This window comes from Macaca thibetana, chromosome 18, assembly GCF_024542745.1.
Source record: "Macaca thibetana thibetana isolate TM-01 chromosome 18, ASM2454274v1, whole genome shotgun sequence".
Lineage (NCBI taxonomy): Eukaryota > Metazoa > Chordata > Mammalia > Primates > Cercopithecidae > Macaca > Macaca thibetana.
The window spans coordinates 41,811,563-42,099,920 of record NC_065595.1 but is presented as its reverse complement, the minus strand read 5'-3'; the positions used below and the strand labels follow the sequence as shown (position 1 = coordinate 42,099,920).

The window sequence follows — 288,358 nt, the reverse complement described above, 5'->3', positions numbered from 1 at the left end:
TTTGGAAAATAATCAATAGCAAATAAAATATCACGGTTTTTTTCTGTCCCCATGACAGATAAGATACTCTGAACAACTACCCCACCTAAAACAACTAGAATTTCAGAATACAATACACCCATAGATATTTTAAACATCATTTTCAAATGCATTACTTAGCTGGTGGGAAATTAAGATAAGTTCAGAGGCCAAAATTCAAATGAAACCTGGACTCCAGTGACGTAAGTTTGCTCACAAATGCCAAGGTCTGACCAAAGTCAAGCTTGGTAACCTCAGTTTCCATTTTGACCTTGTGAAGAAAGGAGTAAAGAGGAGACATTACCTAGAACCTATGGATCAAAGGTGGCCTAAAAGGAGTCTTCTGTATAAAACTAGAACCCCAAAGGATTATAAATAGAACCAGCCTACAGAAAAGTATAGCAAAAATACTCTCCCAGTTTCATTTGGATGCTAGATTGAAGATGGGTAAAAATCTCTCCCAAGGATTTGTAATATCAAGTTCACCCTTATGTGAGTTTGTCAATTGTGGTCCAAATTTTGTGTGCCTGGGTTATTTAAAACACTTCAAGTTAGACTTTATGTTAAAGTGGTACAAACTTGGTCTTGGTCAACTAGGAAAAGCAAAAGTGAATAGTCTGTGAGGCCATGCCAGTTTAGCCAAACTCAGACTCCTACAGGTAAATATTCAGTGGATATGAGTTCCCAGGCAAAAATTAAAATAAATGGTAGCTATTGTCATTATTATGAGAGTGAAAAATATCTGACCAGATTTAGCTACCAATTTCCAACCCATATACAGAACTGCTCTCTTGATCCCACCTTTAGATATTTCTCTAGTAGCGCAACATAAATGATTAAAGCATTGACCCATGAGCATGATGAAAATTGACCCATGAGTCTTCTAACTTTGTCCACTTGCTCTGCCTCTCAGTGAGTCCTGCCTGCAACCATTATGTTATGCCACTCAGAATGCTCAGTCTGAGTTGATGCAGCACTTCTGCCTTACTTTTTTGCAACAGACATTATCGAATTCTTTCTAAAATGCATTCTTTTCAGACCTATTTTAGTTTCCATTGTACACTAGTCATGTGGTTTTTGGTCCATAAGTAATTTTAAAGAAATATTTGCCAAGGAAATGTAAGAAATTCCTCAGGTTTGCATGGTGAAAAACTAAGCAATCCAAAACATGAAGTAAGAATCTGCTAGTAACTATCCAGTGGCTATACCAGGTTGAATTGACGGCATAAACTGAAGTTGCTTTATAGAACTGTGTTAGCTCTAGAGTTCAGAGGAGCTTCATATTTTTTTGTCTGTAAATATTCATAAAACCCACGTCAATTACTGAATTAATCCTTTAGTTAGACTCTAGAGAATCACATTTCAATTCTATCTCTTGCTGAGAATTTGCCATTGATACTGTCTTAGTTTGGAAGTAGCAATTCTGCCAGCTACAGCTTGAGTTATAAACTTTTACTGACTCATTTATAGAAGGAAAGCACCTTGGGGCAAGAACTTTGTTGTTATTCAGCACTGTTCAAGCTAAACCATTCGTGTTGGGTATACTGGTGGCACCTTACAGAGAACAAAAAATGTAAATAAGTATAAGGTCACCTTAGCTAATTCATCTAATTGTTTCCATAAATAATTAATTTTAATTTTGTTTAATTAAAGTTATAAAGTGGGCTGAGCTGAAGACACAGTGTGATTGGTTTAAATCAAAGAAGCTTCGAGCACCACAGATACCAGAGGTGTGCTCAGTTATGTCCTTACAACTGGGGTCCCCAAATGAGCTCTTTTTGTATGAATTTCTTTGGCAATGGTGTTAAGCCATGCTTCATTTTATGACTAAATCATAAAATTTCAAGAATTTATGGACTTCAGGAAGTTCAAAAATAAAATATTGATTTGACTGAGAGATGAAAAGACTTCTACTCACACACAGATTTGGACCTTTATCAGTATTTTCTAATGTCTGCCTCTAATTAGAAAGAGGGTCACTCCAAAGCCAAATTGGGCAGGGTGAGAGCCAGGGCTTGAATAGATGCCCAACCATTACTAACAGTTCACGTTTTTAATGAGATATGTATGTTCTTAAGTATTCCTTTTTTCTCATTACACGGTTTTCTGTGTGGTCTATTTTTGGACCAATCTATACCAGTTATTGCTAGATCTATACATGGAGAAACACTTTTACATTATGAAGATGTTATCCTTGAAGTCAAAATAGCTGATACCTTCTATTTAACTATCCCTTTATGTTTTCCACAGAATTTTTCTTATATGACCAATTGTTTTAAGAGCATCTTAATGTTACTGGTTCGAGTTAGCGTACATTTTTGGACAAAGAATCACAGACAAGATAAGTGGAACCCAAGCAGGCAGTTGCATTAGTAATTTGACTGATGTGCTGGCTCTGTGAATCCAGCCTTAGCTGCAGCATTACTTCTTGCTCTTCTCCAGGAGTGTCAGTCTAGGGATATCACTTTCCAAGAATGCTTCTGTGGTCCCTTCCTTAGTTCCAGTGTTCGAGGTTGCCTTTCTCTTCTGCAAGTTGTCTTAAATCACTAGATACTGGGTTGCCTTCTTAGTTAAATATCAAGTCCACTTCTCTTCCTCACCAATACATTACCTTTTACCTCACCAATCCCACAAGATAACCATTTGTGGGTATAACACACACACACACACACACAGGCTTGGATGCACAAACATGGAATTTTAAGTATAGGCTTCAACTTTGTCATCCTCTATATATGCAAATGGAATAAAGAAATTCAGGAGCTTCTGTTTACACAACACGTTTTTTTCTTTTAAAAAGTAGCTTAGACACAATATTATATAGCATTTTGCCTTAATAGCACTGTCTGAGTGGATGTTGGTTTGCAATTTTATAGAAATATGAGTAGAGGCTCTGAGGTGTGGCAGAAATGAACTTAACTTGATATCTTAGTCTTCCGTCTGTAATATGGGGTTGTGTTTTGTTTTGTTCTTTCTTTCTTTCTCTGGTTTTCTTTTGGAAAAAAAAAGAAGGAAAAGAAAAAGAAAAAGGACAAAAAGAAAAGACATTTAAACCAGATTACCTCTAAGGTCTTTTCCAGCCCTAATATTCTTTGATCCAAAGAGGAAACACTTTTGGTTCTCCAGGGAATGGGAGACATATTCTTTGAGATGCTCTAAATGGGTCTGAAAGCAGTCTTCTCTAAAATAGTGTCAGTATATTTGAAGTCCTGCCCGAGGGCAGAATAGGTCTTTTATGTCTGGAAAAGGTGATTTTGGTCTAAGCAGTTCCCGAGGCTGGTGCAGCCACCTTATGGAACATTCTGTGCAGCTGGAAACTCACTTTGTTTCAAGAGAGAATGATTCCTGAAGTGTTCTCTTTATACTGAAATTCTTTTTATAAATTCCCTGATTTTTCCAACCTTGCCCTTTAAAGGAAGCAAAAATAAAACAATAGAACCATAACAGCTGTTTGCCAGAGTTGCACACTTTGGACAGCAAGGCCCTTTTCAAATGCTCTCCATCTCTCTGCTGATTTCCCGGTAGACTTGATCTTAATCACAAGCCTGATTTGGCACAGTAGGTCCTGGAAAAAGAGCAAATCTAATGCAATGTATGAAAAGAAGAAGCACCCTGTACGTCTGAGCCACTCCAACTTCTTCACCCCTGGACCCATTTCAACACATTTAATCCTTTTCTTTCATAGTTCTGCACTTTTAATTAAGTTGAATTTAAAAGGTTGAAGGAGCAACTTATTAATTATTAGGTAACAAGGCCCTGGGGATACAAGATGAGTGAGTGAGGCCCCTGCCTTCAAGAAGTGCGTATTCTATTTGGAGAAAATAGCTTTATTACAATAACTAGATTGTAGAATTCTATCTGTAGTGGTAGATATACAACACACAACACTACGGGGATCACAAGAGAAGTATTCAAATCATGGAAGGCTGCAGAATAGAAACAATATTTAATTTCAAGCCATTGATTTGGATTTGATGAATAAATCAATTAGGTAAAAGGTATTGAATAACTGTTGCACACTCAGCCTAGTTTCTGAAATAGAGCTTAACACATGTCCTCAACTTATACATCATAGAGACAATTCACAATTAAAGAATAGTGAAATACTAAGCAGCATGACAACAATTATGGCAGTGATTTAAGCAGAGAGTATTCCAGGCTGAGGAAGTTACAGAAGACTTACCTATAGAGCTGAAGAGAGGAAGAGGCAAGAACAGATATTTACTATCTGTTACCATTCTCTCTACGACCTCACATTTGTGCATGTGTGGGTATGTGTGTATGTGTACGTACACATACAGTGGGAAAGCCTAAAGAATAGATGTTAGGGTGACTATGTTCAGAATACGGTGATAAGATTTATATATCTGAGACAGAGGAATACACTGGGGGAGGTAAAGTACAGAAGTTTGGATAGGGCAAGGTAAAATACAGAAGTTTGAAATTGGATCTCTTTGACAGAAGGTGTGCATTTAAGGTTCTTGACTAGGCGTGGTGGCTCATGACTGTCATACCAGCACTTCAGGATGCTGAGGCAGGAGGAATGCTTGAGACCAAAATTCAAGACCAGCTTGGGAAACAGGGCGATATCTCATCTCTACCAAAAAAAAAAAAAAATGAAAACATTACCTGGGCATGGTGGCATGTACCTCTGGTACCAGATACTCAGGAGGCTGAGGCAGGAGGATTGCTTCAGCCCAGGAAATTGGGGTTGCTATGAGCTGTGTTCACTTGAGCTTAGGCAACAGAATAAGACCCTGTCTCTAAAAAGAAAAAAAAAATAGAAGAAGAAAAGAAAAAATGATTTTTCAACTAACAGTGGTAATGTCTTATACAAAGGCTCTTCTGGCTGGTAGCAGTGTATAGGAAGGACTTAAGGTAACAGACTCCGTGGGTGTGTAGGATATGTGGCAATAATTCAGAAATGGAGGATCAGGATCTGACTAGGCTGTTGGGCATAAATGAGGCAGGAATAGAAGGGAGGTATTTTTGCTTGTTTCCTATTTGCCTCAAATGAAATGTAGGTGACTTTTGGCTAGAAATGTGAATACTAAAATATTTTTATCCTCACCACCTGCTTCGCTTTGCGAGTTTATAGCAATGAAAGATGGCATACAAAAGACAACTCTGAAAGAGATGAACAGCTCAATTTTTACCAAGGTCTTTTCTTAGGCTTTAACATGGTGAAAGAGAGAGTTGTAAAAGTTGAAGTTATCACAGAGAAAAAAGAGCAGTAACTTAAAACAATATGCTTAAAATTAACAATGTAAGTTAAAATGTTGACCTTCAAGAACAAATTGCTACATACACCCCAAACCTGAATGTATCCTTCAGTGAAAGCATGCCTGTCCCAGTCACTTGCAGAGGGACCTTCTGACAAGCTAAGTGACCTTCAGCAAGCTCTTCTGTTAATACAGGAAGGTAATACTGGTACCTAGTTTGTAGAATTATTGCAAGGGTTAATATACGAATAGAGCTGGGGAACAGTGTCAGGCATATGTAGGTCTATTAAATGATAGCTGCTGTAATGTTTTTATTTACTGGAGGTATTATCAAATATTGTCCTAATTCACCGTAAGCCTTTTCCTGCCTACATATGCTTCCCAATCCTCTACTCTTTGTAGGATCACATATTGTTAAAAATCAAGTAATATTATTGAGCCTTTAGTATGTGCCAGGAAATTCTGTATGTCATTTGCTTTGCTTAATTACAATAGTTGAAGTTTCTTTGCCACCATAAGTGAACCAGGTCTTCGGGATTTTAAATAACTTTCTCAGTCACACCACTATTAAGAGTTGGAGTGTGGATTTAAGCCACTTCACTCCAAAACATCCCATCCCACTACTTTCTTAGAAGGAAATCTGCTCTAAGAGAAGGCAAACGGCAGCTCACTTCATTGTTGTTAGACGAGTGGGAAGACTGTACCAACCTCTGCTAGAGTAATCTGTTTAATTTTTATGGGAAGGACTGAAGGGTAAGAGCTATTAAGAGACAGTGTGCATATGTTCCTTAGAAGTTACATAACTGGAAGTACAATATATTCAAGTCATTGGACATGGAACTAAATGCACAAATGTACTTCCAGGCAAACCAAACCTGGAACATCAAATTCTAATATCACTCATTTCTTTCATTTATAGAAAGTATATCTCTTTCCTGAGAGAGGTGATGAAATCAGCTTCTAATGCCATTGTAAATCCTGTGATTAAGTGAAAACCTCGGTATTTTCAAGAGGAGAAAAATTATGTGATTTTTGCTATTAATAATATATATCCATTAACTGATAAGTGGATAAATAAAATGTGGCATATCCATACAATAAAATGTTATCTGGCCAGAAAAAGGAAGGACATACTGTTTCATGCTATAACACAGATGAACTTTGAAAACATTATGCTAATTTAAAGCAGCCAGTTACAAAAGACCACATGTTACATGATTCCACATTTATGAAATGGACAGAATAGGCAACTCTACAGAGACAGAAAATAGATTACTGTTTGTGATGGTTAATACTGAGTGTCAACTTGATTGGATTGAAGGATACGAAGTATTGATCCTGGGTGTGTCTGTGAGGGTGTTGCCAAAAAGATATTAAATTTGAGTCAGTGGGCTGGGAAAGGCAGATCCACCCTTAATCTCATGGACACAATCTAATCAGCCGCCAGTGGATATAAAGCAGTCAGAAAAACATGGAAAGGAGAGACTAGCCTAGCCTCCCAGCGTACATCATTCTCCCTTGCTGGATACTTCCTGCCTTCGAACATCGGACCCCAAGTTCTTCAGTTTTGAGACTCGAACTGGCTCTCCTTGCTCCTCAGTTTGCAGACAGCGTATTGTGAGAACTTGTGATCATGTGAGTTAATACTTAACAAACTACATATATGTATATCCTATTAGTTCTGTCCCTCTAGAGAACCTAATACACCATTTTTCTATGGCTGAAGAATGAAAGGATTGAGATTGTTAATTCGCTGTGCAACGGAAGCTGTGAAGCCTTCAAATATGGAGAAAAAGCAATTCACCCATATTTATAAGCTACCTCCTGAATCCTTATCAAATTATTAATTGCATGTTTATCATTTTTGTGTAATCTTTTTCATTTTTAAATGGACTTTGGCAAGGTCTATGTTTTATACTTAGACTTACTTTTTTGTGAGGATTGAGGGATGATGGCTAATTGGTATGAGATTTCTCTTTAAAGTTAGAATATTATAAAATTAATAATGGCAATGAATGCACAATGCTAGGAGATACTAAAAGTTGTGGATTTGTACAGTTTAAATGAGTGAATTGTGTGATACATTATATGTAAATTATGTTTTAACAAAGTTGTTAACAAATTTATAGTTTACTGCATATTGAGCACTCACGATATATCAATCACCTCACTGTGGAAAGGAGTCAGGGATGATGAAGTCCTGGAAGGAGAAGACACAAGGAAAGGGTTGATCTTTGGTCCAATAGTCCTTATGATACGGCTGGAGAATGCCAGATAGTTGGAAGTGGGTAGCAGGCATTTTCTTAGTAATCATGACCCCACAGGGGAAGAAAGGGGGAAGACATACTTTGTTTTTTATGCTTCATGTCCCAGGCCCACCTGGCTTGCTTTCATGTTCTTTTCGTCTCCTTTTTAACTATGAGTATTCTACATGTGATGCTGTAAAATGCTCGCATTTTAAATCAGCATGCTCATAAAACATTTTTATGACAACTGGAGTCTGGCTTTTGTGCTTATTTCCTGCTCCTCTTTTTCCCAAGCCTCAGTATTTCCTCTGGCTCCCATGCCACTGATTCCTCGTATGGACTTGTCGACACTTCAAATTATCTCCAGTTCCACCGCCTCCCATATATTGCTTAGCCAATGTATACACACTTAGTTCTCTTAATCTCCCTCATAAGTAAATTCCTCAGCCCCTTAATCACCCCCGCCACTTTTCTCTGAATCCTTTCCAATGTGTTGACATCTTTCTGGCTCAATGGTGCCCACAGCCATATGCCTTTGGCACTTGTTCCCCTTGGCCTTCCACCAGAAATGGAACTTGGCCGACGTCAGAACAGAGAGTAAGACATATTTATTTGATTTAGCTTCTGATTATGTTCGCGTCTTGGGATGATGGTTGATTACTAGTGATGGGGTTGGCCAAGCATTGGGATTCAGGGCACACTGGTTGTGGAGATGGTTCATGTGAGAAGAGCAATACCATGTAACTTGTGTTTCTCCCAGGAGTGGTCTCTTTCTAAAATAGATGAAATCGGGAATTTTGGAAAATGCTTATACCTTAGTTTAGCTTCCCAAAGATTGTTTGCTTTTATTTCTATAGCCTGAATTTAAAGTTACAGTACAACTTTTCATAGTCTAGAATTTTGGGGTTAGACAACCTTAAGATTTCAATAGGCAGGGGAAGTCTGTCACTGCAGAATCATCTGGGATATCAGCTTTGAATGTTACCCATCATTCCTAGGTTACGGATGCTTTATTTCATTTAATAGAAACTGTGAGAAATTAAAAGCTGGAAAAAATCAATTTATTGTATTTAAAAACCATCTTCTGGGTCCCCACCTCAATACTGATTGTATGAACTTTAACTTTAGGAGAATCTTTCTATTTTTTAGATGTTGATGCCTAATAGTTTGTGGAGTCAGACTTACATTTCAGAATCTAGAAATATGATTTCTCTAATAATCAAGTAATACTCTAAAATTCTTCGAGAAAGAAAAAAATTTTGTAAATAAGATTTGTGGTAGAGTAACTGTAGCTTGTTTAATATATAAGAAGTCTCTTATAAGGTTAATTTATGCATTCAACCAATACCCCTTGAGGGCCTATAGTTTCCCTTGCACTGTGTTAGACACTGGGACCATGATATCTGTGAGATACATTGAGTATGAAATCACATATTATAAAAATATCCACAGATAACTACAAGAGAAATAAGGATGGAAAATTTTTCTTTGTCTTACAAAGACAATTATGCATATATTTTTCTTACATGCAGGATAAAGACACCCACTGTCACTCCCAGTGTGTCATTGACAGTGGTCAGTGGCATGAGCTTTGATATGAAGGTTTGCATGATATCTAGATCAGTATGGAATGTATGTCTTCTTGGTATAATATTACACGATTATCACCACTGGCAAGTTAAATCCTATCTCTAAAAGTGACACCAAGAGAGCATATTGCATTTGCTCAAGTGGGATATATTAATCTTGCCAGTGAATAAGGCAGATGTTCAGTCTAGGGTTGGGGAAAGTAAGGAAAAAGAACTTGTTATTAGTGACAAACTTGTGTCAAATCTTGCTAGAAATGATGGAATGTAGGCAGATGGGCATTTCCATGAGTAGGAGATATGGAAAGATCTTTCAGCAGTCATCATAAAAACTGAAGTTGTGCATTAAAGCTATGGAAGGAAATCAATAAAGTAGTCAGCTACAGGGGATGCTACTGTCCCTTTCTCCTTTAAGAACAGATAATAGATGCTCAGAAGTCAGCAGCATGCCAACAGCAAACTGTGATCAGAGAGTAACTTCTTGAGCTGTTTGAATATAACTTCAGTATTCTGAGCTCTATCAAAAGGAACCCTTAATTAACCTGGAAATTGAGTTTCATTTCCTCTTCCTATGAGCCATCTCCTGTACTCATAAGTGTTGGATTTTTCTGTGGATGTGGAAGACCTCCTGGAGTCCTCTTGAGCTCTCAGCACCACTTTCTTTCCTGGAAATGTAGCTAGGCTTGCTCAGTACCCCTTTGCCTGTGTTTTCTCCTTGGCTTCCATCTGTCCTGCCTGTCAGACATCAAGGCACATCTTTACTGAAGATTCAGAGTGCTCTCAGAAGAGAATTACAGCATGGGAAGGACAAAGGTGCAAACAAAGGTAGTTAACTTGATCTTTTTCTTAGTCCTCCTCAGAGAAGTTACTTCAAAGTTTACTCTTGGAAAGTAGGTGAGTGCTGTGTGTCCTCTTCACTCTTGATCTGGTTTCCTTCCTCTAATTTATAGACCAGCTCATATGAAGAACCCAACCAGCTGGTCCCTCCACCAGAAGAAACTCGCCTCCCACTTTCCACCATCAGAAAAACTACACACACTTGGTAAAAGCACACAGTCACCAAGTTTCCTCTGTAAATCCCAGAACAAAACAGTAGAATGTGATGCTGTAAAGCAGGGCTTGTAATAAAACTGTGTTCAAGTCCCACTCTGCCACTTACTATCTGGAATCCTCGATTTTTCTCATCAATAAAATGGAAATTATACTACTTACTGCATATCGTTTAACTGAAACTTAAATAAGCTCATAAATGGAAAACAGTTAGCACAGAGCCTGGCACACAATTAGCCTTCAATAAAGCATAGTTATTCTATTATTCCAAACAGTGCTCTGACATTCATTTCTGTCTAACAAGATTCTAGGAGAAAAAGGATGCTGAAAATAAAAATGGCTCCTCAGATTTTAGTTCATAAACAGATATATGGACCCAATGTTTTTCTTATGTGATATTCGGTTAAGCAATTATGCCATCAAAACATTACTTTTGCTCTTAGTTATACTCTCCTTGCAGTGTTGTGCTAGAGAAATGAGTTTCCCCATTAGCAGCTCCTGGTCTAGGTCTACAGGAGCAATGAATAGGGTGACTTTGTGTTCTTTTGCTCTATCTGGGGCCTGAATCATTAGCACCAACAAACAAAATATTCCAGCATACTATCAGAATACCACTTCAGCATTTACTGGTTTTTCTCATTTTTCAAGGAATGGCTCTGATTCTCACTATTTTTATTCAGAATCTCTTCATGATGAAAGGAAATGTAAGGAGGTGACATTCGCCATGTGACTGGTTTGCATTTCTTCCTCTACCAGTTCTTGGCTACTGACTCTTTATCCCAACCCCTACTCTTGGAGTCTTCATGGCTTCTACCTCCTATATCACTCATGGATGATTCTGCCAAACTGATACCTGGGTTTAACTTTCAGATTATGGCTCTATAACCTCCCACACTAGCCAAATTTTTTAGAGGAGCCATTAGGCTTCTGGATTCCTCCTCAAAAGGATGTTTAGGTTTGGGGCATTGGGTTAGCCTTGCCCAATTTCTGGCAAAGAAAATAGTTCTAAGCTCCTGTTAGACCTCAAGAGAGAACCCCAGAGGTTTTCCTCAACCACGGGGCCAACACAGATTTCTTAAATCTGCACAAGATATGGCTCCAGTCTCATCCTAGACTGGCTCTTCAGCTGAGCCTCTTTCCACCCTTAGAGTGATCCACTGTAGGGGTTGATAAAACAGAACTGAATAGGGAGCATAAGGGTGGCTGATTTGGCAGATGGGGCACAGGATAACCCTAATGAATTTTAAGAACTTGTTTGTTACTATGTCTACCAGCCAAGATTCTCCTTATTTAAGAACCTAACAAACACACATACTGACAAGAATTGGTAAAATATTCTGGGATACTATAATTTATTACAAAGGCCATCACTCTGAGGTGTGAAATTTATGTACGCCTGTATTTTTCAGGGTCAGGTCTGAGTCACTGGATGGATACAGTCACCTTAGAATTCCACTGTTCTTTCATCCCTAATATCATCAGAAGACTCCCAGTAATATTAATTGGAAGTGACGAATATGTATAAATTTATAAATTCTTCATATGTACAGAGTATTTTACAGTTTACAAATTGCTTCTATGCACAATACCTTATTTGAGCCACACATAGAAAATCCCTGTGTGGGGGTGTTAATGTCCCCATTTTTCAGGCGAAGACAGTTTTAAATTGATTTTTGTGATTTACCCAAGATCATTCAGAAATGGAAAATTCACCCCTTGTCTCTGATTACGTATCTGCTGCTTACAGTAGGCTTTTAGCTAGGCATATTAAAAATAGTTTTTTAATTAAGAAGTGGAATCAATTAAAAGAATATCAATTAGTGAGATCAGTTTTTACATTCTTACATGTCAGTACCACAGTTTTTGGGTTTATTACTTGATTTCTTCATTATTTCATACCTATGAGGCTGTTCAGTACTCTCATTAGTATCTTATCCAAGTCCAATGATTTGTGAATATTGAAGTTAAAAGAAATATCCCCTTACCTGACTTTAAATCAATAGCAGCGCTGTCTCACTTTTCTTATTATTTCCCAAGTGTCCATATTCTATCTCTTTATTTTTCTAGTTAAAAACCAATTTAGAAAGCATTCAGTAACTCTGCTGTTATAGAACTCTTGTTGTAATAAAATTAATAATTTAAATTTGTTGGCATCTAATGCTGGAAGTCCTCAGGGCACCTTAATGAAAATAGAAAATGATACCAATGCTGCATCATGCCCTGATGACTACCCCAGAGCGAGATTGGGCAAATGATTGCAAAAAGCATAATTCCAAATTAAAATTAAAAACAACAAGCACATAAGAAAGGCATTAGCTTTACTCTGAAGAGTAATGGATTTCAGGTCTCTAGCTACAGATGACGGATGTAAGGGAAGGGAAAATATCATCTGGTACTCTAAGGCTATATGCTGTTAAAATGTTAAGCCTTTACTGGGCCTTAGAAAATATCTAGTTTGGCCTCTTCAAATTTATCACCAAGAAACTGAGACACTTTTAGGTGAAATATTATTAAAGTTCCACAGCTAATTAGAGAAGACTTGACTGGTACCCAAGCCACCTTACATCAAGCCAGGCAGTTTCCCACTATTCTGTGCTACTCCTAGTCTGCTTCCAGCATACTGTTGATCTACTAATTTCAGAAAGCTAGAAATAACTGTCCTGAGCAACCAATATATAAAGTAGAAAGAGAGCGGGGTGTGACTAGGGTGATACAAACAAAGGAAGTGAGACACTCGTCTCAAGTGCAACCTGTAAAGGGTGGGGGGGTGGGTAAAAAGCTCAGTAATGAGGACAAATAATATTCTAATGCAACATTTTTTAAATCAGGCAAAATTAATGCAAAACAACCATTTTGCATTTTTTACCCCCTTAACTTGCATCCAAGGCAAGTGCCTCTTTACATTTCCAGTTTCACTTGCTTCATTCCATCATCAGTTTTGGAAATGATTTTCCTTTTTTTATGCCCCCCACATGCTAATGCCTTGTTGTTGAAACCAGTGCTTTATTACTGAAACTCTACAGAGTAAACTGCCCCTCCTTTTTTTTTTTTAAACAGGGGCCAGAAATTTACTGAGGTTTGAAGGCACTCATTGTGTGCTGATATTAAAATATGTCCACGCATTCTTCTCTTCAAAAAGTGCAACCTAATGTCTCTCTCCTATAGTGTAGGCTGTACTTACTGACTACCTTCTAGTTAATAGAATGTGGCAGAAGTAACAATGCATGATTTTTGGGACAAAGCCATAAAAGGCATTGAGGCTTCTTCCTCGCTCTCTCTTAGATCACTTGCTCAGGAGAAAGCCAACTGCCTTGTCATGAAGACACCCAAGGAGCACCATGGAGAAGTTCACATGGTGAGAAACTGAGGCCTCCCAACAACAGCCACGTGAATGAGCCATTATAGAAGAAAATTCTTTAGCCCCAGTCAAGTTTTCAGTTTATGGCAATGCTTGCAAACACCTTGGCTGCAGCATCATGAGAGACCTGAGTCAGTCCATCCAACTGGAACGTTTCTGAATTATTCATCCACAGAATCTGCAAGAGAATAAATGTTTGTTGCTTTATGTAACAGAACTTGGGGGTAATTTCTTATGGTACAATAGATAACTAATACAGTGTGTTCCACATTATGATCATGACTTTCATCTGGGGAAAATGTAGACCAGTAAGATACTGAAATTGAAGTGCCTGAGCAATACTTGGCATAATCTTGTCTGGTGATTCCCAAACACTGTACTAAAATTATGATTTTGAAATAGACGTAAATTTTATTACAATCCTAGTTTAATCCAGGAAGTAAACACCATCATTGAGCAATAGTTAATCCAACTTTTCACTTAAAACTCATTGGCTGTATGCTACTACCAATAGGAGCTTGTGGTCCACAACAACTCACAAATGGTGCTGTTATGAGTTGACAAAACTTTATTCCAAAACTAGGAGACATGCATAAAATTGGAAAGAAACCACTCCAACAACTCAAACTTCAAACAGTAATTGCACACGTTGAACTTACCTTAAATACCTCTATCAGTATATATCTGAGTCCATAGTCATACACTTCTTTAAATCTACCTAAAGAGAATGATTTCATTCAGTGAGTCTTTGTTTCAAGTAGAACAGTGTTATGTTGCTTCGTTTAATTTTATCTTCCTAAATTATTTTAATTCCAAAGTACCATTTACCCTACAGGATGATTAAGGAAACTTCGTAAGTACTGATCTGAAGCTTGGAAAATTGATGTCTATCTAAGTCACTAACAAGTACAAACATCTTGTTATACGTTATCTGTGATCTCTCCTCTCTTCCCATGACCCATGAGACTACGTACTGAAATCTAACCACATACTAAGTTATTAGAATCTATTAACATTTTAGGTCAAATTAACTCATCATGAAAACAGTTAACAAACATCGGACTAACTCTTGACAAAGAGGGAAAAGAGGCAAAAAACTGACCCTCCTACTGTCACTGGGGAATGCAGCCTGAGGAGTGACTTCTGATGCATGCATGCAGGCAGGGCTGAAGCAGTCTTGGATGAAAGGAAAGTGCTTAGTTTGGGAGGTCGGGTGAGAACCGCTTCATTTTCTTTCTAATAAAGAGGATACCTAAAGAAAACATTCTAAAGTACTTAAATCCAACTGTATTTAGTTCTGTATGTAATTCTGTATCTTTCTATCTGAACAACTTTCCTCTTAATATTCTTATTCACCTAAAACCTATGTTACAGTATTATCTTTGATTATTCTAAAAGATAATTGATATACCTGGCTTTTATTCCTATTATTTGGTTTTAGCTTACTTAAATTATTTTAGATTTTGGTTTTAATTTTATTAAACAATATTAAATCACCCTGATGACTTTTTTCTTTCCTTTTCAGAGTTTTTTCCTAAAGATCCCATAATATTTTATATGATGAGTAAGTCACTTTTTCAAAAAACTTGGGTGTAGTTTATATACAGTGAAAACCAGGGATTTTCGGTGTAGATAGAGTTAGATGAAATTTGACAGATCTCATAGGTTAAATAAGCTGCTATGACCAATACCCTTGATATGGTTTGGCTCTATGTCACCACCCAAATCTCATCTTGAATTGTAATCTCCATGTGTTGGAGGAGGGGCCTGGTGGGAGGTGATTGGATCCTGGGGGAAGATTTTCCCTTGCTGTTCTCATGATAGTGAGTGAATTCTCATGAGATCTGATGGTTAAAAAGTATAGCACTTGGCCTTGTGTTCTCTTTCCCTTTTTCCTGCTGCCATGTAATACAAGTCTTGCTTCCTCTTCCTCCTCTTCCATGATTGTAAGTTTCCTGAGGCCTCCCCAGTCGCAGTGGAACTGTGAATCAATTAAACCTTTTCTCTTTATAAATTACCCAGTCTCAGGTAGTTCTTATAAAAGTATGAAAATGGACCAATACAAACCTTATGAAGATAGAAAACATTTTCATTACCCTAGAATATTTGCTACTGCTTCCTTCTCAGTCAGTTCTTACGTCACAACCCCATACTGAGACAACTCTTATTCTGGTTTCTAACAACATCAATTAGCTGCACCTATTCTATAACTTCATATAAAGCAAACGTATAGTATGTCATTATTTGTGTCTTATTTTCTTCCTCATGCTTTTGAGATTCACCTATGTAATTGTAACAGTAGTTCAGTCTTTGTATAGCCAGGTTAACGTTCCATTGAATGAATATACCACCCTTTATATATACACTCTGTTGCTATTCTGAATAAAGCTGCTATGAATATTTTGACACAATTTTTTGCATGGACACATATTTTTACTTACCTTTTATAATTATAACATAACTAGAAGTAGTATTGATAGTTCATGGAATAGATAGAAATTTACCTTTATAAGAAACTGTCAAACACACTATTCCTAACTAGTTGTGTTGTTTTCCACTCTCACTACCAACATGTAAGTGTTATAGTTGCTTTGCAAAACAGAAAGCTGTTATTTTTTAAATGTTTAAATTACTATTTTAAAAAGTGTCATAGCAGTTTGGGAAAACTCATAGAAAGAGAAAATACTGTTACAGCTTTTAATAGCCTAGTCACTTTATTAGGAAAATCATTATTTTGTAATTTGAAACAACTGGAGAGGGGAAATACTACAGGATAGAATAATTGGCAAATTGTGTCCTGTAAAGAAGATTAGAGAGAAAACATTTGACCTAAGTGGTTGAAAATCTCTAAGTCAATGCATCTTATTTTCTCTTGAAAAATTATGGAGAATGGCCGGCCATAAGTACAATTTGCTATTGACTCAATTAGTCACATAGTTTTAGATATATTTCAGTTATGAAAAATGTGAAAAGTTAAAGAAAAAGATGGTAAGGATTTGAAGAAAATAGTACTGTAACCCTTAATACTCACTCTGCAAATATGCAGAAAGTCAATTAATCATTCAGATACTCTAGCTATTTGTAGTGTGTATTCTATTTATATATTCAGGAAATTAAGTAAAATATGTTTATTGTTTCCCTACTCTGTACTTTATGAAATATGCAAGGTTTTCACAAGACAAGGAGATACCCTGGCTTTTGTTTCCATTGAGTCAACAGACATTTGATTACCTGTTACCACTTCTGGGTTTTGAGTTACAAAAGTCTTGCCTACTTTCTTGTTCAGATAATTGTGATGATGTGATTTTAAACAATGTGATGCTTGGAAAATGCTTCATTATTGAAGAAAGATCACATCCTTAAAAATGGGAGTCGTTGCAGTTCTTATTAAGAGAATACTCCAAGAGTACTTAGCTGCCCTCTAGCTAAGAAAATGCAAGTTTCTGTATATAGCTTTCTCTTTTTTTAATAATAATAAAACATAGAATTGAAAAGAAAAAGGGTTTATAGGGAAACAGCCTTATATGAACACTTTAATTATTGAACATTGAAAGGTAAAGGTTAAAGTATTACATCTATTTTTCATTTGCCCTTGCAATATTAGACACTGACTAATGTGTTAAAACAGGACAAAAGGAAAACTAAAGATAAATATAGAAAGTGACAGAGGCTTTGCAGCTGCAGGAGTCTGCAAGATATGGGCATTCATGAGCTGTGTTGATCAAGTAGAAGAAATGAGTAAAACCAGGAAGAAATGAGAATGATGGATATTAAAGAAGATTAAACTAATTGGGCCACTCATTGGGTTTAGCGAAAAGTGTCAAGAAAAAGGACTGAAGAGCAATTATATTCATCCCGTAAGTAGGTAAATCAGAAATGTGTGGGATTAAGGTGGCCTGCTAATAAAGTGGGGGCAAGCATCAGGCAGACCTGGGAAGACACCATTCAGTCACTGTGCTCCTTCAACACTAATTTCTAGAAGCCATGGGAGCACACAAAAGGCAGGCATATCACAGCTCCCAAAGTAGTGGTTGCCTGAAACTGGAAAACTAAAACTAAATGGATGGTAAGGAGGGGAGAATGCAAGACTGATTACTAGTACATAAGCATTTTATCATAGGCACAAGGGAAGACAGACCAGATAGACCTTTGCAGTGACAGAGATAAAGAGGCGGAAGTTTGAAACATAGAAGTTTAACCACTGAGCTTATTTATGGCCTTGTACGTTCAAAGACACCACAATTTTGAGAAAGCAGCATTATATTTTATGGGTGTCATTTCTGAAGTGTCTATACACGGTGAAAGCAAAATAAACTGAAGTGAATATTGAGAGGAAAAAATTTAAATAGTAATAGCATGGGGTAGAGTTAATTTCAAGTGTGTATTTCCTCAAAGGAAAGTTCATGGCCTGGTATCAGAAAAACAAGTAAAAGTTGTGGTGTGAGTGAGCCTATACAGAAGCATGTGTTATCCTTGGACTTTTCTCCATCCCACATCAAGAAAGTCTCCATTCTACATCAAGAAAGTCTCCATTCTATGAAGCTAAATATTACTATATCTAATCAATAAAATTAGTCTGACCCCTACTGAGATAAAAATATGTATTTATAGCATGGATTCTCTGAGTGTGCAATGAGGATTGATTAGGACACTGAGGAATCATGACATTTTCAAGTCCAGAACTCACTGGGAGAGCTCAAGACTTACCATGAGCAGTCAATATTGGGACTGGTAGGCTTTCTGCTTTGGACCATGCCCCTGGTCTTGCTCATAGGTAAAATTATACTGGGCAAAGTTCTCCATTAATCTACATTCAGAACACGATCTACAGAATTGTTTATATTGGAGAAAAAACAGTTAAATATTTGTCAGTGTAGAGAACACCCAGAAACTCAAAATCCAAATCTTTTAAATTCTTCTTTGCGCATGGTTAGATGAGGAAGAGAAAGAAATTTTCGGTGGAAACAAATCTAGCTAGGTAGCTGAGTCAGGCTGTGTCGTGTGTGTGCTAGATAGGGAGAGGATGAGTCAAAGGCCATGTGTGACTTGTGAGGGCAGCTGGAAATGTCACTAAGTCACAGGGAGCTCTGTCTGAGCCCCCAGCTGAGAATCAGAACCTTTCATCTGCAGGTTGTTTGGCCCATTTAGACTTCTATTTGCACGGCAGTTACACATAATGAATTTTTCTTGTTGACTGACTGAGGGGAATGAAGTGCAATTGAGAGCATGGGATAATATTTTGCCATTGCCCAGCCTCTGGGCTTGGAGACAGTGACCTGATATGGAGAGATACGATGGTAGATGGTTCTGAAACTCTTCGAGAGTTTCTCAGCTTTGAGATACACTCAGAGAGTTCACAGCTGGGAGCAGAAGGTGTAACATGCCAGCACAATATCTATTAACCAGGACTAACCTTGGGAACCTCCACCCTAGAGACAGACGGCCAATTTAGGGGCATACTTACAGTTCCCTTGAGTTCTTGAGAAATATTTGGGAAGAGGAAAAGAAAGACATATTTGTTTCTATAGTTATGAAGATTGGGGTATACCAGAGCAGAAACATTTGTCAATTAATGGCAAATTATTTCCAGCAATGAGCCATAGCTACCTACGGTAATGGCCTATTTCCAAAATAAATTGTTGATGGTTTTGGTGTGGTTTGTAATATCCATAGAATGGATGTGAGAGTCAGTGGTCTGGGTTTTAGACTAAGTCTTGGTGCAACTCTGAGCAAGGCATTTCAGTTCTCTGGACACCATGTTTCTTGTCTACCTCTCATCCAGTTAGAACAGAGAAACTCTAAAGTCCACTTCATTTTTACATTCATTCAGCTTTCAATGTCTCCAGATTTAGCATATACTGTATATGGAAGCCAACTCAGCTAATGGGATATTTTCCTAGAGAATGGTCCCTTCTATAAATAACTCTTTACTCATGTCATATGTCACACTGACCCACGTTCAGCCACACACGTATCTTTAAAAATAGGTTGAAGTAAGCTACATACTGCAGGCCACATTTGCTTTAAGGTCTCAGGCTACAGAATCACTTTAGATCCCATTTGACACTGTTGCTAAGAGAAGAGACAGCAGGCATTACACTCCCATGCCTCCCCTACCACTTCGTTTTTTAAATTTTTATTATGTTACTATTTTTATGTATTTCATAAAGAAAATATATACTCTATAATACAATATATTTATATTATAAAATAATATAAAAATATTATGATTCATTTTTATTTTATTATTTGGAGACTAGGCAGGGTTCTCCTTCTCCTTGCTCGTACTCTAGTGTCACCTAGACCCGTGGAAAATCCCACACCAACTGATAATCGCTTCCAAAATTTCAAAACGTTGACTGAATTATCATGGACGAGATATCCACACAATACAAAGTAAGATTTCATTTGACATAGATATTTACATTAAATATATTCAGAATAATTGTTTTCACTGGAGCATTGATAGATCAGCCAAAGGCAATTTAATGAGAATATTGTCTGTCCTTGTAAGGGATATTCTCTCTCGGGAGCAAAGGTGGGACTGGAGCACACTGTATCACTCAGTCTTGTCAGAGGAGATGTTCTGTCACTGATTAAAGAGCTGCATGTCCTCTTTAGTCACAAAAACATTTTATGGTGAAACCTTGTTTCTGTCTTAATGGATTCAGGCAGTGTAATGAGAGCTACCAAAGTGGACATGAAGAAACCCTTGGAGAGACAGAACATGTCACTTCTCACTTACTCACTAATGGCAGTCCCTCCCTGGCTGAGCAAGCCCTTCTGGGCAGAGCGGAAGAGTCATTTAAAATGCACCCGTGTTTCTTCCTTCCTTCAAATACAGCAAAAGGTGCCCCCCAAAAGACATTTTTCCTTTGTTAGAAACACTAAATATGGCATATGTATCTTAGTTTCATCAGCTGTATCTGATGATGTAAGACAAGACAGAAAAATACTCCCTTAAATGTGCAGTGTATACTCTACCTTTTCAAAGCCTATTTCTAGTTCTGAGTTGCTCAAGCCTCACAACACACGTGGAAGTTGATTGGCCAAAAATAAGTCTCTTGTTTGTTTGTGTTACAGATTAGGTCTCCAAGGCTTAAGGGACTTACTTGACATCTCTAAGACACATGATGAAAGAATTAATGAAGTAGAGTCAGAGCTGGAGATTCTCCAAAACTTCATTTACTTCTCTCTCTCTCTCTCTCTCTGTGTATGTGTGTGTGTGTGTGTGTGTGTGTATACACACAGATATACACACATATACATATATGCCAGCGACAAGTTCGTACCTGCCATGACCAAGCTGCGATGCGTGCAGGCAAAATAATTGTACTGTTCATGGAGAGTCAGGAAAAGGAGGACTGAGTTACTGAGAGTGCAGTCTTATTCTATGTCTTTTGCCAATTTGAAGAAGCAACTAATTCATAAACTATATGGTAAGCACATTTAACTGTTCTAGGATTTTTCTCATGCTTCATGAAAACAGATCATAACTGGGAAACCAACTGTAAAATTAAAAGAACTAGATGTTGCCAATAAAGACCATCATTTCAGGAAAATAAATTTGTTTCTTGGAAGCTGTTCTTGAATGTGTGCTTGAGGTGCCCACAAGAAAACTAATTCAACCGAGAAACAAATTGATCTTGCTTCACTGGTTTATATGAACAGAGTAAAATACACACCAACAGGTTATATCACTTAATAACTCCTTGTTCCCTATAATGAATCAATGACAAGATCACCTTGAATTATTATATTTTGAAATCATATGTACAAAGTCGCCTAGGACCACAGTTCATGCACCAAATTATGAGTTTCATTGAGGACGTCTTCAGAGCTAGCAGAATCAAAGTGATCAATGTTTATGTAGTACTTGATCCATTATATTTGGGAATTTTGTTTCTTGAAGGTTTTTAGTTAAGATATTTGTAACCATGTGGAGATGGAATAAAATTGTACAATTCTATATTGCAGTTGGTGTCTGGAAATGTGTCATTTTACTCAGTGAAGGCATTTTATTTGATCTTACAGTGGAAAAGGGACATGCATATGCAAAATCAATTCTCTTAAGCTTTGCATATTTTCTGATGTGCTTTCAAAAGTTACATGCAACTTTTGTAATTAAATAACAGGAGTAGAAATTTGCAGGTTATATTTTCCATTCTTCTAACTTGTAAAAGCTACCATTTAGTGCAGTTTCATTATGTAATTTGGGGCCATGATAGGAGGCAGTGGCATAAAGCCTGAAAATCTTCCTGCCAATGGTTTCTCTAAAGTTCTTCCCCTTTTATGCTCCAGGGTCTGTAACAGATGTCCTTTGACCGTGCCAAGTGGTCAAACAGATCCCTATCCAGAAAAGAGAATGATCTTTCAATTCTGAGTGCAGTGGAGGGAGGGTCACAGATTATCCCTATGCATTTTTAAAGCAAAAAGTTTAATGAGTACACTAACTAGAAAAATTCAGTCCAAGAGTGATGTTTAAATATTGGGGGGGTGACAATTCATAAGCTCTTTAAAGCAACCATTTTATAATGCAAAAAAGCTGAAAACAAAAAACAACAAAAATAAAAAATAATTTAAAAAGCCCTTAAACACTATGATGGTTAATACTGAGTGTCAACTTGATTGCATTGAAAGATGCAAAGGGAGCCGGGTGCGGTGGCTCACTCCTGTAATTCCAGCACTTTGGGAGGCCAAGGCGGGCAGATCAAAAAGTCAGGAGATCAAGACCATCCTGGCTAACAAAGTGAAACCCCGTCTCTACTAAAAATACAAAAATTAGCCAAGTGCAGTGGTGGGCGCCTGTAGTCCCAGCTACTTGGGAGGCTGAGGCAGGGAATGGCATGAACCCAGGAGGTGGAGCTTGCAGTGAGCCAAGATTGCTTCACTGCACTCCAGCCTGGGCAACAGAAGGAGACTCCTTCTAACCAAGAAAAGAAAAGAAAAAAGAAAAGAAAAGAAAAGAAAGAAATGCAAAGTATTGATTCTGGGTATATCAGTGAGGGTGTTGCCAAAGGAAATTAATATATGAGTCAGTGGGCTGGGAAAGGCAGACCTACCTTTTATCTGAGTAGGCACCACATAATCAGCTGCCAGTGAGTCTAGAATATAAAGCAGGCAGAAAAATGTGAAAAGAATAGACTGGCCTAGCCTCCCAGCCTACATCTTTCTCCTGTGCTGGATACTTCCTGCCCTGGAACATCAGGCTCTAAGTTCTTCACTTTTGGTACTCATGCGGGCTTTCCTTGTTCCTCAACTTGCAGATGACCTATTGTGGGACCTTGTGACTGTGTGAGTTAATACTTAGTAAACTTCTCTTTATATATATATATATTACTTCTGTCCCTCTAGAGAACACTGACTAACATGAATACTCATTAAAATAAATCTCTGAATGAAAGTTGGCCAAAAAATTTTATGTATTTATATACCCAGTAATGGGATTCTTGGTTCAAATGGTATTTCTGGTTCTAGATCCTTGAGGAATCACCATACTGTCTTCCCCAATGGTTGAACTAATTTATATTCTCACCAAGAGTGCAGAAGCATTCGATTTCTCCACATCCTCCCCAGCATGGACACAGAGAGGGGAACAACACACACCAAGTCCTGTTGTGGGGTTGGGGGTGAGGGGAGGGAACTTAGAGGATGGGTCAATAGGTGCAGGAAACCACCATGGCACATGTATACCTATGTAACAAACATGCCTGTTCTGCACATGTATCCTGTTTCGTTTTTTAGAAGAAATAAAGAAAAAATATATATCATGTTATTTTATAAAAAACATTTTATAATTTATTTTATTATAATATTTAATAATTTATTTTATACTACTGTCTTTTCCTTTGAAAAATATATTTTTAATTCATATTTATTAGAAATTCAATTTTACAAATTCAAATTGAAATGTATATATTTGGTTTGACAATATTTCTTTGGTTATAACTGGTATTTTCTAGTTACATTAAACAAATTCCACTAAAAATGATTCTCTTTATGTCATTTTTTGAAAACAAAATTTTAACCACAAGTCTGCAAAAGCATAAAATCATAGAATCAGAAGGGACCCAAAAATTCATTTGTCAAGTGGTTTTTCACTATTTTACTATAAAATAATGAGTATATTCTTTAACCCCTGGAAACCGATTACTTTGAAACAGTTTGCACGTTCCACATGTATTAATGAAGAATTATATTTTTAACTAATATTCAAAGACTCATATCATAATGTACAGTTAATATTACATTAAGAAAATTATGGTATGTAATATTTTTGTTAACCTGTGTAGTCTTATTGCAGTATTTTTGTCCATTAAGCCACATCGAATACTGAAAATAATGAGTTTCCAACAATTTTTTATAGAGTACGAATGTAAGATGATTGATCGTTTCCAAATTTACTCATGAATTCCACAATGCTGGATTAAAATATTTGGGAAAGTTCCTAATTTAGGTAATATGTAACTGAATTTGTGAAGGACATCTCTAACACAGCATTGTCATTAATGTGGGTTGAAGATCCTTATACTTCTCTAGCGCTTCCTGAGACTTTTCCCTAAACACCAAGCCCTAAGCAAAGAGACAGGGGATGATTGTGGATGACTCCAGCTCAAGTTTAATTTTGAAATATGTTTTAGTTGAATGAGACTTTAGTTACATAAAAGGGGTGAGTACAAGTTATTGATTCTATGGTAGTTAGTCTTCTTTTGAGATGTATTTCCTTCTTTTATTGCTTTCTCACATGAGGTCAGTGCAGCAATGTATATCTGGGGCTGTGTCTTGGTTTGGAGGTGATTTTGAATAGATAAGCTCTAGACTACTGAGGCCCTACTCTCTTTGCCACTGAAAGACTGAATATACAAAGAGACGATCACCAGATCATACAATAAAAAGAGATCTCAGACCCACAACCTGCAGCAGTTGACATAGGAAACCAACCCAGGAAGCCAACAATTAACTCTATAACAATTGGTCCAACGTGACCAGGACTTGATTAATAACTGACAACTTCCATAATTTGTGTCCCTACTTCCAATTTAGAAAAAGCAAAGGAAAATCAAATATGCACCCTTAACCAGTCACATAGGATGTCTTGCTGCTGGTTTGCTTGCCAACAGCTTTCTCCATGCAAACAGCTTTCAGTCCGAGCATGTCTGAACCCTTCCCGTTGTCCACTAGAAGGCTTTCTCATTTTTCTGCCTACCCTTATGTTTCTGTCAAAATGCTAGTGATGTGGTGGGGTGGAAGATTCCTTTGCTATCGCAAACTCTGAATAATAGCCTTTTCTTGTTCTCATATGGTTGTTCATTTACCTCCACAACTTTGACTTAAAATGCAGTAGTTTGATTCCAATTAGGATTAGGTTTTGAATCTGTTTTTATTTAGTTCCTTGAATTAGAGACAAAAGAAATGTTCCCAGGATTGAAAATGGTTCAGTTAAGTTCACCAGAATTATAACAATCTGTATTTTACACACACACACACACACACACACACACACACACACACACACACATATGCGCACACACACATTCTAAGAGGGTGGGAAATAAATCCAACTAAATAAATGGGAAATAAATCCAACTAAAATTCAGGAAACTTCTACCTCAGTAAAATTTCTAGGGGTCCAGTGGTGTGGGGCCTGTTGAGATATTCCTCCTAAGTGAAGGATAAGTTGCTGCATTTGACCCCTCTTACAACAAGAAAGAGGCACGATGCCAAGTAGGACTATTTGGATTTTGGAGGTAACACATTCCTTATTTGGGTGTGTTACCTGACCTATTTATTGAGTGACCTGAAAGGCTTCCAGTTTTGAGTGGGTTCCATAACAGGAGAAGGCTCTGCAACAGATCCAGGCTGCTATGCAAGTTGCCCTGCCACTTGGGCCACATGATCCCACAGATCCAATGGTGCTTGAGGCTTCAGTGGCAGATAGGATTGCTGTTTGGAGCCTTTGGCAGGCCCGCATAGGTGAATCAAAGCAGAGGACTCTAGGATTTTGAAGCAAAGCCCTGCCATCTTCTGAAGATAACTACTCTCCTTTTGAGAGACATTTCTTGGCCTGCTACTGGGTTTTGGTGGAAACTGAATGTTTGACTATAGGTCATCATGTCACCATGCAACCTGAACTGCCTATCATGAACTGGGTGCTTTTGGACCCATCTAGTCATAAAGCGGGTTGTACACAGCAGCATTCCATCATCAAATGGAAGTGGTATATATGTGATTGGGCTCGAGCAGTTCTTGAAGGCAAAAGTAAGTTACATAAGGAAGTGGCTCAAATGCCGATGGTCTCCACTCCTGCCACCCTGCCTTCTCTCCTCCAGCCTGCACCAATGGCCTCATGGGGAGTTCCCTATGTTCAATTGACAGAAGAAGACAAGACTAGGGCCTGGTTCACAGATGGTTCTGCACGATATGCAGGCACCACCGAAAGTGAACAGCTGCAGCACTACAGCCCCTTTCCAGGACATCCCTGAAGGACAGCAGTGAAGGGAAATCTTCCCAGTGGGCAGCACTTTAAGCAGTGCACCTGGTTTTGCACTTTCCATGGAAGGAGAAATGGCTAGATGTGCATTTATATATTAATTCATGGGCTGTAGTCAATGGTTTGGTTGGATGGTCAAGGACTTGGAACAAGCATGCTTGGATAATTGGTGACAAAGAAATCTGGGGAAGAGGTATGTGGATAGACCTCTCTGAGTGGTCAAAAACTGTGAGTATATTTGTATCCCACATGAGTGCTCACCAACAGGTGACCTCAGCAGAGAAGGATTCTAATAATCAAGTGGATAGGATGACCCGTTCTGTGGACACCACTCAACCTCTTTCCCCAGCCACTTCTGTCATTGCCCAAAGGGCCCATGAACAAAGTGGCCATGGTGGCAGAGATGGTGGTTCAGTGACATGGACTTACACTCACCCAGGCTGACCTGGCTATGGCCACTGCTGAGTGCCCAGTTTGCCAGCAGCAGAGACCAACACTGAGCCCCTTTGTATGGCACCATTCCTCGGGGTGATCAGCCAGTTACCTGGTGGCAAGTTGATTATATTGGACTTCTTCCATCATGGAAAAGGCAGAGGTTTGTCTGCACTGGAAAAGACGTTTACTCTGGATATGGGTTTTCCTATCCTGCACGCAATGCTTCTGCCAAGACTACCACCCATGGACTCGTGGAATGCCTTGTCCACTGTCATAGTATTCCAGGCAGCATTGCTTCTGACCAAGGCACTCACTTATGGCTAAAGAAGTACGGCAGTGGGTTCACGTTCATGAAATTCACTGGTCTTACCATGTTCCCCATCATCCTAAAGCAGCTGGATTGACAGAATTTTCAAATGACGTTTTGAATTCACAATTACGCCAACTAGGTGACAATAGTTTGCAGGGTTGGGGCAAAGTTCTCCAGAAGGTGGTGTATGCTCTGCATCAGGGTCCTGACCCAGAATCTTCAGGAATGAAGATTTGTCATGAATATTTCCTCCTTATTCTGTTAAAAACATGATTGTGCATATATATACTTGTACTAAGAAATATCTTCATTTTATTTCCTTTCTCCTTTATGATGTGACGTAAGATTTATTAACTTAACATGAACATTTAGGTATTGCTAACTTTATGTAACAGTATTTGGGTTGGGGATTGGTGCGTTTCCGGTTGTATGAAGGATAGTTGTATTATGTTAGGCATAATTATGACCTTATTACTGTCTTTATTTGAAGATTATGTATGATTTCAGGAGATGTATATGGGTTCAAGTGAGACTTGTGATGGGTAGTTGCCAAAGGAGATTAACATTTGAGTCAGTGGGTTGGGAAAGGCAGACCCACCCTTAATCTGGGTGGGCACCATCGAATCAGCTGCCAGCATAACTAGAATATAAGCAGGAAGAAAAATGTGAAAAGAAAGACTGGCCTAGCCTCCCAGACTACATCTATCTCCCATGCTGGATGCTTCCTGCCCTTGAACATCAGACTCCACGTTCTTCAGTTTTGGAACTTGGACTGGCTCTCCTTGCTCCTCAGCCTGATATATATATATACACACACACACACACACATACACACACACACATAGATATATATAGATATATAGATATATATGGTATATTGGTTATACGGTATATTGGGGGTGTGTGTGTGTATATATATATATATGGTATATGGGTATATATATATGTGCTTTCCCTCTAGATAACCCTTCCTAATACACTTTGTATGATCTACTTTGAGGTGGTTCTATGTTGAATTATTATTTTTAGGAAGGGTCTCGGGTGATGAATATCCCTATTGAAACTAGTTTTTCAATTGCCCGTGGGTTTTGTTAAAATGAAGACTATTTTAAGCTTTTATTTTCTTTGTCCCACTGCATTGTCCATCTGTCAAAGTTTATCAAAGCCAAGAACTCATACTGCTGCAATGAATTTGGAAAGGCAAGTCCAAGAAAAATAATCTGGAGAGAATGATAAAACATTCAAAACTGTCATTTTAAAAGTTAATATTCAGCATACAGTCATAGATACACATAAACCTTTAAGTGACTTTTTTTTGGTGGTGAACAGCAGGAATTTTCAATTAGTTAAAGTAAAAGCACAATCTTGGGAACTTGGGTTCATCTCACGGACATAAAAAGCTGTGAAATAGCACCATTCTCACCTTTGTAACAAGAACAAAGCTGGACAAACAGTACATTAATGACTTTTATTAGGATCATTAGTGAACTGAGGTTACAGGGTAAATAGCAAACATGACAGAGAGAGATAGGCCCCTGAGAGGAGGATGAAAATCTGGGCATTTTTTTTTTTTACTTGGGTCAGATTCCACCTAACAACATACAAGCTTGTAACTGAATTTAAGTAGACATTTGGAAAGGATTGCTAAAAGTAAACCTTGGCCCACTGTGGGAGTGTGGAACCTCTCATAGATATATGGGAGTTCACACACTGCAGAGTTGTACTCCAGAAACACCATCAAGTACCAATGGAAAAGATTTGAGAGAATTCTGAGAAAACCCTCTCACTGCCAAAGCCCACCACCTACATCTTTAAAGAATAAAAGCATTGGCCGGGCGCGGTGGCTCAAGCCTGTAATCCCAGCACTTTGGGAGGCCGAGGCGGGTGGATCACGAGGTCAGGAGATCGAGACCATCCTGGCTAACATGATGAAACCCCGTCTCTACTAAAAATACAAAAAAATTAGCCGGGCGTGGTGGCGGGCGCCTGTAGTCCCAGCTACTCGGAGGCTGAGGCGGGAGAATGGCGTGAACCTGGGAGGTGGAGCTTGCAGTGAGCCGATATCGCGCCACTGCACTCCAGCCTGGGCGACAGAGCAAGACTCCGTCTCAAAAAAAAAAAAAAAAAAAAAAAAAAAAAGAATAAAAGCATTAATCTGGACAGAAAACGGCATCAACACTTGTAGCCTAATGGCACTGGTGGAACTCCACAGTAGATACAATTGAGCTGAGGAATGGAGCCAACCAATGAAAATTCCCAGACCTATCTCCTCTATTGTCATGAAGGAAAAATTGCCTAATCCTTCTGGGGGATGGGAAATGCAGCACAATTGTAGTCTGGGGGTACTGTAGGTAATACACTGCAGCTGGGGCAAGGATATGGGGAAACAGAGGAATAAAAAAAATCTTTTTCCTTGTAAGTGGAGCAGAACAAATGTTACATTCAACATTACATGTGGAAGAGAGGCAGCAATTTTTTGAAGACCACACCCCCAAGAGCAAGTTCACAGTGCCTGCCTAAGATGAAGGTTCAAACAGAGTATCAGATAACATGCTCACTCCTGTACTCCCACTATCATGCTAATAAGTATAAAGTAAAAATCACAGTGTAGTACACCTGGGAGAAATGGAAGAAACACACTTCCTTTGAAGAGCAGTAAAAAGGGAAGATTCCAAACCTGGTGGTCAAAAAAAGAAAAAAAAGGAAAGAAAGAAAGAAAAGAAAAGTATCAGTACAGAAATTTGAAGACTCTGGTATTCCGAATGTATCCAGGGCAACAATAAATGTCAAATAAAGCCCAACCCCTAACTATATTATCAAAAACACCCACACTAAAGATCTAACAGAAGGAAAAATATGCTGAATTCCAAGCATTATGAGATATACAAAAAGGCAAGAAAAACACACATTCTAAAGAGATAAACATTAGAACAAGACTCAGATATGGCAAGATATTGGAACTATCAAGCAGGGCATTTAAAGTAACTAAGATTAATAAGAGAATAATAAGTTGTAAAAGAAAAGGCATCAACATGCAAAATCAGATAAACAGTCTCAGCAGAGAGATAGAACCTATAAGAAAACATCAAATATAAATGTTTGAATTCAAAATTTACAGTAAGTGAAAAAATTTCTTCAATGTTATGAGTACATTTGACACATCCAAGAAAAGGATGTGAGACCACAAAGATAGGTCAAAAGATATTGCTAATTCAAACAGAAAGCTATACAAAAGAAGAATGAAAAAAGAACAGGACCTCTAAAAAGTGTGGGATAAGGGGTGGAGTTCTTGATTTGAGTCTCAGCTTGGTCGCTGTTGGTGTATAGCACAGCTGCTGATTTGTGTACATTAATTTTGTATCTTGATGTTTGCTGGATTCATTTATCAGTTCTAGAAGCTTTTTGGATGAGTCTTTAGGGTTTTCTAGGTATATGATCATATCATCAGCAAATAGTGACAGTTTTACTTCCTCTTTATGGATTTTGATGCCCTTTATTTCTTTCTCTTGTCTGATTGCTCTGGCTAGGATTCCAGTACTATGTTGAATAGAAGTGGTGAAAGTGGGCATCCTTGCTCCAGTTCTTAGAGGGAATGCTTTCAAGTTTTCCTCATTTAGTATAATATTGGCTGTGGGTTTATTGCAGATGGCTTTTATTAACTTATGTCTCTTCTTTGTTGATTTTGCTGAAGGTTTGAATCATAAAGTGATGCTGGAGTCTGTCAAATGAATTTTCTGCATCTATTGAGATGATCGTGTGATTTTTATTTTTAATTCTGTTTATGTGGTGTATCCCATTTATTGACTTACATATGTTAAACCCATCCTGCATCCCTAGTATGAAGCCCACTTGATCATAGTGGATTATCTTTTTGCTATGCTGTTGAATTCGGTTCACTAGTATTTTGTTGATGATTTTTGCATCTGTGTTTATCAGGGATATTGGTCTGTCGTGTTTTTTTATTTATTTATTTTTGTTGTTGTTGTGTCCTTTCCTGGTTTTGGTATCAGAATGATACTGGCTTCACAGAATGTTATAGGGAGAATTCTTTCTTTCCCTATTTTTTGGAATAGTGTCAATAGAGTTTGTACCAATTCTTTGAATGTCTGATAGAATTCCTGGACTTTTCTTTGGTAATTTTTTTTATTAGCATTTCATTCTCACTGCTTGCTATTGGTCTGTTCGGAGATTCTATATCTTCCTGGTTTAATCTAGGAGAGTTGTATATGTCCAGGAATTTATTCATCTCCTCTAGGCTTTCTAGTTTATGCCTGTAGAGGTGTTCATAGTAGCCTTGAATAATCTTTTGTATTTCTGTGGTATCAATTGTAAAATCTCCTGTTTCATTTCTAATTGAGCTTATTTGGATCTTCTCTCTTCTTTCCTTGGTTAATCTCACTAATGGTCTATCAATTTTATTTATCTTTTCAAATAATGAGCTTTTTATTTCATTTATCTTTTGTATTGTTTTCTTTGTTTCAATTTCATTAATTCTGCCCTGACCTTTGTTATTTCTTTTTTTTCTGCTGGGTTTGGGTTTAAATTGTTTTTCTTTCTCCAGTTCTCTGAGAAGTGACCTTAGATTGTCTGTTTGTACTCTTTCAGACTTTTTTATGTAGGCATTTAATGCTATAAACTTTCCTCTTAACACCACTTTTGCTGTATTCCAGAGGTTTTGATAGGTTGTGTCATTACAATAACTCAGTTCAAATAATTTTTAAATTTCCATCTTGATTTTTATTGTTGAACCAACAATCATTCAGAAGCAGATTATTTAATTTTCATTTATTTGCATGGTTTTGAGTTTTCCTTTCAGAGTTGATTTCCAATTTTATTCCACTGTGATCAGAGAGAGTACTTCACATAATTTCAATTTTTTAAAATTTTGCTGAGACTTGTTTTGTGGCCCATGATACGATCTATCTTGGATAATGTTCCATGTGCTGATGAATAGAATATATGGTCTGCAATTGTTGGACATAATGTTCTGTAAATATCTGTTAAGTCTATTTGTTGTAGGGTATAGTTTAAGTCCATTGTTTCTTTGTTTGCTTCCTGTCTTAATGACCTTAGTACTGTCAGTAGAGTATTAAAGTCCCCCACTATTATTTTCTTGACATCTATCTCATTTCTTAGGTCTGGTACTAATTTGTGAGCTCCAGTTGTAAGTGCATATATATTTAGAATTGTGATATTTTCCTTTTGGACTAGTCCTTTTATCAATATATAATGTCCTTCTTTGTCTATTTTAACTGTTGTTGCTTTAAAGTTTGTCTGATATAAGAATAACTACTTTGGCTCACTTTTGGTGTCCATTTGCATAAAATATCTTTTCTACCCCTTTACCTTAAGTTTATGTGAGACCTTATGTATTAGGCGAGTCTCCTGAAGACAGCAGAAAACTTGGTTGGTAAATTCTTATCCATTCTGCTATTCTGTATCCTTAAGTGGAGCATTTAGGCCATTTACATTCAATGTTAGTATTGAGATGTGAGGTACTATTCTATTCATTATGCAATTCATTGCCAGAATACCTTGGGGTTTTTTTTTTTTCTTTTTTTTTTTCGTTGTATTTTTGCTGTATAGGTCGTATGAGATTTATGCTTTAAGGAGATTCTATTTTGGTGTATTTTGAAGATTTGTTTAAACATTTAGAGCTTCTTTTACCAGTTCTCGTAGTGCTGGCTTGGTGGTTAATTCTCTCAGCATTTGTTTATTTGGAAAAGATTGTATCTTCCTTCATTTATGAAGCTTAATTTCACTGGATACAAAATTCTTGACTGATAATTGTTTTCTTTAAAGAGGCTGATAATAGGGCCCCAATCCCTTCTAGCTTGTAGAGTTTCTGCCGAGAAATCTGCTGTTAATCTGATAGATTTTCCTTTGTAGCTTACCAGATGATTTTACCTCAAGCTCTTAAGATTCTTTTCTTCATCTTGACTTTAGACAATCTGGTGACTACGTGCCTAGGTGATGATTTTATGTAATGATTTTCCCAGGTGCTCTTTGAGCTTTTTGCATATGGATGACTAGATCTCTAGCAAGGCCAGGTAAGTTTTCCGTGATTATTTCCTCAAATATGTTTTCCATACTTTTAGCTTTCTCTTCTTTCTTTGGAACACCAGTTATTCTTAGGTTGGAATGTTTAACATAGTCCCAAACTTCTTGGGGGCTTTGTTCATTTTTTAAAAATTCTTTTCTCTGTCTTTGATGAATTGTGTTAATTTGAAAGCCTTGTCTTTGAGCTCTGAGGTTCTTTCATATGCTTCTTCAATTCTATTGCTGAGACTTTCCAGTGCACTTTGCATTTCTCTAAGTGTGTCCTTGATTTCCAGAAGTTGTAATTATTTTTTGATTTCTGCTATCTATTTCATTGAATAATTTTCCTTTCATATTCTGTATCATGTTTTTGATTTCTATAAGTTGACTTTACCTTTCTCTGGTGCCTCTTTGATTAGCTTTATGATCGACCTTCTGAATTCTTGTTCTGGCAATTCATAGATTTCGTCTTGGTTTGGATTCATTGCTGGTGAACTGGTATGATCTTGTAGGGGTGTTAAAGAACATTGTTTTATCATTTTACCAGAATTGTTTTTCTGGTTCTTTCGTATTTGGGTAGACATTGTCAGAGGGAAGATCTGAGATTCAAGGGCTGCTGTTCGGATTATTTTGTCTGACAAGGTCCTCCCTTGTTGTGGTGTTCTCACCCTTCCCCTAGGAATGGGGCTTCCTGAGAGCTGAACTGTAGCGATTGTTTTTACTCTTCTGGGTCTAGCCAAACAGCAGAGCTACTGGGCTCTGGGCTGGCACTGGGGAGCATCTGCAAAGAGTCCTGTAATGTGAGCCATCTTCAGGTCTTGCAGCTTAGGTATAAGCATTTGCTCTGGTGAGGTAGCAGGGGAGTGAAGAGGACTCCGTGAGGGTCCTTGGTTGTGTTTTTGTTTAGTGCAGTGGGTTTTTGTTGGCTGACCTGCAGCCAGAAGGTGGCGCTTTCAAAAGTGCGTCAGCTATGGTCCTATAGGGAGGATGAAAACTTGCCCTAGGGACACCTGGTTAAGTGTTCATGTGGTGGGAAGGGCCATAGAGCTTGAAAGAGATTATGACATTTGTCTTTGGCTATCAGGGCAGGTAGAGAAAGACCACAGGTAGGGGTAGATATACACATGTCTGAGTTCAGCCTCTCCTTGGGCAGGGCTTGCTGTGGCTTTCGTGGGGGATGGGGTGTGGCTCCCAGTCCAATGAAGTTATATTTCCAGGAGTATTATGGATACCTCTGCTAAGTCATAAAGGTCACCAAGCAAGTGAAGGAAAGCTAGCAGTTGCACACCTCACCTTGCTCCCATGAAGACATCAGTCCCATGCAGCCCTCAGTCTTCGAGCCAATCCTACTCCCACTCTGGCCCTGCAACAGCACCGAGGCTATTTCCAGGCAGTCGGTGACCAGGGCTGAGAACTTGCCCCGACCATTGACCCTCCCCATTGAGAAAACAAGCAGATTCATAGGTTTTCGACATCTCAAGGAGCTTAGTGGTGATCCAGTTCCTTCAAAGGGTCTATGGATTATCTTGGCTTCCCTGGTATGTTCCTACAGTAGTTCTTGGAACAAAAGTTCACGGTATGAGCTTCCACATGCTTCTCTGTCCATCCAAGTGGCAGTTGCAAGCTAGTCCTGCCTCCTGTCCACCATCTTAATCATTAACCCCTGCATTGAACTTGAGCCTAGACATCCAGACATCTCCTTACATCCCCTGAAATCTAGGTGGAGAATCCCAAACCTCAGTTCTTGACTGCTGTGTACCCACAGTCTCAACACCACATGAAGCCACCAAGGCTTGGGGATTGCACCCTCTGAAGCAATCGTCCAGCAGTACCATGGTCCCTTTTAGCAATGGCTGGAGCTGAAGCAGCTGGGACACAGGGTGCCATGTCCTGAGGCTGCATAGAGCAGGGGGATCCTGGGCCAGGCACAGGAAGCCATTTTCCCTTGTAGGTATCTGGGCCTGAGATGGGAGGACTGCTACGAAGGTCTCTGACATGCCCTGGAGACATTTTCCCCATTGTCTTGGGAATTAACATTTGGCTCTTCGCTATTTATGCAAATCCCTTCAGCTGGCCTCAGAAAATGGGTTTTTATTTTCTACTTCATCATCTGGCTGCAAATTTTCCAAACTTTTATGCTCTTCTTCCTCTTGAATGCTTTGGTACTTAGAGATTTCTTCTGCCAGATACCTTAAATCATCTCTCTCAAGTTCAAAGTTCCACAGATCTCTAGGGCAGGGGGTGCAAAATGCTGCCAGTCTCTTTGCTAAAACACAGCAAGAGAGACCTTTACTCCAGTTTCCAAAAAGTTCCTTATCTCCATATGAGACCACCTCAGCCTGGACTTTATTGTCCACATCACTATCAGCATTTTGGTCACAGCCATTCAACAAGTCTCTAGGAAGTTCCAAACTTTCCCACTTCTTCCTGTCTTCTGAGTCCCCCTAACTGTTCCAATCTCTGCCTATTACCCAGTTCCAAAGTTGCTTCCACATACTCGGGTATCTTATAGCAATACCCCATAACCTCAGTACCAATTTACAATTTACTTTATTGGTCTGTTTTCACCTTGCTATAAGGAAATGCCCAAGACTGGAATATTTACAAAGGAAAGAGGTTTAATTGAATCACAGTTAAGCATGGCTGGGGAGGCCTCAGGAAACTCAGAATCATGGTGGAAGGTGAAGGGGAAGCAAGGCACCTTCTTCTCAATGTGGCAGGAAGGAGAAGTACAAACAGGGGAAATGTCAGACACTTATGAAACCTTCAGATTGGCCGGGTGCAGAGGCTCACATCTGTAATCCCAGCACTTTGGGAGGCCGAGGCAGGTGGATCATCTGAGGTTGGGAGTTCGAGACTAGCCTGACCAACAGGGAAAAACCCCGTCTTTACTAAAGATACAAAATTAGCTGGGTGTGGTGGTGCATGCTGTAATCTCAGCTACTCGGGAGGCTGAGGCAGGAGGATTGCTCGAACCTGGAAGGCAGAGGTTGAGATGGCACCATTGCATTCCAGCCTGGGTAACAAGAGCAAAACTCCATCAAAAAAAACAAAACAAAACAGAACCCTTTAGATCTTGGGAGAACTCACTCACTATCATGAAAGCAACATGGGGGAAACTGTCCCCATTAGCCAGTCACTTCCTACTGGGTCCCACCCACAACACATGGGGTTATGGGAACTCTAATTCAAGATGAGATTTGGATGGGGACACAGCCAAACCATATCAAACTCCAATATCATTTACATAAAAACTATAGAAAGAGAAGTATTTAGATATAAATTTAACAGAATACTTGCAGCATCTTTGTACTAAAATCTATACATACTAATGAAAGATATACTGTGTTCATAGATTTGAAAATTCAATATTAAGATGTTCCCAGTTCGATCTATAGATTCACCACTACTGTGATCAAAAATCCCAAAAAGCTTTTATATAGATATTGACAAGCTGATTCTAAAATTTGTATGGAATGCCAAAGTCAGTAAAGTAGCCAAAACTATTGTAAAAAAGAAGAACAAAATTTGGAGAATTCATACTACATTATTTTAGTTCTTACTGTAAAGTTGCAAAAATCAATAGTGTAGAAAGGATAGCTATAGATTAATGGAACAGGATAGAAAACCCAGCAATAGATTTACACAGGGAGAGTAAACTGATTTTTGACAAAGATTCAAAAGAAATTCAGTGGAGACAGAATAGTCTTTACAAGAAATGGTGTTAGAGAAATAAGACCTTCATATGTAAAATAATGAACCTTGATATTTACCTCAGACCTTACCCAAAAATTATCTCAAAATGCAACTACTGACCAAAATATTAAATCAAAACTATGAAAATAGATGAAACATAGGTAAAATATGTTTCATCTTGAGTTTGGCAATGAGTTTTTAGACATGTCACCAAAAATGCTGTTTATAAATTAAAAAAAAAATAAAAAGCACACAATGGATACCCTGGAATTTATCTAAATTTCTGAATAATAATTCAAGAAAAGCACTATAACAGAATAAAATCACAAGCTAGAGTCTTGTAAGAATATTTATATATTGCATATTGAATAAAGAACTTGTATCCAAAATATAGAAAGGAGTTCTAAAACTTGTCAATAAGAAAACAATCTAATAAAAAATGGAAAACTATCTGAATAGACACTTCACTGAAGCAGAAATATGGATGGCCAATAAGCATGTATAACATTGTAGAGTATCATCTGTCATTAGAGAAATCCAAATTAAAAGTAGAATAATATACAATTTCCTAAAATTTTTAAAAATGGTCATACCAGCTGTTAAGGCTAACAGTTTATCTCCCAAGTACTGAGAACTGTCCTTTGTCAATGATGAGAAGAAGAAATGTTATAATCACTTTGGAAGAGAGTTTAGAATGATTTTTTTAAAAAGTTCACCATACACTTACCATAAGATTCAGCAATCTCACCCCTTAGGCATTTACCTAAATGAAACAAAAACATGTTCATACAAAAACTTATACGCAAATATTAAGAGTAATTTTATTAATAATTACCAAAAACCTGAAACAACCAAGATTTTCTTTAAGAGCTGAATAGATAATAAACTGTGATATATACATAAGTGGAAATAATACTCAGCAATAAAAAGGAATGAACTATTGATTTATGCAACAACATGGATGAAACTTAAATGGATTTTGCAAAGTGAAAAAAGCTTACATATCATACATATTACATAATTAATTAAATTTATGTGACATTATGAAAAGAACATAGTTGTAGGTTTAGAAAATAGATATGTATTTGTGAGGAGTTTTGAAACTTGAAAGTGATTAAATACAAAGGGGCTATAAAGGTGAGCTCTTAGTGTAGTATAACCATTATCTTTAGTCCTAGATTGGTAGATACATAGCTCTATGCGTTTATCAAAGCCCATAAAAATGTAAATCTGAAGAAAAAGAAACTTTATCATATACCAAACTTTACCATAAAAATAAGTCAACCAGAATCTTGGAGGAATCCCAAGATAGATCTAACTATATAACAAATGTGTGCCTTAATGTCACAAAAGGTGGTATAGAATAACAGAGCTGACCTAAATAACGTGAGAAACATTCTTTTTGATGTAAGGCTTAGGTCAAAGAAACTGTGGATAAACACCATACTCTAGTATCTAATTTATTTCTTATGGGGGTAAAATTAGCAGTCCTGAGACTCCATTACATACATATATATACACACACACACACACACACACACGTAATGAGTCTATAATATATATGGTTGTGTATATATGTATATATGTGTACATATATGGTTACATGTTTTATATATATATATATATATATATATGGTTGAATAATGAAGTAAATAAATTGTAGATAATAGGATCCAGCTTTCTTTGTGACAGGGAAAGAAGTAACAAATAAGAGAGCGGGAAGGCTAGAATGAATTTTGTGATGCTGAACTACAGATGTCAGTATGAACTAGTTTCTATTTTAAGAGATATACAGATATATTCAACAAATATTGATATGTGTATGTAATGAATACATACACATACACATTACACGTACATGTATACATGCATGTAAATACAAATGTGTATATATTTATAGGCATATATATGAACATACATACATATATGAGCATATATAAACACATTTATCTGCAGACATACAAATACATAAACAGAGTTAAATTATGATAAATTTTATATAATTTATTGATATGTGGGGTAATTTATATATGTAATTTATAAATTTATAATTTTGTGTATCTTATTTTTATAATTTATAAATATGTGTGAATGATATATTTCTATAGTTATTATATATAGTATATATGTAAACTGTACTATGTCTCTTAAATGAGTGAGTCTGAAAAAACTGAAACCCAAATAGTCTTGATTTCAAAATACCAGTCTCCAGTAAAAAGAACATCAGGGCTCCTTGGAGAAATGTCTTATCTTAGAGTGTGCTGATGTGCAGAGAAAATGCAGGATGAGTCCAAAGTATCTTATGGTATTTGAAAGCAAGGAACTACTAAAAAAAATAAATTAGAGAATGGATATTGTCAAAAGGGCACATGAGCCAACAATGGCCAAAGTTGGAATGATTTGAGCAACAAAATGTGTATAACAGCAACAAAATGCTGTTAAGTTATAACCCAAAGTATGAAATAAATATTCTGGAGTTCAAATTCAAATTTGCAAATGATATCATAAAACAGGAAATGAGGAAGAAGGGACAAAACATCCTTATGGAATAATTGCAAATAATATATGTAGCTATTCTCCCCTGGGGTGGGGAGATGATTTAATTCCCCTCTTCTGAAATGTGGACTTCACTTAGAGACTTGTCACAATGAATAGGTGTGAAAAGGGAAAAGCAATCACTTCATGGGGAAGAAACCCGGCAGATACTACTTTAAACTGGTATTTCTGTTGTATTTCAAAAAAAACTGTTATCTTAGCCTAATCATAAGAAAGCATCAAACTCAAATTGAAAGGTCATTTGCAAAATACTTGGCCAATATTAAAACTGTCAAAGTGATAAAAATAAGAAAAGGTTGAGAAAATATCAGATAGGTGAAGACTAAGGAAACTAGACTACTAAATGAAATTTGGGACCCTGGAGCAGAAAATAGACATGATTGAAAAAAGTGAATTCCAAATAAAGTCTTTAGTTAATGCATTGCAGCAAGGTTAATTACGTAGTTTGACAATTTTGCTATGGTTATGTAAGATGGTAACATTAGCTGAAAATGAAGGCAGAGTATACAGAAACTCTATTATGTTTGTAACTTTACAGCTAATTTAAAAGTATTTCAAAAACGTTTTTCAAAATCCATAATCATGTACTACTTTAAAAAGATCTGTAAATACTATTTTAGTATGAGAATATCTATAAATGGCATCCAGCTATTAGATTTTCAAAAGTTTTACATGAAATCTGAAAAGAAAACTAGAGACATTTGCATTAACTTAAACCAAATAAAGAAATTTTAAGAGCAATCAAAGAATAAATGAAAGGAAACAGAGATACTATGATACCATTCACAATAGCAAAAACAAGAAAAAAGAAGTCCTGAAATAAAAATTTAGCAAGAATAATTTGTAATCTACACATTAAAAGCTATAAAATCCCTGGAAAAGGAAAAGAGAGAGAAGAGAAAAACTGAGAGGCATTTTTTTTTCTTTTCTTTTTTTTTGAGATGGAGTCTCACTCCGTTGCCCAGGCTGGAGTGCAGTGGCGTGATCTTGGCTCACTGCAGCCTCCACCTCCTGGGTTCAAGCAATTCTCCTGCCTCAGCCTCCCGAGTAGCTGGGACTACAGGTGCTCACCACCATGCCCAGCTAATTTTTTGTACTTTTAATATAGATGGGGTTTTACCGTGTTGCCCAGGCTGGTCACTAACTCCTGAGCTCAGGCAATCCGACCACCTTGGCCTCCCAAAGTGCTGGGATTATAGGGGTGAGCCACCGTGCATGGCCAACATATTTTTTATATGGAAACGTTTAATAGTATAATCATGCTAATTCACCAAAAACCAATTTATAAATTTATTAAAAACAAACTAAAAACCCTATTTTAAGTGTTAAAGCTTGGAAAATCAACTTTAAAATTTATAATAATAAAGAAACAATTGAAAATATTTAGGTATATTTAGGAAAAAAGAGGATATGACTGGTGAATGGAACCACTGAATATCAAAACATAAAGGTTCCATACTTAAAGAGTATATTTGTCAGAAAGAGACAATAAGGAAAAAGAATGGACAAAGATTTGAGTTCAGAAATAGTCAATAATATGATATATGATAATCATTTTGAAGAAAGATGAAATGCAGCAATGGTGCAAGGACAATGACATCCCTGTTAGTATATACAGTTCTATGTGCATTAATTTTTTTATGTTTCTATGGATATACTTCAATAAGACCAATTTTTAAGACCAATTTTCACTTAAAAAATGTCAAATTTTAAAAACTTGATTTTATCTGATACTTATAAAATAGTGCAGTGGGAATTATAATGTAATACTGCAAATTGACAGCATTTTTAGAGCATATTTGCAATATTCATTTAAGAAAGATCCTGATAGAAGTCACACCCAAATAATGTTTGGAGGGATAATAGATTTAAATTTTTAAATGTAGATAAAATTAAATGTTACATATACACATTTATTATTTACAGATACAAATTTTAATGTTAAATATGTATATACACATATTATATACAAACTTTTCTCACATACGTGCAAGTGAACTAAAATGAAAAATCAATATACCAAAAAAATGTTTGTGATATTGAGATAACAAACCCACTGCACATTATATTTACATGCCTCCATTAACTTAAACCATGCTTGCAGTTTGGTTGGTTATTTTTTGTAAATATATGCAGTAAAATATCAAAATATTAATAAAATAATGCACAAAAAACATGAAGTGTAATTGCTAATATGTAACAGAGGTTTAATGTCTTAAAAACAGTTTTTTATTAATAAAATCTCTGAAAATGGAGAAAAGTATGCATTAATCATTCATAAAACAATTGTAACCAAAAAGAAAAAATGCATATAACACACTAGTAACTAAAATGCATATTAAATTAGCAGTTAGTACTAAAGCTAAGCGTATTTCACCCTGACATATGTAACATAGAATATACACGTTTTAGCTAAAAGACATGTTAGAATATTCATAATATCACTATTGTAGCCAAAAATTGTAATCAACACAAATGTCAATCAACAGGAAAATAGATTAACACACGAGGTATATTCATTTAATAAAATGAGAAGAAAGTACATATTGTTATATGCAACAACATAGGTGAGATCACAAACATCATTTTGAGCATAAGAAGCTACATTCTAAAGAGTACATATTGTATCATTCACTTTTTATAAATCTCAGAAACAGAAATCAAGGTAATTACCCTGATAAGATACTGACTGAAAGGTACAAAAGAAAGACTTACAGGGTACTGGTGGTATTCTGTTTATTTTTTGTAGCAGATGACTACATGAGTCTATTCACTTGGTTAAAACTAATCAACCAGGACACTCATGAATACCTCATTTAAAACCAATTACGGAAAAAAATAGCATAGATGTTCTATCTTTATGGAGAGAAAATTTGTCAGTACTATGAGTAAAGCCCCATAAAGACTAAGCTCTAAACTAAGGCCCATGAAAGATATTCTTAAAGATGATGGCGAGATTTAGTGGGAAACAAAAGTGTTTGTGGGACAAGAAGAAATTGGAAGACCAAGTTTGTAATGGGTGGAGTGAGGAGAAGCTGAGTACTCACCTAGGAGGGCAATTCCCTACATCTACATTCAGTTTTTAGCTACACAGGACTTCCTCGTCTCAGGTGATTTTCCCACTGCTTCATAATAAGCTTAAGGCTATGGTTCTCAATTTTTCAGTGTGCATAAGTACCATCTTGGACTCTTGTTACTAATGCAGATTACTTGGCCTCATACAGGGTGCATCCAGGCATCTCCAGTGGTTAGGGGCTGTGAATCTCCATTTATAACAAAATCCCTAAGCCATTCTGATGCTCACAGTCCACTAACAGCACTTTGAGAAACACTGGCTGAGGTTGGGGTACATCTATAGCCACGAGCATGGGTATTACAATCAAGTTGGCACCAAAAGTGTGAAGTTAGAAAAGACAACCACATAATTTATTGAAGCACTTTGCAACATATCTGTAATTCAATAAATAGTAACATCTGTTATTAACAGCCATAATTTAATTTTAAAGTTGTACAGTTATCTAAATTGAAACTTTAACTTGATCAAAAAAATATAATGTTGGGGTTGGAAATAGCTGTTCTTTTGAGAGAAAAAAAGTACCTGCGGATAGTGGTTACACGTGTTCAAAGCTAGATTATGTCATGGGCTCAAGGAAATGAAGAGAGTTCTTCTAAGTACCCAACTGAAGAACATTGCACAAGAACCATGAGTAACAACATTGCACTCTACTTTTTAGCACACCGTGTTGGACTTTGCTTTGTGGTCTGATTATACTTTTGATTGCCCCAGGGCTAAGTATTTCTCAAGTGCTAAGTATAGGGACATTTGGATCTCAAACCTATCCTCTGTAATAGCATTTCTCAGGAATCCTCTAAAGAGAAAGTGACATTGCCAGGATAATTTTGAAGAACATTTTATTTAGCTACAATTCTGCTGTCATTTTCTATATGTTTGGTATTTCTCTCCCCTTTTGATTAATAGAGACATTCTCATAAATAAAAGATCTCGGTCTCTTCAAATTATCTGTCTTGCTCTCTTATTTCCCCTGTGAAGTCATAATCCCCCATTTGTGACATCACAGTCTTTCCACTGCAATCAACAGTGATGTTTCAAGCTGGGGATTAAATGCTTCAGAAGAGGAAGACTTTACAAGAGCAGAGGGACTCTCAAGGAATAAAGATCCAATTAGCATGTAAATGCCTGTTTTAATTAAAAAAAGAAGAAGAAAAGCAAGGAATGAGTAGACAGTCCCACTGATTGGAGTAGTTTTCTTTGAAATAATGAATCTGGTTTTCCTTTTCACTCCCCTCTTCTACTCTTAGTTCCCTGCCTCCACCCTCACCCCCTTTCAGTGAATGAATATTTAAATGTTAAAACACACACACACACACACCCCACTAAAGGTAAAGAAATGTTGTAAACTATAAATGAGTGTTGTATCTGTATGCATAGTTTCTAGGTCTAGGAACTTAACCAAGATTGAGACAAAATTGCTGATACAAGGAAGAGTGATCTCACATCTACATAATTTGGTCTTGTCCTCCCTCTCCCAATAATACCTTGCATCAACCTCCATCTCTATCACTAACTTTGACTAGGTTTGGCTAGCCAACCTTCAGATTTAAGAAATCTCAGTGCTCTTTTCGAGTTCAGAAATTCACTACATGCTTTTCCTACAACCAGGAACACTGTTCCTCCACACTCTGCAAACCTTGCCCTACTCATCATTCAAGTTGAAGCATCAATGCTACTTTCCCTGAGAGGCCTTAATTGACCCTTTGCCACTCTCATTTATGTTAGACCTTGGTATTTGATTTTATGGCACCTTGACACTTTTCCATTAAGTATTACAATTCCATCAGATGTTTATGTAAAGGTAAACTGAGGCTGGAGCCAAACCGGGAACGAAGACACAAGGCAAATGGCAGTGAGAATAGCCTTTAGTAGGACTCGTGGGCAAGGTTCCTTGGTCCAAAGCTGCGGGCCGAGGAAGTTGCGCTGAGGGAGGAGGGTAGGGGCTTTTTATAGCCCGAGAGGTAGGGAAGCTGGTTGTGCAAACAGGGCCTTTGAAACAGGGAGGTCTTGAAACTACTAGGGCAGGAGTTGAGTAAGGGTCATGAGGAAGGGGTCTTTGGAAACTCTTAACTGAAACTGCTGTTTACGAACTTGTGGAATGCAGGTGAGCTGCAGGTCATGGGGGAGTGTGGTTGCCCAGCTGGAACCTCTGTTGTATGTAAGTCTGCGGGTGTGTACAAGGGTGAAGGGAGTCTTTAACAAAAGGCCTGCTACGCCAGGTAACGCTGCCATATTGGGTCTAGATTCCTGCCTAACAGTTTATGTGTTTGATTTTTCTGGGAAACGTTTGCCTCCTCCACTAAGTTATACACTGTATACATTCAAGCAACACAACTGCTCTAGTCACTGTCATGCACGTCCATGTGAAGAGATCACCAAACAAGCTTTGTGTGACCAATAAAGCTTTTTAATCACCTGGGTGCAGGTGGGCTGACTCTGAAAAGAGAAGTCAGTGAAGGGAGATAAGGGTGGGGCCGTTTTATAGGATTTGGGTAGGTAAAGGAAAATTACAGTCAAAGGGGGGTTGTTCTCTGGCGAGCAGAAGTGGGGGTTACAAGGTGCTCAGTGGGGGAGCTTTTTGAGCCAGGATGAGCCAGGAAAAGGAATTTCACAAGATGTCATCACTTAAGGCAAGGACCGGCCATTTTCACTTCTTTTGTGGTGGAATGTCATCAGTTAAGGCGGGGCAGGGCCTTTTTCACTTCTTTTGTGATTCTTCAGTTACTTCAGGCCATCTGGGCATATATGTGCAAATCACAGGGGATGCGGTGGCTTGACTTGGGCTCAGAGGCCTGACAATCACCACTGCATTTCAGCACTTAGGACAATGCCTGCCAGGCACATGTAATTGTATTAAATTCATAAACAAGGTATTTATATATATATATAGAGAGAGAGAGTGTGTGTGTGAGAGCCATCTTTGTGGGATTATGTAGCAGAATCCCTGCTTTGAATTTTTAAAAAATGGCTTCCAAATTCACATCAAACTTGAAATTTGTATAATTCCTAAAGTAATTCCTGACTACTCTCATCAGATACTACTGCTCTCTGGAGCTGTATGATTACCTTATAAAGTAGAAGATGAGTATTGACACATAATTCAGTCAAGAGAGGGGTTATTACACTGGGGACTCATCATTTACAACTATTTATTAGGAATATATATGTATAAGCAGGTTGAACAAATAATTTATCATCCAATGGGGGCTCTTTTATGCATGAAAGGTTTTGCTATTTATAATCATGCTAGGACCATAGGCATAAATCAGAACCATCTTAGGCAAATCAAGACATAAGGTCATCTTTTGTGTCAGATCCTATGGTAGATATTAGAGAATATACAGATAAAATAATAAACATTACATATCCTAAAAGTTCATATAGTATAGTATGTTGGGGAGGTAGTATACAGAAACCCATAACTATAAAGTACTAAAATTTTTTCTTAAGAGAGTTATAGATTAAGTGTTCCTGGTTGTAGGAAAAGCATTTAGTGAATTTCTGAACTCGAAAAGAGCACTGAGATTTTTAAAATCTGAAGGTTGGCTAGCCGAACCTAGTCAAAGTTAGTGATAGAGATGGAAGTTGATGCAAAGTAATATTGGCTATAGATGTTCAGAGTAAGTATCTACAGAGATCAATGATTATTTGCAAGGAATGCAAAAATGTTAACTATGTACTAATATACCAGTTCTTCAAATGACCTCACTATAACATGATACGAAAACGTCACACTATTTTATGCCAATGCCCTAACTTGACATAACTTATGGTTGTAAGATCTATTTACAATGTGAAGAAAGAGAAGGGAGATAGGTACTATCTATATTTTCCCATATGTGAATTCTTTCCTGTCCAATGAAATACACTCTGAGGAAGCCTGTGTCCTTCTTTCCCTGTTGCTCTTATGCACAATCAATAATTTGTAGGCTTCCTGTATGTTGTCAGCTACATTGTGTTGAACGAATTGTCTAACTGGGGCTAGGCACACGAGATTGCTTAGTCATGCTCTATAGATATAGAGTGGGGCCACTAAGATTCTATATATTTTCTCCTTATTTTTTGTAAAATTTTATATTGTGGAATTTTAATTGTGAGCCTGGGGTTAATGCTACAGAAATACTGGTCCATTAATAGAAACACTTGTGGGATTAAGCAATGTAAAGTTGGCCCAAATTCGGTGGGAAATTTATATGCTAACCTTTATCCAAAAACCATTGTTTTGTTAGAATTTTAAACTTAAATTCTTAAGTCAAGTTGGACTTAGGAATATTGAAGATGAAAAAATTGCAACTCAGAATAAATGATTTGTCTGCCACACACTCAGAAGCAAAGTTATAAAAATATGTTGATACCCTGAATTTCAGTTGAGAAAGCTTTTTATGCCATCTTTCATTGGTGGGGATCCCCAATAATGACAAGGTACATGATTTATGGCTGCCAATTTAGTGTTTAAAGTTTAGAGAAATTCTAGGGACAGGAAAGATATCTCTGGTACCAATGTCTTCTCAGATGGAAAAAGAAGCCTATATACCCACTCTATCATTAAAAGTTTTAAAAAGATCCAGAAATGTCATCGATCATCAACTCTTATTATCTATGAACCAATGTTATAAGAAATCAGAACCATAAGGTGAGGCAATTAAGGCTTAGTTGTTCTAGAAATTTACCTTATATTGTATTTTTAGTTTGGTGCCAAGAAACTCAGGCAATCTTAAGCATTCATGGAACTAAGGAACATAATTTTCTTTAAACAAGGATGAAGGAGCCCTTACCTTAATTAGTGGTTTACTTTCTGGTAAGTCCCATCAGGTATAGTGTTTGGGGATTGGTCAGCACTCATCTAGAAGACAAATTTTCATCACCCTGAGATATTATCACCATCATCATTATAATCATCATCAACAATCACAAATAATATAGTTATCAAGGTAATATAGAAGGTACCATGGGTCAAGCGCTGCTGTATGTTGAAATAGATTACATAAAATGTAATCTCTACAAAAGTCCTACGAAATAAGCACTATTATTTTTCCACTTTCACATATAAGGAAATTGTGACTTAAGACACAATTTCAGTTGCTGAGGACATAAATCAGCATCAGTCCGGTTCCTCTCATGACTAAGGTATATGTATTATTCATTGGATGTGTAGATTGATGACTTAAGCATCAGTAAATTATGGATCTATTAGGTGCTATGAGGTTCAGGGGGAGAAGCACCTGTGTTTGCCACTGTGGTCAAGGAAGGCTGCGGTGATGAGGATATCCTTCCTGTGCTCATGAAGCACAGTAGATATTATTGAACATGTGAGGGCATTCCAAGATGGTGGCCATTTTTGGGAACATAGAAGGGCTAGGGTATCAGTGGTTGAGGTAGGGATGAGTGGACTAGATTTATAGAAATGGAAGATTTATGTGAAGCAAAAATGAAAATAATAGTGGGTACAGCACACCTTAGTAATTAGGACAGCTGGATGATCATTATGAACACGCTGCCAACCATGTGTGAATTGGTAACTTTCTGATCTGTAAAATAATAACTACATGAACTCTAAGATTCTTTAAGTTTTAACTAATTATTTGACTTTATGTTACAAGAAAAACAGATATTTTAGTCCTCACTTTGTGTATCAAGAAATTGAAGTCCTGGAGAAAGTGAATGACTTGCCAGCATAACACAAGCAGTAAACAGCAGAACTAGGTCTAGTATTCAGGTCTTCCGACATTTAGCTTTCCAAGAGAGAATAGAGAAGAAGGGATAATATGGGGACATTTTTTATCACTGCACTATTCTAAAGGTAATATGGCTAAACATTAAAAGAATTCTAATAAAAAGTTTTAATTATGTTTAATAAATAATTTTTTATAAAAGCATTCATTTAAAAGTTTTTTTTTAGTAAGTGTATTATATCAACAACTATTTATAGAATGTTTCTCTGCCCCGTCCTCAGTGTTTTGTTTTGTTTTTTTTTCTCTCTCTCTCAGACAGAATTTGGGACTGGCTAGACCACTGGGATAACCCAGGCTCAGAATTTGTTATTATTTATCTTAAATGGTATCTCTCTTTCCTGCTATTTCTTCCATACTATGTGAAAAAAAATCATATTTCTCAAAGATGATGTGGCATGGTCTGTGTTTGAAAAAAAAAAAAAGAAAATGAAAGAAAGGGAAAAAACAGCACTGATCCTGCAGTTGTTCACAGTGAGGTCCACCTATCAGAGCTGAAAATAACCTATATTTTATTTCCCTTATTTTCAGAAAACTGCCCTGGACACGGGGGTGGCCGAGTGGCCAGCTGTGCCCTGAAATGCCTGAAGCCATTGCAATCAGTGCTCCACTGTCTGAGGCTCCCAAAATGAAACACTTTGAACACTCATTCAAAGGTGTGAAAGCATGAAATTGGCACAATGGCCAGCCACTGCAGCACTTCCCATTTTTTTGCATTGCCTTCTGCTTCCCTTGTCTGCCCTTTCTGCTCTTTGTCCCTTGATTCTGACAGTTCTTCAAATGTCTGCTTAAAGAGCTGTGGCAGCCTGGGAGAGAGAACTGGAATGTGTTCTGAGGGAAGTCTCTATCTTGAAGTAAAGAAAGCTGAGGAAAAACAACTGCATTCAAAAAACCCTGAAAAAGCTGACTTAGATATGGGCCATGATACAAGAGATGGTATTTCTCAGGTATGGACCCTGAGGAGGAGGGTGCATACATTTAGATATGTTAGTGGTCTGGTCAGTTGTTGATTAAAATCTAAAAACTTCAGTCTTAAAATAAAACTGCCTTTTTAGAGAACAACTATGTCCTTCTGATCTTACCTTTCATCTCTGTCTTCTCAACTGGATTCAATTAGAGCATTCTGCTTAGGACTTTGGGATGGTCTCACATGACCCTTGCTTATGTACTAGAATCTATCACAGTTTCTGCCAAGTTGACTTCCCAGTATTTTTATCTGATGTATTGTTGAATGAAACGAAGGCACAGCAAGTTCATATTTCACTCAGCAACTGTTATGGAGAAAGTTGCCTAAAATGAGCCTGTATATTACTGACACATCCCAGATTGTCACAGAAAATTCACTCCTCCCCTTCTGTGACTTTACTCATTTTTCTTTAGAATTCCTTCTGTCTCTAGTTTTTTTTTTTTTTTTCATTTGTAGAGAGATGGTATTTGTATCAACCTATGTGTTTTTGTTATTCCATGAAATTTCTTTTATGTTCGTAATCCTTACCCAGCCCTCTTCCATTTCTTGTAGTAGCCAGGGCAGTCTAGATTTTCTGCCTCAGGGATGGGAGGTCACAGCGGAGTCATAAATAACAACAAAAAAGTCAAAGTCAATTCTCAATTTTTTTAGTTTTAAAATAGATTTTTAAAAATCAAAGTAGAAAGAGAAGGCTTTTGAATCTCAAAACTCAGTCTATGCCAAAAACAATAGATGTAAGAAGAATGTCTGGTGGTGAAAGCTGGTATTTCTATTCTGGAATTGGTAAATATTAAATGGACTTCAAGAAAAATGAGCATCAGAGAGGAAACAAGAAATAGATGTTGGTGACCATCCTAAGAGGGGGCAACATTTTTATTAGACTAGAGGTACTAATTATAATGCCAAGTAAATGGAACATAAATGGATATTGTTTGTGATACAAATGGTGCCTTCTTGGTCAGAGATCATAAGCCACCCCTTGCAATGTTCCCTTTCTCAATCTTATACCTCTCCTAAGGTACAGACTACACACAGTCTTGCATGACAGTTGTGTATACACTTATGCTCTTTGCTTGATTATAAGTCATTTGAGAGAAAAGACTGCCTTTTTCATCTTCGTACAACCCACGATTAATTACCGTATAAGACTCTTAGCCAATCCCAGACAAATAAAATAAAACAGATTTTTCTTAGTAGACTTACCATTTAGTAGGGCCAGATATTAAGCTGGCATGCTGTTCTGTATGTCACCCTTTTTCCTTTGCATGTGTGCATTTATACACACGTCTACAGATGTCTGTTTGTATGATAAAAGGGTTGGGGCCTGGAGAAAACTATAATATTTATTTAATAATGAATCATTTAGGATGCTTTAAGATTCAGAATGCTGAAAAAATGCCTTAAATTAGCTTACCCAATAAAGAAAATGAAGTATCTCAATAATAGTTATGCACTGAGGTCCATTGCTAGGCTAATTCAGTGGCTTCATGATGACATTTGAATCTGGGTTGCTTCTGTCTTTTTTTTGAGATGGAGTCTCGCTCTGTCACCCGGACTGGAGTGGCTTCTGTCTTTTAGTATCTTTCTCTACATGTTGTCTTTGCCTTTGCCTAATGTCCTTCCTTGTTACCCATGGCAATATCAGTTTAGGTGCCCTATACATTAACACAACATCCAAAAGAGCAAGTATTTCTTCCTCGTGTTCTTTTGCGGAGTGAGGGAACCTTTCAAAGAAGCTCCCAGGAGACTAGCCCTCACTTCTTCATTGGTCAGAGACAGTCCATTGGCAAACTCTAAATTAGTCTCTGGCAAAAACACTGGGACTCCAAGCTGCTTATATTATAGAGAATTATCTAAGTCACATTGGAGAGGATTGGGCACTTCAGAGAAATATAGTTTTGCCTGCAAGGAAGAAAGAAGCAATGGTAATAATGTCTGATAAAATAATAATAATAATAATGGTAACCAACATTTGTCGAGAGGTTACCCTATTTGAGGCACTGTGCTAAATAGGTAAGTATAAAACTGCACTTGATAAACATGGCAGCCCTGCAACAGATACGCATTCTGAAACTAACACAATTGAATAGACATGTCCAAGGTTACATAGATAATAAATGACAAAGAGGAGAGTAGAGATTTAAAGTGATGACTGTCTGTCTTCAGAGTCATTACTGGTTCTGGTGTTCCACAGTGGAGTCTATGAATGAGCATATGCTTTTGAAGCCTGTGAGTTTGGATAGAGATGTGTTTTGTTAGTTCAGTGAACCCTTTGCTGGAACCACCATGGCCACTTCCCTTAACATGTAATAGGGTTATTTAAACATAGTACTTGCTGACTGTAAACTTTCTTGTAATAGAAATATAAAAGCTGCTTTCAAATCTCTCTCTCTCAGCCTTCCCATTAATGATCTGTTTTAGACTCACTCAAAATCTGAATTTCTTTTCAATTAAACTGACTTAGAGGAGGCTAGAAGCTGGGCATAGTGGATGATTCAATCAGTCTAAGGCATGGACTTGTGAAATTTGACCATGACTCATTTCTTCTCCTTAAAGACAAATATTATTAAGAAATAGCAAAGCTGTATCCTCAGACAGTTCTTTGCAAGTTGCCAAAGGCAGCTTCCACTGAATTACCCATCACTGGAGCTTCAAACTAGCACTCAGATCTCATTTTAAGAGGAGACAATCATTATATGTGAACGTTATTTTTGTAATCACCAAACTCATATGGCTTCATAAAGCATTTGGGAGAGTTTCAAGCTGAACTTCCCTCTACATTCCTCCCTTCAAATCCAAATGCAAAGGTTACTCCACTGTTACTGCCCAGCCACAGCCTCTCCAGTCACTTAGCAGTTGAGAACAAACTTTCCCTAAATGTTAACCTCATTGCTTCTATGTTTAAGTCTTCTGGCAATTCAAGGTTTTATGTAAAGATTCAAAGCAGTTCTTGACTCCACACTGACACATTGTTGTACAGGTGTTTAATGTGTGGGGTGGTGGGAGGTAGAATTAGTGATTATCTAAACACCAACAGCACTGAGGGGAGAAACCAGGATTCCTGCTGAGGATGAGGATTCTCTTCCAGTTATTGTCAACTACAGCGTCCGGCAAATGGCCGGCCCGTAATAGGTGTTCTGAATAAATCTTTTCTAATTTGTCTTAATTTACGTTTTACTTAGTTTAGCTGTCTCCACCTCAGTCTAAGAATATATTCTGAGGTAGAAACATACAGCAGTATGAACAGGGAGGGTGTCATGAGTAGATTAGATACATTCAACCCTACTAGAGAAGAAATGGCCTGGAAATGTTTATTTACCAGTCATCTTCTATGTGACAAAATTTTACTCATTATTTTTACTTGCCTAATTATTTTCTCCTTTATTTGTTGTTCATATCTAATTTATGTTTGGCCCAGTGACAGACATTGCCCCCTATTCAGAAGGGGAACTACTAAATATTCTTAAAATGCAAGCATCCCTGCTAAATATCTACTCTGCTTTACTCAACTGAAATGCTGAAAGACACAAGACTACATCCATCAGCTTCTTAGATGTACTGACAAGATAAAAAATTCAACGTATTCACCTGCCTCCATCTACTCTTTTTTGTGATTCTGTGGCCTCAAGCTGCTTACTGCAAATTAGATTTTGCCTTAATATGCTAACGTTGAATAAGGGAATTGGGCTCTAAATAATTAAGTTGTGAGAACTAAAAAACTAAAGCAATCTATTAATACGATATGAACATCCCTTGATTATATTTGCAGAGTGAATTTACCTGATTTAAATGGTGAATTAAAAGTGAAAAGTGAATTGAAATTTGGAAGAAAATGTGATAATAAACCACCACCATTCTTTTTTATTTTTATTATTTTTCCATTTTGCTTTTTCAGATATTAGACCTCCACTTGGTCATACTACTCAGATAAAGGCACATCTTGATCATAAGGCCACAAGAGACATCTCTTCATTGATAGACTGGCTTTTACAACAATTACCCATACTCAGTCTTCTTCGTTAATTCCATTGCATTTCATCATAGGTATTACTTTGTAATTGTTCTTGTAAATTTGAGGACTGGTGTTTTATTGCATGACATTTGAAATCATGTAAAAGGTATTTTGGCTTGCTTTCTTCACTTGCTGATCTTCTTGGTAAAACCAGGGGTCTCAGGGTCAATATCTCTTCTCTTTGCAGCTCTTTAATGAAAATTTTCATGTGTGTGCAGTGTCTTGTTCATTGTGCCAGTAAGGAGTTTTATGAGACATTTTCCAGTCCCCAAGAAAACAGTTTGGAAAAAAAAACAAAGAACCAAATCCTTTCCTCACATAATAGACATGGACTAAAGCAAAAGGTCAGTCTATGAATGAAGACCATAAAGAGCATCAGGCCTTGGTGGTTAAGGTCAGGAGCTCCATTCCTAGATCCAGGATGTTGTAAGGTAAGGTTTAGCTGGGACTTGAGGAATCCTGTGAAAATAAAGAGGTTAGATTTTTGTTCACTAGGTTGACCTTGCTGTAATGATGATATTATCTTGAAGACCACCATCAGGGGAGGGGGAGGTCCTGAGGCTCATGTCTCCTGCCCTGGGTGTGGCTGAAACTGCAGCCGAGAGACTAATAAGCTTAGATTTGAGGTGGGGAGTGGAACTGAGGAAATCAGGGGCCTGAAACAAAGAGAACTAAGGACAGACAGGGAAGCACCCAGTACAGGGGACATCAAAGACCTGCTAGAACAAAGGCCTGCCCTTGGGAGGGCAAGTCAGGCCTCCTTTGGTGAGCATATGAATATACATACACTGAAAATCCCTGACTGTGAGAAGGTTAAGGGAGGAGACAGCAAAGTGAAAAACAACCAAATAAATAAAAGACAACCAAATAAAGAGTCATAAATATTTTCTGAATTTCTCATAAAGTCCATGCTATCTATTCTGTTTCCTTGAAAAATTGAATTATGATTCTTGAAAATCACAGCCTTATTGTATTTTTCCACGGTCTCGCCTTAATAGATGATGAATCGTTAAGTAGCACCTGCCACAGACAAGAACCTTTTGCAGTCACAGTGCATTTTCACCCTGTGAACTGCAATTAAGCCCATATTTTTGCTTCCCAATCTATCTCATTAGCACAGATTTGAAAAATAACTAACTACAAAAGTTTCACATTTGCATGTAGAGACTTAATAAATTTCCCTTTCCTGACTTGTAGCCTGGAAATTGTGAGTGGAAAAAATAAAATATATGGAGTCAGAAGGCCTGGGTTTGAGTACTTTTTCTGTCACTTTGTTTTGTTTCATTTATTTGGCCTGAACAAATGGATCCCAGTATCCCAATTTATAAAATGAGGTTAATATTAACCACTTGACAGAGTTGGAAGGATAAAATAAAATACATGAAAGTTACAGTGTCAGATTTACAAACACACACACACATATACACACACTCAATGCTTACATATACCATTCATTCACCACGTGAACTTTAATGTTCTGGAAAGTTTTCTAATGATGGACACTCAGAATGCTTCCTGCATCTCCTTGAAGTGCTTGCCCTTAGATCTCAATATATATTAATTTCATTATTCCAGACTTAACTATTCCCATGATCCAAGGGACACCATATAGCCCTACACTAATAAGATGGAAACCGTTCATAGCAGGTAATCTACCAGCGGGCTCCCTTTATTTCCTGTGTTTCCTCTCCTACTCAAACAATGACTCCACATTAATTTCACTAAATCACTACTTCTCACATAGTAAGACTACTTAAAAACTTACATGAGTTCCTCATTTTCTACAAAATAAGGTCCAAATGAAGATCTCACTTCTTCCAGGAATCCATCTTCAAATATCCTATGTGCATGATATTTTATTCTTCTCTGAATTCACATTTGTTTAACTTCTATGATCCTATCATATTTTCTTTTCTAGCTACTAGTTGCTGTGTGTTTTTCTTGGGGGACTGGGATAAAAGAAATTGTATCCTTTTCTTGTGCATCTCTCACAGTATCTGCTCCATTACCCTGCAAATAAGTCTCTCTTTCATTTTTGTTGATATAAATACTAATGATAATTCCATGCAACATCAAAACCACACATAGTTTGGTGCACCTATCTCAAAGGCAAATTACCCATAGAGTAAATATAGATTATTTTATCACATTCCCACACATAGGTACATAAGTTGTTTACATTTATTATAGAATGAGAGACAGAGAGACAGGGACAGACAGACACACACACATGAGAGAAAGAGAGAGAGAGAAGAGGAGAGGAGAGGAGAGGAGAGGAAAGGAGAGAAGAGAGAAGAGAGCAATTGCACTTTAACAAAGGTTCCTGCTATGTTGGCCTTATCTGTGAGATGAAGGCATGCCATTTTCTCTAATAAAGGTTTCTCTTTTCTAATGTAATGTCATCATTACCAGCTTAGATTCTTTAAGACTTTCTTATTCACAGGGAAATGAAGGAAACAGGTATCCAATGATTTCAAACCCACATACATTGATGCCTAAAATCTTCAAACCCCCAAATAAGTGAAATGGTCTGAATATGCAACCTGAAAAGGTCAAATTGGCCAAGAATATAATTGGACCCAACATCACATTATAATTAAAGCTACAGAAGGTTCGAACATGCCACCTTTCTGTCTCTCAAATACAGAGGGAAACATGGGTTTCACAGACCACAGGAAAATGCACTGATTAATTACACGGTGATGTGATATTATTCCTGCCAGGATAGTCCCTCTGAAATGTCAGAAGGATTAGAAGTGCCACATCTTCCTCCCAGACTCTAATCTTAAAGGGCCCTAGGATGAAAACACAGCAATTACTTTCATAGACTGTGTCAATTTTACAATAGAAAAAAGAGCGTTCCCCACAGCAAATAATTATAGCACTGCTTAATGATTGATTTAACATAGAAAACCCATCTAATTCCTTTTGTCATTACAATCTACTGTACTAACAATCTAACAATGCAGCCTTCGTGGATAGACATTACATTAGCATTAAGAATAATGCTAATAAAACATGCTGTTTAACTTGTTATATTTTGAGTTGGCAATGCTCCCCCATACACAGTTATTAGTGAAGCACACCTTCTGAGTGAGACCGACCAGCTGAGAATTTGCTTTTCAGCATCTGTGCAAATGCAAAAGAGCATTGTAACCCAAAGTAGTCTCCTGCATATTTCATACAGCAGGAGAGAATGTGTTTTCTGTTTTCCGAGGATATAATTCCAAAGACTGAAAAAACATAAGCTCTAGCAAATCTATTCATGATGATTCTAAATGGATCCCTATGTGGATGACATGCTAATACAAGTCTTGCAAAAGATTACCTATGGAAATCCAGCTAGTCTACAAGTCAATAAGCTTACTACATTCTAAAGAAAAACAAAACAAAACAAAACAATCGTGAAGTCTGTGTGGCTTTCTTGGGCTAAGTGATACGGTGACAATAAGATCATTGCAAAACACTTAGGATGAAATTAGGAAAAGTGAAAGGAAAAAAAAAATGTGGAAAGTTGTCTTCCTCTACAATATTCCACAGAAAATTATATGAGTGATTAAGGAGTTGCCAGACCCTGGTCCTGTGAGCACCTCAGAGATTAGCTTTAGGCCAAGTCCAGCTGCCTAAATATCTGATCCAATCAGTGGTTTGACTGATTTATCCATTTAATAAACTAAAAATATTAACTGCAGGCATATCCATGCTAGATGATGCGTGAAGACAAACATAAGAACAACACTTCCTGTTCTATGGTATAGCTATGGTGGATGGGTCCAGGTTCAGTGGACATTAATACCCATATCATTGTGTTGGCTCTGCTAGAACCAGCTGGAGAATTTGTCAAGATGTGGAGTTCCAGATCTCATCTTTCTCGGATGCCTCACTGGAAGCTCTGGGTCTCAATTAGCAGAAAGATCATTGTGCATCTAGGATGCTTAGGTTGCCAGAGGATCTACAGTAAATGTAGCATCACCCACTTACTACCTATATCACATTTGTCAAGTGGACTAATCTCTCCACACCTCATTTACTCATGTGTAAAATGGAAGTAACAACTGAGCCCCCCACCTCCACCCCACTTAAGTGAATAAATTCGTGGAATGATCTTAGACCAGTACCTAGCACACACAGTATTTGTTAGCTATGATTCCTATCCTCTTTGGAGGATCTAATTGTGCAGTGCTTCAGTGTATATACTGACTCTCTTTAGTAAGAATCTTCTGATGTTCAGTGGATAAATTATATATATTTTCACTGAGAATAAAATGAATAAATGTATCATTCTATGCATTAATTCCATCAGACTCATCATTTATTGAAATTATATGATTCAGAATTCTGTTTTTCATTTTGGTCTCCAGTGAAAATAGTTGGCAATAGTCTATTCCTGATAGTCTGCTATTTGTTGGATGTATCAAAATTTTAAATCTATTGAATATGAAACACAAATATGATCCTACAATATAATTACCGACAAACCATGACTCAGTTTGCAACTAGATCTCTCATTGCTGCTCACAGATTACAACTTCATATTTAATGTTGTTAATAAAAGTAGTATACAGTATCTTTGGATGTGTGACTAGAAGTAGAAAGGTACTCCTCTTTTCTAGGAAACTCTTTAGCAGCTTGGGGCAGGACTGATGGTGGACTCAGAGAATCAAGTCTTTCTCAGGCTTCCTACTGATGAGTTTTCTTTTCTCTCTCTCCCTCTTCCCTTTCCACTTTTCATCCTTCCCTCTTTCCTTTTCTCTCCCTCCCTTTTTCTTTTGCACACAGGCCTTTCTTTCAAGTCCACACCCTCTCCCCCAGAGAAAATTCTACTTCTTCCCATAAAAGAGGAAAACTTTTCTGGGATTTTATAAACTTGGGATTTTATTGTTGGACAAACTTCATAAAATTGTCTCAAACAATAATGGAGAGATTTGCAAGGTGGTGAAATTAGGTTCTACAGCCTTGAGATTTCTACTCATAAAAGTAGGGGAGGTGTTATAACTTAAAATCAGTTTCTATATTAGAAAAATCAATGGTTGATTTTCATTTACTCAAGATATAAACACTGGGTTTTCTCAGAATACATAATATTTGATTAAAATATATTCCCCTATTAGCATGATTTTGATATTGACCCTCCCAATAAAGCAAGAAAAGAAAGATTAAAAAAAAACCTTCATCGTATAGAGAATTTGGCTCTTAGCATCTTTAACCAGCTTTCTTTTCCCTCTAGGAGTAGTGATGCCACTTTTGATTATATTATTTGGAAATCAGAATCCTCCCATTTCCTTGGAGAGGGCTAGGAGTATGGATTTCCAGTTCATCCTATCATTCTTTCTTCATTGAAAATTATTTATAATTTCACATACATATTTCAATAAATCCCTACTTCAATCCAGTAGCAGAGTTGAGACAGGGCTAGTTATTTGTCATTAAATGGACTCTTCCTCCAATCCCCATCTCTCACTATATTAGTTGGATTGTTTTAAAAAGTGATCGATTAGGTTCTAGGCCATATCGAACTCGGATAATGATCAAGGGATTTTTCTAGTTGGTAACCTTCTCTCCCAGTACTCACACATATTGTGTCAACCCACGGAGACAGGCTAACCAAGTAATGAAGGGAGATTATGGGATTCAAGTATAGGTTTTCAGAATAAACAGTGCACTATGCCTGCTTCTGGGGTAAAATAAGGCTGCTGCTTGGATAGACTCTGACTTTCCAGAGTACAGCAGTTACTTATACAGTAGAGATGATTAAAAATATATAAAATGAAGACTTTTAGTTTAAACTTTGAAATTTGTTTTTTTTTTAATCATTGATACTTACAATATATGTGTTTTTAACACACTTACAATTTTTGTTTTTTGCTCCAAGAGTCTTAGGCTAGGAGTCTGGCTATCTGTGCACGGCCCCATGTCTAAGTCACCAAAGGTGAACTTCTTTTTGTTTTCTGTTTGTCTTTTCCCCCCTAATTCAAAGAAAGTAATAACAGTGCTATCCATTTTCCCCAGGCTTATTTAGATGACAAGATGAGATAAAGAAATGAAAAAGGTACTATATGTATCGATATCAATAGTCATTATCAACAGTATCACCATTATTTTGCCTTAGATTACTGAGGTAAAGGCAAAGGAGTAAGACATAGACTTCAAACAAGTTCTGATAAAGTAAACAGTGGCTTTCAATGGGAAAAATATCAAATTTAAGGAGATCTTCTGTAATATGGCTGTGACTGTCGATAAACATATCTCTTACCCATCTTAATAATAAATTCTTCAGCCAGGCTCTTCTCCAAGTCCAACTCATTCATTCCCACATGTGTGACCTGCTTCCATAATTCTGGAGTGTACTCCCCATCCCCTTTCCACTTAACCACGTGATACCCATATTTCAAGATGAGTATATAACTTCCTTTATTCCTAAAGACGGAAACTGTCGGTTTTTTTGTACTGTCACCACAAAGCAAAAAACCCACTGCCTGGAGCATGGGAATTCAACATATGCTTCTTAAATAAATGATGAAATACCTAGTGTACAACAAGACTAAGTATTTCTTCCATGGGACAATCTTATCCCCCTCCAGGGGACAATATTGGAACAATAGCACTTATTTTTTATACTATTAACTCAACAATTAAACTCATAAATTTAGTAATTTTATTATGTTCAAGTCTTCTTTCCCTAACTAATTTATGAACATTTTGAAGATAAAACAGAGAACCATTTCTCCCATGTTCATAGCAGGCAGTATGTGCACTCTCTTCTGGGTATTCAAATTTATTGTAAATATCATGTTACTCAACACATACTTTGTATGCATGGAAATATGAAAATGCAGATGTTGATATGAGACATCCAAAGCATTTGCACTGAAAAACTGCCTAAAAGTATTCAAGGATGGAATTTTATACATTATTAGATCTTCATTCCCTGCCTAAATTTTCAGTTGGCATAAATTAAGGATTAAATATTTCCAGAGTTATTGAGGAATAGTTCTGTGTGTGTATTTATGTGTATGACTTAAAGACAAGTCCCTTAGACATAATCTATAAACTTCAACTGCTCATTTATTCAATTTATTTTTGTGACAGTCAATGTCTATGGAATATTTGATTCTCTCCATGTTACAGTGGATCATTCTATTAGACATAGAAAATGGCTACAACTTTCAAGAGAGGTAAGGCTGTAGTTATAGCTATTTACAGATTTTATTATCTCAATAACTTCTAATTATAACATATTTTAGCCATATTTCTCAAATATAAAACTCTAGCACAGACAGGCTCAGTGGAGAAATATGAAATCATGCGGAATCATTTCTCAGCATGGTTACAAGGTTTGGCTTTGTTTTCTTCCAGAAGTTGCTACTCCTTCCTGTGGAACACATAGAACAAGCATGTCCAACCCATGGTCCGTGGGTTGCATGTGGCTTAGAATGACTTTGAATGTGGCCCAATACAAATTTATAAACTTTCTTAAAAACATTATGAGACCTTTTTGCAATTTTTTGCTTTAGCTCATCAGCTATCATTAGTGTATTTTATGTGTGGCCTAAGATAATTCTTCTTCTTCCAATGTATCCTGGGGAAGCGAAAACATTGGACACCTCTGACATAGACCTGAATATTTGGCACTTGACAGCACTATGGGATGTTTAATATATTTTTTGCTTCAGGAAGTACAGAAAGTAATAAGTTTTCTCCTGGGCTCTACTCTTATGGGTATTTCAATTTATTGTAAATATCAGAAACACTTTGGAATCCCATGTAAATACTTAAAATCAATCCTACCTTTCTCTTTCTGTCAGTGTGTGGGCAGCCATTTTGAAAATGACTTATGCTTAAAAGTTGCTAATATCAACAAAGGATTTTAGTGGTGAGAAACATGAAGTCATTTAAACAAGAAATAAAATACTGTAGGAAGGGAAGTAGAGAAAGGTTTCAGTTAGGATTACGCACAATTGTGGAGAAAGAATTATTTTCTAAGAAGCCTAATTTTCAAGGTGGACCTCCTGGCAGGTCTCAGGCTGAATCCAGCCCACAGATATGCTTCAGCGACAATGTGCTTTTTGTTTTATTTTTTAAATTGGATATACATACTTTAATGAGAAGCTTATCCTCTTCAGTTTATCACAAGCCACACCATTTTTGCCGTTTATTTTTTGAGAGACACATTTATATCACCTAGCTGACCCCTGTGGGGCAATGTCTCTTGCCCACTAATCTATTCAGGAACGGAAGTGTACTGTGAAATCTGAAGGGAGTTCAGGGCAATGCAAAAAATCCAAGTCTAGGACAAAGATTCTCCAAGTTCCTCTCCCCGGTTGTCACTAATAGAGCCAATTAGGGTTAAAATCCTTGAGCTCTAGTTTCTTCTCCTGATACACAGTACATACTTGATACAGATTTAGGATTGGGTTACTTTTTCATCTGGCAAAATGAAGGTCTGGGGCCTGCCTGGGTTATATGACTCACTCTTCATTTGCGAAAACACATGTGCTTCCTAAGTAGGTCCAGTGATATTACCACTTAGATGACAAGAATTTTTCATAAATCAGTAGGACAAACTATTAAGAGTTCTGCTTGAGGTCACTGCTATAGGGCTAAATTAAACTGTACCTGTATACTTCAATTAGAGACAGTCATTTAATTTGGGGTAACCAAGTTTCTTTTTAAATTGAATTGCTCTAACTAGGGGAAATAGATTAAATGTACCCATTACTTTAATCGAAGTCCAGGTAAGAGGAATTTTTTTCTTAGTTTGAATATCTCAGTGCATTTTAAATAAAGGAAATGTTGCATTAGTTAACATGAAAGTTGCAACTGGAAAAGGTGCTATGAAGCCATCCAGTATATTCATCTTCACAGCGATCTATTTCAAAAGTGCTTATCTCTGCTGCTATTATTACGAACATGACAGCACACTGCAGATCAGAGATAAAATCCAAGGCTTCAGAGGCAGCTGGAAATAACACAGCTTATAGTGTCGTGGTCTCTATCCACCTTCCCCTCACCTCAGACAGCCAGCTCTAGAAACCATTGTGAGCGGAGAAAATGATGTGTGCTTTGGGTTTCTGTTACTACTCTTTCTGTACTTCCTCTCAGTGTTCCCTTTCAGCCTTGGTTCCCTTCTTCCCAGTGATCCAAGACACACATATATCCTCTTCATCAGAATCTGTATACCTCCAGTTCCTTAATATCAGCATTATAAGTATCAAATGTTTTGTATTGAATGCTACAGGCTTTAGTCATTGTTCATGCTGGATATTTTCCATTTGGCTTTCTTACCTACACTCTAACTTTCACCTTTGCTCTGTGTCCAGGGCTTCTCTGCCTACTGGTTTCCATTTGGCTTTGACCTATGGGAGGCACCAGCATAAGATCAGAGGATAGGAGAAAGGCGAGGTTGAGGTTTTACTACCACTATTTTCCTGCAAGGCTACCACTTGGCAGTAGTTATGGCTATGGTCTGAATGTTCTCCCAAATTCAGGTATTGAAACTTAATCCCCATTGTGGCGGTATAAGAGGTGGGCTTTGGGGAAGTGATTAGGTCATGAGAAATCTGCTATTATGAATGGAAGAATGCCTTACGAAAGGGATGGAGGAAATTAGGCCCTTTTTTTGCTCTTGTACCTTCTGCTATGTAGGGATACCATATTTGCCCCTTCTGCCACGTGAGGACACCTAGACAGCATCATCTATGAGGAACAGAAACCAGAAACCAAATGCTGATGCCTTAACCTTGGACTCCCCGTCATCCAGAACTGTGACAAATACATTTCTTTTATTTATTAATTGCCCAGTCTGTGGCATTTTGTTATAGCACAGACTAGGACAGTTACATTCTTGTTCTGAAGGCCACAACTTCTATTCTGCTGTCTATCTGTCTCTCGCTCTCTTTCTCTATCCATTTCTAATTCTCTCTCTTGATCAGACTGATAACTGCTCTCCCTACCCAGATCTCCAGGTCTAAGGGTGATGTGGCTTCCCCTGTTGTTAGTCCTGTGATGGTCAACACTTTGCTGGTTATCTTAACCCATTACACCTTTGCTAATTATCTCTTCATTAAACCACTTCGACTTTGACTACCCTTTAAAGGGTGGCATATCCTTCTTGCTCGAATGCTGACTGGTACATTTCCCATCTCTTAATTTCCATTTCTTAATTCATATCTCTGAACTTGAATCTGAAGAAGAGTCTTGCTTGCAGGACTCATTTAATACCACAAGTTTTTGTCCCTATTTTATTCAGATCTCTGCTCCAATGTCACCCAACTGGAAGAGGCTTCCCTGACTACCGTATATATAGTAACATCCCTCATCAATACTTGTCTGCCCACCCTGCAGCGATTTCTTTATAGCACTTACCACCAAAGTTCAGCAACCATTTTTCCCAATAGAATCTATGCCATATGAAGGTAAGTTTCCTGTCTGCTGAGTGTTCATGGTAGTTCATCCTTAATGTCTAGGACTGTATCCAGAATATAGTAGATTTAATTAAGAAATTTTGTGTTTTCTCTTTACCAAAATATTTATCCCTTTGTAAATTGAACTTTTGAAGAACAGCTCCACTTGGGCAATGCTTGCTCTGAGAATCATAAACCAGCCAAGCCTGCACTGTGCTCAGAGCTCCTGGCTATGCTGGGTAAAGGCCAGGGTTCCAAAACCCTGAGCTCCATGACTTTCACATGCATAAGACAAGACCTGGTGCTGCCATTTCTTATAAACGTTAAAACTTTAGACTCCACAGTCCTGTACCAAATTTGGGTTTTCTATTATTTTACTTTAAAATTGATTTTCTTCAAGATGAAAATGAGTGTAAAGTAGGAAAGAAAAAAAAATGTACTTCAAATATACTTTAGAGCATAGAGTGGGAAGTGGAGGTGTTTCATACATTTCACATTTACTATGATTGACTTACTCTCCTCCTCTCCCCAGATGCACTTACATTTTCTTTGATTGTATGGCCAGAGCTACCCATGGCTTCATACTCTCCTCCACTGAACCTGACTGCTCTCCGACCTCGTCCCCCCTGGCCCCATCTCTCATCCCCTGGTCTTCTATTCTTCCTGTGCCCGTCATGAACTACTAATGGTTGCTCTCTTTTCATTTCCTTCTGCCTTTTTCTTTTATTTTCTACACGGTCAGAGAAAGGACAGTAAAGTCTGTAATCTGAGAACAACATCCTCAAGGTAAGGCAGGGATGCGTCTGGATAATAGCCCTGTGAGTGACCAGAGGCAGTGTCTGTGTATTTATAAGAGCCCCGTGTATTTTTAACCAGCAGGCATCAAGGTCTATAACCACATTTTTCTAGGGGCTGTACTCAGCCCCGTGCTGGCCACACTAAAAAGCTCGTAAATAACTTGGATCACAGGAAATTGGAAAATGATGACTACACAAATACAAGGAGAATTTTTATGTTTTCCAAACATCCGACAGCATTGACAGTTAGTTTCTCCTTGGCCATAAGTCACCATTCCTCAGACAGCTATTAGAACTTGGTAATGGGGTAAGAGAAGTCAGATTTGGGGAAGGGCAAGACTCATAGTCTGGGCCAAAGTTGTGCAATTTCCTTTTGCCTCTCCTATACCTCATTTCTAATATTTCTTATAGGCCAGTAGTGTACTAATTTTCTCCTTGTATTTGTTTAGCTGGTGATCAGGTGAATTCACAGCATGATGTACCTGACTAATGCACTGAGTAAGCACACAAAGGATTCGTACTCCAAACCTCACCATCACACAATATACTCACGTAACAAACCTGCACACATTTCCCCTGGATCTTAAATATAACTTGAAATTATAAAAAATAAATAAAAGTGAGCTTAGTAAAACAGACACATCTCTAATTCATATTTAGGGCAAGTAGAAGAAGCACAGTATATACTTTTATGAAAAGGGAAGTTCTCTTGTGAGAGAGAGCGTTTGACAACATGAAGGGAGGTACCTATTTTCTTTCATATGAAACTTGATTTGTGCTGCTGGGTGAAACAATACTCTGATGATTGTGAAAGAAATCATGAATGGTCCTAACAGATGAAAGTTTTGATTGGTGATTAATGAAAGGAGCAATGTTTTTATTTTAAAAAAATCAGTCATTTTGAAAACAGATCAATAGCTACATGCTCTTGAGCATCTGAACTGGACCATGATTTCTTCTCCCTACCTCATGTTCCATCTCCCGTGCTTATTCTGTCATTACAGAGTACAGGGTGCAAACACTTTGAACCACGGCTAGAAATAACAAAACAATGTTATCACCTTGGTACAAATGTTTTAAACATAACATTAAGGTAGATCTTTTTCTTATAGGTTTTCTTATAGGTTTATAGGAATTGTATGTGTGTTAAAAACATTAAACTGTTTCTCATCTGTATCTTTCCTAATCTGTTGTTTGAGTTTTGCTGTCATATATGGTATATTTGCATACAAAAAATACTTAGTTTTTTTATACTCTATTATGTTTTTCTTCCTCCTTGTAGTTCCAAGGATCCCTTTCTACATCAACAATGGCTTTAATCAATCTCGATATTACTTTTATACTGATTCTTTTTCATTAATATTTTCGATTATTCCCAGTTTTAAGTATCTCTATGAGGCTTTTCTTTGCTGTTTTGTAGTGTTTACCTCTTTTGGTAGCCCTTACCATACCAAATGTGTGCTGAGAATGAATGAATTTATAAACAAATTAATGTATAAACAAATGACACCATGGTAGACATCAATATAGATGTTTGATGTGTAAACTAAAAATAGGACACTGGAATTTATTTATGACCATTTTAAAGATACTTAGTTCAAAGATTGATAGTTGCCTTTATTAAGAACACTATACTTTCTTTGTTTCAAAAGAAAATCTAAAAGCAAGGATTAACCTCAGTCAAAATGATTTTTTTTTTTTAATTTTTAAACAAAATGGGTTCAGTGATGTGTGACTAAGTCTGAGTGATATTTTCAGGATTAAAAATATTCATTAATAATGGGAAATGGACTTTCTTGCATAAAAATGAATTAATGCCCCTTCCTGAGATGCAGAGCCTGCCTTCGTAACATGCCTCAGTGCATTCATTTATAGGCCAATGCTGCTCAAAGCTATGCCTTCCAAGTCCCCACGTTCTCAAATCATGTTGAAAACTGGAAACTCTTTAGTTTAGAGATGAAATTAAAAAAAATAAATTAACCTCAGACATGGATCCATCAGTAAACTTAAACATGGACAGACAGATTATAATTTGATGATCACACACACACACACACACAAAGCCCTGATTTTGTAGCCTCATAGGCTTTTAAAGGTGTTTGGAATTCCATCACTGAAACCCAATACTTTGGGTTCAAGAATTGAAATCCTTTAAAATTCCCTTGGGAAGTGTTACATATTAAACCATAATCGTTTAATAAAAATAATGATGGCAGCTAACATTTATTGAGGGCTTAAGATGTGTGAGAAACTCTTCTAAGCATTCATATTATCTCCTTTAATCCTTACAATAACCCAATGAGGTAGGTATTACTATCATCCTATTTCACAGATAAGGTAATAGGGATTTCATCCTTGCTGCTAAGTGACTTCCCAATGTCACAGATGGTGTGGGATGGAGAGAGAACTCCACCCTGACATTTTACTTACTTAAATATCTATGTTGGTATAACCAATAGGTCACAGAAAATATAGTAGGCAAATATAGTGGCACTTTTACTCTGTTCTTGCCAATTAATATGGGTCAACTGTAGATGCGAGGGCTGAAGAGAGGGCATGCCAGTAGAGCCTGGCTAAAAGACTCTGGGCATTTCCAGGGCCAGAAACGGGACAAGGAGGGTGGGGGAGGATCCCAAACATTTTACAGTCTGCACAATTTTATTTCCACACAGCTTTACTGGTTCCATCAGAATTTTTGGATTGTGCAACTTATCTCCAGCAGTCTCCTGCACACATTATTCCGCCACTCCTTAAACACAGGATTTCTTCTGGAGCACTCTGCACTTTCCTTCCCTCTGTGTTTCCTCTGTTATTTGGGTTGTGCAGCCCCACATCAGATTCTTTATTGCCTAGAGAGTGGGTTAGGGCTACTCTGCGGGCAACTCACAGCACAGTCAAAGAGATGGCATTTATTGTCTATTAAAATATAAGCAATATTAGACCTCAGTATCCACTATAAGGCTGGAATGCAGCTAAGTGAATATAGCTCTTTCGGCCTCAGAAGATACAGAAAAATAGCTTAAAAAGACATCTGGAGGCTAAAAAAATGATGAAGGTAATTTTCATAGCATTTTCTCCTTGTGTCTCTCTTCCTTGTCCTCTTTATGGATAAAGGGGATCATGAGGTTTCTTTTCATCTATATTGTCATGTTGGAAGGATGGAGGATACGAATCTACCAGGCTGAGGCTGACTTCTCTTCCCCATCTCTGTTGGACCTGTGCTGATATGCAAGACCCACAGATTTGTCCCAGATCCCAGCTGGTATTCTTTAACAGTATACAGTTCATGGTCAGGCAAGCCAGGACTTGACACCAAGATTCACATTTTAAATGTCATTTTTTTTTTCATATGTATGTGGTGGGGGCTGGTGTGGGGCAGAAATGCTTAGATTTTCCATGGGCTTGACCAGTTGATAGTAGGAGATGTGCACAGGACTATGTGGACATCCCAAGAAACTTCCTGAAGGAGCAAAAGGAATAGTTCATAACAGATTGCCAGAGGGAGAGACAAAGGAGGAGGTGGTACTGCATCAGAGGAAGTCAGTGACCTCAGTGGAGTATAGAAGCTGAGTATGAGGGACCATTGGGTATTCAAACTCTCTCATCAAGGGACCAATCCAACACAGAAATATGACTGAGACTGGGTCATGTAACCAAGGCGCCTGTCTCACTCTCTATTACTTAGTAGAGTTTATGGAAGAGGTGCCCCAATTTTTTTTCCAGGTATGGAGTAATTTAGAAAGATGAGTCAAAGAGTAGGCTCATGACCCAACCTGTGTGGTCTCTGAAACTAAAACACAACCACATTAGCTGGCAGTTAAGAAAGTAGCCTATAGGCAATTGCATTCTATTATTTTCACAAAGAAACAGAAGCCTGAGATGGCTCATTAAAATAGCTCAGAGCTTTAGGGGCCCTAAACACATCCCATAAAAGGACAATTGGATGGTTTAAGGGTAAATGAATCTGCAATATATAAATGATATCACCCTTAATGAAGATGTGAGTTTACAGAAGTTCACTGGGCAGTGATGTTTTGGGTCCTCTCCAAAGCTTGGACACTGAAAGATTAATCACAATATTTAGAAATAAAAACCTATCTGGGTGTCTGTGTCAGCCATGCAAAGTACTTCTTTTGTTTAGTAGGTTTTGGATGGGAAGTCTAGAGTCTATTTATTATATTTTGCTATTTGTCACATCTATCCAACGACCCAAATGCTCCATTTCATGCAGTTTAATCTCGGACCAAATGCAGTTAACTATCTGAGAATGACTTCTTCTGATTTTTCCACAGTTTCCAATTGAAGCTGTAATAGCTCCTTATTCCAACTCCCTGAGCAGGTACTGTGAGAAATCACCGTGCTTCACTGTGGGAGAGGCAACCGAGGGACGGGCCGAAGCAGTGATTTTGGAAGCTTCTATCAGTGAAAAGAGATGATAAAAATAAGCAGTTATGGGAAGCAGCATAAAGTGCATTTAAAAGAAACAGTGGTCATTGCAATTCAATAGCCAAACCTACAGAAAAAAAGGAGAATAACAAAAAGCTTATCCTCGGTGTTCAGAGAGTTTGTTTATGGGTTTATGGTTTTGTAGATGGCAGCTCCCTTAGAGCACTCCAATTCATAGCAAAGCCAGAATTCAGGAATATGTGTGTGCTGGGGGTTACAGTAAAGGGACTGGCTTTCATTTTAGGAAAATGAAATTACCTGTCCTAATATAAAGGAAGGTTTTTATGATTCCTATTTTGAGTGGCTCTAATACCACATCAGGACATACATGAAATGCAACTAACTAAATACATAAAAACAGAGGGTCAGCAGATTTTTTTTTAGAGGACTTTATGGTCTTAAAAGCAATTGCAAGACCACAGGACTCAAGAAATATAAACTTAGGACTAAGTTGCAGTATGAGCAAAGTAATAGATCATACCAACAGTTTGAGATGGTTCCCTATAGAAAATTCAAGATAGGTGTAACTGTTGGTTACTGCCTCTCCCACGAGGGATTATTCATTATTAGTGTCCACCCACAGAGGGATAGACAGGATGGGGTGGGGAACTGGACCTCCTAGCATAATACTTGATCTAAGCAATTACCTGATACCCAGCGTCAGCCGTGGAAGCTATTTTTCCCAAGCCTTCCAAAACTCCCCTTTTTTTCCATTTGTGTCACAAAGGCAGTGAGGTCCTACATTAAAATATCTATTTGCCTCTCCTCTTGTTTCCTCTCATGTGTCAGCCATGTGGCCCTCAGTGGTCAGCTTGAACTCTTACAGATTAGGATTTCACCCCCAGGAGGACTCTATTGTTCATTTACAGATGCGAGTGTCTTCCCACTCCGACTCTTGGTGACTTTAGAATGCAGAGACAGCTTCAAGGATTCTTTCTCTTGTGCATACTGGCAGGGCTGTGTATGGTTATTGCAGGAGTAGACGAGCCCTGATTTCAGCTGTATACAGAGTTTATTTTTCTTTTTACCTCAAACTATTTGATTACCATGGACCCTCGCAGTAGTTCTGAAGCTCCTAAAATGTTTGTGGAGAGAAAAAGGTGTTTGTGGATACATTTCAAAAATAATAGGTCTCTTTGGTAATTCTATGCATTTTGGCTCAGGTGCTTTAAAGCATTATTTGGAGAAAAGGTCACGGACTGCCAGAGAAGTGGACATTCAGATTCCAGCGAGGCCTTCCTGGTCTGGGACCTCCTGTCCAAGGTCTTCCGTGGAAGCTGCTGTGTGACGTCATGCATTCAGGTGGAGGGGACCCTTGTTTTGAACCCCAGTGAAGTTGGTGAATTATTTTTAGCCTCAGTGCAGGAAGTACTACAGTGGGGCTGTGGGCCTTGTTCTTCAGAACATCCAGGAATCAGCTGTAATTCTGTTAAGCAGCAACTTAACAGAATTAACCCCCATTTACTAGAGGTAAAAGGGGGTTTGTCATTGTTTCATATCTCTGACTGCAGGAGACGAGGCTCTCTAATGCCTTCCGGTGGTAGATCCTTCAATGATTGTGGGCCCTGGTCTCCCTGTGGAACTAACTGCATTTGTGGAGAGAAGCTGGATGTGTGTCAAGCTCATCCGTTTTACAGGAGTGAGAAGAGCAGATCCAAGTTAGGAGTAAAGGTTTTCAAATAAGCATCAAAAACTCTGCCAAGGCTTTGCCAACTGTCCCTCAGCCTACATTGTTCATTACGCCACATGAAGTATGACTGCTGCCTATCCAAGTCCCCACAAACTGGGCGACAGAGACAAAGGCCTCGGGAAACTTAGATCTGGGATGTATCCAAATCCCTTTCTACTCTCTCTGGACACCAGGGCTCAGATATTCTCTATCACCTCCTCAGGCCATTTTCTTTTCCAGTGCTTTGGCTGTCTGAGTTGTTGTGAGGTCTGTACAGCTCAACTGTGTTATGGCCCCTAGGCCTCTCTGTATTGCTGTGCTTTCCCCTCAGCCCCAAGCCATACATTGGAACCCAACAAGCGGGTAACAACCAGAGAGGAAAAGTTCTACTTGGTGGTTCTTACTGTGATACGAACTCCCAAATGCAAACCTCTGAGATGCAGGAGCTCCCTCTAACCTTTAATTGGGTTGAGGGTTGTTCAAAATCCCTCATATAATTTCCTGTTTACAAATATTTTTACAAATCTCAGAGGCACTAGAAATATGTGTTAGATTTTTAGTTGATCCTCAAGTCTGTTTTTACTTGTATTATTACATAACCCAAAGGTGTTTGGAAAGGCTAGGTCGCTTAATAGGAATGGTCCCTGCAGTGATGACATTCCATAATACTGCATTTCTGAATCCAGGTAAGTGGAGGTGGATGAGTTATCTGGTTCATACTTAGAGCTTATTCGAACTGTACTTGTTGCCCTGATTCTGTCATTTTCTGATGTTTGTGGTAGATTTGTGAGACATTGAGAAGGTCAGGTGACAAGCTGAAAGTAGGGAAAAGAGAGAGATGAGGATGACACTCAGGTATCTGACTGGGGAGCTGTATGGAAGACAACATCACTAATTAAAATGTAGAAAATTGGTGGAGAAGCCAGCTCCAAGGTATGCTCATAAAGGATTTGGCTTGTCCATCTAAAGAATGTCCAGGTATATCTGCCTGCTGGGCAGTCTGTTTACTTCTTCGTGTTTGAGCTGATATACTTTGTGGGAACAAGTTTCCAGTCAATTGGAAACCACTGAAATGTTCATGTCCAGATTCAGTATGTGCACTTCTGGTTGCATTTCTGCACCTAACTGCTACTATTCAACTCCAAGCAATACCGGCTCTCCGGGACAATGACATTTCTGAAACACATTTCAAATGATGATTCAATCTGCAAATGATAAAGTGATGAAAATGATGAACAGGTCAAGGCCATGGGCAGAGCTTAGTGTCAGGCCACAGCAGACCTCTCTTCAGGTTAATGCTGGTGTGTTGATCTCATCCTTCAGCCAGCGACAAGCTAGTACATATGTATACAAAATAATCTAAGAAGTGTGGCCAAATGCTGAGTTGAAATATAGGCACTGTGTGTTTAAGGCATCCACCTTTAGACAAGCACATCAAGTATCTGTATAAGCAGCCCTATCATAGTACAATATTGGGAGCTGGAAGAGGAATCTCACGGTGAGGGCAATGAAGAGGTGTGGATGGGTCTGATGCTGAAATTGAGTGTGATGTTCATTTACCTGCTGCATTGAAAGCAGGAGAAGCAAGGAGTTCCACGAAATGCCCTTGGAGAAGCCAAACACAAGTATGTTGGGACAGTGAACTGACTGGTAGGGAACAGGGAAGTTCATGCCGAGTGCACCAGAAGGTCATGGGAAAGTGGAAGTCTGAGCTCCCCATACTCCTAATCAGTGTCAGTCAAACCATGCTGGGATTGAACTTCACTACATGACAAACACCGTGTGTACTGCTGTAGGGAGAAGCTTGTTTTCAGTGCAGACTCAGCCCAGAGGAGGAGAGGGTGGGGCAGTTTTAACTAACTCATGTGCGAGTGTCCAGTAAAGTATTATCACAGCCTCTCTAGCAGGGAAGGAGTTAACAGAAAGATCCCCCAAAGGAGGAGACACTTTCAACAAGAGAGTGGTGCTCAGTTAAGATTCACTTAAGAGGGGGTATCTGGTCTGGAGAAATAGCAGAGGAAACATTGTGTTTTCTTAAGCTTATTAACTAATTAAATCCTAATAAACTTCTAAGTTCTTTCCCCACTGACAAATATTTCAAAGATGATTACAGAAGTAGAGTTTACACAAAGTAAATGAATGGCAGCCAGAGCCCCATGGTTCTGATCTCACATCTCCTGGATGGGACCTTGAGTAAGTTACCAAACTTCTTTGTATTCTGGCTTTCTGAGTTGCCAATAGATACATTCGATCCCAGTATGCCTATGTAAAAGGGATGTTAGCAGGATCCAGGAGACCATTTCATTGGCAGTGTCACACAAAGTGGAAAGTACATATGGTTACAAAGTACTAGATCAGACCTCTTAGCTGCCTGGAATTTCCGAATTACCAATGAATGTACAGCCCAGTTTTAGATTCATAGGCACTGAATGTGACTCTTTTCTCACCAATTATCCAGCAAAAAATTCTGTCTCCCAATGGACCTCTAAAAGCATTTTAGTAAGTCCCCTCTTGAGGTTGCTTACTGTCTGCACAAGGCCGTCCATGTAGTAGATATTCATAAAACATTCACTGATGTTACCATAGCCTTGTGGTATCCTGAACTGATAGAAATCCCTGGATTCTGTGGCAATTTTAAACTACTCTGCCACTCATCAGAGAATTGGAGAGTAGTACGTTTGTGTATGTGTGTGTATGCAAGCATGCGTGCATGTGTGTATGTGTGTGTGTGAGAGAGAGATTAATCATTCAGTATAGTAGCAGACCCTTTGTTCTCTGCTTTTCTTCTAATTCTGTGTCTGCCATTGTTGGAAATCCTTTGTCAAAAATGGGATGATAAAGATTGTAAAAGGGACAGCTACAGAATTATATGCACTAAGGAAAAAATAACCAAAACTTATATTATACTGACAAAATCTCAGAATTGGCCTAATATGTAAAACAAATAGGTCAAATAAAACAAATTTTAAAAAACAGCAAATAAACGAACAAATCAGACTCTAGCATTTCTCGCATTAGAAGCTGTTATTTGAAGCAACACTGGGCTTTATGAGACTCCATGAGGCTGCTAAGGACATAGAGTGAGGTAGGTCTGAACGGAAATGTACTGTGCAATGTGAAAAGCACACTGTATTTTGAAGACTTCAAGTGGAAAACATAATGTCATATATTTTATTGATATTTTTATATAAATTACATGTTGGAATTAAAATAGTATATATAGAGAGAGAGTTAAGTAATTTTACCAGTTTATTTTTACTTTTAAAATGTGGTGTCTTGAAAATTTTAAATTATATGTGTCTCACATCATAGTTTCATTGAACGGAGCTGGTCTGAAATATCCCAAATGTGACCTTCAATGCTTCAATAGTACAAATGCACTTAATAACCAAGTCTTCTTAAGAGTAAGGTACAGAATTCAGGGATGTTACACCAAATCACCAGCTGCTTTAAAACCCATGTAAGCCGCGTGCGGTGACTCACGCCTGTAATCCCAGCACTTTGGGAGGCCGGGGGGTGGGGGGGTGGGTCACGAGGTCAAGAGATTGAAACCATCCTGGCCAACATGGTGAAACCCAGTCTCTACTAAAAATACAAAATTAGCCAGGCGTGCTGGCGTGGGCCTGTAGTCCCAGCTACTTGGGAGGCTGAGACAGCAGAATCCCTTGAAACCTGGGAGGTGGAGGTTGCAGTGAGCCAAGATTGCACCACTGCACTCCGGCCTAGTGACAGACTGAGACTCCATCTCCAAACAAAACAAAACATTGTAGATGGTTTTGGGGATTCGTAAATAAGGGTAGTTTAGCAGTAAACAAAAACTCTGTGTAAAAACTAAAGTAGAGGGTCCTCTTGAAAGACTTGCCTCCCTGTCTAATTAGGAATAAATAGTAACTTAGAACCAAAATTTACTCAAAGACCTGTGCTAACATTCTTAAATATCTGCTGGCCATAATAATGAAATCAACGTACTTTATGTTCTTAGCCCCCACAATTTAGCCTAAATATTTGCCCTGTTATGCTTATACTAGTCCAAGCAAGCAGTAACTCATAGCCTGTTCGTCTTCCTTATTTGAAAGTGTTTTTACTTTTCTCAGCATTCCACAAGTTACTTCCTCCTTCGTTTGTTCTCCTCTGCCTTTGCCTCTTTTAAAAAGTTCTAAGTTGCTAGCCCATCAAGACAAATACAGAATGTGAAGTCCCGTTCCAGCCAACAGAAACCGGACACAGCAGTAGAAACTAAATTTATGTTCAAGTGCTATTTCTTTACAACACCAAAGAACAAGCATTTCTATCATCTATAAAACCATCAAAAAGGTTATTTGTTTTTTAAAAAACCTACTTTGTTATGAGACACGTTATGATGTAGAACATTTTTATATATTGAGCAAAATTTTAAATTTTATAAAAATTAGTGTGCCTGCCTTGTAGAATTGAACCACATTTTTAAACTAAAACTTAAAATTACATTCTAAATTGCATCATCTTTTTTTTTTTTTTTTTTTTTTTTTTGAGACGGAGTCTCGCTCTGTCACCCAGGCTAGAGTGCATTGGCCAGATCTCAGCTCACTGCAAGCTCCGCCTCCCGGATTTACGCCATTCTCCTGCCTCAGCCTCCTGAGTAGCTGGGACTACAGGCACCTGCCACCTTGCCTGGCTAGTTTTTTTTTTTTTTTGTATTTTTTAGTAGAGACGGGGTTTCACCGTGTTAGCCAGGATGGTCTCGATCTCCTGACCTCGTGATACGCCCGTCTTGGCCTTCCAGTCATTTTTTTTTAAATAAAATAGAACTGGTAAGATGAACAGCTATTTTAATTACATTCTTCTCCAGTGAAATCCAGGACTTTGTATATATATATTTTAGTTATCTTACTGCAAAAGTGGGTATTATATGAAAAATATTACCTACTTCATGGAATTATTGTGAACAATAAATGAATAAATACAAATGAAACCCTCAGCATAGAGACTGGGACTTACATTGTCTTCAATATATGGTAATTGTCATTATCGTCTTTTTTTTTTTTTTTTTTTTTTTTTGCCTAAGATATTCAAGGTAATCATAAAACTGAAGAGTCGTTCTTTTAATAACTAAAGAGCTTCTCAAGCAAGAGCTATCTCAGGTTTCACATTTTCACACTAGCTATGCATATATATATAGTTACAGCTCTAGCATTTTTATTGGTCTGACTTGTGAAAAATAATGTTTTTGCCTTTTGCAGTAATATCTTTACCCAAACAATAATGATCAATCCCTGATGAAATAACAATGGTTCCAGGCCATCACTAGGGAACGGCAAGAATCTCATTTTTATCATTATGTTTAAGCACAATATAAGATATTGTGTTTGTTTGTTGGCTTTTCATAAAAATAACTCTAGTAAGTCCAGTGAAAAATTGAGGCAGATTTATCAAATGTGTATTTCAGACTGAAGGTCGGGTCCTATGGCTCCTGTTTTCCGTGCAGCCGTAAGCAAACTTTCCTGTCTCCTAATTCAACAAATATTTATTACACACCTCTCTGCCTGCCTTGTACTAGACAGGAAAGATACCAAAAAGGATACAAAATGAACTTTAATTTTCAGTAACAATGAAATTCCTTTTCTAGACAACTTTGAGAAACAATAAAGAACACATTTAATTTTACTGCTTTACTTTACATGTGAAAGAACAGAGACCCACAGTGTAAAATGACTTGTTCAGAGTCACTGAAGTTGATGTGAGAAAACCACTAGAAACTGGGTGATTTGATTCCCAGTCTAACTTATTTCTATTACAACATATCACTTTATTTTAGGCAACCACTTCTAGAAAGACCAGATTCCCTTTTCATATTCCTTCCTTTTCTGAGGCATATCACTTACTTTTTTTCCAAGAAATGTCTCTTCGTAGTGAAGTCAATAATTGTATTTGGAGGACTTCTCTAAACAGAACAAACTCAAGCAGAGAGCAGCCCTGGGCCCTCTCCATAGATCACAGCTTATGGCAGCTTCCCTGGGGAGCACAGAAGCGCTTGGACCAGCTTTAAGTTTAAGTGCATGTCACCATGATATACGGTGTCTTTGGTGTCCGTATATCATGAAGTGGAAGGGGTGTCGCCCATGGATGGAGAGCATCCATTCTTCCCTCCTGACACTGTGCTTTTTCCCCAAACAAGACGTATCTGTGCGATTACAATCTTATCCAGGCTGGCTGACTCCCTCCAGAGCTCATTTGCAGAGAGGGGCAAAATCATTCAGCATTTTGTGAAGTTTTGGGGGAGCATGCTTTGTGAAACAATGAAAAAGAAGTAGAAGTGAGAATATATAAGGTCCTCCTATAGGTATTGTTTTCAGCCTCTTGTTAGCATCATGAAGAGCCTAATTCCTCCGCAATTAAGAGCAAGTTCTCAAAGGTCATCGTTTTCTGGGTTCAAAACTCTGATCAAATGCTTCCTAGCTACATGACTTAGGCACCTGACTGAACATTTTTTTTTTTTTTTTTAGTTTTCTTACTGAAAAAGTAGGTATTACATGAAAAATATGACCTACTTCATGGAATTATTGTGAACAATAAATGAATAAATACAAATGAAACCATCAGCATAGAGCCTGGGACTTACATTGTCTTCAATAAATGGTAATTGTCATTATCGTCTGTTTTTTTTTTTTTTTTTGCCTAAGATATTCAAGGTAGTCATAAAATTGAAGAGTCGTTCTTTTAATAACTAAAGAGCTTCTCAAGCAAGAGAAATCTCAGGTTTCACATTTTCACAGTAGCTAGAGAAGAGAAAGCAAAGCTCAGGAAAAGACAATCCAGGAAGACATTAATCCATTTGTCCTATTTCTCCATCCATCCATTCATCTGCCCATGTATCCATCAGTCTATCCATGTATCCATTCATCCATCCATCTATCCACTGTCTTAGTGCCTTGGAGTTTGGTGGTTTAATTAAATGTGCTTGAGGACTTCCTGTTCCCTTAACCTAATGATACATCTACTTTTTCCTGATAGTCAAAGCTTGAGGGAAAATGTGGGTCTAGATAATCTACAGAGGCAGAGTTTGTTGATGGGTAGCCTGGGTGGACATTTGGCTGACCTAAATTTGTGTTTCATCTGACTGATATTAGTTACACATGCACACACACACACATATATAAAACTATGTAATATATATATTACATGTAATATATAAAGAAATATATTCATATACTATTATATCCTAGAGCATGTATGGGCCTTGATTTCAGCCTGGAAGGACATAGCCATGAATGAGGTTACCAATTGGATGAGAGTTGGTAGTTAAGGCAATAGGACATCTCTCCTCCAGCCCTGCCATAGTTCAGAAAGAGGACCTTGAGCACTACCCTAAGTTCAGGTTGCTGCACAGATCCCAAGGAGTTTGACCCTGTCTCCTCTTTACTATTTCCTTCCCGTATAAAGCCTTTGAGAGTATGGTTGTTGCCTAGAAACAACCATGGAAGACTACTTAGAGAAGGGGAGTGTTTCCAAACTGAGCAAAGCCCTTGAGCCCCTGCTCTGGTTAAACACAATGAGGGACTTCTAAAAAAAATGAGCTATCCTCCTGTCTCAGCAGTGGAACAGATGCCTCTTAGCTGAGGCTCATTCTCCCTTCCTTACATGGCGTTCTTAACCACCTTATTTAGGATTTTTGTATCATGTGGAGTTGAGCAATACTTTTCATATATGTTGATCTTTTCTGCCGAGCAAGACTTAAATTCCAAATTTGGAATACCATTATTGCCAACTCTATTTAATCCAGTGACTAGCACAGGCTGAGCATACAATAGAGAATCTCAATAGTAGGTGAACAGCTTGTCATAATTAGAAGTTCTGGGCTGGGAACGGTGGCTCACACCTGTAATCCCAGCACTTTGGGAGGCCAAGGTGGGCAGATTACGAGGTCAGGAGTTCAAGACCATCCTGGCCAACATGGTGAAAACCCGTCTCTACTAAAAATACAAAAATTAGCTGGCCATGGTGGTGGTCACCTGTAAGCCCAGCTACTTGGGAGGCTGAGGCAGGAGAATCGCTTGAACCTTTAAGGCAGAGGTTGCGATGAGCAGAGATCGTGCCATTGCACTCCAGTCTAGGCAACAAAAGAAAAACTCCATTCCCCCCACCCCCCAAAAGCTAAGTTCTGAAAAATAGATTTATTTTAGGTTCAATTTATATAGTTTAGTTATCATCCCGATTACTACAATAATCACCAGAATGGCCACTGCTCCTACCAGGCGGAAATGGTATTTCCTGGGCTAATCTGGCATCTTTCTTTGCTATATTACTTCCTGGTGAATTCACCCACCTGTAAATAATATGAATAACAAACACAGCACATAAACCTAAGCTGCCACATATAGTAAAACATCAACTGTTTCCCTGAGATAGACTCAATGGAGTAAACCAACAATTACTGATGCTGTAAAGTCACCCAAACAATCCTTCAACTACTTTGTTTCTTTTGTAAAGGGGAGAATAAAAAAGATGGCTCTTCTCAACATGCTGATGCTGAAAAGAGCACTGACGTTTGTTTCCGAATGATGTTTGACTGTGAGTGCTCAATAATTAGAAATATTTAATGCAGACAAACATCAGCAAGTTAAAATTGTTTTCTGTTTGAATCTTGTCATTTTCCAGAAAGGAAATGATATGTTAGACATGTTGCACTCTTTCTCAGTATGATAGCAACTAAAGTGGCTTAAAATTGGATTCATTTATAAAGCTGGACACTATTAATATCATTCCCTGCATGATGGTAATTCATTTTACTCTGCTTTGTCTCAGAAGCAGTAGGGGCTCCATTCCTTATATTCAGTTTGCAGTCCTAATTAAGTATTCATTATAGAATACATATTTTTTCATTTAAGACTGGATTTCAAATATTTATGTGCTGTATTACACTTGTTTACTATTAGGTCAATGTAGTGAGGTACTCACAACTAGTAGTTATAAGTCTTCAATCTATAAAATTAAGGATCTGAAGGAACTCAGCTACTGCAAAGACCAGTTTGCCTCAGGGTTCTTAGCTCACTAGCATAGCGTGGAATAAGCTGAAAACTAAATGTGACTACACTGGTTCCCCACCATTGTGAATAAAAGAAAGATGCTCCATGGATTCCGTGTAACGTTGACATGACACATGTATAAGCTTCACATAAGGTTCTATAGGACCATGATCCTGAAAACTTTTACTATTGGCAGATAAAGGACTGGACACCAAAGAAGAAAAAGAAGACAGAAAGGTTTAATTGAATAAAATCAAATGAAACAAAAACAAAAAGGATCTAGAACATCTGGAGAAACTGTCAGATGATTAAATCTGTTAAATTGTGGATGTGTCTTATGAGAAAACTATTCTAGTAAGAATCATGTTTGCAACTCTAATAGGTGAATCATTTGGATTTTACTTGATAAGCAATGGAATACGTATATAAGAGTACAAATTTTGCATTACATTATGCTTTTTACTTGGGAGCTCAAAGGACCCTAGAGAATGTGCTTTATTCAAAATTACATTGTGATCAACACTAGGCAGGAAATGACCACTTTCAAAAGTTGGATTTAAAAGGAAGGATAACATAAACAAAAAACACAACAGCCAAAAAATGATGAAATTGGAATCACTCAAAGGCTCTGTCATTCTCCTAAATATTCACATGTAAATGATCAAAATGAAGACCAGAGTGGGAACTGGAGTTCATAAGACTTCTTAATTAATAGATATTTTTTGAGTATTGATTATGTACAAAGTCCTTTGTAGTTGTAAATGAACAAAGAGGAAAGAGAGGTGGGAAAAAAAGAAGCTATTCTTAATTGTGAGTTACTCACCAGCATTTTGGAGTAACGAACTATGAACGTAAACTTAATAAATTGTTAACAATAGAAGATATCTGTACATGATGTCACAAGGCAAGCTATGTTCTATTGTAAAAACAATGGCTCATATCGTTTCACAGGACCAAGAGTTTGTGGTTACATCACAGTAAACTGAGAGTACTGCTTAGAGAAAGGAACTCTTCATCTGGGCCTTGAAGGATTGTTTAAAATGGGAACGAATATGTACAGGCAGGTGAAGTAGGTACGAAGCAAGGAAGGGAAGTCAGGTAACGCAGGGCTTGTTGGAGCACCAAATCCAGATTTATGTAGCAATTGCAAAGGGAGTAAAAGGGAAGATGGATTTGTTTGATTGTAGAAAGTGTTAATAGCATGCTAAGAATTTATGCATAAGAGTTTATTCTCTAGGAAATAAAAAGAAACTGAGAGCTTTGCAACTAGAATTGAAGTGTTGTATTTAAAAGAATTTGCCTGCTGCAGAATTAATTAATTAATACAGAGACTGGAGGAGTTTTGGTAGGTTAAGCCACCAAAAGTTCCAAATTAGTGCTCAAAGGAAAAGAATGAGGCAATGTTTATTTATTTACTTCTTCATTAATTACTGATAGGTTGACATAATATTTCCTATTAAAATATGTCCTAGTGCCAATAAACGATGCCAAAATATGGATATTTCCATTGAATCTCATACTTTTCCTATTTATAAACTACTAAGCTTACTGATTGAAAAAAAATCTGTATATATATATATGTATTTCACAGTATAAAAAGTTTCCCTATTTGCCCATTGTCTAATATTTAGAAGACATCTACGCCAAAAGAAAAACAATAACATCAGAGATAGGTTTAGATAGAATTTTCTTTTTCTAATTTTACAAAATAATTTATGTAACAGAGCAAGGTTTCTAGGGCTGAAGTAGTTTTCTATAGATGGGACATCTTGTTGTAAGACTGTGAGTAATCCTTTTCTCCCTTTCGAATTGAGGATTAATATCTTCAAAGGTTTGCAATCTCTTGCTTTGGGTCTTTTAATTATTTTTGTTTGTTAAGTTTCAAGGTTTTATATCTCCTTCTTGCTTTAAAACATTTTAAAATTTGAAATGAGTAGATATGGGCCTTTATAAAGGTATCTCATCTAAACAACTGCTTCTTGATCTTCACGTATGATGTCTGGTAATTCTTTCAGAAAACAGCCCTCTCTCTCGGTCATATGAGAACTGCTGCTGTTTAATTCATGGACGATTCCCCAACGCTGCCAAGAAAGTCCCTCTGGCATTATCCTGCCCCATTTTTCACCTTCAGAGGTCTTTACACACATCAGCTAAATTCATTCTCTAGGGCCTCTGTGAAGATGGTGACTTTACAAATTCCTCCGTTGACAAATTCCTACCTGGGGAAACATTATGGATGTTGATGGGAAAAATGCATCTTGCCAAGATTATAGCCCACTCTGAATGTGAAGCCTAAGAGTTTGGAAACTGAGCAGTGCCTTTTAGGGCTAGAGATTGACTTAAGATTCAACTGCAAGTTGGTAGCTAATGTTTGCAGAAGGGATGCACAATTAATAAATGGAAAAATTGTGCTTCACTTTTATTTCCAAAGTGAATAGGATGTTTGTCAAAGCAAGAAACTTTGCTTTGATTATAAGCTACAGATAATGAAAATGTGTTTATGTTTCATGAATACATTTGATTCTAGTGGATTGTATTTCCCACCAGGGAACCAGGTTCAGCAAATATTTTCACAGGCTAACTCCTCAAATCAGGCAGAAGGTTTTCATTGACTAGAAATACAATAAACTTGGAGAATAGAGGGTTGACTAGAAACTGATAGACTTTATAATTGTTCTTCTCTAGAATTTATAATGACCAGCACTGGTTTGCTGTCAAGTATACATATCACCTACTTTTAGGTATTAGAACTCACAAATATAGTATCTGCTTTCTTAAACCTCATTGACAAATCATAGACAATTCCCTAAACTCATCTCTTTAGGTTGAAAATGAGGGGCCCATATTAAAACGGGTTAGATAAAAAAGTAATTTCAAATAAGAAATACAAATCTAGAATAAGGAGAGTTTAGAAATAGAAGACTGCATAGACATGGTTTACAGATCAGAGGTACTAAACTGGGATTCTGGTTAGGAATCTCGGCCCACAGAAGTTAAAGTCTTGTTACTCAGCTCCTTAAAGCATATCTTTCTACAGAGTCAAGAAGAAATTGCCTACCAGGATGAGTAAGATGTATGTTGATCAAGGGATTGAGATGAATTTTCCAGAGTTAGATTCCAGAATGAGCTAAAATATCCTACTCATACAAACTAAAGAGAGAGAAGGTCTGCCTGGAACAAAACTGAATAAAAAAGAGGGTTGTCTCTTCCAGCCATGGCAAGATGTGTTGCAGACAAATTTGAGCACAATGGTCACCATCTCACTATACAACCTGATAGTGAATATTTTCCACATTGTGAGCCCTATAATTAAAACAAAGAGAACAGAAGTATTTTTTTTTTCAGATATTTCAATTGCTGAATATTTCCTTAAAGCCTTCCTGAAAATGATTCATTACATAGGAAGCTAAAATCTAGAGATCAAAACTCCAACTAGTACTCAATCTCAACCAAGAAAGAGTGGAAGGGATGATAATGAATAGTAAACAGTATGATCATTATGCATTGAGCTTGGCTTTGAGGAATCTTCCTCTTCTGGTGCCATCGCTGTTGCTTATTTTTCCTCTTGGGTCTGTTAAACAGAAGTGCTGCAGATTGCACCCCTTCTTCTGACACATCAGTTCACCTTTGCACTTTGATCAGGGAGACTTATCTGGTACTTGATTTAAGCATGCTGAAAAAAAAATGGCTTAACTGAAGAGACACAAAGTAACAAGCTGTCCATTTGTTTCTCAGCAACAATGCTTAGTCAGGGCCTGGAAATCAGACCTCATAACAAACACATACACACCTCATTTCCTTCACGATTGCAGTCAGTGATTTTGAGTGAGTGGTGTCTCTAGTGATGTGTTGGAGCAAGAAGGAACAATCTCTGCTAATCCATGATTCTCCCTTGGCACTTCATGGGTTCCAAGGCTGTTTGCTTACAAGCCCTCAGTATTATTATGCAGTATTCTCATAAACTATGGCACGGAAGATTGAAAAACTGGGTTTTCAATCATGTTTACTTCTTACTTCAAGGATATTTCTTCCTAAATCTTTGCGTCTTTCACTTTTTACATTTTTCTCCCAACATTGATTTCCTTTCCATTTCTCCATATTTTGTTGACTCTTCTCTTTTCTAGATTCCCATATTTTATGGTTGAATGCAATCAAGCCTTGGATTTCAATCCTAAGACTGTTTTAAGATCCTTTTCACATTCCCTAAGAGTATTATGACTTTGATCCAGAAGGAAATGTAGGGCATGGTTCATGGCAGGTACCCAATGAATACTTATTGCCAAAGTTAATCATCCTAGAGCTCATCTTGGCTCTAAAGAAGGAGACAACGATATCTTTCAGGGGACTACTGAGAGCATTAGTCTAGAGGCTTCTCCAAAATTTGCCGTTGATGATCTAATTCCTGCTCCATTCTTCAGGTCAGGAAGGGGGTCCAAAATATTTGTCAAAAAAAAATGTAAAAGGACAATTTAGTAGGATCTGAGTATATCTGTTGTCTATTCTTGCTAGGCATAGGCACATACCACACCCTCACAATCTGTGGTTATTGTTGCTTTGATATGCTTGCTTGGAATCTGCCTCTGTCTTTACATCCTCTGTTGCTCATCCTTTATTCCACTCTCGTATCATCTTTTACCATACTGTTCCCTCACCGCAGTCACAGCCATGCTTCCATGTTCCTGCTCATATATTTCTCTGAATTGTTTATTCAGATTTTTTGATGAATGGACTCTTACCTTCATTACAGCATATTCTCTCTATGCACCACTAGAATGTAAACTTCTTCTGGAAAGTTAATCCTCCCTGCTGTATCTTTAGAATCTCCCATAGGGCGAAACAGACTGTAGAATCCAGTATAAGGTGTGGATAATGTTATTGATGTCAGGTGGAGGAGTAATGAATTTCATTCTGTTGCAGGGACTGACTGGATACTCGGCAATCCTTTTCCTTCTTCCTGGAAAAAATACAAAATTCTATTTCATGGTATCACATGTATTTACTTTAGCACCTTGTGACTAGTTCTAGCAAATGGCAGAAGGAATAGACATCATTTCCCATTGTCTTAAAACATGCTGCTTGATCTTCCCATTCTATCTGGTTTCTCTTTCCTCCATCAGTACTACTGGAAGCATGGGTCTTTGAGATGGTAGAACCTCATGCTGGTTCTCTGAGTCAGTATCTGGGCGTAGTGGGACCACTCAGCAAGGCCCGCCAAATTGCATCTACCTGTGAAGCAAATGAGAAGTGAGCTTTTAGTGTGTTAAGTTTGAGTTGGTTTGTTATTGTCCTAAAGCCTAGCCCAGCCACACTAATACAGATCTTAAACTGTATAATTAATTGAGAAAAATCCCTAAACAAGAGACATGTCTACGTACACCTCAACAGATAGGTGTATGGCTGTGTGTATGTGTGTGTCCATTTGTGTAAGTATGTGTGTTGTACACCATTGACCAACTCTCTGTCTCCTTCCTACAGCCTTAGTACCTTCATTTTAAGAAAATGGTGTATATTAGAAGTTCCATTCGCCTGAAATTATCCACAACAGTCTTGCATTTCTTCAGGTCTCAACATTTCTGAAGTCTTTTAAACCCAAGAACAAAGCTCGGGGCTTGGGTAGACTCTGATTTTAAGTTCATCCAAACCATCTCTTTGTTGCCTTTGCCTCCGTTAAGAAAATTCCAGATGAAAGCATAAATCTGACACATGAAGTGATTTGCTGCACAGCAAGATAATTCTTTTAAGTAGTTTCTATTATAGGAAAATTAATTTCAAGGCACTTCATACAGTTCTAGTAAAATCCTTCCGCTCCACGGGGGTCCATGAGCAACATTAACTGTGCAGCATTTGCTGGGTATGCCTCGTTATGACTTGGTGCAGTGAAGGATGTTTTTAAATTTTTTTTTAAGTTGGGCATTTTGAAAATGCATTATTTTTTTTTCTTATCTCTGCATGAATATTTAAAGAAAACTGGAATTTGAGATATTTTTATAATGAACAAAATAGTTTTCTCCTGCCTCCTATAAGGGGACAGAACTTGTTTCTCCTGGTAAAACTTTGTAGTTTATTTATTTTTATTTAGATATTTGTGTGTATGTGTGTGTGGCCCACTATTGATTCATTTGAAGACTTTATTGAAAACAAATATAAAATACCCTCTGCCAGTAAGTATAGTTTAACATTTGAATGATTAACAACAAATGAGAGGTCGGGCATGCGGCTCATGCCTGTAATCCTAGCACTTTGGGAGGCCGAGGTAGGTGGACCACCTAAGGTCAGGAGTTCAAGACCAGCCTGACCAACATGGTAAAACCCTGTCTCTACTAAAATTACAAAAATATTAGCCAGGTGTGATGGCAGGCGCCTGTATTCCCAGCTACTTATGGGGCTGAGGCAAAAGAGTCGCTTGAACCAGGTAGGCGGAGGTTACAGTGAGCCAAGATGGCGCCACTTCACTCCAGTCTGGGCAACGGAGTGAGACTCTGTCAAAAAAAAAAAAAAGGAAAAAAAAAAAGAGAATAAAAATAATAATTAAAAAAACACACACACACACAAAGGAGAGACCATCAACCAGCTTTCACTTATTCAGCTTCCTTCATACTGTCACAGGTATTCTCAAGAGAACTACCTAAATTGTACACGAGTTTTCATCTCAGAGCCTGTTTCCTGGAGAACCGAACTTAAGACCTGTGGTAGGCAAAAACTCTTTATGGACTGTCTCCATTTTATCTACACTCTGCTCCAGCGAAGTTCTTAACTCACTCTCCTCCAGTATCATTAGCTCCTCCTCCTCCTCTCTTTCTTGCTCTACTCAAAATATTCCCTCTGCTAAAACACTTTTCTCTGACTCTTCCTGTAGCTCACAGAAACTCTATATCCAGATTTCAAGAATTAATTTATACTCCATATTTTATGTCTCCTCTCCAGATTAACTTCTTATTATCTCAACTTTCTTTTCTCTGATTCATGGTAGAACTGGTATTGGCATTATTTTATTTTATTTTAATCTGCTTTGTAGTATAGACTGGGGGCAGAGATCATGATTTTTTTCTTATGCTTCTCCTCCACGACAAATTTTATAGTGCCAAGAACATAGTGATCTTTCAGGTGGTTTTATTGTTCTGTTTTCATAGAGCGTATTTCATAATGCTCACTATCACTTGTGAGTGTTGTGTTGTGTTCTCATGTGATCAGAGTCAGATGTAGTTTTCAGAGAGAAGTAATTATAAAGGGTATATGTGAACTAAAGATATGCTTCCATATTGTGCATTATTATTATTATTATTATTATTGTTATTATTCTGTGGCGGAGTCTTACTCTGTTGCCCAGGCTGGAGCGCAGTGACATGATCTTGTCTCACTACAACCTCTGCCTCCCAGGTTCAAGTGATTCTCCTGCCTCAGCCTCCTGAGTAGGTGGGATTATAGGCATCCACCACTATGCCCAGCTAATCTTTGTATGTTTTTTAGTAGAGACAGGATTTTACCATGTTGGCCAGGCTGGTTTCGAACTCCTGACCTCAAGTGATCCACCTGCATTGGAGACTCCCAAAGTGCTGGGATTATAGGTGTGAGTCACCGCACCTGGTCGTATTGTGCATTATTTATATTAACAAGCTATGCATTCATGTTCTACAAACAATTAACATACAATACTGCAGTAATTTGTACACAATTGATAGTGTTAGACACTCTGGCAGTCCTCATTTTTAATTAATCTCCTGGTGGAGTGATGTAATTACAGGTTGTCCTCTGAAGGCCATGGTGGCTAGCAGTTGTGAGATACTGCACCTCCAGATTTCCTTAATGTTAAATCCAGGCCTCTAATGGGTACATTGATTTCACTTCCTTTTAAAACCTGAAATAATTAATATTTGATCAAAAATTTAGCATTTAAAAAGTATGTTCACGACCTTCTTTTTATTTGATTTAGTTTGGCAGAAACCATGAAAGATGTAATATCTTATGTGTCATTGTACACCAGTCAATGGCAGACCAAAGTAAAGAAAGGGAGCGCCATTGCTATTGGAAGAACTCCTAATGCTTCAAATATACCCCATTTACCATTCCATTTGGAACCTAGAAAGCATTGAATAGTTTGAGCCAATGGCTGCTCTTTTCTCTATGGCCAAGGATGGCCAAGTTTTGTCACCTAACCCAGAATTTTTTTACTTCCAAAATCTCTCTCCCTTTGTCCAGTGGCAAAGAAGATACTTAGAATCCTTGTTAGATATAGTGAGTAATTGTTCCCTCTGAAATAAATATCTCTAACTCTTAGGTTCTTCTGAGCTGGGAAACATTTTAAATATAGCATTGGTTACTGCAGGATCATGATAATCTTTACAAAAGCAACCAATATGTTAATAGATTTGTTTGATTAATATAAGAAGTTGAGAATTTAGCTTTTACCAACCTTCAACGTAGCTGGAGACATTTATAAACAGATTTTGTTTCTGCTCGAAGTGGAACTAGTAATAATAACATGGAGATAAAACTTTATTTGCTCTATAGCAGATCCAGAGCAGCCTCAGGTTGTCTCTTTTAAAGGGCTTGAGTCCAGATCAGTTCACTGAGGCAAACACTATTTCTATGCATCAACTGATTGTGTGCTGTTTATTTAATTGGTAGTTCACTTGACTGGGTTTCTGATTTTTCTGTTAATGAAAGATCTTCGTTTAGACTGCTTCTAAAAATCTTCTTGATTCAAAGTTTCATTTTTCTACATTTGAGAGCTCAAAGAGAAAAATCATGTGACCCATTGTGGGTATTAATGTCTTAATCTCTACTGATATATTATCCCCAGCCCATTCCCACACTTTGTCTCTTCCTTCCCACATAATTGAGTCAGACAAAAAGAAACATCTCCTCCTGTTTGTAGAATTGATTTCTGATTAGGTTTTTCCGTTGGTTCTACCACCTGCAAATGTAGGTCTCCCAGGCCTGTATTATGTGTTCAGTGAAGATAATCTGATATTCTTTGCAGATCTTCAAGGAATAAGTCATGCTTTTAAGACCCTTCTTCCTGCGTCTACCTATCCATACTTCCTAGGAAAAAGAAAATAAAGCGTTTAAAGGCTTAACTTACATAAACAGCAGGCATGCTAGGAAAGCAGGGAGACTTCCAAATCATGCAACTTGACCCAGAAATAACAGAACACTGAAAAGACAAATGGAAGCTTTTTCAATTCCAGTTGATTATTGTGTCCATTTTTCCCTTGCATTTTCTCCGTTGCTGTAGGCTACAGATTAAAAGTCAATTGTACATTTTTTAAAAATTGCAATTTATTATCTGTATCTCATATAACCTCATGGGATATATTTTTGTTTTGCATTGTTTTTTCTTAAGTTTTAAATGATGAAAACTATAATAAAATTTAGAACCTTCCTAATTTGTATTTTTATCACCCAAGGTTCAATTTCAGATTATGGATACTACTATGGAAGAAATCATGATTAAATCAAAGGGCAATGGACTAGGAGTCAAAAGATAAATATCTAGCCCTAGGGGTCATTAACCAAGTATGGTTAGAGCAAAGAATCCCATGTTCCTATTTAACCTTAGTTTCCTTAACTGTACAAAGAATTTTAGACCCAGAGATCATTCCAGCTTCTATGCCACAATTATCATCACACCCCAACCCTGCACAGACACAGTGAATGACCAGCAGCGTTGCTGAGTTAGTCGTACTTGACTTTGATGCTCTCAGCCTCTGGATTCTAGTTGCTCTCCTTCCTCAGTCATGTACCATTTCCTGCACCTGGAGCACAGTGCTTTGAACCAACTTCTGGATCTGGAAAAGTATGTGACCGACATTCAGTCTTTCACACATGAGTGTGAATCTTGGGCACCATGCTTTTTTCCCTCTAGTTGTTAGCGTTTTTACTCTCTCAGTGTTATAAGAAAGAAACAGGTACATTTCTCACAGCAGTTTTAGGTATAAGGAGGCTGGTAGGGTTACTTGTATGAGGGTGTTTTAATGTGATTTGGTGTGGGTCCTTCTCTCTGGGCCTTTGACAAAACTCCATCCTTCATGCCTGCAACGTTTTCCTCTGATATGAGTTTACTTACACTAACAGCCCTGACGTTACACTTAAATATTGTTCTTAAAATTCTTCAGGTTAGCACTTGTGTGTATCAAAACAACAGGGGAGGCTCTCCAGAAGCGACATTTGGACTGGCTCCTGGAATAGCAGGATTTTGCCAGGTAAACAGGTTGGGAAAAAGTCTTCACCAATTATAGACATCTCTCTCCTCTGTCCTATTCTCCATGCTTCCACTGACATTAGATGACTTTTATCCCACGTTAAATTAGATGTAGGATTTGAGGGAGCCGAGGTGATATGAGGCTATGATGCCGCATTCTCTACAACATGGGGTGGCCCTGAACAGCACTGTGCAGGAAGAGTCGTCCTTTCCACTCCATCCTTGCTTTCCAATGTTCCACTCTCATTTTTGACATTTATAAACCTGTCACACCCCCACTCTCAATCAGGTTGTTCCTAGTCACTCAGGATCCTTCTCTCTGACAATGCTTCATATTCTGGACTTCTGTCTTCATTTCCTGAACATCTGAAATAGCTCCACAACTCTCTGACATATGTAGAAATATTTATTTGCATGACTTACTTACACCATAATGACAGCAGCTAAATGGATTCGTCTGTGAAAAATTTCCTTTCTCTTTCTCTCTTCATTTTTCTGCTTTCATATTTTTAATTTTTTTCCTTTCCTTGGTTCCTCTTTTCTGTGAACATATATTGGCCATCTACTTTGAGTAAGGTGATATATGGGACTAGTCACTATGGCAGCAAAATGAGAGGATCTTGAGCTTCACCCTTGAGAAATTGGCAATCTCATGAAGAGGGAGAGGTAGCATATGGCATTTGACTGCGTGATGGTCCGTGGGATGAATGCTGCAGTGGAAGCTGGAAAGGGCAGATCTAAAGCTACATGGGAAGTCAGGGGAGGCTCTGCAGAAGTGACATTAGGACTGGCTTCTGGAATAGCAGGATTTTGCTAGGTAAATAGGTTGGGAAAAGAATCCCCAAAAGAGGAAATTTCATATCCAAAGGCAGAGAAGCAAGAGGGAAAATGCTATGATCTAGGAGAAGAGAAAATTCAGAATTGCTGGAATAGAACAATAAAAGGTATGAATAAAGAAACTAGAACTGGAGAAGTATACTTGAAACAAATATTTGTCTTTCAGTGGGAACTTCCATGAGTCTCACAAAGAGATAAGTAGAAAATGCTTGTAGCAGAATATTCATGTCATTACCCCCAGTGTTCTTGTTTTCACCCTGTACCAATTACTGCCCATGATATCCAAACAAAATGCCAAGTTTGATGCATGAAAGTTCTTGCTCATTATCTTTGAGATAAAGCATTCTAGTCTCCACTTAATACAAACTGGACCTAGGCTGACCACTATATGCCAATTCATTTCTTTCAGAAGTACAGAATGTCAATGTGTATGTGTGTGTGTATGAGATATGTCATTCTCACAAAAGAGTTTACATAATGATATGCGTGTTTCAAAAAATAATATAATAGATATCCATGTGACTAGTACTGCTGTGCTTTACCGCAATATTATTAGTGTTTATAGAAGGTTATTTTTGAAACCAGTCTTTCTGAAAGAGGTCATCACTGGGAACAGAGATCTAGATGAGAAAACAGTCATTTTGCTGACCCTCTGTGCATCCACAGAGTATCCCATCAGGACCCACAATCAGAGACTCAGCAGCATCATTTATGCATTCAGCCAACATGCATTCATTAAACAGGTGTTAAATGCATGGTAGCACGTCCAGTGTTGGACTCTCCAGGGTGGCTAGGACATTTAGAAGCTGAAACTGGTGGCATTCATGTGTAGAATTGCTGTAGCAATGTGCTCTAGCAGAAACCATTCAAGTATTTTGTTTTCTCCAAGATTTTTTTATTATCTCCATCAAATAATATTCTTTTAGGGTTGAGCCTACACAAGGAATATAAACATACCTCTTGAAAATAATAAAATTTCACCTTACTTTTCTACTTACCAAAATGCCTGACCAAGTTTAAAAAAAATTGTTTTATAGTGTGAATTTGGTCAAGGGGTGAAATCATTGGGTGCATAGAATAGTTCTGCTATGAAAAAATTTAACCTCCTTTGACCTCAATAACAAAATTGAAGCTACAAGCAGAGATCCTACAAAATTGACTTTGCTTTAGTAGCAACTAGAATATATTCATCACATTATTAAACATTCTCTTCATAAGAACATAGTACTACAGAAACACTAGGGGAAAAAAGTTGAAACAGTATTTAGTAGTGGGATCATTTCATTAGGAGAAAATGTAAATGAAGCTGAAGTTTTAAGACAGATAAGCTTAAGGCTGCCCCATTTGAAGTGGAAAGATGAATTGGGAACTTCAATAGGTCATCCAACATTCCGACCTCCAGTAACCAAGGCAGTATCTCAGAGAAACTTCTATATCTCTACTGATTCTGTGATAAAAGGACTGTCTTAGACCACTCACCATCCAGTGTTCAGCTGAAACTGTAGACAGATCTTGAATCTATTTAACCAAAATTAGCCTCTCTAACTTATTGTTTTTCTTAAAACCAGAACTATATTTGGTATGTGATATCTTCTTTCGGGGTTCATTCAACCCTCTTAATGACTTTCTAATGAGAGAAACAGATTTAGGGACTGGACACCAGTTTTTAAGACATGGTATTTGGAAGAGGTGTTGTCTAGTACCATAAAATTAGAGCATATGGGCAACTACCTCTTCTGCCTTCATATAACACTAACTGGAGAGCAGAAAACAAGAAAACAAAATGAGAAACAAAAGAGGATTTACAGATAAAGAAAGTTAAGTGCGAGTGGTTTGTGGATAAAAGGAAAATAAAATTGAAGTTTAAGATTGGCAGTCCCATCCTTCAGTTTTTCTCTACCACCTGGACACAGAGAAGGTTTCCTCATTATTTTGTTTCCAGTCTGGTTGCTGACCCCAAGGGGGTTGGAGTAAAGCAGCTTCTGATGAGATGGAGGTGAGAGACTCTTTCCCAAATCCAACTCACTGAGACATGAACGAGACATTCAGTTCCCCAGCCACCAGCTTCTGAATCCAATAGCACACGGTGCCTAAAGAAGACAGAACCTTTCCCTTAATTACTCCTTATCCAACTGCAGCCTGGTTTATTGGCATGTCTATCAGGGGTGATTTGGTAACCTGTCTTCCCTCCCAGACCTGTGAGTTGACATCAGACCTCACAGTGTGCCTTACAGAAGCCAGATGTGGCAGCAACTATATTAATGAAAAAAGTTCAAGTATGACTTCAAGACAGGCTTGCAGTTAACAGAATGGGAGAATATGCAATATTCTTCCCCAATTGGAGGAGGTGACACTTAGATAACACTGTGTAAAGGGTGTCGTTCACATCTCATTTTAAAATTACCTCATAAAGTCAAAGGAGCACAAGAATGTGGGTAGATAGGTACAGAACCTTCATAACCACATGAAAGAAATATTTTAAGAGTTTATCTTCTGGCTAAATGGTTTCCTCATTTTTAGATATGAAAAGCATGGTATAATGAGTCTTTCTGTGAACAGGTATGTGTGGAAATCTTGAAATGGTATCCATGCCTCACATTTCTTTGCAGACATCCACTGTGCTTCTCATGTTAGCGTGTTATAACAGAATTTGCAATGCTAGGGACAGTGATGTAAATAGGGCAAGGCTCAGCATATAACTGTCAATCCTGGGAGAGCCAACAGTATGGAACTCAATGTAAGAACAGAGGTCTGTAACCTGTACAGTCAACTTGTACATGAAATGTTAACCAGTCCTCAGAGTAGGCTGACCACAGAACAGAATTTTGCTAGTATGGTCCTTTTACAATGGCACATATGATGTTTTAGTTCATTTTGTGATGTTACAACAGAATACAACAGATTGGATAAATTATAATAAAAAATGTATTTGGCTTACAGTTCTGAAAGCTGGGAAGTCCAAGGTAAGGGCCTTCCTGGTGTGTCAATCCATGGTTGAAGGTAGAAAGACAAAAGAAGGTAAGAGGAAGAGGGCAAGAAGGGACCAAACTCACACTTTTATAAAGAACCCACTCCCACAATAAAAATGGCATTGTCTATCTATTTAAGGCAGTGTCCCCATGACCCAAGCATCTCCCTTTAGGCTACACCACCCAACACTGCTGCATTGAGAATCAAGTTCCCAGCACAGAACTTCAGAAGACACATTGAAACCTTAGCAAAAGCTTAACACAGATACAGTCATAGAACAATTTGCTTCAGTATCCAGAAACAACAATAAAAAAAGTCTATAAGCCAAAGAAATTTTCCCATAAGAGAATAGCTTGCATAGATTTTTCTAACCCTAAATGCCTAAATCCTCATGACAATGACTGAGGAAGAGGTAATGTTAGCTACAAACTTCTTTGTCTTCAATGATCAGCTTCCTTAGAACTAGATTGCTGTTATTAATGACAATAATTTTCATTTACAGCACAATGTTGGACTATAATTATTTCCTGATATGTATTGCTTACTCACTTCTTCTCCCCAATTAGTGGACCTGTTGTCTTCTACATTTGTTATTATTGTTGTTGCTTCAATATTCTGGACAAATATCTTGCTTATGAATAGAACTCTCCAGCAGTTCTGATAGACTTTTTTTCTTTCTCTTATATATTGCTCAATAAAATTTGAGAACATTAAAAGGGCATCAGAGGTCATTAAGTGTAATATTTTCTCAAAATACAGTCGATTGCCTCATGGGTGACATTAAGATAAAAGCTCTTGTACGAGTTTAACAAACAGCAAACTTGATGGCTTGCTGTTTTGAAAGACTGACTGACTGTATGCTCGGGGGCTCAGTATGTCACACATGGAATCAGTTGGTGGGAAGAGAGTGAGGGTACACACTCCATAGTCTTCCTAAGACATTATTGACCCATTCCTCAAAGTTAGAAAAAATATGTTTTCATAGTGCTCTTCACTAGTTTCTGTACGCATGCCCCTGGAGAACATGGGTATAGGAAGAAATGCTAAAAAAAATAAGCTCACAAATGCCCATGTCTAATCAACCAAGCTATAAAGCAGTAATTAACAAGTCTTCACCAACACACTTCCTGTATGCTTCATTTTTTGCCAGTCACTGTGGAAACTTTTGAAGAAAAACACAAGATTCTGTCCCAAGAAGAGCCAGCACAGTATATGACAGGATGCTATACAATGATGTAAGATTTGCAAGTTAGCACAAGACTAAGTGTTTCAGAATGAAAATGCTAAGCTAATTTGGAAGAAAACAGGGAACAACAAGGAAGGCTTCCTGGAAGACAGGGCCCATGAGGGATGAGTGGAACTTATTTACACAATAAGGAAAGAAAGGGCACCTCAGTCTGATTGGAAAGCGTGAGTGAACCGGTACTACCAACATCTGACTGATGGCATTGCCATAGTTAAATCATATCTCCATTATTTTTTCCTTGTTCTTACTTTGAGTCTTCCTTGTGCTGGGTGAGTGAATAGGTTTCTATTTGATGAATTCATTCTGTATAATAATAAAATAATCTTGATTCTTAATGTGAATTTTTAAAAAAGAAATTGATTTTTAGCTTCAGAAATCTCGATTAATTGAGACCACTTACAACCGCCTGGCAGGCTGAGATTTAAAAAACGCTTAGGCAAAAATGTGCAGGAGCATTGGAAGGTGATGTTGCCTCATTCCTTCATCTCAGGGCATAATCTTTCTCCTTGACGTACCCACTCAGTTTTACCACTTGTCAAAATCAATTAATGCTTCCTTGAATTCTGTACTAACACAGAAGGAGAAAATTAAAACTCAAAGGGCAGGACATGATTCAGGGTACCATTGAAACTCTGAGTCCAAGATCAAATCAACATATTATAAAAACAAACAAATAATAAATAAATAAAGAGAAACCATGGAAGAGTCTCTAAAGTTAGGATCCTCCCCCCTATTGTTGCCTGGGTGTTTGGTCATAGTTTCAGGCGGAAATGGAACCCATGTCAGAAAGAGGATGGAGCATGGCTTTGGGTCTCACAGAATATAGTGCATACAAACCCTCACACACTTGGTACTATTAATTTGTGCGTATGTGCTGCCATTCATTTAAGAAAGTGTGGTTGAATATTTATGCATCAGATAATGTGCTACACATATGTGGATTATAATAATAAATCTGACAGAGTTGCTGTGTAGTAAGGAGGATAAAAAAGCAATGCATTGTTTGAGTTTCATGGAAGTAGTAGGTGTAGGACACAGAGATCGTGAAAGAAGAAGTGATGCATTCTGCTATGGCTTACAGGGAGTAAGTAAGTCACAGTATAAGTCATAAAAACTTATACTGTGGGAGTAAGTAAGTCACAGTGGGAGTAAGTAAGTCACAGTATAAGTCACAAAAACTTCAGGGTGGTCCAATGAGTAGTATCTCATTAGAAAAGGAAGCAAGTAGGAGTAAAATCCTACAGAATACGTCTAACATAAAGATGTATTATAAGTAGACACAAAGAAGCCTGAAACAGACAAATATATTGGAAAAAATGCAAGTGCTTAGGATGAGTGAACTCTGTGATCAGCTCAAATGTGCAAAATCAAGTAGAGGTAGTTTATTAAAGGCAGCTAATATTATACTAAGAAAGTCAATTCTTTTCAAAGCATTTCATATAGTGGATTTTTTTTGGTCAAGGACAATTATTTGATGAGTTCTACTGAATAAAAAAGATAATAACAAACATAATGAGACTTAGGATGGAGGAAAATTTAAAACAGAAAACCTGGCTGGGCGCGGTGGCTCACGCCTTTAATTCCAGCACTTTGGGAGGCCAAGACGGGTGGATTATGAGGTCAGGAGATCAAGACCATCCTGGTTAACACAGTGAAACCCGGTCTCTACTAAAAATACAAAAAATTTAGCCAGGTGTGGTGGCGGGCGCCTGTAGTCCCAGCTACTCGGGAGGCTGAGGCAGGAGAATGGCGTGAACCCGGGAGGTGGAGCTTGCAGTGAGCCGAGATAGTGCCTCTGTACTCCAGCCTGGGTGACAGAGCGAGACTCCGTCTCAAAAAACAAAAAACAAAAACAAAAACAAAAAACAGAAAACCCTTCTTTACTCATCTCCATTTTTCTTGCCCCGCTGGTTGCTTTAGATGCATTAGCATATTTTGAAAATAATAAATTTATATCTACTTATGTGTCTATTTTTATGTCTATTCATCTCATTTGTTACTATCATGTTCTTTAAAAATTCTTTACATTTTTAAGTCGTAATAATTTTCTAAATAATAATACTTTACCTCAGGGACATCTGCTTCTGTGCAGATGGAGTAACAGGGGCTGGACTTAACCTAATACATGAAATAACCAAACAAATGTAAAAAATGGACTAGGTATGTGCAAAAATTTGTTTTCAAGTCACTGGACGTAAGGCAATGAAATATAATGATCCCTGAGTGATTGAAAATAAAGGAGGTACGACTATACTTATCCAAATTTACTGCCTAGAGAGTGTTTTTAGAGGATGACATCAGGGAGAGGGAAATGAAGCAGAAAGCAGATAAATTCCTGAGTTGTACACACAGAGCTGAGAATCTTGAGAGGCCGAGGGAGCTAGAGCTCATTAGACAGAACGCTGAAAAAGGACAGAGGTATGCAGACAGAGAACCCCGATTATCTGCAAATAATCACTCTCAAGTACTCAGCATAATATTGATCAGCAAATAAATGGAAAGACAAGGGAAATAACTATCCAAAAAATTAACACAGGCTGGCACTCACCTAGGACAAGGAATAATCTGTTTTCTCCAGCTCTACTGGAAAAACTCATAATCCATAAGACATTGGGAATAATACTAAGGAAAGATTTGCCTCAGTAATAAGAATAATTAGCTCTATATGAAGCACTACTCTATACCCACCTAAGAAAAACAGAAGCAAGACCTAAAAGGATGAGTCAGTTTTTCAAGTAACATAACAACATCAAAAAACAAAGTTCTAATATATTTATAGAAATGCAAAAGTGTCCAGTACTTAACAAGGTAAAATTCACAATATCTGCTAGCCAATAAAAAAATTGCTAAGCATTCAAAGGGATGTGCAAATAGGATACATTATGAGAACAATCAATAACCAAAATCAACTCGGGACTAATGCAGATGTAAAAAAACCATTGGAAAAGGGCAATAAGATAATTATCTTCAAAAACTGATGAAAGACACGGAACATATTACAAAATGGTTCAAATCAAATTTCTAGAGATGAAAACTTAGATATCTGAGATGAAAAGTTTATTGGATGGATCTTATGACATCTTATAAAATATAAAGGAAACAGTGAACTGGAAGACACAGTAATGGGAAATGTCTGAAATTAATCATAAAGAGATTAAACATGCAGAAATTCTATTACAGATATAATTGGCATCCTCAAAGGAGAGGAGAGAGAGAGAGAAGGGACACAAAAAAATGGATAAAAATTGTCCAGATCTGATAAAAGTTATTAATACAGAAATCTCCAGCAAAAGAAACACGAAGATGTAGATCAGAGAATACCAAGTAGCAGATAATGTAGGAAGAAGTCTAGAGATCTATCATATGAAGACCATAGGTAATCAAATTATCCTATATGTGGGAGTCATGATAAATGAATAGATTTTAGCTGCTCTTGATACAAAAATGGGTAACTATGTGAGGGATGATGGATATGCTAATGCACTTCATTATAGTTGTTTTTTACTATTTGCATATAGAATCATGTTGTATACCTTAAATATACATATTAACATTTACTTTGTAAAAAGGTACATGAATAAAAAAATAACAAAGCACATCATAATCAAATTGTTGAAAATCAGAAATGAAGATAAATCCTTTAGCCAAAGAAGACATGTAGAGCAACGAAGATAAGGATGATAACAAATAGCAAATATCTCATCTAAAAATAATGCAAAGGAACAGACAGTGGAGTAAAGTTATTAAATAATCAAAACAGGAAACAAACAAAAACACTGCCTAGAATTCTATACCATGTGAAAAATGTCTTTTAAAAATTAAAAGTGAAATAAAGACTTTTTTCAGATATATAAATGTTTAAACAATTCATCATCAGAAGATTCACACTACAAGACATTTTAAAGATAGTGATTTAAGCAGATAGAAAATACTACATGAAAATATAAATCTATACAAAAAAACGAGCACCCAAAATAATACCTGTATTGATAAACATGCAATTTTTTCTATTATTTAAATGTCTTTAAAAACAATTTACTGCTTAAATAAAAAAATTGTAGTTTGGGGCTTATAATATATATAAAAACAAAATGTTTGATAACAATAGCACAAAGGCCAAGAAAAGAGAAATGGAAGTCTAATGCTTAAGATTATTTTACTATCCCTGAAGTGGTATATTATCACTTGAAGTTAGTCTATAATAAGCTGAAGGTACATATTGTAAACTCTTAAGCAACAACTAAGGCAACAATATTGAAAGTTACTAGTAATAAGCCTACAAAGGAGGGAAAATGAAATAAGAAAAAAATCTCAATTAAGCCAAAAGAAGCCAGGGAAAAAGCAAAAGGAGTATCAAAAAAAAACTGAAACAAACAAAAAAAGAACAAATAACAAGATGACAGATTTAAAATAACCATACCAATGGTCACATTAAGTGTAAATAATCTAAATTCACCAATTCAAAAGCATAGATTGTTAAACAGGTTAAAAGGCAAATCTCAATGAATGCTGCCTACAAAAATAATAATGTAAATATCATGATGAGAATAATATAAACATAATATAAATATAATGACAGAACATGTATAGAAAAAGAAATTCCATGCTAATATCAATTAAAAGAAAGCTGGAAAGGATACATTAACATAGGACAAAATAGATATCAAGGCCGAAGTGTAATATCAGAGAAAATGAAAGTCATCTCCGATACAGGGTTCAATGTATCAGGAGGATATAACAATACTAAATGTGCCCTTCAGAACAGTGTGTCAAAACATACAAAGCAAAAGCAGATTTAAAAAATAAGAAATTGATAAGTCCACAATTACAGAATATGATGTTAATGTCCCTCTTTTAATGATGATAGAACTAGTAGGCAGAAAATTAATAAAATACAGATAATTTGAACAGAAATGAATCACCTCAGTATAACTGATATTGATAGAACACATCTCTTGCCACTGGGAGAATATGTATTCTTCTAAATTACTTATAGAACATCTGCTGATGTAGACTATATTCTGGACTATAAAATACATCTTGATATATTTTAAAATATCTATATTCTGGGCTATAAAATACACCTTGATATATTTTAAAATATCTAATGTATTTTCCGTCAATGGAATTAAATTTGAAATCAGTAACAGGGCTTTGAAAAATCCCAAAATATTTGAAAACTAAATAACACAATTCTAAAGAATCCATGAGGCAAAATAAAATCTAAATTGAATTATGACAATATTTGAGGTTGAATAAAAACAGAAGAGAATGAATTAAAACATTAGTAGGATATCATTAAATACATGCAGGATCAGAATTTACAGCACTAAACATCTTTTCAGAAAAGATAAAAGTTCTCAAATATATGAGCACAGCTTCTACCATAAGAAGCTAGATAATAAAGAACAAATGAAACCCAAAATAAAAACAAGAGTGTAAACAATAAAGTGTAAGGTGCAAATCAGTGAAATATTTTTTAAATGTAACCAAAAGAAAATAAATAATACCAGGAGCTGGGTCTTTGAAAACACCAACTAAGTTGGTAAAACTCTAGCCAGATTGATCAGGAAAAAAAGAGAAAAGGTACAATTTACCAATAACAGAAATGAGACATGTGGCATCACTACAGATTCTATAGATATTAAGAAGTGTTGATAAAATATTAACAACAACATTTTGCCTAATAATTCAACAACTTAGATGTATTGGACAAACATTTAAGTGTGACATAATATCAACTCCACTCACACTCTTTCAGTAGATATTAATTTCAATATTACCTTGATATAAAAAATATATAAAGGCTTATTAATAAAAAAACTACAAACCAATATTCTTCATGTGACTAGATGCAAAAAATTTAAACAAAATATTGACATTTTGAATTCAGCAATACACACATAGGATAGTATATAATGATTAAGAGACATTTATCCCAGGAATGTGGGATTTATTTACCAATGAAAAAGCAATTAATGCTACTAATTATATTGACAAATTGAAAAAAAATCACATGCTCTGCTAAACAGAATCAAAGGGAAAAAGTATTTGACCAAATCTATTACCTAATTTTGACAAAAATTATTTCAATGTAAGGATAGAAGGGAAAGAAAGATGTTTAACTGATCATTTATGTAGAAAATCTGATGAGATCTACCAAAATGCTACTGGTAGTAATAAGTTAAGTTAGAGAGAATGCAGGATGCAGGATTATAATACAGAGATATATTATATTTATATGTACTAGCCATAAACAATAAGAACTTTAAAAAAAGTCACAAGAATTCAAAACTGTAAAATCTTCCGAGATTCATTGGGCAAACAATATGAAAGACATATATCCTTAAAACTAAAAGAAAATGTTGAGATAAAGAATTAGTTAAATAAAGAAATATATCTTTTTCATAGGCCAGAATATTCACTATTATTAAGATGTTAGTTACTGCTAAATGAAAAGCGAATTCTAAAATTCATACAGAAATGTAACACAATAGTTAAAACACCTCTGAAGAAGGGAAACAGGTCAATGAACTGACATCATAGGATTTTCAGAATTATTGCAAAACTATAATAATCAAAACAGCATGTGTAGTATTAGCATAAAATAGATAAATAAGTTAATGGAAGAGAATAGAGTTCACAAACAGACTTGTCTATATATGCATAGAATAATTTTTTGACAAAGGTGCAAAGGCATTCCTATGGAAAAAGTATTTTCAACAAGTGTTTTTAGAAAAACTGAATATGCACATACAAAATGAACTTTAATCTACACTTTACATTGTATGGAAAAATCAACTCAAAATAGATCATACAATTAAATAATCAAACAATTAAATATAAAATCTATAGCTATTAGACTTCTAGTGAAAAAATATAGAAACATTTTTTGTGACTAAGGATAGGCAAAAATTTATTAAATAGGACACCAAAGCACGATTTACTAAAAAGAAAAAAAAAACTGGCAAATTTGACTTTATCAAAATTAGAACCTACTCTTCAAAAGACACTGTTAAGAAAAAAAAAGGCTATAGAAAAGCAGAAAATATTTACAAATCCTATTTCTGAAAAATCACTTATATCCAGAATTCCAGAATTCAATAATAAGAAAAAAGGCAACTCAGTATAAATGGGCAAAATATTTAAACAGATACTTCACTAAAAAAATGAATGACAAATGAGCACACGAGATGCAGAACATTGTTAGTTCTTAGAGTAGTGCGAATTAAAACTCCAGTGAGGTAACCCCACCACACATCTACACGATGACTAGAATTTAAAAGGCTAATCACGTTTTGTTTCGGCAAGGATTTGAAGGAAGCTGGTGGTAAGGATGTAAAATGGTGCAATCTTTTCAGCAAACAGTTTGGCAGGTTTTTTAAAAAGCTAAACATAATCTGTTATGTGATCCAGCCATTTTACTTCTAGATATTTACCAAAGAGAAAAGAAATCTTATTCAATTAGTTGTACATAACTATTTGTACATAAGTGTTCATAACCATTTTATTATAATAGCTAAAAACTGCAGACAACCCAAACTTCTTCAATGGTGAATGGATAAACAATTTGTGGAGTATGTAAAATACTACTCAGCAATGAAAATGAATAAAGTAAAAATGAGTAACCCACAACATGGGAAAATCTCAAAATAATTATGCTGAGTAGAAGAAGCCAAACAAAAAAAGAGAACATGTTACATGATTCCATTTATATAAAACTCTGGAAAATGCTAACTAATCTACAGTGACATGAGGAAGGTTAGTGGTTGCCTGGGGAGGTGCATGGAGGGAAAGACAGGGAAGAGGTGTTACAAAGGAGCATAACTTTGGACATGATGAATGTGTTCACTACCTTGATTAGAATGATGGTTTCAGGGGCAAATATGTCAAAAATTACGAAATTATACCTTTTAAAAATTTACAGTTTATTTTGTCAGTTGTACATCAAGAAAGCTGTTAAAAATTGTGCATTGTAATTAAGTATCCAAAAGTGCTTTGATATATGCTGTCTCATCTAATCACTTCATGACACTGATAGCATTTAGAATAGTTACTATTATTCTGTCTTTTTTTTTTTTTTTTTTTTTCTTTTATTGAGATGAAGTCTTGCTGTGTCTCCCAGGCAGGCTGGGATGAAGTGGCACAATCTTGGCTCATTGCAACCTCTGCCTCCCACGTTCAAGTGATTCTCCTGCCAGCCTACTAAGTAACTGGGATTACAGGTGCACACCACCATGCTTGGCTATTTTTGTGTTTTCTCTTGTGTGTGTGTGTTTTTGTTTTTGTTTTTTTTTTTTGAGTAGAGACAGGGTTTCACCATGTTGGCCAGGCTGGTCTTGAACTCATGACCTCAGCTGATCCACCTGTCTCAGCCTCCCAAAGTGCTGGGATTACAGGTGTGAGCCACCACGCCCAGCTTATTCTGTCCTTACAGAAGGGAAAATAAGATCAGAATGATATTATTTGACCAAGGCCACATAGTCCGCAAGTGACAGACAAAGGAAAATGCTCACATCTTCACTTTCTTTGTGTCTTCATAAGTTCCCAGTCTGATTTGAGGTTCAAGGGCATTCAGAAAAACTTGTCCAGTGAGCTGATGTTACTGGTCATCTCTCCCATCCACTCTCCTGTTCATTTAGGGGAGACTGACTACCTACATGGAGTCAACTCTGAGTAGCTTATGCTATTTAACTTTCACAGAACTTGTTTTATTGTGGGGGCATATTTTTTATGCATTTGTGTGAAACCAGGCATTTAGAATTTGTAAACAGAGATAGCATCTGGTTTGAGTTTCTTCAGACTTTCTTAGGCCTTTAAACTAAAATACTTTCTCACTACTACTCCTTTCACAATTAATTGTCTATTTTCCCCAACATCTCCCATATTGTCATGTGTATGATTATGTAACTACTTTTGTTAATTTCTTAATGCCCTGCATATCAAGTCAGTTTTTATTCCTTGGGCATAGAAAAAGTGAATATGCTGCTATGCTGTCCAGTAACATGTATTAGTGGACCTCAGTGTAGTGTTTTATTTTTAATATACAGACAGATCATTGTTGTTGATGTGGACCCTTATTTTTCCAGTTTCTGCCCAGGTATTTCATGAACACTTTCTCTCATCCTATGCTTTCTTTTACTTCATTCTCTTCTCATGAATTCTCAAGCTACCACTTACTCTTCACACAGAAATAATTAATATTTTCAGCTGTAGGTTTAATTCCTATCTCACACCCTATTTAGAATTTACAAATGTAAAGAACGTCACAAAAACAAGAGAGAGAAAAATAATTTTCTGGAACAAGACGAAACTGATATCTATTAGAAAGAGAGATATAAGGGGAGTCAATTTATTCACCAGTTCTTTGAACTAGGCCAAGTATAATAGAAATAGAGTTTCTACAAGTTAACATAAGAACAAAACCCTGAAAATTTGGGGCCACGCAGTTTTGGTGCTTAGTTCATCCTTGCTGCTATTACAAACTACTTGAGACAGGGTAATAAATAAACAATAGAAATTTGTCTCAAAGTTCCAGCGACCGAAAAATCAAGATTAAGGTACCAACAGACTTGGTGTCTGTCGAGGGCTGCTCTGTTTCCTTGCTGTATCCTCACACGGTGGAAGGGGTGAACAGTTGTCTCCACCTCTTTTATAAGTGTGCTAAAAGCCCCACCTCTTAATACTATCACTTTGGTGATTCAGTTTTAACACGTGAATTTTAGGAGGACACAGTCACACCATAGCAGTCTTCTTACTAATGAACTTTTATTATTATTAGAGATTGGAGAATCTTTAATATTTACTGTGGGGGAATGGAAGCTCTTATTTAGGTTAGATTTTCAAAAGGGGTAGTTGGTAACATAAACAATAGCATATACAAGACAGAAATGATTGGGTTTACTAATCAAGGTGGTAGCCTGAGGGTCAGGGGCAGGAGAGAAAAGCAAAGCCCCTTCCTTTGGCAGTAAATCCTGGGCCAGTCAAGAAAGAACTCTTGTTAGTCTTACTCTATTTCTTCCTTAACCCTTGCACACTTAGAAAGGGCTTCGCTGCTCAAGTCTCTCAGCCCAAGTCCTTTAGAGAAATCTCTACGTAGGAAACACCACAGATTGATCATTTATGAATTATTCATTATTATCATTATTAGCTGTCATAATTCCAGCCATGCTGCTCATGGGGCTCTGTCTTTTTGCTTAAGTCATATAAAACTCAGCTGACAAAACATTAGCAGGCATTCTATGGGGAATTCTTGGGGCCTGGTTTGGCTGATTACAGCCACCTTCTACATCCAGCAACAGTGATGTTGTGTACACATGACTGCTCATACTTTCCAAACACAAAGTTTCCAAAAAAGTAAAGTGTATCAAAGCTATAGTTTGAAGTCAACGAATATTCCCACTCAAAGAACTTGATATCTGAGCAAAGCCAGCTCCATGAGTAAAACTGAAACCCACTGTTCATCGATAGCCCATGTGTAGTGGGCACAGTGTTGGGCGGTGAAGGGTACAACAGTACGGAAGACCATTCCTTAGGACCTCTCAAGCAGTCAGAGATTTATTTTCCACTGATATCTTAAATGTCACTAATACTGACCCATTCTTTACATGTAGGTGTACACTCATAAAATGCAAATATTCAAGTAAAGGGTTTCATCTCCAGCTCCCTATCTTTTATTATAAATCTGTTCATCAAATTATTCTGTCCGAGGCAATTGGAAAAGGAATGGATTGAAAGCACAGCCTCTCTGCTTGCGGGGAGAGTGGGATTTGCAACCAAGGGATCCAGAAGGCCTGGCAGCAAGTCTTAACATTGGCTGCCCACTGAGCTGTATGCCTGCTTCCTAGATTCCTACTGGGATTCTTATAGATTTTGGAACTTATCTGTCAGGCTACAGGGAGAAACAAGTTTCTACATAATAGTGTGAGCTTCCCCTTATGGTTATTTCTTTCTCCACATGATGCCAAACATGTCCATGGCAAAACTCCAGGCATGTCATAGAGTGAATCATATTCAGGGTGCCAACCATTAATTGGGGGAAAAATGTTCCTTAAGCTGTTTGTTTGTGAAGATAGGGAAATAGGTAGTGCCTATTTATAGAGTCCCATGACTGTTTTATTCCATTCAACTACACTATAACCTTGGAAAGTAAATGTTATTGAACTTTTTTTAACACGTGAAAAAAAAGAAACTCAGAAAGCTGAATTGTCTTAATGCATTCGTTTATTAATTCTTTCATTCATTCGACAAATATTTATTGTGTCCTTACTGTATGCCAAACACTGTTACATGTGCTGGTGATACGGAGATGGAGAATAAAAGACCAAACCTTCTACTTTAAGATGTTGCAGTTTCGTGGGGAAAGCACCAATATAGTCACTAGCAGCCATATGCTTTGAAACCAGTTCTGTCACTCAATTTTCCCTCATCATACATGGTTATCAGTCAGCAAGAGGTAAAGAATCGTCCAAGGTTCATAACTGTAGTGAGGCAAGATAAAGAATAACTGCATCCCTCCTCTTTCTCTGACTCCATGGGACTGCCCTCTCAATCTGGGTTTCCCCTGGAAAGTGGACCTAGATATTCAAGCTAATTTGCAACACCTTTAAATGAATGAGGCTGCAAGATCCAAGAGCACATGTTGAGATGTTCTGGGTCCTACAGCTTCTCAGGATGAAGCAGGGACTCTACTTCGGGAAGATTTGGTTTTCTCACCTTTAGGAATGCCGGGCTTTGGACTTCTTTATGGCCAATTTGTTGCAGGGAGTAGATTTTGCTCTATTTCTGAGCAGCAGCACTGAATGCCAGGGAAAGAGAAGGCTGCCTCCTGCCACGTTGTAAGGCCATCTTGAGGGCCTTCCAAAGCCCATATTTCCTCTGAATTAAGACAAAGCAGTGCTGGGATTGCCAGTAAATAAGAGAGGGGCTGGAGTCTTGGAGTTAAATATCGGTGAGCTGCTGGTGGGACTTACAGACGCCAGCGTGTTCACACACACCCACGCCTACACAAACACTCACACACACAACCCCAGGTGGAGTGGGGAATTAGTCAGCAGAGGCCTGACAAAGTGCTTCCTACACATGCTGTTCTGTCAGGCGGCACAGCTTCTCAGGCTTCAGAGGTAATTACATGGATTTTCTGTCTTGTACTTGCAAAAACACAGCCCAGCACCACGCTGCCGCTGCTGGCTTGTCGCTGACAACGCCTTTGGCTCTGGCAGGCAGCAGGCTGCAGGAGAATGTTTACATGCTCTCTTTTAAGAATTCAAACCCCAAGAAGGCACAGGAGGTACCAGGGGAAGAAAGATAGGTGAGAGTTTACATGAGGGGAAGAAAGTATAGGGAAGATATCCTTGGATAACCACACAAGACATTCCAGGGGATTTGGGGATACACAAGATACACAAAAATGGGGAAACTGCTGTGGAGAAGGCTACAATGATACGTGCATTAATGAATTTTGTTTCCTTTCTCTTCGTCCATCAACATAATTACTTGGCCAGTAATACTCATTCTGCTTTCAACCAATCCACCCATCAATCAACAGTTGTTAGATGCTAGATGCCCAAATTTTAGGCTGGGCAATTTGTGTTTTTGTGGATTGGAGGACAAAGCAGAAAGCACAGTTCCTGCACACAGGAGCTTATAAGGAAGGTGAGAAGACAGTGACTCATTTCAGGAAAACAAAAAGAAGGTGGATGATGACTTATGCCCTGTTGGGTATAGTTCAGAGAAGTAAAGTGACTTGTTCAAGGTCACACAGCCAGTTATAGCCAAGTCATGACTTGTGCCCAATTGAGTATAGAGTGCCAATCCTGATGTCAAGACTCTGCCCATTATTTGGGGGATATTCTCCTTTCTAGTCTTTATTTTAATGGAGATTAGAACTAAGAAGTAGAATACAGAAACAGGAATAAGTAGGAGACAAAAATGTGCTGGGGTGCTTTACCTTATTATGAGCAAAAGGGAACAGGACATGGACCAGTGCAAGGAGAAAACAATTCACGAGGTATACTGTGGGCCTAAGTGATGCCCAGTTTAATGCCATGGGAAGCACGGCCTGAGCGAGAAGTCATGTAACCAGTGTGCAATTATCCATATGCACCTCATGTGCATATCGTACAGGGTGTCTGTTAGATGGGGGCTATATTCGCTGTGTGAATGGAAAACTCCAGACTAAAGCAGGCTCATTTTCAGGCTGCATTTTCAGACCTGGGTTTTACATCAGGTCCAGGTGACAGTTACTAGCATTGACTATGTGTGGGTTTCCGAATTTACGATCTTATAAAAATTGATCAAATGTGTGTGCCTCTATGTATTTGCCCTAATACCCAGAATGCTGACTCAAACTCTGTGGGAGCCTTAGCACACAGAATCAAAAAGAGGCCTGGACTAAAGGCTGCATTAATGACTTGGCTACTAATTGTCTCTGTGACCTTGAATAAGTCACTTCACTTCTATGAACTTTTATTTTATGATCAAATGTTTTGGATGTTTTGGGGCCAACTCCAGTTGTCCAACTTTGGCTGTGGTTTTCTCTGATACCACAAGTCTCCTATATGTCTCTCCACATGCCCCTGTCTGGGTCTTCAATTAAACTATTCTCCTTCTTTAAAGTGTCCCACTCTCCTCAAACCATCAAACCTTGGACATGCTTCCAGTCTTTACTCAAGGCCTCCTCCCATCTGCAGCCTCATATCTTCTAGTCTGCATTTCCCTCGCTTCTCTGAATTCCCAGAGCAATGCATACTTCCAAGTGGTCAAGACCTAGAGATCACAGGATGTGAATCCTTAATAGCTGTATTTGTGATTGTCCCTGTGTTTCTGAGGGGAACATGGCTTGTTAAGGGCACTGGGTAGAGATTGACAAAATTGTTGATACTTTTTATTATATCACTCAGGGTGCCAGATATAATCAGGAAACATAACTAAATTCATATTATAAGATGTTTAGCCTGAACTAGGGAAAAAACAACAACAACAACAGACTTTATGGTCAGAAGGTATCCTAGTTAAACGACTCTTCCTGACCAATCCTGACAAATTCAGATTTCCTTTTCATTCTGGTTTTCTTCTGATTATCTTGTACTTATTTTTAGAGATTTTTCAGTCAGCTCAGTTACTTACTCAAATTTGAAATATTTGAATATAGTATTTACACAGGCTCATCAAAATATAGATACCTTTTCTAACTTTTGATGGTTTATCTATTTATCACTTGCAAATTAATATGTATAAAAAAAGCTGTAGCTGTACCCTTTCAGTTTATCAAATGTGTTATGCTTCGTGACTGCCTAATGAAGTATGTACTACATTATTCCCATTTTAAGGATTACAGAACTGCAGCTTAGAGACATTAGATAACTGGTTTCAGGTCATGTGGCTAGCAGGGAAGGCCAAATTCAAGTTCAAATCTAGGTCTGTCTGATTTTAAGTCACTTTCCATCACTCAACCTTCATAAATAAATCTAATATATGTGACAAGCAGAGTTAAATAATTCCTAAAGTGCACAAAAATGTGAGTAGAAAAACTGTGAGTAGGAAATGTGAGATTGGAAAGTGAATTGGAGTAGAGAGAATGACGAGTTATTTGGGAAGACTTCTGCCGTTCAATTTAGCCACCTATGCTACCTAAAACAATTCTATCAGTGGCACATATGTGTAATATAATTATATTTTTACTATATTTAAGGTATATGAGAGAGTCTCCCAGGTTAAAACAAGAAAAGAAGTACCAGAAAGTTTCAGCTGGACACAGAACATGCAAAGGGTTACAAAGAGAAAACAATTCTTTTTGGGTATTGTGATCACTCTTTTAACACACCAAAGTTGCAGTAGTAGTACTGAAAAAGAAACTTGAAATATACCTACAATATTAATGACTCTGCTACAAAAAATAATTTACAGGTATGCTTGCTGTTTACAAAAGAACTGTTCTAAGAAATTGTGGTATTTCCAGTTTTCTTTCTCTGTATCTCTCCTTCTGTTCATAATAATTTAATTGTATGTTTTGGAACAAAAGCATATACATTTATAGCTCTTCTTTCTTGAAACTCCATTACAATGGCAACTTGGCAAAAAAAAATAAGCCAACAAAAACAAAGAAAATTTAACAGGAGGAAACATCAAACTAAAACGACAAGTAAAACTTTTGAATAAACAGTTATACGAGTAATAACTGATTTAGCAGACTGGAGAGTTAGAGAAGATAATTACTTTTATGGTATAAAACACAGAAATATGATCCACTCTGGAAAAAAAAAAAGTCAGAAATTGAAGTACCAGATACTGTCAAGTTTGGGAGTTTCAGATTGGGTTTGAAAATAGAGTGGACTTTTTTTGGCATTTATCAAATGAACAGTTTGAGACAAAGTTTCCAACTCAAAGTCCATGCTGTCAAGAGACTCCTCTTCCACTCAGAAGAATAACGAAACCTTGCCCTTGAGAGAGGATGCACAGCAATGTACTTGCCTGAGAGACGGGCAAAGGTGAGGGATGGAGATGCCTTGATAAAAATGAAAGATTTGAAAAAACAAACAAAATAAACCACATATGTATTCCCCACTTCTGTAGCTATTTTCCCTTAACAAACTCCCGGAATTCTAAAAGTGAGGACTATTGGCCCTAGGCAGAAGACTGGAAGTATTATTCTACAAGGAAATTCCTCAGCCCTAGAGAAAAGATGTGCAGATATTGGAAAAGACAAAGAGAATGAGATAGCCAAGTCCCCATCATATAATATTGTGGTAGAGTCTGCCACTCTAGCCCTGCCCATGACATGCATAGTTTCTCATCAACATATTTGGATCTCACTCTTAAGTATGAATAATATCTAAGGTTCACCATTGATTTGTTTTATTTTGTCTTTAAGTAAAGTATTTTAGATGAAAGACAACAAAGAAAATCACACAAGGTAACAAACCAAAAGAAATAGAGACAAAACAGGAATCCGAAGAAATCTTCAATGAAACTATAATTGAATGATTCAGCGAGCATCATTTATTCATTCATTCAACAAATATTCATTAAGCAAGAGCATAAAGCATCTATGACAGCTACTGTTCCAAGCACTCAGGATATGTTGATGAATAGACTTTGCCTTGGGAAGTTATATTTGGCGGATGAGAGACAATATCTCATTTATGAAAATAGAATAGAATGGTATAAACAGGATAACTTAGAATTTTTAAAAATGCAGAAGTTATTATACAATAAAAATGGATAGAGTTAGAACTGAAATTAAGGAAATCTCTTAGAAACTAGAACAAAATTATTGAGACGTAGAAAATAGAAAGGCAAAGGTAAGATCATCAAAGGGTCAAATCAGAAATTCCTATATTTAATGGAAGACACAGAAAGAGAGAAAATAGAAAATGAGGAATGGTGGAGAGGGGAGTTATCAAGGTAATAATGAAATGAAATGTCCCAGAACTGAGGGACATAGATTTCCAGATGGAAAAGACACATTAAATTCAAGTCAAGACTCATCTTAATGAATTTTCTGAATAATAGAGATGCGGGGGAGAAGGGATGGAAGGGAGATCCCACAGGAGGAAAGGATTTGTCTCATTCAAAGAATTGCAGAGCAGAAGGCATGAAATTTCAGATCGATAACACCAGAATCTGGAAGGCAAGCAGATATACTTCCAAAATCTAAGAGAAAACTATTTCCAACTGGAATTTACTTCTGGGCAAGTAGTCAATAAATCTGAAGGTTGAATGAAGATTTAGATGCGAAGAGTCTCAAGTATCCTTCATATACACACTTTCCTAAGGGGCAACTGGAGCATATGCCTGTTCAAAGTGAAGAAGTAAAAACAAATGGAGGGATATATGATAACTATTAAAAATAGAGATTATTGGTTTCAAGAACAATTTAAAAATATAAACAAAGGAAGTGTATTTATCCTACAATACATTCTTTGGGTCTGAACATAGTTTTAATACTGTAAATACTTTACGGTGTCATCAAACTGATCTTTCAAAGAAAATCCTGTACTCAAAATATTTTACTGGTAATGCTTGTTTTGGAATAAAATCCAAACACATCAAAATAAATTTTTTAAAGTTTATAATTATAAGAGTTTATGATTCATCTCAATATTCTCATTTCTCTATCCAGAGACTATATATGGGATCATTTGCAGTTCCTGAAAATTATTATGGTTTATCTGCCTCTTTCTTTTGCACTTGCGGATCCCTCTTCCTGGAATGTCTGCTTGCCTTCCTGAATGGCATCTGTGTATCTGTTCAAAATCAAAGCAAGCACCATCTTCTCAGGAAGCTTTTTCTCATCCTCAGCCCCACCTGGCCTGACGTGGGCAGGTGCTCTTCCAGGTGCTCCTTTAACACCTGTGTTGATCTTTATTCATGGATCAAAACTCTCACTGAATGTTAGTTTACTTTTCTTTCCCTTCCAAAAGAATGTGCTCTTCTGGAAAGTGGGCATTATGTTTTATTCATTGATATATCCTCAGTTTTTAGCATACTATTTAAGCTCCTAAAAATTTCTTATTTAATCTTGAAAACAGCCTAAAGATTTGAAGATTCATTCAGACATGAAGGAAGAGAATAAGTGACATGCATAAGGTCAAACCTTTTGTAAGTGGTAGGGCCAGATTTAAACTCAGGCCTTTGGTATACTATAGTTTTTCCTATATTGTGCTAGAACGTACTGGATGCTTGTTTGAGTAACAGGCATTTTCCAAGGCAATCTGGGTTTGGTATACCTCAGACCTAGTTCTGATGTGGTAATGATTAGCTATATGGTCTTCAGCAAATCACTTTGTTTCCTTTTTGTAAGTCTCTTCCCTGAGTCAAAGAGGTGTGTTTCTCAGAAAAAGCACATGTTTCTCAACAGTAGCATGCTTCTTAAGGTCATGGGTATGGAAGCTCTGTGAAATATCCAAAGCTGTGTCACCCAAGCTGGAGTGTAGGGGAGTGATTAGAGCTCACTGTAGCCTCAAACTCCTGAGCTCAAGTAATCCTCCCCCCTCAGCCACTCTAATAGCTAGGACTAGTCATGCTCTACCACATCTTGCTAATTAAATTTTTTTTTTTTTTTTTTTTTTTTTTTTTTTTGTGGAGACAGAGTCTCACTATGCTGCCCACGCTGGTCTTGAATTCCTAGCTTCAAGCAATCATCCTGACTCAACCTCTCAAAATGCTGGGATTACAGGTGTAAGACACCATGCCCAGCCCAAAGCTTGTAGTTGTGAAGTGGTGAGTTCAAATTGCAACTTACTGTATGTTTGGATGTTTGATCATTAGTTTTCTTAAATATGGGCCTTCATGTTTACATTCTCTCAAGTAACTCATGCTTTACTTCTCTTTATATCTGCCTTGAGACTGCCACACACTAAAATTGCACGATGATAACATTATGTTTGTGCATTGCTTTTTGCCAGTTTTGATGAAAGTAAAGGTCAATATTAATACTTTTAAAGCTATTTAAATTGCAGCTTCATCGTAAATATTGCACAGAATAAGTAGAGACAATCAGTACTGGAAAATGACTAGAAACAAAATTACTCAACCAAGTGTTATGTTTAAAAACTTTTAGCAAAGAATCTTTAATAGGTGGGAATTTAAAAAAATAAATCTTTTTTGACAGTATTTAATAGGGAGAAATATGTTGGAGTATACAGAAAATTTATTTTTAAGACAATTTGACACAATATGGTTAAAAAAGATTTATTTTGTTGAAAAATAGAAATCTCTCTCTATTATAGCTCTACATCCTATTACTCCCATTTGATACTGAAAAATGGAAAAAGATAACTCGTATCTAAAGAAACATTGATTCCAATGCATTTTTGATTCAAATAAACAGTCTACTCAACAATGAAATTTATATAAAAAAGAAGTATTTTTTCTTTTTCCTCCTTTTATTTATACATCCTCAATCAGACAAGCCATAACACTGTCTAAACATCTGTATGCATTAACAAACAAACATAGATCAATAGCTATAATCTGACACACATGCACTGTTCTCTATGAAAACATCAATAGTCTAAAAGCTGAGTGGGCATAGCTGGAAAAATATGCTTTACAGACACAATGTTGGCAGAAGATTAAATAACCAGATGTCAGGGAGAAGAAAAAATTCCATGAAACTGAGTGCATATTGGAAATGTACAGGTATTCTGTAGAGCTAAACTGTTCAGGATTAATAATAAGAAAATTATCTTCTACCTGCAGTCATTCAATTACTGTGTTGCAAATATTTTGAATTGGATGTTTTCTATTCAAATATATTATTATCTACATAAGAAGTCCTTTTGGGAATCAAGGCAGAACTAGGATATGAGTTGCACAATGTGGTCCAATCTGAAAACAATATCTTAAGTTGCTATAGAACCTTTCACAAGCGCAATCACAGATGACTTGTGTCATTCAAATCTATAGCACTGTGATGGAGCAATGAAAAAGGAATATATAACTTAGTAATGGGCTCAGGCAGCTGAGAGAAGCCAAGTTTATGTAGAGCATTTGATTAAAATAGATGAAATTCAAGAGTATGTCAACTCAGCCCATACCTACCCAAACCAAAAAGCAAACAAGCCATTTGCCATTTTATTATAAGGCAATATGGATGTGGATAGGGCAGTACACAAGGGACAGGGGCCATACAACATTTTTTATCATTTTCCAATATTATTATATGAAATAATTCATTGTAATTACATACAATAGAAGACACTATGTCTCCTATGAGTAGTATTTTTAAAGGGATGACTCTTGGCTTTCTAGCATGAGCAAATTGTCAGGAATGTCTATAGCAGGAGAAACCGACAATTTATCTTAGACAACTTTTAATTCACTTCTGAAAAAAATTGCTGTATTGTAAGTTTACAAGCATTGTCTCACATACATCCATAGTTTTATAATTCCTGAAATTGCTTGGCGTGCAGTCTCATTGTTTTTGTAATATTCATACATAGAGGAAGGGCACAAAATACATTAAAACTGTTCACTTGCTTATGTAAATGTTACATGTCAGATTCTGTCTAGAAAATAAGAGAATAAAGAGAGGAAATGGGCTGTGGGATGGGGTTTAATATTGGATAAAAGTACCAAACTGGAAGAGGAGATAGAATAGAGAGGTTATCTTCCCAGAGGTTATCAACCCAGAGAAAAACAAAACCCATCATTTACAACAGAGATATTAAGACAAATACAAAGACTTCTGAGCAGAGAATGGAAATTGGGGTGGATGTCCAGGATTGCATCAGGCAAAGGGCAAAGCAAGGTTTCAAAGTGACAAGTCACAGGTTTAAGAGCGGAGATTGAGACAAAATGCAAAACATAATAATATCAAAAAATGATGACAGAGGCCATAGGGATAAGAATGATGTAAAGGTGACCTATAAAGATGAGTTCACATAGGCTGGGTGCGGGGGCTCATGCCTGTAATCCCAGTACTTTGGGAGGCCAAGGCGGGTGGATCACCTGAGATTAAGAGTTCGAGACAAGCCTGGGCAACATGGTGAAATCCCATCTCTACTAAAAATATAAAAATTAGCTGGGCATGGTGGTGGATGCCTCTAGTCCCAGCTACTCAGGAAGCTGAGGCAGGAGAATTGCTTGAACCTGGGAGGTGGCGGTTGCAGTGAGCCGAGATCATGCCACTGCACTCCTGCCTGGGCAGCAGAGCAAGACGCCGTCTCAAAAAAAAAAAAAAATTAGTCTGCATAAAATAACTTACCCAAATATGCATGCTCACTTTTCCTAATGAATACTATGACCAAAACATAAAGATAGATTGATAGATAGAAATACTTATACATAAATAAATAAGAAAAAAAGTGCACCAACAAAATAAATTGATAAAGGACAGGGTCAGATATACAACTCTCCAATAAGCATATGTAATAATACCCAATCTTACTAGTAAGCAAAGAAATATTAAATCAACTATGCTTATTTTTAATTCATTAAATTGGCTAACATTAAAACAATAAAAAAGACACCACAGAAAGACTGTGATGATACAGGCACTTTTTCTGTCAGTATGATGCTTTAGGATTTCTTAGGAGAAAAAGTCTAAACATTTGGCATTCCTATTAATGATTTCAAGAAATTCATTATACACAAATAAATATATGGACTTACACAAAGACTTAGCCACATGTATTGATTTTAACACATACAAACATACGCTAACATATAAATTATTTTCACAGAGTTATCATAACATTATTAAACTGAGATGTAGGTTTCTTTCCAAGGAATTGGTGCACTGACATCTGATCCCTGTCCTCTTCATTCTCCATCAGGCTTATAATGACATTGAATGATAGAGAGTTGGAGAATATGGCTGTTCCCCTAATCCAGCCACATGGATCAGGTCTGAGTTTAAGGAGAAAGCAGGCTGCAAAGAAAGCTCAAGACATTGATTTGAAGAAGGATTTCAAGGCCGGGCGCGGTGGCTCAAGCCTGTAATCCCAGCACTTTGGGAGGCCGAGGCGGGTGGATCACGAGGTCAGGAGATCGAGATCATCCTGGCTAACACGGTGAAACCCCGTCTCTACTAAAAATACAAAAAACTAGCCGGGCGTGGTGGCGGGCGCCTGTGGTCCCAGCTACTCGGAGGCTGAGCCAGGAGAATGGCGTAAACCCGGGAGGCGGAGCTTGCAGTGAGCCGAGATCATGCCACTGCACTCCAGCCTGGGCGACAGAGCGAGACTCCGTCTCAAAAAAAAAAAAAAAAAAGAAGGAGGATTTCATGAGATCCTGACTGTAGGCAGGACAACTTTAGTTCTCCAGAGACAAAGTTCAGTAAGTATACAGAGGGGCTGTGAGCACTAGGTATAACCTAATAGTACTTTTGGATGCTTGGGGCTTTAGCAATGTTGAGGAATCTAGGAGAAAGGCAGCCTCCAGGAAAAGGAAGTCCTGTTGGCAGGGGAGGGCTAGTATCAGGGGCAGTGAAAAAATACTGCTCCCATGGGTCCTGCAAGAAACGTGCATCACTGGAGGCTGACACGAAAGCATGAAGAACTTTCGAGTTGGATATGCAGGGCAAACTTGGAGATTCAGAGACAACAGGGGAGACTCCTGAAGGTGATGTTAAAAAAATGACCCAAAATATAGGCAAAATCACCAAAGAAATTCTCTCACAGCTACCCCAGAATAAGGGACACAGTCAAATGCCATACAGTTCCTGAGTTGAGCTCAAAAGAAAGAAACATAAGATTCTGGAATAGAATAGGAGTAACAATATTGAGAATTCTCATGATTATTCTCAAATATACAAAAACCTGACTACATGCTAACATATTCCTTCTTTTGACTGACATGTTTTAGACACAACTACTGGGCAAAATGGGGGCATGAATGAAAGAAAGAGCCATGTCTCTGGTGGATATGAATGATCTGGCTCCACACATCTGGTGGAACAAATAGCCCATAGAGTCTACAGAAATGGTGAGCACCCAACAACCTGGTAAAAAGAATCTGCCGCTAGGACAAGGAAAGTCAGTCAGACATGATAACATCTAAAGGGCAGATGAGGAGTTGAATAGAGCCATGGTGCTAGAATTACAGGATCCAGCTGCCTGAAGTGGGGCCAGAGTCAAAATAAAACTCTCTAAAGATTTTGGCTAGCTCACTCCTCCTAGCTTAGAGGGGAAAGCATCCAGGTCTCAAATATTATGGGAAGGAATAAAGTAGTCCACATAAATACAACACACACATATTATAGTAATATTATATGACTGTATAATACTATCATAGTACATGCCAAGATCTACTCAAGGAGGACAACAACAGGCAGTTTTCAAATATGAAGACACTCAGAAAGTTTAATACTCATAAGCCTTTCTTGAAAACAACAACAAGAAAATATCCCAAATATAAATTCCAGCAAATTAAAGAATGAATCAAATACAACTCTCCTAGCTTAAATCAAGAAAAATTAGATACAGTGAATGGACCAATAACAAGCAGTGAGATAGAAATGCTACTTTAAAAATTACTAACAAAAAAAAGTCCAGGGCCAGACGGACTAACAGCAGAATTCTATCAGACATTCAAAGAAGAATTGGTACCAATCTGTTTGACACTATTCCACAAGATAGAAAAAGAGGGACGCACCCAATTCATTCTATGAAGCCCACATCACTCCAATACCAAAACCAGGAAATGACATAACCAAAAAAGAAAACTACAGACAGTTATCCCTGATGAACATTGACATCTAAATTCTTAACAAAATAATAGCTAACTGAATCCAACAACATATCAGAAAGGCAATCCACCATGATCCAGTGACTTTCATACCAGGGATGCAGGGTGGGTTTAACATACACAAGTCAATAAATGTGATACGCCACGTAAACAGAATTAAAAACAAAAATTACACGATCATCTCAATAGGTGCAGAAAAAGCATTCGATAAAATCCAGCATCCCTTTATGACTAAAACGCCCAGCAAAATCAGCATACAAGGGACATACCTCAATGTAATAAAACCCATCTATGACAAACCCACAGCCAACATAATACTGAGTGGGGAAAAGTTGAAAGCATTCCCTCTGAGAACCTCAACAAGACAAGGATGACCGCTCTCACCACTCGTCTTCAACATAGTACTGAAAGTCCTAGCCAGAGCAATCAGACAAGAGAAAGAAATAAAGGGCATTCAAATCTGTAAAGAGGAAGTCAAACGGTCGCTGTTTGTTGACGGTATGATCGTTTACCTCCAAAACCCTAAAGACTCCTCCAGAAAGCTCTTAGAACTGATAAAAGAATTTAGCAAAGTTTCTGCATATAAGATTAATGTACACAAATCAGCAGCTCTTCTATACACCAACAGCGGCCAAGCAGAGAATCAAATCAAGAATTCAATTGTTTTTACAATAGCTGCAAACAAAATTAAATACTTAGGAATATACCTAACTAAGAACATGAAAGAACTCTACAAGGAAAACTTCAAAACACTGCTGAAAGGAATCATAGATGACACAAACAAGTGGAAATATATCCCATGCTCCTGGATGGATAGAATCAAAGTCGTGAAAATGACCATACTGCCAAAGGCAATCCACAAATTCAACATAATCACCATCAAAATACCACCATCATCCTTCACAAAATTAGTAAAAACAATTCCATAATTCTTGTGGAATCAAAAAAGAGCTGGCATAGCCAAAGCAAGATTAAGCAAAAAGAACAAATCTGGAGGTATCACATTACCTGACTTCAAACTATACTATTAGGCTATAGTACCCAAGACAGTGTGGTACTTGTATAAAAATGGGCATGTAGACCGATGGAGCAGAATAGAGAACCCAGAAATAAACCCAAGTACTTACAGCTAACTGATCTATGACAAAGCAAACAAAAATGTAAAGTGGGGAAATGTCACCCTTTTCAACAAATGGTGCTGGGATAATTGGCTAGCCACATACAGGGTAATGAAACTGGATCCTCATCTCTCACCTTATACAAAAATCAACTCAAGTTGGATTAAGAACTTAAATCAAAGACAAGAAACTATAAAAATTCTAGAAGATAACATTGGAAAAACCCTTCTAGACATTGGCTTAGGCAAAGATTTTGTGACCAAGAACCCAAAAGCAAATGCGATAAAAACAAAGATAAATAGTTGGGACTTAATTAAACTAAAGAGCTCTTGCACGGTAAAAGGAACAGTCAGCAGAGTAAACAGACAACCCACAGAGTAGGAGAAGATCTTCACAATCTATACATCTGACAAAGGACTAATATCCAGAATCTACAGTGAACTCAAACAAATTAGAAAAAAAAAAAATCCCATAAAAAATGGGTTAAAGACATGAATAGACAATTCTCGAAAGAAGAAATACAAATAACTGACAAACATATGAAAAATGCTCAACACCACTAGTGGCCAGGGAAATGCAAATCAAAACCACAATGTGATACCACCTCACTCCTGCAAGAATGACCATAATCAAAGAATCAAAAAACAGTAGATGTTGGCATGGATGCAGTGATCAGGAAACACTTCCTCACTGCTGGTGGGAATGTAAACTAGTACAGCCACTATGGAAAACAGTGTGGACGTTGCTTAAAGAGCTAAAAGTAGAAGTACCATTTGATCCAGCAGTCCCACTACTTGGTTTCTATCCAGAAGGAAAGAAGTCATTACATGAAAAAGATACTTGCCCACTAATGTTTATAGCAGCACAATTCACAATTGCAAAATCACAGAACCAACCCAAATCCCTATCAACCAACTAGTGGATAAAGAAACTGTTGCATATATATGTATGATGGAATACTACTTGTCCATATAAAGGAATGAATTAATGTCATTTGCAGTGACCTGGATGAGACTGGAGATTATTATTCTAAGTGAAGTAACTCAGGAATGGAAAACCAAACATCATCTGTTCTTACGGATATGTGGGAGCTAAGCTATGAGGAAACAAATGCGTAAGAATGATACAATGGACTTTGGGGAATTGGGGTGAAGGATGGGAAGGGAGCAAGGGATAAAACACAAATAGGGTGCAGCATATACTGCTAGGGTGATGGGTGCACCAAAATCTTACAAATCACCACTAAAGAACATACTCATGTAACCAAATACCACCTGTACCCCAATAACCTGTGGAAAAATTAAAAAGTTTAAAAAAGTGATTACTCTAAATCTCAATGCATTTGAAATAATCAGAATAAAAATATCACCTTCATATGTAAAAGTGGGAGAGGGGAGGTATAATGACAAGTGAGAATGTTAGTGCCCTTTCCTTTCCAGATGTAGAGTAAATTGATGCTGCCATAAATTGAAACACAGAATTAAAAAAATCTGTTTTTCTTAATTGTCACAGAATCTGTTGGAAAAATTATATGTTTTTAAGTTTTTTAACAAATTCAGTTATTCTTGCAATTTTAGTCATACTTGTTTTCATTGGTTATATTCATGTAAACAGAGATTGAATACTTTCCATTTAAAACATTGCATCCATATAAAAGAACCCCAGATTAATAAAACCAGCATTATATCTCATCCATTCTCCCTCACCTTCTTCTTTCTCCTTCCTTTCATGCATTTCTCCCTCCATACCTTCATATGTAACACAAAATGTCTGCCTAATATTGGGTGATTATTTTTGAGGAATTTGCTGTTTTTTAAACCTTTATTTTTTTATTATGTGAATTTTATAATATATATGTGTGTGCATTTGCATATTTGATACATGCAGATATATGCGTGTGTGTGTGTATTGTCCGTCAGTCTTACCTAAATCATATGAAGAAGGGTGACTCTTTGCAGGGGGCTATTTTCTGGAAGACAAAAGGGTGGTGTTATTTCTTAACCTTTCCTATTTTCCAGGATCTATCACAGGACTCAGGAGAAATACAACATTGTCAGTACATATGTATAATATATATACACGTGTGTATATGAACATGTATGTATATATACACATGTGTATATGAACGTGTGTACATATATACACATATATAATATTTTATATGAGTAAAAACTGCACAATAAGAGCTATTTTAAAATAGTCAATATGAGGATAAATCAAGTAGAAATAATCACAAAGTTAAGAATATCAAAGCAGACCTCTGTTTCTGGGCATATTTTGAGCATTGCAATACCCAATCAGTAAGCTCAGAGGTAGGATTAATTAGGCATTAATATGGATACTGTTTAGCTACTTGAAGCTTCTTTATGGAAGGTGTAACTAAAAGCACTATGATGTGAAGTGCTGCTTCAAGGTCCAGAAACACAGGCTGTAACCAGGGCTGAGGGGTATAGCCACCCTCACTCTTTTCATGTAGTCCCTCACAGAAGTTGGGGACACACAGCAGTTGACCACACTGCTACATGATGAAGAATAAGTTATTTATTCCTTCTCTCAACCTTTGAAGAAATATTTAAGAAATGTTCCTTTCCCTTGTGTCCAGTAGACTATAAAAGTGAATATGATATATCCTGTTTCCTCTGGGGAGTCTTTCACCTCCTCTATGATTTTACGCTTCTGGTGTATTAGTGATTTAAGTAACAATACAAGAAAACAACATAAATATGTCACATGATAATACACTACAAGTTAAGTGTACAGAAAATATGTGTGATTAGGTTGAAGCAATAAAGAGAACAGTGAACATGAGATAAGCTGTCACGGGTTCTACATAGTTGATCTCAATGCATGGCCAGATTCACTTGAGAGAGCTGCACGGGTAACTTCAGAATGGTGGGAGGCAGATTAAAAGTGCTAAGAGAGGAGCAGCAAACGTAATAGGTGAGGGATCAGGCTGCCTCCTCAATGAGAAGGGATCTCAGATGATGGCCCACTTTGGTTCACACCTTTTCTGACTTACTGTGGCATTTCCTATTAGTGACTCATACGTGCATCCATGGTAATCCATGGCTAGAGACAACTGAATTTCCCATTAATCCCAGCTAGCACTTTCCTTTCCCCTATGTCAAAGAGCCCAGAATGGACTCACTATTAGGTGAGATCCATAGATATTTTACCACAATGTGGCCCTGCTCCCTCCATTCTTCCTGACTCCAGAATGAAAGAGCCATCACATTCATTGTGTAACTCTCGATATTTCAAGGAAGGTTGAACTTGTTATTCTTTACATTGTCATTTGGCTGAGCCTTGACACATTTTACCTTGGCTTTCCAGCTAATCCATTCTTCATCTTCCTGGTGAGATCTCTTTATTTTATTTACAGTTACAACAATGTGTAGGTTTACAAAGCAAATTGGAGTCAAGTGTAAATAGAGACACAATTTCTATAAAGCAATTTCAAATATGACTCTATAACTTAATCAATATCTAGTTAAACATGCTTTCTAATAATTATTACTCATGTATATGGAATTTTATTAAATCAACTAAACTCTTTATAATCATGTTTTTTCCTTCTTTCTAGCACTATCTCATGGGTAATTAACCCAAAGCACAGAAAGGTTAGGTTATTAGGCTTATGTCACACAGCAAGAAAATCAGGTATGTTACCCATCCCTGCAGCAAATCTCCTTTTACATGTTTACATTTTTGTTACTCCCATTTTTGCTCCACAATGTCCCTGCCATGCCACCCTATGAACACATGAGATTTCCTCAATTATAAAATACAATTTTTGTGTAAATGATTAATCAACTTAAGTGTAGCTTTTTGAGGTTGACAGGAGATAGAAATACATTTACTGATTTAAATGTATACTTTCATAATTCATGTACCTGTGGATTTGGGTAATACTAAATGCCAACAACCTAAGTTGTATGTTTAATGTAAAAATATCGTGTATCCTTATTCCCATAACTAGCAATTTTTCAAGGCCAAGTTCAAAGGTCAATATATCCAGGAATCGTTTCCTATTTGCCTCATCTGGAATTGGCTATTTTCTCCCTAAAACTCCAGTCATGCATGTTAATTTATTTCTCACATGCCCTTTATTTTCCCTGCTTATTTAAACAGGTTATGTTCTTTTTGCAGAAATTTTAGCATAAAAGATATTAGAGTAACTCACATTCCCAAGCAATGTTATGTGAGTACAATAGGTGCTCAATAAATATTCCTTGCCTGACTGCATAGAACCAAAACTGCAGATAAATTTCTGTCAGTTCAGTGAAAAACAAATATTTTTTCTATTCAATGCCATGGGTCTTTCTACTGATTTGACTCTCTTGATGCTGTAAAGATTTGCTCATTTGTTTGCCTTTTTAAAAGTTGGTTAATGTTTGTTATCTTCTCATAATATATGTGGGTTCTCACAAGTAGGCAGAAATTAATTGTGTAGAGTCAGCTGTCGTAAAATGTCTCTGCACGGGACAGTAAGGCATATCTTCCTTTCAGATGGCTTCACTCTACTCCAATCCCAAGGGCGTAGTAGGTAGAGGGAAAGCTTTAGAACCTCCACAGCAGCCTCAGAGGGCAAGGAAAATGGAGAAGGAAGCGCAGTGCAAAGTAACCTTGAAAAAGAGTTCCTAACATTTATTCACAGCAGAATATCTTAAACAACAACAAAAAAGACACCTGGCCCATTATTAATGTGGCTCATCTCCCTTTAGCCCCACAAGTGGTCCAGACCACCTGACTTTCCAAGATTTCATGTCTGGTTGTCACAAATTTGCCTTCTTTTTTTCAATAACTATACTAAGGGCCACTTCTTACAGTTACTATTGTATCTTTTACTAGTATCATCCTTTCATTTCGATCTCCTTGGTGGAAATAAGATAATCAAACTATTTTAATGAGCAAAATATGAGTAAATGAGGACTCTAAGAACTCAAGGGGGCCGAGTGTGGTGGCTCACGCCTGTAATCCCAGCACTTTGGGAGGCTGAGATGGGCACATCACGAGGTTAAGAGATCGAGACCATCCTGGCCAACATGGTGAAACCCCATCTCTACTAAAAATACAAAAATTAGCTGAGCATGATGGTTCACACCTGTTGTCCCAGCTCCTCAGGAGGCTGAGGCAGGAGAATCACTTGAACTGGGGAGGCGGAGGTTGTGGTGAGCTGTTAGATGAGATCGTGCCACCGCACTCCACCCTGGGTAACAGAGCAAGACTCTGTCTCAAAAAAAAAAAAAAAAAAAAAAAAAAAAAGAATTCAAGGTAAGATATATGGACATTTCCCCTAAGGGAAGTGGGTGCATTCAATTCATGAAGTTTGCATCATACAGCATTTGCCTTGCCTTTTTTTCTTTCCAATACCCTCTGTCCCACATCAGACCAATCCCTTGTGTTGTCAATGCTCCTGCTATGCCTGATATTCTTAACACCACTGCTGAGTTTTTCACTTGGTCTTTTAAATGGGCATTCTCAGAAGTAGAAACTTTTTAAATTCCTTTCTCGCTTGTCACTATGCCCCTATCTTATATCTCAGCCCTTCAGTATCCTTGGCCAACCTGATGTGATAATCACATTCCTGTAAATGAGGCTGATATGTTATTGCAATGACAGATGAAATGCATTGTGAAAGTCTTCAATGCATTCACATATGTAAGAATTCAGAGAGAATCGTTTTGGGTAAGGAGTAAATTATTTTTGTCCCTTAGATCCTACCTCATCCACCAGTCCATGAATCTGTCCTGCATAGATAGAATGAAAGAACTACAGCTCAGGCATAATCTAGGTGAGCCAGCAGATAAACTATATTCTCACACAATGGCATGCACATCTTTGTATGTACAGACAAAATAAACTTGTTTGCTTATTATTTTTCCGAACGCCAGAAAGGAGTTATTTATAAAGTTATGAATTTGTTTTGCCCTGTGAATTAGTTATTGTCCTTCCCCTCTTTAGGTAGCACAGGTACCCACCCTGCATTTCTTAGCACAAACTGCTATACATGTATTCCTCAATGACACTTTTAAAAGGAATTATGCGTTCTAAATTTTGCCTGTTTAGTGTTTCAGGTGTCTTAGTCCATTTGCATTCATTGAATCATGGAATTTTAAAGCTGAAAGGAACCTATTTGGTCATTTAGGTCAACTTTCTGAATTTATAAATTGGGAGAGGAGACACAATAAATTGTTTTTTCCAAAGTCATCTACTAATCAAATAAAGAAATCAGGTTGAAAATTAGTGGATACCTTGCTGGGTCCAATATAATTACTTGATGTCATTATCTTTTGAAGTATGTCTACCCTAAGAAGTTGTCTTTACTGATTCCATATATAACATTACCTCAAATATTTAAATAACTTTCTGCATCTCATCCTTGTAAAATTTACAAGTTATTGCAAATATTAATGGAAAAGAATTCCAAACTTGGATATCAACTTGTTCAAAGGCAGAATGATCTACATATTTATGTTGGCTGGCTTCTATAGCCTGGCATGTCTCCAGTACACAGTAAACAGACAGATAGAGAAGACCTTTATTCCAGAAGCTGCATTTTGCAGGATGGCATCTAATACATTAGAGATGTTTTTCCAAGTTTTGCCCTGATATTCATAACAATATCAAGGTCAGTGCAAGCTAAGGCTATTTGTTCTGAAGATACCAGACATGCAAGGTAAACCTCCTAGGAGACTATTACAAGCTATCAACAGAACAGCCGCTAAGAATGTAAATTTTTATTCTTTCTGTAAATCTTCCTCTTATATCTCTCATGGCAACTTCTGCCATTTATACCCAACACTTCCTGACTGAGTCCTTGTACACACTTCAGCAAAGAGCATTTACTACAAAATTTACAGAGCTATTTAGGCTTTAGATCTACCAGGAGTTTCTACAAAGGTAGAAACTAATTAATGTTTCTTCCATCAAACTACTATGAGATGTTTGTTTGACTCAAGAGTTTTCTTTCTTATTTCTCCTTCCTTCTCTCCTTCCTTCTCTCTTCCCTTCCTTCCTTCCTTCCTTCCTTCCTTCCTTCCTTCCTTCCTTTCTTTCTTTCTTTCTTTCTTTCTTTCTTTCTTTCTTTCTTTCTTTCTTTCTTTCTTTCTTTCTTTCTTTCTTTTTCTTTCTTTTTCTTTCTTTCTTTCTTTCTTTCTTTCTTTCTTTCTTTCTTTCTTTCTTTCTTTCTTTCTTTCTTTTCTTTCTTTCTCTTTTCTTTCTTTCTTTCTTTCTTTCTTTCTTTCTTTCTTTCTTTCTTTCTTTCTTTCTTTCTTTTTTTTTTCTTTCTTTTCTTTCTCTCCCTTGCAAAAACCACAATTACTAACTTTTAATGGCAAAATCTGTAATTGCTTTTGCTCCAACCTAATTCTTCCTTTCTTCTTCAATTGTTGATTAACATTAAAAAATGTGTAATTTGTTATGTAAAATGTGATGTTTTAAAACAGAAACCCATTGTAGAGTGGCTAAATCAAGATAACTAACATATGTATTACCTCATAGACTTATTTATTTGAAATGAGAACACTTAAAATATACTTGAGAATTGCAGCATTATTGGCTTTAGGCACTGTATTAGTCCATTCTCACACTGCTATAAGGACATACCTGAGACCGGGTGATTTATAAAGGAAAAAGGTTTAATTGACTCACAGTTATGCAAGGCTGGGGATGCCTCAGGAAACTTACAATCATGGGATAAGGGGAAGCAAACACATCCTTATTCACAAGGTGGTAGAAGAGAGAATGATAAATGAGTGAAGGGGGAGGCCGCTTATAAAACCATCAGATCTCATGAGAACTTACTCACTATCACAAGAATAGCATGGCAGTAATCACCCCCATGATTCAATTACCTCCCCCCATCCCTCCCATGACACAAAGGGATGATGGGAACTATAATTCAAAATGAGATTTAGATGGGGAGACAGCCAAGCAATATCATTCCTTCCCTGGCCTCTCCCAAATGTCCTCACATTTCAAAACACAATTATATCCTTCCACCAGTCCCCAAAAGTCTCAACTCATTCCAGCATTCACCCAAAAATCCAAGTCCAAGGTCTCATCTGAGACAAAGCAAGTCCCTTTGCCTATGATCCTGCAAATCAAAAGCAAGTGAGTCACTTCCTAGATAAAATGTGGGTATAGGCATTGGGCAAATACACCCACTCCAAATGGGAGAAATTGGCCAAAGCAAAGGGGCCACCGGCCCCATATAAGTCCAAAACCCAACAGGGCAGTAATTAAACCTTAAAGTTCCAAAATGATCTCTTTTGACTCCATGTCTCATAACCAGGTCACACTGATACAAGAGGTGGGCTTCCATGGCCTTGAGCAGCTCTGCCCTTGTGATTTTGTGGGCTACAGCCCCACTCCCAGCTGCTTTTCACGGGTTGGTGTTGAGTGCTTGCAGCTTTTTCAGGTGCACAGTGCAAGCAGAACGGTGGATCTACCATTCTGTGTGGGGGCTCCAACCCCAAATTTCCCTTTCACACTGCCCTAGCAGTTCTCCATGAGGGCTCCACCATTGCAGCAAACTTCTGTCTGGACATCCAGGTGTTTCCATGCATCCTCTGAAATGTAGGTGGAGGTTCCCAAACCTCAATTCTTGTCTTCTGTGCACCCACAAGACCAACACCACATGGAAGCTGCCAAGGCTTAGGGCTTTCACCCTCTGAAGCAATGGCCTGAGCTGTACCTTGGCCCCTTTTAGCCATGGCTGGAGCTAAAGCAACTGAGCTGCAGGGCACCATGTCCCAGAGCTGCACAGAGCAAGGGGGCCCTGGGGGCAGTTCATGAAAGCATTTTTCCCTCCAGGCCTGTGATGAGAAGGGCTGCTGTGAAGTTCTCTGACATGCCCTGGAGGCATTTTTCCTATTATCTTGGTGACTATTATTTATCTATGCAAATTTCTGCAGCTGGCTTGAATTTCTCCCTAGAAAATGGGTTTTTCTTTTCTATGGTGTTGTCAGGCTACACATTTTTAAAACTTTTATGCTCTGCTTGCAGGGTCAGGATCATCAATATCACTGTCTTCCACCTCTACATCTTTTTCCACTGAAAGGTCTTCAGGGGCAATAACATACATGGAGCTGTCATCTCCTATGACAATAATGCCTTCCTCTTAAGGCCTTCTGAAGGACATAGCTGAGGCTGTTTTAGAGTTAGCTTTCAAAAAATAAACAGGAGTACACTCTAAAATAATGATAAAAATTATAGTATAGTAACTCTATAAACTAGCAGCATAGTAATTTATTATCATTATCAAGTATTATGTGCTGTACATAATCATATGTGCTAGACTTTTATATGACTGGCAGTGCAGTAGGTTTGTTTACACTTATGCATAAGAAGTGACTACTGTGATGTTTTCCATAATAGCTGTACTAATTTATATTCCCACCATGAGTCTTCAAGCCTTTGCAATACATGGTATTGGGAAAACATGATATCCACATGCAGAAGAATGAAATTACACCCTTATCTCACACCATATAAAAAAAAACTCATGATAGATTAAAGACTTGAATATAAGACCTGAAAACTGTAAAAGTACTAAAGGAAAATTTAGGGGGGAGCTTTTGGGTATGAACCCCAAAGTACAGGCAACAAAAGCAAAAATAGACAAAGGATTATAGCAAACTAAAAAGCTGCTGCATAGGAAAGGGAATAATCACCAGAGTGAAGAGACAACCCACAGATTGGGAGAACATATTTGCAAACCATGCATCTGAAAATCCCTAATCATCAGGGAAATGCAAATTAAAACTACAATGAAATATTTCCTCACACCTGTTAGAATGGCTATTATCAAAAAGACAAAATATAACAAGTGTTTGTGAAACTGTGGGAAACTATATAAGTATGTTTTGCATATATGGTGAACTGGTCTATCCAGTTATATTTTTGCATGAAACCATATTCATGGTAGTAATTTATATGTGGGCTTCTGAAAAGATGGTCAGGAAAGAGTGAACAGTGATGAGAACAGCCTGGTATTTATTCCATGACCAGCCTTATGCAGAGAACAGACCAGCTGTAATTGACAGTACAGAGGTGGTTAACAAATTGTTTTCATGATAGGGCTTGTGAAATCTGAGAAACTCCAGGTGACAAAGTGTAGCACAGAGCTGGAGTTCTAGAAGGCCATTCTTTGCTGTGACACTTGCAGGATGAGCAATGAGTGAATTGCAGAGGTGTTCGCTTAGCTTAAACATCTTGCAGTGTTGTGGGTGGAGATGCACCCCAGGCAGGAGCAAGATGGACAGAAAAAGCACTGCCCAGGCTCTGCCCCAACTGTGGGGCAGAACACATCCCTAAAGGGCAAGGGCAGAGATTTCAGAAGGATGCTAGTGAGTATATTTGAGTCACCTTTGTGGACTACCCAAAATGACAGGACTTTTTGAATACTGTGGTCCCTGTGTGCATGACCTCATTCATAATCTACAAGCAGTGCAAGAGACCTGGATAAATCACCCTTAATTATTTCCAGTCTTCATTCTTCTTCCTTCCCTTTTCTAGGGCCTAGAATCTATGTCACACTAAACAACATCTGGCACACACTCTGAAGTTGCATTTTAGTTGTTTCCTACCGATAAATGTTTACCTTCAAATCAACTTTTAAGTTGTCATTTTATATTTTATTTTTAAATAGGTAAATGAAGCAAATTGTATAAACTCATATGGTATTAAAGGTTAAATAGTGAAAAGGAGTCTTTCCCTTCCTCCCCTTTATCTCATCAGAGGCATCCAATATTACCAGTCTCTTATATACCCTTCTAGGAAATTCTATGAATATCATAGGCTTTACTTCCTCTTCTGAGAGCACTGATCATGTGCCATGTTTCTTAGAAAGGGCCTGAGAACATATATGGTGCTCAACAACAGTACTGATTAATTGAAAAGACAAATTGTTCTGCTGCTTGTCATAGTCTCTGAATCCCAAGTGTGGGTAAAACTGCAGAGGTAACTCTACGTATCCCTAGACTGAAGTCATGTGTATCTACATATAACTCTGTTGCTACAGAGCTTAAAGAGTTAACACTGCTGGGAAATTTAAGATAAATGATGCTATGGAGAGTATCAGACACTAAAAAAGGAAGCTGAGCTTTGGCATTTTACACCTTGCAAAGACAAATGCTTTGCAATGTGTATTAAAAGCACTCTTTGCGATCAAAAGATTTGGCAAGTCACCCAGAATTCTTAACTTTCCCACAACGGCAGAAATCTCATTATGTATAACCTTTTAAATGGGACCAGAGAAACATTTTCAACTTGATTTTCATTGAGCACAACCTCTACCTGGAAGTGCAGTCCAAATGGAGACAAAATGTGTATTATTTTTGCATTAGACATGTATTGCCAAGTGCACTGTTTCACTGTTCCTTTTTATTTAAGAGCCAAGTCTCTCCTTTCTCTTCCTTTCTCTCTCTCTCTCTCTCTCTCGCTCTCTCTCGCTCTCTCTCCACACACACACACACACTCTTGCACACACACATATCCTAGAGGCTCTTTATACACTAGTGGGGCAATCATTCTTACAAGTATAGCCCCAGGATGGGGTCTGCCTGCATTACTTGTTGTAAATTTCAACTTTTGTCTCCTGGGGACCCTATGTATAAATTATATATGGCCAATCTCTAGATATTTGGGGGCAGTGGTTTTTGGGGTGGCCTGTGAATTTATCTTGTGTACTCCCTTAGGTGATTTCTTATGCTCATTATAATACTTATGCTTGTTAGGACTTCTGTCTTAGAGTTGAAACTGGCCTCCCTGACATTGCATTCACTGTAACAGTTTTGAACACTAGTTCCAGATAAATAATCTTCTAAGAGCTCTGTCAAACACATCACTCCTTGTGCAAAATTCTGCAGTCATTTTCCTTCACAATTGGACTCAAACTTGCCTCTGCAGCTTTATTTTCCACCCTTCATGTGACTTCAATTCTGTTCAAATGGAATGTCTTTTCTTCTCACACACTCTTTTACCAACGTAGGCCTTCTTCGTACCTTTTCTGACCTTGTTCATTCCATATGGAAATCTCACATCACCTTCTCTCTCTACCTATTTTTACTCTGTCCATTAAAAAAAATCTAAATTATGTTCCATCACTACTATGACCACTTCAGCCAAAGGTAGCTTATGTCTAAATCGTTTTTTCCCAGAATAATTATTTTACAGACCAGCAGAATGTTAAGAGAAGAAGGCAAGCAAAGAAGAGAGGATATGTGCTCACAGAGTCTTGACCACTTTTTATTTTGCCTCTGTGATGTGAACAAAAGGGACATTTTAATATTGAGAAAATAACTTCATGTTACAGGGCTATCTTTAAATCAAAGGCATTTAGCTTTACATAGAACATAATTTATGTTATTTCTACCTTTTCTAATTTTGCTATGGAACTGGTAAATGTTCTAACAGTGCCTGGCATTGATCTTCAGAACGCAGCTCAGCAGCTTGGGGCCACTGTCATAAGTAATTGGCCACACTGTACTGATAAAGCAGAGATGTGTCCCGAACGGACCAGGAGACATTCAGGTATCACGCCCAGGCAGGATTAAAAAGTCTCTCAATATAAAAAGTTGAGGTGCAAATTCCCATTTCCAGACATCTGTGGGGCATGACATCTGGAAGAGAAAAGACAAAGTCATGATTTCCAGCATTATCTGTGTAAGAATGTTGAGCTCCACGTGGAGGCAGAGAGAGGAAGCGTACCCTACCACCCTCCACCACACACAAACGATCATGCTCTGTCAACTGCCTCTAGTCATCAGTCTTTCTCTTCCTTCTCGGTCTTTCCTATCACTTCACAATCTCTAACATAGGGTCTGACATGTTTGTTATTTTTGACAATAATAATGGTCACAGGTATTTGATTCTGATTTCATATCTTTGAAAGAAATAGAGGCAAGCTAATATTTCCATGTTGTACTGAACAAACAGAGTGACTCAGGCATGCTAATACTACCCTTTACAAAAGACTGAGGTTTCTAACTCATTATTACAAGGTCACCCTTAGTTGGATGGCCAGAAACTTTCTCCCTCTTTGGTATTGGAACATTGTCTGTTTATAGTATCACATGATTCCCCTGTCCTCAAAGAATTATAATATGTCCCACTACCCTGAATGACATGAGATAAATGATCCATGAGACAGAATCTTAAGTTATATCCATCTACAATATAAAGTTGTTCATTCCTGCATTCAGAAATTTAGTAAAATCGGCAAAGTGATGTTTAAATTCTGAATCCGTAGTTTTGTTTCTTTTCCAATATTATTCTGTCCAGGCTTTGTGCTAGGTGCTATATATTTGCTATTCAAGGAATAGTCACAAAAGTCCTATAACAGACATGATTATGATAATTTTACATAAAAATATGAATCAAAATACATAATACCACTCGATATGATATAGAGCATGCTAGAGTTTTTCGTTATTTTAACTCCAAGAAGGAAAATCAACTAAAAATCAAATTCTTACTTGTGTACCAAGCACAGTGTATATGAGTGTATCTCTTTAAACACAGATACACATGCACAAATATAATTTCATTTATACATGTAATGCCGGTCCTCTTTATACCTTAAACTCTGGTGCTGATTCAATAAAATGTCTATTTTTTTAAATTATTTGTTGTTTTCTTCTGCTTATTTAAGTTCCACATAGGGACTAGTAGGAACTAGTAGGTAATAGAAAATTAAAGATTTCCCAGATTCAATGATTTTAGAATGATTCAATTAATTCAAACAATCCTTATTAAGTGTGTATTATTTACTAGACAGTAAAAAGTATGATGTATCAGAGATTCAGTGTTTAAATAAAAGAAGAAGTACCTGCCTTCATAGAGCTTATGGTCTGGAAAGGCTGGACGAGGAGCTGGCAAACATTTTCCAGGAAAGTAAACAAATATTTTTGGTTTTGTGGGCCGTATCATCTCTGTCACAACTACTTAACTCTGAGGGGCCTTATACATTGTGAAAAAGAATGAGCATGGCTAGGTTCTAATAAAAACGTAGTATGAACATTGAACTTTTTATTTCATATAAGGTTCATATGTCACAAAATATTATTTTGACTGTTTTTCAACCATTTAAAAATATAGAAAGTGAAGAAACTTTCTCAGTATAACACAGTACATTATGAAAAACCCACAGTTAGCATCATTTTCAATGGTGAAAGAGGGAAAGATTTTTCACTGAGGTCGGCAAGATAATGACTCCCATTTCACCACTGCTACTCAAAATTGTACTGAACATTCTCATCAGAGAAATTAGACAACATAAAGAAATAAAATGTTTCCAAATTGGAAAGGAAGAAGTAAAACTTTCTCTATTCCCAGATACCAGGATTCTATATATAGGAAATCACAAAGAACACACACATACACACACACATAAACTACTAGACCAACTAAATTCAGCAAAGTTGCAAGATTTAAGATCAATATGCTAAAATCAGTTATATTTCTATACAGCAGCAATGAACTATCTGAAAAGGAATTTAACTAAACAATTATATTTATAATAGCACTCAAAATAATAAAATACTTAAGAATAATTCAACTGAGGAGGTAAAATACTTGTACAATAAAAATTACAAAATGAACAGTACAATAACTGCAGGCATTAATTAAAGAAAATATAAATCAATAGAAAGACACTTTGTACTTATATATTCAAATACTTCATATTAAAATGTTAAAACTACCCAAAACAATCTACAGATTCAATGAAATCCCCATCAAAATTACAATGTTCTTTTTTTTAGAATTGAAAAATACAATCCTCAAATCATATAAGATTTCAAGTAGTACTGAATAGACCAAACAAAAATTTAAAAACAAAGAGTAAAGTTGGAAGAGTCATACTTCCCAATTTCAAAACTTACTACAAAACTACAGCAATCAAAACAGTGTGGTCCTGGCTTTAGGACAAACGTATGGGCCTAACCAGTGAAACAAAATTAGCAGACCAGAAAGAAACCCAGATATTTATAGCCAAATAATTTTTAACAAGGGCACCAAGATTATACGATCAGGTAAATAATAGTCTCTTCAGCAAATGGTACTAGAACGATTGAATATACACCTGCAAAATAATGAAATTGGACAACGAGCTCAAATCATATACAAATGGAGCAACAAGCTACACAGAAGAGCTAAAACCATGAAACTCTTAGAAGAAAAATAGAGGTAAATTTTCATTACCTTAAATTTGGCAATAAATTCTTAAATATGATACCAAAATATGAAATAGATAAGTTGGACTTAACCAAAATGTAAAACGTTTGTACATCAAAAGACATTATCAAGAAAGTAAAAGGCACCTCACAGAATGGGAGTAAATATTTGTAGTCATATGTCTGATAACGGTTTAACATCCAGAACACATAAAGACCTTGTACAACTCAACAGCAAAAAGACATACAACCAAATTAAAAATGGGCAAAGGTATTGAAATTGAAAAGAACTGTTTTTATACAAAGAGATATTTAGATTTTTGTCAACTTATGATGGGATAATGGCCAATAAATACATTGTAAATTGAAAATATCATAAGTCAAAATGCATTTAATATACCAAACATCACAGTTGAGCCTAGCCTACCTTAAATGTACTTAAAACTTTTACATTAACATATAGTTGCACAAAATCATTTAACACAAAGCCTATTTTATAATAAAGTTTTAAATATCTAAGGTGGTTTATTGAATACTGTACTGAAAGGGAAAATTGAATGGTTGTATGATACTTGAAGCACAGTTTTTACTACATGCATATCACTTTTGTACCAGTGTAAAGTCAAAAAATCAGAAATCAAACCATTGAAAGTTGGGGACTATCTGTACAAAGGACTAACAGGCACATGAAAAGATGCCATCATAATTAGTCATTTGAAAAATGCAAATCAAATCACAATGAGGTAACTTCATGCCTTTTAAGATAACAGTAATGAATTTTTAATGAAAATAACAAAATTTGGAGAGAATGTGAAGAGACTAAAGCTGTCGTACATTGCTTAGAGAAATGTAAGAAGCTTTAGTTCCTGTAGAAAGAAATCTGGATGTTCTCCAAACAGTAAAGATAAAATCACCATAAGACCTTATGGTATGATTCGAATTTGTCCCTCAAATATCATGTGTTAGAAACTAAATTTTCAATTTTGAGATTGCAACAATGTTGAGATGTGAGACCCAATGAGGCAGAAAGATCTCTTGAGTCTAAGAGTTCAAGGTTACAGTGAGCTATGATAATGCCACTGACCTCTAGATTGGGCAACAGAATATGATTGTGTCTCTCTCTGTTTCATTCTTTCTCTACATATACTAAATGCAAATATACTAAATATATATATACTAAATGTATGTATTTAAAAGAGGTGATTAGGTGATGAGAGATGAATAGATTAATGTCATTATCATCATTATCATGAGAGTGGGTTTGTTATAAAAGTGAGTTGGACCCTTTTTTGCACTCTTGCCCTCTCTTACCTTCTTGCCTTCCACCATAGGATGATACAGCAAGAAGGTTCATGCAAGATGTTGGCATCTTTGTATTGAACTCCCCAGCCTCCGGAACTGAGAATTTTTTAAAAAATAAATTACCTTGTCTGGGGTGGGCTCCCAAGGCCTTGGACAGCTTCACCTCTGTGGCTTTGCAGGGTGCAGCCACTGAAGCTACTGTCACAGGCTGGAGTTGAGTGCCTGCAGCTTTTCCTGAAGCAGGGGGCAAGCTGCTGGGGGATCCATCATTCTCAATTAGATGGTGGGCCTTTTCCCAAAGTTCCACCAGGCAGTGTCCCAGGGGCAATTCTATGTGGCAACTCCAAACCCATATTTTCCCTTCTACACTGCCCTAGTGGAGGTTCTCTGTAAGGGCTCTGCCCCTTCAAGAGGCTTCTGCCTGGACACTCAGGCTTTTCCATACATTCTCTGAAATCTAGACCAAGATTGCTAAAAATTCATCACTCTTGCACTCTGTACACCTGCAGGCTTATATTATTTGGAATCCAGCAAGGTATATGGCTTGCATTCTCCAAAGTGGCAACTCGAGGTGTACCTGGGGCCTTGGAGTCACAGATGGATCTGACATGTCTAGGATATGGGGAGCAGTGTCCTGAGGCTGTTCAGGACAGTGAGGTCCTTGGCCTGGCCCTCAAAACAATTATTTCTTCCTAGGTCTCCAGGCCTGTGATGAGAGGGGATGCCTCTTAGATCTCTTAATTGCTTTTGCAGGCTTTTTCTCATTTTCTTGGCTATCAGCACTTGGCTCCTTTTTAGTTATGCAAATCTCTCTAGCAAGTGATTGCTCCACAGTCTGCTTGAATTCATCTCCTGAAAAAACTTCATTCTTTGCCACATGGCCAAACTGTGAATTTTCCAAACTTTTATGCTCTGCTTCCCTTTCAAATATAAGTTCCAACTTTAAGTCATTCCTTTGATCCCATGAATGAGTATAGGTTATTAGAAGCAGCCATGCCACCTTTTGAATGCTTTCCTGCTTAGAAATTTCTTCCACCACATACCCTAAATGATGACTCTTAAGTTTAAAGTTCCACAGATCCCTAGGGCAGAGACATAAGGCAGTCAAGTTCTTTGCTAAGCTGTAACAAAAGGGACCTTTGCTCCAGCTCCTAAAAAATTCTTCATATCCATCTGAGACCTCATCAGCCTGGCCTTCACTGTTCATATTACCACAAGAATTTTGGTCACAAACCATTTAACAAGTCTCTAGGAAGTTGCAAACTTTCCCTCATCTTCCTTTCTTTTTCTGAGCCCTCCAAAGTCTTCCAACATCTCTATGCTATCCAGTTCTAAAGTTGCTTCCACGTTTTCAGGTTATCTTTATAGCAATGCCCTACTCCTTGGTACCAGTTTTCTGTGTTAGGCTATTCTAGCATTGCTATAAAAAACACCTGAGACTGGGCAATTTAAAAAGAAATTGGTTAATAGTTCTGCAGGGTTTACAGGGAGCATGGTGCCAAAATCTGCATGGCTTCTGGAGAGGTCTCAAAAAACTTAATCATGGTGGAAGATAAAGTGGAAACAGACATATCATAGTGAAAGCAGGAGCAAAAGAGAGTGAGACTGGAGAAGGAGGTGCCATACACTTTTAAATGACCAGATCTCATGTTAACTCAGAGTGAGAGCTCACTTATTACCAAGAGAATCACCCAAACGATTCATGAAGGATCTACCCCATGATCCAAACACCTCCCACAAGGCTCCAGCTCGATCACTGGGAATTACAATTTAACATGACATTTGGAAAAGGACAAATATTCAAGCTATGTCATTTATCATCACCTGTGAATTTGTCAGAAATTCAAATTATCAGGTCTCATCCTGAAAATCCTCATCATTTCAGGTAGCATTCTGATACCCACTGAATTAGAAACTCTGAGGAAGGAGCCAAGCAACTTGGTGTTTTAATAGACCTCCAGATGACTCTAATGCATTATTAAATTTGAGAGCTATCTGTCACTCTATATTCTAGCCAGTCTTGATATTTGAAGAATATAGCATTATTTGGAAACCATTTTAAAATGTGAGCTCAGATTCATTTGTTTTAGAGCAGGACCCAAGATTCTGCATTTAAATAATTGGGTAATAGAGTATTTTTTATAACCCTCTAGGTGTTTCCAATATGTACACAAGGTTTAGAACCATTGGTTCATATTGAGGAACAGACAATAAGCAAAGAATAGCACAATTAGTAAGTTAATCACAATTGTCTCTAGCATTTTTTATCAACATTTCAATCAGAGTTGAGTGCCTACTTAAATTATGTACTGGTGTTTAAGATTTATGTGGGGAATCATACCTTATATTTGCCCAGAAGATCCTACAATTTTGTTGATGAGTTTGTAATGTGGACACAGAATGATAACTGTTTAGGCACTAAGCAGGAGATTATCTGGTCTTGATGGAGAGTGGGATCAGCACAGCTGTCAGGCAGTATTTTGTACTTTTATTTGTTGTTAAGTTTTTAGTATTTGGTGACTACATTATAGATATAAAAATAAATCACCAGATTTTAAAATTGGAAAACATTTTATAGAATATTGAATTTTAAGTACTTTTCTATTGTATTTTCGGGTAGCAATAGAGGGTCTTATTGGTGCATCAGTGCTGCTAGAGAAGAAAAAGGGAAACAGAGGGACAAAAAAGGATAGGGAGAAAAAGAGAAAAGGGAGTAAAGCTCTAGATTCTTTACACCATTTTGCCCAGATGAACTTTCCTTTTTCCTAGGTTATGTAGGACATCATTGCTGAGATCTGCTTATCTCAACTTATAGGCACATCTAAAATTAGTATGGATCAGTGTGATTCAATCTCAGCTACGCATTGTACAGCTTGAGCATCCTTAATTTGAAAATCTAAAATCCAAAATACTCTAGAATTAGAAATGAATTGTGTCAAAATGACACCATAGATGGAAATTTCCCCACCTGACCTCGTATGATGAGTATCAATCAAAATGCAGATGCACAACACACAGCTTATTGTGTCCTCAAGGGAAGAAAAACTCTTCCAGCCTCCTTTACCTGCAACATATGTTTTCCATGCATGCCCATTATTTCCCTACAAAGTATATCCAAAAAGGGGGATAAATGCCATGTGTATAGACTGTATGCACCAATGGCAAGTTCCCCACAATGCCCCACATGGGCAATGCCCCACCTACATATATTACTTATTGTATACATTTGCTTGTTCTCTGCTCTGTGGTAAGAAGATATCATTGGAAATGTCAAAAAGGCCTGAAGATACCCCTATGGTTAACAGTGATAAGAAAAAGAGAAAGCATTTATATTTATCCACAGCCTAGAAAGTCAAGCTTTTGGAGAAACCAGAGAGCAGTGTAAATGTGAAATATCTTACAGGAGAATATGGTGTCAGAATGACCACTATATGGGACTTAAATAAGCAGAAGAATAAACTGTTGAAGTTCTATGCTGAAAGTGAAGAACAGAAGTTAATGAAAAATAGAAAAGGCTGGGCACAGTGGCTCATGCCTGTAATCCCAGCACTTTGGGAGGATGAGGCAGGGATATCACCTGGGTCAGGAGTTTGAGACCAGCCTGACCAACATGGAGAAACCCTGTCTCTACTAAAAATACAAAATTACCCAGGCGTGGTGGCACATGCCTGTAATCCCAGATGCTTAGGAGGCTGAGGCAGGAGAATTGCTTGAACCTGGGAGGTGGAGGCTATGGTGAGCTGAGATCATGCCATTGCACTCTAGCCTGGGCAAAACAGCAAAACTCCATTTCAAAAATAACAAAAAAAAGAAAAAAAGTAGAAAAACACTGCAAAAAGTGAAAATGAAGATCTTGATTGTGTATTAAAGAGTGGATCCATTGGCATCGCAGTGAACACATGCCACGTAATTGTATGCTGATCATGAAACAAGCAAAGATCTATCATCTATCATGAACTGAAAGTTGAAGGGAACCATGAATATTCAACAGGCTGGTTGTAGATATTCAAGAAAAGACACAGCATTAAATTTATAAAGGTTTGTGGAGACAAAGCATCTGCTGATTATGAAGCAGTGGAAAAGTTCATTGATAGGTTTGCCAAGGTTTGCTGATAAAAATTTGACACAACAACAAAGTTGTAATGCTGATGTAGTCTCACTGTTTGGTATTATAGCTCCAGAAAGACATAGAGTACAGCTGATGAGACAGTTCCCCCAGGAACTAAAGATGCTAAAGAGGAACAGTGCTAGGATATGCTAATGTAGCAGGCTTACATAAATGTCAACTTGCTGTGATAAGAATAAGTTTGCATCCATACTGTTTTCAAAGAGTAAATTTCTTACCACTCTATTATTTTGTTAATCACAAGACATAGATCACCAGGGATATCCTTTCTGATTGGTTTCATGCATATTTTGTACCAGGGCTTATCTCATTGCAGGGAAGCTAGAATGGATGAGTACTATAAGATTTTGTTATTCCTTGACAACTGTTTTGCTCATCCTCCAGCTGAAATTCTCATCAAAATAATGTTTATGACATGTACTTTTCCCCAAATGTAACTTTCTTAATTCATCCATGTGACTAGAGTATCTTTAGATAAATGAAGAGTAAATATAAAATCATTCTCTTGAACAGCATGTTAGCAGCAGTGAACAGAGGTATGGGTGTGGAAGATTTTCAAAAGGAATTTAGCAAGATTCCCTATATGCTGTTGCTAATACTTAGAACACAGTGACTGGCACATGTCTGGCACAACCTCTGGTGTGCAATTATGTTCAGTGATGATAATAAACAAGATAGTGACTTTGAAGGATTCCATATGTCAACTGAGAAAAAAATGACATATGACCTCCTTACATATGCACAAGATATATCTTCAGAGACACTCAGTCAGAAGGAAGTGGATATTGAAGTTTTCTAGATTGATAATGAGGCTCCAGTTGTTCATTCATTGACTGTTGATGAAATAAACAAAATGGTTCTGAATCAAGGTGATCATGAAAACAGTGATGATAAAGATAACATTGCTAACACTACAGACAATGTACGTATAGACAACATGGTAAAAATGTATGATGGGCTTATTGAAGTGCTAGAAAGGATGCATTTACAACAGAACAAGAAATTATGTCAGTTTACAAAATCAAAGGGAGACTTCCAAACAAAAAATACTGTTAATGAGGCAGATGGTTCTGGAGAAAACATTTAAAAAAGCTATTCAGCAAAATTCTTCCTAATCACTGGAAGACCCACTTCCTGGTCCCTGAATCTGATGTTCCTTTTCACCTGAAAACATAAAAGACCATGTACAGTAAACTTTTAATCAAAGTACAATATTGTAGGTAGAGATTGGAAAGCCTGGCATTGTTTGTTGTTGCTATTGTTTAACAACTGATACAGGTATTCTGGTGATGCTACTGTGCCGCTTATTTACCCTGAACACATCATCTTTTCCCAGTACTAATGACATGTCATATATTTTACTGTTAAGTACTTATGTATCAATAGGGACAGGAAAATGCTGGCTTACTGGTGGCATATAAATTCAGAGTCAGAAATCAAGGTGATGCCATACAATCACAGATTGTACACACGAGTGGCTAAGATAGCGACATCTTTGCTTTCTGATGGTTCAATGTATACAAACTTTGTTTCATGCACAAAATTATTTTAAAATATTGTATAAAATTGCATTCAGGCTATGTGTATAAGGTGTATTAGAAACAAGAATGAATTTTGTGTTTGGACTTGTGCCGCGTCCTTAACATATTTCATTAGGCATATTCAAATATTTCAAAATCAAAAAAAAAAGAAAAAAATTGAAACACTTTCGGGCCCAATAAACTTCAATAAGAGATACTCTGTTTGTATTCACCTGTGACACATTTAAAACTCATTGAAACTAGTTTTCCAAGCCAAGATATTTGGCCTGGGTTGGGCCCAAACATGATTATTCTTTACACATTCCTCATGTGATCTCTTGGCAGTTGTGAGTGGAAACTTCTAATAAAACAGTGGCACTGTCAGGAGTGTGATGTGGTTGAGGAAAGTGTTGCAGAGCTGAGGACAACTGAACTGAGCTTCAAAGTCTAGAAAGATGCAGAAAGGATGGAAGGGAAGGAGAGAATGTTTTTTTCTGAACAAAGAAACAGATCAGCAACTTGTAAAATTTATTCAAAGGGTGAAACCAGTGGGTCTGATCAAAGGAGAATAGTTCAGGAAAGAAATAGAGACTCTGTAAGTTAGAAAGGAATTATATTTTTTAAATAGCATTTTGAGGTTGTAGCCATGGTTCTACTGTCTTCAAAAGCCTGTGGTATGAAGTGACTGTAAAGTAACTGTTCTGCTGTTGAAACCTCTGATTTCCATTTTCTTAAAATATTTTGACAAAGCCAGGCTCCTACGGATGACATTCCTCCAGTCCCATTGTGATTTAGGGACTTGGAATAAACACAAGACTTTAGTTTCCTGTCTGGTGGTTTTCATGGGCATGACATTCATTTTGAGATCTAAAAAGAAAAACAAAATAATAGGAGCTATAAATTAAAGTCTCCCAGAAAACCAGCTTGAAATGAGCATACAACTGATAAATATGTCAAGATACAAATATTATTTATCTGCTTCCAAATGAAATGAAGATTACAGAATTTCTTCAGTAATGTCTAAAAGCAGCGTAAATTTAATTTGTCTTTGTTACGGGCTGTAGTAATTTAAAGGAGCTTACACCGAATAAAAATAAAGGGGTCATAGAAAATCTCACACTTCGGGCAGCCAAGAAATATTTTCTCTGTGTGTGTGTGTGTGTGTGTGTGTGTGTGTGTGTGTGTAAGCTATATATATATATGTAAAGATTTGACACAAAATACCATCTTTACGTGAAGTAATGCTTTTACAAGTTATGTTCCTAACCTAGAGCCCCTGAATCCTTCAAATTCTTGCAAGGTCATAATGGATAGGGTGAGGATCCTATTCACGAGTTATTTTCAATGTTTCAAGAAGTCTATCAAAAATCATATGTTTACTCATGATGAAGCTGCAAAGAATAAGTACATTTGAGTCAATTTGCTTGAGGCTGAAATTATATCATTTTACTGTCCAAATAATGAATGACCTTTGTGTTTTTAAACTAGATAGAAGCTCTGATTAGTTGCTGATGGTGTCTCAAATATTTAGGCTCATATGGAAATAAAATAAGGAGAGTGTCTTTGGTGGTTAAAAAGTTTGAATAATGGCTGTAAATATTTATATTATTTTTTAAATTTTATACAGAAAAGGCTGAATTATAAAAATTACATACTGAGTCTATTTTTAAATTCAATCCTCTTTGGAAATTTGAAAACGGTGGCAACCATCCAATGACCCTGTTAAATTTGACAATCTATGTACTAAAGTTTCTAAAATTGTGGGCTTCTGAGGAATTGTGTGCTTATCATAGAATAATGTTGCCATAGAAAATTAACCATGGAAGGTACTCACGGGCACCATAGGGGCCACAGGAAATATCTACCACAAAACTCCCTTCTGCAGTACTCTTTCATCCATCCACTCATCGGTTATGAACATATTTCAGCCACTCCTAGATCACTGGCACTCTGCTCTGCCCCCTGCAGGTACAACGATGGCAAGACATATCGGTCTCTGAGTTTGAAGCGCCTCATTCATTTTGTCCACACAACACATCCTTCAAGTCTTATTGACATGAATTATTGGAGCTTAAGGGTAGTAAGATTGGTTAGAGTAAGACCAATTCTAAAAGAAATGAAAGACTTGGAAAGTAATTGAAATAGGAACTCATACATGGAGTGAAAAGGTGGAATTCATTGAAAAGAATGAACCAAGAACTTTCAGATCAACACAACACATCTGTATCTGACTAGCAGTATTATTATCACCACTTAAATTTTAGCATCCAACCAGTTTCTTCAAAACTAGTTCTTATTGGGGACAGAATTTATCTAAAATGTATAGAGGAACTTAGCCAAAAATTATTGGTTAAAGAAAAAATGTGTCATTGCAAAGTTTACTGTGAAAAACAAAGCACTGAAAGTGTGGCGGAGGGCAGATGTCTGCAGTGTTAGCTTTGCGCTATGTGAGTAACTTTGCCCTGCATCGCCTGAGTTGGAGTTTAGTTTAACTGAATGCTGTCTAGAATTACATATACTTTATCCAGTGAAGATAAAAAAGGTAGAAATTATTGAATCACCATCACTAAACAAAAACTGGTTACATGGTAGATATTCAAACAATATAAATTATTACATAGCTGTGAATATATTTAGAAGAATTGTATCAGATTAATTATGTAAATGGTACAAATAGAATTTTCTATTTCTGGCTCCCCAATCTATCCAAAATGTCTTTAGTTTCTTAAACAGGAAAATAGTAGTCTATTTGTCTACTAGATTCTACCAAGTCAGGAAACTGGCCTTGTATATTTTAAAAATATTAGTAATAGCATATTAAAAAATATTATTTGAAGCACAGTTGTATCTGAGGTTTCCTTCCCTGGCCATTTTAATGAATGCAGTGTTAGTTCATATAGATAACTTATGCTTAAACATGCCTTGAAAAAAAAGGAATTTTGTAATTGTCAAGGAAAGCCAAAGTAGTTGATAGATATATATATTTATACACTAATTGTGTAAGCAGATCTTCAGTAAAGCATTCAATGCACCCCCTATTTGCCAAAGTATGTGGGGAAGTTATCAATTCTAATACTATCGGATATTTAATAAAACCAGGAACTTTTTTTTAAATCCACAGCGTGAGAATCCCCAAAAGGTTCTGTGAATGCTTGCAGTGGTGGACTGTATATTCAGAGTCTCTCCAGCAACTCAGCTGCAGTCCCTTCCACTTTAGGGCTGCAGAATAAAAGAAAAAAAAATTCTCTTGGGATGGGACTTACTGGTACCAAAGCAGACAGACACATGGCCCAGATTTGCTACTTTGCTGTCTGAGCTTTGACAGTTCCCTGTTATGTTTCACTTTGACAATGTGGAGGGCACTTTTGCACTTTGAGCCTTGGGGAAATTTCAGTTGATATAACCTCCCTCTACTACTTTCTAATAGTGATCCACTTGCTAACGCCAGCAGCCAACAAGTTGAACCGGTGGCAAGAAGTGTAAAGAAGTAGGGCTTACCTAAAATCAAATAAAAGAGAAATGTGAACAAACAAACAAATAAAAACCTTTTTCCATGAAACAAGAAATGAGGAGAACAGACGCTATCAAGCCAGGTGAAGGTCACTCTTCAGTTCTTCCTTATGCTTTAAAAGCTGTGTTTAATTGTTAGTCATGATGCACTGTGGGCAGAACAATTAGTTCTATCTATATTAGATCTAAGCTGTAATTATTTGTTACATTAATCATGACTAGAGTAAGAATTTAATTAGTCATGAACATTAAGTGAGTTTTTCTGAAGTGGGGAAAAATGTTTTCTGTTGTTTGATGCATCTGATTAAGAGAGGGCATCGCAGCTAGCTGGTACACTGGAAGAAGCTGAACCCTCAAGCTTTGCTATCTATTGACAAGTCTGAATTCAGGTGATCTCACATCTCTGCATTTGTGCTTCCTATCCAAAAGGTAACTCTTTGTGTAGGTTCCTTGGCATGGGTAAATAGGCACCCTCTATATCAACTGTCACCAGTAATTCAGAAGGGCCATCAGATGTCAATTTTACCCAATTCCTATTTGTTCCTTTTATTAGTTCTCTGCCCCTCTTTTCTTAATGGCAAAAATGTTACCAGAGAAATTCCAGAAAATAGGGGAGAAATGTCCAGAGAGAAATCTACATTGAGTTAGGTTAGTATTTATCTCTGTGATGTGTTTTGAAAGGAACTGAACGTTTGGCATTCATCTAATCACACACAGCTAATATCCAGGGTCTGATATCTCTGCAATGTGTACTCTTTTTAAATTAGAAATATAAAGACTTCTGGGGGGTACTTGGGGGAGGAAACAAAGCATAAATGTGGTGGCTGTGATAGTGTGGGACACAACGTTTGATAATGTGACACATTTAATGAGTCATATACGTAGGGCTGTTATCGCCTCGAACAGCTCTACCCTGCTGATGCAAGTGAAAACTTTTAGACAAACTCAGCGTTCTTTTGCTCATTACACTGACCTGTCAAAAATGACAACTTGGCCCAGTCTGGTTATTCCATGCTGACAAGATACCATTCAGGCTTTGCGGCAATAATGTCAGCTTTTAAAGGTGCGATGTACTTAAGAAAGCTCATTTCTATGATTTGGCCAAAAAGAGCCATTTTCCTTGTCAGTAGTGAGGAATGCCTTAGTTTCCTTTAAATTAGGAGTCGTTTTCATGGAGATTGTTCCTGGAAAACCTGCAGATAGCAGAGAAGTGATTTTTTTGAAAGGTTTAAAATAATTTAGCCTACTGAGCAATGGTGTGATTACCCAGTGTGTTGAAGACAGCTAAGAATGCTCAACTCTACCGAAATCATATTTCAAAACAACCTATTGCACTATTGCACTATTGTGCAACAAATAAAACTTCCATTTGATCATGAACAGTATGCACCATTGCTTGCAAGCAGGGAGCAGTGAGTTGGAAAGCTCTTTCCATGGAGTTTGGGGCCACAATATATAGAATCTGGGGTAAGAAAAAGGGAACAATATGACAGATGCTATATTCCTGGTCTACAGGCAAATTTCTTAGCTTTGTCCAGAAAGAAGTGACAAAAAGAATGTTAGTGTTGGATTTTACAGTAGCCCCAACACAAATGTTAGGAGAATTGTTAATGAGTTGATAAACTGGGACACAAGACAGGTAAACAGAAATAAACTGAGACTTCCTTCTATAATTTTTCCACGAATATTATGTTGTGGTTCAGTCCACTCATATGCTAAGTTCTTGACAGGACTGCAATTGCATTTGAAATTTCAAATTTGAAGTGTCTTCACTCAATTATTTCAACATATTACTTCCACAATTCAATAGATATGTAGATTAGATAGATAGATAGATAGAGACATAGACATAGACATAGACAGATAGAGCTCATTTTATATCAACCATGAAGATACCTGAGATTTTCACCAACACCTGTAGATCCAAATCCAACTGTACTAGCCCTGTGGTTTTTTGCTCCCTATTTCAAATTCTCTGGTTCTAGGACTAATGACAATCTTTTATCAACCCCTGTGGAAGACTCCAATAGAAGGCTATGGGAGCATGGTTCTTTAAAAAAAAAAAAAATACACTCTCCATTTTAATATGAGAATCCTTTGGGTGCCCTTTAGACTGTATTTACAATATACTCAGACTCTAGGATTCTGAGCGCTGCCAGCCAACTCTTTCTATGTGATAAAAAGAGGAAAGATCCAAAACACGGTTTGCCTATGCTTTCTTTCATTTTTTCTTATGTTAAAAAACTAGAATCGTCCCAGAATATTCATCACCAAAATACATGAGTCAAAATCTCTACTTGTACACTTCTTAAGATTAAATTTTCTAGTTAAAGGTAGATTTTATCTGAAGAATAAGGTGTTATAATTCATTACACCTTTTAAAATTTGGACCTAGCAATCAATTAATTAATACAATTTTATTAAATAGTAGTCTTGTGCTGTAATAAAGAGGACATTATCCTCAAGTACCTTCTAATCAAGTAGGGAAGGCTACATTGAAACACGGGGAAGAGAATAATACAGTATTTAATGAATATGTATGTGACTAAACATGCTATAGACATCTGAGAGTTAGAGGAGGTTACAAAACCTGGATGTAGATAGTGGTGTCAGTGACCTCCCTGGAAAGACAAGTAGATTTGTATACATGTACTCAGAAAGGCATTGCAAGCAAGAGCTAATGCCAGATAAAACTAGTGCAAAGTATGAGGGGAGAGTCAACTTTGATTGAAAGAGAATACTCAAGTTGTGAAATGAAAGATTATATTGAGAGGAGAACATATAACCACAGTGTAAGAGTCATTGAATGACAGGGAAAGGAGTTTAGTAGTACTGTTTCACTATAGTGTTTACCATAGTGTTTACCTGTGGTTCACTTTCTCTACATTGCTGAGAATATTAAGTTCATGCACAATTATTTTTAATCCATTGCCGCTGCAAAACTATAATTCTTGTGGATCAACACATTGTTTCAATTTTCATTATGTGTATTTCTTCTGATCCGCTTAATTGCACTCATTTCAGTCTAATATTTTAATACTAATATTATATATTAAATTAATATTAAATTTAATATTTGAATACCCAAGGCATGCTTAGTATAGCGGTAGTCTGCAATAGTGATGATAAGGTAAATGATATGATATTTCTGTTTACTGGGAGGTTATAATCTAGGTGCCTTGGAAAATTCTGTCTATATTAGTGTTAGTTTGGAGAACTGTCTTCAGAAATACAAGACAACAGTGATAAGAAACCAATCTGTGACCTCCAAAAGTCATTTCATCTGGTTTGTGGAGGATTATGAGATTAACACTACTTGTTAGTGTTATCATTAATAATTATACCTCTGTATATGTGTGCAGAAATTTATGGATGATGAGACATTCTCAGGCATTTCATTTCTTTTGTACCTTTTTATGTGGCCTTGTAGACAGAGGGTCACTGGAAATCTCGAGGCCTGTTCATCCTGTCTTTTCCTGCCTCACGAGACACCTGTATGTGTCATGTATGTCTTGCAGGTGTGAAAAATAATGTTTTAAGAGTTCACAAGAGAGAGTTTAGAGTTCCAGATGACAACATATCTCCTTTTCGAATCATACCTTCAACTTAGCACACTTCTATATCCTTTTTCTCATTTGATTCTCATAAGTTTATTTTTGTTACACAGGATATTTACCTATTATTCATATTTACAGCTTTTCTTTCATTGAAGGAAACCAGCAAAACCTCCACAGTCATTGCATATCAATTTTTTTTATAGCACAATACTCTCAAAGTTACTGCTTCTCTTCACCTATCTCACCTATGCTTTTGCAGTAATAGTTCACCATTCTGGCTCCTTCCAGATTCTTACTCACATAGGTGCATCAGTGGTTCACAGATAGTCTGCCCCAAAGATAGTTCATCTTCCTCTTTTCTTGTAATGAGGACTTGACCACTTTCTGTTTTTAAAATAATTTTTCCTACTTGAATTTAGGCATAGTTTTTAAATTAAGCTACCTTTGGAAACCAAATACTTGTCTTCTAATGGATGGCTACAGTCTTTCCAGACTTTGGCTGGATCCAGCAGTGATTATACATTACATGTGGTATCTGTGCTTTGTTCAGTTTCTTCTATTTCCCTCAACCCTTTAAAAACCTTTAAGTCTTCCACTACTTTTTCTTATGGGGGATAGTTATACTTTATCAGGGATAAGGAGAATCTTAGTTATTTTTCTCTTTCATATTCAAGGTAAAATCCCAAGTATTAAATATTAAATAAACCTAAATATTATGCTTTATCCTTTTTCTCCTATAGGTGATCCCTAAGATGTTTTCTAAATTTATCCCAATATTTCACAGGACCATATGTAGTAAATTTCCCCTTTATAATCTGACCTAAAACCTAATGGAGGCATAATACATGTTAAAAAAAGAAAACATACTCCATGCCTACCGCACACAATGATATTATTTAATATCCTAATATAAATTTCATTTTTATCTTTTATCCTTTGTTTTATTTCTCAAATTTTCTTTACAACTTTACTTTAAAAATATTTTCAAGAAGTTCTCATTTATTACATACACCATATTTTCTCTCAAGTCCTTTTTCTCTGAGATTACCATATTCCTTCTTCATTTTCCTTATTTTCTTCTTTCTTCTTATTCCTCTTCTCTGTATTCATCATTCCTTCTTTTCTATTCATTTTGCTGTTACAGTATTTGGGATTTTTTCCCCCGCTCCTCTTTACTTTCTTCTTCACTTTATCTTTATTATATGGTAGCCTTTTTCCTCTATCCCAGTGATTCTCATCTGGGAGTAATTTTGCTCCCCAAATGACATTTGAAAATATCTGGAGACATTTTTGTTTGCCACAGCCAGGAAGTGGTGATATCCAATGTGTAAGGAACAGGAATGCTACTACGCACACCATAATACACAGAATGCTCCCTACAACAAAGAATTATCTGTTCCAAAATCTCAATTCTGCTGAGGTTGAGGAACAGCTTTACTCCTATCTCTGTTCTAATGCACTGTACATAAACTATATCTCATTCTAGCTTATGCCACATAGCTCCTTCCAAAATATGTTCACTGTACTTTTATCAAATGTATTTTTTTTTTGAGAGGGTCTACAGATATACAATAAAAGGTCCTATGAAATTTTCAGACCAGCATACACACACAGATTTGGAACATTTCACACCAGCTCCTCTGACACACTTTATATTTATGAAATATTAATGAGAAAATTATCTACCAAATAAAAGCTGGCTGCTTGTAAATAAATGCCTATCCCATTTTCCTCTTGTTGTATGTCACCTGACTTATATTGGGACCAATAATCAGAAATATTCTACCTCTTTTTGATCCAACATTTAGCCTTTTCAGAGTTTCTAGAATTTTTATTAGTATTTGTTGTCCCAGTCTCTAATCTTTACTGCCATAAAATATAATTGTTAATCTATTTTATTTTAATGTCCTGGGAATTTCACTTTTTTTCCACATACAACTGCAAGAAATCCATTCAAAATCATTCTTTATGTTCCTTCTGAGATTTTTACAATGCCATAAAATTAACAACACTTTTGCTTCATCAACAACATATTTGATTTTTGATGATTTTTTAAATTTCTCAAATAGATTTTCTAGTATGAATCTATAATTTTATATTTTACTGCATAGGTTTTTCTTCCAACCATAAATAAATAATTTTATCAATATTTTAACCTAATAAGTTCTTATCTCCAATCCAACATTGCTCTGTTGCACTATGATTGGGTTCTCTAAGCTCTTCATAGATAATGACTTCACCTTTTTTTATCTTTTCTTTTTTTTAACCTTCACCCTATCTACACAAATTTCCCTTATTTTTCCTTGTTTTTCCCCTCACCTTTGTTTGATCTGTTCTCTCTGTATATTTCTGTAGCTTGAAATATCCTCTTCACTCAGTACAACCTCTGTTTTTACTCATCACATTTGTAGGTTTCTTTCAAATTCAACATGAACTTATTTAAGAATCTTATCAAATTCTTAAAAATCAATAATAGTTATGATAAAAGACTTTTGCTTTATATTTCAAAATATTGTAGACATTGATGCTTATCAATTTAAAAATCATTTACATCTTCTCTACTTCTTAATGAAAAAGTCCCTCTTCCAAAATGGTGCTGAAAATGCCAAATTTTTGCTGTCCGGACCTCCTTAATAACTAAGAATGATTGATAAGTCATATCTAGGCAAAGAGAAGCATCTGAGCGAGTCATCTGAGAAGTTTCTGGGAGATACAATTTTCTCTAATAACAAGAGAAGGTGGGGAGGAGTATCCTCTGATTTATATTTGGAAAGTAATCAGACACTACCACTCTTATCCTGGTTTTTGGCCATTATCTTTTGAAGAAATGAATTTTAGAACTACTGCTTCCTTGACCACAGGGAGATTTTGCTAAGCTCCAGACTAGCAGGATAAATTGTTATGAAGAACTAAGTCCTTGGTGGCATTATTACACCTCTGAACCAACTATTTATTATGGTACTTATGATGCTAATAAGAATGGCTGATATTTTTGGAGTATTTACTAAGTCGGAAGCATTTTATATTCTTTACACAGGTAATCTAATTGTGAACATTATCCGAAGTGCTTTTTTTTGCAACTATTTTCCACATTTTACATCTGAGGTAAGTAAAGAAGAAAAGGGTTAAAAAACTTGCCCATGATCACGCAGCTAGTCAGGTAGAGCTTGAGTCTTGACAGACGGGCTCCATTATGTACATTTTATCATAAAGTGACACCTGCTCCAGACTTTGTGGGACATAAGATGACGAATGGTGTCTGAGCTGTATGAGACACTCTCACCTAATATTCTAAGTAAAAGCTACTAAGCACAGTTGTTCTTATGTCTGGTGCTGGTATCAATTGTCCTGATTCACTGATGTGTAATTATTTTTAAAATCATATTCCCCAATGTTGATTGTGTAAACTGTATAAATGAGACATCTTACATTCTGTATTCCTACCTCTTCCCATTGTGTAGGAGATTTACGATTCACCCATTCCTCTACTCTTTTCTTTCTGTTACCCGGTTCCATATACTTTAGTCCAGTTGCTTTCATTTTGTTTATACCTGCTATTGAGAGGAGTTTGCTAGCTTGCCTTAGGTAGACAGAAAGAAAAACGTTCCCAGAGAGCCCCTGACACACGGGTCAGTGCCTCATCCTCACATCTGAGTGAATAGACTTACACAGGGGTTGTGCCTGAAACACACTGGTAGCTAAATAGATAGAAGAACCTCCAGCCCACTCAGATAAGGAAACTTACAGAAACCTCCAGCCCACTCAGATAAAGAAACAAGGCCCAACATAGAAATGCCATTATCCTTTGTGTCACCAGAGGGCTTCCAGGAGATAATCTCTTCTCCCTTTGTGGGCACGTACATAATGGGCTCTGGTGGGTCCCTTCCTTTTCTTTTTTGGGCATACTTTAAACTATAAGCCGAGCCTCTCTGAATCATCACTTCAGCCCCTGATAGGTCCTGGGCCAAGGTTCTGGGCAAAGCTTTCACTTCAGCCCCTGATTAGTCCCAGGTCAAGGGTCTGGCCTAACCTTTCACTTAAGACCCTTAATGGTCACAGGCCAAGGTCTTGGCCCAAGCTTTCGCTTCAGCCCCTGATTGGTCCCCACCCAGGGTCCCAGATCAAACTGAGTAGTGCTTTCTTCAAGACAGCCTGCAGACCAGTCAGCACATTCCTCCTCTTCCAGTATAAAAGACCCCAGACCCAACCTCATAGTGGGCAGCCTTCTTGGGCCCCCTCTTCACTGCAGAGAGCTTCTTCCTTCTCTTACTAAACTTTCACTCCTACCTCACCCGGTGTCCATGCTCTTTAATTTTCTTAGTCCTGAGACAAAGAACTCCATGTACTACCTCAGACAACAAGACTGAAACATTATGGTGCATTGGCAAGACTGCAACACTGTCTATTGATTTCTATAGATGGGTTTTCTTAGTTCCTCATCCTTAGCCTTCAGAGCAAGTACCTCTTTGGAAAGAAAGGAGAGTGCTCTCTCCATTGCCAGACTCTTTGGGTTCTTACATTTGTTTGTCTCTCTCTTTTTTCCCTCTTTCATTTCACAACCTGCACTTCATCCTCATTATCCTCCCTCCTATACTTTAATACCCCAGAAGCTGTTTTTAGTGGTACAGTATTAGTACACTGTGAGGTTCGTAAATGTAAGGATTATCTTATTTATATACTCGTTTGTTATTATTTGGAATGGGGTTTTATCCTTAGAGATTATCACAGAACCCAAAATGAGACAGTCTCAAAGATGCCTATTAAAGGAAGGGACACTGTTGTGAATATGTTAACAACACCCTGAGCATTTTTTCTGTATTAATTTGAGCAGATGCTACAACTCCATGGACATTTTTTTTCCCATCAAAGTTGCAGAGTCTGTCTTTTGTCCTTGGTCCCCTTTTTCTTATTTTATTTTCTTGTGTAGTCTGGATAGATGTGTCCTTTTTGTCCCCAGAAGCTATCAGAGTTCCTTATACAATTGGTACTTATTCTCTAGATCTAAAATCTTTTACTTGATTGTACCTTTTACTTAAATGATTTCCTGAGTTTCATCAGTAGTTGATCTTTAGATGTCCTCTGCACAGCTGTAACTCATTTTAGTTCTTAAACAAAAATTGCCCATAGGCACTGTTTCATCCTCATATTAGTGAACAGGGTCTTTAGCCTTGGCCTATTCAGTAGAATCATCACAAAGTTCTCTGAATAGTATTGGTCCTTTTTACTTTTGATATCTTCTCTATAATAAATTCAATTTATCATCTCATCTAATGCTCATATCAAATTTCTTGCATCCTAGATTTTGAATTACCTCAAATATGTCCCTTGATATATCCAATAGAATTAATAATCAGGGTTCTCACAGTGTGATCTCTCCCTAGGCCTCTGCTCTTATCTCTGGTGTCACTGGTTCCCACAAATCTTCCCATGAAATGATACCTCCCACTTCCCAATATGCACATACTGTCTTCTTTTCCTCTTCTGCAGGAATACTCATTAAGCTCTTTTCTTGCTTTTCTATACTGTCATCTCTTAATTCTTCTTACATCCCTTCCACTCTTCTCTCTTATCCTAATTACTTTGAATTTCCATTAATTTCTCCAAATATTTTTACTATGTAACAGTGATAATTATAAATGGCAGTTAAGGCTATTTATTAAACAATGTTGGTAAGCCAGGTACTCTATTTGGTGTGCATGTATTTGTGTGCTTGTGTGTGTGCATATCTTAGTACTCATAATAGCTAAATGCATTTTTAAAATTAGAAAATGGAGACTTTGTTTTTAAGGGAGTGGCTCCAGATCACATGTGATAAGTAGTATTAGTGATAGACAATTGCATTTTCTTATCAACTTTAATGAATCAATTGATATGTGTGTGAATGACTATGTGTATCTCATTTAATTCTCCTATGCATTACATATAATATGTAATTATAGTATATTATAGTATATATTACATCTAACATGTGATATAGAATATATCTTTTATACTGTATAATGCATAGAATGCTTAAGTATTATGTATAAATATGCATTTATAATATCATATAGTATGTGTGTATATGTATGTGTGTGTCTGTGTGTATATGTATACACACACACACAGGAACCCCTTCTGCACATAATGTATCTCCACTTGCCAGCATTTTACTCCTACTGCTGTTGACTTTATAGTTTCATTGGGCACTTTCGTTTTTGGTGTTAGTCTTTTCATTTCCTTTTTTTAAATTTTACTTTAATTTTTTTTCTTTCTCCATTATTTCTTCTTAGCATATGCTTACACAACCTTCTCTTATATAAGTCCTATTCTCTTACATCCTTTACAGCTTTACCTTTGCACTCCTCCTAGTGCCCCGGCATCCTCTCAGCATGCATCACTGACTTCCATGCATGAAGTCCTCTAAATAACAACCTTGCATCTCATTGGCAGGAGAGACAAAGACCCCCACTGTGGCTGACGAGGACTCAAAGACCTTAGTGAGTGTTAGTGACTTGCTTAAGGTCACTCTGTGATTTAACAGCATAAGCTGCTCTAGAAGCAGGTCTTATAATATTGTTCTAAGTCTGACACCTTTTTCTTTTCTACTGTACCCTACTGCCCATGGCTATAAGTCTCTAATTTCATCTCAGCAGCTGGTTCTCCTATGTAATTCTGAGAACTTCTTCAACTATTTACCAAACCTGCTTAAATCTGCCCTTCCTAAAATAACCTGCAATACACTTGTTGCCAAATCATAGAATCATTGTTTAGTTCTTACTTTACTTGGCATTTGCTTCTTCTCTGCTGCCTTCCCTTAGTTCTTCTCCACCCCTGTGGCTGTTCCTCTCATATCTGTACTGGTCTGCCTGACTCTCAAAAGGCATTTTGTTCCATGACAGAGAATAAAATAAGGAGAGTCAAAACTTTCTCTGGTTTTAACCTGTTGCTTATACAATTGCAGTAAATGATTAAAGGACTGACCATTACCTCCGTTTTGGGTTTGTTTCTGAAACCTAAAAACTGACGAAATCCCACTGAGTTTCCTGGGCGTGCATTGAACTAACAGGGTCTAAGTGGCACTACAATTACCTATAGTTTAGGAAGAAATTCCCAAATGTGTCTTGCCTGCTTCTCATTTGCTGTAGGTGGGGCAGTAGTCATCAAATGGTATTTTGTGAGCATGCTTCATCACAAACTACAACAAAATCCCAAATGGCGAATCATTGGAGGGGCCACAGTACAGTAACATAATTTGATATATTTAATAATCAGTCTGGGAAACGAGACTGATAGAAGCAAAATGGCAGAACGGAAAACAGGGCTACCAGGAAGCATGAACATTTCTGTGAGGTTTATGTCTTCATTAAAAGAAGACTTGAGTATCTGGGGTTGTAAACTTATTAGGGATCTGTGTGGAGTCTGACCACTACATACGTATGAACTATCAATCTTTTAGCTCCTCATAATAACTTCTGAAAGGGATTTAGCCGTCAGTGTAAATCATTTGAAATTGTTGATTATTGACATTTATGGGTGCATACTGATGAGATAGACAAAATCTAGTTACAGATTACATATCTCTAAGTAAAATTTTGAATCTATAATTATATCTGGAATAACATCAAATGTGTTAATAGGTGGGGTGAGGCCTTTTACCTTAACATTTGGTACAACATGGTTTCAATACCTTTTGTGCCATAACTTTTTTCCTACTAGGTTTAGAAATGCCTGGATGCAACAAAGACAGGGGCAGAGCCTGAAACATATGCCCTGGGATCCTAAAGTAAGACCGGTAGTGACTGGATGAGCATCCATAGGGCCCATTCATAGTAGGTACTCTGAAACCTTCCACTAAACTTGTTTCTTCACATGAGCTTGTCAGCAGCTGTATCTCCAAAGTGGTTTGAATGTGCAATATTTTTTTCTAAAGGCATTGTCTTAATAATCAAGATTTATACAATTTTTAAAAGTAGGGTGAAGCCTTAAGATTTTTAGTTCTATTCCTTCATATTAGAGGTAGAAAATTAGACATTTTAAGGGAGATAAATTGCTTGTGAAAAATCACACCAATTGTTGGTAACAGTTTGCTCAACAGAGTTGAACCTCAGCTTTTCCTGTTCCTAGGAGGTAAAACTTACCCTCATCTTTTGAATGGTTGGATAAATTCATTTTTTTTTTCTTGAGGGGAAATTACTTTTAATTTTTTCAAAGTCTTCTGAATTAGTATTTGCCAGAGAGTGGGGGAAAGGTGAGAATATAAACAGAGTCACGAAGATATGATCACCACAGCCATCTGGGTTCTCTGTGTATTTGAAATTCCTGGTTGTGATGTGGAAGGGTATTGGTGATATTCAGCTTGGATATAGAACAAGACAGTTTCCAAGTTTACAATAATAAGAGAGCTAGTAGAAAACAGTGAAACCTCTTGAATCTATCTATCATCTATCTATCCTCTCCCTATCTTTTCATCCATGTACCCACCTATCTATCTATGTATCTACTTCATTAATGCATTTATGAGCTGAAAACTAAAGGAAGAATTCTTAGGAGTTATGATTAACAAACCTTGAATTCAAGAATCCAAAGAACCTCAAAAACCATATATTACAAGAAATCCCAAGACACCCTCTCCTACATATTGTCTAATAAAACTAGAGAACACAAAGACAAAGAGAAGATCTAAGCATGAGGGGAAGGGTGAGAATGAATCTTCAAAAGATAAGAAAAAATAGTAGGTGACTTCTTATTAGCACCAACAGAATCCAGAAAGCAGGAGAATGAGGTGCTGAGAGAACATAACTCTTTCATATCTGATAAGTACCAGGATTTGAACAGAGGAAGTCTAAGTTCAAACCCCACACTTTCAACCACGGTGCAATTCTGCCTTCCTTTCAGCCAGAGCCAACCAAATATAAAACTTACTGATGAGAGAAAGGACAATAACCGTGATCATTACTGGCCCTAAGAAGTCAATGCTGCATGTATCCTCTTTCCTCTCAGTTTGGCACTTCTCCGACATTCTCTATTCATGTCTGTGCCATTTTTCTTCTCCATTTCCCTTAACTTTGGCCTCTGAGTAATCTTTTATTTCCTCCTTTCTTTACCATCTTCTTTATTTGTCCCAATGGCCCATTATAATTTCTTTCTACCTAATGTAAACCAGAGGGGACTTCTGCTTTTTGAGTCAATAATTATGGGCCAGAGTCACTTTTATCATTTCACCTCCAGAAAAATAAATTCTGAGTAGCACATTTTACATTTCTTAAGGTCGCCATTACATGTTCTTGTTCTAGAAATTTAATCTCCTCCTTTATTTTACAAAAAATAAAATAACAGATATTAAAACATTTTTTTTGAGGCTACCAAGTGTTTTTAAGTATATTACCTAACCTGATTCTTCTCATAATGACCCTATTGACTAAATGAACAAAATGTTTCACCCATTTTGTAGGTGAAAACACTGTGACTTAGTGTAATTAAATGATTGTCCTGATTCATATAATCATTTAATAAAAGCCAGAAACCTAAGGGACTTGAATACAAATTCCAGAAACATTTTAATCTACTATTGAAAATTCTCCTATTATATACAATTTATGTTCATGAAGTTTGTTTTCATACAGCTAGTCACTGTATGAAGCTGGAGAATGATCCCAGGAATTCACTACAAGATTCAGTGGCTTCTCCAGAAATTTAGAAATGGAACTACTAAAGGTATTACTGCTATATGTCTCCCCCTCCTGAGTTACAAATGCAACAAGCTGGTAATTATGATGATACTTTATTCCAATAAGAACTGAAATAAGGCAATGAAATCATGATGCTTAGCACTTCTATAGCATCATTCGCCTTCTGAGCTCTTTACAAACAGTAATGAATTAAGGGAGGGCAACAGAGAGTTCAGCTGATAGGGTGATGCACATGTAATAAACCAACTCCTTAGGAATTAAGATCCAGGAAGACAGCGCCCACTTGAGATACAAACTGAAATTTATATGACTGTGTATGGGGGCAGGAGGTAGCAGGTACTAAGGGGTAAGAAGATGTTTTTAAAAAAACTCAAACTTTCCCTCCTTCAGAGTTGTCAATACAATCAGCCTTTTCAAGCAGGCTGCTGCCATTTGAATTACAAGGGGTTTTTAATGGGGCAGAAAATGTAAACTAGTCAAGTGAAGGGGAAGATTAGACAAGAAAATTAAACTTATGTTAAATTCCACTGTAAGTAGATAGTCCTTAAGGGAACAAAAATAATGATTTTATTATCAAAGAAGAAAAATGTGCAGCTTATCTGCCTTTGTTACCTGGAGTTTCTTCCAGGAATCTGTTGTTCGACAAAATGGGTTCTGGTGACAGGTTGGGGCTACTGCTTATTCTCTTCTTAGGTAGAGATATGGAGGAAAGGGGATAAAGAGAGGGAAAACAAAAACAAAAATATCAATCTCAATATCATCAGATCCACCCTTCCCTTTGATTCAGACTCTATTCCAAGAAACAGCCACAAATTCAAGTTACTGTCCCTGTGTCTTCAGGATCACTGGGTGATATTCATTTCCCAACATGCTGTGAACCATACTGTTTATTTCTAAGCAAGTATGCTTTTTCCTCTTCTCAGCTGCTTGACGCCGATCTTACGTGTTTGTCTCCTGTGATTACAGAGGCTTTAGAAAGGTATTCAAGTATAGTTGTAGGGGCAGAGGGAAAGCTTCCCACTTTATCCTTTGAAGGTTTGCTGAAAAGAAACTGACAAAAGGCAGACTAATAGAAGAAAAAGACATAGAACTTTACTGTGACATGCATAGCATGGGGAATCGCAGAATAATTGCTCAGTAACCTCATGGGGCACAGATGCGTATATAATCTGGGGATGGGTAGATAAGGGTGGACATAGAAGTAAATAATTTTTTAGGGGGAATGAATAGTCCCAAAGTTTAGACAACGATTAGTACATAATTCTCTTTGGGAATTGAATAATTATCATGGGACATGAGAACAAACAATAGTTGGAGACAAAGTCCATCTGGGCTCTAGATGGGATATTTAATTTTTAGTCTGTTCCTCTGTGATATGGGTTTTAATCTTCTCTGGTTAAACTTCCGGGAAGAGATGAAAGAGAATTGTGTTTGTTTTGGGTGGTCCAGTTTCTAAGTAGATAATGGAACTTCGGTGAACAGCCTCATTCTGTGTGTTGGGAGAGAAAAAGTTTTGAAAGACACAAGTGAAGGAAGATCACAGAGACCTAGAGGCTGCCCCTTTAGTTCAATATGTCAAAGTGCTGTATTTTGGGTATCATTTTCCAAGCCCAAACTCAATCAAATTCCTCATTTCTGCTCTCTCAGTTTGCTAGCTATCAGCATAAATTCTAGTAGTTAGAAACAGTGCCCTTGCCTCCATGTCAAACTGTTACAGAAAAATGGAATTTTGATCCTGCAGACCTTTGCTTTTCTACTCAAAAATGAGCAACTTTACCTCACACCCTCATTCAAATGCTAGCTCTGCAACTGGCTGTGTAGGCAATGACCTAATTTCCTAATAATTAATTTCTGCACCCATACGCTAGAAACAGGGATCCATTTATTCATGGTATTTATTTAAGTCCTTACACTAGGTGTAAGAATATAAAGATATAAGAAAATGTGGCACATATACACCATGGAATACTATGTAGTCATAAAAAAGGATGAGTTCTTGTCCTTTGTAGGGACATGGATGCAGCTGGAACCCATCATTCTCAGCAAACTATCACAAGAACAGAAAACCAAACACTGCATGTTCTCACTCATAGGTGAGAACTGAACAATGAGATCACTTGGACTCTGGAAGGGGAACATTGCACACCGGGGCCTATTATGGGGAGGGGGGAGAGGGGAGGGATGGCATTAGGAGTTATACCTGATGTGAATGACGAGTTGATGGGTGCTGACGAGTTGATGGGTGCAGCACACCAGCATGGCACAAGTATACATATGTAACAAACCTGCAGGTTGTGCACATGTACCCTAGAGCTTAAAGTATAATAATCATCATCATCATAATAAAATAATATAAAGATAGGAGGCACAATTCCTCTCTTCTAGGGGTTCAAAACCTGGTGGAAGTCACAAATAATTAATTACTCATCAAAGTAGGGTATGGTAACCTTGTATTGGGTAAAACAAACACCCAGAAAAGAAATCCCCGACCTGAAATGGTGGGAATGATCAGTGATATGCTTGTAAATGTTTCCCAAGCAACTATCTGTGTAAAAAAAAGGTATGTATTTATATACAAGCATACATTTACTATAAATCTTATTAATGTAAAAGACGTATAACAAAATTTTAACAAAATAATAAACTATACAATATTCTTTAACATAAATTTCTTACAGCCCATTGATGCTCAGACTCCTGCTGTTGATTATTGCTGACTCTTGGATCCTTATCAAACCTATCACTGCAATTGATAAACTAGTGTAGTTAAGATATGGACGTTGTTTGGTATCTTCATTTATGATAATGAGTAGAATGAAAGTGGAACAAGAAAGATATACATCTGAACTTTACTCATTCATCAATGATGTGAGAAAATTGAATAACAGAATAATACTGGAAGAATATGTTTTTCGATTTTTTGTTCTACTGAGAGACATGACACACTTTTAAGTTTATTCTGCATGTTAATATTTTCTCCATCAACAAAACAATCAAACTCTGACTTTTAGGATTTGCCAATATCTTTCACCTTGGCTAGTTTCATTCTTTCACCATGATCTCTCTGCATAATGAGCTGGGAAGAGACGCACATTAGCCCACACACAGGTGAAGTATTTACAACATGCAAACACAGTAGATGTCAATCCCAAGAGCACAGACAACAGTAAAGCATGTTAAAATAGGAAGTAATGAATTTTTAGTATTTTGATCATGGTTTACAAGAGAGTTTACTTAATTTTAAGTTAATTATGGCTGTGCTTAATGATAACAATAGGGTCACAAAATCCCTAAAAATTTTTCATGGGTTCTCATGAGTGAGAATGGGTTGACTTCATCACACCACTGGGAATGAGGAAGGCCTTCAAGGGCATGGAGGTAAATACTGAGCAGTCCATATAAAGCAGAAAGGGAAGATTGCTCCTCCAATTGAAGACAGAAATGCAAAGAATGAGAACTGAAAGAGAGTATGGAAACTACAGGCAGCTGCAAACAAGGTAGGGCTTGCTGTGGTAACTCCCAGCACCAAGAAGCTTTGGTGCTATCAGATATAGGACAGCCACTTTCCCACACAAGCACTTGGCATTAAAGGATAATAATGAAAAGCTATACTGGTAATCTACGACGGATATTATCACAAATAATACTATGATATAGAATTTAAACATATTGATTTTTGAGCAAAAAAAGAACAAAACAACGTCAACTACAAGACTCATGCTAACACAATCTGAAATAGAGATTCTCTTTGTATGCCTGGAGGGGGGAGTGATTTAAGGTGTGCTGATTTTTCTGCTTTTCAGAGAGAGTGAGAGTGAATCACACATTGTATAGTTACATAGTACACTAACTGGTACCTAAATCTGACAATGAGGGTCAACAGTGATCCTAAGAGAAAAACTCAAACTGGAATTTCAGGAAAAAAAAATCATCTGAAGATAAATGGTGATTCCAACAGCGGGAGAGACCACAGAGTGGGAAAAGCAAGGGAAGAAATGATGATTCATGCCAGCTCTTCAGCCCCTTGTCATCTCTCATTCAGTGTCGCAAATTTTTGGTAATTGAAATTTAGCAAATGTAAGTGTGGTGTGTGTGTGTGTGTGTGTGTGTGTGTGTGTCACCAGCTTTTGGAAATAGCAAATTTGGTAATTCATATTTCCAAAAGCTGCAAATACAAACACACACTTAAATATTTACAGATTGCTTAGAAGTTCACAGTGTACTAAAATTTATATTAATAAAATTCTATTGATTGAACTACCTAAAGTCTATTCCATACCAATCTCTCTTTTTCCCTCCAACTACAGATGCTGGATGGTTTCCCTATCCCCTCTTGAAGATAGCAGTGCATTTGTGAGCCAGGTCTGGCCCATCAGGCATAAAAAGGGACAGATGGAGCTGGCATGGCCTTTCTTCTTTCACTCGACCCTCTTTTTCCATTGAACATAAACATGATGTTGGACACTGAGGGCAGTCATGTTGCAACAAGCGGTAGTGAATATAAGAGAAATGCCCAGGCAAATCCACCCTGACAATGAGCTGCCAAGACATTCCAGCAGCCATATCCCTCTTGACTTTCTATAATGTGAGATAAACAAATCTTCATAATTTAGCCACTGTAAATAGGGATTTCTGCTCCTTGTAGATAATCCAGGGATCAATAAAGCAATATACTTTCAACTGAAAATTAGTATTTAGGGTTAAATCATATACTAGATTGCAAATTAAACAAGTACTGAAGTTTCATACACACATCAGTGTTAACTTCTTTGCCACCTCTGTCTCAGTGGATATCTTAGCCCAGGCTATTCATTGTAAGTACAAAGAAAATATTCAAATTAGCTCCCACAGAAAGGAGAGTTCCTAAGTCAAGCACTCTCTTATTGAATACAGGGTAAGGAAGTTTGATCTATTCACTAAGGTTTGGAACCAAGGAGCTTCTTTCTCCCTACTCTATGATACCCATTTCTGCTTCTCCTAACACCTGCTTCATTCTTTGCTCTCTGTCTCTTTGCAAACTTTTTGTTTATTTGTCCCTTGATTTGCATGGCTTAAAATAAAACAAAGAGATGAAAGTGGTTTTCCCTTGGATACCCTCTGTGTCACCTTAATTACCAAAGCCAAAGATTCCCACTTTAGCTTAGAACATTTTTTTAAAAATTTCCAAAGTCTTAGTTTGCTAGGATTACCATAATATAATACTGTAGGCTGAGTGACTTAACAGAAATTTATTTTTTCACAGTTCTGGAGGCTGGAAATCCAACATCAAGGTGTCAGCAGCACTTGTTTGATATGAGGTTTCTTTCCTTGGCTTGAATTGGCCACCTTCTCCTTGTGTCCACGTGTTGCACACATCACTGGTGTCCTTTTTTGTGCCAAATTTTCTCTTTTTATAAGGACACTAGTCAGATTGGATTAGGGCCTACTATCCTGGTTAACTTATTGATCTCCTTAAAGGTTTTATGTCCAAATACAGTCACATTCTGGAGTACTGGGTGTTAGGGCTTCAACATTTGAATTGTGAGGGAATACGATTCAATGCATGAACGCAATTTACCTGTGCCGCCTAATTTACCTGTGCTGCCTTCCAGGCACATCCTGTGATTAAAGTTGGAAGAAAAGCGGCCTGTAGATAGCAAAGAAAGGAAGACAAAATGGCATTTGGAATACAATCAATGAAAGAATCAGCCAACTATTTCACTTATGCTTACTTCTACATAAAAATTGCTACCCTAGGGAGAGAGATAAATTCAACTTTTAATTAGTAAATTAGAGAGATAAGAGGGATAAATTCAGCTGCCACATTCAAAGTGTATACATTAAGTGTTAAACATGTGGCATGGACAATAAGTGCTATGGCATTATGGAGTAGAACAATCTTGTTCAGTTGTTTAGAGAAAGACCTTTGGAATCCTTAAGGAGAAAGACCACAAGATGAGGATGACCAGGAGGAATGATTATTCACCCAGCAAGTGGCTGGGAAAAAGAGGGCTTTCTTAAGGTCTGAAACAGCAACAAGTGATAGAAAAAAGGAAAACTTCTGGTAGGAATAGTAGTATCATTGTAAGGCAGGGAAATTGGTACAGAGAGAGATGATAAGCAAGATTGCAAGACAGCTTGGCATAAGATTGTTGAGGCTTTAAATATCTTTGTAATGTGGGTCTGTTCATGTAGTCTTGCAGGAGTTAAGCTGAACCCTTTTCTATTTTGACGTCTGAATTTTCTGATGTCTCTGAGCTGGCCATCTACACTCTCCTCCTGAATTAATACAGGGTTTGGGGTGACCTGGAAGGTCAACTCTTAAGATAATTAGTACTGAAGAGCTGTACTCTCGCCATGCTGCCATTTCAGCCTTCTCACAATCTAGCAATTTTTCATGATAAATTGAATCTAATAACATATTTTTGCAGCCAAGATACATGGTGGATCATTGTCTTGTCACTTTGATAAAATGTTTGGGCTTTTTTCCTCTGGCCCAGACTTCACGAGAGAGCAGGTGAAAAATCTACAGTTATGTCAAACCAAACACAAATATAATAATTTCCAGAAATATCAACTTGAAAATAATTAATTTTCTGAATAAAATAATCCAGGAATATTGACTATGCTCCATAATTCAACATTTGTTGTGTTTCTGTGTGCTAAAGGTTTTGGGGTTTCTATAAAAATGGGCAGTGGTAGTTTCAATAAATAAAAAGGAGAGGCAACACTTTGGTATTATGTTTTGGCATAGTACCAAAAACTTACTCTATTGAAGTGTGTTGAAGAGAGTATTCTGGTATTCATGAACTAAATCTGTATCCTCTGTAAGTCAAGGCCCTCTCAGACTCAAAAAAGGAGTTTGTATAGTGAAATGAATTATACCATAGGGTTTGGAATGCAACAACCTGGGTAGGTCTTGACTCTGTCAATTAAATCATTGTGTAATTAGGGGTAGGTCATATCCTGTCTGCCTGCACCCAGTTCTGCATCAGCATGTGTAAAATGCAGTCTAATAATGCTGAGAATAGGAAATGAACATGATGCACAAAGAGAATTTATAGCACAGTGCCTGGCCCAAAGCAAGTGCTCACAAATTTACTTGTTAATAAAATGTCCTTTGACTCTACATTCAAGATATTCAGTTTCAAATGAATACTAACTTTTTAAAATGCATATAACCAGAATTTTACTTTGTCTTTTGAGGGTAAGTACCTTGGAATCATTTTAAACATTTTTATTTTAAAGTAAAATAAAAAATATTTTTAAAACACTCAAAACATAGCTGAGTAAGTTGTTATAAAGCAAATTGTTCTGGTCAAGAATTATAACCTTTCCAGCCACCTCTGAAATACCTGTCATGTGTCTGTTCCCAATTACGGTGGTCTTTCTCCTTCAAGCATAACTATTGTTCTGATATTTATGGTCTATCTTTTCCTTGCATTTTTATAGATTTACAACTGAAATGTGCTTTGGCAGACAATATACTGTATCTTTGTCATATTGCTAATTTTAATAGTTTTTAAAGTTTCCTTTATTCTATGGATTTCCCTTTTATTCCTTTCAACAAGTCCTTTATAGTTACATCAAATTGGCAGCTGGGTCCAGATGAAGGATCAGATTAAGATTAGATTTTGTTGGCAAAACCATAGGTAGTGCTTGGCAAGCCAATGTGAGGCACATAACATCTGATTGTCTCTCTTTTTATGAACTTAGCAACCATTAATGATTAAACCCTGTATCTATTTATTCAATGGGAGTTGCAAAATGGGCATATGCTAATTTTTTCATTTCAGTTTCTATTTATAAGTTTTGATGCTTTTATCAGCAGACAAATTCCCTCATCTATTCATGGGTTATTCAGTGCTACAAGTTATTATAGAAAAGAGAGGGTAAATTCTTATTTCCCTTTTCTTACCAGTTTATAAGATAATGAATTAGTTCCCTATCACCCTTTGGAGGTGATCAGTTTACAAAAATGTTATTATGAAATCATGAATTTAAATATATTTGATGGGTTTCATTCCACTGTGAGTATTGTAATTATTGAAGTATGCATATTCCCGTGTTTGGCTGATGAGAGCCTTTTTAGGTGGTACCTGGGTCCATTTGACATGATCCCAATAGTTTTTGATATCATCCTTGCTGTTTACTATTACAAAGTGTAAAAGGCTTATCTTGTATATTTCCAACTCCAGGCTGGGAATTAGCTGTTTCTCCAATAATCCCTGCTTTCTTACAGTAAGAAACGGCATTTAAAGGCCATAATCTGGACACTAAGGATGCTCATTACTAATGGATTGATTTAAATATACCATCATATATGTAAATGATATGTATATATAGTATATATATAAAGTATCACATAAACTACCTCATGTGTTTACATTTCAGACTACAGAATTTTTATTTTAAAATTTTAAACTATATTTATGTCTCTATTATTCCACACAAGAAGAATCCGTCCTTGAAAAACATCCTGATTTTCAAAAACAGAGATGATAGAATTAAACAATGCTGGAATTATTCATTTGATTTATGACATATTAGGAACAGACTCAAAAATAATAATAATAATACCACCAATATTATTACAAAATCCATTAAAACTGGTTTTGTGTATACACTTTTAATTCTCTCTACATTTTTTTCTATATTTTCAGAACATATGGTCTTTAGAATTATAGTCTCCCCCTTAGCCCATAATTACTCTTAGTTCTACAGATAACTATATATTTTTTGCTCACAACCAAATCTTACGTCAGTATCTCTGTAGGTATTTTCGTTGTCTAAAGCTCATTCTTCTAGAGATTTCCTTAACACATGCCCACTGGAACAATATTCTCCTTGTTTCTTAATGCTGATAACATTTAGTACCTTTTTTACTTGAGAGTTTTATTGGATACAGTATCGTTGACTCACACTTTCTTTTATCATGACTTAATATGTCATTTATTTTTTAATTACATAAAATTGTAAAAAAATACTAATAGTATTCTAATTTTATTTTCCTTATAAATTACATGCTTTCGTTTTCTAGGTATCCAAATGTTTTTTATATTAATTTTTTCTTAAAATTTAGTAATTTTACTAGAATATGTTTTGGCGATTTTTGTACTAAGTTGAGGTTTATTTTCCCAGAAATTTTATTATACCTTGTTGCTTTCTCAATATATAATTTCGAAAATATATATATCAATATATACACATAAGTTTGTGCAACGTTTTCTTAAATTACTGCTTTTAGTTTTTATTTTGTTTCCTTACTTTTTTTTAAATCAGTGATTTCTATTATGTGTCTATTTAATCTTATTTCTCTATGCTCAGTATTAACGACTCCCACATCAATTCTTTTCATTCATCACCTCTTCATTTAAAAATTATTATTCATTAGATACAGTAAAATTTTAATTCACATTATTATGAGTTGTGGCTCATGTATAGAGTCATATAATGAATACCACTGTCAAAATCTAGATACCGGGTGCCATAATACCTCAAAATTCCTTTCTGTTACCACTTTGTAGGTACACAGTTCCCCCAATCCTAATTCCTGGAAACACCATTCTGTTGTTTTTTCTTTTCTATAATGTCATGTCAGTGGAAGCACACAGTATGCATTCCTTTGGTTTCTTTAACTTAGCATAATGTTTTGATAGCCTTCCACAATCTAGGTATTCTTGTGTGTACATGTGTGTATATATGTACATGAGTAAATTCTTTAACATTTTCTACAAAGACATCATGTCATCTGTGAAAAAGGATATATTTATGTCTTCCTTTTCCAATGTGTATAACTTTTGCCTTTCTTTTTCCTTGTCTTACTGCACTGGATGAAACTTCCCATAGGAATTTGAATAACAATGATTAGAATCAACATACTTACCTTGACCTGAATCTTACAGAAAACTATTCAGCCCTTTGTCATTAAGTTTTTGTTATCTATTAATTTTAGTAGATAACCTTTTTCAACTAATGAACTCCCCTTCCATTTTTAATTGGCTGAGAATTTTAAGCATGATTCAATGTTAAATTTTAAGAAATGCTTTAGTTAAGGTGATCGTGTAATTGCTCCTCTTTAGTTCTTTAATGTGGTGGATTTTATCTACTAATTTTTTTCTTTCATTTTTAAAATAAACTCTGTATTACTTTTTATTACTTTTTATTACTTATATTTTGAGAAGAATTTGTTTATGTATATTCATGAGACATATTTATCTACAGTTTTCATTTCTTGCTATGTCTTTGCCTGGTTTTGTTATTAAGGTAATGCTAGCATCATAAATAATTTGGAAAATATTATATAATCTGTTTTCTGGAGGAAATTGTATGGAATTTTTACTGCATCTTCTTTTACATTTTTAGTAAACTTCACCAGAGAAATAATCTGGCCCTAGAGATTTTCTTTTTTGGAAAGCTTTAAAAGTATGAAATTAATTTTGTTTTTTGATTTTTGAAAGTATAGGTTATCTGTTTTTCCTTAGTTGCTTATAGTTTGTGTGTTTTGAGATATTGGGCTACTTTGTCTAAATGATCAAATTTATAGACATCAAGTTTTTCATAGTGTGCCCTACTATTTCTTAAGTATCTCTGATTATGTAGTTACATGCTCTATTTTATTGATGATATTGGTAATTTCTCTTCTCTCTTTTTCCAAGCTTTGTAGAATGATATTTTATTGATTTTTTTTTAAAGGAGCTTCTGGTGTCATACATTTTCTCTATTATTATTCTGTTTTCAATTACATTTACTTCTGATCTTTGTAATTTTTAAAATTCTGTTTCTATTGATTTTATTTTTCTCTTGTTTTTCAAATTAGTAAGGTAGAATATTAGATTTTTAAAACTTTTCTGCTTTTTTCTTTTATAACATGTAAATTTAATATTGTAAAAGTTCTGAAAACTATTTTAGGTAAAAAGTAAAACTAAGATAGGTTATATTTTCTATTCAGTTCAAAACATTTTCCAAATACTTTTCAGATGTTCTCTTTGACTCATGGACTGTTTGGAAATGTATTGATTAATTTTCAAAAATTATTTGTAGATTGTCTAGTTGCTTTTCTGTTATTGATTTCTAGTTTGAATCCATATTGGTCGTAGAATATACTTTGTATAATTTTAATTATTTTAAATGTGTTAAAGTTTTTTATGCCCCAAAATAGGTTTATCTTGGTGAATATTCCATATATACTCAAAGATGTATTCTGATGTTGATAGTGGAGTGATCAATATCTATTAGATCCATTTTTTTCTTGTGATATTCAGCTTATTTTTTACCATTTTTTTTCATTTAATATACTTGTTCTATCATTAGTGAGAAAAGACAGTTGAAAACTCCAATTATAATTTTGGATTAGTCTATTTCTCCTTTCAATTCTGTATGTTTTTTCTTAATGTATTTTGAATTTCTATTATTAGACACATAAACATTTAGGACTATTATGTCTTCTTGATGAATTCACCCTTTTGCCCTACATAATGTCCCAGTTCACTGTTGGTAGTTTTCCTTATTATATAATTTACATTGTTTGATATCAACATAACCACTCCTGCTTTCTATCATTGTTATCCTTTAGGGCTTTTGATGATAAAAATATTAGATCTTAGTATTGTTCCATAAGTTGCTGAACAAATGTGTTTATTTATCATCAATATTTTTTTCTCTTGTTGCAAATGGTTTTTTAATTGATCAATCATTAAGTTTATTGGTATTTAATCTTCCATCTCCATGAGCCTGTTGAGTCCATTCAATATGTATCCTAACTTTTTGCTATTGTATGTTTTAGTTCTAAATTTTCAGTTTGATTTTTCATTAATTATTTATTTCTTTGCAGAGAATTTCTAATTTTCCATTTATTATAAAAATGTCCATTCTTACTTATTGGAACATATTAGAGTGGTTTACTAAAAGTCCTTGATTACTCCAACATCTGTGTCATGGTTGGCATCTCTTGATTTTCTATTTCCTTGAAAGTTGATATTTCCCTGGTCTTTTGAATGCCAGGTGATTTGTGGATCACACTGTTTTATTCTAAATATTTTGAGATTGTGGGTTTTCTTTATCTGTTAAGGAGAATGTTGAATTTACTTTACTTTCTTAAATCAGGAGATATATCATTAGTTTCAGCCCACAAATCTCAGCTCACAGAAGAGGACTCATCTCTAGCAGACCTGCTTTACAAGAGATATTAAATAAAATATATTTTACAAGAAGAAAAATGATATAGATCAGAATTCTGGATCTGCATAAAAGAGAACAGCATCAGAGAAGAAGTCAAAGAAGATAAACTAAGACATCTTATTTTTCTTATTCTTTATTGATTCAAAAGATAAATGTGTGTTTAAAGTAATAACAGTAAAGCACATAGGTGGTTTATAGCACATGGATAAGTGAAATGAATGACAGAACTTTCATAAGAAACAGAGTGAAGATTTGGGAATGCTCTGTTCTGTTACCTACACTCAGTGTAAAGCAGTACAGTGTTATTTTAAGTAGACATAGATTTGTTAAAACTTGCAGGTGTGGTAGCTCATGCCTGTAATCCCAACAAGTTGGGAGGCTGATGCAGGAGGATTGCTTGAGGTCAGGTGTTCCAGACTAGCCCGGACAACATAGTGAGACCCTGTCACTAAAAAAAAAAAAAAAAATTGAACATAGTGGTGTGCATCTATAATACCAGCTACACAGGAGCCTGAGGAGGGAGGATTGCTTGGGCCCAGGAGTTCTAGGTTATAGTGAGTCATGATTGCACCATTACATTCTAGCCTGGGTGACAGAATAAGACTGACTTTCTCTCCCTTTCTCTCTCTGTCTCTCTCTCTCTTTATATACATATATATATACACACACACACATATACACACATAAACATATATATATAATATATATATTTGTGTGTGTATGTGTTTGTGAGTATCAAATTCTAGGGCAATAACTAAAATAATTTTTAAAATAGATATAATTGATAAGTTAATAGAGGTAATAAAATGAAACCATACTAAATGTTCAATTAAAACCATAGAAGGAAGAAAAAGGGACAAGAAAAGGAACAAGTACAAGAAAAAAAAACAGTTACAGTTATCATAAATGCCAATCCAACTATATAAATAATCACTTTCAATGGGAATGGTCTAAACAATAAAAATAGATTCTCAGAAATTAATATAAAATCAGCAGCCAACTTTATGTCATCCCTCACCAAAGTTAAATACAAAGCCATAGCTACATTAAAGTAAATACAGAAATGTATACCTTGCTAAAATTAATCAATATACTTCTATATTAGATATATTAATTTCAGACAAAGCAGCCTTCAAATAAAGAAAATTTATGAGAAATGAACAGGCATTATATGATAAAGGAATGCTCTCTAAGAATATACAACAATCTTTTTCATGCATGCATCTAATAACAGATTGTGAAGATATATAAGCCAAAAACTGAGAGCATGGCAAGAAATTTTTTTAAATGCACCATTAAAGCTGTCAACTTCAGTATCCCTCTTTTAGTATTTGATAGATAAAAAAGACAGACTATCAGGATATATTTGACTTGGACAGCATTTTCAACTGACTTTGTCTAATTGACATTTATCAAATACTCCATCTAGGAACTGTATAAAAATTGTCAAACTCTCATGGAACATTCACCCATAAAACACATCCTAATAAATTTGAAATAATAGAAATGAGAAGAGGTATGTTGTCATATACAACAGAGATTAAATGGAAATCAATAACAGAAAGATAGCTGAAAAGTTCTCATTAATTTGGAGATTAAATAAGACACTTCTAAACAATACATGGGGAAATAGGTTTCAACAACAAATTTTAAAATATTTTTAACTAAGTAAAAATAAAATTGCAATTTATCAAAAATCTGTGTGATTCAGTAAAAATGGTACTTAGAAAGAAATTTATGACTTTGAATGCATATATTGGAAAATAAGAAGGTTCTAGTCTGCAATATAAGATTCCTCCATTGGAAACTAGGAAACAAAAAGTGATTTAAGCATAAAGCAGGCAGAATAATAACAAAGATGATAAAAAGAAGATAAATCAATGACATTTAAAGATAAAAGCCACAATATCAAAACTGATTCAGTGAAAAAATCACTAAAAGTGATAAATGTGTATTCTTGTTAACTAAGAAAAAAAATGAGTTTTTAAAAATAATTTCAACTTTTATTTTCAATTCAAAGGGTGCTTGTAGAGGTATGTAAGATGGGTACATTGAGTGATGCTGAGATTTGAAGCACAAGTGATATTGTCACTCAACTATTGAGCAGAGTACTCAGTAGTTAGTTTTTCAACCTTTGTCCTCTTCCCTCATTTCACCCTCTCATAGTCCCCAGTGTCTATTGTTGCCATCTTTATGTGTGTAGTTACCAAATATTTAGTGCCCACTTATAAGTGAGAACATGCATCTGTTCCCACTTACAAGTGAGAACAGAACTATTCTGTTCCAATAATTTGCTTTGGATAGTAGCCTCCAGCTGCATCTCATGTTACTGTGAAGACAGGATTTTGTTTATTTTTATCACTGCAGATATTTCATGGTGTCTATGCATCACATTTTCTTTATCCAATCTGTAATTTATGGACACCTAGATAGATTACATGTCTTTGCTATTGTGAGTAGTGCTACAGTGAACATGCTAATGTGTGTTTCTTTGGGTAGAATGATTTGTTTTCTTCTGGATAATAGTTGAATTGCTAGGTCAAATGGTGATTCTTTTTTAAGTTTTTTGAGAAGTCTACAAACTGATTTTCACAGTGGCTGAACTAATTTACATTTCCACCAACAGTGTATAATTGCTCCCTTTTCTCTGCAGACTTGCTATCATCTGTTGTTTCTTAACTTTGTAATGATAGTTATACTGACTGGTGTGAGATGATACCTTGTGGTTTTGATTTGCATTTCTCTGATGATTAGCGATGTTGAGCTTTTTTTCAAGTTTGTTGACCATTTGTATTTCTTGTTTTGAGAAGCATCTGTTCATGTTTTTTTGCCCACATTTTAATGAAATTATTATTATGTAATTATTTTATTAAATTATTATATTATTATTACTGTTTAAGTTCTTTACAGATTCTGGATATTTGTATTTCATTGGGTGCAGAGTTTGTGGATATTTTCTCCCATTATTTAGGTTGTCTATTTACTCTGTTTATGGTTTCTTTTGCTGTGGGGAAGATGTTTAGTTTAATTAGGTCCAATTTGTCAATTTTTGTTTTTTGTTGCAATTGCTTTTGAGGACATAGTCATAAATTCTTTCCCAAGGCAGATGTCCAGAATAGAGTTTCCTAGATTTCTTTCTGTTGTTCTTATATTTTTAGATGTTACTTTAAATCTTTAATACATCTTGAGTTAAATTTTCATTATTGTAAAAGTAGGGATATAGTATTTTTCTGTATATGGCTAGGTAGGTAAATATCACAGCACTATTTATTAAATAGGGGGTTCTTTCTCTATTGCTAATTTTTGTTGACTTTGTCGAAGATCAGATAGCTATAGGTGTGTGACTTTATTTCTGGGTTCTCTATTCTGTTCCATTGATCTATGTGTCTCTTTTCATGCCAGTGTCACGCTGTTTTGGTTACTGTAGCCTTATAGTATAGTTGAAATTCAGGTAATGTGATGCCTCCAGCTTTGTTCTTTTTGTTTATGATTGCTTTAGCTATTCAAGCTCTTTTTGGTTTCATATGAAATTTAGAATAGATTTTTCTATTTCTGTGAGAAATGACATTGGTAGTTTGATGGAAATAGCATTGAATCTCTAGATTGCTTTGGGTAGTATGGCCATTTTAACTATATTGATTATTCTAATCCATAGGAATAGAATTATTTTCCATTTGTTTTTGTCATCTATGATTTCTTTCAGCAGTGTTTTGTAGTCTCCTTGAAAAGATCTTTCCTCTCCTTGACTAGATGTATTCTTGGTTATTTTATTCTGTTTATGACAATTGTAGATGGGACTGCATTCTTGATTTGGCTGTCAGTTTAAGCATTATTGGTGTGTAGAAATGCTACTAATATTTTTACATTTATTTTGTATCCTGAAACTTTACTGAAGTCATTTATCAGTTCCCGGAACATTTTGGTAGAGTATTTAGGGTTTTCTGGGTATAGAATCACATCGTAAATAAAGAGAGATAGTTTGACTTCTTCTTTTCATATTTGGATGCTGTTTATTTCTTTCTCTTGCCTGAGTGTTCTGGTTAGGACTTCCAATACTATGTTAAATAGGAAGAATGAGTGCGAGTATCCTTGTCTTGTTCCAGTTCACAAGAGGAATGCTTCAGATCTTGCCCTTTCAGCATGATGTTGACTGTGGGTTTGTATAAAATGACTCTTTGTATTTGAGGTATGTTCTTTCAATGCCTAGTCTGTTAAGGGAGATTACTTAATTTAACAATATCAGAAAGAAAGTGAAGACATTACTATTGATCTCATAGACATTAAAAGAATAATGAAGTAAGGAATACTATGAAAAATGCTATGCCCAAAAATGTGGTAACCTAGATGAAATGGACCAATTCTTGCAAAGAGGAAGATGATCAAAACTCACACAAAGAGAAAGAGATAGTGTGAACAAGCCTATAGTTGTTAAAGAAATTGAGTCAATAACAGTTTTCAAAAAGAGAGCACTAGGGCCAGATGGTTTTGCTGGAGAATTCTACAAATGTTTAAGAGTGGAATGACACCAATTTCTCACAATCTCTTTTTAAAAAAATCAGAGGGAACACTTTCTAGATTATTTTATGAATCCAGTATTAGTCTAATACCTAAATTAGATAAATATTAACAGATAAGAAAACTATAGACTACTATTTACCATGAACATGGATGCTAATATACTCAGCAAAGTAGTATTATAACAAATCACATCGAATAATGTGTAAGAAGAGTTACACACTACAAATGGGGAATTTTTTCCAGGTACACAAGTCTATTTCAACATTTACAAGTCTACTGCTGTAATCTACCACATCAATATGCTAAAGCAGAGAAATAAGAAAATCCTATGAATATACTCAGAGAAAACATCTAACAAAATACAACATCCATTAATAACAAAAAATTCTAGCAAAATAGAAATGGGTGAAAACTTACTCAACTGGATAAACTGCAAAGATACCTAAAACATAATACTTAATGATGAGAAACCATTACTTCCTCCTAAGATGTGTAATAAGGTAAGGATGTCCTCTCTCATCAATGCTATTCAACATGTACTCAGAGTCCTAACTTGCAATTAAAAAAGTAGTAAAAAGAAAAAAACACAGATTGAGAAAGAAGAAATGCTTTGTTTTATATAAAATTCCAAAGTATCAGTATGTTTAAAAAACAAAAAACATGCAACTAGTGAAGTATTGTGGTGACTATTGCAATATTTTGGATACAAGCCTAATATACAAGGCCAATTGCTTTTCTATATACCAAAAAATACAATTAAAATGTAAAATACTTTCTAAATAATTAAATTAGCAATAACATAAAAATAAATGTTTTGGTAAAATGTCACAAAATATGTACAGAATTTATATAAGAAAAGTAACACAACTCTGGTGAAAGAAATTAAAGATCTAAAAAGTGGAGAGATATTTCATGTGCATGGATTAGAAATACAAATATTGCTAATATGACAAGTATTCTCTATGTGATCCACAAATGCAATGCAATCCGAATCAAATTTTGGCAAGCAATTTCTTAGATATTAATATACTTTTCCTAAAGTTTATATGAAAAGGCAAAATATCTAAAATAAGTAATGCTATGCTGAAGAACAACAAACCTGAATGACTCACAGTACTCAATTTCAAGACTCAAATAAAACTATAGTAATCAAACCAGCATGTTCCTAACAAAGGAATTAACATGTAAATCAATGGGATAGAATATTTAATAGAATAAATTTACACAAATATAGGCAAATAGTCTTTGCAAAAGAAATAAACGTAATTCAATGCAGAAAGGATAGTTTTCTCAAATAATAGCATTGCTAATATTTGGCATCCATATCCCCTCACTCCTGCCTCCCACAAAATAATTGAAACTGGACACATGCTTATATCCTTCATAAAAATTGACTCAAAATGGACCACAGACCTAAACATAAAATGCAGAATGGTAATGCTTCTATAAGAAATAATAAAAGAAAATCTAGGTGACCTTAGGTTGGGTGATGTGTTTTTGGATACAACACCAATGAAAGAAAAATCTTAAAAACTTCTGCTCTGTGTAACACACTATTAAGAAAATAAAAAATAAGACACAGGAAAAGGGGAGCCAACATGGCTGACTAAACACAGCTAGGAGAAACATCTCCCACCAAGAGACCAAGACATCAGAAAGATTGATACATTCTGAGCAGATCTTTGGAGGGAAGGCAATGAGAGTGGTTGCAGGGAGGACACAGACACTGAGCTGAAGGAGAAAGTTTGGAATTCTGCATGGAGCTACAGAGCCCTGGGACTCATTCCAGGCCCTGGGTGACTAGTGGGGAAGGGGTGAGTTGAACAAGTGAGGAGTGCCCCTTTTCACCAGAGACGTCTAGAATCCTGGCAACAGGAGCCTCCATACTCCCCATGGACACTTGAACTGTCAGGGAGGGATCCTCAGAGAGGCGGTAGGGGCAGGACTCCAGCCTATGTGGGTCCAGGAGAGTTTGGTGTAAGAACATTTACAGTTAATCATGGTCAGCAATGTCCATCACCCAAAGCTCACTATGCTCCTCTAAACTTTAGCCTCAGGGTGACAGTCAGACTTGGACAGATCAGGCCAGTTTTGCCTACTAGATGAGGCTAGTTTGATCTGATTGCCTCCCTGTTTAATGACTTCTTCCTGTGCCCTAGCCTGGCCATGCCTGTTTACAGGACAGCCTCAGATACCTAACCAGGGTGCTTCCTGGGTACCCTCATCAAAGTGTCTTTAGTGGAAGATTATTCCCAACCATAGGAGAGCTCCAGCAGGCAGGTCTTCACCAATACACACCAGCTTAACCTTACCCTTACGCAGTTACGGTGTTCCCCTGCTGCTTTCCTGGTATGCAGTCACTCATGGCCAAGCCTCACTGCTTTGCCAGTGCACTCATGTGGGTGGACCTCAACTCTCTCTTTGTTTTTTTGAGATGGAATCTTGCTCTGTTGCCCAGACTGGAGTGCAGTGGCACGATCTCGGCTCACTGCAAGCTCCACCTCCCAGGTTCATGCCATTCATTCTCCTGCCTCAACCTCCCAAGTAGCTGGGACTACAGGTGCCCACCACCATGTCCAGCTAAATTTTTGTATTTTTAGTAGAGACAGGGTTTCACTGTGTAAGCCAGGATGGTCTCAATCTCCTGACCTCATGATCTGCCTGTCTCAGCCTCCCAAAGTGCTGGGATTACAGGCATGAGCCACCACGCCTGGCCAGACCTCAACTCTCTTATCCTACATGAGCATGTGTGCATGAACCTTACCATGCCACTGCCAGTGTGAGCACACCCTGCTGTGCCCAAACCACTGACACACAGGCACTTGGTTATGCTGCCATAGCCAGCATGAACTTTTGCATAGACACTGGCAACCTGGCCTCCTCAGGCCATGGCTGTCACTGGTGCAAATGCACACATGGATCCTAGCACCTCCCCCACCAATAAATACCTCACTCCTACTGTGACCAGAAATGAGTTCACAAAGGAATGCCACAGTCCCTTTCCTGCTGGTACACCACCCCAGCTGACATGTGTGCACCCTGCTTGGCTGCCATGGCTTCTGGCATGTGCAAGCAAGCATAGATGCACTGCCACCACCTTGCTGAGTGTTGTGGTCAGTGGACCAGGAATACCTTGTCATCTCCAGTGTAGCAGATTTTCTAAACTTGAGAGGCCAGAGAAAAAATCAGCTCCCCAGAGTTAGAGCGTAAAGAACACGATTGCTGAGCTGAACTTTGAGCCTCTGAAATCTTCCAGAAAGAAAGCCAATCAACTTGACCCACCATATACAATAATCAAACCTTCAAGGACATCAGAGAAGATGAAAGCAAAAACCTTATCCACAGGACCACTTCAAAGGCTAAAGGAATATAGCCCACACAGTTGAGATAGAACCAGTGCAAGAAGTCTGACAACTCAAAAAGCTAGAGTGTCTCCTTACCTCCAAATGACCACACTAGTTCCTCAGCATTGGTTGAAATGGCTGAAATGACAGATATAGAATTCAGAATATTAATAGGAACAAAGATTATCAAGATTCAGGAGAAAGTCGAAACCCATCTAAGGAATATAAAGAATACAATAAAACAATACAGGAGCTGAAAGACAAAATGGTCATTTTAGAAAGAACCAAACTGATCTGATATACCTGAAAAACTAACTTCAAAAATTTCATAATATAATTGGAAATATTATCAGAAGAATTGGCCAAGATGAGGAAAGAATCTCAGAGCTAGAAGACCAGTTCTCCAAAATAATTCAATCAGGCAAAAATAATTTTAAAAAGTATAAGTAAGAATGACCAAATTTTCTAAGTATGGGATTATGTTAAGAGACATTAACTTATAACTTAATGTATAACTATTTGTTATCCCTAAAACAGAGGAAAAGAAAGCAAGCAACTTGGAAAACATATTTCACAATATTATCTGGGAAAATGTACTCAACCTCACTAGAAAGGCCAATATTCAAATTCAAGAAGGCAAAGAACGCTTCCAAGACACTATAGAGGACAACCATCCCCAAGACCATCTGATCTTCAGATTCTCCAAGGTTGAATTGAAAGACAACATGTTTAAGGCAGCTAGAGAGAAGGGGCTGGTAACCTACGAAGGGCACCCCATATGGTTAACTGTGGAAATGAGGGCCTATATTTAGAATCCTTTTTTTTTTTTTTTTTTTGAGATGGAGTCTCATTCTGTCTCCAGGCTGGAGTACAGTGGTGTGATATCGGCTTACTGCAACCTCCACCTCCCAGGTTCAAGTGATTATTCTGCCTCAGCCTCCTAAGTAGCTGGGATTACAAGCACACACCACCATGCCTGGCTAACTGTTGTGTTTTTAGTAGGGATGGAGTTTTACCGTGTTAGTCAGGCTGGTCTTGAACTCCTGAACTCGTGATCAGCCTGCCTCAGCCTCCCAAAGTGCTGAGATTACAGGCATAAGCCACTGTACCCCACCATATTCAGCCTTCTTAATGAAGAGAAAGTCCAACCAAGAATTGAATATCCAACCAAACTAAGCTTCATAAGAGAAAGAAGAAATAAGACCTATTCAGAGAAGCAAAAGCTAAGGGAATTCATTACCACCAGACTGACCTTATAAGAGATCCTTAAAGGAGTGCTAAATATGGAAAATCTGTTAATGGCCACCACAAAAACTTATGGACATAAACCATTGACACTATAAAACATGTACACAATCGAGTCTGAATAATCGGCCAACAACACAATGACAGGATCATATTTGCATATATCAATATTAACCTTGAATGTAAATCTGCTAAATTCCCCAATTAACAGGCACGGGGTGGCAAACTGAATAAGGATGCAAGACTATATGATGTTTTTAAGAGACCCATCTCACATGCAGTGACACCCATAGATTCCAAGTAAAGAGATGGAGAAATTACTACCAAGCAAATGGAAAACAGAAAAAAAACAAGGGTTGTTATTCTAACTTCAGATAAAATAGACCTTAAACAAACAATAATAAAAAAAAGACAAAACAGGGTATTACGTAATGGTAAAGGGTTCATTTCCACAGAAGACCTAATTATTCTAAATATATAAGACGCACCCAACACAGGAGCACCCACATTCTTAAAATAAGCTCTTAAAGACCTATGAAAAGACATAGATAACCACACAATAATAGTTCAAGACCTCCACACCCACTAACAGTATCAGACAGATCATCGAGGCAGAAAACTATCAAAAATATTTGGGACCCAAACTTGACGCTTGACACAGTGGATCTGACAAACATCTACAGATCTCTCCACCAAAAAACAGCAGTATATACATTATTCTGATCTGTACATGGAACATACTCTAAGATAGACCACACTATTGGCCATAAAACAATTCTCAGCAAATTGAACAAACACAAAATCATCCCAAACACACTCTTGTACCACAGCACAATAAATATATAAATCAATACTAATACTAAAAAAGTCACTCAAAATCATACAATTACATGGAAGTTAAAGAACCTGCTTCTGACTGACTTTTGGGTAAAAACTGAAATTACGGCAGAAATTAAGCAATTCTTCAAAACTAATAAAAATACAACATAGCAGAATAACTGGGATACAGCTAAAGCCGTCTTAAGAGGAAAGTTTATATCACTAAACACCTACAGCAAAAAGCTAGAAATATCTCAAATTCACAACCTAACATCATACCTAAGGAACCAGAAAAAAAGACCAAACCAACCCCAAAATTAGCAGAAGACAGGAAACCAAAATCAGAGCTGAACTGAAGAAAAATGAGAACCATAAAAAAAATCAATGAATCCAGGCGTTTGTTTTTTGAATAAATAGATGAGACTGATAGCCTGCTAGCTAGACTAATAAAAAAGAAAGGTAATCCAAATAAATACAATCAGAAACGACAAAAGGGACATCACTATCAACCACACAGGGGGAAAAAAAAAATCTCAGAGACTACCACAAATACCTCTATGCACACAAACTAGAAAATCTGGAAGAAATAGATAATCCTGAAAACACACAACCTGCCAAGATTGAACTAGGAAGGCAATGAATCTCTGAACAGATCAATAACAAATTCCAAAATTGAATCTATAATAAAACACCTAACAAGCAGAAAAAGCCCACAACCAGATATATTTACAGCCACATTTTATTAGATGTATAAAGAAAAGCTGATATTGTTCTTACTGAAACTATTCCAAAACATTGAGGGACTCCTCCCTTACTTATTCTATGAAGCCAGGATCATTTTGATACCAAAACCCAGTACAGACACAACAGAAAAAGAAAACTTTAGGCCAATATCCGATATGGTTTGACTGTTTCCCACCCAAATCTCACCTTGTAGTTCCCATAATCCTCACATGTAGTGAGAGGGACCCAGTAGGAGGTAATTGAATCACAGGTGCTGATCTTTCCCCTGCTGTTCTTGTGATAGTGAATAAGTCCCAAGAGATCTGATGGTTTTATAAAGGGCAGTTCCCCTGCACATGCTCTCTTGCCCGCCACCATGTAAGAAGTGACTTTGCTCTTCCTTTACCTTCTGCCATAATTGTGAGGCTTCTTCAGTCATGTGGACCTGGGAGTCCATTAAGCTTCTTTTTTTTTTTTTTTTTTTTTTTTTTTTTTGAGACGGAGTCTTGCTCTGTCGCGCAGGCTGGAGTGCAATGGCCGGATCTCAGCTCACTGCAAGCTCCGCCTCCCGGGTTTACGCCATTCTCCTGCCTCAGCCTCCCGAGTAGCTGGGTCTACAGGCGCCCGCCACCTCGCCCGGCTAGTTTTTTGTATTTTTTAGTAGAGACGGGGTTTCACCGTGTTAGCCAGGATGGTCTCCATCTCCTGACCTCATGATCCGCCCGTCTCCGCCTCCCAAAGTGCTGGGATTACAGGCTTGAGCCACTGCGCCTGGCCACTTCTTTTTCTTTATAAATTGCCCAGTTTTGGGTATTTCTTTATACAAGTATGAAAACGGACTACTACGATATCCTTGATGAATGCTACATAAGTCAGTAGCATTTCTATACACCAACAATATCCAAACTGAGAACCACATCAAGAAAGCAATCCCTTTCACAATAGCCAGAAAAAGCATAAAATATCTAGGAATACAGCTAACCAGAGAGGTGAAAGATCTCTGCAGTGAGAATTACAAAACACTGCTGAAATAAATCAGAGATGACACAAATAAATGGAAAAACATTCAATGGATTAGAAGAACAAATATCATTAAAATAATCATGCTGCCCAAAGTAATTTACAAAGTCAAAGCTATTCCTATCAATCTAGCAATGTCATTCTTCACAGAATCAGAAAAAAATTGTTATAAAATTCATATGGAACCAAAAAAGAGCACAAATAGCCCAAAGCAATCCTAGTGAAAAAGAACAAAGCTGTAGGCATCATACTATTTATTTCAACCTATACTGTAAGTTACAGTAACCAAAACAGTAAGGTACTGGTACAAAAACAAACACATAGCCTGTGTTAGCCCCTTTTCCCACTGCTGATAAAGACATACCCGAGACTGGACAATTTACAAACGAAAGAAATTTAAGGAACTTCCAGTTCCATATGCCTGGGAAGGTCTCACAATCATGGCAGAAGGCAAGGAGGAGTATGTCATGTATTACATGGATGACAGCAGGCAAAGAGAGAGAGATTGTGCAGGGAAACTTCTATTTTTAAAACCATCAGATCTTGTAAGTCTCATTCACTATCATGAGAACAGTGCAAGAAAGAACCACCCCCATAATTCAATTGCCTCCCACACGGGGTTCCTCCCACAACACGTGGGAGTTGTGGGAATTACAATTCAAGATGACGTATGAGTGGGGACACAGCCAAACCATACCATAGACCAATTAAACACAAGAAAGAGCCCAGAAATACAGCTACACATCTATGATCATATGATCTTTGACAAAGTTGACAAAAACAACTAAAGAGTAAAGAACTCCCTATTCAATAAATGGTGCCAGGATAACTGGCTGGGGATATGCAGAAGACTGAAACTGGACCCCTTCCTTACACCATATAAAATTATCTCAAGATGGATGAAAGGCTTAAATGCAAAACCAAAAACTATAAAATCCCTGGCAGATAACCTAGGATATACCATTCTTGACAAGGACCCTGGAAAAGATTTCATGACAAAGATGCCAAAAGCAATTGCTACAAAAACAAAAATTGAAAAATTCAACCTAATTAAACTAAAGAGCTTTTACATATAAACTATCAACAGAATACACAGAGAACCTACAAAACGGGAAAAAATATTTGCAAACTATGCATCTGACAAAAGCCTAATATTCAGCATCTATAAGGAACTTAAACAAACAAGCACAAAGCAAACATCCCCATTAAAAAGTGGGCAAAGTACATGAACAGACGCTTTTAAAAAAAGGCACACATGTGTGGCCAACAAACATGAAAAAATGCTCAGCATCCCTAAATATTAGAGAAATGCATGTCAAAACCACAATGGGACCCCACCTCACACCAGTACGAATAGCTGTTATTGAAAGAAGTAACAACGGAGGCTGGCAAGGTTGCAGTGCAAAGGAAACACTTACACACTGCTGGTGGGAGTGTAAATTAGTTCAGCCACTGTGGAAAGCAGTTTGGTGATTTCTTAAATGACTTGAAGCAGAATTACCATTTATGCAGAAATCCCATCGTTGGATATACAACCAAAGGAATATAAATCATTCTATCATAAAGACACATGCATGTGTATGTTCATCACAGAACTATTCACAATAGCAAATACATGGAATCAACCTAAATGCCCCTCAGCGGTGATTGGATTAAAAAATTTAGTACTTATACACTATGAGGTAGTATGCAACCATAAAAAAGAACAAGATCATGTCCTTTCCAGCAACACAGATGGCACTGGAAGCCATGCTCCTAAGCGAACTAACACAGGTGCAAAAAAACAAATAGTGCATGTTCTCCCTTATAAGAGGAAGGTAAACATTGAGCACACATGAACACAAAAGTGAGAACAGACACCAGGGCCTACCTGAAGGTGAAGGATGGGAGGAGGGTCTATCTATAGGATACTATGCTTATTAGCTGGATGATGAAATAATCTGTAAACTAAACCTCCGTGGCACACAATTTACCTATATAACAAACCTGCACATGTACCCCCAGAACCTAAAATTAAAGTTTAAAATAACAATAATAATACCTACCAAATGCTGGCAAGGATATGCAGCAACAATAACTCATTCATTGCTGGTAGGAATATAAAGTGGTTCAGTTATTTTAAAAGACAATGTAGCAGTTTTTTTTTTTTACAAAACTAAATGTAAGCTTACCATTAGATCCAGCAATTGTATTCTTAATTATTTCCTTCAATGAGCAAATCTATGTCCACACAAATCCGCACACAAATATTTGTAGCAGCTTTATTCATAATTGCCACAAATTAGAATGAGCCAACATGTCTTTTAATAACTGAATGAAAACAAAATAAATTCTCATGTGTAAAACTTTTAAAAAGCAACAGACATGGAGAATATATTGGCAAAACACATATCTATTGAAGGACTGGTATTAAAAATATAAAAGAATAGCGAAAACTTAATAATAACAAAACAAACCATTTTTAAAATAGGTAAAATCTATGAACAAATATCTCATCAAAGCAGATGAAGAAATATATAAGGATATGAAGAGATTCTCAATATCATTTGACAGTAGCGAGATTACAAATTAAAGGCAATGAGAAACCACTACACACCTATTAGAACAGCTAAAATCCAAAAATCTGACAATGCTAATAATTGGTCACAATGTCAAGTATGGCAAAATCTCATTCAATGCCAATAGAAATATAAAATAGTACAGCCGCTTTGGAAGACAATATAGCAGTTTGTTATAAAGTTAAACACAGACCTACCCAACTATCAAGCAATCACCTTTTTCGGTATGTACAGAAGTGATTTAAAAACATATGTCCATGTAAAAACCTAAGAATGGGGATTTTCTTCGTAATTGCCAAAATATTGTAAGGTACTAAGATTTCACTTAATAGATGAATAAACAAACTATGGTACACTCACACAGTGGCATGTCTTTCAGTGATAAAAATAAATAAGCTAGTAAATGATGAAAATATATAGATAAATTGTAAACATTATTACTAAGTGAAAGAAGCCAATTTGGAAAGATTACATAACATATGGTGTCAATTTTTGACATTCTGAATAAAACAAAACTGTAACAACAGCAAAAATATTGGTGGTTGACAAGGAGAAAGATATGGAAGGTTGAACAACTAAAGCACAAAAAAATCGTTAAAACAGTGAAACTCTTTTATATGACACTGCAGTGTTGAACACATAACACTGCATTTGTCAAAACCCTTAGAACTTTTCAGCACAAAGAGTGAACATTATATTTGCAAAGTTTAAACAAAATTATTTAGAATGTGAGAGGACACCAAGGGAGAATGCAGAATGTGACAAAACAATGTAACTTAACTACAAATATATGAAGCAATGGTGAAAAGAAATGGTGCAAACCTAAGAAACTGATAATCAGTAGAGTCTATAAAACTAAAGACAAAAAATGAGTTGATTAGTATGTGTTTTCCCAATAATACAGTTTGAAAATTCTAAAACCACTATGCCTGTATCCCAGAATTGAATAAATAAATAGATGGCCGACGTTGGAGGCCAAGTTTCTTCAGCTTGAAGTGGAACTTTTCAGATCAGGAGGAGGAAGATGCTACAATGTTCCATTGGTAATGGATTAGAATTGTAGACATCAATGTGAACTGATGCTAAGGTTACTATAGATACATATGGTTATATATAGATATATGTATGTATGTGTCTATCTATATATATTCATTTTTTTGCTCTGTCAGCTGAGAGGGCTTAGAAGCAATGACACTACAGCACAAATGACCACATCTAGTACCCAAATTCTGATTTTTAATACCATTCTCCAGTAAAATCAGGAGCTCATTGGAGAAATGGTTAATGCTAGAAGAAATATAGGAAATATATAATATGATCCTGGACCATCTTGTAGCCTCAGAAAATAAGATAAAGAGAAGGAAAAACTCCTACAATGGCAGAGATATATCGAAATTTCTAATGGCCAAAGCTGGAAGAATTTCAGCAACAACGTAAATAAGTCTTATATTATAATCCAAAGTATAAAAAAGATCGCCATGAATCCATACCAGTATAAATAAATAAATAAATAAATAGGAAAAAGATAAATCTCCTGTCTTAAAGGATTACAAATTATTTATTGCACATAGTCTACTCTTAAAAAGGTAGGACATAACCCTGTGGTTCTTAACTATGGTAGGACATAACCCTGTGGTTCTTAACTATGGACTGTGCATGGTTACTTTCTTCTAGAGTAATGCATGTTAACAGGAAAAAAAGTAACTTTACGAAGGAGAAAACTGATAAGCACTACATCTGCCAGGTGATTAAGGTTAACATCAACAATGATGTGTCATGTTGATATGTACTCTTGATGTTGTATAATGAAACAGGATTCTAGATCTGTGATCTTGCTCCCAAATCTCCAATAACCCATGTAACAATGTGAGAAACATCAGACAAATGCCAGTTGAAAGATAGTCTACCATATTCCTAACTAGTACTTCTCAAAACTGTTTGTTAAGGTAATCAAAAACAAGGAAACTCGGATAAACTCTCACAGCCAACAGGAACCTAAAGAGACATGATAACTAAATGTAACCTGATATTGTGGACTGGATCTTGAAACACACAAAAAAAGGACATTAAATAAAAATGAGTGAGTTAATAATAAAACACCTGGTATAGAGTATATTGATCAAATCAAAATTTAAAGACTTAAATACAAAACCTGAAACTATGAAACAACTAGAAAAAAACACTGGGGAAATACTTCAGGATATTGGACTGGGCAAAGATTGTTTTGAGTAAGGCTTCAAAAGCATAGGCAACAGAAATATCTCTGTACTATATTCATGGTTTTTTTTTGTAAATGTAAAATGATTGTAAAATAAAAAGCCAATTAACAGTAAATTGTAGTAGTAATTTGGCAGTGAGATAGTTTTGTGTCCCAAAGTTGTTTTCTCTCTCAATGACTTTTAGATATTGGCAATTTCTTTTTCAATTTTAATTTTTATACATTTAGGGGGTACAAGTGCAGTTTTGTCACATGGATATGTTGTGTGGTCTTTTAGTCTGGACTTTTAGCATAATCATCATCTGAATAGTGCATGTTGGTTCCCCTTTAGATAATTTATCATCCCTCACCCTCCTCCCACTCTCCGACTTTTCTGAATCTCCAATATCTATTATTCCACTCCCTATGTCCATGTGTATACATTATTAGCTCCCATTTTTAAGTGAGAATATATGGTATTTGACTTTCTTACAATAATGGCCTCTAGTTTTCTTCATGTAACTGCAAAAGACACAATTTTATTATTTTTTATGGCTTGACCAGTATCCCATGATATATTCCAATTTTTCTTTATCTAATCACCCATTGATGGGCACTTAAGTTGATTCCATATGTTTGTTATTGTGAATAGTCCTGCCATAAACATACAAATACAGGTATCTTTTTGATATAATGATTTCTATTCCTTTTGGTAAATACCCAGTAGTGGGATTGCTACATAAAATGGTAGATCTATTTTTAGTTCTTTGAGAAATCTTCATATTGTTTTCCACTGAAGTTGTACTAATTTACATTCCTGCCAACAGTGTATAAGTGTTCCCTTTTCTCTGCATCCTCCCCAACACCTGTTATGTTTGATTTTTTACTAATAGACGTTCTGACTAGTATGTGGTGCTATCTCATGGTATTAGTTTCCATTTCTCTGATAATTAGTAAGGTTGAAAATTTTTTCATATATACTATAGAATTTAATTAAATCCTTTATGGCTTCAGAAACAGTGTTGTGGGGCTTTTCAATGAGACTTTTATTTATTTTCATTGTATAATCCCAAAGATTAATTTAGGCTAAATGGGGTAGGGCTGGGTGGCAATGAGCAATGAATAGCCAGGCACCGGGTAACTTTCCTGGATGCATCGATAACTTTATGGCTGACTCAGCTACCGGTAACCAGGTGATGGTGGGAGCACATATAGATAGGACTGTGAAAGATTTGGAGAGTGAGTCACAAACTAAATCAATCCCTGTCTTTGGAACTCCTTAGATTATGGGCCAAGGTCACTAGAGGCTTTTAAAAGTTACATTACAAAACAAATGACAAAGATAAATGCAAAATGGCTGGTGGTTGAACAGATTCCCTTATTTTACTAATGTGGAATAGAAAAAAAAGGAAGGATTTAACTTAGAGCTAAATTTAACCATGACCGCATTTGGCCACAGCTAAGTTAAACTCTCCTAGACTTACTTCTCCAAGTGTCCGGTTCCTTAGGCCACTGTGCCATGAGTCATTAGTCAGCACTTCAGACAAATGCAATTTACAGGATAATTTAAAGTTATCAGGAGCAGCATAAAAACATTAAATAGAAAGCCAATCAAATCTTCATATTCCTTATTTCCAGCATGTGTGACAAGAATGTTTCAAGAGATAGTCTATTGAATCCATTGAGATGTCCCATAAGTAGGCTGTGCATCCATGCTAATTATAGAGCTTATCATACTCCCCAGAAAATGTGCAATTGTAACAACCATATTTATTAAAATATGCCTTTCTCTCTCTTTCTTTCTCTGATAGCTGTATGTTTCAGAAAAAATAAATAGCTAATTCAAAATCTTGGCATAGTGAAATGCAAGAAACATAGGATTCTGGAGGTTTTTCAGTGTTTTGAGCATAAAGACTAAACATGCCACAGGAAAAACTGTAAATAGAGTGAGGCTTCACTTAGTTCTCACTGATTAATTTTCCTGGTCATGGTAGTCAATCATTTTAATCTGAACCTCAGTCTCATTTTCTGTCCAATAGAGATAAGAATCCATGTCAAAAACCTAACTCTCCACATAACATGATGAACAGGAATAACCTTTTTTGATAAATATCAAAATGGTTTATGCAGAAATGATTCTGAGTTAAGTTACAATAATTATTAACAATACCACCAAAACAAAACAATGGCATGGAAAACTTGATTTGCCTAGAGAGCTCACTTGGTTCAGGCTAGAGCCCAGATTCTGAGAATAATCCAACACAATCCACTTAGTTTTGAGTAAAGTATAGGATTGACTCTACATACCCACTTTGTTCCAGAAGGACAAATGTTTCCACCATCTACTTGCTGAAAATGCATTATCAGCAAGAATGAAAGGTATCACAAGTTAAATAAGGGAGAGGAGTGCTCATTCGTACCCCCTGTCTCTCTGTGGAATGGCTTGTCCTTTCTTTGTTCCTCCTGCTAAATCCATCTTATTTCCTACTCCTTTTTAACTCTTTATTTTAGCCAAGTAGATCTCATCAATTACTCCACTTTCACTGCTCTGTATGAGCCTGGACATCCCAGGCTAATATCCTCTCATCAACAGTACTGTATTAGTCAGAGTTCTTTAGAGGGAGAAAACTAATTTTATATATATGTATATATATGTGTGTGTGTGTATGTGTATTTATTAAGTATTAAATTACATGATCACAAGGTCCCACAATAAGCTGTCTGCAAGCTGAGGAGCAAGGAGAGCCAGTCCGAGTCTCAAAACTGAAGAACCTGCAGTCCCATGTTCAAGAGCAGGAAGCATACAGCACGGAAGAAAGATGGAGACTGGGAGAGTAGGCCAGTCTTGCGTTTTCACATTTTTCTGTCTGCTTTATATTCACTGGCATCTGATTAGATTGTACCCACCAGATTAAGGGTGGATCTGCCTTCCCCAGCCCACTGACTCAAATGTTAATCTCTTTTGGCAACACCCTCACAGACACACCCAGGATCAATACTTTGTATCCTTCAATCCAATCAAGTTGACACTCAGTATTAACCATTACAAGTACCATTTGCTAGTTGGAACTGACAATGTCATTCTTTAAGCTCCACCCATACTAAGCACACCTGGCATGTTCATACCTCAGTGACTTTGCACATGCCTCTCTTTCTGGATTGGAGCATCATCCCTCTACCTGTTCATTTGGAAAATTCTTATTTATCCCTTAAATCTTAGTTCTGTGTTTCTGCAAAAACTTCCCAGACTCATCCAAGTCAACTGCATGAATCCATATTGCTGCTTTTAGTAACACTCATTTACTATGTGTTTCCTCAGCACAATACACATTTTCATCATTTTATCTTCTTTCACTTCTTTGTAAAGCTTTGTCATACAGCTTATCAATACATACACTGACCCCTTTTATTGAGGTATAACTGAGACTAATATTCTGCACATATCTAAAGTGTACAATATACTTTAATGAGGTAAGATTGTGACCATATTCATCTAATAGATAACTGTTTAATAAAAATTGTTTAATCTCAAAAGCTGGTATCATTTATTCTTAATTTCATTTTATTTTTTGGCTTTATCAAAGTATAATTGACCAATAAAATTTGCATGTATGTAGGATGTAGAGTCTGTTGAATTTGCATTCCATGCCAGTCACTGCAGAGTGGGTATGCCAAACTGAGTAGATTATCACCCTTGTTCTTAAAGGGCTTACTCTATGGTCCTGGTAACAGAAGTGAATTTTTACTTTCACAAAATATTGTCCCTTGACTATCAAATCTTGTCTGTGTACATAGTTCAGAACAGATGGAGCGCTGTCCTCAGAAACAGCTCATAGAAAGAGAGGCTAGAGATCCCAAAGGCCCACTAGAGCCAGAATAAAGAGTACAGGTTTGCACATGAATGCATCAAGTCATCAGGTGACACAAATGAGACTAGGAGTACAAAGTTATACCTAAAGTCAGAAGGAGGTAGTATGTGGAGGTTGGGTCAGAAGTGGGAAAATTAGGCTGTTAGCCAGAAGACCCAAATTAAAGGAGAAAAGAAAAATGTACACAATGGAATTGACTGGGAAGCTCACGAAATTCAGTTCACATATATACATACACATGCGAGTGCATGCTATCTCTGTGTGTGTGTGTGTGCACACACATGCACATATATAGGTCATACATAAATATATACATATAAAAATCAATGCACTTCTCAGTCAGGTCTTGTGTGAAAAAGATCCCATGGGGCTTCACAATAGCAGCTGAATGTTTGGATGCCCAACACTTATATCTAACTGACTTTAAATTAAACCTATAACTCTCCCTGTCCCAGTATAAATATATCCAGCCCCTCAACTTAAAATTCAGTGCAACCCAGAATGGCTATGTAACTTTTATTCTATGCCTCCTTTCCAAGTGTTACTCTTCTTTCTTATCTTTACCAACTCATTTTATTTTAAGTGCATTCTCAAGTTTTTCCCTCATAATGTTCTTCCTGTCCTGATTACATTCCTCCTTGTTTCTTTCTGGCATATTAGACATCATTCATACCATAACACTGGTCAAAATCCTCTGTTAATGCTTTCTACAAACCCTCTAATTACAACTTTCCTCTGTCTTCCTTCTGTCTACACATAGCACTGAATGTTCGGACCACACATTTTATCAGTTGGTTATAGACAGTTTACTGCAGAGCATGTTTATTCCAAACCATCTTATATTTATTGCCATTGAATTTGTTAGTTTTCCTCAACAACAGAATTTATGGGCATCTAAACTACAGAAAGAGCATCTCAACAGTGTCTCCCATAAGAGTGTGCCTAGATTCTTCTAGAGTCCTTGTTGATCACAGATTTTTAATAATCTTATATGCTTCCTTGCATGTGTTGATGATAGTTTGGTGATGGACCCCAGGCTTTCTCTTGGTCTCCAGACAAGGAGTTCTCTGCATCCACAGAAAAAATGAAAGTAATCGGCAAGAAATGTAAGTTAAAGCAAGGTGGATGGACCTTGAGTGAAAACAGGAAGATTTAGGATACCTGTGGAAAGACAAGTCAGCATTATATAGAGACGAATTAATACTTTGGGATTAAACTGTCTGTGAAGGATAGAAGCATGGCAGACTAAAAATAGGCACGAAGTAATTCAGAAGCTAATCAGGCTGTGTCACAGATAAAATTAATAAGTAAAAAAGTTTTAACAAGACATTAGCGGTCTGAACAGCCCAGAAGGCCTAGGGAGGGAGACAAGAGTATTATGGCTGCAGCATTAACATCACTGTTATTAGGTCGGTGATGATTAACAGTACGTCATCCAAAGGAAGCAAGGTGAGCCTTCATAGGACAGCACTATGTCAGGAGATGATGGTCTCAAATTGGACAGCAAAGGTGAACTATCTGTCAGGAGGGACATCACATGCAAGGACACAAAAATGGGGCCATATTAGCCTGCACAGAAATAAGAATTACACCACGAGAAAAAAACACAAGTAATATAAAGTCAAAGGGACACAGAGATTTGTGAAAAACAGCCACACCTGTTAGTCCTTGGATTCCACTCAGCTCATATCTTGGGAATATTAGTCCAATGCTTCTTTTGGGTCAACCCCATTCAGATTTCATGATAAGAAATGAATTGAATCTATGAAGCAGAAAACCAAAGAACTTCATAATTGCTTCACCCAGGTAACTATGGGAATATTTTATATCAGTTTCTATCAGGATAAATTGATAAAAAGCTTTTGAATTTTGAGTCTAATGCTATGTGCTTTGAAAAAAAAAAAGGGAAACTTAAGCCTGTCTTTCTACAGGAGCTTAAAAGATAATGGAAGAGGCAACTCCAACACAGATTAAAGACACTGCCAACTCAGCATATAACTGCTAGCAGCTATGTGGAATTGTGAACATAAAGTCATTTGGAAGATGAGTATACACTGTTTTTTCAATATTCAAAGTGAGATGAATTGATTAGTGAGGAAAATTTGTCCAGTGACGAAGATTTTGAGCATCAAGAAAGAGGATACATGATTTGATAAGAAGAAAATAGTGGTTCATGCTTTGCAGATTGAAAGGCTGGATAAAATTCTGAAAGTTTACCTGTAGTCCCAGCTACTTTGGATCCTGTAGTGAGAGACTCACTTGAGAACAGGAGTTCAAGGCCATCCTGGGGAACATAACATCACTTCCTGTTTGGGATAGTTGGATATACATTCCTAAAAATAAAATGCTATATTATTATATCAGAAAGTTTTTGGATAAAAGTTACAGAAACCTGTTTAAAAGTGGCTGAACTCATAAGGGATGTTTTACACAACACAGAATCTAGAAATGTAGCATCTTCAGGCCTCCTACTATAGGACTCTGACACTGTTTCTTTGTAAACTGTCTCAGCAATGCACCATTTTGTATATGCACTTAGTTTCCTTTCCTGCTTTTTAACATTGTTAAGAAAAGTGCAAGCTGCAAAAGAGAGAGAATCTTACTTCTAAAGTATCTCTCTTAGGGAAAAGGAAATCCCTTCTAAGAGTCACCCAGAAAACTTTTTCAGAGAGTCAGTGGTTCATTCGTACATTTCTATACTGAAAAATAGTATGAAGGATAGTATTACCTGCTGCTCTTAGATGAAAAGGAGCCCTACCCATAGGGGTGGGAAGAGATCAATATCCCTTCATTCAACAGGGGTAATATTGGGAGAGGGAATAATTCCAGACTTCCGTCAGGTCTCTGATAGAATGTAGAAAGTGAAGAGAATGAATATAAGTGGACAATTAGCAGTGACCACTGCAATATCCAAAGTCAACTATCTTGAGTCCAGTGAAGAAATTTCTATTCTAATTTCTAGGCAGAAAGAACACTGAGCTAAAGGCTTTGACATCAATCCTCATAGCAAACTAAAGAATTGTATAAACTAAGGAATTTTATACCTGTGCCTTCCACTTCTCTTCGTTTAAGCAGGAATAATTGTAGTAGCAGCTAATTCATGGGGTAATTATGAAAGTAAAGAGAGGAGTAAATTATAAGAAGCCTATTTAGGCTGTGAGGCTCTATTCTTCCTGCCTCTTTGTGGTCCTTCACCCCTGCATGACTTTTAAGATGTCCAAGGGTCTTTCAAAAAGTGGGAACTGATCTGTCTTTGTCGTTTCCTTGCCATTTTACCGTATTAATATTAGGTGCCCAAATCAGTCCATCTACATGGGGTGATTGTTCCAGGACAAACTTACATTGTTTCTGGAAAACTACAATAGGCATGATATACATGACTGATGTTGTATCCATGTAATATCTTGTACACACAGCATTTGCAGCTGCTTACATGTTTTACTCTGTCAAAGAAGCAAAAGGTGGTACTGATAATGAAAGAAATACAGGCTCCAAGAGTATCAGGGGAACCCTCCCCTGATGGTTAACGTGTGTTCTTTTCTATTTCCTATGCCTCTCGGCTGGTTTGAGAAATAAAGGGAAAGAGCACAAGAGAGAGAAATTTAAAGCTGGATGTCCGGGGGAGACATCACATGTCGGCAGGTTCTGTGATGTTCCCCGAGCCATAAAACCAGCAAGTTTTTATTAGCGATTTTCAAAAGAAGAGGGAGTGCACGAATAGGGTGTGGGTCACGGAGATCACATACTTCACAACGTAATAAAATATCACAAAGCAAGTGGAGGCAGGGCGAGATCACAGGACCACATGATGGGGCAAAATTAAAATTGCTAATGAAGTTTTGGGCAAGCATTGTCATTGATAACATCCTATCAGGAGACAGGGTTTGAGAGCAGACAACCTGTCTGACCAAAATTTATTAGGTGGGACTTTTTTCGTCCTAATAAGCCTGGGAGCACTACAGGAGACCGGGGCTTGTGTCATGCCTTCGGCTTCCACCGTAAAAGGCGGTCACCTTAAGAGGGCCATCTATAGACCTACCCTCAGGGCGCATTCTCTTTCTCAGGGATGTTCCTTGCTGAGAAAAAGAATTCAGCGATAGTTCTCCTATTTGCATTTGAAAGACGTTCCGTCCCCCTCACTGGCAGTCAGTTCAAGGTTACCTCCCTTGTTCCCTGAATATCACTATTATCCTGTTCCTTTTTCAAGATGCCCAGATTTCATTTTGTTCAAACACACATTCTCTATAAACAATTTGTGCAGTTAACACAATCATCACAGGGTCCTGAAGCGACATATATCCTCAGTTTAAAAAGAAGATGACGGGATTAAGAGATTAAAGTACAGACAGGCATAGGAAATCACAAGGGTATTGATTGAGGAAGTGATAAGTGTCCATGAAATCTTCACAATTTATGTTCAGAGATTGCAGTAAAGACAGGCGTAAGAAATTATAAAAGTATTAATTTGGGGAACTAATAAATGTCCATGAAATCTTCACAATTTATGTTCTTCTGCCATGGCTTCAGTCAGTCCCTCCATTCAGGGTCCCTGACTTCCCGCAACACAAGAGCTCTCATCATTTACTCACATTTTGGAAAGTTCACTATCACAAAATTTGCAGATGGAAAGCCATCAGTGTGCTTCCAAAAGTTCTGATTTTCCAAACCCTGATAGATGAGAAAATGGTCAACCAAAAATCTTCAAACAGCAATAAAAAACTATTTGTTTAAATAGTTAGAGGACTATTTGCTAAGTAGAGGAGGTGAATGCCCCACAGGGTGGTGTTTGTATAATCAATTTTAACTGTGCTATTTGAAATTGGAGCATAATAATGCAATTTTAAATACTTAATGCTGTCCCCTGTTTACACCTATAGAAACGTACTCAATCTCTATTAACAAAACCTGTCTCACATACTCCCAGATATGAGTAAATAAGGAAGTTATCTCTGTGGTGAAGAAAGGAAATTGGATGGTGTGGCCTTCCCAGGTTATTCTTTACTCTTGTGTTTGATTGTTTCAACTTTAATTATAGTCAATTTGAAACAATTTGGTACTTATAGAAGAGTATTTTGGATGATTTCACCCTTTTTTATATTTTATTGCTATAGACTGAATGTTTGTGTGATTTTAAAATTCATATGTTGACACCTAATCCCCAATGTGATAGTAGATGGATGTGGAGCCTCTAGAAGTTGACTAGGTCCCCAAGGTGGAGCCCTCGTGATGCAATGCAATTAGTGGCCTGATAACAAGAGCTATGACAGAGATGAACTCTCTCTTGGCCATGTGAGGATACAGCAAAATGGTGGCTGCTATGGTTTCAAAGTTTATCTCCTTTAAATTGATGTTCAGATTTATTGGCCCTTGTAACAGTATTAAGAGGCAGATCCTTTGAGAGGTAATTAGCCCATGAGGGCTCTACCCTTATGGATGGAAAAAATGCTGTTATAGAAGAGTGAGTTTTACCCCTTTCTGCTTCTTTTTTCTTCTGCTGTGTAAAGATGAAGCATTCCTCCCATCCAGAGGACCCAGCATTCAACATGCATCTTGGAATTAGAATCACTGAGCCTGCTGGCACCTTAATATTGGCACCAAAATATTGAGCCAATAAATTTCTGTTCCTTATAAGTCACCCAGTCTCTAGAATTCTGTTATAGCAGCACAAATGTAATGGGCTAGGTCAGTAGCTATCTGAGAACCAGAAAGCGGGCCCTTACCAGACACCGAATCTGCTAGCACCTTGATTTTGTATTTCCCAGCCTGCAGCAGTGAAAGAAATAAATGTTTGTTGTTTAAGCCACAAAGGCTAGGGTATTTTGTTATAGCAGCCCAAACCAACTGAGACAATCAGTATGCCAAACTCCATTGTCAAGGAAACGGAATGTTATTCTCTATCAAATATGCCTGAAGAGATGGAGTTACGATTATATTTGCACAGACTTTTGGAAGATACTATGCACAATCTATCTATTGCTAAGGGGGAGGATATGATCAATGGCTGCAACTTCTGACCTTGATGGAAGACAAAGCACAGATCGTTTATGTCTATTAGGGTAGAGGCAGCTTCTTTGCATCAATGCATTAATGGGATAACTGAGATTATTAATAAGCAGCAGCAGCAATTATTAAGGCTTATTTAAGTATTAGAAGAAAATAAAGAACAGCACCCATATGACAGATCTTTTAAGTACCGATGATACTAGGAGAAAAAAAAATAATTTAAGAAAGTAAAATAAATAATTAGAAGAGCTACTCGAGACTAAATGTAAATTGACAAAGGGTGAAACAAACTCTTTACTTCTCAGGTGATTTTGTTTTGTGTCCTATGGACAGAGGATGCTTTAAAGATATGAATAAAGGAAACCTCTCTATTCAAAGAAGGACTTGTCAGAATTATCTCTCTGGAAAGGATACCTCATGGATATTATTAAATTATAGTCACACTCCTTTATGTGTTCTGAGATTCTTTTATTTTTCCCTGAATTTTTATATTAAATATATTGAACTCTAAATGAATTTTTAATATTAATAATTCAAGTCTTCTCAAACATAAAGATTATCCTTTACTTTACTTTGGCTAAGGCTTATAGAAATATATTCACCTAAAATTGCTGCCCAAATTAAATTCTAAGATAATAAAAATTAATAATAAGATTAAACCAATTTGCTGAATGTCTACATATTTTTCATTTATTTTTTAAGAAGCATGGTTAATTTAGAACATTTTTTAGTTAGCATTATTTGTAAAGCAAACTTTTTGTCCTGCAGTCATATGTTGCTAAGGGGCAACATTGAAACTATAAGTATCATTTCAGCTCCAACAAGTAAAGAGCTTGGAAGTTATTTTCATCCTTAAAACAGGAAAAAAAGCTGAACAAACCAAAAATCAATGACTTTTCCTGGACCCATTAGAGAATTGAGGTTACAGGGCAAACTGCTCACCAAAACCAGAAGAGATAATCAAATGTGCAGATAGCTGAGATCAGCTTACCTGGATATAGAAGCCACTGGAGACATAAACTGGTAGAAACACTTAGAACGTAATTTTGAGTAATTCTAGGAGGCTGAGAGTGCACTAGTATGAGAGTGAAAAATTCCTGGGCCTACAGATGTAGGAGGGTTTTAGATGTCTGTGAGTTTAAACCCCAAGTACCCTACCAGGTAATCATGGTGGTGTAGAGCTGAGAAAAAACTGCCTTTTGACTGTGGCAGAGGAAGAGGAAAATAACCATTTTGAACATCCAGTATGATCTACTATTAGGTCAGAATATGTATATCCCATTGGTTTTGCTTCTATGTAGAAGGTTCTACAGAGATAGAGAGAGAGAGAGAGAGAGAGAGGGAGATTAATTCCCATAAGGAATTGGCCCACACAGTTATGAAGGCTGATGAGTCCAAATCTATATTGTTGTTTGCTGGGCTGAGAGACTCAAGGCCCGGAAGAAATGATGGTGCAGTTCCAGTCTAAAGGTCAAAAAAGGTGGAGACTCAAGAGGTTCAAGAGGACCGACTGTGCAAATGAAGTCCAAAAGCAGTCAGCTGGAGGATTCTCTCCAGCAGGGAGGCAGAGGTCTTTGTTCTACTTGCACCTTCAACTGATTGAATGAGGACCATTCACATGATGAAGGACAATCTGCCTACTCTGAGTTCACGGACTTAAATGTTTATCTAATCCAAAAACACCCTCCAAGTTGACCTAAAAATGTAACCATCACAGCTTTCTATAAAAAATGCATACTTCCCAGTAAATAAATTTTAAAAAAACTTCCTCAGGGTCTTACCTCACATAGGTGGAAGTACAATTCCCAACTCCAATGCTGGTTAATCTTTCTGTCTCACCTAAGGAAGAAAAACACTCCTGAGGTCATAGCTAAGGGACAGAGGTCCACTAAAAGAATGATTTAATCATAATATTGTAGAATGTCTCCTTTCTGCAACTCCCTACCACCATAATAACATAAGGCTCCATGGTAAATATCATGTGTAACAGGTTCTATAACTGCAAGTCTCAGATTGAATTAAAATGGAATTTTAGGAACATCTAAAGATAATACGGGGAAAAATAAGAATATTTAAATAATTTGAAAATCTTGGTACCTCCACCTATGGCTAACATTAAACACAATTTAATTTCTAATCAGATTACTATAAAACTTGACATTAAAGGCCTATTTAACTCAGTTCCTAATATCAAGATATCAAGTTATCTTTCAACAAAAATTTTCAGTCATGATATAAGCAGAAAAGGAACATCATCTGAAGAGACAAATCAAAATTATACCCGATCTCAGGACAGATATATTAGAATTATTACAAAAGGAATTTAAAATAACTATAATGGGTGGGTTAAGGGCTCTAACTGAAAAAGTAGACAACATGGAAAAGCGATGGCTAATGTAAGTACAAAGATAAAAAGACTAATAAAGAAACAAAAGGAAATCCTGAAAATTAAAATCCCTAACGGCCATGAAGAATGACTTTAATGTGCTCATTAATAGCTAGCCATGGCTGAGGAAAGGATCAAGGACCTTGAAAGCATGTCAACAGAATATTCCTTAACTGAAATACAATTTTTAAAAAATGTAAAAGAGAGAATAGAACATGCAAAAATTGTAAGACAATTTCAAAAACTGTAGTCTAAGTGTGAATAAAATAGAAGAAAGAAGAAACAAAACAGAATAAATATGTAAAACAATAGTGACTAGGCAATTTTCAGAATTAATGCCAGAAAGAAAACCACAGATTCAGGATGCTCATAAAACATGAAGCCGGATAAATACAAAAAAAAAAAAAAAAATTACACCCTGGCATGTCATACTCAAACTTCAGAAAAGTGAAAATAAAGAAAAAATTCTTGAAAAAGTCTAATGGTTAAACTTACCTTCCCTAAAGAGAAAAGAAAAGAAGGAAAAGAGAGGAGAAAAGAAGAAAAAGAGAAAGAATACATAGAAGATTCTTGTCAGACATCATGCAAGCAAGAAGAGATTGGAGCAAAACATTTAGCCGAGGCGGGCGGATCACAAGGTCAGGAGATCGAGACCACAGTGAAACCCCGTCTCTACTAAAAATACAAAAAATTAGCCGGGCGCGGTGGCGGGCGCCTGTAGTCCCAGCTACTCAGGAGGCTGAGGCAGGAGAATGGCGGGAACCCGGGAGGCGGAGCTTGCAGTGAGCCGAGATCGCGCCACTGCACTCCAGCCTGGGCAACAGCGTGAGACTCCGTCTCAAAAAAAAAAAAATAAAAATAAAAAAAAAAAAAAAAAAAAAAAAAATATAAACCTAGAATTTTTTAATCCAGGAAATCGCCCTTCAAAAGTGAAGGAGAAATAAACATTTTCTCAGACAAAACAAACAAAGAAACAAACCCCCAAAATGGGAATTCATTGCTGGTAGATCTACCCTGTAAGAAATGTTACAACCACCACCAAATCTGCTGACATAAGCACGATGATCTAGGTCAGACACTTAAATTACATAAAACAAGAAAAAGCATTAGATGAGGAATAAAAGAAGGTACAATAAAATATTTTATTGTTTTTCATCTTAATTAACCTTGCAGAAAAACTTTGCTAAAAGTAATAATCATATCAATGTATTCTGTGGTTATAGTATAAAACTAAGTGAAGCATATAACAAAAGTTGTATAAAAGATTGCAATACTCTGTTTTAAAGTACTGGCATTCCTCTTGAGCTGTATAGTATTATTTGAAAATTGAATTAGATTGATTGTAACTGCATATTGTAAACTCCATGTCAGCCCCGAAAGATAAACTTTAAAGATGCACAACTGACATGCTAAGAAGAAAAGTAAAGTGGAGATATAAAATCCTCAATTAAAATTTTAAAAGTCAGAAAAAAGAGGAAACAAACAAAAAAATGCAACAAAACGAAACATTTACAAACATGGTAGATATCAGAACAAGTATATCAATAAAAAATGTTATCACGAATTGTCTAAATCTATGAATTAAAAACAGACCTGTCAGAGTGAATACAAAAACTAGACACAACTATGTGTTATCTAGATGAAATCCATTTTAATATAAAGGTACACATTAACATCTAAACTAATGAAAGATACAGGAGCTATTAAATAATACCTGTTCTATTCAGAGATAGAAGACTTCAGATCAAAGAAAATTATTCAGATAATGATGGGCAATACAAAATGATAAAGTGATCATATATCTGAGAAGATATAACAATCTCTAATGTGTATGCACCTAACAAAGAGCTTTAAAATATGGGAAGCAAAAAGTGGTATCATTGGAAGGAGAAATCAACAAACCCACTAGTATATCTAGAGATTTCTATTTTTCAATAATGATAAATCAAGCAGGAAGAGTATTAACAACACTCTAATTTACCTAAGTAGCACTTTCAATCAACTTGATCTAATGGACAGGTACAGAACACTACATGCAAAAACAGAACATTCATCTCAAACTCACATGAAACCTTTACCAACATAGAGCACATTCTAGGCCATGAAGTACTTAACATTGAAAAGAATACAGATAATACAAAATATGTTTTCAGACCACAAGGAAGTTAACTAGAAATCAATAATGGAGATATAGGTGAAAAATTCCCAAATCTTTGCAGATTAAGCAGCACACTTCTAGAGAGCACATGTAGAGAACAAAGTCTCTAGAAAATTAGAAAATATTTTGAACTAGAAGAAAATGAAAATACAATTTATTAAAATTTGTGGGCTGCAGAGAAAGCACTTCCTAGAGGAAAATTTATAACATTAAATGCACATATTAGAAAAAACTCATATTTAATAATCTAATCTTCTACCACAGGACTCTAGGGGGAAAAAATAGGTATAAAACAAAAAATAAAAATAAAAACAAAAAAAAACTATGAAATTGAAATCAGAAAAAGAATATAGGAAATCAAAGGAATCAAAAGCTGGTTTTAGAATTGATAAAAAGATTGATGAACCTTTAGGGTAAAAAATTAAAGAAAAGGTACAAGTTAGAAATATAATAAATGAAAGAGCCATCATCACTATTGATGTCATACACATTAACAGAATGCTAATTCATGTTAGAAACAACCTTATACCCACAAATATATCAAATGGACCAATTCCTTAGAAAGCAAACTCCTACAAGGAGAAATAAATAATTAGCATGCCCATATCTATTTTAAAAATTGAACCAATCATCAATAGCTTTCCAAAATAAGCACAATGTTCAGTTGATTTCACTCATGAATTACACCAAATGTTTAAGGGAGAAACAATACCAATTGCAACCAATCTATTTCATAAAATAAAAGAGGAAGTTATGCTTGTTTTATGTGGCCAGCATGACCCTAACACCAAAACCAGACAGAAAACATTACAAGAAAACTAGAGACCATTGTGAACATAAATGCAAAAATCATCAAAAACAATTAACAAATTGAATCTAACAACTTACTTTAAAAAATACACCATGACCAAGTTGGATTTATTGTAGTTATGAACACCATTTTAAAATATATTACTATAATTCACCATGTTAACAGGTTAAGGCAGAAAACTCGTATGATCATATCCGTTGACACAAAGAAGCATTTGGTAATGGACTAGAGTTTAAGATACCAGTTATGAACTCGTGTTTTGTTAACTAATAATATAGATCGTTACATGTAGATATATGTGTAGAAATACTCATATGCATAGGTTTCTATACACATATATTTTCTTGTTCTATCAAAAGCAACACCACCTGGTAGTAACATGCATACCTAGTGCCCAGATTTGGTTTCTAGTACCATTCTTCAATGAAAAGAACTAGAGCTCCTTAGAGAAATGGCTGATCCAAGGAATGGGGCAGTAAACATATATTATGAGCGTGGAACATCTTGTAGTAACTGAGAGTAAGAAAATGCACAGGAATATAAGGAAAGAGTTCCCAATGGCCAAAATTCAAAAACATTGAGCAACAAAATAAAGAAGTACTGGATTATAACTCAAAGTATAAAATAAATATCCACAAGTCCAGGAAGATACAAACAAATAATTGTATATATATCAACACATTATTAGTAGGAGAGAACAGACGTATCTGCCTTTCAGAAAAATTCCAAATGATAGGTATAGATACTCTGCCTTTAAGGAGGAGGAGCATAACTTTCTTCTCTTTAAGGGTAGACTGCGTACAGTTATTTTCTTCCAAAACAATGGATGTTAACAGGAAAAAAATAGTAACTTCACAATAGAGAAATCTGACAAGCAGTACCTTAGCCAGGTGATCACAGTCTATGTCAACAGTAAGTCGTGTTGATAATATGAACTATTGATATACTGTGATGAAAATGGCACTTGAGATCTGGGGTCTTTTTCCCAAAAACTCATAACCCCAGTCTAATCATGGGGAAAACATCAGACAACCCCGATTGAGGCATATTCTACAAAATACCTGACCTCAAAACTGGCAAGACATCGGAAAAAAAAAATGAAATTCTGAGACACTGACAGCTGGGAGGAGCCTAAGGAGACATAACCACTAAATGTAATGTGGTATTCTGGATAGAATCTTTGGAGGGGGAAAGATTAGGTAAAAACTAGGGAATAGTGGGCCAGGCGTGGTAGCTCACACCTGTAATCCCAGCACTTTGGGAGGCTGAGGCAGGAGGATCACGAGGTCAGGAGATCGAGACCATCCTCGCTAACAGGGTGAAAAACCCGTCTCTACTAAAAATACAAAAAATTAGCTGGATGTTGTGGCAGGTGCCTGCAGTCCCAGCTACTTGGGAGGCTGAGGCAGGAGAATGGCATGAACCCAGGAGGCAGAGGTTGCGCTGAGCTGAGATCGCGCCACTGCACTCCAGCCTGAGTGACAGAGCGAGAGTCTGTCTCAAAACAAAAACAAAAAACAAACAAAAAAATACTAGGGAATATTGAAAAGACTGATGAACTTTTAAAATAATAATGCATCAATATTGAGTGATTAATTGTAAGAAATGTGTCTTATTAACGTAATCTGTTAAAATAAGTGACAATGTGTGCCAGGTTTATAGAAACTTCTGTACTTTTCAATTTTTCTGCAAAACTAAACATGTTCCAAAAATTAAAGTTTTCTTCAAAAAACTGTATGTCAAGAAACCTCTTCTTCCTAAATTTCTCTGTAAATAGCTATATTTAATATTTTTCAAAAGAATCTGAGTTTCTGAGTGTCCCAAAGGGTTTGAAATTTCAAAAACTTGTGAAAAAATATACGCAAGGAACTATACAACATAACCTCTTCATTTTTAAATTGATCTCCAAGACCTCTTCCATTTCAGAAGACCTATGATTCTCCGACCCTACGTTCTTAGAGCATCGACAAATGAATCCAGTATTCTGAAGATTAAATAGAAGTTATATACAAATATGGGCATGAATTTGACAGGAGAGCATTGTTATATTTTAGAAAATAGTTACCAGGGAAATAGCTAGAAAAACAAAGGATCATGAAGATCGGTTTACTGTTCACAGGTTTTTTTTTCTCCAACTAATATTGTAATTCCAAGACTGGAGAGGACTAAATAGAAAGGAAACAACATAGAAGGAAATTTGGTCTCACTATTGAAAATGTGAAGATGATTGTAAATAAATATCTCAGGTGAAATGGGGTGTCTTTGCAAGAATGTATTGTGTCATGTATTCTACAAACTTGTGTCATACTCATTCTCTAAATATATTTTGATTTTGGAAAACTTTTAGTGCGCACTAGAACATTTTCTCTGTATTAACTGAGCTATTAAACAAAAAACTTTCAGTGTTACATAAAACAAATATAAATAATAAATCCAGTGAGAAAAGTAGCTAACCCAACCACACACTGAATTGTGTTAAAATTGTCCTAGACAATATCTTTAAATACACTAACATGCTATCAGTTAATTTTGCTTGTTTTATTATAAGGTCAGAAAAAAAAAAAAAACACCTGAATGTTAAAAATGTATGCTATGAATGCCCAGAGGAAAAGGCCATTGTGTGAGGGCTGATTCCCACATACAGTATATTTTGTATTTTGTTTTTATCAAAGGTTGATGGATTATGAGTATTGTCTATTTTTCCTATCTGGTATATACCAGAGACTATGTGACCCTTCTCAAGGGCATCTCTGCTGCTAATGAGGAGATTATGCAACATCTGCAGATCTCTCTTTGGTGTTCCATGTGGAAAACACAACGAATGTCTGCTGGAGTTTTGTATTTTGAGAGAAACTTAGCAAAAGTGTGTCTTTTTGCTTTCTGAAGAAGGTAAAGAAAAACAATGATGAAATATAGGCACAGTCCTTCATTTTCACTCAAGGGAATTTAACAGAACTCAGTTCACAGCCATCGCCTTCCTTCTGTGCTCTCACTGTTGTTTCATTCCTTTGTTTCTGTAGGGTTTTGCAAACACATAGGAAGGTGTCCATATTTGTTTTGTTGTTGTTGTTGATTAACTATAATAAGAGGAAATCTATTTGTTCCTCAGGCCCTGGTAGGTGGACACAAAAGACTGTGCACCTGCAATAGTCTAGCATGATGTTTGGCAAAGAACAATAGGAAAGTGTCCTATTGTTCATACTTCTTTCAAGCTTAGAGGACATTACAGTAAACGCCTACACACAATGACAAATTTGGATGGGCACTCTTAGGAAATCTTCTTCATATTTCTTTGCTTCTTGCTGTGTATACCAGAAATAAGTCTACTTCCTGGACACCACATCTTATCTACAGATTCATCTCAACATACTGTGATTAAGGGTTTCTAGTGACACAGACTATTATTGTCATCTATCTAAATTAGTCTGGGTCTCCCTGAAAAACCAAACCATTGACTGGAAGCCGTGTTAACAATTAACGGAGTTGCCTGACTCTACCTCATCTTGCCATTCCCTAGTGCCCAGTCTCCCCAGTCACAAGGCTTTCTCCAGAATGCCCTCCTGTGTATGCTCAATTTTGTACTCAGTGATTTCGCTGCTGGGACTGAAGTCTATGACCTTAGTTACACTCAGGTACTCATCACAGTGAGGTGGTTGTAGAAGCACAATGGGGGACATATTATAATAATTTAGCACATAGTTCACAAATCTTACGTAGCTTCCCCATCCTCTTTCTGCGGAAGGTTGGGAGTTCACTGTATAATACTGCTTTGGGTGAATGAGCAAACATCCTTTGTCTTCTAAATATGGGCCTTTATATGATGGGAAGGTCACAGATCTATCTCAAGCTTATGAGATTTGGAGGACTTTAGTAGAAGAGGAAAATACCACATTTCTCTTATTTATGAGTGTCTTTGAACCTAAGAAGGGTCTCATTTGTATACATCTAGATAATCAATCTATATGTTTGAGGAGTTTCCAAAGCAAGGCAGGGGAATGTAACCTTGAAAATAATATAAAATAGCTGTGTTGCAAAATGTTGTAAATATTAGTTAAACACAATGAGACATTTGCTAGGGGCTGAGGAACCAGGAAATTGCAAGCATTTAAGAGACATATCTCTTACTTTAAATTCACTTGCAGTTCCTACTGACTGAAAGCTGCTAAAGAAAAGAGAAAACAGTAACAGCAGCGACAAAATGCCTTATAAGTTTAATAGCCGCCCACTGATTGTAAATGTGAAGAGGACTTCTCTAAACACAAAGGTGATACATAGAGAAATCCTCCTTTATTGAAGACCCTGACCTAAGGCCTCTTAATGGGCAGGCTCTGAAAACTTCACATGTCAAACACTTTGTAGAATTCTATTTTTATTTCTGGGAGTCAAGTCTTTGTTCTAGCCAAAAATATGTTGACATCTTTTTTCCTAATCCTAATTTACTTCAGTCAGTTTTATGAGAAACAAAATAAAACAAACACAAAAAAGTCATAAATAAATTTTTTGACAACACACAACCGAGTGTCTTTTCAGACAATCTGGGTGCAGAAACACTTGCTATGCATTACTCTTCCCTCGTCTCCTGGAGCCTGGGTTTTGAGATGTTAAAAGTGCAAAAAGAAAGTAGCTTAGAATGACACAAAGCAGAAGTAAAAGTTTGGATTTGAAATGATTTTACAACTGCAGATGCATATGCAAAAGGAACTTAGTAGAGTGTCCCCAAAAGATGGATGAACATGTTCAACAAATTTGGAAATTTGGGACTCTTGGCACCTGTTTCCAAAGATATGCAAAGTTAATGCTTAATGGGTTCCTACATAGGCCAGGCTTTGGTTGAGACACAGCAGATATGCAGACCAGAAGAGAAACAGAATAACTCAGAATAATAACCTAGAGCCTCAGTCTGGTCAAGAGGTGTGCACAAGAAAATCAGCACTACCTACGTACTCACTTCTCTGTTGACCGACTCCCACATCTAGAATGTAAGCTCCCTCTGGAAAGGAACAGGTCCATATGTTCACCAGAACAGTACAAAAACATGATTTTGAAGGAATAATGGCAATAAACCTGAGTACCTTGTCAGCTCAGAGAAGAGAATATACTTAGAATAAATTGTGTTTCCCCAAAATTCTTATGTTGAAGTCCTAACCTTCAGGACTTTAGAATGTGATAGTATGGATATAGTTTAGAGAGAGTTCCTTTTAAGGGATAATTGAGTTAAATGTGGTCATAAGGGTGGGGCCTTAATTTAGTATGACTAGTCTCCTTATAAAAAGAGATTAGGACTCATGGAGAGATGCCAGGAATGCTCAACTGCACAGAAAAGACCACACGAATACATAAAAAGAAGGTGGCCATCTTCAAGCTAAGGAAAGAGGGAGACCTCAGGAGAAACAGACCCTGCTGCCACCTTGATCTCAGACTTTCAGCCTCCAAAACTGAGAATATAGATTTCTGTCTTTTAACACACCAGCCTGTGGTATTTTGTTTTGGCAGCCTTAGCAAGGTAACATAACACCAAAAATAGCATTGCCAGGTAAAATATAGGATGTTCAATCAAATTTGAATTTTTGAAATTTGATTGGACATCCCGTATAAGCTATTTTTTTATGAGGATACCCCATGTAATATTTGGAACATACTCATATTATAAAAGAATAATGAGTAAATGAAAATTTCCCAAAAAATCACTTGTTATCTGAAATTCAAACTTAACTGGAAATCCTATACTTTATTTGTTAAATCTGGCAACCCCAAACCTATAGATATGGGGACAGTGTCAGAGAAGGTGCCATTTTACCTGGATTTCATTACAGGAAAAAAATATTTTGATGGGGGTAAAAGAATACTGAGACCAGAGGAATCAGTATGAAGAGACTCCACTGGAAATTTTTACCAATTTCCTCTACTGTGTACATACTGCAGCAGCTGGCACAGCCCAGAAGTGTTTTAAGTATTCAGAAATGACAATTTAATTAGATATGGAAGATCTAATTGCCTTCTTATGACTCAATGGTTTCTAAACTTGGGAGCTTTAGAAAAAATAACAGTTTGTAGAGACTCACCCAGACTAATGGGTCACTAATTTAATGTGACTGAAAACAGCTAATCATTTCTATTTAAACATATCTCACATCTATAACCCAAACTGGGTGGGCCGAGGCCTGTTACATGGACAGTTTCTCTAGAACCGAACCTGAAAACTTGATATATCCTCTGCTGGGGGGAAGGCCGTGTTATGATGGCTTCCTAAAACTCATCTCTATTTTGTAAAACATGGCATCAGAAACACTTTTACATTTTTTTAAACAGGTTGAATTTGTATTTACACACACATATAGGTATGTGTGCCTGTGTGTGTGTGTGTGTGTATGTGTATATGTGTGTGTATACATAACTGGCCATGTCTATTTTGTTAGGGAGGTAAAGATAAACAAAGCATGAATTTTTACTTATAAATTGGACTGTTGTTTCTCGGTGGTAGAAGAACTCCTTAGTCTTGATACTTAAAGCTACATGTTATTGACACAGGAAAATATTCAAAATAAATTTTATGGCCTGGCACGGTGGCTCACACCTGTAATCCCAACACTTTAATCCCAATACATTTTATGACCTAGCGTGGTGACTCGCACCTGCAATCCCAAGGCTGAGGCAGGCAGACTGCTTCAATGCAGAAGTTTGAGAACAGCCTGGGCAACATGGTGAAACCCCATGTCTATTAAAAATACAAAACACACACACATACACACACACACACACAAATAGCCAGGTGTGGTGGTGCATGCCTGTAGTCTCAGCTACTGTGGAGGCTGAGGTGGGAGAATTGCTTGAGCCCAGGAGTTGGAGCTTGCAACGAGCCGAGATCGCACCACTGGTCTCCACCCTTGGCAACAGAGCAAGACCTTGTCTCAAAAAGTAAATTTTATGCCACACAATGTCTGTACAACTACAGATCGCAGAACTTACTAAATCTGGAATACTATTTTACAACTTACATGTTAAATTTTAGGGACAGTCAGTGGGTGAGAAGGAAAATACCACTGACTGCTCTTCTTGGAAGGCAATTTAATTGGCCAACAGTAATGAGTATATGAAGATCTATGTCTACTTTTCAGACACTGGGCTGATTGAGAGGAACGCTATGACTCATAATCATGGAGGATAAATGTAGAAAGGGTCACAAGATGAAACCAGTAAGAAGGAGGCAATCAAGCAAAGAATAGAGTTAAAGGGAGTCTAGATAGTCAGCAATATACATAAAGACTTGACACGTGAGGGCAATATAGTAGCCTGGCCTCATCACTTACAAGTGCACTCTATGGAACTAGACATTCCATTGCAGGTGGAAACTTGGTCTTGTATGGGATAACGGAGGAAATCTGTTTCTGTCTTCCCAATTCCCTTTCTTCTTTCCTCCAGTGATGAACTAAATTTACCATATTTGGAGAAGACCTCTTGTCTCAAATGATTCCACTAGGGCTTCCAATCACAACAACATACTTGTGTGGCCATAGAAATGAGTATGGGAGCCAGGCAAGCCAATGAGAACTGCCCATTTCTGTGACTACACAGATTGGCTCAGGGACAGCAAAGGATATATGTCAGGTCAGGCAGACATCTCCTGGGGATTTGTTTTTTTTTAACCAGTACCTGGAAATAAAGGAGATATTTTTCTCTTGAATAGCAAGCTGTAAGGATGTGACCCCAGAGTTGCCAGTGACCGTTATCCCTGCCATGTGCAGAGCCCTGAAAGATTGAAGTTAACACACATTTAGCATATGGTAAGATGAGCCCTAAAATCTATATCATTTCTTCTCTTCCTCTTTCTTTAATTCTATATATCTGTCTCTGCATCTCTGTCTTGGTGTCTCTCTCTCTCTCTCTCTCTCTCTCTCTCTCTCTGTCACACACACATATATACATACACACACACAAACACACACAATTTGTGAACTGTATTCAGCTGATATTGAAGCTGACTCTCTTCCCATTGTGTGTGTATGTGTTGTTTGGTTTAAATGGCTAATTTTCCTTCTTGCTTGAATGGGTTTGTGTTTTTTCTGTCACTAACAACCAGAAGAGTCTTGCCTGATGCCAAGCACTATTTTTACCATTATACGGCCATGAATATATTTGAACTTTGCCGCATGCCATTCTGGTTGACCTACAGTTATTGTAAGGGAGGAGAAGCTTCACATTTGTCTTGATAGCTATCCTTTTGTATTTGGAATCATTTTTAGTTGAGCTTCTGCCTTTAGCTCCAGTAAAACAACATAACGTTGCAGGGTTCAGATGAGGAATTGACATCCAGTGAACTGCAGATTGTTCTTTCCAAAATGTTACTATACATGACTGGGCCTGTCTGTTTGTAGTCTCTTAAGGATGCTTAGAATACTTCCATTTTGGATCATTGCTCAAGCTGAAGTTACTACCCTGAAATTTACTTTTACCTCCTATCCTATTGACTGGATTCTTTCTACTTTTCAACTTTTCTATGGCTCCCCACAGCAAGGCCCTCTTTTCACTCAAGTTGTATCTGATTGCTAACCTTTGAAGGATATTTTGCACTCATACATCTTCTTCCTTTAAATTGAACATGACCATTTTCCACTAACTGAGGAAGAGAGGAATTATCTTTTAGGATTAGTATTTTTTCCATCCATACAGTTTAATCTGCACTTAAATTGTAAATGAAGACTTCATGGAGAAGGAGTATTTTACACGGACCATAAAAAGACAGTGTCCAACAATGATTAAGAGCTATATCTTCCTGACTTTCTTTTGGAATGACAGAAAGAGTTGGTAAAGAACGTGAAATGGAATAGAGAAAAGTGTAAATTTATTTATAACTATCCCCTCTTTTCTATAAGCTTATAAGATACAATGCTTACTTTGGTCTTTGCTCTTCATAGGTTGGATCCCTGATTGAAACACTGGCTTTTATTTTTAATTTAAGTGTTTTTTTTTTCCCCCTTGTCTTCTGGGAATGCAATTAGTCTTCCCAGGACATCTGTCTGTCAAGAAGGATAATGACATTTCCAGCACACATTCACCGAATAGGAATCTTAATCTAAGGCAGGACCTTAGGGGTTCCACAGAAACAACAGAAAGTCATGGTCTTCCAGTCACAGTAATTTAAGAGAGATGTCTGCCCCACTGCATTTAGAAGCAGCTTCTCACACAGAAGTCAGCAATTATCTTCTAGGTCCAGGTGACAGATGGTAGGAAAACATTCCTAGGCCCATGCCCTTGGCTTCCACATCTGTGAAGACATTTTTCCATAAGTTTTCCTTGCATATTCATTGTAAGACAGGCTTCAGTGTTAGCGAGAGGAACAGACTCCTCACTCCCTCAGGTCTTCCTCTTCTCTTATGCCACACACCTTCAATTTCCTTCCAGCACACTACACTTAAATCAAATAAATAGATTTTTTAAAAATGTTTTCAGACTCTCACTTAACTCTAAAGAAATAATCCAATGCAGAAAGTACAGTAAATTTAGGAAAAAACATACAAACACATGGTTAAGAAATAAAATATCTTTCACTTAGCTTGCCTATGGAGGAATACTCTACTTACATGATTTTCATGCTGGTCTTTCTCACTTAACTCTAAGTTTCTTGAGACCAAGGATTTTATTTTAGTTACATGGCAGTTCTAAATAGCCCATTCATATATGCATGCCAAATAAATAGATAAATCGACGAATTAATGAATTAGTTGGTTGAGAAGATAGTACTAACATTTTCCAAAGAACAAAGGGTTTCATGGTTGAAATGAAGAAAATACAATTTTTGATTGATGAGGACCCCTGGACCCTTGAAGATAGAAGGTAGTACTCAGGGAAATTCTGTGACATTTCAGCTGAAAGATTTCATCAGAGCCACAAAAATCTGCCAACCTAGTCCACACATTTTCTTGGACTCCAGATTCTGTTCTGATCTAAGATGTAAAAGAATTTTTTCTCAAGGTCCTGGGTCAGCACCTTTCTTGATCTGCCTCTAGGCAGGCTCCTAATCTTGTCTTGACAGTTCTGTTAAGCCTCAACCTCAAGGCTTTTGTTGCTGAGTTAGAGCCCTGTTGATATCGTCCAGTCTTAGCCTCCATATCTGAGACTACATCCTTACCTTGATCTTATCCTCATCCTGGCTCATGGCCATGTATTCCTAAGACTTCAGTAGTAAGGTTGAATCCCAGAATTTGTGACAACCACATATAACATAATAAGTAACACACATGTACACACACATACATTGTATTTCATTCATATTGCCAATTTCTCTTTTTACAGGATACATGGAAATTAAATAGACTTGTGTTCACCAAACATACTCTTTCTATTCTGTTAACAAAGCTGTAACACAAATTTATTTACAAAATAACATATGAGCTTCATGTGACAATGTCATATGAGTAGAAACCTCTTCTCATCCAGAAACCAAAGTGTCTTGGGAAATTAAAAGTTATACGTAACATCACAGGGACAGGCAGCCCCCCATAACCTGGGAGAACTGGGTGTGGCAGCTTTACAACAGACATCATTTTTAGGCACATAAAACAGCAGTGAGTTGTTTGCATTTCCTTTCTGGTTAAACTAATATTCATATTTTTCAATAAGGGAAATACCCCTCAATGGCAATGAGAAAAACTCTGAAGTCTTATCCAAAATCTTATAACACATGGTTGTTTGGAGCCTAAAGCATATTCTTTCATGAAGTATTGATCAGGCATACCAGCTCAACCTGGCCTAATGAAAATGTTATAATATATTCCAGAGATTTGGCAATTTCTGCCTCCTGAATTGCTTTGCCTGGTAAGAGGTTGTGCTCTGTTCTGTTACAACTTTTTTTTTTTTTCAACACACTACGTCCACCATGGGCCTTTTGAAAGTACTGTGACATTTAGGCATTCAAGTTTAAATAACCACCAATGTCAATGACTTGGCCAGTCATTCAATGGAAGGACAGATAACATTAAGCACAGCTAAGTTAGTAAATTCCCAAGCCATGCTGAATACATCTCAACTTGTTCCACTAGGAGCAGTTGGCAAGTGTGTTTTGACATAGATTGTAAGAAGCATTCTGATTTTTAAAAATTACAATGTAAACATTATAATGAAACAAAAGTATGTATTAGAATCAAATAATGATAGATTAAGGAAATGGTCACATTCATTAATGTGAACCTAAGTATCCTCAAATTCTTCTAGTCTTTGACTATCGATTCAATAATTTTAATAAGCATAGCTAAGGGATATACATCAATGATGCCCCTCAAAATGTCCTGTTATTTTTGGGAACCCCAAGGGAGGCCTTGTGCTTAGAAACTCATTTGTTCATATTCCTGTGATCCTTCCAGAGCTGCTGGTGGCTTCCATTATAACGCTGCTCCCTGGCTGCTCCATTAAGCACAGTAGGGTCAGCCACTGGGTCACTGCTGTGGTGCAGCCACTGCCTTGGACTGCAGCTCACCTATCAAGGGTCTGCAGAGAAAGCCTCCCTCCCTAACCTCTTGTCTTTATGCCTCCGGTCTTCAGTTCAAAAAGCCCATTGTCAATACAGTGATCTAAGTTTTGTTTCTGCCTGTATTCTCTTCTCTGTAAGAGGTGAGATATGGGTCTCAGGGACCGGACCAAGAATAGAGATAGAGACAAAAGTCTTCTGTTTCTACATCTAACCAGAGTTTAGGCCTGAGCTAGACCTCAAAAGTCAGTGGTTTTACACTCTCCACCTTCCTTCTCCATATCACTTCAGGTAGTCAGATGCCTGGAGTAGGAAGTTCTGGTGTGACAGTTTAGTCAACAGGCCAGTGTGGCCATTATGTGTGAATTAATTGAGGGCCTACAGTGTAGTGTGAAAAATTGCTATAAACAGATCAATAGGGGGAGAAACACAAAATTGAAGAAACACAATTTTGGTGAGTATTATAAAGGTAAAGAATATTGTACTTTGAAAGAAAGTAATAAGACAAATCTACTTTATATTAGATTTAGGTGCTCAGCAAAATCAAAGGTGTAGGTAAGAAAGTGACCTTCATGCAGTTTTCTGCGGGCTGAATAGGAGTCAGGCAGACAGAGGAGTACATAATCTAGGTAGATGATCACCAGGGACAAATGCCCTGGATTGGAAATGAATGTGGTATTTTCTAGAAGTGAAAGGGAGCTCCTATGGCTAGAATTTCTGAAAAAAGAGGAGAGTGACAGCAATTGAGGTTTAGAGGAAATCACAGTCTTGAATGCCATATTCTGATTTCAGTAGAGAATCATTGAATGCATTCAACATCATCAGATTTACTTCAAATGTTACAATACTCATAGAAACGCCCAAGGCTAAAGTCAAAATTTTATTTTTTATGTGTGTGCACAAGGTCTCTTCTCTGCTTCTATAGTCCCAGAAAAGTTAGTTTTGTGAATAAGACCTAGAAGATACTACAAGATAACATAGAATAAGCACAATAGGTGAACCCAGGCTAATTGCAAGCTTCCTATGAGAATGTTTACTCATGTTTGATTTGGTTTCAGACTTTTCCTTTCAAACCATGTGTGTTGTTGCTATGTCTAGGCATGCCTTTGAATGTCCTAAGACAATGTGGATACATATAATATCTGACCTTGTGAATCATCTGTGCTTGAGAAGAAGTTAGCAAAGTGACTGAATAAATTCTTTCAGGGGACCTCAACAATCCCATCTGCAATGACCTGGCTAGGGTTGGGGTACTGCACAGTTGATTAACATTAGTGTTAATATTGAACTGAACTCTTAGCTTCTAGAATACACATTGCCAACTGCTAGAATACGTGAGAACTGCCTTATTCTAGTATGGCAAGGCTAACTGTGCACTTACTCTGAGAAGATACATGCTCTGGTGGACCTTGCCCCTGCAAACATCTCATTTATATGATGAGGTGTCAACTTTGCTGTTCTCAGCCCCCCAGCGACCCTACATATGAAGTCAGTGTTCCTTATATTTCTTTTTATTTTTGTGCTATATTTCCGTATATTTCACTTTTTCTTATATTGTGGAATCTCAAGGCAAAGATCTCATCTATATTTTCATTTCTATTTTTTATTAAAATTTACTTCATCCTTAGTGTTTTGGCATAAACCTGAGTACTTAGTAGTTATTAGCACTTACTGAAACGTTTTTATAAAGGAAGCTAATCTTGAGTCAAGATATAAAGAAATACAAATACCTGGGTACAATATAGTGTTTTCTCATGAAACTTCGAACGTTTCTAATAAGTTTTAAATTTAACCTTGATTTTCTTTCCATTGCTGAGGAGAAAAACACCTTCATCTACTTTTCATGAGGACAATTATTCAGGATCTCTTAGTACACGCTGCTGTAAGAAGAACATGAAGAGAGTTAAATAGGCACTCGCACTGACCTTGAGTAGTTTATGATCTAAGTAGAACATTATGATGCAGAAATATATCTTCAGGGAACGCATTAGAGACCTTACATTACTTATGTGTTTAAATTATGTGGAAGCAAAAAAGGTAATGGAATTTAATTCAGTGATGAAGAAGGGAAGAACTTTAGTTTGAGGGAACGCATCAAAGACCAGCTATGAGCTTGGGAAGATTGAAGGATGAGCTGTTTTAGAAGTGTTTTTTCTAAACGGAAAAGAGTTTTAGTATACATGTTCCAGTTGTCAATAGAAAAGAAATAATAGGCTAGAACTATGTGAGTTTGGGTTGGCTATGGGAGGATTTACTGGAAAAGCTGGGCTTAGCCTCGGTGTTAAAAGATATACGGAACATGGAGACATGGATCAATGTGGACAAATACTGAGGGGCCATTCACCTAGATAACATAAAATCAGATATATTTGGGGAGATTTATTAGAATGGGTAAATGGGGCATTGGTGACTGACAGCTGTGAATGCTACAAAGCAGGTCTGCGTAATTGCCTCAGTTTAAAGTAAAAATATTTGGAAAGGGAACTATAAGTTTGCCATCTGAGCCACTTCCTTTTTCTGGTCTGGGAGCCAGTCCTCCTGTTAGATCTCATTGTCTTTACCTTCCTCCTTGTCCCCAATGTTTCTCCTCCCTCGTCTAGTGTCTTCTGAAACTTGGATACAACACTCGATGTTCTGAAAGAAAGAACATCCCCTGGCTAGCATCTCATTTCCAAAATATTGCCATGCACAGATTTAACCATTGACAATTATCAACTAATATCCCACAAATTTGCCAAAACCAGCTAAGCCCAAACATCTATCTTCTCAACAACTGGTTTAATTCTGTTCTAAAAGGATAGCTTGTATCTTGTATCCAGAATTTCTATAGCCTACTGGGATCATTGAAACCTAAAGAACAAACAGACATTCAAATGCAATTTTCCTTTTTTTCATGTTGCTTAAATTATCTTTTTCTTTCAAAGCTCAGTTCAACCTTTCCTCTTGTGCAATGCTTTCTCTGAATATTTTATCTGATGACTATAAATCCCTTCTCTAAATTTCTGAGTTTATTCTGCTGAAAACCTTAAATTATATTCAGCTCTACAAACAGGTTACATGGGCCTTTAGTGAGGTAATTGAACCTTAATCTTCTGTATCTCTTCCTTAACGTGGTCTATATATAAGAAGGAGATCAGTTAATATGTTATTAATGATCAGTTAGGCATTAAAATTTATAAACTCTCCGCCCCAGCTTTTTAGTAATTGGAATCCTCTTAACATGGACCCTGAGCCACACCAATGCCATGAATAAAGTGCTGTTCATGTCATTCCTCTAACCACTGCCATTTGGGAAAATGGCATAACATTTTTTGGCTTGTAAAGTTAGGCTGATAATTTCTGCTCCTTCTTTTCTCTTTCACTGATTTCAGGAAAAACGCAGACTAAGAAATAAAATTCTTTGAACTGCCTGGAAGAAAAATCCCATTGAAATCCTTTGTATTATTAACCAAACTCCAAACCTGAAGGGTTTAGTTTTTCTTTGAAACTTCAAATCCACCAGGTTCTTGGACAGTTTGAGTTTGACAAATCATATCCCCAACAATCCCATTCTTAGCAGCTCCTGATCCTGCTGCAACTGTGGGGAATATGCCAGGAGCTGGTTTGAGGAAGGAGATTGGATGAGTCCTGTGGAGGGAAGTTCAAATTCCTCAAATAGACCAGGGCTTCAAGTTTAACCAGGAACAGAGGTGAATGGTTGAAGAGAGAAAGCGGTTAGTGTACTCTAACAAGAATAAAAGTATTAATAATCCTTGGTCAACTTCTTCTCAATTGGATCTATTTTATTAGTTTATAAAACATTTTTTTAAATGAGATGCCAAACCAGTTTTTACTACCAACTGTTGCATTTTCAGCTCTCTTACCACACTGACACTCAATACCTTCATTCTGTTTTGAGATCATAATACACATAAATTATTTAAACCTAATTGAATAAGTTTAATGAAAGCATAAATAAAAATGAAAAATTCCTAGGGAAAATAAATTTATATTAAATGATCATTATTGCTGATCTCAACAATTAAATAACATTGCATCATTTTAAGTGTTGATTTGTGCTATGAAAAGATAATATACTCCTCTCTCTCCCTCTCCCATAACTTCTTTGAGTTTTGAAGAGAACTGTTGGTGCCCTTTACAAAAAAAAAAAAAAAATAAATTATGCCTGTCTTTCCCTTTAGCCTATGGAGATAGATACAAGCAGAGTCACTCTGAAAGTTTACTTATGACAAGAGAAAAGACATAAAGTTTGATGACAAAGTCATTTAGAGAAATTAACTTTGGTTAATTTATCTGACCTTGTTTTAAGAGGTGCAGCTGTGCTGAGTCTACAGATAGTTGCAGTCAAGCAGTGCCTTGACTAGTGGCCCTTTAGTAAATGCAAGTGGTTGCTATGATTGTTTTATTCTCTCCTACCTCAAATCGTGCTTCCCCTTTACCTACCCTTTCTTTAAAACAACATACTTCTGCCATTTGCCTGGAGATATCATCATTTCTCTATTTACTTTACTACTAAAAAAAAAAACTAAGATAAAACAAGTTCAATAACAGATTTTCTACCCATTGAACTTACAACATCTCACCAATCTAGGTGTCATGCACTGGTGTACTGGTGTGAACACTTTAATAAATTGTGATATTCTGATTTCTAATGTGTGTGTGTGTGCGCGCATGTGCGCATGTGTGTGTATAAGTTTGGGCATGGGGGCACATGCCTGTAATCTCAGCACTTTGAGAGGCCAAGGTGGGAGGACTGCTTGGATCCAGGAGTTAAAGAAAAGCTTGAGCAGTAGAGCATGACCCTGTCTCTAGAAAATAATAATAATAATTAAATTTAAAAATTTGTCCAGGCACGGTGGCTCATCCCTATAATCCCAGCACTTTGGGAGACCAAGGCAGGCATATTGTTTGAGGCGAGGAGTTTGAGACCAGCCTGGCTAACAAGGTGAAATGCCGTTTCTACTAAAAGTGCAAAAATTAGCCGGGCGTGGTGGCAGGCACCTGTAATACCAGCTACTCAGGAGACTGAGGCACGAGACTCGCTTGAATCCAAGAGGTGAAGTTTGCAGTGAGCCGAGAGTGTGACACTGCACTCCAGCCAGGGTGGCAGAGAGACTCTGTCTAAAAAAAAAGTGATTAATTAATTAATTTAATTAGTTGTAACCTGTAGTAACAATTCCCATTTTCTGGCACACAGCTTCTAAAACCCTTACATTTTCTGAAGTAGTGGGAATGTCTTTTGTATGTTAATGAGATAGCTAGTGGCTGGGGTCCCCTAAGTAGTTACAGGATAGGGACTGGCCACCAGAGAGACCAAAGCATGGTTAGAGGGTGGTTGGAACTTTCAGTCCTATCCCTCAACCTCTGGGGAGAACAGTGGTGTTAAAGGTTCGGTTATAACTAATAGTCAATTATTGAACCAATCATGTCAAAGTAATGAAACCTTCATAAAAGCCCAAAGGAGTGGATTCAGGGAGCTTCTGTAAAATTGAACATGTGAAGGTGCCTGGAGGGTGGTGTGCCCAGAGAAAGCATGAAAGCTTTATTCCCCCCCTCACACATTGTACTATGCATCTCTTCCTCTGACTGTTCATGTTTTGTAATATATGTTTATAATAAACCAGTAAATGTATTTCCTTGAGTTCTGTGAGATTCTCTAGCAAACTAATTGAACCAAAGATAGGGAGGGAAGTGGAAACCTCGCTTTATAGCCAGTTGCTCAGAAGCACAGATCAAAAGCTGAACCTTGTGACTGGCATCTGAAATGGGAGTTAGGGACACTCTTTGGTGATGGAGCCCTTAACTTGTGGGATCTGATTCTGTCTCCTGGTAGACGATGTGATAATAGAATTGAACTATAGGACACACCCAATAAAGAGTTGTTTGATGTTTGTGTAAGCTTCTCCAAATATTTAGTGTCAGAAGTATTGTGATAAGTGGTGTGCGAGAATAGGAAAAACAACAACAACAAAAAACCAAAAAATGCTTATTCCCCCTATAGATTAGAATTGGTGTCAGAAGTGGGATATTATAAAAAATTGGAAAACAAAGCTGTTTTTTCTACTCTGACATCACTAAACACAATACTTCTAACACCAGATGTGTATGGGGTTTTCACATACTCCAAGCAATTCTCCAGTGGAAACCAACTGTGTGGTTTTGTTGTTGTTGTTGTTTTTCATTTGTTTGTTTTTTCGAGATGGAGTCTCACTCTGTCACCCAGGCTGGAGTGCAGTGTTGTGATCTTGGTTCATGCAACCTCCATCTCCTGGGTTTAAACAATCCTCCTGCCTCAGCCTCTCGAGGAGTTGGGACTACAGGCATGTACGACCACACTCGGCTAATTTTTACATATATTTTAGTAAAGACAGGGTTTCACCAAGTTGGCCAGGCTGGTTTCAAACTGCTAACCTCAGGTGATCCACTTACCTTGGTTTTCCAAAGTGCTGGGATTATAGCCAGGAGTCACCATGCCCATCCCCAACTATGTATTCTATAATTCAATTCAGTTCTGATGCTATCCACTTGTAGATAACATCAGATCCCTAGTGAAGAGTTGAGATATACGAAACTGCCCCCACCTCTTCAGATGCCACTTACAAGCCCTAGGTTTTCACCTGTGCTTCTCATCAACTGGCTATAAGTCAGGGTTTTCACACCCTTCACTACCTTGGACTCCATTAATTTGCTAGAGCAGCTCATAGAACTCAGGGAAACAGTTACAATTACTGGTTTATTATACAAGACATTACAAAAGATACAGATAAACAGCCAGATGAAGAGATGGCATAGGTCAAGCTATGGGAGGAAGACCACAGAGCTTCCATGCGCAATCTGGGTATCCTACCCTCCAGCACTTCTCTCTTGCAATAGTGGAATAAACATACTTTTTCTTATTCTTCCTGTAAAATATCACTATCACAAAACACTAATCTTTATATATAGAATAAGTATAAAAAAACTCCAGAAGGTGGAAAGAAGATAGACTTGGTGGGCACATCCAGACCCAAGGAACAACATGGTGGTGAGTTCCCGAGTTTTCTTTTTATCTCATACATCCAAGACTTGGAGTTGAAGAAGCTGCCAACCTGGAAATGCCAAGGTGCACAGATGAAAAAAGCCCCTGTAAAAGCCCTCTCTCTGTAGCCACAGAACCAATAAAGTGGCTAAGAAGACAGGAAAGCTTTAGAAAATAACTGCTCTACTGGAGGCAATCATCACAGAAAAAAACCTTGTATTCTCATTCCTACCCTTGCCAGCCAGCAAAGGCTGGATGAGGAACCTGGACTTTCATTTGGTTTTCAATCTCAAGAGGCTGTAATAATGTGCCTCAATATTTCTGACAAGGTGATGTCAGGGAGAGCCAGTTACAAACATGGTACTTCAATTTCTGTTGGCCAATAATGAGGCCACTCCTTGCCTCATTGTGCCATAGTATCAATGGAAATAATGTGAATAGCCTGGACCTCCACCTTCACCCAGCAATAACAAGGCACCACTCCATGTCCCAACAGATGTAATGTCAGATGAGGCCTGGTGGAGAGGAAGGACTTTCACCATCTGTCAACAATAACAACGCCATCCTTTATTGTGGTATCAGTGGAGACCACATAGATGGCAAAAATTCCCATCCCCACCCAGCAGTAACAAGGTGCGTACCTTATCACCACCATCCAACTGTTTTGGATGACAACAAAGAGAATAAGAACCTTGTACCTTCTATCTGCCTCTGACAGTAATAAGGTCCCAGCTTTTCTCTTGATGCAACACTGTTGCAGGAAGACAACTAAAATAAAATGTTCAAATAAGATCCAGAGTCTCATAAGAAAATATTAACATTTCCAGGTTTTATCTGAAAATTATATGCCATACTAAAAAAACAGGAGGTTCATGAATTGAATAAAAAGGTCATAATAAATGCAAAAATTGAGAAGACAGAGAGTCTACATGTACCTAACAAAGATTTTAAAGTAGCTATGATAAAAGATGCTTCAATGAGTAATTATAAACACGCATGGACCAAATAAAAAACAAGAATGTCCCAGGTGTTTCATGAAAGAAAAAGAGGGTTCACAGGAGAACAAAATAGAAATTTTAAAATTAAATATAATAACTGACATATAAGTGAATTGACTCAATAGCAGAATGGAAGAGACAGACAAAAACAAATAGTGAATTGAAAGATAAAACAATAGAAATTACCTTATCTGAGAAACAAAGAAACCATGCCAAGACACATCAAAATTAAACTTTTGAAAACTATAAACTAATACAAATTTTGAGAGTACTCAGATAAAAACAACACTTTACTTATACGGTAAAAACAATTGAAATGGCAATGCCTTATCAGAGACCGTGGGAACAAGAAAGAACTATCAAAATAGAATCTTATACCTCACAAAATATTCTGCAGCAATGAAGGTTTCAAGACAGTGTAAGATTAAGGACAATGATGGCAATTGATTGCCATTAGATATGACCTAAGAAGAGACTTATAAAGAAAGTTCTGTAAAGAAAAAGAAAATAATTCAGGAAGGAAGCTTAGAACACACCGGATGATAAAAGACCATGTGAAGGAAAAATATTGATAAGTACAGCAGGCTTTCTTTCTATTTTTGAGTTTTCTAAAACACAGCTGATAGTTGAAGAAAAAATTATATCACTGTATGACAGGGCTCTAAAGTCATGTGGAGAAGATATTATGACAATTCTAAGATAAACAGTGAAGCATAAAGGGATGTAAAATGAGGTAAAAATTTTATACTTTATCGAACCAGACTATGATAGGTTGTGTTTGTATAAGGCAATACCTAAAGCAAACACTAAAAGTGTAACACAAAGAGATAAACTATAAAACACTACAAATAAAACAGAATTCTTAAAAATATCTTCAAATAACACAAAAGTCAGGAAAAAGAAAGAAAAAAACTGAGAACAAACAGATAATTAAAAAATGGAATGTCACATTACACCTAAGCCTTAACACATCAAAATTATATTAGATAAAAGTGAAGTAAATATGCCAATTAAAGGTAGAGATTGGCAAAGTAAGTTCAAAAATATGGCCCAATTATATCCTGTCTACACAGAAATCACTTCCAGTATGATTACACAAGCAGGTTGCAAGTAAAGGGGTAGACAAAGATGCAACATGAAACAGTTCTTCAAAGAATAGGAAGAGTGAATATTTTCATATCAGATAAAGTAGATTTTAGAACAAAAAAATTCAGAGACAAATGAACTTTATATAATAATAAAAAATTCAATCCACCAGCAATACATAAAAATTTTAAATTTTATTCACCAAACTACAGCTTCCAAATATGTGAAACAAAAATGGAGAGAATTGGAAGAAGAAATATAACAACCAAAAATTACATTTGGAAATTTCAGCATCCCTTTAAACAATTGATAAAACAACTGGACAAAAATTATCAAGGATGCAAAACAACTCAACAATGCTATCAACCACAGTACCTATTCAATATTTATAGAACACTCAGCAACAGCACAGTGAACATTCTTTTATTTTTCTTCTTATTATTATTATCATTATTTTGAAACAGAGTCTCACTCACTCTGTCACCCAGGCTGGAGTGCAGTGGTACGATCTTGGCTCACTGCAGCAGCCTCCTCCTGGGTTCAAGCGATTCTCCTGCCTCAGCCTCCGGCGTAACTGGGACTATAGGCGCCCGCAACCATGCCCGGCTAATTTTTTTTTTTTTGTATTTTGCTGTAGAGACGGGGTTTCACTGTGTTAGCCAGGCTAGTCTCAATCTCCTGACCTTGTGATACACCCACCTTGGACTCCCAAAATGCTGGGATTACAGGCATGAGCCACTGTGCCTGGCATGAATATTCTTTTCAAGTGGACATGGAATATATACCCAGATAGACCCTCTCCTGGGTCATAAAATAAATCTCAACAAATTTAAAGAATTGAAATGTGGTTCTCAGACAACAAAGTAGAAATCAATGAGAAAGATAACTGAAAGATTTCCAAACAAATGAAAACTAAATAATCCATCAATCAAAGAAGTTTTAAGATAAACAAAAAACATAAAACACATTGAAAATAAAAATACCAAAACCAAATTTATGGGAAACAATTAACATAGTCCAGATAAGATAATTTGTATCACTAAATGCATACAACACGAAAGACAAAAATTATCAAATAAATTTTAAGTTATCATCCCAAAAATCCAGAAGAGGAACAAAATGAATACAAAGCAAACAAAATAAAGAATAGTAATGACAAAAGAAAGCATAAAATTGAATATGATAAAGAAAATCAATGTAACACAGGCTTTCTTCTTTGAAAAGCCATCTGTAAAATTGACAGACCTCCAGCAAGACTGACAAAGAACAACAACAACAAAAATACACAGATTTCCATGATCATGAGTGAAATTAGATATCATTATGGACATTTCTTACCTCAAAAAGTTAATAAAGAAAAACTACAAACATCTTTTCACACATACATTTGACAACTTAAACAAATAGGCCTCTTCTTTGAAAAACACAACTACTTCAACATACACAATATGAAATAGATAAGTTGAATAATCTCATATCTATTAAAGAAATTGACTTCATAATTTGAAAACTCCCAAAGAAATACCGTGACCCATACATGATATCACTATTCGATAGATAATTTAACTGCATTTTTAAGGATAAAATGGTATCAGGTTTGTACTGTATCTCCCAGATACTATCTCTCTTTTAACTTATTCTATAAGACCTTTAGTACCCTAATACAAAAACCAAATAAAACTATTATAGGGAAGGGAAATCACAGACATATATGTCTAATGAACACTCATATAAAAATTCTCAACAAAATATCAGCAAGTTGAATCCATCAATATATACAAATAATTATCCATCATGAGTAAGAGGGATTTATTCTATGTACACAATGCTGGTTCAATGTTCAAAAATCAATAAATGTATTTCACCACATTAACAGGCTAAAGAGGAAAAATTCATGGTCATATTAATTGATGCATTAAAATCATTTGCCAAAATTTGGCATACATTCATGACCAAAAATCACAGAAAAGTTAAGAATGGGAGAAAATTTGCACAGCATAATAAAGAACATTTACAAAACACAGAAAGTCAACATTATACTAAAGGTGAATGCTTTAAGTATTCACTGCATGCTTCCCCCTTAAGATCAGGAACAAAGCAAGGATATCACCTCTCACCACTCTTACTCAACCATAGTGCTATACATTTTAGGCAGTGAAATAAAGCAAACACAACACATATGAATGCACAAAAGACAGGAAATAAGGAAATAAACTGTCCCTATTTGCAGATGATGTGATTTTCTGTAGAAAACATCAAGAGTTCTACAATAAATATAAATAAAAAGAAAAGAAAATCATCCTAGAATTATTAAATAAGTTCAACAATGTTGCAGGATACAAGATAAACAGCAAAATCAATTATGCTTCCATATACAGGTAATAAACATATGGACACCAAAATTAAAAATTCAATGCCTTTTTTGATCCTTTGAAAATAATGAAATACATGGGTATAAATAGAATAAAATGAGCACAGGATTTGTATCCTGAAAACTATACAATATTGATGAAACGAATCGAAAATTTAAATAAATGGAGGGTCTATATTCATAAACTGGAAGGCTAAACACAGTAAAGAATTTAATTCTTCTTAAATTGATACATAGTTTTTACAAAATTTTAATCAAAATACTGGAAAGATTCTTTGCAGATATAGACAAGATTGTTCTAAAATTTATATGGAAAGGCAAAGTAACTAGAATAGCTATAACAACTTTGTAAAAGTAAATTTGGGAGAATCAGGCTACTGAATTTCAAGACATCACATAGCTACCGTAACTAATACTGTGTAATGTTGGTGGAAGGCTAATTACATACATCAATGGAATAAATAGAGCACCAAGAAATAGACCCACATATATATGTAAATATATATCAAAGCAATTAAAGGAAGAAGTAATAGTCTTTTCAACAAATAGAGCTAGAGATATGGGTATACACACAGGAAAAACAACAACTAAAAAGGTAAACCTCGACATGGGTGTCACACATTAAACAAAAATTAACTAAAACTGAATCATAAACCAAAATGTAAATTGTAGAGCCATAAAAGCTGTAGGAAAAGAATAAAAGAAAATCTTCAGGATACAGAGCAAGAAAGAGTATTTTCAGATTTGACACCAAAAGCATGATCCATCAAAGTAAAAATCGATCAAATGGATATCATTAAAATCAAAAAAATATATATATGCTCTGTTAAGAGTATGAAAAGCAAAGCTATAGCATGAGAGAAAATGTTTGCAAACTAAATATCTGAAAAAGGGCTATGATATGGTATGGCTATCTATGCCCTACAAACCTCATGTTGAAATGTGATTCCCAATGTTAGAGGTGGGATCTGGTAGTAGGTGTTTGGGGCATAGGGGTGAATACACTGTGAATGGCTTGGTGTACTTTCCATGGTAATGAATGAGTTCTTACCCTGTGAGTTCACATTAGAACTGGTTGTTTAAAGAATAGCCTGGCATATCTTTTATTCTCTCTTACCATGTGATGTGCTGGCTCCTCTTTCAGCTTCCATCATGATTGTAAGCTTCCTGATGCCCTCATCAGAAGCAGGTGCTAGCACCACACTTTCTGTACATCTTGCAGAACTATAAGCCAAAATAAATCTATTTTCATCAAAAATTACCCAGTCTCAAGTCTTCCTCTCTAGCAATACAAATGGACTAACACAAAAGGTATTAAGGAGTCAGACATTGCTACAAAGATACCTGAAGATAAGGAAGCAAGTGTAAAATTGAGTAATTAGCAGAGGTTGGAAGAGTTTGCTGGGTTCAGAAGAAGACAGGAAGATGAGGGAAAGTTTTAAGCTTCTTAGAAACTGGTTAAATAATTGTGATGCAATGCTAGTAGAAATATAGACAGTGAAGAACAGGCTGATGAGGTTTCAGATAGAAATGATGAATTTATAGATAACTGGAGTAAAGGTCACACTTGTTATGTTCTAGCAAAGAATGTGGCTATGTTATGTTTATGTCCTAGGACATTGTAGAAGGCTGAACTTAGGAGTAATGACTTAGGGAATCTGGCAGAAAATATTTCTTAGCAGCAAGGTGTTCAAGAGTTGATAAGGTGGCTTCTAACAGCCTACACTCAGTTGAGAGAGCAAAATAAATACTTAAAGTTGGACCTTATATTTAAAAGGGAGGCAGAGCAAAAAAATTTGTAAAGCCATAACCTGGTCATGTGATAAAGAAGAAAAAAGCATTTCAGGAGAGGAATACAGGAAGACTGAAAAGCAAGCACTTGCTAAAGAGCTTTGTATGACTAAAAGACAGCCAAGTGCTAAAAGGCACGACAATGGGAAAAAGGCCTAGAAGACATTTGAGAAATCTCTCAGGCAGCCCCTCTTATCACAGTGCCAGAGGACTAGGAAGAAAGAATGGTTTTGGGGACCAGGCCCAGGTGCCTGCTTCCCAGCACAGCCTCAGGACACTGCTTCCAGTATTCTGGCTGTTCCAGCTCCAACCATAGCTCAAAGTGCTCCAAACACAGCACTGTTTGCCACTTTGAAGAGCACAAGCCTTAAGCTTTCATAGTTACCATGCAGTGTTAAGCCTGCAGGAATGCATAATGCAAGAGTGAAGGAAACTTGGCAGCTTCTACAAAGATTTCAGAGGATGTATTGGAAAACCCGGGTGCCTGGGCAGAAGCCTAGTGTGGAGGAGATCCCTTATAACCAAAATCTACTAGTGAAGTAAAGAAGGGGAAATGTGGGGTTGGAGCCCCACCCACCTACAGAGTCTCCACCAGGGTACTGCCTAGTGAAGCAGTGGGAAGGGGGCCCCTTCTCTCCAAACTATAGAATGATAGAGACACCAGCAGCTTGCAACCTCATCCTGGAAATGTCACACGGGGGAAGCTGCCCAAGGCGTCGGATACCCACCACTAGCACCAGTGAGCCCAGGATATGGGACATGGAGTGAAGGATTATTGTGGAGCTTTAAGGTTTAGTATCTGTCCTGCTGGGCTTCAGTCTTCTGCTGGGCCTGTTGCCCTTTCTTTTGTCCAGTTTCTCCCTTTCAGAATAGGAATGTTTACCCAATACCTATACTACTATTATGTCTGGGAAGTAAATCACTTGTTTTTGATCTCACAGGCTCATGGGGAGAAATAACTCATCTCCAGATGAGACTTCCGATTTGGGTCTTGGGACTTTTGAACTGATGCTAGAATGAGTTAAGCCTTTGGGAGACTATTGGGAAGGCATGATTTTATTTTGCAAAATGAGAAAGTCATGAGATTTGGGTGGCCAGGGGCAGAATGCCATGGTTCGAATATTTGTCCCCTCCAAATCTCATGTTGAAATATGATTCCTAACGTTGGACATGGGGCCTGGTAGGAGGTGTTCAGGTCATGAGGGCAGATCCTTCATTAATGGTTTGGTCCCTCACCTTGGTAATGAGTAAGTCCTCAGTCTGTGAGTTCACAGAAGAGTTGGTTGTTCAAAAGAACCTGGCATCTTTCTCTCTCTCACCAGGTGATGTACTAGCTTCCCTTTCACCTTCTGTCATGATTGTAAGCTACCTGAGGTTCTCACCAGAAGCAGATGACAGCAACATACTTCCTGTACAGGCTGCAGAACGGTGAGCCAAAATTAACTTCTTTTCATTGTAAATTACCCAGACTCAGGTATTCCTTTATAGCAATGCAAAAGGACTAACACAAGCTACAATCTAGACTATATAAAGAACTCAAAACTCCACAGTCAATAACCATCTAATCAGAAAATAAGCAAATTATACAAAGAGATATTTCATCAAAGAGGATGTGAAAACAAAGAAGTTCATGAAAAGAAGTTTGACATCATTTGTTTTTAGAGTCATGCAAATTAAAACCACTGTGATATATTACTTCACACCTATCAGAATTGCAAAAGTAAAAAAAAAAATAGTAGTGACAATGCCGAATGCTGGAGAGCACACAGAGATTCTTGTTTACTCATGCAAACTTGTTGGAAAAGTAGAATGGTACTGCCACTCTGAAAATCCACTGGGCAGTTTCTTAAGAAAACATAGACAAGCAACTACCATAAGATCCAGAAATTGCAATTGCACTCCTGGACATTTATCCCAGAGAAATTCAGACTTCTATTTATAAAAACCCATACAAAATTGTTTATAGCAGCTTTATTTGTAATGTTCCAAAACAAGACACAACCCAGGGGTCCTTCAGGGATGAATGGTTAAACAAACGTGATACATTCAGATTATAAAATAGCATTCCAAAATGGAAAGGAATGAAGTATTCATACATACAACAACCTGGATGAATATCCAGAGGATTATACTGTATAAAAAAAGCCAATTACAAAAAGTTACATGCTATATGATTCCATTTATATAACATTCTTGAAATGACAAAATTATAAAAATGGAGTACAGATGATTTGTTGCCAGGAATTAGAAGTGAGTAGATGGGAGAAAAATAGGTATAGGTTTAAGAGGACAACCAAAGCGATCCTTGTGGTGATGAGAATGTTCTCTTTCTTTAATATATTGACAATATCCTGCTTGTGATATTGTACTACAGTTGTGCAAATTATTGCCATTGGAGGAAACTGAGTAGAAGACACATGGGATAACTCTGTGTTATTTCAAACACATTCATATGTTTCTAAAATGATCTCAAAATACAAAGTGTAATTGAAAATACAGGATGGGCCGGGCGCGGTGGCTCACGCCTGTAATCCCAGCACTTTGGGAGGCCGAGGCGGGCGGATCACAAGGTCAGGAGATCGAGACCACGGTGAAACCCCGTCTCTACTAAAAATACAAAAAATGAGCTGGGCGCGGTTGTGGGCGCCTGTAGTCCCAGCTACTCGGGAGGCTGAGGCAGGAGAATGGCGTGAACCCGGGAGGCGGAGCTTGCAGTGAGCTGAGATCGCGCCACTGCACTCCAGCCTGGGAGACAGAGCGAGACTCCGTCTCAAAAAAAAAAAAAAAAAAAAAAAAGAAAATACAGGATGGCCAATCTAATTTGAATATTGCTTGAGACATAGTTCTACTTTAAAAATTCATTGTTTATTTCAAATTCAAATTTATTGGGTTGTCCTCTATTTTATCTGGCATCCCTGGGGCAGAGGAAAATTCTTATGCCATATTTTTGTGGCAGAAAGACCATGATGTGTTGAAGAGTAGAAATGCAGGCATGTTCAGTGCACACAAAACGAAGCAAGTCGTGATTAGTTCAGCTGTTTAGTATCTTTTAAACACAACCTTCATTTGAGACTGAAATATGTTAGGCATAGGTAGATCAGCTAGTCAGTACCTTTTCTATAAAGGTACTTCACAGAACAGAAGAGAGCACCTAGGCGTGCTAATGCAAGAACAGAATTTCTTCCAGTAAATTATTTGTTAGACAGACTTCTTGGTCCTCCTCCTCTCTCCCTCTCCCTTGCTCATTCCTGCTTTTGGTTTCTTTGGTTGTTCTCCAAGCACTATTCTATATGCTCAAAGAACTAAACTGAAGCAAAAGCTGGATTTAAAAAAACAATAATTTCTATTTTATTTGGGCTTTTGCATTATGAATTATTTATTACTGCTATAATATTCCAAGAATTCTTTTCCCCAAATTGTCCATAAACATCCCTTTCAGAGCTTTAGCTTGACCTCAAGCATTCTGGAAAATGAGTCATCTGAAGTCATGCTCTCTGGTTTGTTTGCTTGGAGGTCTGCCCCTACTCAAAAATCCATTCCTCTAGTCTGGGGATTTTAGAGAGGATACACTAGAGGGGTTCTGGCCCCATGAAAACCCTACAAAAACAAAAGGATTATTTAGGACTTTTACTTTGAGAAATGGAGCAAGCTCTGCTTACCAGAGGACACCTTAAGGCACACGCTGAAGTGGAGAGGCACCCTTAGTTAGCTGCTGTCTGTGATGGAGTGGCTGGAGTGTTCCTGTCCTTCCAGCAGCATGAGGCACAGAATGTCATGTAGACATCATCAGGAATGCGACTTTGGCTTATCAGTCATCTCTCCCACTCCTGAGTCTGTCCCCAATATTGTGTGCATCGAGCATCTCTCCTATCAGTTCAACTGAGTATTTCTTTTGTGGAAGCAAATGTCTTTTCTCTGAGTTATTGCTTGCCTAGAATTTTCATAATAAACTTGAATCAACATGAACAACCTTCAAAGCATACAGAGTGACAATGCATTATACCTTCTCATCTTTGAGTCACACAAATAGTGTGGACTATGTGATAACCTGGACTATACAGTGCTGGGGCACTTTGCATTGTTTACAGAGCTGTACAAAGGAGCTACACAAAACCAAGAAGCAGGGAGGCAGTGAAAGCTGTTACAACTTTTCAGTAGCATGGCTATTCTGGAACATTTGTAGAGGGGTGATCAGAAGCCTTTGCCTGTAGCACGTGCCCGTGAATAAACAGAGAAAGAGAAGAGAAGCATCTTCCTCTCTTACTTTGCCAAGTGGATGCAAGGAATGAATCTATCCTTATCAGCTCTTTGTATGGGCCTTATGGAACGTATTCAAAACAGAATTGGAAGGACTTTAACTGGGAATAGTAATTCTTTATCAAATTAAAACCTGTGCGTTAAGTTATTACCTAGCAGGTAGGAGGCAGGGTTGGTGAGGAACCTGGTGAAAGAAAATGAGCACATTTTCCAAAGCTTGTTTGAGAGAACCATTGCAGCACCAAAAATAAGATGAAGACAGAATTTGATAGTGGGACTGGCACATAAAATAGGCATTCAACAAACATTTATCGAGTGAATGAACCAGAAAGAAAAGTGGAAAGCTCTGAAGACAAACTTTTCCCACTTTATGATTTTGACAGTAGCAGGTTTACATCAAATCACAGATGCTGTCAGTTAAAGGTGATGCCCTATAGAATCTGTAACTACTGCCTTCTTATTGACATTTGCATTCCTCTACCCCTCTCTAGTACCATAAGCTACATCGAAGCACTCATTGTTTTGTATCTGGATGATATGATAATTTCCTAGAAATATCTCTGACTTAATTTCTTCTCCTTTTTTCAAACTATCCACTCTAAAGTTGACCTTCACAAAGCCTCGCTTCTTACTTACACTGTTTTCCACAAACTTTGATGACTCCTTGTTTCCTGCAGAACATATTCCACTCACTTTATAATAGGCTTTATGTGGCCTGTAAGCATTTAGTCCAAAAGCATATTGCTTCTAACTCAATTTTACTAGTTGGCCCATTGTGCCCAAATTTGCTTATCCCATCATCGTTTAAAATCCCAAACATTTTTCAAATTTCATCTGTAACTTATCTCTCTTTTTCGTTAGATCTTTCTATTCCACTTCCGACCTTGGCACCTGGAGACACTTCCCCTTAGGACTCCTGTAGTATTTATAGTTACACTGATAATGTGGCACATTTCATACCTATCGTCTGTTATCGTGTATCTTTCAAATTCTTAATTATGGGACTACAATGAGCTTGTCAGCCCCTTCTTTGTGAGCTCTGCTTTACAACTTAAAAAAATAGCAACACAACATCATTTTATTAATTTAATAAGGATATCAAAAAATCTTTTTCTTCTCTCTCATTTGTTTTCCTCATGGTTCAGTGAGACATATTTCCTCTTCCAGAAACACAATTGCAAACACATGGTCCACTGGTGACAGGGCCGTGATTTTATCTTTGGACGCACTGACAAGTGGTCAGCTCTCCAGACTCGCCACATCTGTTACCAACCGATAGTCAAGAATCCCATCTCTTGTGCTTGCATAAACTTTAGGCACATGGAAGGAGAGTTACCAGCTCAGAGATGCCTAAGACTCCATGTGCCAAATCATATCTGAAGTGTTGCAGTGAGTAACAGGGCTCCCAGCAGTGGGATTTTGCCCCCAACTGAAAGTTTGACAGCAAAGAAATCCTTCATGCTTGTGCATCCGACGTAGACCAGTGAAGCCTCAGTTGAGGCATTTATTTTTCCCTTGGAAGACCCTGTGGTTAGATTGAATTATGTAAGAGCATCTCAGTTTCCACACTGATAGGAAAGTATGCTGTTGTCTGTATTTTGTAACAGAAAATAAGAAAAAAGTTGGAGAAAGACACGTCTAAAAGCACTGGGTTTTATTTTCCCTGTTGGCTACTATAGATTTAGATCTTCACATTAGTTATATAATTTTTATTATGGTGCCAATGTATTTGGCATGCCAGAATATGTCCCAACACAGTATATGTAAAGCTATATGGCACATACTAGGAATTGGGGAAAGGCATTTCCTTCCATTTTTTTTTTAACCCTGTTAGTACAAATACAGAAATATGAGACACATTTTACAGAGAACTGGACCAGGAGTCCAGAGATTTATGTTCTAGAAATAAACGTCTAATTCATAGTCTAATTTGAACTTGCTGGCAGCCCATAAGAAAACTACTGTTTCCCCTAAGCCTCAGTTTCGTCAGTTTTGAAGCACACATGATATTAACCTCCTACACAAAAACATAGGATTGATATATGTTATCTGACAGGAGAATGGTTTATAAACTTTAGTTTGTTAATTTTATATTGTAAAATATAATATAAACATAGTACGTATTTACCGCTATTATAATAAGTACTGAAGACCTAAGATAGAGATTGTCAAAGCTGAGGAGTGTTACTAAGGAAAGTCATTTGAGAAGCAACAAAGTTCAGGTAGAATTTCTGAAGATAAAATTGTCACTGCTACAGAGAGAAGGAAAGACATTATAAACTGCAATGTACATCACAAGGTTGCCATGAAAGGATATATTTTAGCCTATGTTATGCTAGGATGAATGTTAGATATCAGAATGATCCATGGATATTTTTATTTTAGCGTTAGGTTCTAAGGATATGGTAATGATGAGCCAAGTATCATTTGGGCCTCAAGGAGTTTACAAAGAGGAGATTATTATACTAGAGACAGTTGATGTAAGTTTGACCAGAGGGATAAAAACTCGAGGATGTGCACGTTTTAGCTTATTTCTCCCTGCTTCTAATCGGATATTTCTACTTCCCTTTTAACTTCACTTGGCATTTACTTGAATAGCAATTACATTTTCCTCCAGTCTTCTCTCTTGTTCCATGGGTCTCTGCAAAAGATATTACCCAGTCCATGTAAATTATTATGGCCAATAAAGTAACACTAGCAATCTCCAGAACTTGATATCTGAAGCATAGTTTTGAGTTTTATAAAATATGCTAACAAATACTACAGCCAGACTTTGGATCATGCCAGATAATAAATTCTGGCCTTATGAAGTAAACAAGAAAATATCAATACCTGAGATAATTTGTGCCTCTGACGATAAGGAGATGCTTCCAGAACAGGATGTGCTATATGTACCCCATCTGCAAGGTCTGGTAGAGCACCAGGGCACCTCCAAAGAGGCCAGGGGGGCAACATGGTGGGCAATCTGATAGATTTCCCTTACGTGTCTATCACCAGGAAGCTCTGTTAGACAAGGAAGACCCCAAGACCTAAAAAGACCAACATTTCAGGTGAGATGTCCGGACACAAGCCAGGGTCCAAGTTGTAGTGAACTATTTGCCACTTGGGTTGAAGACTTTATCTTTGTCCTTTCTTACACTATTAACTCTCCCTGACACATCTTTGCTCATCTCCCACTACTGCCCTGCCCATCTCCATTCATTGTCCAAGAAGCTTCTCAGAGCTTCATCCAAACTGACTCAGTGCCTCTTTTCTGTGGCCTGATAACATCTTGCAAACAACTTTTATGTGATCTTTCTCACCAGCTGTGTCTCCGTTTTCAACATCCCTGGAATTAGCAGTGTCTAGCACACAATGTCACTCAATGTTTGAAAAATGAGGTGGATGGTTAGATGAATGGATGAGTGAATAGATGTATGAATGAATGGAGATAACTCTAAATAATGGAATTGAAAAATAAAGATGAGCATAAGGAAAAAGTAGAACTGGAATTCAAGGTTAAGCCCAATAATCATGAAGAAGGATGGAATGATGACTTTCAAAATGTTGTAGTAAAACTCCATAAATTTATTCTGCCCAGATTAGAATTGGTTCAAAGACAAAGCTGTGAAATTTAAGTGAGTTTTTAAGGTCAAGGAGCTGGTGAGTGTCAGAGAAGACTTCAAATCCAAGTTCATCTGTATCTACATATCCATTTATTTACCCAGTCAAGTAATTTCTCTAGGTCAGAGAAGCACAGCACATTCAAAATTATTAAAAACCAAAACCTCAAACTGTACACCCTTGCGATAAATAATGTCAATAATCTTCATTTTTAAAAATTTCTTTTTGAAAATACCAAATAGAAATAGTGTTAAGGAGAAATAACACAGGGAAGAATTTCATACAATTATCCTAATTTTATGAAAAATATCCTTCTTTCAGAGTAGAATGCATTACCTGTTTTCTACCTTGGTAGAGATTAATTTCAAAACTTAGTGTGACCCTGAATTTGAAGAATCTTCATCCTCAGTCCACACGTTTTGAACCACAGAGAAATATTAAAGTAATTGTTGTTTTTTGTTAACATGTTCAAAGTTATTCATAATATGTAATACTTCAATATAGGGGAGTAAAATGTAATTGTAAAGATATGCCTAAAAGCTTCTTTTCACTTCTGTATAGCAAGCTCTTTTTTACAACCAACACATACTTGTCCTTTGGTTAATGACGCTCTGCAGTAACTGTATACTATTTGTTTAGAGTCTTACATCAAGTCACAAATAAATAATGTACCAGTGGTACATTATCTATTTTAAAAGCTGTTAATTTTGTTTATAGAACAATGTTGTGAAATTGCATGTTATTATGTTTGTTACATTTTTGTAAAATTAGTTGCCAATGGTAACATACAGTAATGAACATGAGTACTAATATTATTGAGTGCTAACTTGCTGACAGGCACTGTAGTAAACTCCTTACATGGATTACTTATTTTTATACTTACTTTAAATTTCATCCAAATGAGGGAACTGCTGCCTGGGAAGGTGAATGATTTGCTTAGGGTCAGAGAGCTGTAAGCAGCGAGACAGATTTTGAATTCTGACCCCCTGAATTTAGAGCTGATGTGAGTGTGACCAGCTTCACGAAATAGCAAGATGCTTTCAAAGAAGTTACAAATTCACCATTCCTTTTTTTTCTCTCTCTCTAGGGATAGTTCTTATTTTGTCCTTGGATGAAGACTCCTACAAGTCCCATGAACATGTTTCTGGTAACTCTTGAGTAATACAGAGTCCTACTGTCACTTTCCAATGCAAATACAGCCTCACGTCCAATTTAGAAAGGTCCAGCCTCATCCAGAAATCAGCACGTTAGTGAACATCGTCCTCTAGCTCGGGCTACTGCCGGGGACAAGCCTGTCATCCGAAGAGACAGTGTTTGACTTTTCTTCCATTCTTGTTCATCTTCTCATAATTCTCTGCAAAGTATTTCTCACTCCTCTGTTCTGGAGGGTTGGAGACAAGGAAGGAAGAGATACAAGATACATAGCAACATTGCTACTTGATTGTCCTGGTATAAGCTGGCTTTACATTTCCTGTGCCTGGAAGGTGATTAAACTGATGCATTTTCCTGTAGAATATTTTCTCTCTCTTTTTCCTCTTGCTTTTCCCATTATTAGAGAACCTATCTTCTGAGCTGCCCCTGACACAATTGGTTGTACCTCTTTTCCTTGTGGTCAATTATCTTTTCTCAAACATCTAGAAACCCTATATATTTAGATTCTCTATAAGGAAGTTTTCATTGCCCCTCTTCATAATTCCATTTGATAGGATTATCACAGAACCTGCAAACCAGTTCTCTCAGTCATGTGGCCCCATACGAGCCATGGGACATGTCATTCAATGCTTCTCCCCATAACCCTGGAGATTGCAGGCCCATCCCAAACCCTTCCATGTCTCATCGCCAGCTCATCTCAACCCTTACATTCCTCTACGCGGGGCTCTCTCTGGGTGGCTGTGCTCACCTTGCATGGTCTCTGGACTCCATTTCAGTCTGCCATCCCTGATGGAACATTCCCCTCACTCTGCTATTCCATATGTTCTTAACATTGTATTCTTTATTCTTATGTTTGCAGGCTAGGATTGGGGACTTGGCACTTCTCTCTCCAGAAATTTTCTTTCTTCATTCAGTTTTTTCTTCTTCATCCACTTTCTCTTATCTCTTCCTGTGCATTTCCTTTCTGAGTAATTCAGTCTTAAACCATTAATTGGGACTACCAAAGTGACCATTCACTGGGGAGAGGGGCTAATACGGGGTTTCAGAGCCTTAATGGAGTGACGAGGGCATGCTCATGGCAGGAAAGCTGAATATGAGGCATTGCAGCTCAGATAAGGCCGGAAGGTTACTCATCTATGAAGGCGTCCCAGCACAAGGTTTGGGGTCCCAAGTAGAGTGAGAATGGCATTCAAACAGGAGAAACGCCTGCTGTGTGGAATTGAATCCAGAGCAGCATGAGGAGGGTGCCCACTTGGGGGTGGCAGCTGGCATGGAGGGTCAGAGTTCACACAGTATGAGGGGGACATCTATGCAGCACCTAGCATAGCACACCATGTTGGAATCTGAGTGAATGAGGAGCGCTTTTAAATGGTGAATGGGGAGATGGTGATGGAAAATGTGGTCAAATAAATGCAACATAGAATACAACATAAATAAATATAATAAGGTTAATGGGAACCAAGTTTTTTATTGTTGAGGAAGTAATTAAAATTATAGAAATGGAGGAAACTGGTACAGATCCTAATTATTAGACTTGAGAGTAATAGTACAAATTGATAGAGATCTATCCACCATCAATACACCTATTTATATAAAGATATATTCGTATATATAATTTTATATGTATATACATAATGGTTTTATATATAATGGTTTTATATAGGCCTGTATGTAGGTGTAGAGATATATGCATATATAAACATACATATATCTGTGTCCCTGTGTGTAAATGTGTGTTTCTGTGAATTCCCCAGCTCTGTCCATTCAGAGGGCCTGATAAAAGTGATAGTGCAATGATGTTGAGAACACCTGATACCAATATCTTGGCATCTAACTACTATTCTTCAAGTAAAGGAAAGAGGGCTTTTTGTAGAAATGACTGATTTCAAGTCTAAGGCAGGCGAAGTACAGAAGAAACCTGGTATGTCTGCCAGAGAGTAAAGATGTGATCAAAGAATGATTGAGGCACATCAAAAAGATGGAGAAGCCAACTTGAGTGAACTTCCACTGGGACATCTGGAATAATTTGAACCTCCAAGTAAGTGATAGTAAGGGGTCACAACCTCTTAAATAAAATAGGTATCCATGAGTTTACATGATATAAATAATAAAATGTTTTCTGTGAAATTGGCTATTAATATAGCTTCAAATAAGTTCTCCTAAAAATGCCACTAAATTGCAAAGGGAAAATAATATCTTCATAGTGGAGAAACTGGGAAAGCACTTCAACTGGACAATGTGAACACCACAATTAATGATAGAAATAGAAAGTATGTTGCTACCTGATTGGATGCAGGGAAAACACAGCACAACTCCTGTTATATTTCTGCCAATGATGCACAACGTGAATCTAATAATGAGAGCCCCAGATATACCCTAATAGAGGACATTTTACAAAATAACTGTTCCATAGACTTCAAAAGTGTTCAGATCACAAAGGTCTTAGCAAGAGTAAGGAATTATTTCGAACACAAGTAGACTAAAGAGACATGAAAAATAAATACAATATGTGATTCTGAACTGGATTATCTTGCTATAAAGGATATTACTAGGACAAGTGGTAAAAGCTGAATGAAGTCTGAATATGAGAGAGTAGCATTGTAGTGATGCTAATATTATGATTCTAATTGCTGTGCTTTTCCGTGGAACAGAATTTCCTTGTTTTAGGAAATAAGGGCTTCCATATTCAGGGATCATGGAGCATCAATGTGGCAACTCATTTGGAAATAGTTAAGGTAAATCATTCTTTGTTAATTATAACATTTTAGTCATCCGACAGTGGTATAAAACCCTGGGCCAGGGTTTAGGGTTTAGATATCCCTAAACCCTGGGCCACAGCCTACTATGGGTCCATGGCCAATGTGGAACTCAACTGCGCAGCAGGAGGTGAGCGACCAGCAAGTGAGTGAAGCCTCATCCATATTGACAGGTTCTCCTCATCGCTTGCATTGCCGCCTGAGCTCTGCCTCATGGCAGGTCATGAGCAATATTAGATTCTCACAGGAGAGCAAACCCTACTGTGAACCATGCATGCGATGGATCTAGGTTGCACTCTCCTTATGAGAATGTAATGCCTGATGGTTTGTCACTGTCTCACATTGCCCACAGATGGGACCAACTTGTTGCTGAGAAAACAAGCTCAGGGCTCCTACTGATTCTACATTATCACAAGTTGTATAATTATTTCATAATATATTACAATGTAGTAATAATAGTAATAAAGTGCACAATAAATGTAATGAGGTTGAATAATCCCCAAACCATCCCACTCCCACTCCGCAGTCTGTGGAAAAATTGTCTTCCTTGAAACTGACCCCTGGTGCCTAAAAGCTTGGGGACCTCTGGTATAGAACACTAGAACTTATTTGTCCAGCTAGCTGTAATTTTGTATCCTTTAACAAGTTAATAATATATTGTATAGTTGCAAAAAGCTGGAATGAGAATATTGAATGCTCCCAACACAAATAAGTGATAAGTGTGTGTGATGATGGATATACTAATTACCCCGATCTGCTCATCACATTTTATATGTATGGAAATATCCCTATGCACCTCATGAATGTGTAAAATTATTCTTCTTAAATTAAAAATACAAAATAAGTTTTTGTACTATACTTGCAAATTTTCTATAAATATGAAATTCTTTTAAAATTTAAAGAATGTAAAAGTGAACTTCATTCAGTCTCCCATCTAAGACATAGTTAAAACCTTGACAGGTGTGAGAAGTTTACAAGCCATTAAGCTGGCTCTGGTCTACATTTCCAAAAGTTTGTATTTTGTTCTGAAATTTTACATTAGTACTTGACATCTCTGGTACTTGGGTCTTGAAAGATATTGCATATTATCATGCCTTTACACTGTAATAATAAATCCCAAACTTAATAAATTCAAATGGGAATGAAAACCATTAAGGATTTTAAAAGGTTGTTTTAGGCCCAATCAATTACTTGCTGGGTTAATGCTAGCAACTATGTGTTCAACTGTGAATTAAGAGAACAAAGTAAAGAATGTGTACAAAATTCTGGGAATATAGGACTGAATGACTACATCTAACCAACAAAACTATCTCAAGATTCTATGGTAGTTTTCAACCCTCTCTACTAACAGAGACCCATTAATAATATAATTTTATTTACCTTTCACTCATTTAACTTTTTTCACTTTTCCACATACTTATGATAAGGACAACTGACAATGAGACACTATTTCTAGAAAAGTAACGTTTGTTATTTTCTAGCCATTTGTACATTAAGACCAAAGAAAAACTACTATACTTACTTTTGGCTATTCTTGTGTTCCAGAACATTAAATGTTGTGTTCATATGAAGAAAATATGTTTAATACAACCTAATAACTTCTCAGTGCTTATCTTCTAAGGATAGGTCAATAATTTTTGTACTAAAATCTAAATATAATTAAGCAAAACAATAGCTTTCCTACTGACTCTTACTATTTAGTATTAAATATTCCAAGTCTCAGAATAAAATTGACATCTCTTAAATCAATGATCGTAGCCTCTGCCCCAAAGAATAAAAGGGAAATAATGAAATGAAATGAGCAAAAATGATTACTAAATTATTAGTGACATTTAGTGACATTTTCTTGTTTCTTTCTTTCTTTTTTTTTTTTTTTTTTTTTTGACAGAGTCTTGCTTTGTTGCCCAGGCCAGAGTGCAATGGTGCAATCTTGGCTCACTGCAATCTTTGCCTCCCAGTTTCAAGAGACTCTTCCTGCCTCAGCCTATCAGGTAGCTGGGATTACAGGCACGCACCCCCATGACTGGCTAATTTTTGTATTTTAATAGAGATGGGGTTTCACCATGTTGTCCAAGCTGGTCTTGAACTCCTGACCTCAGGTTATCCACCAGCCTCCGCCTCCCAAAGTGCTGGGATTACAGGCATGAGACTAGCCAGTAGTGACATTTTCTAAAGGAGAAAAATCATTTTACAATATCAAAAATTCATAAATATCAAACAAGCTTGAATATTGAATGTTAGCCATTTTCACCAAGTTTTCAAAATCCAGAATTAAATGTGATAGTCTGTTAATGGACAGAAAATCTCTATCTCCAGATGCAACTTTTCCTTTGAAGTTAACCTCAATTCCCAGTTAACTACTGGATCCTTCTATTTGGAAGAGGCACAGAAAACTCAAAATTGTCATAGCTAGGGGAATATGAATTACAACCACAATTAGATATCATTGAACACCCACTAGAATGCCTAATATTAAAAGACAAAAACTAAAAGTCAACAACAAATACAGTGCCAAATATTGTCATATTAGTACTGGAATTTTCATACACTGCTGGTAGGGATGTTAAATGGCATAAAACTTTTCTGTTCCTAAAAGAAAAGAAAGCATAAGTCCACACAATTACTTCTCTACACACACATGCACACACACACACACACACACACACACATTTTTACAGACAGGTTCTTGGTCTGTGGCCCAGCCTGGAGTACAGTGGCATAGTCCTAGCTCACTGCAGCCTGGAACTCCTAGACTTAAGTGATTCTCCCACCTCGGCCTCTCACAGGCAGCTAGAACTACAAGTCCATGCCACCACTCTCAGGTAATTGCTTTAATTTTTGTAGAAACAAGGTCTTGCTCTGCTGCCCAGGCTAGCCTCAAACTTCTTGTCTCAAGCAATCCTCCTGCTTGGACCTCCTAAAGCACTGGGACTAGAGTTGTGAGTCATCACGCTCAGCCATCAGCCATATTCTTTCAATACCCACAACTGGAAAAAATTGAAATGCCCATCAGCAGGTGAATAAGTAAACAATCTGTGCCATGCCCATTCAATAGAATACTACTCACTAGCAAAAATTGATCAACTATTTATAGACACAATAACAAGAATGGATGTCAAAATAATTATAGGGAGCAAAAAAAAGTAGACAAACATACATATTTGATGAATTTATTTATATAAAATTCCAAAAGGTACAAAATGTATCAGGGATTGCCTGTGTAATTGGATAGGAGTGGGAGTAGTGGGTGATAGGAGGGAGGATTAAGAAACAGGCAAGGTGAAACTTTTTGATGTTTGGATATTTTCATTATCTTGATTGTAGTGATGGTGTCATGGGTGTATGCACACATCGATACCAACTGGACTGTGCATTCTAAATATGTGCAGCTTATTTTAAGCCAATAAAATAAATATAAATAACTAAGACTGTTAAGATACACACAGCTAATTCTCAGTTTGTTCCCTTCATGTTGTATAAGTTCACATTCATCGCCTTTACCAGTACCTTATTTACGATTGAACATTGATTATCCCTCACCAGAAATGTTTGGGACCAGAAACGTTTAAGATTTCAAAGTTTTAAAAAATTGTATAGTATTTGTATTATATGCACTTACCGATTGATTATCCCAAATCAAAACATTCGAAATCCAAAATGCTTCAATGAGCATTTCTTTTGAACATCATGTCAGCACTCAAAAAGTTTTGAATTTGGGAGCATTTTGGATTCCAGATTTTTGGACTTAGGATGCTTAACCTCTACCAACTACTAGTTACTGAAGGTGGAATTTGAAAGCATTTTAGACACCTTTCTCATAAACTTCATCCAGAAAGTCACTAAATCCTGCCAAGTCTGCCTTCCAAAATCAACCTAGAAACTCTCTCACACTCTTTATTCCTTCACCGGATAGTTGAGTGGAAACCTTTTAGACCAGGAGTTAACAAATTTCAGCTTCCAGGACAAATAGACCTGCCAACTGTTTTTATACAACCTATTATCTAAAACCATTTTTTACATTTTAAATGATAGAAAAATATTGAAAGAATAATATTTCATAAAACATGGAAATGATTTCATATTTTAATTTCCATGATCATAAATACAATTTTACTAAAATTTAGTTGTATATGCATAAATGTATGTATTTTATATTATGTATATATGTGTAAATGACTGTATACAGTCATTCTTGTATACAGTCATATATGATTGGGGCTACAAAAGTAGGATTGAATAAAGGCAGACAAAATATTGTCTGGCCCTTTACAGAAAAAAAAGTTCGCTGATCTTTATCTGAAGACATCTCTAATCTTGGTTATTGCCGTGATCTCCTAATGGTACCTTTGTCCTAGTCTGTTAACTTTAACCTCTGCATGGCTTCCAAAGCAACATTGTAAAAATATGCACTTTTTAAAATCACTCCTATTCTGTTAAATCCCAACAGAATAAAGTTTAAGTTTCTTATCATAGTATACAAGGCCTTTCACACCTGATCTCAGTTTGCCTTTTTTATTTTACTATTTGCATTCCTTTCATACTAAAATTTTCAGAGTTCCCCAAATACACCTTGCTTTAGCATAACTGCTTGCTTTTGTGATTCCATTTCATTTGCCATCTGACAGACGCTGATGTTGAAAACTAATACTTGAAGTCATATGCATCAGACTTATGGTGTCACTTAGCTCCATTCCAGTTAGTCATAAGTTTTTCCTTATTTTTGTACTGTAACATTTTATACATACTTTAGTGTACACATTATTGCACTGGATTAAGTGTTTATATGTTAGTCTTCTTAAAGAAGCAATTGTGTTTTATATGACATTTATCACCCGAATAGTGCCAACACATGCTTAGTAAATGCTTTATGGAATAAACCAAAAGAGACAAGAAGAAAAGTGGAAAAGAATGTAGGGGGAGAGAGAAAAAGAAGAAAATGGCTTAAAGGCAAAAAAGTAAAAAAGAAAAAAAGGGAATAAAAACAAGAAAACATATGAAGGAAAAAAGAGGAAACAAAAGTACTGGAAGTAGGATTAAAAAAGGAATAAAGAGAAGGAAGAATGAAAAAAGAAATATTAGAATGAAAGACAAATGAAAGGAAATGAAAAAGAAGGAAGGAAGAGTGGAAAGTGGGAGGGAGGGATGGAGAGAGGAAGTGATGAAAGAAGTAAACAGGAAAAATAAGGCAGGAAAGAAGAGAATGAAGGAAGAAAAGAAATAGGGGAAAACAAGAGAAGGAGAGAAAAGGGGAAATGAAAGGCAGAAAGGAAGGAAGGAGTGAAGAAAAATAAGGGAGAGATAAAAAATAAAAGGAAGACCAAATGCAATAAAGGAAGAAAGATAAAAGAAGGAAGTAATTGAAGAGAGGAATATAGAAAGAAATACATGAAAAATACAAATTAAAAAGGAATAAAAAATGGAAGGAAGGAAGGAAGAAAGGAAGGAAGCAAGCTAGGGAAGGAGAAAGAAATAGGCCAAGCAAATTTAGAGCAACAACAATTACATTCAACTTCATGGAAAATGTTCATAAATTAAAAATGTCCTGAAAGCATCCTAAGAGGGAACCCCTAGCCTACCTATAGGATTGTATCAGAAAAGACCTAGAGACCTTCTTTTACAAGTATGGGTGGAAATCAGAAGTCAAATTTTAGGATATATTAACCATGGCTTAACTCATTGCAGGAGTCCCCATGCTCCAAAGGCAAATTTTATCAGCATATGTCATGAAGACCATCACTGATCCTTCATCAGAATCTTTATCCCATATGCCTTAACATTAAAGATTACATATAGAAATTACCATCTGTCACTTTTTCTGGAGTTCTCTACAGACAGCAAAGCAGATGTAAGTCCCATTCACCATATACAGACAGGGGATCTTAAGAGAAATGGGAGAGTAGCTGCCTGAACCAAACTCAAATTGTAGGCATGTGCTGCAGGGGAAAGACATTTCAGCAAGCTCTTACTCTACCAGGCTCTGCTCTGCAGACCCTTGGGATGACCAATGTTTCAGCAGAGAGGGAGTTTCTAGTAAGATTAAGCCATAATTACTGTAAGAGAGGGTCACACTGCTTTAACAGGCAAAGACTTAATTCTTTCTCCTCTGTTCTTCCATATCAAAAGGAAAAATTGGTCCTCTGAGTTAGGGCACTCCTTGGGTTTCTGACTCTTTCTGTTATTGCTTTGATTAGATGGTTTTGGGTGAATATGTCAGTTAGGAATAGGTCAATGATACAAGTGAGTAATGAAGTCTCTAAGAGTACGTTATAAAAATATATATGTTTATTTTTTTCTCATACCAAATTCAAGAAATATGCAGTCCATAGCTTGTATGGTAACTCTGCTCCACATTGTCCTCAGGAATTTGAGCTCTTCCAGTTTGTTGTTTGACATCCCTAGGTGTGGCCTCTTGGTCCAAGATAGTAGTTTGAACTCCTGCAATCATACGTTCATTTTATTTAGCATCATGGAGGCAGAAGAGAGGGAATAGGGAGCAATGGGCATGTTCAGTTGTCTCCTTGGTGAAGTTTCAGAAAGTATACAAGGCATGCCTACTTATATCCCCTTAGTACATTGGTTACATATATATGGAAAGGAGTGGGTGCAAAATATGGTTTTACGATGGTGGCCATGATCTGAACACAGAAATGGGAGTTCTCTAACTATAAAAGTGGGAAACAAAGTTTACACAATTAGCAGTTGGTAGAACTAATGGGAGTCTTCTTGGATTGTATGCTTGAGTGTGGTGTGTTAGTCTCAAGTTTGTTAGCCTAATCTTAGAATTATGACAAATGGAATGAGATAGAAAAGATCCACCTTGCACTCCAGCATGGGTAACAGAGTGCGACTCTGTTTAGAAAGGAAAGAAGAAAGGGAGGGAGGGAGGGAGGAAGGCAGGGAGGGAAAGATCCACCTTAGTTTTAAATTTTAAACCTTGCATTCCAAATTAGGCTTTTTCCTAAAATATCAGTACTTGGGATGGTATTTTGATTCTCTTTCTCCTACTGACTTTCATATATTTAGCTGCTGCCTCAGGAAATCAATAGGAGAAATTGTGATTGATGTAATAGAATATAGGCACTTCTTGGTCTCAAGTAATAGCATCATCAGAACAACTATAACTTCTATTTGCCGATTCTGAGTATACATTGCACAGAGGCCCAACTAATTGCTAAATCATGTTCTGGCTTTCAAATTATCATTTAGACTTATGAGATTTCTACATATTCAACATCAGTCAATTGATAACTTATAAAAGAATGATATATGCTGCCAAAGTCAGCACATCAACAGATGGATGGATTTTTAAATGTGGCATAAACATATGATGGAATATTATTCAAGTTTAAAAAAGGAAATCCTGTCTTTTGCAACAACATGGATAAACCTGCAGGACATTATTCTAAGTGAAGTAACCTGGGTGCAGAAAGACAAATACTGCATGATTTTGCTTATAAAAAGAACTAAAATAGTCAAACTCATAGAAGCAGAGAGTAAAATGATGGTTGCCAGGGGCTAACTGGTGGGAGGAAGAGGGGGGATGTTCATCACAGGATACATAGTTTCAGTTATGGAAGAAGAATAAGTTCTGCAGTTGGAATGTATAGCATAGGGACAAAATTTTAAAATACTGTACTGTATACTTGAAATTTGCTAAGAGGCAAGTTCTGCCCCATTCACCCACAGACATACACACACGGTAATTATGTGTGATGATAGATATGTTAATCAGATTGTGGTTATCACTTCACAATGTATAAGCAGAACTAAACACCAAATTGTAAACCTTAAATATATACCATTCTGTCAATGTAAAGCAAATTATAAAAGAGCTATCCATTTACAACTTATCTTGTATCTTTTTACATTTTATTTTGGAAAAAAAAGTATGCCTGGTCTCATTGAAAAAGAAATATGTATGTTTCCAATACACACAAATAGAGTATATGGGTTAAAAGATATCTTTGCCAAAGGAGGAGGCATCTTTAATTTGCATAAACAAACATAGCTATATTCTGAGACATCTGGAAGGAAACAGCCTGAGAGTCACTTTGCCAGAAGTCTGGCATGGAGTTTGGATATGTTGAATAGGCATTGACGTCTCACAACTGACTCCATGCTTGACGTAGGTCATGTTCCGATAAATTTCTAGTATAGTCTGGCACAGATGGAGAATCATGAAAACTCAGAAAATCATCACAGGCATCACAGTGCCTAAGCTAATATATTATGATGTTGGCAGAAGAGTTTATGAATTATTTTATAGTTTACTCCCATCTAGTTAAATTTCAGTATAAGCCACAGATTGTATCCCTCCTCCCCCTAGTTCTTATCAAGGTTGTTTGTTTGGGAAAACTATCAATATTTTGTTGATAGCTTTTACCATCAGATGAAACCTTAGAGGCTACCAGGCCCCAATTATTTATTTTATAGATGTTCTTTGCTTGGTATGTTGTAAATGGAATTAACTTGCATGTTTGTGTCTTCCTAATCCAAAAATAGCCAGTTTCTAAAGGGAGCAGCTAGGTCAGAGCTTTAAATATCAGGATGTTCCATAATGTTTACCACACAGAAGTTTTAAAAAATGACCTAAATAAGGTTCAGGCCTATGCCTAGGAAGGTTGCAGAGAGGGTGCGTGGCGGAATTCAGCTTATATTGGTTTTAACTACTTTGCTTCCGCTTCTCCCCATCCTTGGGTTAAAGAAGTTCCTCGTCCTTTCACAGTTTCTACAACTCAATTTTGAAGGGCCCTTAATCCCTCAGATTATCTTTCAAAATATTGTGTCCAGGATTGAACACTGTACCCTGAGCACAGTTGGATCCTGAAAAGAATGGCTTTATACTGGTCTTCCTTCTAAGAAAATATAAAGCCTCCTCTTTCTGTCCCCTGCCCCAGAATCATTAAGGTGCCCAGGTGATCTTGACTCATCTCCAGTAAACAACCCTCTGCAAAACTCATCTCTGCTTTAGAGGAACCTCTAGTGTTGGATATGATTCCCAGGGTTCCGAGGGACTGGGATTAGAGGACTTGAACATTATTTTTAACCTACAAGGGCTTGGGGATGTCCCCAAGATTGAATTTCCCAAGGAAATATGTTTTCTAGCTGGTCTGTTTTGCATGTTTTATGGATTTATTTTAGCAACATAAGAGGGACCCATCAATTTTGATAGAAAATTTAACAACACAAGACAAAGCCTTCCAGATTCATCCCCATGTTCAGTCTAGCCCACAAGTTGTTTATAAAGTGAGGCAATCAGCTCTTGCGACTTTGTCCTCCCAGAGATCAATGTAAACTGATTAAGGACAGAACCTTCAAAGATACATCTTCCATTATCAACCCAAAGAGGGGCCAATGTGACTAAATTTGTGTAAATCTTTCTATAAATTAAATGTACTTCCCTTTGCCTCTCCCTCCCAAAAGTAGGAGTTTAGGGGCCACTGAATTTTTAACATAGATCTTCCCCTGATTTAACAAAAATGACTTCTTTCACATTTCAACAGGTTCCTCAGGGACTTAATATGTGAGATTTGTTGAGCAAGCCTGTGCTTAAGCTTCTGTGCCTTTCTTGATAGTTTAGATTTTAATTTTAGATTCTGTTCTTTTCCCCCTTTTTGCTTTCTACCTTTTCTCTATGTTATTTCCTCTCTGTCTCTGTTTCATTCCACCCAAAGGGCACTTCACATATTATAGGAGCAAACACACCAGAGTTTTAATCCAATGTGCATATACCTGCCCATTTGCAGACTAAAGAAGCTCTGTGGGTCTCGGGGGTGTCAAAATACACGGGCTTCTCCAGGCCACCAGAGGCAGAGGACTTGCTCCACTGCTTGCCAACTCAGGACCATCGAGGGTTCTTCAAACTCTTTAAGCCCTCGGTTAAATGAGATAAGAGTTGGACTCACTTCATAGCTTGACAACGTCCTTGCATGTGACCCAATGTAATCTGTGATATTAAAAAGAATATTCTGTGGAACCCTGACAAGGAAAATTTGAAAAATAAATATCTTTGACAGTTCTCTCTAATGTTCTTTCTCTTATTTGCAACCTCTGAGAATACTTGTGCATGAGGCAGATGGATCTATCCTGTTTTTTAATAAATGTACACTGAGGTCTTCCCCGCTCTTATACTTTTTTTCTGCTTCCACTCCTCATGCATGCTTAAATGACTCTCCTAGGAAATGTTGCTTATCATTCTCAGTATCATTACCCTGGGGTGCAGGGTATATATTTCAGAGCTTTCAGAGGGATGTATTTTAAAAGATTCTATCTCTCAGCACCTAACAGGCGTAGTTCTGATATTCCCCACACCACCCCCACCCCAAGAGTCCATTAGCCTTGGCTTAGAATTACTGGCAGTTAAAAAACAAAAACTGCCTACTAACATATTAAGGATGTATTAAGAAATCTGTGTCTTTTGATCTTTTTTTTTCCTTCAAGAATTTATAGTCTTTCTGTATATTGCAGTGATGAAATAAAAAGTGGTTTTAAGTTTTGTAATTTATAATCCCTCAAACATTTTAAAAATCTATTTATGAATTAGGGGCTCTATTATACATGAATCCTTTCTACTAAGGCAGCAATTTAGCAAGACCTTCAGGAAACCAAGAAATAAAAATTTTCCTCATTTCCAGGTAACCAATGCTAAACAAGTATTCCTGTTTGATTTGATCATAATTAGAGGGAAATTTCTGAGAAATATCTATTTCTGCATTTATTTGTTAATATATGATTTTGTTGTGGTCTTTGCCAGTTAAAAAAAAATTCCAGACCTCATTGCTAGAAAGAAAGGATTTCCATACGGGAAGGAGCCTTTGAGTTACCTTAATTTCACAAGTAATGAGCCAGCGACCCCTAAGAGTTCCCCTAAGTTCCTGTAACAGTGTGACCAGACCTTCTGTGACCAGACACCTGACCCTTCCATCCTGCACCACTACTTTCCTGCCCTAAACAGAGTGTCGCTTTCATTGTGACATCAGCTAATTCTCTTTTTCTAGGCTACCTTCATTTTGTAAAAGAAGGTAGAGCAAGCAAGCAAGCAAGCAAAGAGTTATCTCAATATTTCAGAAGCTCATAAGAAGTTTGGGGTCAAGCATGGTTATAAAAATGGATTAACATTTGGGCGCTTTCTTATGCAAACCTTTCCTGTTTTGCAGCCCTTGCCTGCTGCCAGTGGCAGAAAAGATGGGTTTTGCTTTGTGGTGGTGTTGTTCCAGCCCAGTAAAAGGTCTTACGCCTTAAAAGTGCACAGACTAGATCCGTGCTTGGCATTTTTCACTGCCAGCAAAACAGCAAATCATGCTTGGGAGATGTCACTTGAAAGAGAAAAGGCACAATGGGTTTCATTTTTCCATCATAATTTCCTTTGAAATGAAAAATGAATTTTCACAGGCAAAGGGACTCGGTTTGTTTTGTGTAGTCATGAGGCAGCTTCCTGTAGAGTCACACAAAGCATAGGATTTGGCGCTTACTGGATATTTGGTCATTTCTCTTTAAATTCCTTTGCTTCTAACCATCTCTCTCCAACCCTAACCTACCCACTTCTACTCTGAATAGGTGCAGCAAAGGGTGAGGGGCTGAAAGGGAGTGGGCAGATAGGATAAGGAATGCAGTTTCCAGAGAGAGGGGCAGAAAGACAGGAATATCCAAGTACAGAGGCAATGACTGAGGAGGTCACACACACCTAAGGTCGGAGCAGGCAGATGGGGAGTCAGCAAGCAGCAGCAGCCATCCCAGCCCCTTGTGGAGATGAGGCTGACAGGGCCTCTGACTTTCTTATCTTAGACCAGAGAACAGTCAGGGTTGGACTGACTGGTGCAAACAAGTGCAGCCTGTGTATGGGACAAAAGTAAATGACGCAGAGTTGACTCAAATGCTCACACTGATGTGACTTTTCACCTAGAATAAAGGTGCTTTTTTTCATCGGATTGCTTTCATACATTTAAATGTCACTATATGCATAAGAAAATGGCTTTGCTGAAAAGAGGGCTTTCAAACATTTTCTTTAACACATTGTATGAAGTGTGTTGTATTATGCAATTAAATGGACAATTATTTATAATCACAATGCAGGCACAATTGGATAGGAACAAATAGAAACTTTATTAAAATATACATGTCTAAGCAATTTTTATATAAAAGAAAAATACCATTTATTTTGGATTACCTCAAAAGTATAATAGCTGGGTAATTAGAGGGACTTGTTAGAAAATGATAATAGAATAATAAGTGAGGCATATTCAAAGAAAATTGAAATAAATAATGTGTAGTTTATAGAACCTTTGGTCCATGGAGTATAATTGATATTATTTGGGAACTTGTTTGAATCTTTGGCCTCACCCCAGACTCACTGAGTAGAAATCTGCGTTTTAACAAGATACCACATAGTTCATATGGCCATTAAAACTTGATAAGCCCTTGTTTAAATGACCAAAGGAATCAAATAATGCTGAAATGTTAAAGTTCCTTTTTCTTTTTCAGTAAAAGAATTTCATCATGACTCAATTCTACATGGATAAGGTGCATGTAGTTAGAGAGCTTTGCAGAGATCCATTCTGGATACAATGTAGAAGATAGGGGGTCCTGCTGAGAGATGAAGTGGGGCAGATTTGTGGGAGGAATTTTCTAGAAGGCTGTTCATATGATCATAATAAACAATGGCAGTATCTATCGTAGACAGGTGGCCTAAGCAAATCACAGGCTAAGATGGAGAGACCCAAGCCTGTAAGTGCAATTATTGAAGGGGTGATAATGCAGGAGACCATAGAATTGATGTGAAGTTTAGGGTGGGCGAAGCCAGTCGAACTCACTATCTGCATCTCTGAAACCCTGATGTATGGTGGGGTCCTCACCAGAAAAGAAGTAGTTCTGGGATATAGACAAATAAATCAGAAATAAACAGTCAATTTCCTGTTCTCAACTATGAAAACTATGTTGCATGTTTATGGGCAAAGACTAAGCAGTGTTTGTGATTCGGGTTATCAAATAATATTGTCCAGCTTTAAGATTTAAAAATGAGTTTAAATTCTATGCTGCAAAGTCTGTGGTAGAAAATTAATTTGGAGGCAAAATTGTGCATTCCAGAACTAAAATTTTGAGCTACAGTATGCTACATGAAATGTTTACACAGTAAATCTTGAGTATATCTTAGGGTTTATGCTCCAAAATCCCAGAATGGTAGGGTTGTGGGAAACAGAAGAGTAGAAGAGAGTTAAGACTTTTTCCTGGGATGGAGTGAAGTTGGTGAGGCCAAGAATGAACTAGGAGGGGAGAGCAAGAGGTTACTGGACCACAGGGTCAATGAACACTCATAGCAATGAACCCTCTCCTTCTTTCTTAGACTTGCATGGAGAAAGCCTCTGGAAGACCCTTGTATTAAAAATGAGAAGGCTGAGACAGACTGGAGCAGCAGCAGGCAGATCTGGAGGGAGAGAGAGAGAGGAAGGGAGAGGAGAGGGGGCTCTGGTTTCCAAAGCTGAGTTCCTTTTGGCATCACAGAGCATGGGGAATACCTGAGAAGTCTCTGTGAGTCATGATGAGAGCTATAGGGAGCAAAGGACTAAGTGTCTGGTATGGTGTGTGATGGGGCAGCTTCTTAGAAGAGGCTGAGGGAGGAAGCCAGGCTTCAGAATATGAGCAACAAGGAACAAGTTATGTGGATAAGTCAACTGCCCAAGCTTGACCTACAAGCGATTATCAGGTATTACCAAAATGAAAGACTATTGTATGTGCATGGGAGTTCGCTGCAGTATCCAACCAGCACAGCAGTGATCAAAGGTGGATGCCTCACCTTTAAAACATCTCTCCTACTCCCTGGCAATTTAGATTATCTCCTGGCAGAAAGAAAATGTAGAAGTAAAGTTAGCTTAAGCTGGCAAATCAAAATTTCCATCATCTGCATGGATGAGGCTCCAGAGCAAAGTTAATGTCAGTTTTAAAGAAATAAAGATAATTTTTTATGAAACTGACTTTTGTTACTGTACATATTAAACTGGCTACAAGTATATTTTTGGAGTGTAAAATTTACTAAGACCCCTGAATACCATGTAGTCCTTTGATGTTCAAGCTATGTTTCATGGATATCTGGAGCTCCTTGGGGTGAACGCCAGGAGCAGACAAATAGGCCAAACAAAGGGGATGACATCCAATTTCCTTTCTTCCTGACCTTTCAATAAGTCCACCTTCTATACTGGACAACCACTAATCTTCTCTAACTACAGCTTGTCTGATGATAAAGAGTCAGTGGGTCATGTCTGAAAGCTCCTCTATGTCCGAAGAATACCTGGAAGCTTTCTTCCCTATTCAGCCAGTACTCTCTTCCCTTTACTGTCTGCTGGAGTTGGCACTCATTGAAAATGCCTCGGACAGCACCACTGATGAGAGAGATTCTTAAGAGTCTTACAGCCTCATGTAGACAATTACGATACCATAATCTGAGTGTATTCTTTACTCTGACCCACTCCTCTGCCTTATATTCTGGAGGAGTGGCTGCAGGGCTGGCCTCCTTAGGCAATGATATAACTTCTGTTTCTCAGAGATGTGTAGGCTGATTGGGAAATTATCTTATTTTGCATGCTCAAGATCTCCATCCCTGAAGCGGGACTCAATGACACTTCAAAAATAGGGCCCAGTGGCATTGAAAGATAATTATCTGAAGAACTAAAACTTGTTCTATTGACTATAATGCATCATCCTTTGCTTCTTAAGACCTCAGGTCTCTATAGAATCTGCAAAGACAATAGTTCTGTATTCCATGGTGACTGGAGTGACTTAGAGGTTAAAATACAAATTGTAATGGAATAGAAGGGGGCATGTGCAGGGAATGAGTAAAAGAAATGGCAAGATGAAGTTGAAGTCATGAGAATTAATTTCACAGAAAGGTTGTTATTGCCCCCGTTAGCAGCTAAAATTCACATACAGGCACATCTTAAGTAATGTGTCGAGCTGTCCGAAAGATAATTTGAATCCTGTCAAGGCAAACAAGAATATGCTCACAAATTCAAGAGCAATATATGTGCAATTTGCACAACATCAATTTCTTTGGTTGTTTTTGGATGGAGCCATCACCATCAATTAAGTTAGTGACTCTTTGATTCAAATTACTTTTTGACATGTAGTCAACTAAATGGCTCACACAAGCATTATTTTCTGCAGGGTTCCCTAGGCAGCCATATAGTAAATGTAAACAGGTAGGAAGGCAGAACAGCACTGCTGCAGTGGCAACCTCCTCCCCCTTGCAGCAGAGAGAATAATAACATGAAGAAACGTGGAGACATTATTAGATGGCCAGGAATAAAGCTTCTAAAAGAGATTTGCTTATTTATTATATCTTGCTACTGATTCAATATTTCTCCACTTGAGGTTGCCTCTTAACCCCACATTGGGCTCTTATAATCAGGTCTCAGAGGTGAAGCAAGGGTAAGGCTGACTCTCAGACTACAGAAAGATCATATGCCCGGATATAAACTTGAACTTTATAGGAGTGGCGACGGAGAACAATGATATTATTGACAATGTCACAGAAATAAAGCTTCATGGAGCAAACATGTTTTCAGAAGCATATGTGTTAGAGAGCATGTACTCAGAGAATGAAGATATTTAATTATGATTTTTTAATGCATAACATGAGGGATTGACCTCCAGCAACTTTTTCATTATCATGGTCAGATCAGTTATACCATTAAGGCCAATGTTATCCATATTCAGGATAGACTTGGTTGAGGTTTTCAATAGATTAAACGAAGTTCTCAGGTGTTAGAAATTATTCAGTCCCATGCCCACCTGCTTCCACATTAAGATTAAGAGCAGGGATTCTATCTATTGTGTTCACAGCGCTGTCCCCAGAGCCTATACCATATCTGGCACATGGTAAGTGAAAAAATAAACTACAAAATAAAACTCTGTTGGTAAAGTGTATGAATTAATCACAAAATAAATTAACTTTACATTTGGTGGTTAGAACAAAGAAAATCTAAATTCTGGTCATGGCTTGCATTAACCAGCTATGGACCTCTGGGATCACTTCAGTTCTTCAGGGCTCTGTCATACTTCTCTATAAAATGGAATAATAACATAAATTCCAACTATTTTAGGGCCAATGGAAAGACAACATGATAGAATCCATGTGAAAATAGCTAGACAAGCTGGGAACACTGAACAAAGTAAACCGTTGTTTTTGTTTTCTCATCACTTCCTACAGACATCGGTTCTTAAAGAATATTTCTAAAGGGAGGAAGTAGCACAAATCCCTGAGCTGCCTACACTACAGTCCAATTTGATATTTCTTATGCACGAGATAAAATGTTTCATGCTAAGATATACAATTCCAATACCTTTGTGTTTACTGGTTTATAAAATTCAGGAGCATAAAATCCCAAGTTTCCTTGGGTTTTTGCCAAGCACAGAATACAGATGGAAAGCTGAACATTAAGCCTGTTATGCCAAACTTAAATTTGGTCATAAATTGCTGGATAGTTTCAGTTCAAAGAAACATGGCAGTATTATCTTTAAAGCACATTACAACTGAAAACCAGAAACCAGGGCAGGAAAAAACTGACAGGGAGAAAGTGTTTTCAAAGGAAACAGGGACAAAGCAGGTCCATTTTCAGCTCAGTCTGAATGCTCATTTATGTTGTCTCATCTTTCCTGCTATACTAAAATCACTTTTATTCATTCACTCATTAAATATACATTTACACAATGCCCCCTAGGCCCAAGGCCTGTGGAGGTCGTAATTAAAAAGCCGTACTTATTGCTCTGTATCAGGGAGGGTTCTTCAGTTGCAATCAAACAGAGGAAAAAAAAAAAATATATATATATATATATATATAAAACTCTAGCTAACTTACTCAAAAAGAGACTGCTGTTAGGGTATAGGAAAGTGGAAATGGGCTGAAAGGCTAAGGGGAAACTCAGGATTTAGAAATTATGCAGAATGTGGTTGCAGCAGATGAGAATCTGGAAGTTTAGTAGTAGACATTGTCTCCAGTTGTACCCAGATCCTACTGTGAGAGTGAACGGATCACAACTATTAATAAAGTGGTACCAAGAACACTGAAGTTCAGAGAGAGGGCAATGAAATGCTGGAGTTTTGAGAGAACGGTTAAGGAAGGCTTCACTGCAAAGGGTGATGGCATCAGAAAAGTTTCGTCTTGGCATTGAAAATCATTCTTGTTTATGGTATCCTTTTGGTTTTTTTGTTTGTTTGAATTTTCAGAGACAGGGTCTCACTCTGTTACCCAGGCTGGAGCGCAGTGGTGCCATGTCAGCTCACTGCAACCTCTGCCTCCTAGGTTCAAGTGATTCTCCTGCGTCAGCCTCCCAAACAGCTGGGACTGCAGGTGCCCACCACCACGCCTGGCTAATTTTTGTATTTTTTGGTAGAGACAAGGTTTCGCCATGTTGGCCAGGTTCAAACTCCTGACCTCAAGTGATCTGCCCACCCCAACCTCCCAAAGTGCTGAGATTACAGGTGTGAGCTACTGCGCTTGGCTCCTTTTGCTGTTTCGTGAGTTCTGACAGTCCATGGAGATCATCTTTCTTATAGCCAGGAGTAACTCATTCCTAAGAAAATAGATTTAAAAACAGGGCACTGTCAGTTCTGTGTTCTGTACAGTTGTCCCCTACAGATTCCTTTTGGTGGAACCCCAGAGTGAAACCACCATACATTGGAATCTAATATATAATGAGTAGGTCTTGTAATCGAGATGCATGAGGTGATGAGAAACACTTATTTTAGTTTGATTTCGCTTTATTTTTCTTTAAACTTGAGAACAAATGTTACATGCCTTTGGGGAATTTTAAATTCAAGATGTTTAAGTTGCAGCACTTTCACTTTAAGACATGTGAAGTAGAAATAGACTGGAAAAGATGCCCTTTAAAGCCAGTGAAATCAAATAATGCAGCGAAAGTGTCTAGAAGAGATCCTGACACCAATTCTGAGATAGTCAAGGATGAACTCAAAGACTGTAGGTAAAGAACATTAAGACCTGTTTATTCAATAAATTCATAGTGACCACCTGCTGAGTACAAAATCCCCTGGTACGAAAGCAAGGGAACTATAGTTGAGGACATCTGGGGCCACTCTGCCTAGGGACAAAGCATCATGTGCTGAAGTGTCTTCTGGGTGCTACTGGCCAGGAGCAAAGAACAGTAAGGATGGGAGAACACCCAAAGTACGTTCTTAAGAAATAACGATGATTTTGTCATTTCTCAGCCTCACTTCAGAGTAAATAAGGGGCTTATTGAAACACCTCTGTTTGGGGGACTGAGACAAGGAGCAATGTCTATTATAAAATTGTTCCAAAGCAGTTGCACTATCAGATGTTAGCCAGGTTTCATATGGAACAAGGAGGTAGAAAGAGAACCTCTCTGTAGGGGGGTTGCACAGCCCAAAATACAGAAGGTAGGAATGGGTGGGTGAGGGGTGGAGGCTGATGGGCCTCCTCTGGCTGGATATGAGAGGTGATAAAAGGGCAGGGAAGGGAGGGGAACAAAGGTAGTTCTGAGATGTCACAGCAGAGAGAAAGTGGTAGATACTGCATAACCATTGAATCATTAGTTCTCACAGCAGGCATATAAAATACAAAATCTTATCTCCATTTTACAAATGAGAAAACGATGCTCTGAAAAAAATATATCCAAGTTTCTACAGTAAATAAATAGTAGTATTTGCTCATTTGGATCTATGTGGCACCTTTTTTCATTCCAGCATCACATCACATTAAAATTATTTGTGTCTTTTTCTTTCCAAAAATATATTATCTCCTTGAGAAAAGTGCCCATATTTTACTGTTACTCATACATTTACAACAGAACACGGCATATCATTCTGATTTTTTCCAAAATGTTGTTTGGTGATAGTGTAAGAAGAGATCTCTGAGTTTTCTTCCAAACTTGTTTTCTTGTTCTAAAACTTCTGACCTGAAGACCTTAACTATGCATAGCCATTCTTACTCTTCTTGGTGTTACATACCACATCGTTATGGTCACTGTGACTACATGGTGCAAGTTACTACCAACCTTCTGATTTACTGCCAAAGCTCCCTGCCTATTCTTCCCATTGCTAAGTTTGTCTCTGCACAGTCTTTCTTAACCCAACATCAAGAATGAGCCAAAGGAAGTATCCCAGATAACATTACTCCTCTGCTCAAAACCCTGCAGTGGGCATCTCATGTCATTCAGGCTAAAAGTGCCTACATTGACTTAGAAGGCCTTACATCATCTATTCCAAGCCAATCTTCTCTCACTAAGGTTCCTCTCACTTAATCCAAGTCCCCAGATTACTGCCCTAGATGATCATAAATCTCGTATAAATGAACGAGTGAATTCTTTTTGGGGCGTAAGGTAAAATCAACATCCACCCTTCTCCAAATAACAGCACTACAGATTTCGGAGAACCTTCCAGGATTTTTCTTTCTGGATCTAATCACTTCCATCTCCTAATCACTCTTGTAGCGCAGTTTTCAGAGTCTTTCTTCTGAAGTTTCACTCTAGATTTTCCATGTCTTTCTCAATATGTGGTTTTTCAAACTGAATTCTACTCTAGGTGCAACATAACCATTCTAGAATAATATAAATCTCATCAAATCTTGGCCAACTGACTTAAAAAACTAATTACATACCCTGGTAATATCACTAAAACTAAAAAGTGAAATTGTTACGAACTATTTTTTAATTCACTGTGTATTAATTGTACGAAATTATTACTATGCTTTTTAAGAAGTGGTTTAATTGCCATCCACACATTGACTGGGGCCTATTTGTTATTCAGGTTTTGCCTCTGACTGTGGAAAGAAAGACCTTATTTTATGTATGTGTATATGTATGTATGTATGTATGTATATCAATTCACTGTTCCTCATTGTATTGAACTACACTCATGATTAGCCTGCTTTAGAGAAGTAGTATCCACTTGAGGTGATAGGACAGTCCTGGTGGGATCAGTGTGGATGTTTTAAGATTTCTGTGGAGTAAAGGCCATGAAGGAAACCCAGACACTGTCAAAGAGACCACTCGGTGTCCAGGCCTTTTGAGGTTGATGACCAGTTTGCTTATGACAAGTGACTGACAGACTGTGAAACTACATGGAAGTTCTATACAGTCCACACATGGACACTGATTGATTAAATCAAATGCACGAGAAAGGGCATGATGTCTGAAGAAGCAAATGTATGCAGTTTTACCCCCTCCACAAAGATGTCTTAGATTAAAATACATGACAGATGGGGGAAATGATAAGTGATCTCAGACTACTGGCATACGTCTATGTGCCCAAGATATAGATGAGATGAAAAGCTTTTTAATTTTTCCCCAGCTATGATGGACTAATCAAAGGAGAGAACATTAATTTAAAAAGAAATGTAAATTGCTTTATAAGGACAGGACACCAAATCTGGAATTACTGAGGCACAGTACACACATGTTGTGAGAGAATAGCTCTCTTTACATTTTGTTCTTAGCAACCAAAGCAGGCAGAAGTTATTCTGGACCTTGTCTGGGGCTGGAGCCAAGTATGACATGTAGGAAAGGAATCGGCAAACGTCTAGGGTCGACTGATCATTATATATTCAGATAAGAAATGCTCCTCAGGGTATATGTGGGGAAATAGCATCTAAAAAAGTTAATGCACTTTTTTAAAGTCTAGTTTTAAGAGTGTAAAATATGCCATAAATTGAAGCAAGAACGTTATCAACAGTAGTCCTGAAAACCTACTACTATGAAAAACCAGGAAATATTGCATTTAATTGGAAGATGTGAGGAATGCATGCTAACTATAGTCACTCTAATAGAATCCTAGGATTCAGAGCCAGACATGCAAAGACAGGGAATAGTGAAATGCCAAAATAAGTAGGTGTAATCTCAAGTATTGGGAAATTTAAAACAATGTGTCAACTGAGTGAACTGGTCTTACAAGAAGAATAGCTAGCCCTTGCTGAAATAATGGAGTGAAAATATATTTTTTTAAAATCCAAAGAATTCCCCCAACTACCACATTCCTTGGTGCTTTTACATAATTGAAAATTATTCATTGATGAAAAAAGATAATGACAAAGATGGTGATATTTCCTGTGGTTTCACTGGTAGATTATGATTATCAACTAAATCTTTTCTGGTGTGGTGAAAATTTAGCCACTTCTGGAGGATTCACAGCATGGAGGCATGGGATGAGTAAATCACTTGACCATAGCGTATTCTAGTTCAAATGGGAAAGAAAGGAAATAACATTAAGTCTTCATGTTTATCAGGAAATCAATTATCCTGCTCTATCCATCCCTCTGTTGAAACTGTAATTCAAAATACACACTCAAAGCCCTACCTCCTCTGAAAAGCTTTCTCAATATTAATTATTATGGTTCATGTTCATAGGATCAGCTATCTCACACATGTACACATACAACATATTCACACACAGTAAAATATACATGTTCATACCCGCTTTACACCTTCTTTACCCTTATTATTCATGTTTTCTTCATTTGTCATGCCTCATGTAGTATATCCTCATCACAGCTTCTACTGATGTTGTGAAAACATAGTTTTCTTTGAACAAATTATCCAGTAGTTTCTCATCTTCAGAGGAAGACTCTTCTAGTGACCCACAAGACCTTACTCAATCTCCACCTTCGCCACTTTGCAATCCTTATCTTTCTGATCTTCTGTATCCTACCCTGGCCTTCTTTCTACCCTTCAAACACACTAAACATATGCATGTCTTAGGCTCTCTGCCAAGAACACTCTTCCTTCAGTTATCTATCTACAAGATGTCTTCCTACCTTTAGTATTTGCTCAAATGCCCCACTCCTGAGTGAGAGCATCCCTGACAACCTAAATTAATATCACCCATCACTCCAGATCCCCATTTCCTGGTTCATAGATCTCCATAGCACTTACCTAATATACATTGCTTACATATGTTTTGCTTTTTTTCCTTCTAACTTCTCCCACCCAATTGTGCAACTAGAATAGAGCTCCACAATGGCAGTAACTGTGTCCATTTTGCTGACTGTTATACCCCTAGAAAAATGCACATTCACTGAGTTGATTGGGCCCACCTCCCCATTCACTCACTGACAACATTATGATAAGGTGTTATTCCTGTTTTTTGTTTTTGTTTGTTTGTTTTTACATATTAGGAAAGGAAACCAAGAGGCTAAGTAACTGACCTCAGATTACAAAGGGAAAATGGAGATTGAATCCAGGGAAGTCCAACTTAGACGCTTTACACTTACAGGTTCACAGACAGAAATGTCCTAGGATCTTCACAACAACAGTACTTATAACACCTTCAAGCTGTATATTTAAATGCCCATCAGCAGCAGAGTGAAAATATCCACACAATGGAACACTAAAAAATGAACTGTTGGGGTCCGTGTCGGGGGTGGTGGAGAATGAAAGAACACACAAAAGACAAAGACACACAGAGAACATGGCGGCCGCGCTCAGAGCCTCCGCCTCACTTTATTTATACTCCATAAACCCCACGTCAGCAGAAAGAACGCAATGCAAAACAAACTTTCTTTTCCCGGATGTAACCTTCTACTCAGTTCTTTGTTTCTATGCTCTTCCTTATCTGCCCGCCTTCTTGGTGCCTACGGGAGTTCATTAAAAGTTCAATTGGAGATACTGTCCTTGAGCCCTATCTATTCTCAGCATACTGTTTTCAAAGGCCCCTTCCTTTCCCCCCCCCCTTTTTTTTTTGTTTTGCCTCAATCCTAAAAAGGTAGTCCATATTTGTTTTTGTGGGTTTTTTTTGTTTTTGGAGGCGACGGAGGGAGCATCGAATTACCAAAAGAAGTAGACCCAATTTAAGTGCCCAAATATACTTTCAGAGATTGTAGAAATCCATGTCTTTATCTGGGTCCATGGGTTAAAGGCAACAAGGCGCTGACCCAGCTCCTGAAGGGTTACAGTTCCAGACAACACATGTAATTGTTGTCAAAATGTTTTGGAAATGTTTTGAGTGAGTTTTTGGATGTTCAAACTAATATTTTTATGGCCTATTAATAATTTTTGGATTACGGTCCAATTTTGAGAGATGTTAAAAAGCACAGGCGTTACACAAAATTGAGTGGAGTTCCAATCACATTGTAATGTTATCCGAGTACTGAGGACAGTGAGCTGATCTCCAAGCCATGTCAAGGCTTGTTTCATGTTGTCCAATCTTTTAGTAAGTTGAGAATCAATGTTTTGTTGTTGAAGCCATAACCGGTGAGATTGTGTCATTGCTGTACAAATTCAGCATTTTGTATGTTTTGATGAAGAGCGAGCCCTGTTATGGCCGTAGTGGAGACGATGGCGACAAGGCTCATCACCGAGGCAATTATAAGTCCAAGGGCATGGAGGGTTTGCTGGAGAGAAGTTTAAATATAAGTCTCAAGAGGTCATGCCCCCCATGGTCGCGTAAGGTTAACAGGTAGCCAAATTTTTTTACGAACCCTGAGGATATAAATATCCTCAGTAAAGTTGTGCCACCAGGAATGATTGAGGCAAGACAAAAATGTACACGTATTTGTACAATTAACAATCCCCATATTATTATTCCATGTCAAATTTCCTGTTAATAATAGGTAGGGCTTACAGACACAAGCAATAATATATCAGGAGGTATTTCGATATAACTGAATATGAAAGGAGTTATTCGGGTTAGAAAGATTAAGGAGCATATTCCCCACAAAAATGCTAATGGCATTGCCTGCAGCTAACAACTTCCAAAGATGACTTTGTACTTAGGCCTCCTTCCTGCCATACCAAGGTTTTATTATTGTTAGCAGCAATACTTTTATTTACCCGGTGTCATTTTAAAGGTATGTGACTAAATTTTGTTTGAAAATTACCGTGTACACTTTAATCAGTTATTTGCATCCCATTGTATTCTAATAAATCCGGGGTTTATTTTTCCGACATTGTTGCCACTCTAGCACCTCAATATTAGGAGAAACCTCTGGAATAGGACAAAAAGGTAAAGAACTAGGAATAGTTTCATTACTATATACAGAATGATTATAATAACAGTATTAGTAGCCACATGACTATGATTATAGTGAACAACCCAGGCTTCATGCGATTTTCGGAGACAATGAGAACTATTTCCCATGCATATTGGAAGTTCTTCCACTCCAAATTGGTATGTGTTGTTTATAATTTCCGTTTCCCATTTTATATTGTCCTTGTCTATGTAGGGGGACAGCATCCAAGTAGTGTCATTGGTGAAAACCTTAATTTCCGCCTCTCCCCAGGCGACTCCCTGATACAAGGGTGGAAAGGGAATATAAGTGCAATATTTATACAAAGCCTCACTAAGGGAAATAAGTCCCCCATCGAGGCACATCCAACAAAAGAAGAAATGCATGCTGAATCCAGTTTTTTTTTCAACAGGGTTTCAATTATCTTGTAGGAAACCACTCAGGTCCGCTCCCTGTAAGGACAAGAGCATAGCCCCGTCCCTGTTTTAGAACTTGCCCTAGAACATACTTACCTTCTTTATTAGGATACCAAATCTTTAAATTGTCAGTGGGGACTATCACCGAGGGAGGTGAAGAAAGATGGGTTACGACAGTGGAGTCTTGCAATTGTCTCCATTGATTTAAAAAATAATTAAGGTAAAAAGAACCTTCAAAATAAAAAAAATTAAGGTAGAAAGGTTAACCTTCAAAAAAATCTGGTTTTTTGGGGGGCTCATTTCCCCCCTTTTTTTTTGTTTTAGCAGTTGAGTTTTTAAGGTTAAATTTGTGTGCTTAATGATGGCTTGACCTTGACTGTTGTCCGGGATACCGGTGATATGTTGAATATTGTATTGTTGTAAGAAAACTTGTAATTTATGAGAGACATAAGTAGGGGCATTATTAGTTTTAAGTATAAGAGGAATGCCCATGATGGCGAAACAAACTAAGAGATGAGTAATAACAGAAATGAGAAAAGGTATCAATGGTATGATGAACATTTTAATCGTCCAAAAGAAGGGACATCTCGTAGATTAACCCCAGGATGGAAGGATGGAATGCTCAAAGGAGCACAGGAAGGACAAGCTCGAATAAGAGAACGAGCTTGTTTATGAGTTAAATGAAACCATTGTTGAAGGTCAGAACTATTAGTGTGATGTAGAGTATATTTTTGTTTTGTAGTATGTAGGTGGCCGATTAAAAGCAAATTAATTTGAGTATTACCATGAACTAATGGTTTAGAAAGTTGAGAATGAGAACGAAGATGAGTGATGAATAAAGGAGCTCGATGTTGGCTTAAAGTAAAGGATAACAAAGAAAAGAATTTTTGAAGAGAAGTAGTAGTACAAAGAGATAAAGTGGCCTGAGAAATATAAGAAGTAACATAAACGAGAATCACTAACAATGTTACAACCAGTAGTAGGGAAATTAAGTAAGACTATGAGAATAGCAAACAGTTTTTTCTATTGTACCGAGGGATAAGGATAAACTGTAACTCAAGATTGATGAAGTTTTTTGTCAAGAATCAGAAGTTGTAAGAAGATAAGTGATCTGACTATGAGTGAATTGAGAGATAATTAAGGAAGGATTTCCTCCCCAAAGTTGTCGACAGTGATGTCGTCTTTTGATGATTAGTTTAGTTAAACGATCGATATAAGTAGTCAAGTATTTAGATGTTTTATTGGACAAAAAGATCTACTTTAGTGGCCGATTGGTCTGATGAATTATTTCTGTAGGAGAATGTAAAGTATGAAATAAACAAAAGGAAAGGGGAACATTAGGAAGGGGCCTTTAAAGTTGTTTTTTTACAAGTTGGAGTTCCTGTAAAGCCAAAGGAGTTAAATGGCGTGAGTTGTCCAAGTGACTGTCTCTTTTTAGAATAGAAAAAAGATGTTATATTTTTAAAACAGAACGTATTGTTTGAAAGTCATTTAATATTTTGAAATGATTACGTTGACTTTGAATTTTTTGGGGTCGAATATTTTGTGTTTTTAAGGTATAACCTAAATATTGAATAGGAAAATTTAGTTGAATTTTTTTGGGGGCAATATTAAGTGAATAGAAAGAAAGCTGAGTTTGTAATGATGTAAAAGGACAAGTTTTTGAGATAAGGTAGGGCTGTTTAACATACCTTGAGGTAAAACTTTTTATTGATATCGAGAAAGTAGCTGAGAATTATTAAAAACAGGGACAGAGAAGATCCATACAATGATAAATTAACACAGTTGAGAAACTGATTTTTTACAGGATTTAAAGTCCTATGTACGAATTTTTGGCATATAGTAGGGCTATTAAGTATACTCTGAGGAAGAAGTTTTTGTTGATATTTTTGAATGGGTTGTTTATTATTATATTTAGGAATAATAAAGGCAAACTTTTTACAATCTTGAGGTTGTAACTGAATAGAGAAAAAACAATTTTTGAGATTTATGACCATTAATTTTTAACTTTGTGGGATAAGGGCAGGATTAGGAAGACCAGGCTGTAAACTTTTCCAAGGTTTAATGTAAACATTTATAGTTTTAAGACAAGACAAAGACGGGAATTTCATGTAGAAATATGTGGCTTTATATTTCTTTTGGCCATTTGTTTTTTGACTTACTCTTTTAGAGTTTTAAGTATTTTTTTAAATAATGGTTACTGTTTTACCTAAATAGGAGTGGTGGCTATGAGTTTAAAGGATTGTAGTCCATTTTGAATATCATATTTTTGGCAGTTGAGGAAATATGAGGAATGTTTAAAAAAGTAGTAAATTGTTGTGAAAGATCTTGTTCCCAAAAATTAATATTGATAGGAACAATATAAAAATAAAAAAAATCACTTGACCTTGTTGACCTTTAGGACCGACACCGGTTAAAGGTTCTACGTCTTGATAAATTACAGTAGTACTTAAGTCAGTGAGTATAACTGAAACTTGTTTTTTTTTTTATTGTATAGGCCACTAATTTAAACAAATAATAGACATATTTACCCCCGTATCAATTAACCCCTTAAAAACTATTTTATTAATGTGTAATGAATATAAGGGCTTTTGATTAGAAACTAAAGTTTTTCAAAAAACAGTTTTTTTTGTGTTACCAAACCCTCCCTATTGAGAATACGTTTCCCTGTCTCTAGGCATATAAATTGTGAGACTTGAACCATAATAAGAATTTTATTAGTAACATCATGTCCTTTTGGCAAAGGGTCACACACTTTAATAGCTAATTTATATACTTCTCTATTAGGAGACAAAGTATAAGGCTGAGTAATAGTTAAGTCAGTAGCGGCGCTCTGTTTAGTTGTCGCATAAGGTTAAGAAACTGGGGTAAGGTGTGGGATCCTTAAGGAGGACTTGAATTTATTTTTTGATGTTGTAGGCCATTGTTTACTGGGTATTGTATGTAGATTTAGTCAATAATCTAAGGCTAAATGGATACTTGAAATTGGGATTGGATTTGGTGTTGAGATACAACTTTTACTTAGTTATTGATTTTTTTTTCCTCCGATTATTTTAAGGAGGGTGACTACCAATTTTGTACTTTATAGAGTAGTCTAGAGGAAAGGGTTAAGCATGTAAGCTCTGGGGACAGAAAGTTATATTTTTATTTTTAAAATATAATAGCTATATGACTTTGGATACATTTATAAAACTGTCTTAACTTTGTTTTTTTGTCTACAAAATGGTAATAATTATAAAATTTGTCAGTTTTAAAGGGATGTTGGAAGAACTAAATGTAAGTGAAGATTTTTTTACAGTAGTGGACACATAGTAAGTACTTAGTATACTATGGCTATTATTACTGTTATTATTGTTAATATTACGTCTATTTATTTTAGCTCTTTAATGTAACAAGTGTAGAACCATAATTTTACATCCTTTAGAGTTACGCTGATCTTGTATTTTTTGGTCCTTTGACTAGTTTAGTGATTTATTACAAGAAACCTAGTTAGTTTGTGTATTTTTTTTTTTTATATTTTTTATTTGTAAAGACTGATAAACTAACTACATTTTTAGACCTGGTGACATAAATTGTTGGGGCCCCAAGCCTGTGGGCCCCGGCTCTCATTTTTCAGGAGAGGAGACAGTAAATTTTCACTTTTATTAGTTTTGAAATGACATTTATTTGTCCAATGTCGACCTTTACCACAACATTTGTATACCTCTGAAGCCAGCTTTCTGCCTTGAGAGATAAAAGTGTTTAATTTTTATGACTTTTTTTTGAAATGTTTAGGTTTACCACACTAAAAGCAAACACCTTGTTTGTTATTTCCTTTTAAGGCTTTAGACAAAGCTCCAGCAAATAATTGAGTATTATAAATAGCCCCTCTAACACTAACACAAGTTTTAATATATTTATCTAAATTGGCCCCATTGGCCTTTAACGATTTTAACAATTTTTGACAGTCAGTATAAGCATTTTTAAAAGACAACGTTTGTAACAAAATTTTTGAAGTAAGGTCAGCACCCACAATTTTTAATTGTTATTTTTACCTTATTTTAGGCCCTTAAAAACAAAGTCTTGATTTGAGTAAGGGCAACATTATCTAGACCAGCCTGAGTATTAAAAGTAGCATATTGGCCCGTGCCTGTGAGTTGTTCCTCAGTGGCTCCTGGGGGATCACACATAACATTTTTTTTAGCCTGTACATGCACCTTGTTTATTTACCAGCTGTGTAATTGTAACTACTGAGAACGATCAAGAAAAGCCTTCCCCAAAGTCTTCCAGTCTATAGGAATTATCAAATTTTTTGATGAAAAATATCAAGAAGACCAAGGATAGGGGTTCATAGTTAGAAATGGCAGCTTTCATTTCTTTTAAAAATTTAATTTGTAAGGCATTGAATTGGACATTATTGTCACCATTTGAAAACTGAGCATTAGGAGCAAAAGAAGCACAAATAATTGGAAACAGATCCAGCTCCTTAAATTTTTTTTTTTTTCTCTTTTCTCCCTCTCCCAATGGCGGGCAAGGCACTGAGAAAACTTTGCCAAACAAAGGTAAAGATAAGGAAGCCGGGGGGTTGGAGGCACTGGAAAATCCTCTTTTAACAGGGCAGAAGGAAAAGAAACAGGGAAAGCTCACAAAGGTGAATTAGAAGAATGTATCTGTAATATTTGTTGAAGCATTTCCATAATACACTGCATGTCAGAATTTCCCTTAGAAGAAGGAAGAGCTGGCTTTTTCTCTTCTCCCCCTTTTGCTACCCTGGCACAAATGGGCTCCATTTCAGATTTATTTTATTTTATTTTTCCAAATCCTCAGATACCTTTCCTCCTGTGGCTACCTTACCACACTCCGAATCAGTCTCAAGTAACTCTAATGTCTGAGTGATAGAGTTACACAAGGTCCACAATCTTAGAGGCATAATATCCCCTAACTGGAGCGCTCTAAGCAGAGCTTTTACTACCTGTAACCATTTTTTCCGATTCAGCTGCACTTTAGTCTGATACTGAAACCAGTAACAATGTTGTTCAACATGGGCAAACAATCGCTTCAAAGTCTTTTTCTTTCACTTCTACTCCCATAGACAGCAACAGTCCTTGAAACAGCCATAAATATTCTGAGGCCAGAGAGATGGAATTCCCATAATGAAAGCTTAAGAAGGTTCCCCTTAACAATATCCGGGCCTTACCCGCCCCTAGGGGGGTTCCCCTTCTTGTTCTCCCCTACTCACCCGTGCTGACCCTGCTCGCTGCGCCACTTGTTGGGGTCCGTGCCGGGGGTGGTGGAGAATGAAAGAACACACAAAAGACAAAGACACACAGAGAACATGGCGGCCGCGCTCAGAGCCTCCGCCTCACTTTATTTATACTCCATAAACCCCACGTCAGCAGAAAGAATGCAATGCAAAACAAACTTTCTTTTCCCAGATATAACCTTCTACTCAGTTCTTTGTTTCCATGCTCTTCCTTATCTGCCCGCCTTCTTGGCGCCTACGGGAGTTCATTAAAAGTTCAATTGGAGATACTGACCTTGAGCCCTATCTATTCTCAGCATACTGTTTTCAAAGGCCCCTGCAATGAACATATTTTTGAGTAAAGGATTCTAGAAATATGAGTCTATATTGTATCATTTCATTTATGTATATACTGATGTATACGACATAAACCAAAAAACGGCAAAATTGAATTATGTCATCAGAAGTCAGGATGGCGATTATTATCGTTGGGGGTGGCCGTAGTAGTGAGCAGATGGAAACAAGAGATGATCTTCTGGGGTGCTGCTAACATTCTGATTTTGTACCTTGAAGTAGGTATGTGAGCGCATTAAGCTTGTGAAAATTTATTGTTTTGTACCCTTATGATATATGCAAAATATTGCATGTGTATTTGCCATAGGAAGTATTCTTAGGGCCCGGTGTGGTGGCTCAGCCTGTAATCCCGGCACTTTGGGAGGCTGAGGTGGGCGGATCACGATGTCAGCAGATCGAGACCATCCTGGCTACCACCATGAAACCCCATCTCTACTAAAAAAAAAAAAAAAAAAAAAAATTAGCCAGGCATGGTGGCGGGCGCCTGTAGTCCCAACTACTTACGAGGCTGAGGCAGGAGAATGGCGTGAACCCGGGAGGCGGAGCTTGCAGTGAGACGAGATGGCGTCACTGCACTCCAGCCTGGGCGCAACAGAGCAAGACTCCCTCTCAAAAACAAAAACAAAAACAAAAACAAAAAAAATGCAAATGAAGTCCATTTGGAAAGGAAAATAGGCATTTTTCTAATAGACAAATAGGAGTTTGATGTTATTATGTAAAACTTACTAAGAGATGTGACTTTATTTTGTACCTCCAATGACTGAATGAGAACACTTCCATTTAAAAAATATATTTTATATATGCATACACATGCATAATATATATCCATATGCATGCATAATATATGTATCCATAAATATAATAACTCTGTGACCCAATAAAAAAGTCTGAGATTTATATTTGATAAGAATGCATGACTGTAAGTTGATGAAAGTAAGATTTAGATTTTATAGTAAGAATGGTATAATTGTCAATTACATGCAACATGGGAACCAATGACAAGTAAACTTAACCATTAAATCTGAGCAAACTGAACTTCATCTCTCCTTTCAGACTCACAAAAATTTTGACTAGGACAATTGACAGCCCTAAACAGAGCCTGTGGCTGGTTGAAAAGGGAAATAGCCATAGTCTTTTCTGACCTCTCATAGGGAACTTTTGGGTCTGTCTGCTTTATACTGTACTATGTTAAGACTCTACCTGCAGAGAGACAATAGGTAGAGTCTTAACAGAGGACAGTATAATGCAGAAAGATCCAAAGGCTCTTCTCTTTCTTTTTTCTTTCTTCTTTGCTCCTTCTTGCTCTTCTTTTCATCACCTCCATTAGAATGTGGATGCTCCAGGAAGAACTCCAAATGCATGCGACTTTTTCTGTGTGGTCTCCTGCTGTAAGAGCAGTACCAATAAGACCTGACACATCAGTAACTGTATCTGGAATGGGCAAAAGAAGGGATGAATCCTTTAATGAATGCATGGACCTATCTTCTCTGCTAGTAAGAGTTGGGGCTGTTTGAGGAGCAGCAGCTCCGTGAAGTGTTACCCATTGGCTTAGATTCTGGGTAGCTAACAGGCCTCTGTTTCTCGCTGTTGTACCTCAGCCCCTCTAGTGACAGTGAAAGAGTTGACAAGATGTCAGCCAACCCTTATTGTTTATGCATGATCTCATTAGCAAAACTTTGGCCCAGCGTGACCTAATCCTTGCCAGAAAGGCTGTGATATATGAGGACCTGTACTTTGTCATTTGACGTTAGGCAATGGACAGATCACTTAGTACCTGTGGTGCCCGAAGACATACTCCCTTATGTTTTGAGGAGGTAGCTGGGAGAGCAAACTACACAGTGAGCTATGTGGGTCAGATAAGTCATTGAGAGCCCATCTTGGCTGCACATCTAGTTATTTATTTATGTTTTGTTTGCTAAAAATTCATTCATTGTGGCAGCCCTGGGACATGTGTCCCAGTAAATTGTAAAGTCAGACATGCTTGGAGCAAACCTGCTGAGATCCTTGGGGTCTGAGACTTCATTCCCTTTGATAAAAGGACAATGTTCTAACCTGCCCTCTTCCTACCCCTGCTCCCTGCCCCTTCCAAAAGGCAGCCTTGCCACCATGGTCTGGGCAGAGAAATTACTGAACACGTGAGAACTCTGAGCCCTAGGGAATAAGAGTAGGTGATTGACCAGACCATGGCCATGACCAGCATTAATTGTACCATTGTGTGATTTATAAGAAGAAAATCCCTTTTCCTCCAAGTTAAAGAGCTGCTAAAAGATGCTCTTTTCTCTGAACTTAAGCAGTCCATTGTCAGCTCCCATTTTCTCTCTTGTGATCACCTTTATGCAGTATACAGACTGTGCAAACTTGGTCTTGAGTTCTCAGCACAGTGTGGCTGGCTTAGGCTGATCCTGCGGAACTTGCAGTCATAAAGGAGCTATCTCAACAACCAGACTGGGCATGCTGAGCCACTGTGGACAGTGACTATGGAAGCATGGTGTCTTGAAAGGAATATTTCATCTAGAAACTAACACCTGATGCTGTCCCCTGCTTTTACAAGTGAGCAACCAGAGTCTAGAGAAAGCAAGTACTATAATTGTCGTGTTTAAGTTACTTAAAGAAGAATATAGCCTAGGTAGGGAGGCCTGCAAAAATTCACCCCCAATGTGCTCGACTAGACAAAAGAAAAAACGTTAACTACTATTTGGAAATAGATGATTCTTCCACTCCAAGCGCAATGGCTTACTGTTCAGAGAAAAAAAAAAAATCCTCCATTGTTTCAATCATCCTCCTTATTAGTACTCTCCCATGACTAAGCCAGTCAGAGAAGAATCATCAGTAAATATTGCTTATTAAATGCTTGGGTCAGGTTATCTGCCTGTCAAGAGGAGGGGGTGGGCGTGTGTTGGGGCCATTGCTGCTGAGTGAGCATTCTTCGCCTCCCTGAATACTCCTCAGCGGCACCCAGCCTTTAATAAGCGTTGTGTTCACTGCCCTTTTTAAAATGATTGAATTATGGCTTTTTATGGCTCTATAAAAGCCTTTATTAATTTTGGGAAGCCGCTGCATCTTCTGATTCTGTCCAGTCCCTGCCGGGAGGTTAAATTATTCATGCAGATTCCAATTGGCTATGTTGATTGTGTTCTGAGAACAACAACATGCAGGGCTCTTTGTTTTCCATGAAGGTTGGGGGCAAGGTTAGGAAGAAGGCAAGAAGGGTGTGGGTATCCTAAAAGGCATTATTGCAAGGGCCTCATGGGGCCTGCATGGTGTGGGGAGAGAGGGCAGAAGGCCTTGGGGTGGTAAAGGGAATTGCTGGACAACCATCCAAGCTCGGGGAAAGAGATGAGGGACTTTAACAGTGTCCAGTCAAGGGAAGCACTCACATGTATGTGAGTGTGCTCAGGCAAATGCCTATGTGTTAGCTTTTCTACCATGGCTTTTTAAAATACTTCTCAAAATGAGAATAAAATATTATTTTTATAGAGCTCTTTCTAGCTTACGATGTGCTTTCGAACATATTATCTCATTTTTATGTTGAGCGCCCTGTAATTGCATATGCTGCTGAAATAGCTATTTTACCACATTCATTTCATGTGGCACAAGGGTGAGCCTCAGGAAGGTGGTATTGCCAAGTGCTGTGTAGCTCCCAAGTGGCTGCTCTGAAAAGTAACAAGGTCTTTAGGTTCCAAGTCTAGAGCTGTTTCTGTGCTAACCCTGCCCTCCCTGTTACTAACTGGAGAGTTTGTGAAGGAAATGTTGCCCTGGAACCTTTCCCACCGCCATTTCTCATGGGCATCCCTACCTCACGCGTATGTGCACAAGTGCACACACATGCACACACATGCACACACAATAAGCATGTGCCAAGACATGTGCTTATTAAGTTAAATATATCCACCCTTATCTCTTACCACTTCTCCAAGAATCCCAAACCCCTCCAAAATTGCCCCTCCCTGGCACTTGTTCTCAGACCTTGTAATCCACTGATTGCTTCCTTTCTTTAGTCTCTGCTACTATCCCACTTAGAATAATGTATTGATTCAAAAGTCACCTCTTCCATGACTTTTTCCCTAGGTAATCCCATCTCATTCCATACTGCAAACTCTTCCTAAATCAGAAGGGACTGAGGAGGGCAGAACATGGGTGCCTCTCAGAATCAGGGCCAAGTGTACGGAAGCAGACCAAGTCACCTGTGGCCATTAGTCTATAATTCATGAATAGGGACAACAGCCCTGCCTAGCCCACTTCTCAAGGCTCTGGGGGGACAAGTGAGACAGTACATGAAGGGAGGATCATAGGAACTGCAAGCCATTGCATGCATTTTATACTATGGTATCTAGTGCTTTGAGAAATAGAAAATAAGGTCAGAGAAATCAAGAAAACCTGATGTCATCAGAGAAGCTCCTAATAATCCTTTTGGTTTGGGACTATCCTGGCTTTTCACTGAGAAACTGACAGTGGTAGGATACGGCTGGTGAGTTTCAAGGATGTTGGGAAGCTGCATTTGACTCTTAGAAAAAAATGTTGAAAACAGGTTGAGGTGAGAATCCATGAAACTAGTGACTAGACTTGGGCTAAACCTGAGGAGCCCTTAGCCTAGGACCAAGAGAAATCCCATTAACCAGAACCAAGGGCATCAAAAAGGTCAGACTGGCTTGGTGCTGAGTTGAGCCTTGCACTAACTTAGGGCTCCCCAAATATTCTGCCAGCCCTAGAAGGCCAGTTGGTTTTAGACAGGAGCAGTGCTGTATAGATAGGCCAAATGTATAACGTGTGGCCTCAGCAATGGCCAAAGGGCAGGGTGAGGCCCTCCATCAGCACAGTTCCAGAAGATAACCAGCACAAAGAGACTCACTTTACCCGGTGTGCTCACCCTAACTCCCCTTACACACACAGCCCCTGCATCCTCCATGCCGAACTCACCCAGTATCAGCTCCAGAGCAAAAAGAAAACCTGGAGTCACAGAGCTTTGGAGAGCAGAGGTCAGTTTAAAGCATACGGCATTTCCATTGCTTCTAAGGTGTTAGTTCCAAAAGTTTTAAGCTTTCTTAAATTCACTTGATATTCCATATGCTGTCATCTGGCTACTCTACAAAGCAATCATTTGGAGGCACTATGGCTTCTGTGAACACTGGCAAGCCCTGTATGTTCTCCTCCTGATTCCATTTGTCTCCCCTCTCTCTCCTGTTTCTGTTCATGGCTACTCTTTCCCTGTTACTTCACAGCATTTTGATTTGGCTTTCTGCTTTTCAACCCCTACCTTCGTTGTGAACTAGATACCACTGAGAAGCTAGTTTTCTGCATTAACATTGAGAAGTTGGCAATGTTAATTTTTGCAATCTGTCACTTCTGTGTGACTCATAAATGCTTCCGAGTGTCCCGCTCCATCCTGTGGCAACAGCCCTCATCTCATCCACAGAGAAGGTTGTGGGACGACCTCCTTCTCATTAGAGTATTGGGGACAAAGAAGTGTTTTTCAGGGATAATTAACATACAGAAAGATAAAACTTCATTTTCCCACCAATATTTATTGAAATTTAAATTGTGCCAGGCAATGGAGACACATAAGTGTGCAAAGCCCATTATTTTCATGGTGTTTACATTCTAATGTGGAGAGACAACACTAAAATGACAAATATATATGGATTAATGATAATTTAACCCAAAGAAATAAACCTCAAGTGATGGCACTTATGACATGGGACAGAAATCAGGTATTTCTAGCTCTGATACTAATCCTTTTTGTTTGGTTATAGCATTATTCACTTCAACAAAGTTGGGTGAGAAAGTACAGGGATTATTGGAACAGAGGCTTTCCTCAGACTGAGAAAATAAGCTATCCCATCCTCTGCCTGCTCCTCAGCTAGTTCAGTGGTTGATGTTTTATAGATATATTTTATGCCAAATTGAGCCTTGAGGGGAAGGCTAAAGCTTCAGCTTAAAATTCGTGTGTAGAATCATAGTAATAATGTTTGAAGATTGAAAATTCGAGAATAACCATACAAGGAACTGGTCTGGCAAACAGCAAATTGTACCATCGGTGACTGCTTGGAAACGTCTTCATCCTTCCCACGTTCCTGAAATTTCAAAGGTAATAGAATGCTTGCTAGATCAAATAGTTTGAGTCTGTTTACCAAAACCTGCTCTTGGTGTTTTTGAGAAGCAGTCATTCAGGGGAATACAGAGCTATGAAGGTCAGGTTGAGGCTTTATGGGTAAAGAGGGTCAGGTTGGCTTTACATGAACATGAATATCTGCCAATTAAAAACACAAGAAAATGTTTCTTTCTAAAACAATCTAAGTCCTTGAGGGAAAAAGAGATTCATTTATAAGTCATTATATTCAAAATACTTTATTTTCAAATTAATAAGACACTATAAGATAACACTTCTCAGATAATACTCTTCGTCCTTCAGAAAGTCTCTCCATGGAGACACAGAAAAGCATGTGAGCAATGTTCTGCACATGGACAAGTCCAGCACCGGACAATATCTGCTAACTGCACAGTTTGGAGGAGACCTCAAAGGGAAAGGCACATTGAGAGAGAGCAAAGGACACAACCCCTTTCTCTTACGCATGGCAAATCAATTCAGTGTCTTTCATTACAACCTGAAAACCAAATGTACATGTGAACAATAAACTTTAATCTGGTTGACAACAGTTTTTTAAAAAATGCACTGAAAGCAAGTTTCAGCAGCCTGACATACTTTATGACACTTATTAAAAAGACAAACTTGTAAGTCAATTAACCTGGCCAGTAGTACCTTTTAACTTGTTTCCTAAAAGGAAAGGCAGCCACAAAAGGGCAAAGTTTCAATCTAGAAGGTTCTAAGTTGATCTCTTTTCCCCTAAAGTGAAGGCAACTACCTGAGTTCCAAATAATATATATCTGTAAGCTTGCAGTTTACCTGCCTTCAACACCTGAAAAGTTCAAAGGAAGAGCTTATGGTTGCCCCTTTTTGGTTTTTACATTTTATCATTCAAAGAAGAATTGAGATCTTACCTGCAAAGAAATAAATGTAGGGTAAAATAGCTAAAATATGAGTATTACAGTAGAGGGATTATGTGCATTATTTAGTTAGCAAACATTTCTTGAGTTTGTACTAAACATGTGTGTGTTGAGGGGAAAACACAAAAACAAACAAAACTGTGTACTTTTTTTTAACTGTTTCTGAGGACATGGACTTTCCACGTCCAAGGCATTCTGAACCCCCATAAGTAAATAAATAAAAAGTTATATGTTTTTGTTTTTTTGTACTTTTTAAATTTTGTTTTTCATTTCCTTGAATTTTGTGGTGTATAAAATATTACAAATTTACTATATAGTCTTTACTCTCTAAAAGTGATTGTTTTAAAGTTGTAATAATCTTATAAAATCAACTCATCATACTTGTTTAAGTTCTGTGGATTTATCACAACAAAAATAGTAGCTTCCCAAAAAAGCTTGCTTAGAGTATTTCAGTAGCATACAGTTCTCCAAAGCAAAATACATAAAATCTAGTATACTTTGACCTTTAGGGAGCTATCTATCTATCTATCTACCTATCTATCTATCTATCTATCTATCTATCCCTTTATCCTTTTATACTTCATCCTTTATACTCTTCATCCTTCATCCTTTTATACAAACAGTGTATATGTATGTATAAAAACAGGAATCAGAGTTTCAGTGCTTTCTTTGCTAGTGAATGTTCTGTTTTTGACTTTTCATATGTTATTTTCCTTCTGACTAAGCATTAAGAAATTGGGATTGGAATGGCTCTGGCAGAAGAAACAACTTATTCCTTCATAGATTAAAAAGAATGGGGGTATTGACCTACTTATTTAATAGTTGAGGCTTTAAAAACAAGAAAAGCAAGCCTAAACAATTTGTAGAAATTGAAGAGTAAGTAGGTCCTACCTCCTCATGGTCCTGTTTTAAGATTCACAAATTCATGTCAAAAAACTCACTTCTTGATTGTAAAGTCACTGCATCTATAAGTCTGGACCCCCTCCCACATTTACATTTATCTAAATTGAGGCTATAAAACAATTTAGCTACATTCACATTTTTTTTCACATAGCCTTTTAAAGTGTAATTGGATTCCTGGTAATCCAAGATTTTGTGGCAAAATCAGTTGCCTGTAGGGACTCAATGTTGTTTACAGTTAATTCTCAGGGGAAGCCAGCACTAAATGTGTTAATGTAGATGCCTGATAGTTAAATTCAAGCCAGTCACTAAATTATGTTTCCCTCCTTTCCCCCACCACCTCCCACCAGCAAAATGAAGGAGTCATTGCTGGATCAGATCAGGTTTCATTTACAAATTATTTTTAATTTTCAGTATGTAGAAATGCACTCATGTAGACTTGAAGTTATTGTGAAATAAAGCAAACAATTTTTGTATTCTGGAAATTGAAAGCTATGTTTTTAACTATTATCAGGATGATCTCTACTTTTAAAGTTTCCTGCAGAAGCAAAGAAGGAAAAGATTGATAAATGCAAGCAGAAACTTCATATTGGCAACAGACACTAAAAACAAATTTTGTCAATGAATACAGATTTGGAGAAAATGCAGGCAACAATTTTAATAGGCAAATGATGAATATCCTTAATATTCAAAGAGTTATTGATTCTGTTGATTGTAAAAATGCAAATCAGTTATGAAAAGAAAAATAAACTACAAGAATAACAATAATATGAAGAGGCATGTCAAATAAAAAATAAATAAAAATGCACATTCAGTATGTGGCTAAGATGCTCACTAATTAAAGACAATAATAATATAACATTTTAAATTCTTTACATTTGCACAAATTAAAAGGGCAATAATATTTAACTTTGTCAAATCAAGGTTTCCTACACTATTGGCAAGTTAGTAAATTGTCAATCCATTGTTGAAAGCAATTTGCAGTATCTATTAAAACCTTAAATACAAGTAAGAGTCAGGCAAATAATTCCACTTTCATTTGTCTATTCTTTATAAATATCTACAAAAATGGTTAAGAGTGTTCAACTCCACGTATTTTGAAACAATGCAGAAATGGAGGCAACCTATGCATCCATCAGTATCGGAAGGGTAAGCTGCAGTGTAACACATCCTCAGTGGGGATGAGTAGTCTAGGGCCACTTAACAGAAGGAAGAGAGTTCTGTATGTGTTAGCGAAAGACTTTCATGATCTTCTAACAATTCTGAACATTGAAAAAGAAAATTTTCTCAATGGTGCACTATACGATTTCTATATAGAAAAATGCAAGTGCATAAACGTGTCTCAGAGGCCACAGAAGGTGCCCGTAATACCCGATGCTTCAAATCATGAGAATGTGCACGGGGATTCAGCAGGATGTTGGATGATTACTTTTCCTCTATTGTTTAGATGCTTTGTTGAGTGAATATTGTATTTGTAATTTAAAAAATGCTATTAAGATAATTTAGGAATGTGAAAAGTGTGAAGAAAATTCGAAAAGCTAACTCTCCTGTTTTTAAACCCAAATATCAATTTCTAACACTGCTTTTGTAGCAGTGCCAAGATCCATCAAATCAACATCCTGTAACCGTTGTATATTATCTAATCGGCTGTGGGTATAGTTGCTCATTGCTTTTGCTTGTAGAAAATATGCTACTCAAAGATGAAAAGAAAAAATATCATCCAACTTTTGAGCACTATAGGTTCCGGAACATCATTATCAATGACTTAAAATAGAAACTGGTCAGAAGTTTCTATAACTCTACGGGGCTCTCAACATCTTCCCATCTGACATACTGTAGGTAATGCACTTTCAGAGACAAAATACGAATGGGCAAAGGAATCTGGGCAGAGAAAATCAGTGAGGTGCTGTGCCCTGTAGTCTTGAAAGATGGATAAAGAAATGGGCAGAGAAAAGAAAGTATAAAGTGAGATAAACACCTCACAAGGTTTTTACAGAAATATTACTTACTAAGGAGAGAATGAACATCCCATAACACTGCAATGAACTTTTTTTTTTTTTTTTTTTTTTGAGACGGAGTCTCGCTCTGTCCCCCAGGCTGGAGTGCAGTGGCGCGATCTCGGCTGACTGCAAGCTCCGCCTCCCGGGTTCACGCCATTCTCCTGCCTCAGCCTCCTGAGTATCTGGGACTACAGGCGCCCTCCACCACGCCCGGCTGATTTTTTGTATTTTTAGTAGAGACGGGGTTTCACCGTGGTCTCCATCTCCTGACCTTGTGATCCGCCCGCCTCGGCCTCCCAAAGTGCTGGGATTACAGGCGTGAGCCACCGCGCCCGGCTTGCAATGAACTTTTATTCAAATATCTGATGTAGTTTTACAAAACTATCTGATGTTCTGCTGAATAGTGATAGTGATAAAACATTTTGTTTTGTTGACGAACTCTTCAAGAAGTATGAAAAAACTCTCACAGAGAGCAATAGATACACGTCTGTGCCGTTACCAAAAAGTTTGCGTTTACTTATTCATGATGTTAAGTTAGACACCTTTGCAAAGAGTTGTAGATATTGCAACTGCTGCTTTAACTAAGACAAAGTAAAAACATAGTATAGAATAGTGACGTTGAAACTATAGAAATATTGGATAAAATAGAGTAATGTCTTTTGAAAATGTATTTTACAAAATCAACAGAACCAATTGCTAATAAACACATGAAGAGGTGAAGTGTGTTCAGAGGTGTAGATAACATAACACATGCCCAGCAGAAATCCCTGAATGATGAAAAGTTATTTCTGAATCAGACAATATATACTATTTTTTCCTCCTCAGAATGTTTACTTACAACTACAGAAGAAAATAAATTGGAAATATTTACTTTAAAATGGAAAGAATTTTGTTGTCAGTTAGTTCATGCTGCTGCATATATTCAGATCTGAAAGTAAAAAAGTCTATAAGCTCGGGACACTGCAACCGTATTTCACGAAAAAGAAAAACAAACTGCTCAGTTAGAAAATGATGTTAAGGACAGACAGGCTTTGGAAATGCTGTGGCATACACACTATTCGTGCTGGGTGCACACTGCCACTCTTTTAGGTCTTCCTTTTGTAATTCTACATTTTGTATTATAAGGTTTTGATTCCTCTAAATTCTACAGCTTGTAAAAAGAAATTGTTATCTATTTAGAAATATATACAAATATACACATGTATGTGTGTATGTATGTATATACACATAGAAACGAAAGTCACAGAACTTATTCTCGATTCTAACAAGACTAACCTTTAAATTTTCACAATTTCATAATGATAAAGTGAATCCAAATGAGCCAAAGGAACACAAACTTCTGATAGTCATAGTTCAGAAAAAGATACAACATAAATACAAATACAGGTAAGGTGCAAAGGATAGAAAGACATGAAAAGTTGAATTGATTATTTTCTCTAAGATCTCTATCAGTTTTCCTTTAAAAAATAAATAGGGCTTTCTGCATCTTCTGGCAGTGTGCTATATAATGAGTCCCTAAAATGTGGAAGGCATGTTTTGAACTGAAGTTTAATTAAGAGCCCTTTATTTATTCTGAAGCGTTTGTGTCGCTTGTGCCTGGGTAGTGTCACTGGCCACCTGCTGATGCTGGTGGGGCACGTCTTCCTGCCCTGAAGATGCTACAACAGCACATTGTACTAGATTGTCTCCAAGCCAGAGCCAGCTGCTGGGCTTTAAATCACTTTGAAAGGATAAGGGTGACTCTCTCATGACTGTCTATCCAAGAGCAGCAATTTAAAATGCATAAAGAAGTGTATTTGCACACTTAACTACTTTTGTGTGATTCTCAACACTAACAACTTGCCAGATGCAAGCCTAAAGTGAGTGAAACTTCTGAATTTGGGGAACAGAAAAATTGGGGACCATGCAGTTTTAAAAACACTTCAATTGAATTTATTGCTAAACTATGTTTTCTCCTTCCTCTCCCCTCCCCCGCCACCTCCCACCAGCAAAATGAAGGAGTCATTGCTGGATTAAATGAGGTTTTGCTTACACATTATTTTAAATTTTCAGTGTATAGAAATGCATTCATGTAGACTTGCAGTTGAAAAAATTTGGTGATGTCGTTCAGAACCAAATGGGCCACCTAAGAAGAATGATCGGATCAAGCCTGGAGCAGGTGTGAACACAAACGACAGTCCTGATTTCTAACTTCTCCTAGGCATAGAGAGTCTTTCTTCCTATGAAAACAAGAAAGAGCTTACCAGGTGGATTTTCTAAGCCCTAGTTTGAGGGGGAAATAACCACAAACAAATAGTACCAAGCGTTTTTGACAAATGGATGGCTTTGAAGCCTGAGGTATATACGAAGAGAAGGATAAAAATGGCCACAAAAGTAGAAAGGGGCCCAAAATGAATAATGAAGAATGAAAGTAATCTGAAAAGAACACCTGCTAGACTGACAACAGAAGAGGAACAGGAGAGCAAAGTAAGATAAATGCTCATCTTGGAGATATGTAAGATCGAAGGAAGGGGAAAGAGGCAGGTATGAGCTAGTGATATAAATGAATTACACAGAAGCAGGCTTGTTTCAACACACAGTTGAATCAATGCTATGCAAAGATCTATGATAACAGCCACCCCATTTTGTCGATGCTCAAAATAAGCAAGAGTAATCAGGAGGAGAGATGGGAAGGCCTAGAAGTTGGATGCATCTGTCTTTTTCTTTGCCAGCACTGTGGTTATCATTATTACAGTGAAGCCATAACTATCCAGAGTCCACAGACATAAGTCATTCTGCATAGCTGAGTTTCCTGATAGGTGAAGGTTTGCCAATTTAAAGACTGTCTTTATGTTAAATCTTTAAGCAAAATCCTTGATTTTAATAGATTGCAAGCTACATCGATGTTATTTATGTTCATCTCTCTCTCTCTCTTTTATTTTGGGGGTGGGTGACTGGCAAAATTAGACTCCAAAAGCTAATATGTAGGTGTGTTTTAGACACTTACTAAATCATTATAAGTTCTGTGACTTTATAGTTTATCTTTTATTCAAGGCAGACTCAAGACTCATGTGCTGTAACTCTAATATTTACTTTTCTAATCACTCCCCTTATCCCAGGTCTCTTTGTAGTTTTAACTTTAAGAACTCTTAATTATATCATGTATTGTTGTTTCTTTGTTAAGCCTTACCACTCTAGATTTTTGTATCTTAGAGGAAAGAGATCACTATTTCATTAAGTTTTATATAAAAAGAGAATTTAATAATTGTATAATAGAACCAGATTATTTTACAAATGAGGGAAATAGGCTCACTGAGACCTTCGATTTGCTGAATGCCATAAAGCTAATTAGGAGCAGATCTAAAAGTAGTATCCATGTATCCATGAACCTTTCTTAATGGATCCCTCCTACTATAAACTATTAGTTCATATCTTAAAACGCCTCTGTTTTGCCTCAGAAGGAAGGTAGTATAAAATGCAGGAATGATTCTAAGGTGTGGAAATATGTTCAGAGCTTTTATTATCCCTATCAGTAAGATGGAGACTATAATATATGACTCACAAGATTTGTAATATATATACTAGGAAACTTAAGTTTGATCTGTGTCCAACCTTAGACTTCTTTATTGGATTGGAGAGGGGCATGGCTGGTTTAAAAAGGTGGGAATTTATTTCCATGTGACAATTGGTATCATTCTCATAAGGACTAATTTTAGGAAGACAAAAGGGGTGTTCAAGAAAGGTTAAAGGATAACAAGATAGGAAATAATCTTCAATTAATTATTTAACATCTGCCACTCAGCTATTCTCTTTTCCAGGTCTCATTGAATTATGTCTGAAGTAGAAAGGAATGAGCTAAGAGGAGGATACAACTAAAGAGATCTGTTTAATTTATTTTGAGAAGGGTTTTGCATGTGCCAGACAACTGAGAAGATTCTCAGTCTGTGTCCACAGACTCCACAATGGTAGCAGTGGTGTCATGTGCTCGGCAGGTGCTACACTTTCAGCCCTGGGCATTAGTGTTCTCAGGTGACAGTCGTGGCATCATTGTCCTCAACAGGAGCATCATTTTCACTGATAGGGCATTGGAAGCCTTAGAGGCACACGCCTTCACTTTTCAATGTTCATTCATTCTTCTGATATTAATTGGGCATCCTCCATAGGCCAGTCACTTGCCAGATGTTGTTAGTGACACTTGCCTTATTATTTTAGTGTTGAGGAAAATAGACCAAGCAAATATTTGATAATAGTAGAGTATAATGATAAGGAATGTACAGGGCACTGTGTGAGCACATAGGAGGTACACCATATGCAGCCTTGGTTGTGGGCAGTGGGCACAGGGGCACTTTTCTAGAATAACTGAGTTTAAGTTGCAACCTAAGGATGGTAGGAGACAGACTACAAGGAGTCTACTCTAGGTAGAGGAGAGAATGTTCACCGGTACAAGATGAAGAGATAACATAACATCTCTAGACAACTCAAAGAAGTTAAGCATAGCCAAATTGGGTGATGTTAACATGACAAAAATAAGGATGGAAGAGCAGGCAGGGGAAAAACAATGAACTGTATCCTCAGAAAATCAGGGCATTACTAAAAGCTCTAAAGACAAGCATGGCATAATGAGATTTATGTCTTTTAAAAGTAGTATATGTTTCATGTGGATAAAATAGATTGTATAACTATCTATTAAAAATTATTGCAGTCATCAGATTGAGAGATGCTCATTTGGGGACTTTTACTATGGTTCAAAACATAGAAAAATGGTGACGGGATATAAATGCTACAATGATAGTTTGGGGAACTAATTATAATTCGGATATATTTTAAAGTTACAGCTGATAAGACTAGCTGATCTGTGGGATGTCAGGCATGAGGGAAAGCTAGGAATTAAGGAAGATGTTGAAAATAGGAATCAATGTCTTTGATATGATTTTTTGGGCAGATAAGAGGTGGAATGATAGACCAAGGAGTATAAACTGTAAAAACCAGATCAAGAGAAAAGTAATGACAAGAAGGAGATTGTTAGTGTTAGTGTAGGTAGAGAGAAAATCCTTAAAAGGGTCAGAAGTATTGTGAAGATGTTTTCAGAAGTAATTAAAGAAGGAAACTGAGAAGGCAGAAGGCTATGGCCAGAGGGTCATAGCCAGAGCTTGAAGGGGACACAGCGGGATGAACCACAGCAAAGTACTAACCCAGAAGACTGGGCACCTCAGAACACATTTTTTGCTTGTCAGGGATTCTCAAACATAACAGAGTGCAGTGTGAGAGAGGAGATTTGAAGTTCTTCTGATTGTACATTGAGGTAGACCCAGAGAAAACTGATTTATGTTATCTTGGTCTTATCTTAACCCTCTTCTAGGGAATAGACAGCCCATAGAGCACAGTTATTCATAAGCAAGTTTTCTCGTGATCAACAACTCTTAGCCTCTTTTCTCTCTGCCCTTTTTCACAAAACAAAGTTCAAGGTTATGAATTCAATAAGTCATCAATATAACATTTTGATATAGGATTGGTTGATTAATTGATTAATATTGAGAAACAAATGAATCTGCATTTCTATGGCTTGAAAAAGCAATACATTTTCTCAATCTGTTATTTTGGTTCATTATTGAGTATAAAAAAACTCGTTTGAGGAAGTTTTGTAGTCCTTGTAGTGAAATGCACTTTTGGAATGGGTTAAAAATGTCTCGGTAAGATATGGAATGCTGAATACATCTTGATTTTTCATTTGAAGATTTCCATGTCAAAAATATGTCTGTCTTGAGACTGAATGACAAGGCCACTGAAACAAAAGCCAACTTCAACTTCCTCCCTTTGCATCTTAAGTAACATAGAATGATTCAAAAACAATTTAGAACAAATTTTAAAGAAAAGATACTAGCCATGTTTTAAGATTCTAGAGCAAAAACAAGTGCTAAACACACATGTACGCACACACAAAAATACATAGTATGCACACACACAACAGCCTTTCTAAAACACACAAAAAAAAAACTTTAAAAAGAACTCCATTCTCAAATGCTCTTGGGAAGTTCAGCAATGAAAGGATTCATTTTCATCTCCCAACTTTATATCAGATTCATTAAGGGTAGTAGTTGACCCCAGGCAGGGACTCTGAGATGCTGTTCAGCACTGTTTTTAAAATTTTGTTTTGTTTTCTGTGTCTGGCTTTTTCACTTCTCGATTTTTCTGCAAACCCTGACTTGCATTTCAGATCATTTCTTCTGCATGGAAAAGTTATTGAGGAATAGCTAATGATCAACCTTTAAATTTCTCCATTACAGAAAGTATATAAATGTCTCCGAAGGCCAGAGAATAGTTATAATAGTTAATATTTTTGATCACTTATTACCCATTAGGCAGAGTTCCAAGGACTGGACATAGATTTTATCTTTTAATCCTCACAACAACATCATTAGGTAGGTATTATTATTATCTTCATTTTGTAGATGAAAGCTTGCAGGATAGAATATGTAAAATATTTTTCCAAGGGCTGATAGCCAGATTAAGATAGAGCCAAAGTCTTCCATATGTCACTCATAAAAGGGCATCTTTACATTAAGAAGCCACTCATCTAATTTAGATATGTTTGAATTATAGTTTCTTAAAGCTCCCAAAGTCTCAGTTATTTCTGCATAAACTAATAACAGTGCTACACAATATGTGTCAATTGTCAGATTCAAACTCAATCACTAGGAAGATTATTGAGATGCCAGATGCATTGACTCTGCCATCACACAATGCATAATCTAGTTCTGGAAGCTCTAAAGCTAAGTGGTTAAGAGTATAGGCTTTGAGGCAATACACATAGGCTTCTGAACTCATGGGTCTACTACCATCAAGCTATGTTGAGGTCATTACATTTTCTTAGTAAGCCAAAATTTAATAAATAGGATTTAGAAATATTAACCACAAGCTGTCATTGTAAGAACGAAATGAGATGATGTACATAGAACCTTTTGCATAATGTCTGGATTTTGTAAACTGTAGCTATTGTTATTGACACTGTTGTGTTAGATACAATTCTAAGAACGTGAGCAATAGTACATGGCATTCTGTGATAAATTCCAAGCTACTGGTATGTACAGTACATGTTCCACAAAGCAAAGCTCTAATCCTCTCTCTTCCACAGAGTTCTCCCTGAGGGAGTACATGGTGCAATTTTAAGAAACGCTTGTAAAGGATGACTGAATTGAGCGCTCCCCATCTGAAACGATTTTTCCCGTGTCTGAGCTTGTATCTGTTTAATGTCCATACTGTCTTGTTTCAGGCCTTAGAGTCACATTGCGCTTTTCAATATTATTTCCTTTTATTTTTTTTTATTATACTGGGATACGTGTGCAGAATGTGCAGGTTTGTTACATAGGTATACATGTGCCATGGAAGTTTGCTGCACCCATAAACCCATCACCTACATTAGGTATTTCTACTAATACTATCCCTCCCCTTGTCCCCCACCCCACAACAGGCCCTGGTGTGTGATGTTCCCCTCCCTGTGCCCATGTGTTCTCACTATTCAGCTCCCAGTTATGAGTGAGAATTTGCGGTGTTTGGTTTTCTGTTCCTGTGTTAGTTTGCCGAGAATGATGGTTTCCAGCTTCACCATGACCCTGCAAAGGACATGAACTCATTCTTTTTTACGGCTGCATAGTATTCCATGGTGAATACGTGCCACATTTTCTTTATCAAGTCTAACATTGATGGGCATTTGGGTTGGTCCCAAGTATTTGCTATTGTGAATAGTGCTACAATAAACATATGTTTGCATGTGTCTTTATAGTAGAATGATTTATAATCCTTTGGGTATATACCCAGTAATGGGATTTCTGGGTCAAATGGTATTTCTACTGCTAGATCCTTGAGGAATCCCCACACTGTCTTTCACAATGGTTGAACTAATTTACACTCCCACCCACACTGTAAAAGCATTCCTATTTCTCTATATCCTCTCCAGCATCTATTGTTTCCTGACTTTTTTTTTTTGAGACGGAGTCTCGCTCTGTCCCCCAGGCTGGAGTGCAGTGGCCGGATCTCAGCTCACTGCAAGCTCCACCTCCCGGGTTCACGCCATTCTCCTGCCTCAGCCTGTTTCCTGACTTTTTAATGATCGCCATTCTAACTGGCGTGAGATGGTATCTCATTGTGGTTTTGATTTGCATTTCTCTAATAACCAGTAATGATGAGTTTTTGTTCATCTATTTCTTGGCTGCATAAATGTCTTCTTTTGAGAAGTGTCTGTTCATAGCCTTTGCCCACTTTTTGATGGAGTTGTTTGTTTCTTTTTTCTTGTAAATTTAAGTTCCTTGTAGATTCTGGATATTAGCCCTTTGTCAGATGCATTGCAAAAATTTTCTCCCATTCTGTAGGTTGCCTGTTCACTCTGATGATCGTTTCTCTTGCTGTGCAGAAGTTCTTTAGTTGAATTAGATCCCATTTGTCAATTTTGGCTTTTGTTGCCATTGCTTTTGGTGTTTTAGTCATGAAGTCTTTGCCCATGCCTATATCCTGAATGGCATTGCCTAGGTTTTCTTCTAGGATTTTTATGGTTTTAGGTCTTATGTTTAAGTCTTTAATCCATCTTGAGTTAATTTTTGTATAAGGTGTAAGGAAGGGGTCCAGTTTCAGTTTTCTGTACATGGCTAGCCAGTTTTCACACCATTTATTAAATAGGGAATCCTTTCCTCATTGCTTGATTTTTGTCAGGTTTGTCAAAGATCAGATGGTTGTATATCTGTGGTGGTACTTCTGAGGCCTCTGTTCTGTTCCTTTGGTTTATATATCTATTTTTATACCAGTATCATGCTGTTTTGGTTACTGGTAGCCTTGTGATTTTTGCACATTGATTTTATATGCTGAGACTTTGCTGAAGTTGCTTATCAGGTTAAGGAGTTTTTGGACTGAGACGATGGGGTTTTCTAAATATACAATCATGTCATCTGCAAACAGAGTTAATCTGATTTCCTCTATTCTTATTTGAATGTCCTTTATTTCATTCTCTTGACTGATTGCCCTGGCCAGAACTTCCAATACTAAGTGGAATAGAAGTGGTGAGAGAGGGCATCTTTGTCTTGTGCCGGTTTTCAAAAGGAATGCTTCCAGCTTTTGCCCATTCAGTATGATATTGGCTGTGGGTTTGTCATAAATAGCTGTTATTACTTTGAGATATGTTCCATCAGTATCTAGTTGATTCAGTGTTTTTTAGCATGAGGGGGTGTTGAATTTTATCAAAGGCTTTCTCTGCATCTATTGAGATAATCATGTTTTCATCACTGGTTCTGTTTATGTGATGGATTACGTTTATTGATTTGTGTATTTTGAACCATCTTTGCATCCCAGAGATGAAGCTGACTTGATTGTAGTGGATAAGCTTTTTGATGTGCTGCTGGATTCAGTTTGTCAGTATTTTATTGAAGATTTTCCCACTGATGTTCATCAAGGATATTGGCCTGAAATTTTCTTTTTTTGTTGTGTCTCTGCCAGATTCTGGTGTCAGGATGGTGCTAGCCTCATAAAATGAGTTAGGGATGATTCCCTCTTTTTATATTGTTTGGAATAGTTTCAGAAAGAATGGTACCAGCTCCTATTTTTACCTCTGGTAAAATTCAGCTGTGAATCTATTTCGTCCTGGGCGTTTTTTTGTTTTGTTTTGTTTGTTTTTTTGTTTTTTTATTGGTAGGCTCTTAATTACTGCTGCAAATTCAGAACTTGTTATTGGTCTATTCAGGGATTTGACTTCTTCTTGGTTTAGTCTTGAGAGGGTGTATGTGTCCAGGAATTTATCTATTTCATCTAGATTTTCTAGTTTATTTGCATAAAGTTGTTTATATTATTCCCTGATGGTGGTTTGTATTTCTGTGGGATCAGTGGTGATCTCCCCTTTATCATTTTTTATTGTATCTATTTGATTCTTCTCTCTTTTCTTCTTTGTTAATCTGGCTGGGAGTCTATCTATTTTGTTAATTTTTTCAAAAAACCCGCTCCTGGATTCATTGATTTTTTTAAGGATTTTTTATGTCTCTATCTCCTTCAGTTCTGCTATGATCTTAGTTATTTCTTGTCTTCTGGTATCTTTTGAATTTGTTTGCTCTTGCTTCTCTAGTTCTTTTAATTGTGATGTTAGGGTGTCAATTTTAGGTCTTTCCTCCTTTCTTCTGTGAGGATTTAGTGCTATAAATTTCCCTCTAAACACTGCTTTAGCTCTGTCCCAGAGATTCTCATACATTGTGTCTTTTTTCTCATTGGTTTCAAATAACTTTCTTATTTCTGCCTTAATTTCATTATTTACCCATTAGTCATTCAGGAGCAGGTTGTTCAGTTTCCATGTAGTTGTGCAGTTTTGAGTAAGTTTCTTAATCCTGAGTTCAAATTTGATTGCACTGTGGTCTGAGAGACTGTTATGATTTCCGTTCTCTTGCATTTGCTAAAGAATGTTTTACTTTCAATTATATGGTTGATTTTAGAATAAGTGCTATGTGGTGCTGAGAAGAATGTATACTCTGTTGATTTGGGGTGGAGAGTTCTGTAGATGTCTATTAGTGCCACTTGGTCCAGAGCTGAGTTCAAGTACTGAATATCCTTGTTAATTTTCTCTCTTGTTGATTTGTCTAATATTGACAGTGGGCCATTAAAATCTCCCACTATTATTGTGTGGGAGTCTAAGTCTCTTTGTATGTGTCTAAGAACTTG

At 37.0% G+C, this 288,358-nt stretch overlaps 1 long non-coding RNA gene across 4 annotated transcripts; it reads right to left on the bottom strand.

Annotated features, from left to right (window-relative positions):
* Window positions 1-128,530: 128,530 nt before the first annotated feature.
* Window positions 128,531-267,747, bottom strand: LOC126940994 (uncharacterized). 4 transcript variants are annotated; one of them, XR_007721035.1, is made up of 6 exons: window positions 267,435-267,747; window positions 197,771-197,828; window positions 194,576-194,654; window positions 192,715-192,830; window positions 192,204-192,319; window positions 180,883-183,672 (listed from the first exon to the last, which is right to left on the bottom strand). It is a non-coding gene; the product is annotated as an uncharacterized LOC126940994 (long non-coding RNA). The 4 variants fall into 4 exon arrangements; XR_007721034.1 differs by lacking the exons at window positions 192,715-192,830; window positions 194,576-194,654 and adding an exon at window positions 128,531-131,295 and having other exon boundaries at window positions 183,534-183,672; window positions 267,435-267,744; XR_007721036.1 differs by lacking the exons at window positions 192,715-192,830; window positions 194,576-194,654 and adding an exon at window positions 191,645-191,748 and having other exon boundaries at window positions 267,435-267,744.
* Between the last annotated feature and the right edge of the window lie 20,611 nt (window positions 267,748-288,358).